This window comes from Myodes glareolus, chromosome 4 (assembly GCF_982192425.1).
Source record: "Myodes glareolus chromosome 4, mMyoGla1.1, whole genome shotgun sequence".
Taxonomy (NCBI): Eukaryota; Metazoa; Chordata; class Mammalia; order Rodentia; family Cricetidae; genus Myodes; species Myodes glareolus.
The window spans coordinates 107,995,695-108,284,052 of record NC_142029.1 but is presented as its reverse complement, the minus strand read 5'-3'; positions in this window follow the sequence as shown (position 1 = coordinate 108,284,052).

Genomic DNA, 288,358 nt, shown 5'->3' with positions numbered 1-288,358 from the left:
ATCATTTTGATAATTATGTCCTCCTGTCTAAAGAAAAACAGAGTCCTGAAGCAAAATAAGTCATACATAAAGAAGCATCTTAAGGGAAGAAAACTGTTCTCTTTACTACCTAATGCTCCATTTACTTGGAAAATGGGGAAGTTTTACACCACTAAGTTCAAAAGGCACTGCCACTACCCTTGAATAGTTTTTGAAGTACTTGTGATGGTCTCTATCAGATTCTTTATTTAGGCTAATATCGATGTGTATAAGAATATGACTTGAGACTGTACTCACAGCACTTCAAAGTATATAACTAATACTGTGCCTTATTCTTTATGCTTTAATGAACTACTCTATTTGTGTTATTATGACTGTAAATTTTCTTTGCCATCTTAAATGGATTTAGAATCTTTTAGAAGAACAGGTATCTATATACTATTTCAGTGTATTTTTATGGAGATTTAACTAATATAGGAGCATCTACCCTAAATGCCTGTGGATAATTTATACTTTGTGCACAACACAGAAGGTCATTTAATAAATCCAACATGCATTGCTTCAAGAAGTGGATTTCTTTTTCATATACAAACAGATATTTCATTTGGCATTTTCATTAAAGGCAAAAAATCAGCCAGATCTCAAGAGAATTTATTAATACACCAAATTTTATGTTTAGTTCACTGTACACCATACGTTACAGAGTACAGGGATATAGAGATAATTAAAACATGTTCTCCAGCCTCAAAAGTTTTATAATATAATGTCAGTCTGTCTTGAACCCTAGAAAGTTAATATATTAAGTAAAATAATAAATAGCAGAAAATATATAACTAACATATAGTAAAAAGGTGTGAAGATGTATAATAACCCATATAGCAGATAGATTGGTGATCTTTTGATGGGGTCCATGTTCTATTTAGCAAAAACATGTAAAATGTTAAAGGGTAAAGAGACTATGGGTGCTTAACTGGAGGATTTTGAATGATGTAGTTTAATGCAGATTCTTCAGGTCAGACAAATGAATCTTGGAAAAGTTCAAATGTAAAACAATAAAGTCAGGTGTGGAAAGAGGAATTCAAAAAGTCTAGTCTACTGGTTGAAATTAGGTTTTGTTTAAATCTCATGGGCTGGGATCTCAGGCTGACAAAAAAAAAATGGATAGAAAGCCAGATAAGAATCCACACATGAGCATCTTTGCCCCAGTTTCTTGACTTTGAATGTAATGCCTTACATCACCAGGGTCATGACTTTCCCACATGACAGACTGTGTCCAGAACATTTCCCCCTTAATTGCTTTTCCAAGTAGGAAGCTATCTTTCTGAATATCTAACAACTCTACTTTTCTAGAAGTCATTTTGTATTGCCCAGGGTCTATGATTTACATTTATTTATGATGACATCTAACGGCATTCTCAGCCTTGCACCAACCTTCAGCAGCCTGCTCACTAGAGCATCCTTGGTGGCCAACAAGTATCACCTGCACTCCAGGCCATGGAGATGCTCAGTGCACAGACCTTCAACAAGAATGGAGTAGAGATCCTCTAAAGTTGGCGTGATGTTTTTTCTCTTGTCCACTATCACCACTAACCTAACACTGTGTTTGTCGTCATGCGAAGCTGTCTCTTGACCCACTGTTAATTCCATTCCACATGGTGTTTGTTACTCTTCTGTTCAACATCATTTATGTTCTGTGTGCTCAGGTGTACCCACAGGTCTTTTCCAGACCCAACTTACACATCTAGGGTCTGAAGATGTCAGAGATCAGAGTGTGAACCTACTAGTAGATTATTTAATTTTTTTGACATTTCTACACCATTCTCCATCATGTTTACTATCTGCCTGAACTTTTCACAGTGTTTTCTCCTTGGAAGCTGTAAACAGGATGCCTGCTATATTAGCTTCCAACTACCACTCTAAGATCTCCTCAGGGGTATAGAGTGATTTAAAGAGCATGAAGGCTTTGCTTTCATTTCCTTTTTTCTGTTTTTGTTAGCTCGTTTGGTTGGTTTAGTATTTCTTTTTTCTTTTTCAGATGACAGAACACAGAAAAGTGTGTTAATGACTCCAAATTCAAGTTGTCAGCAAGACCCTGCTTCACTAGAGATTATGCTAGAACCCATTTCCTTACTCCAGCATATAGAAGTTGCAAAGCATTCCTTACTAATAGAAATCTTTCCAGGAGGTGGACAGACTGCAGCAGTATACATATACAATAGAACTGATGCCTATATGAACTCTGAGGCTGTGACAGCGTGTACAGCGTGTGTGCAGGTTCAAGCAGATGGGATTTCAATACTAAGTGACAGAGATGGAAATGAACCCCCATTCTTAACCAGGAAACTATCTGTAATTGACAACCGCTTGCAAAGGAAAAATGGCTTTAGTTTAATAGACTCTCACTGGGTTTATTAACCACACTTAAGGGTAGGCCTGGTGGCCAACACAAGATCAACTCAATGGAATTTTGCAGACTTCTTGTCTCATATTGATTTGTTTGGGCACTTTCTTGTTTTAATCTTACTGGTTTTTGGTTGTATATGATGGTTTCTGATTTTGTATTTCTATTGTGGTTCTTTGGTGTATGTTTCTTATATTTTATGTATTTTAAAAGAATCCAGATTGTTTTTTCTTGTCTATTTGTTGGTGAGGGGGTTGGGTGGGTCTGAAGGTAGAAAGAATCTGAGAGAAGTTGGGGAAAGAAAAATATAATCAGAATATATTAAAACAAAACCTTCCAATTTCAACCAGCATACTAGACTTTTTGAATCCCTCTTTCTACACCTGACTTTATTGTTTTACATTTGAACTTTTCCATGATTCACTTGTCTGACCTGAACAATCTACATTAAACTACATCATTTAAAATCCTCCAGTTAAGCACCCATAGTCTTTTTACCCTTTAACATTTTGCATGTTTTTGCTAAATAGAACATGGACCCCAAAAAAGAGCACCAGTCTATCTGCCATATGGGTTATTATACATCCTCACACCTTTTTACTATATGTTAGTTATGTATTTTCTACTATTTATTATTTTATTTATTATATTAACTTTCTAGGGTTCAAGACAGATTGACATTATATTATAAAACTTTTGAGGCTGGAGAACATGTTTTAATTATCTCTATATCCCTGTACTCTGTAATGCATGGTGCACAGTAAACTAAACATAAAATTTGTTGTATTAATAAATTCTCTTGAGATTTGGCTGATTTTTGCCTTTAATGAAAATGCCAAATGAAATATCTGTTTGTATATGAAAAAGAAATCCACTTCTTGAAGCAATGCATGTTGGATTTATTAAATGACCTTCTGTGTTGAGTAAGAAGTATAAATTACCCAAAAGATTTAAAAATCTCTTACCATAGAGGGCTAAGAACTTTTTGTACTCTTTGGAACTGATTATGTATTTCTTAACTAGATTCCCTCTTCTGCTGTCCTTGATGTTGATTCCCCTTCATCATTTAGTTTGTTTCTTTGTTGGTTTTTTGGTAACATTGTCCAGCTTGTTCATCACCCATATCTGTTATTTAAATAGATGAAACTGGAAAATGTTATCTCAAATGAGGTAACCCAGATCCTGAAAGACAAATGCCACATGTTCTCTCTCATCTGCAGATCCTAACTTCAAATCTTCTGATAATGGGACAGCTACCACCCATCTTAAAAGGAGATTCTCTTCAGAAAATGGAAACCTTCCCAGAAGAGTGACCTGGACAGAATGAGCTGTGGAGAGTCAGGCTGCAGTAGAAACATCTAAGTCATGACTCTGCCATCAACGACTCAAGAAATGTCTCAAAAGAGAAGGCAGAAAGGATTTCTTTCAAACACATAAAATTAAATATATTTAAAATGACTGTACATCATTCTATACTTATTTTCTACATACATTGTAAAATATTAATAGCTCTAGATTTTAAAAGGTTTTCAAAAATATTATCCGAAATACTATTGGTGTTTTGATTGTTTTCATGTACTGTGATTTGATTTCAGAATTTGAACTTGCATACTGAGAAGGAGATATTTCCTTGTTGTCAGACATAAATTGCTTTTACGGAGTGTTCACTACCAATTCTTATGTCTAACTCAAGACTCCTAAAATGTATTTCCTCTTTTCTCTATCTTTCAGCTTTTGATTATTTTCCCAAAACTGGATTCAGGTCTTGAGTACCACAGAGTCCAATGGTTCTCAAACCTCATAATACTGCAACCCTTAATTCAGGCTCTCATGTTTTGGTGACCACCAGCCATAACTCTCAGACACAACTGAAATATGAAGCAAACACCTCATGACATGGAAAAGGAGATATACAAGGCAAATGCCAAATGAATATATTACAGTGAAATTGTCACGGAAAAGCTCCCAAATCCTGTAATGGTGTTGGTTATCTTGTAACAAGAGACTCTTAGAGCCATAGAGATAAAATCAAAAAACTTTCTCCGTACCATAACACACTAAAAACACTAAATATTAAAAAGAAACAATACAGAAAACTGCAGGAGATAAAAACACAGCTATCATATATCTGAAAGGCAGAAAAGGACTTTGTAGTTTTTAAAAGTATACCGCTAATAAAATTGTGTTGCTTAAACTGAGGGGGCACTAAATATTTTTAAGAAAGAGTTGACTGTACAAAATAAGACACATTATTGGAAATTGCTGTATTAGACATATCATAATTCAAATTCCTAAATTTGTGAGTTCTTAACAAAATCTCCATATCTCCAAATATTGTGTATAAACTACAAGTTCTCATTATTTGCTTAAAATTAAAATATAATAGCTTTTTTTTGACACAGTACTTTTAACTCTCTATCTCCTTCTGATTGTCTGTTGTGGCAAATATCTGAGATAAGTAGCCACATACAATGCAAATAGACTTTTTTATGAGATATATGCTGCAAAGAAGTACAATTTTTTTTGAACTCTTAAGTTTCGCTTATAAGTGTCTTAGTGAGCATATGTGTGTGTGTATAAGTGTGTGGGGTGTAAGTATGTGTTCATACAACATTGCTCATGCTATGTTTTGGAATGTGGAGGACAAAAATTGAAGTCAAATTTCTTTCTCAATTTCTTTTCTTTTTCTTTTTCTTTTTTTGTGTATATCGTTTTTATTTTAGTTTGTTAAAAAAAACAACTATCCTTTTTTATTTTACATACCAATCCCAGTTCCCACTCTCTCCCCCCCATTGCTTCTGCCTTACCCCTCACCCTCCCCCATTCCCCATCCACTCCTCAGAGAGGATAAGGCACATTGCTTTGGGGGTGGTCCAAGATCCTCCCTACTACATCTAGGCTGAGCAAGGTATCCATCCAAAGAGAATGGGTTTTAAAAAGCCAGTACAAGCAGCAGGGCTAAATCCTGGTGCCACTGCAAGTGGTCTCCCTATCTGCCCCAGCCATACAACTGTCTCCCACATTCAGAGGGCCTTGTTTGATCCTCTGCTGGTTCCTTCTCTGTCCTACCAGAGTTGCTTAACTCTCTTTAGCTCAGGAAATCTGTTTCAGTGGGTATCCCCAGCATGGTCTTGATCTCTTTGTTCCTATTCCCAGTCCTCCCACTCTTCAACTGGACTTTAGGTGCTTAGCCCAGTGCTCTGCTGTGGATCTCTACCTCTGCTTCCATCTGTTGCTGGATGAAGGTTCTATAGAGATTCTTAAGATAATCAACAATCTGACTAAAGGGCAAGTCCAATTGTGGGGTAATATTATACATTGTATGGCAGCCAGACTTTCAGGCCAGTTTGCATCTCTCCAATACAGGAGATGGTCACTTGGCTTTCCAGACAGGATGTTGCCATCCTAATCAAAGAATCAGGGTATGTTAATATTGTTCTGGTCCTTCTTTATAATTGTGGAGATCACCTGGGAAGAGATTTTAATCCAGGCTATGTGACAGAGCAGCCATAGTAGCTAATGTGACTTTAGTCCCACTACCATGGAAACAGAATACTAATAAATTTCCCCCTCACTTTATATTTTGGTATAAAAGCTGTTATGATTTTTGCCTACGGGTCCTGAGCAGCGGGTCCCAAGAGCTGTCAGCCCCGGGCAAGGCCCAGCCATGTGGTGGCGGGCTGGTCCTGGAGACAGTGAGTCCCCAGAAAGTGCAAGTTCCCTGCAAAGGTGCAAGTTCCCAGGCGAGCAAGTGGGAGGCACATGAACAGACACATCATACAGAATAGAATTGGATATTTATTAGTTGAGTTATGGAATGGGAAGGAAAAAGAGGAGAAGTGAGGGGAAGAGAAGAGAGAGAGAAAAAAAGGGAAGAGAGAGAAGAGGACAGAGAGAGAGAAAGAAGGGGGAGGGGAAAAGGGAACAGAGAGAGGCAAGATGGCGAGAGGAGGGGAGCGGCTGCAGGGAATGGGCATGGCTTGTCTCTTAAAGTCACAAACAATCATAACATTCCCAGCTCTTTTTTATAATAAAAAGCGGGAGATTAGACACCACAGGTTGATGGAATTGGGGCAGCAGATTCTCAAGACTGCTTCTAGCTTATTTGAGGGCATCATCTTTGGGGGGCGGGGACCTGAGAAGGCTGGATGCTGGCCGCATCCTGGCATAGCTGGTCTCTTGACTCCTGTCTGGTGTTTGAGGCATGAAAATGTCTGGTGTCTCTTATACCTGTTTAAGGTATTGGCAGAACAAAGAACAAAGTTAAATTAAGGGAAAAAAATTTTAGGACCAGGGAATTGAGGGATGTATCTGACCTGTTTAAGGTGGATCTTATAATTCAGCTCCCTGGAACTCACAAGAATTCTTTGGGTTTGTGAAAACAGAAATTTTAGATACATACATTGTATAATGACTGTGACATATTTTTGTACAATGAAAAGTATTTTTAAGACTATGGAAGGCAGCATAAGAAAGAAATTTGATCTGAAATTTGTTTGATGAAGTTTTTTGTTTTTTTTTTTAATCTGGCAAAACCTCTCAGCTATCAGACTGTATCAGAGATCTTTGAGAAGGATAAGATTTTACTTGAGTTACTGATTAAAGAAAATGACAGAGTACTTTCTTGGTTGACACCCAGAGTTACTCTTTTAGGGTTCTCCATTGTCGCTGAAGGTCACATTTGTCTTTTGCTGTTTAGCACAGGGCCTGCTAGGCTCCAGAAGATCCTGTGGGTTAAGAAATCTTTAGGAAGACAGGCCTACCTTGACCCGAGCAGTTAGGCCTGTCCACGTCAGGAGATCTTCAGCTTAGATGAAAGGCAGTGTTGCCCAATGGCCAGCACTTGGCAGTTGAAGAGAACTGCGAATGGATGTTGTTGTGTGCCCATTTGTCTTCTGTCTTCTTTGGAGGAAGTAGAGTGCTGCTGCTAGGAGCCAACCAGTCTCTTTTTGTTATGACAAGTTTTTTTAATAATTAAATATTTGAATATCACATTCCCCAGATCTCTGAGCAGTTGAGGGATGTTTATTAGGCATAACTACAGTATAGAATCTGTCTGGAAGGTTGGGTCTGAGCTTGACTGTACTGGCTCTTAACAGGTAAGATTTACACTTGTAAAAAGACAGAAAGAAGAAACTGTTTGCAATAGAAGGTTAATGGCAGACCTGACAATAGTAGAGAACATCTTAATATATTTTAAATTAGGGTTGGATTAAATATAAGGCATTTTTGTAAGAGACTTAAAAGTACATACCAGTTTAAAACATGAGATGTATTGATTTTGTAGTCTGAAATGAGATGTAATGAACAATTATTACACACAGCATGTCACTGCGCAAAACACATGTATATAACAGAGTCAACAAGAGGAATTTAGTGAAAACCGGGGGATAAGGCAGGGTATACTTCAGTAAAGATGAAAGAACTTGGTCACCTGACTGGCTTTCAGTGAAGATGGCATCCATGTAACAAAGTTAACACTGGGGAACCAGGCAGGTAATACCTCAGTAAAGATGAAAGAACTTGGTCACCTGACCTGGCTCTCAGCCAAGATGGCAACCTATCCAGAAAATTATCCATTTCTTTTACATTTTCCAATTTTGTGGAGTACAGGTTTTTGTAGTATGACTTACTAATTCTCTGACTTTCCTTGGTGTCTGTTGTTATGTCTCCCTTTTCATTTTTGATTTTGTTAATTTGGATGTTCTCTCTCTGCCTTTTGGTTAGTTTAAATAAGGGTTTGTCTATCTTGTTGATTTTCTCAAAGAACCATTTATTTTTCCTTTTTTGTTCGAATTGTTTTTTGTTTTCTTCATTACCATTTTATTGATTTCAACCCTCTATTTGATTATTTCCTGTCTTCTATTCCTCCTGGGTAAGTCTGCTTCTTTTCTTTCTAGAGCTTTCAGGTGTGCTGTTAAGACACTAGTGTGAGCTTTCTCCATTTTTTTTAATGTGAGCAATTAGTGCTATGAACTTTCCTTTTAGCACTGTTTTCATAGTGTCGCATAGGTTTGGATATGTTGTGCTTTTATTTTTGTTGAATTCTAGAAAGTCTTTAATTTCTCCCTTCGTTTCTTCCTTCATCCAGGGATGATTCAATTGAGCACCGTTCGATTTCCATAAAATTGTAAGGTCTGCAAATAGTGTTTTTAAATTCTAACTTTAAAGTATGGTGATCCAATTAGATATGTTTTTTCCTTCATTTTTTTGTATCTGTTCAGTTTTGTTTTGTTCCCTAGTATGTTGTCAGTTTTAGAGAAGGCTTCATAAAGTGCTGAAAAGAAGGTATATTCTTTTATATTTAGGTGGAATGTTCTGTAGATGTCTGTTAAGTCCATTTGAGTCATGACATCTGTTAGCGCTCTTATTTCTTTGTTAAGTTTCTATCTGGTTCACCTGGACATTGTAGTGACTGGGTTGTTAAAGTCTCCTATTATTAGTGTATGCAGTTTGATATATAATTTAAGCTTTAGTAATATTTCTTTTGTATATGTGGGTGCTTTTGTATTTGGGGCATAGATTTCAGAATTGAGACTTCATCTTGATGGATTATTCCTGTGATGAGTATAAAGCATTTTTCTCTATCTCTTCTGACTGATTTTAGTTTGAAGTCTATTTTGTTAGATATTAAGATAGCTACACCTGCTTGTTTCTTTGGTCCATTTGATTGGAAAATCTTTTCCCAACCCTCTACTCTAAGGTAATGTCTGTCTTTGACATATAATTTCTTATATATAGAAAAGATTGCTCTTGCTTTTATATCCATTCTCTTAGGCTGTATCTTTTTACAGGGGAATTAAATCCATTGACAATAAGTGATAATAATGACCAGTGATTGTTAATTCCTACTATTTTTTTGGTGGTAGTGTTGTGTGGTTTGGGGGGTTTACTGGTGGTAGGTTATCTGTTGCCTGTGTTTTTTGTGAGTGTAGTTAGGTTCCTTGAGTTAAAGTTTTCCGACTAGTACTTTCTGTAAGGCTGGATTAATGTATAGATAGGCATTGCTTAAATTTGGCTTTGTCATGAAATACCTTGTTTTCTCCATCGATGGTGATTGAATGCTTTGTTAGTTATTGTACTCTGGGCTTGTATCCATGGTCTCTTAGTGTCTGCAGCACTTATGTCCAGGACCTTCTGGCTTTCAAGGTTTCCATTGAGAAGACAGGTGTAATTCTGACAGGTCTGTCTTTAGTTTTTACTTGACATTTTTTCCTTTGTAGCTCTTAATATTCTTTATTTATTCTGTATGATTTGCATTTTGATTATTATATGGCAAGGTGATTTTTTTTTTGGTCTAGTCTATTTGGTGCTCTGTAAGTGTCTTGTACCTTCATAGGGATATCCTTCTTCAGGTTGAGAAAGTGTTCTTCTATGATTTTGTTGACTGTATTTTCTGTGCCTTTGAGCTGGAGTTTCTCTCCTTCTTATTATTCTTCCTGTTTGGTCTTTTTGTGCTGTCCCAGATTTCCTGGAAGCTTTTTGTTGAGAATTTTTTTGGATTTGCTATTTTCTTTGACCAATGCATCTATTTCCTCTACAGTATCTTCAACACCTGAGATTCTCTCCTCTATCTCTTGTATTCTGTTAGTTATGTTTGCCTCTGTAGTTCCTGCTCATTTACCCAGATTTTCCATTTTCAGAATTCCTTCAGTTTGTGTCTTCTTTATTGCTTCTATTTCAGTTTTCATGTTTTGAACTGCTTAAACTGTTTGCTTCACCTGTTCGTTTGTTTTTTCTTGTTTTTTTTTATGTTTCTTTAAGAGATTTATTCATTTTTTTCCATTTTCTTTAAGGGAATTTTTCATTTCCTCTTTAAAGGTATCCATCATTCTCATAAAGTTATTTTTTAAATCATTTTTTCCTACTTCTTTTCGGTTAGGATGATCACATCTTCCTGGTGTATGACCAATGAGTTCTGGTGTTTCCATATTGCTTTTTAAGATTGAATGAAGTTTTGCATTGGTGCCTACCCTTTTCTTCTTCCAATTGGTGCAGGCAGTGTCTTTACCTCTTGGTCCAATCCTTGCCATGGCTTTCTGTGTCCTTGGGAACTGTTCTTGGTCTGCTCCGCATTGTCACTGTCTGTGTCTCAGGGTGCCACTCTGGGGTCTCTCTTGTCCGGCTTTCTTGTTCCACTCTCTTGGTTTTCTCTCTTGGTCCACTATGTACAGTCACAGTCTGTGCTTCAGAGTTCCTCTGAGGTCATGGGATAGGAGGTTTGGGGGGAGAGTGGGACTTGTAGCTTTCAGGGTATGATTGATGGGGTAGGGGTGTTGAAGCTGTGTACCTCTTGGTCCTCTCTTTGTAATCACAGCCTATTTCTTCAGAGTCCTCTGTGGTTACAGGGGATAGGAGATTTGGGTTACAGAGTGGAACAACTTTTAGCTTACAGGGTGTGATAGATGGGATGGGGGTGTTGGACCAGCCGACCTGCAAGAAGCTTGCCTGCTGACTGACTAGAGAAGCTGAGGCAGGTGGGGCAGAGGATCCCAGGTATTGTTCCTCTCTGTGTAGTTGCAGCCTGTGTTTCAGAATTCCACTGAGGTCACTGAGGGATAGTAGGGTTTGGGGGCAGAGTAGGACTTGTAGATTACAGGGTCTTTTCGAAGAGATGGGGGTGCTAGAGCAACCCACCTGTAGGACGGAAGCTTGCTTGCCTGCTGGCTAGATAAGCTGAACCTTCAAATTTTTTTCTACCATATTTTTTGATACAGGGCTTGTTTCTGAACCCAGTGCTTACTACTTAGGCTGGTTGATCTGTGAGCCCCAGGTATCTGTCCATTTTCACCTGTCCAGCACTGTATTCAGCTTTTCCCGTGGGTGCTGGAGATCAAACTTAAATTTTCACAGTTGCATGGCAGATACTTCACTGACAGAGCCTCTCCTAAACACCTAGACATTATTTTTAATTTTAGTAACACTAAAATATTTTAATTTATTTTATTGCACAGATAGAGCTTTTAAGAATTAAATAGTTCACTTGCATTACATTAGCACCAACACAGAGAGATCTGATCTGTAGTCTGTGATGGTAAAGTCTTTTCCTTGCCATCTCTCTGATGAATTCGAAGTTTCAGTCTTTCTATAGCACAGACTGCAGAATTGCATAATTATATCTGTATTCCTCAAATTCAGTAAGTAATAATTAGATTTAATTTTCTTTGTATTATATGTCTACCAAAATCTGGTTTTCTAATCAATTGCCCAAATAAATTCAAAGTTATAGCTTAAAAACCACATAGATAATTATTATTATTTCAGTATAACTCAAAAAGCAAAAATATATAAATGGAAGTGACTTATGAGTTTAACTACTGTTTCATATCTTTCAAATCCATTGATTAAGTTTTGACCTCAGCTCAATATGTGCTTGTAAACCTCCTGATATTTCAGTAAAATCCATGAAGTGGGGCACTTATCCCAAAGCTTTCTGTAAAAGAACTGAAGTGCATCCAAGGGGAGATAAATACTGTGTTTGAAATTGCCTGGCGAAAGTGAGAAGGAGACATGGAACACCAACAAACCCGCTTAGGATTTTATTAGAGGGGAATGTGCACAGGCCTGAAGATCGAGGTGCAGAGAGAGAGAAAAATGGCGTGTCCATTTTTAAGGCTTTTAAAGGTTGCCTTGCACATGCACACAGGGAGTTGGCGTGACAACGTCACACTGATGACGTAGATGATAGGTGACTCACACATGTGTGCAAGGGTTTAGCTGAGTTATACATGGATGTAACCATGCATATTCGCACGTGGGTCACACAGGGCCTTTTGTGCCCGAGGGCCTGACTGCATGTGCCTGCCTTTAGAACCTGAAAGTGCAGCCTTATCTGTGGCTGAAAAATTACACTCTACCCTTTTGTTTATAATAAAGATTTGGAAGGTTTGGGGGGTCTTAATGGATGGGAGTGGAGTGTCGTAAGGTCTCTGGTGACTGCTTCACGCTGATTTTGTGGGCATTGAGGAGTTTGGATACTTGACCATGTCCTGGGGTGGCTGATTACTGTTGTATTTTTTGGGCTCTGAGGAACTGGCTGGCTGGCAGCTTGGACCTCACAAGATGCTGGAAAGGCAGAAAATTATGCCTGGAAAAAATTTAGATTCCAGTGATTAAGAGAGTCCTACGATGTAAGATAAAGGGGGATTCTTTTTTAGGGAGGGATGGAGGAGGGAATTGCCCAGGGGTTCCCGAGACAAGGAATGATAAGGGAAGAATTAAATGACACTTATTTTGGGTGAGTCTGGTCCATTTAGGTAGGTCCAATTGACTCCCTGGAGCTTATAAAAAATGTTTGAAAAGAAATAAAATTTAGATATATTAAAAGTTTATGATGACAATAGAATGGAAGACTGTGGGAGGGGGGAATAAGGAGGAAATTATTGAAAAGGATAATTATTAGAGCTTTTCATGCTTTACCTGAAGTAGATCCTAAGGGACTTTTTTTTTAAATCATGGTATTACCATAACATCCAGGAAACACTGCTGCAGTCAGTGATAAACCTGTTGTGTTAAAGTCTGTTTTGTGAGGTTTTTTCGAGTTTGGAGCTACAAAATCATTGCTTTTTATCTCCTGGGCTTTTAACAGTACTTGTACCTCCAGCTCTATGTTTAACAGCTGAGTGCTTAACTGGAAATTTAAGCATGACATTGGAGATGTGGAGAAGTTGGAAAAGCAGATAGGAGAAAGAGGGAGAGGGAGAGTATATGGAGTTTGTAACACAGGAGAGTTGAGTAAGGATGAGGCTTTTATTTTTTGGACCTGGAGAGAGAGTGGCTGATCTTGGTGTCCTCTGGAACTTAAGGGAACAGGGCCCTGTTTGAGTTACTGTATATGGGGGAATATCTTGAGCAGGAAGAGTAACAGGTTTAAGATATGACAGGTGAATGCAATGAGGAAGTCCCTCGAGCTTGGCCGCTGTGGGAGTTACAATAATTACTTTAGAGGGGCACAGCCATTTAGGGGAAAGGGGTGAGGGGTGTTGGTCTGGGGAGAGAATAATACCTGATCCTCTATCTTAATCAGTGGTAGGCATGAATTAACACATGGTTGAGGTAATGAGTAATCGGTAAAATCCCATAATAGGGAGCGTAGATGGGATAACAGGGGAGTAAGCAGGTGATCAGGAAGAGAAGATGTTTTAGGTGAGAGGCTGGGGGTTAAAACTGGCCGCCCATACATGAGTTCAAAGGGCGAGATGAAAAGGGGGCTTCTGCCTTGAACTCAATGGCATACATTAAGCTATATAACAAATGATATTATGTACATAAGAATTATGTCTAAACAATTAACTTGGATATTTTATCTTTAAATTAGAATATTCATCATCCTTGTTTTTATTTTCCTCTTCTTTCATTTTCTCTCCCTTCTTTCTCTCTCCATCTCTTCTCTTCAATAATTTCTTCCTTCCTTCTGTCTGCTCTTTCCTCCTTCCTTCCATCCATTTTGCATTCTTGTCTTCTCCCATACCTTCTATTTTTCCTCCTACTACCATCTTTTCTTCAACCTCTTCCTTTTCTACTTCTTCCTTTTTCTCATCTTCCCTACAGTGACAAAACATCTCTAGCATATTGAAAGAACATGCTGGGGTAACCTAACCAGGTACTGGGGAGGCTTTTATTGAAGGACTGTGCTCACGGTGGGAATACAGTGCAGTCTTTGTGAGAATTGTAGAAGTGAGCTTTATAGGGAGTAGGATAAGGGCAACATTGAGGCTATCTATTTACATTCCAGTTGGCTGAAGAGAGATGGTTTCCAAATAAGGGTCAGGAACAGACTAGTGCAAAGTTCTCAATTAGAAAGACAATAGGTTCTATCTTCCAGGGATAGGTGTGTCTTTCAGAAGAATTGAGATTCATCCTGTCTAGTAAACAACTCATGCCTTTACTAGAGGTAAAATGGCACCTCTGATGCTAAATCCTATTAGATATATGCATATAAGTGAAAGATGACATCAGATATAGGATAGAAATCTAATCAATGTTGGAAAGTGTCTTAGTCACTGTTCTAAGGTGGTGAAGACATACCATGACCATGGCAACTTGTATGGGCCTTCCTTACACTACAGTTACAGAGGATTAGTTCATTATCATCATTCTGGGGAGTATGGCAGCAGATAGACAGAGATGGTGTTCGAAAGTAACTGAGAGTTCTACATTTGGTTCTTCAGTCACCAGGACTGAAAAAGACACTGGACTTAGCTTCACCTATTGAAACCTCAAAGTCTACCCCATAGTGATGCACTTCCTCCAACAAGGCCATTCTTCCTAATCCTTTCAAAGAGTGCCACTCCCTGTGACCAAGCACTCAAATCTATGAGCCTCTGGGGGCCACTCTCTTATACCACAGGAAGAATTCAGTCCTTCCCTGGGTTTTCAGATGGGAACAGTATCCTCCAGTACCAAGTAAATCCCAATCATCATTGGCTCCAAATGTCAGTGCAAAGCAAAGATGAGCACTTTGTGTGTGTGGAGAGGGGAGATACCTGAAAAGGAGAGGTGGAGAATTTATGTTAAGGGTGAACTATAAAACTAAAAATCTACTTTGCTGTGGGACAATGGTTTCTACCCTGTCAATTGTATTTTAATAAAATGCTGATTGGTCAGTAGCCAGGCAGGAAGTTGAGGCAGGGTGATAAGAACAAGAAAATTCTGGGAAGAGGAAAGTTCTTTCTGCAGTTGTGATCCTGATGCAGAGGAAGCAAGATGTGACTGCCTCGCCAAAAAAAGGTACCAAGCCACTTGGCTAACTCAGACAAGAATTATGGGCTAATGGAAGTTATAAGAATTAGTAAATAAGAAGCCTGAGTTAATGGATCAATCAGTTTATAACTAATGTAGACCTCTGTGTGATTGTTTCGATTCTGGGTGGCTGGGACAAACAAGCGGTTCATTACAACACTACTTCAACAGGAAAACATTGAGAACAGGTAGTGTGTGGCAGTTACTGAGGAAGTCAAATGTAAGGACCCTGAACAGAGCTTTGGGGCACAGGTCATGATTATGAGACTCCTGTCATTTTTTCCTCTGCATGTTCTGTATTCAGCATCTCTTAGTAAGTGATCAGTTCTACAGATATAAAATCAGGGAAAAGAGAGGTCATGAGGTTTTGCCTTGGGTTCTAGTCACCTGATCATTCTAGTTTCTGTCTTAGTGCTTTGAAGTTATTCTGACAAACATATTATGCACCAAGTATCATAGAAACAGAATAAACTTATGTCTCAAAATCCTTGAGACAGCAATTCCCACATCAAAGGACTTGATAGGCCTGACTCCTGAATCAAGCACCTCTGGCTGTGCTCACTTGGCAGGTTGTTCCATCGGACTTTCCTTTGTCTCCTTCGTATTGTGCCACTGTGCCAGACAGGACACTTCACTCTCAGAACCTAATCACCTTCTCCAAAACTCTAACCTTGTAATTTCATCATCTTGAGATTATAAATCAAAAACAAATTTTGCAGGATACAAATGGTCATAACTTGGCCAATCTTTTAAACACAGCTCAAATGGACCCTTGAGAAGCTTGCAATGCCAACCAGCCTATAGTTTCTAACTGACCAAATCTTTGTTAGCTATCATCTAGAGAACTGTTCATCTTCATGAATTCTATTTGCTTTGAAAATCACTGACAACTCTGTTTGTAAAAGAGCTGCAAATCTGTTTCTCTGGTTTTTTTTGAACTGTGTACTCTTAAATTCTATGGTTATTTAAGGAGGGAAACTATACTCAGGAAATGCTATAATTAATAATTCCTCTAAGAAATTAATGTGGGGACTGGCGAAATGGCTCAGCAGTTAAGATAACATATTACTCTTCCAGTGGACCCAGGTTCAACTCCCAGTTCCCACAGGGCACCTCACTTCTGTCCATAGCTCCAGGTCCAGTTCTACTTTCATAGCATACATGCAGGAAAAACACCAATGCACATAAAATAAACATAACTAAGAAAGTTTAAAGGAAAAGAGAAATTAATGTGGAAATCATAATTCTTGTAATTCTGGTATTGGCAACCCTACCTCATGTACCTGGCACACATCAATTGACTTGTTCTAGAAGCAGCACTGTAGGCTTTGCAATGTTTACCTCATCTCATTCTGTCACTCTTCTTCTCAGTGCTTGAAGTCACTTTATCAACTTCATGTTATTTCCTGGTATTCAGATTACTACTGACTGTATAGGAAAGAGACCCCTGTAACATACATACATAACTCTAAACAGTTACTTAAGATGCAGCAGAAGAGGGAGAATATAGTTAAATGGATGCCTAAAAGCTGCATAAACTAGTGTTTTGTAAACTCTGAGACAAAAAGTTTAAACTTAATTGAGGTTACTGATTAGTTCTGTTAGCTTGTTCTTTAAATTCATGGACCTCAAACTGACTTCAAACTGTAACTGTAACTATTGTGAAACAATGCTAAATTCTAAATGGTAAAATATTAATATTTAGTGCTTGCATCATGTAATCTTGTAAATTAAAATGAGTAGTATTTCCTTGTGGGGCTCATTGTCTAAGAGTGGGAAACAATGGTTAGTGAGAGCTTGACTGTTTCCTCCGAGCACCCCCTGGAAAATCAGAGTTGACATGTGCAGTATGGCTCCCTTTCTATTCCAATATAGAAACCTAGCTCCCCGACATGTCACTCACTGATCTACACTACTTGATCTACAATCGGATTTTAGAGCTCAGAGAGAGACTCCAGGAGCCTCAGGAGCCAGCAGTTGTTGCATTCTTGCATCATCTTGCCATCTACATTGTACCCATAGGAGAAGAGCGAAGTGCATCATGTCTCACTACCAATGCTACCAACCTCCGCAGGAGATTGAAGGACAGTATTGCACAAACCTCATATATGTTTTGTTAATCTTTGCACTGTCCTGTGCAATAAAAAGTACAAGAAACCTGATTTTCATTGACTTCCAGGGGTTCTGTTAGACCTTTTACTAAGGTTCCTGATATGGTTGTCACAGAGCCCTTATCTGCCTACAACATCAGTGAGAATGTCCTCCTTTCCATGTGTCTCACTCTCGAAAATCTCACCCTTTGTGAATTCTGTTCACCTATATGTTCTGTAAGAGCTCCTGGTTTTGAAGAGCCCGTACAATCTGTGTTCTAATTCCCACGCCTATGGTCCCTTAGACAGTGTCCCTAGGTGTTTGTCGTGTTCGTCTGCATCTCCTTGTTTCTATGATTTTACTAATCTGTCTTTTAGCTCAACAGTGCTTTCCTTGCTACCCTTGGATGGGATAAAAGTTAATATATCAGATTTTATCCACTTTTCTTTTTTTTTTTTGTCCAAAGAAGAGGGATGTAGGAGAAAAATCTCAGAATTCTAGTGTAATTGCAGCTGACTTCATCTCATTCGAAACAGATAATAAAGTAATTTCAGGGCCTCTTTTTTATTCTTGTAGTACATCTCATTTACCTGGAGGATGACATACCGTTTATGTAAGGATTGATCACTGATCCACCATATTAGATATCAAATTTCTATGGTTAATTCAGATGACACCAAACACATATCATATTGGATAATACCGAAATATTATCGCATGATAAAAATAAAAAACAATATTTCCATTTATTTTTAACAAATCCACACATTCTCTGAAAGCCAACAAATTTCTAAGCAAAGGGATTAAGTAGAGGTAATTCATTGACCATTAAATCCTAGCCAAAAAAAGAAAAATTAAGTCCTATTTCTAACTTTAATTTAAACCTCAATTTACTCCATAATACTTAGCCCTTTCACTTATTTAAGAATTTAAGAGTTGTAGTTAGCCAGGCAGTGGTGGTCCACACCTTTAATCCCTTTAGTCCCACTTGGGAGACAGAGGCAGGTGGATCTCTGTGAGTTTGAGGCCAGCCTGGACTACAAAGCGAGTTCCAGGACAGTCTCCAAAGCCACAGAGAAACCCTGTCTCCAAATACTATATAACCCCAGGCTTATTCCCAAAGTTATCGACTTTTAAAATTGGAATTTTCAGAATGGAAGTCACCGTTCCGCTCCCTATTTGGTTTACAATCACTTTTAATGTTCTGTTCTGTCAGAGTACTGCTAACTAAAAATATTCCCTCTTCATAACAGGTTGTGATTTGCGATAGATTTTGCATTTCCAAACATATCCCAAGGTAATCACATGCTAAAGAGCGCTGAGAGGTTTTCTGCAGACTTTAGCATGCGTGACACAGTAGGCAATGATGCTAATTCTCCTCGGATCTTTACTAGGAAAATATTAGGAAAAGTATATAGAAAAGTAAGTTCTCAACTCTAACCCCTTCAAGTGTAAATTGTTATGGTTTGGACCAATAAAATAATACAACGTCCAAACTTTTGGAACTCAATTTAAATGTAATGAGTAATATATAATTATTTGCTACTTAGTATGTTGAAATTGATATAAAGCCAGCAGTTATATACTCTTGGGAAAAAATGCTAAATATAATTTCTGTGTTCTGATGGAACATTTGTTCTTGGAACATTAGGTCACAGTATGAATTTCACACAGCTTTTGGCCTATTCTATAGTAACAAGATTTTTTTAAAAAAAAAAAAGTTAAATTAGTTTTCAAATTAAGCATTACAGCTCAGTCAGAGTTCAACAATGGTTATAGTATGAAAAATGATTCTTCTGAAATATGCAGAAAATTGAAGCTAAGTTTGGTGTCTTTTCCATAGTTTGTGATTTCTGTGTCTGTAATTAGCCAATCTGATAAATTTATAGACTATAATTATATTCTTAGAATATTTATTTCATTTATCAGAACAGTCTAGAGTCACAGCCATTTTATATGGTAGAAGAGTGGTGAATGGTTTTCAGAGAACCCTTGCTTGACCCTCAAGAAAATCGCACTTTAGTTATGAGCGTTGTGCTTATGAAAGCTAATTTAATACTGTGTGTTATGAAATCTTTCTCTGCTACACTACTTATAGGAATAAAGTAAATGATTTCTCCACTGTGACCATGAATGTATGAATATGTGTGGACACGATAACCTGTAAGCACACAAAATCAATAGCCTAGAGAATCTAAACAGCATAGGAAGATCGCAGAAACAAAAAACAAGATAAATGCCTGCCTGGGAAGTTACAGGAGACACTAAGGATATCTGCAGAACGTGCCAGAAATACAGACATGATATAAACAACTAATGCCCAGGAAACTGGACTCTGATTTTGTGATGGGCAGTTTCAGAAGTGTAACGGTCAAGTAATATATCACAGTATCTCTATTTATTAGACATAAAAATACATCATCTATCAAAGTAATTAAACAACTTCAAGTCAGATTTATCTACAAACAAGTTGACTATCTGCTGAAAACATCTCTGATTGTTTAAGGAATGTTAACAGAATGTAGATTACACAATATAATATTGTCCAATAAAATGTACACATAAGATAAAAGTGGCTAATTCTCAGTGGATAAATCCTTTAGTAAAAAACCAGATAACGTGGACTGCAGTGGTAAAGTTACCAGTCCAAGAAGAAAAATCACAATTTGAAAGAGTCAAAGATAATGGAAAGGTGGATTAATGCTTAAATGGATTATTGTTTATAAATCCTAGACATTTCCTCAAAACAAACATCCAGCTTAACTTGTAAGAACCTGGTGAATTTCAAGACGATTGCACTGAGCAGAAAAATCTTAACAAAAAGGGCTCCCACACAATTCCCTTTGTAGGAAGTGTTGGACTGACATGCAGCACTGACATTAGGAAACAGGTGTGCTGGGCAGGCTCCACTTAGCATTGTCTACTCTGAGACTCAGAGGTTTTATTGATGGCAAAGGTCATAGAAGAGATCTATTGGTATCTGGTATGAAAATCCTTACATTGTACAGAATAGCCACATATGTAGTGAGCTATGTCAATACTGTCAGAGCTGTGAAGGGAAAATCCCAGCGATTGTATCTTATGTCTATCTGGCAATAAGGGGACTTTTGTGAGAACAACATATTAACATATGATTTTTTTAAGCTGGTGGTTACATGGTCTTTAGATACTTGTTCAAATACAGCTGTGTCCTTACTACAGATACACTTTTGATGGCAAACAGTGAAAAGCACAAGAAGTGTCATTACACTTGTCAATCCCCTTGCTATTTCCTGATTCTTACCTCCTCCTAATCTCCAGACAAGCTCAGAGGAAGCCTCAGTTTCTCACACTGCCCTCCTCTGATATCCTCAGCAAAGTGCATACTTGGTTCCCACAGTTTTAGAACATGGTCTCAGCACTACGTTGGTATAGAACAAAAGCAGGGAGACACGTAGGAAGATGACTTGATAATCTACTAAGACAAATGGAGACAAGGCTTAAAATTAACCCATCTATTCTGATTAACTGCTTCCCTGGCCACACTTTTAATGTCGGAATATTTTCTGCTAGTACTCCATATTGTATGAAAATCTAGTTATATTCAGTAAGTGTCTATTGAGTTTTCACTATATATTCAGAACAGAGAAAACATTATACAACAATACCCTATAATTGTTCCAGCTCCACAACAAACACCCATTCTCTTTGATCAAGATATTGTATTCACCCCACATATGCTGCTGGTTGGTTGCCAATCTCTCAGAATTATTGTTCTTAGGGGAACTTGATATCTCCACAGATTGTGGGAATGTAGCTGTGTATTTAAATGATTTTCACAAATCATAGTATGAAAACTACTACAGCCCAGTACTTTGGATTAAAAGGGTAGGCCTATGTTTAATTTATATATTGCACAATAATATAAACCAACACAGTATAAGTGGTCTAAAAATCTTAGAATATAAATATAATAGAAATAACTTACCAAATAAAACAAGCCACATGTACTGCCTTAAAACAAGTTTCAGTAATGACACATACAACCAAAGTATGTTTCCACATACCATGCAGTCAGAGGGCAAACAGGATCACAATAAATAGTTTTTACATCAATTTGGTTATTTTTATTGACATGTAGTAATATTTACTTGTGTAATAAGCTAAAATGACTCACAAGTGTTAAGCATTTGACTCAAAATCACAGTCTTCAGTATATTTTGACAATATATAACTATCACATAAATGTATATAAAAACATGATAATATTATTTCAAAGCATTAAAGTTCTTCCTCTGACTTGAGTGTTCCCATTGCTCAAAACTCTCCTTCACTCAAAAGTCAACTTCAACCACATTAAAGAGGTCATTTAAAAAAAAAATTTATAAACAACTTAAATGCATTTCCTAAATGAGACTTTAATGTGTTGAGGCCGAATTCATGGCAGAACGCTAAGTTCATGTACTGATTATGTTTTCTATCAATCCAGTTTTTACATAGTTCATAAGCCTTTCTAAATGTCTTTGTGAATCTAACATAAAAGTAGACAAAGAGAGTAATAGAAAAATACTGCACACAGAATGCTTTGGTTAAGATATTCCAGGAGAATGTAATATCAAAACAGCAGCAGCTGAGCACCCAATTAGAAAATAGCTGCTTCGCTGAAAGAAAACAATCAAATAACCATGACACATTCTACAGACAGAAGAATATTGGGTAAAACTGCAGCTATTAGACAGGTCCGTCTTGCTGTGTGTTGCAGCCGTCTGTGCCTACTCTAGTAGCTAAGAACTTGTGGATGTGCTCCTGAGAATTCTGTCTCAAAGGATTTATGTTGGATCTCTTTGCCTCACACACTTCTCAGGGACTCCAGAAGGTACTTGTCAAGAAGCTTTTTATTGATAATGATTATAAGAAAACTAAATAACTAATACACATGTCAAATCCGGTCAGATCACTTTGTTATAAATATATTAACTCATCACATTGTATCACATAAGTATATATGTTGGCGGAGACTGTTTGTTTGTTTCTGGTTGTCCAGGCCAGAAAATAATCACTCAGAAACTATACGATCTACAATACTATTTGGCCAATAGCTTAAGCATATGTCTTGCTCACTCTTAATTATCTTAAATTAATTAATTATTAATTAATTTTTATTAATCTGATATCACCATGTGACTGTGCCTTACAAGCAAGATTCTGGTGCATCTGTCTCCTGTGGGAGCTATGGCCTCTCACTGACTCTGCCTACTCTTTCTCTCTCTCTCTCTCTCTCTCTCTCTCTCTCTCTCTCTCTCTTTCTATATATATATATATATATGTGTGTGTGTGTGTGTGTGTGTGTATGTGTGTGTATATGTAATACATATATATGTATATGTATATATATATATATATATACATTTTCCAGTCTGGCTATATTCTGTTAAGCTATTGGCCAAAAGCAGCTTCTTTATTAACCTATGGTAATAAAACATTCATAGTATACAGAGGGGAACCCCACATCACCTCCCCACTTCTGTCTAAATAAAAATGAAGGTTATAAATTTAACATAGTAAAATTACATATAACAAAACTGGTATCAAGCAAGAATTACAGTTACAACATTTATATCAACCTTATCTGTTATCATAACTAAGGAAAACTATAATTATAATTATTCTCCAACTACATCAAAGACTTCAGAAGGAGATAATATTACCTTAGTAAGCACTAAGTGTGTTGTAAGCAACTTCCAAAGTTCTATAATTGACAGAGACATCTTGCTGCCTGTACAGTCACCAAAAATTCTTCTATAATTTTGCAGGCTCCCATCTTCAGCCTACTGGACCATTGTATCTGGAAGACTTTTCCATGAAGTAGGCAATTTCAAAGACAGCTTTACCTATATTGGTAGTTTGTCAGTAACTTTCTTTCTGTTTTGCAGAATGTCTGGCAGATGTGATCAAAATGGACACTCTAAATGTGGCTGGCAATGAAGGCTGACTGGGAGGCCAAGGACAATGGCACTGGGTTTTTATTCCTCTGCATTGACTGACTTTGTGGGAGCCTGGTTTGTTTGGATGCTCACCTTTATAGACCTGGATGGGGGGGAGGTCCTTGAACTTCCCACTGGGAAGGGAACCCTGACTGCTCTTAAGACTAGAGAGGGATGGGGAGGTGGGGAGGAGGATGGAAAAGGGAGGTGGGGAGGAGGTGGAAATTTTTAAGAAAGAAAGAAAGAAAGGAAGGAAGGAAGGAAGGAAGGAAGGAAGGAAGGAAGGAAGAAAGGAAGGAAGGAAGGAAGAAAGAATGTCTGGCAGACTCATGAAGCAGGAAGCATGAAGGACAGTGTCACCTTTAGGCAAGTTCAGATGTCATCTCTCTATGGGTCCCACATATCCAGCTCACACAGCATAACATCAAGCAGTTCACACAAGAGGAGTCTCTTGCCCAAATGACCAACAAACTCCATAAAGAGCCTCTTCGGTGCCTATCATCCTCTTGAAATAGACTGGTGCTACCAGGAACAGATGTGTCTCACTGTCATAAAAAGTCTTTAGTTTTTAAAACATTTTAAATGCCATATTCTGTAGGTATTTTAAATGTTTGAAGATTATCTATCTAACTAAAATATATCTCCATATATCTAGAAAACCTAACTAACATGACTGCAAGCTTGACTATTATGGATGACTATCTATTGACCTATATTTCTTAATTATGCATTACATTTTTAAAAGAGCGACACAAGCACAATACTTTAATCAAGAGCAGAAATGTACATATAATAAAATTAACCTTAAATTTGTATCAATAGACCAAGATTCATAACAATGCAAATCTCTATAGCAAATCCACCTTTAAACTTAAACAAACATTTATAAACAATATTCGAGAATTTGGGTGTAGTTCTCTCCAAACTACTTCTTATTTTCTGTTGTGCAAAGTAATTTTTTGGCAGTGTTCAAGTAAGAAAGGATTGTTGAGAGAGTAAACTTTGGCTTTTGTTGTAATTACACATTTGCTTATGTGTTTGATGTGATTGCAGCTGCAGAGAGCTTGGTCAGCAACTCTCCTGTTCCTTCAAACACTTGATTCTATCCTACCTTCTTACTTCTTCATCACTGGTCTCTAGTGGTGTGCAGTATCAGCTGATTAGTCATAATAGATGAATTCATTTGAATGATGCCTACATTCTCTCCTTTTTTAAAAGAACTTTATTCTTTATTATCTTTATTTTTTGGACTGTAATATAATCATATTATCTCTTGAATATAAACATAAGAAGTGTATTTCTGCTTCTGAATCAAAGTGGACTTCCAAACCTGTAGCATTTTTAAAGTCAAAGTTTCAATATCTAGTCTGTTTCTTTCTTTTTGAGACTGATGTTCTTTCCACTGTCCTATTTCACATATTTATGGTGTGGGAGAATTGTCTGTATTCTGTCAATCATATTTTAAATAAATGCTGATTGGCCAGGCAGGAAGTATAGGTTGGAAAATCAGCCAGGAAGTAGAGGTGGAGCAAAGAGAACGGGAGTGTTCTGGGAAGCAGGAAGCTCCCTCTGCCATTCCTGCCCAGATCACCGAAGAAGCAACATGTGAGCTGCCCAGCTAGAAAAGGTACTGAGGCATGTGGCTAACATAGATAAGGATAATGGGGTAATATGTGTTATAAGAGCTAATAAGTAGCCAGACCTAATGGGCCAATCAGTTTTATAACCTAATGTAGACTTTGTGTGATTTTCTTTGGGACTTGCTGGTGTGGGGTACTGGGCAGGATAGAAACCCCAACAAGCCGGCCCCTCATGCTACATATGTAAGTGTTTTCCTGAAATTTTATTACTAATACATAAAACAAGACATAAAATTTTATAGTCTATGTTGTTATATAACTACCATCCAGAGCTTTAAAATTTTATAATTATATTATAATCTCAAAAATAAAAAAGAAATGATCAGATTATGAGGTAATTTTAATTTTTGAAAAATTGTAAAACATTTTACATCCCAATCACAGTTTCTCCTCTCACCTCTTCTCCTATCCCCTCCTACCTTTCCCCAGAGCCCCCTATCTACTCCTCAGAAAGGATAAGTACTCCCATGGGGAAGCAACAAAGCCTGGCACATTAAGTTGAGGCAGGATCAAACTCCTCTGTCTGCATCAAGGTTACGCAAGGCATTTCACCATAGGGCATGGGCTCCTAAAAACAACTCATGCACCAGGAATAGATCCTGGTTCCTGCCAGGGGTCCCTTAAATATACCAAGCTACACAACTGTCACCCATATACAGAAGGAGGCATTCCTCTCAATCAAAATAGAATGAAATGATATGATATTTAGTAATTATTATTTTCAAGAAAATAACTTAGGTCATCTCAGCAGCATGTTTAAAGATAAGTTTCCAAGTGTAATGATATAGAGCATGCCTATAATCCTACATAGGAGTTATAGACTGGAGGATGAAGAGTTCATCCATGTCTTCAGGTACATGGTGAATTCAAAGTCAATCTGAAATACAAGAAAAATGGAAGCAAACAAATAACCAGTGAAGAGTGTCTTCTGTGTGAGTTTAGTTAAAGGTTTTGAACTGGGTTTTTGTAGTCCAAGAACAGGGAAACAAATAACAATGTTTATTTAATGATATTCTAGAAAATAAGTAGAAATTAAAAATAAAAGAAAACTTCTCCAAATATAGTTTAGCTTTAGTCACTAAAAACAAGGTACAGCTGTGTGGTGGTGCATTATTCAATCTCAGCACTGAAGAAAAGGCAGGCAGATCTCTGAGTCAAAACCAGTCTGACCTACAGAATGAGTTCAGGAGAGCCAGGACTAAGGAGAGAAACCCTGTCTTGAATAACAAAAATAACAACATCAAAATAAATATGCTAGGATTTTTTAATGTGTTGAAAAGAGAAGATGACAACTTTACTATCTTTAAAAATAAAGAGTGTGTGTGAGAAAAAGCCCATGAGATGCCCCCTCTCTGAAGTGATGATGACCCGAAATATGTAAGTTGTATAAACTTGTTATCGGGAAATGACTTCCTTGAAATACAACTATGCACACTAACAGCAAGATTGAGACCATCTATACTGAGAACATTTCAGCACATTTTCAGTGACCCCTTCATCCACTGAAATGTGCTTATGTCATTTCTATCAGGAACCATATCCTAGGCGCCCCGCTCCTGACTGGTTGTTCTGTGAGGATTAACCGTCATGGCTACTAATTAGAATTATTATGATCTAAAAGACATACATCTGGGTTTATCTTTGAGAGATATTTTTTTCAGGTATAACTGAAAAAGGCTAAGTTCCAGGGATAAATGAAAAGAGCAGAGTGGGAGTCTAGCTGTGCACCAGTGTGTACCTTCTTCAGCTTCCTGAGTGGGGTTCAGCTGCCTCATTCTCCTGAGGACACTATTCCCATGCCAGGATACTCTCTATCCATTCAACTGCAAGCAAACATAAACTTCTCTCCCTTGCTTTTATCAAGTACTTTGGCACAATAATAAGATAAGTAGCTAGTAAGGGTACTTTATATACTATTATATTCAGAGAAAGCTCTTTTATAACTATAGACTCAAGAGACATAACTGTCCCACATGGCATATTAATTCATAGCCTTTGAAACATTTGCATTCAGAAAAAGGAGCTAACCACTTTAACCTAACCACATAATATTTGAGGAGAAAAATACATCAACAATCTAAGATTTTGTATATTTTTTAGGAAAAGAAGTAAACATGGTAAATAAATCATCCATTTTTTGAGAATTTATGGGAGCTTTTGTAATTTTTTACAGAAGATATGTATTGATTCTTCTACAGATAATAAATACCTTAGTATCTTTTAAAAGATACTAAGGGTTTAGCTAGGAAAGGACCAAGACTTACAGAAAGGCTGCCCTAAATTTCTTATCCCAAATGCCCTCCAGTGATTCTTTGTATTAAGCCAGTAGCCACTATGGAAAGCATTTTTATATAATTGCTTAACCTGGTCAGCAGTGAAGTCACTTTTTAAGCCTGACATTTTTTAGAATAGCATTTTCAAAAAAAGAATTCTTTAGCAAAAGATAAGCATTTTCCAGAATAAAAGATTTGCCTTGAAGCCTTACTGTTTAGTGCAAAAAGTCAAAGATAAATCAGATATACCCCCACTGTGGAGGAAGTGGAAGATAGTACTCTATTTTTCTGGGCATAGAAATTGGATTAAATAACCCATACATCTTCTGTCTACGTAGGGAGAAATCCATGGAGTGCGAACACATTTGCTTTCTGGGAGGCTTTAGGTACCAAATTCAATTCAGAGAAGAAAATCTTGTGCACAAAGGAGACTTTAGAGCATAATAATGCACAGAAATGGTAGAATCACATTCTCAACCAAATGAAATGAGTGCCACACTAGAGGGAGTTGAGATAGAAAACGAGAGCTGACAATTTATTCACCAAGGGAGTGAGTAGATAACACAACAATTTATTTCCACCTGTAACTCCCAGAGACTTTTAGACACAATAGGGAGAAAACATTCTCATAATTTTTAAGGTAGCTTCTGGAGAAATAGCATAGGTGTCTGTCATAAATGTCAAGTAGATACATTAAGGGATTATAGGATGCTCAGAAGTCATTACTAGAGCATGAATATTGAATGTCCTTATGAGAATGACTATTTTCTCTCAAAATGTAGGGTTTTCCCTTCTGTTTGAAAGCAAAAGGCATAGAGGGAAGGCATGTCAAGGCACTCATTGCCTATCCTCTCACTAGGGGCCAGTTAGCCTATTAGAGGTTCTCTCATTTTCTTTGTGTTTTCTTGAGTGGAGTCAAGCGGCAGACCATGAACCTCCCGTCTGTAAGTCTTTTGATGCCATGATCTCCTATTTAGTACTACAGATTCCTTATGAGTCTGATCATTCAGCTTCCTCTGTCTGGAGTGTCATTGAGAAAATGTCCAGAGTTCAGTGCAAGGATACAGTAGAATGTACAGAGCTTCCCCATCAAGAGTGCTCACCATTTTCCTTGCCTGAAGTGATCAGATACTACTAGCATGCCTCCTCTGACTCGTTTCTCGTTCTCAACTTTGATGATGGGGGACACAGGCCAACAACTTTTTTTGTGGTGTAAATGTCAAAGGGGAAAGATCTTAACCCATTTTCCCAGGCCTGCTTCTAATTTTCAACTCTTTGGATTTGTCCATTTATGCCTTTATTAACATGTATTCTCATACAGAAAAGATGGAGGATAAATCAAAATTTTTCAGTGTTTCAGAGTGCTGGGACCTTACATGTTTGTCCATATAATACTTATGCAGAACAGATGATGACATTTAGTTCTTTTACTTCCAAATCAGGACTTAAACAAAATACTGGGGAAAAAAGGATGCCCAATAGCTTAGGAACTATACCTTTTCAAGAACATGACTTCTTCTGTTCTTGCTGCCAATGAAGATATTCTTAACATAGTAATGATCATAAGTCAATCAGTTGAGCTTTTATTTAGAAATCAAATAAGTTCCCAAAACTTGACAGAAACAGGAATAAATCACATGTATCCCAGGGGCCAGAGGAAGGGGTCTGAGTCTTAAAGTCTCTGTGAAACTGGTGAGTGATGCAACTTCCTAAGCTGAATACAGAATACATACTTGAATATGTGAGGGTGGATGTGAGAAATTACCTGTAAGTAAAATAATAGAAGACTAAGTCTATGGATATTGCTTCAGAATAGTATTTCTGAACAGCATTCTGTCACCTTCAGAATACTAAACTTCATTCCAAATGTATCCATATCAATTAGAATGATGCATTTATTCTGTAATGACCAAAAGTCCAACATCAGTTGCCATAAGCAACAAAGAATAATGCCACCAAGCTCACTGTGCAAGTGTGTATGACTTGAGGATTCAGGATAAGGCATGCTATTGTAGACTGCCCTGGAAAACAAAATACAGTTACATCAAGATTCAAATGTAAAGAATTGGCTCATAATTAAAGACCTTTTGTAGAGGAGCAGTTACAGGCTATAAACGACTGGGATTTATGTACATAGTTGACATTCCCACATGGACCAGAGGAAGGCTTTGCCAATATCTATGAGTTCAAAGAATTGGTATTGTAAATAATATACATTCGCTCAGGTTGTCATCTTCACTCAGGGTTTTGTTGGATCACCAAAGGGCACCAAAGGCAATCTGATAAGTGGACTGATGCTGAAGACTCATGTCAGTCTGAGGAAGGTACTGGGTGCTATCAAAGATGATCCTGGCATGGGTATGTATCAATCTTGGTGTCCTTTACATAATTTGTTAGGGAGAGAACTCTAACACATTTGTACTGAGAAAGAAGGTTATTATAACAGAGGGAGGTATAGGGTTGGTATTCTACAAGGGATTGGCAAAGTAGCTTCTGAGCATTAAGTCCTTGTTTCCTGTCAAATGAGCACCAAACTCTTTCCCTCTCTAATAATTAAAATGTCTTTTTTCTAAAATATTCTCAGTCTTTTCTCAGATGCCTTGTCTCTTTTGTAATACCAGATCACCAGTTTGTATCTCTCGTTAGATAGACCTCTAAAACTGAGATGGCCATGCCCTACTGTTGACCTACAATGACCAACTGTGATGTTCAACCTTTATTTCTATCTGCTTTATTGCCGCACCTACCCACAGGGTTGCAATTTCATGCTCTTGTGAAGCTGCAGACAGCTTAATAATGTGTTGGCCAATTCAACCAAGCTAAAGCAAAGTGTGTCATGAGAACCAGAGCAGCTCTTGCTGCATCTCCACTCTCCTGGACTTGGTTTCGTAAGTGTTTCCTCCACCAACAGATTGCTGAATAGTATTGAAAGCAGACATCTCCAGCAACCATCCAGGGAACTCTTGATGTTCATGAGAAAGGATGTCTGCTGTCTTGAAGTCTTTAACATTTTCTTTCACTAGTTATAAAATCAACACAGTATGGCCTTGCCTGATGACAAGCAGAGCTCAAAAGAGTTTAAATATAGGATGATCTTTGTTTACTTAAGAGAAAGTAATGTCTTCCTCATGTTCTTTGTTATGAATAGGAATATATGGGTTAGAATAAACATTTAGGTTCGACCGATTTTTTTTTTGTAAACCAGTGACTTCTGAGTTTATTTTTATTGTTGTTATTATTACATAACAGAAACATAAGGACTCTAATAAGACTATTTACTGGAGCATGGATTTGTCAAAGGTAGTGTCATCCCTAGAAGCCTATCTCAGCATGATGACTGATGACCCATGAAAACTGCATCCTTTGAATGCAGAACAAGTCAGTAACTTCATCCATGCACTCGTTACTGCTTACATAATGTTGAGAAGGAGCTTGTGAATCTTACAAATTTCAGGAACCAGAGACTTTTAAGGTTTTTGCTTACGGAATCTTGTCTAGTTCCTTTTTCTTTTTATCTCCCAAGTCTTAAGGAGTTTTGCCTCAGGATATAAATCTACACGGATACTGTTGTATGGCAGGATGTTTGTAATGACAACCCATGTATAACTGATAGAGAAGAGAAAGAAGCAACGAATCGGTAAGTTTCAAGAATGGTTGAGTTCAGTAGCTTCCGTGTTGTGTTGTTGGATCCTGCCAGCTCCTGTTTTAACTGGCCCTTGATTAACTCATCAAAAACTGGAGGTAGGAACTAAATAACTTCCTTATTTCACCACAGGAGATTTGAAAATAATAACTACAATCATAATTATCATTTGAATGTAATTTTCATGACAAAGTATTTATTTGGCAACTAATAGTCTATTGTTGACTCTATCACACACCTTGGTAGCAAAGTACAAAGAAATCAAGCTAGGGCTGTGTTGTCTGAGGTTTCTGTCCTTCCCGGTTCCTGAAGTTGTTAAGTCCCAAAGAAATCACACAGAAGTCTACATTAGTTATAAACTGATGGGCATAGTAGCTCACACTTCTTGTTAACTCTTATAACTTATAATAGCCCATTATTCTTATCTGTGCTAGTCACGTGGCTCTGTACCTTATACAGTGAGGCAGTCACATCTTACTTCTTCTGTGTCTGGGTCACAAAGCAAACTAGGGCTTCCTTCTCCCCAGAATTATTCAGTTCTCATTGACTGGCCTCTACTTTCTGTCTGGTTGTCCTGCCTGCATTTCCTGCCTGCCTACTGGCCAATAAGCATTTTTAATAAAATACAGTTGACAGGGTACAAACCATTGTCCTACAGTACTTCCCCCCTTTAAAAAAACAAAAACTCTAAATCTAATATTCTTTTTTTTAGCTTTTATCCTGACCATTACTTGACCAATCAACAGTTATTCTCAGCACTTGGAAAAGACATGAATTTTTTTCATTCAACATTATTCTTTGCAAAGATACACTTCTAGGATTAAGACTAAAATTAATATTTGTATATGGGTATGCATAAGTATTTAGAAGGCAGCTTGGGACTGTGTCAATTTAGCTAAACAGCACTAAGAAGTCTCATCATTTGGCCTAAGATGTTAGCCATGAGTTGTTTATTTTTTTAAGAGGTTTAGGGTTACAGGTATGACTTCTGTCTCATGGAAAGTACCTCAAAACCAATTTAAAAAACATCTTGTTAATCTACTCTCATAACAGTCATGCCACTATTGCAATAGTGGGCACATCTGACCTGGGTGGTTATATGGTAGTTCATAGAGGTCTCAGCTAGATAATAACATTGATTTCTTTTCTCTCCCAGAAGTCTGCATTGTACCTTTTGGCAAATTGAATGGGAGACCAGAAGGGAAGAAGGTTCAGATCCAACCCTGATGTGGGTGTCCCCTCTGTGTGCTGTGATTATCATTAGCGAATAAAGAAACTACCTTGGCCTATTGATAGGGCAGAACTTAGCTAGGCAGAGAAGACAGAACTGAAGGCTGGAAGAAAGGAGGCAGAGTCAGAGAGACACCTTGGATCCACGGCTGGAGGTAGATGTGCTGGAACTTTGCTGGTAGGCCACAGCCTTACAGTGATATACAGATTAATAGAAATGGGTTAAATTAAGATGTAAGAGTTAGCCAATTAAAAGCTCGAGCTAATGGGCCAAGCAGTGATTTAATTAATACAGTTACTTTGGAGCTAAGCTAGCAGGGTGGCTGGGACAAACAAGCGGGACCTCCTCCTAGATATCCTTTGTTTAGAATGTCGACCGATTTTTTTTACAACCTCTTTTTCTTTTTCAAATTTTCACATGTCTTAAAAAATGCAAGACAAAAAGCTTTCAATGTGGAATTCTGTCTTTAAGGGAGCAAAATTCCTAAGAAAGTAATTTCACACACTTTCAGATAAACATCTTATTTACAATTTTTCTAAGGCATTCTATGCAGGACTTCAGTGCCAGACTTAGGGTATCTCTGAGAAATACTGGCATATAGGACGCTAGCATAAACTTAGCATTGGAATTCTGTTATCATTCTCATTACGTGTGATTGAAGGGTAACACAACAGGGTTTTTGATGATATATAGCAGCATGTTTTCAAAGAAAGAAAGAAAGAGGCTGACAACACGCAACTTTGGTATTTTATATAAAGAATTAAACATTTTTATCCCCAAACCACTAGTTTTTATGTCTTTATTTGATTTTCAAGGAGGGTTTTTTTTATATAGCTTTTGTGAAAATTTTAATGGTACTACTGAGATATAATACCAAGTAAGCAAATGTGCAGACCATAAGGGAGAAGCTTCAGGAAAGAGCTTCTTGTTGCTAAACAAAGGAATGAAAGGTTAAAGGGAAGTGGCTATAATCATAGACTGTAGTTACTGAGGAGTGTGGATTCACTACAGCTCCCCATGACTGATTTTGGCAACTTGGCACAAACCTATACATACTTGGGAAAATTCTCATCTGAGGAACTGTCTTCACAAGATTGCTCTATGAAGATTCCATGAGTCATTTTCTTTACTGATTCTTTATGTGGAAAGATCAGTCCCACTATGAACAGTCCCATCTCTGGGCAGGTGAACCTGGTTGATATGTGAAAGATTCCTGAATATGTCAGAGTGAGAATTTTTAGTGGTTTCTGTCTTTGTGCCTAACTCAGGATGCTTGCTTTTTGTTTTGTTTTGTTTTGTTTTTGAGACAGGGTTTCTCTATAAAATAGCTCTGGCTGTACTGTAACTCTTTCTGTAGGACAGGCTGGCTTCAAACATTCAGATATCAACCTGTGTCTGCCTCCCAAGTGCTGGGATTAAAGGTGTGCGCCACTACTGCAAAGCAGGGATTGAGAGATGACTTAGCCATTAAAGGCTGGGCTCACAACCAAAAATATAAGGATTCTTGCTTTTAACTCCTGCCCTTGCTTCTCTCAGTGATGGACTATCATCTTTAAAATGTAATTAACCCTTTCTTCCTCAAGTTGCTTTTGGTCATGTTTATCATACCAACAATAAACAAACTAGACCCACTCTTCTTTGTCACTTTCACAACATCAACTAAAAGCATCAAAAGATAATGACTTACCTTCAGAACTACTTTACTCAAGTCATGTTTATCAACCATGCCTTTACGGACCAGTGTAGGGTGCACAACTGTCTGTTTTTTCATAAGTACTTGTGAAAACATGGGTAAATATTAAAATTCTTTGGCTACGTTTTTGAAACTTTCTCATTCACTATATCTTTGGGGAACTTCAGAAAATTATTTAATTTTTTTTTCCAATGAATGACTTTTCTAACCTAATTGAGAACAGGAACTGGGATAAGGAAGTGTTTTCCTTTCTTCAGATGTTCTGCTCATATATGTGAAACACATATATATGTTATGTGTTTTTGTCATTTTAGTGCGGTGCTGTTTATGAAAAACTATTTTTAAATGATTCTGTTCATTTAAAAGGACACCTGAAGGAGTACTTACAAATTAATGTAAAAAAATTAATGAAAGTACATGAATATTTTAAGATTTGAGAGCACATTTTTTTAAACTTGTTTTTATCTTGTTCCCTGAAGTTAAAAATGTGGCTTAGCCAAGCATAATACTACATGCCTTTAATTCCAGTCTTTAGGAGGCAGAGGCAGACAGATCTATATAAGTTTAAGAACAAACTGGTCTAGATAGTGAGTTCCGGAACTGCCAAAACTGTACCCTGAGTCTGTCTCCAAAACAAACAAACAAGCAAACACGAGGCCTTTTATAATTTTACCAGAGGCAGGTTTTGTTCCAAGTAAAGTACCGATGCCTTTTTTTAACTTGTGGATTTAAATGTCCTGTGTCCCCAGACAACCTAAGAGCTTCCTCCTGATGATATAACTTTCTTCACAAACTATCAGGACTCTTCTTCTAGTTAATGAGATTCTTTCTCACTTTTTAACTTCAACTATATCTCTCTTCAGCTTAGTCAACAATACTGCAACTGTGTTCTTTGTTTTTTTAAAGATTTATTTATTTATTATGTATACAACATTCTGCTTCCATGTCTGCCCGCATGCCAGAAGAGGGCACTAGATCTCATTATAGATGGTTGTGAGCTACCATATGGTTGCTGGGAATTGAACTCAGGACCTCTGGAAGAGCAGTGAGTGCTCTTAACCTCTGAGCCATCTCTCCAGCCCTGCAACTGTGTTCTTTGGTTAGGGTTCTACTGATGAAATTTGAGGATCACTAGTGGAAGTCCTCAGCATGGGCAGATATAATCTAGTAGTCTTTAATAAATAGGTTATTAAAGTTTCGAACAGCCAAAGTTCTGCAAATAAAACTGTCCCAAGGTCCAAATGAGGAGCAGAAGGAGGAAGAACATGAAAAAGGAAATCAGGACTGCGAGGAATGCTCTCACCCACTGATACAAGGGGACGGATCTAATGAGAGTTTACCAAGGCCAGTTGGACTGCGACTGAACGAGTACGTGATCTAACCAGATTCGCTGAATGTGGCTGGCCCGAAGTCTTTCTGAAAAGCCATTGACTATGACACTGGGACTTGTTTCCTCTGCATATACTGGATTTTGGGGATCCAGTCTGTTTGGATACTCACCTTCCTGGACCTGGAGGGAGGGGGGAGGAACTTGAACTTCCCACAGGGCAGGAAACCCTGACTGCCCTAAGGGACGAAGAGGGAGGAGGAGAGGGAGTGGGGGGAGTGGGAGGGTGTTGGGAAGAGGGGCGGAAATGGAAACTTTTATAATTTAATAAAATTACTTTCAAAAAAAAAGTATCCATATCTAACTAACAGCTGTTGTAGGCACATTAAATCAATACTTTAGGAACATATTATGAATATAGCTAAGTTTACACTTTCTTAAGAAAGTAATGATTAACTTTATTTTAGTAACATTTTATTAATTTTGAGAATGATAATGTTTTTAATTAGTGCAATAGAAATAAAAGTTAAATGTTTAGTCTACTGCTACAAAATGTATAATAAGTTGAATCAGTTAAATCAGCTAAAGTTGTGACTCAAAAAAGTAACATTAAAAGTTGTCTCTGGCCCTTACATAGTCTTGGAACTCTTTTGCTTTTAGTGGGTTTCCTTGTCTATCCTGGATGTGAGAACTTTTGCCTTGTCTTAATGGATCTCATTTTGTCACATTTGGTGGTTGTCTCTTGCTCCCTTCTGAAGGAAAATGTAGGGGGAGTGATTTTGGAAGAGATGGGAGAGGGGCTGTGAGGAGTCACAGGAGGGAAAACTGTGATCAGGTTGTGTTGTATAAGAGGAGAATCCATTTGCAATAAAAAGCAAGTTCATTATCTAAGACCCTGTGTTAAATACAGAGGTCGGAAATGAATGCATTTTGGAAATCATGTAATAACATTAATACCTAACACACATAGCCAGTAACCAGCGAGGGCCAAGAAGTTGTTTAAACGTCTTTGTTATTTGGAGTCTGATATCTGAGAGTGGACTTAAGGAAGAAACTGGAAAAAAAAAAAGAAAGAAAAAAGCTGAGGATGTTGCTCTCCCAGGTGTTCAGAAACAAAAGACTACTTTAGGATAGATGCTGAAGATGAATACAGTAAATTAGAAGTCATGGAGAAAAAGAATGAGAGAAATGAGCCCACAGTCTTTCCGTGTTTTTGAGAGACATTATGTATTATGGAAGGAATCTGGAAAATAAATTGAGAGTTTTTTCAAAACTCAGTTATTCTGTCACTGTGTGCAAGACCAGATGCTCCCAGAAAGATATATGTATTTCCAGAAATGACCAGTGAGCACAGGAACTGGGTGCTTAAATGTGGATACTTCAGATGGAGGTCCTGGCATTAGAAAACAAGTATAAGCATCATGTTCTTACTCCAGAACACAGGAGACACTGAGATCTGAGAATGAAATTAATTATGCACAGGAATGAAGCCAGCACATGCATTGCAAATGTCAGGAATGTTGTGTAACTGGAGCTTAATATTTGGAATAAATCATTAGAAGCCAGCATAAGACACACTCCTCAGAGACATGGTACAATCATTGGCCTAGCTCATAAATTTTAACTCTTCATGGTATGAGCATTTCTGAATCAGGATTCTTTTTAGAGAAATTCCTCAAATAAAGAGATGAACCCTGAAGTACGAAGGGCTGAAAAATGTAGTCCATTAGAGAAGAATAACTGGCTGATGAGCAAACATATGCCAAACATTGACATCCATTGAGGTGGACAAACATTTATGGATTTACTCATTCAATAATTCAACTTTATAAGAGACTAAAATATGGGTTACAATATTAGTTTTAAAATGATGTTAAATACATGATGTTTATGTCCATTTAAGAAAGAAACGCTTCATTCTTAAATGGACACAAACATCTTAAAGCCTCTTTAGTTAAGTTATACCTAGTAGAGTGCATAGGTATCCAATACATAGGAATGTAAATGATAAATTTTTAAGCAAAAGTTAGTAATCCAATTCATTTAATAAGAGCTGAGAAGAGAACAAGAAAAAGGCGATGAAATGGGAACTATTCACACAACTAAAGCAGCTTTGGCTGCAGGCATTAGAGAAAACACTAGGAAAGCATGGCCTCATTAAAATGTTGTATAAGTTGACAACTTTAAACATGATTTGATTATATTTGGAAACTATTAATGCTATCAAAATAGAGACACAGCAAGGATTTGTTTCTCTCAGATGTCGTCCCTGACTGCCATTCAGCATATTCAGGTATCTCCAGCACAACACACATTAACTAGACTGAACTTAGATTGTTGTCCATATAAGTCAATACTGCTTCTACAGGAGGTTGCCGGCATCTCAGATGGCAAGCAGATCATCAGATCTTATTTATAACTTTTAAGTATAGTGTAAAGTAGGTCTTTAAGTGTGGAGTCTTCACTGAGAAAGGACATGGATCTGAATTAGTAGTTCAGAATTAGTATAAATAATAAGAAAGGAATTTATAGTTAAGATATTTAGATTGCCTCATAATAAAATAATCTCTGTTATTCTTTCTATTGAATTGATAGGGGAAATTGTGTTTCTATAATGGAAAATAAAGTTCTGTACTTGGAAAAGTCAGAAATAACCTTCCTTCTAAAATTAATGAAATTATAAATCCAATGTAATGTAGCCAGAGTGATGTGTAAGACTCTCAGAACAGTAATTTACATGGTTAAAACCACTAACAAACAAAAACAAGCTACAAAATGGTTCTGACTGAGCTATGATATCCATTCTTTGTCTCCCAGATGTGAGACATTATCATGAAGGTACAGTTTCTAACCTTGCAGGCTTCATCAGATACAAAAAGTTCAGGAAATATGGCTGAACAAACCACTAGAGCATCAGGTTTTAAATACCATAGTCCTAAAGATATACATTTAAATAACATTATTCAAATTGGACATATTTATGTGTTTAGTAATATGTATGTATATACAAATATGTATATAGCAACAATTTTAAAAGAGATACCGAATTTGAAGAAGGGCAAGAAGAGGAATACTGAAAGGTTTGTAGAGAGTAAAAGAAGTGGGTAATGATGTAATTTTATTATGATTTCAGAAAATAAAAGGCATCATGTTTTTACAACTTCTAAAAGAAAATGGAGGGAAGCCTTTATAGATTCACATCTCTTTTTCATTTGAAAGATATGAATATCTTCATGATAGGCTAACTAAAGCACATGTCTTCACACCATCAAATTAACCAGTAAAAACTATCCTAATTTTTGTTGTATTTTAGCCCAGTAAATATGTTGATAAAAAGAAAATAAGATAAGACGATGGTTTTTATTTTAGTATATTTTATTTTACTATGTTGTGTTGTTGTTATCTCTTAGAAGTCTGCTCTCTTTAAATGAGAAGCAGAAAGGGAGTAGATCTGGATGGGGCACGGAGGAACTGTGAGGAGAGGGAAGGGAAGCTGTATCCAGAATGTATTGTAGGAGAAAAGAATCTATCCTTGATAAAGGGGGGAGAGAAAGAAAAATAACGACAACAAAACAATAAAAAAAAGAAGAAAATGTCTAAGTCCTGCACTTGTCAATTGTAGTACGCTGGTAAGTTCATCCTCCATTGTGAAGACTTGACTTGGTTATTCATCTGTTGTGGTTTTAGTGTGAGGTGGCCCCTACAGACTCATGTGTGTGAACATTGACTCAATTAATGATGTTGCTATTTTTGTGGTTATCAGTCTTTCTCAACCTGTGGATAAATGACCCTTTCATAGGGTTCTCCTAAGACCATCAGGAAACACAAATGTTTGCATTACAATTCATAACAGTAGCAAAATTAAAGTTAGGTAGCATCAATGAAAATAATTTCATGGTTGGGAATCAACACAACACGAGGAACTGTATTAAAGGGTCACAGTACTAGCAAGGTTGAAAAATGGAGTTACACAATCTGTAGGAAATGGAGCCTTGCTGGAGGAAGTATACTGCTGAAGGAAGGATTTGAGATTTTCTAGTCACACTTCCTGTTTTCCCTAAGCTGTCAGTCAGCTGATACAATGTGACAGTCTAGCCTAACACTACTACTACTGTCATGCCTTCCTTGCCAAGACAGACTGTATCCCCTCTGGAACTATAAGCTAAAATGCATCTTCTCTTCATCCTACTTGGCTTTAGCTGCCAAACAGACAACTGAGTAACCAGAGAGGGCAGTCTCATTAGAGAGATTGTTTATATCAGACTGGTTTGTAGTCAAGTCTGTGAAGTATAACTTGATTGTTAATTGATGTAGTAGGGCCCAGCCCACTCCAACTTCCTATCCTTGACAGAGACATAGTCTTGTGTTAAAAGAAAGCTTGCTAAGAGCATCAAGAAGCAGTTTTGCATGGTTTCTGTTTTTGTTCTTGCTTTAGTTTTTACTTTGTTTTTCAGATTCTTCCCCAGTGAGTTTTTTTTTCTTGACTTTCTTAAATAATGGCCTGTGACCTAGAACATGAAATAAATTCATTACTGCCCTCCAAAGTTGCTCAAAGTCCTGGTGTGTGCCACAGCAGGAGAAAAGAAAGCAGAAAGTTCCCATGTCGATGTTTTGCTTGGTGTTTGATCATAGCAACAGAAAGAAGAGGAGAGTTCTCAAGGTGATTTTGTCAGTATTTTATCACAGCATAAGTGAAGCCAAGACATCAACCACTACCACTACTGTGTATTAACTAAGAGACACACCTGGGACAGGTCTATAAAGGTCTTTCCTGGAAGGGTTAATTGAGTTCCAGAAAAACTATTCCCTAGAGGGCGCAGCAGCTAGAGGCAGCCTACATATGGGAAGGTCTGAGGGAAGAGCTGCTGCTTTGCCTGCCTTCCTGCTTGGCCTGCTGCTGCTTGAATGTCCTTGCTGATGACACAGCTGCCACCCTTCTCTGACATCACAACCCATGCTTTAGGCCTTTTACCATGGACTAAAGACCATCATCACTTCAAAAATACTCCCGGCCTTCACCCTCAGTGCCAGAACAGGACCATGGAGACATGCAGGCTTATGGAGTAAACAAATGAAGATTCTCAGCCTCCTGTGGACATATGGCCATTGTTGGACTACTCAACTCATATTTTATAAGACAGTCTAATATATTTTTAGAGTTTTGTGATAGTCCTTTTGCAAAATGTATGAATACTATCATTTCTTCTCTGGATCACCCTGCCTACTCCCAGTGATCCTTTCAAACCCTGACAGTCTCTGCAAGTGTGTACTTTGCCACTTTATTCCCTTTCTCTTTGATGCTGTTTATAGAAAAAGTTAAATCTCCTCATTGCACAAGGTCATTCCAGACAGGCAAGACCTTGAGTTCAGCCCTTCTATGTTGCCGTGAGTCAAGTTCATGGACTGAAAAATATGGGGTGACATTATAGCAAATCTGCATTTTATTTATGCAGCTTAAATTACCGATAATGGCAATGTTCACTTCACAGAGCAGCTCAGTGAAATCAGTGTAATTCATATTAGAAGCCCCAGAATCCTCTAAATAGAATCCTGTACCCTTTGTTATTCCCCAACTACTCGAATATTCTGTCCCTCAGCAATCACTGATACACTTTCTTTCTTCATAAATTTTCGTACTCTTGCTAATATATATGATATATGATATATGGTGTGTCGTGGCTGGCTTTTTCCACTTAGCATTTTTTTTTTAAGATTCACTGTGTTATAACAATAGTTATAGTCCTTAGGTAGGTTGATAGAAACTTAAATTATTTATTTTTATTATAAACAATATTATTTAATATGTATGTGGAACTTTCCCCATAGATTCTTGTTTTCATTTGTCTTAGGTATCTGATTGAATGAACATTAGGATCAAATGTGAATTCTGTGGTTAAATTCTGGAGGAGTTTCCAGACCATTTGGAAGTAGCTGTTCATTTTAAATGATAGGAATGATAGGTCTGAATGTCCATACCATCATCATCATCATTATCGTTTTATCAGTGATGTTTGGTAGAACTTATCTGAGTATTGTGAGGATCAATTTGTACTTCTCTAATGATTAATGCTTTTGCATGCTGACTGACCTGCATTTCTTCTCCAGTCAAGTTTTTGTTGGCTATTTATCTATTATTATTTTAAGAGTTTCTTCTCTTCTAAATATAATCCCTGTATCAGAGATCTCACACTATGGACTTTATTTTTCGACTTCTATGGTGTTTTAGAAGCTTAGAATTTTCAAACTTTTATTAAAGTCTAGTTTTACAATTCTGTTCTGTAGTTTGAACTGTTGGTTCCCCATCTAAGATGTCCTTCTTGAAATCCATGCTCATGAAAACACATCTGTACTTTTTAACCTAGGATGTTTTAACCTTATGGTTGCATTTAAGTCTAATTCACCTTCTTTTGAATATGATATAAGAAAGTTCTACCTTTTGGTTCACAAGGAAAATTATACCCTACCTGTTACATGCTCAGGGTCAGGCCAAGCTTTGGATCCTGCTGTCCAAAGGCATAAATATTAAAAATGAAGTTTCATTTATAATTGTCCTTTGTATTTACTAAAACAGAGTTACTATAGAAAGGAATACATATATAAGAAACTCAAACAATCTGATCTTGAATTATATTTTCCTTTTTAACTTTATGGCTTTTCGACCATTGGGATATTTCTCTCAGCTTACAATAGAAATTACACTGAAAAAAAATACCACTGTACTGTGAGTAGAACAAAATAATCTGCTGATAGTTCATTGAGTTTTTACAAATTACTATAGCAAATCTACATTCTCTAGCCCCTGCTACTGCCAGTCCTCCCCAAATCACGTCTGGGCATGTTTCCTTTGTTCATCCAGCTTCTTTCCAACAGGAATTAACTTTCTTGTTTCCCCATTGCAGTCTCAGTATGTGTAATGTCCTCAGCCTTAATACTGAAGTTATAATTTTTTTAATTAATGGAGAGAATAAAATAATAATAAAGATAATAAAACACCATTTTCTGTAAACAGATTCACCATATGAGAGCAGCTACTGGCATTCGGGGTAGTGAGATCTTCCACACCAGATGTAACCTTATTATATCCTTCTCACTCTAAACCTTATTCAAGTAGCACTAAAAGAAAACCACACTGGAAAGAACCAGAACATCAGACCAGTGCCCCGGCTCTCTGCAGCCTCCCATCCTCAGCCAGTACAGTAGGATCATATAGTTTCTAGTTTTCATCCATCACTCTTCATACTTTCCAGAAAATTAGCCAATTGAGTTAATTATATTCATTTAGTGAAAGCATTGCCACAGAAAATATTAGAGGAAGTCCACAGGGAATGGTAACATTATCTGGTTTCCATAAACATGACTGTGTATTTGAGATACTCATACTTATGCATACATTTATATCCAGATGAGTATATTAAGCTATATAAGTCTTAAAATGCACCTAATACAAATTTGTATTAAATATGTAAATATGCATGCATGCTACATGAGTTTTGGTGTCTGTTTGTTTAACATTGCTGTTTACCTTATTTGGGCATCTGCATGTCTGTATTTGTCATTTATGAACCACACAAGTTTTTCAAAGCTTAAGCAATTGTGGAATCTGAGATGTATGCCTTTCACTCAGAACAACACACTAGTGTTCTTGTCTTGATGGAATCCTCTTAACTCTGAAAAAGCATGTGGTGAAGAGCATAAAATCAATGTTGTCAATTTTTTAAAGCATTCAGAAGTTAAATAATACACATAAGTAAGAGTTTTCAGGGCAGCAATATGCACATTATCTGGAAAAGCCAGAGAAATTGTATGAATCATAAAGCAGCTTTACTAGATATGGATCCAAAAAAGATATCATTTAATTTTGAAGACAGATTTTATGAGGCAATAGAATAGATTATAAAGCACAAATTTAAAATCATTTTTTGAATATCTAACTTTGACATATCCAAAACTCTAACTGTATAAAACTGGCTTTATTTTTGTTTATAGAAACAGAAAAATTAACAAAGAGTAAAAATACACCATGAAATACACACCACCCACAAAATACCAAAAAAGGGGATGTAATTGCTTTATGTCTCTCATACAAAACACACCACAGATGTTTGTCTAAAAACTGTCTATTTTTAAGTTCGACTTTTCTACAAATTAAAGCGTTTTATGTTTTATCCTGAGTCTAACCTGCATTGTGTCAGGATAATCAGCCACCAGCGTCGTTAGTCATTCTTCCCAGCTCACCACTCCGAACTGTCAAGTCACACTGCACAGAGGGGCTGAGGGCCTTGCCCTCCCTTTGGCTTCACTTCACAATCCTCTCCCCCGCCTTTTCTCCTCCTTTCCCCACTCCCACTGAGCCATCAAGAGTCAAAACACTGTGATGTGAGATCATTGTCTCTGTGACTCTAAAACAAGGATGGTTTGCACTACATCACCATCAAAGAGAATCATTCACAAGCTAGGAGCAGCAACCCTCCCACCCCGGGAATGTTATTTTCTCTCTGAAGCATCAGGGTCATGTGAGATGGCAAAGAAACAGTTTCAATCATGTTTTGCTCTTAACTGTAGCATTAGGCTCATATTGTACAATATCTTATTGTTTGTTTTGCTTTGCTTTGCTTTGATATTTAGCACCTTAGAACCTTATCATTATGGATGTATGTGTAACTCTACAAAAATAAATGTAAACATTCAGGAGGTAATCAAACAGATATTACCTCACTAGCAGCAAAGCCCAAGGAATAACAAATAACAATAAATTGTTTTATAGAAGGGGGTTCTAGGGAAGGCCCACAAGGCCGCTATCATCCAGTGATAATGACACTGAGGTCCTCTGCTTGGGCTGTTGATTCCCACTTGACAAGGCAGTCATGTGGGTCACAGCTCCCCAAACTTTGCCTCTACAGTACATCTGCAAAGATGAATATTTAGTTGAGATAAGGTATAGGGTTTGCCTAATCTTTGGGGGAAATTCATTATAAATCCTACCAAGCCCGTTGCTAAGACCACTCAACTGGGAGCTTGCATTCTGAGGTCATAACCTGATATGGGATGTTCTTCTGAATATGTGTTGCTTTTATTGGCTAATGAGTAAAGTTGCTTTGGCTTATGGCATAATAGAGCCAGGCTGGAAGAAATACATATAGAGAGAGTAGGTGAACTCAGAGAGAGGTCATGAAGCTATCAAAGGAGAAGGACACAGAACCTTTCTGGTAAGCCACAGCCTTGTGGCAATACACAGACTAATAGAAATAGATTAATTCAAGATCTAAGAGCTAGCTAGAAATATGCTTAAGCTATTGGCTGAACAGTGTTGTAATTAATATAGTTTCTGTGTGATCATTTGGGTCTGAGTAGTCAGGAAATGAATGATTAGTCTCTGCCTAAAAAATGGCATGTCATGCCTGTAGGCCTCAGACTCTGTGATCTAACCTCAGATGCCTGCAGGCACACATATCCTGAAGAGTCTCAGGTGTGGTAAGATACTGCTGCCTGGAGGTCTGGTCTTCCAACAAGATCCATATCCATGTAGACAGTCTGGTTTTTGAGCCATGGCTAGACAGAGGCTCACTTACTTTTACCATTCATGGAAAAAAAAACAAAACGAACTTTTAGTACCACATGCACCTGGTGTGGGTTAAGAAGAACAGGGCCTGCATATGGGAACCCACAGAGTCACCGTTAGTAAAAGAAGTGTCTCCCAGTGACTCTGTCATATACCAGGTTCAACAGTCCATTTGCTCTACAGCATCTAGCTCAACAGATCCCAGGCCGAGGGGTGGCACTGGCCAGGAGTTTCCTCCTTAGACCTCTGAGTGCAGGATTGGTTGGCTTCACCAGGTCTCCTCCACACTACTTTTGCTGTACTCGCCTCCCTCCAACCTCCCCCCCCTTCCTTCCTTTATTCATCTGTCTTTCAGTCACTCCTCGCTGACGTGTTGGAAATAGCCTTTTCATTTTGCACAGTTCCACATTGGTGGGAGAAATGCAGTGAGAGCCATCTGTAATTCTAAAAGGAAACTTTTCCTCTCGTGCTCACCAGGGAAGCAGCTCTGCTGTAGGTGACTGCATAAGGGGGGGCTCCTCTCTGGAAAGAGCGTGTGGATCCCATTCCCCTGTATACCGTCTTCTTTTAACTGGCGTTAAATATGAGAATCTACATACCTGTTCCAATAACAACAACAAAAAAAATGACGTGCCAACGTGGGTCAACTACATCCACATCAAACTTGAGAGGGCTTGAAAAGTAATTATAGACACAAAAGAGCAGATCTAAGCATGGCTTCTTGGTCGCAACATTTTCTCGGCTGGGTTCTGTTTACTAGAGGCAAGCAGAGGCACAATTCCTTTCAGAAAAGGCTTCCTGACTCAATGGTAGCAGGCAAAACTGTGCGGCTACTTTAAGAATAATTCCTGACTCATGCTAATTGCACAAACTGCTCTGCCTCTTTCAGGAGGTCCTGTGTGCTTAAACGGAGTCTGGGAATGGTGTGTTATAAAATGCTTAATGGCGGCAAAAACCTGCTGTGTCCCTGGAGCTGGAGCTGTGAGCACAGCTTACAGAGCTGGCAGTGAATGGTGAATGTACCTCTGTTGTGTTGGACGGGGCAGGGCCAAAGGTCAAAGCAGCCCTAGTCCAAGTCATGCCTCTTACCATTTAGAAATGGAAAAAGTGCTCCTCGTGAGAAAATAATTACAGATACACAGTAAAGATAGATTCAGATTAGAAAGACCTCTAAATGGGTCACAATGTTGAATAAATGTATGTATGCTTGGGAGAGATAAAAAAAAGTGTAGATAGTTATAAAAGGAAATAAGTTTATAAAATAAAGCAAAGTCTTTAAAGAGACAGTAAAAGTAATATAAAAGAGTACAGACAATCATAGATTAAAGAAATTTTTAAAAAGACACATAAAGATAGAATATACACAGAAAATATGGACTATGTATATTATTGTGTTCTTGTTGAATTTTTGATTGCAGAGAGACAGTTAATTCTGGGATCTGCTGAGTTAAACCACTATAAAGGTATCTTGACTTCAAACTTTGGGTCTAAAGATATGTTGCTTTGGAAAAAAGGTTCTGCTTTTGTTTCCACAGAAGATGAGAACCTGTTGATTTCTTCCAAGCTAATGTGGTTTGATGGAACAAGTTCCTCTGAAAGATCTCCATAAACCCCTAAAATACTTCACCCAACAAACAGCAGGAAGCAGTTTAGATACAACAATGCCCAAATTCCCAAAATGACTGTTTATAAATGCTTATTTTCATTTAAAGGGGGTTGATTATAAGTGATTAATGGTCACAGTCAATTTAAAAAAAATGGGGAATATGATATAGAGAGGGATACTTTATATCACTGTGGACTGTGGTCTATTGGTACAAATTTAAAGTCGATATGCTGCACTGTATATATATGTGTGTGTGTGTGTGTGTGTGTGTGTGTGTGTGTATTTCTGCTGTTGTTTAAGGTATTAATGCTTATACAGCACATTTAAAATGTAATTTATAATTAAAAATTGCATATTAAAAGGAAGTCATTTATAATAGTTAAGTTTGTCGTCATGTTAGTTAGATTTTCTTGATATATAGAGATATATTTCAGATGGATAGGTATTCTCCAAATCTGTCAAAGACCTAAAGAACATGGCATTTAAAAGGTTTTAAGAAACCTTAGACTTTTCTTGATAGTGAGTTATGTCTACTTCTGGTGGCACCAATTACTTCAAGAGGATGATGGGCATTGAAGAGGCTCCTTATAAAGCTTGCTAGTCATTTCGGCAAGAAACTGCTCTTGTCTAGACTGCTTGATAATATGCTGTATAAACTAGACATGCAGGACCAACAGAAAAATGTCTTCTATACTTGGCTGAAGAAGGTGAGACAGTCCTTCAGGGTTTCTGCTTCATGAAAGAGTCTGCCAGAAATTCTGCAGGACACAGAAGAAAGCAACTGATGAACTTTGCCATTACAATACAGAACAGAACTTCAAATTTCCTGATTCATGGGAAAGTCGATGGGCCTGTAGGCTAAAGATGGATGCCCCAATGGTACAGAAGAACTTTGGGTCATCATCCAGGCAGTGAGATGTCTCTGTCAATTATAGATTTTTGGAATCTATTTATAATGTACTTCTTGTTTACTTGGGTAATATTAAATCCTTCTGAGGTGTTTGATGGAGTTGAATGCAAGAGAGGTATAGTTATAGTTTTTCTTAGTTATGATAAAAGATAAGTTAGATATGAAACTTTCCAGATACAAATAAACTAAATATTATAAGTATAATTTTTGTTTGATATCTGTTTTATATTATGTGATTTTACTATGTTAAATTGAAAACCTTCCTTTTTAATTAGACAGGAAAGGCCTGGCTTTACTCTGCTAAGTAACTGGCCCAAACAACCAATAAAAACATCATATATACAGAAGGACATCCACATCAATAACCCAATCTGGATGCTGTTCATATTCCTCTTGATGGGCACTGAGCTTTATAATTCAGACATCTCCTTCTCTTTTCCACAATTATAGCAACCAGAGAAAATAGTCTCAGAAGTGATAATCTTAAGAATAAACACAGAAAACTTGGTTAATTTCAAAGTCTCAGAAGTGATGATCTTAAGAATAAACACAGAAAACTTGGTTAATTTCTGGTTTCTTAGAACATTTTGTCTTCCTTAAATACCGAAAATTACATCCCAGCACTCAGAAAGTTGAGACAGATAGATCTCTTTGTTTACGAAGAGCTTTGTTTACAGAGTGAGTTCCAGGACAGCCAGTGTTACACAGAGAAACTCTGTCTCAAAAACTATAAGAGAAAAACTTACATTTTTTAAGGTAAAATAAAATTTAAGAAAGGTTTTTGACAAATGACACCTAGGTTTCAACTTGCTTATTTATTTATATTCTTGTATGGAAATATGTACAAAAAAAACAATACATTCATTTATAATTTATTTATTTATTTTTTTTAGCTTTAAACAATTGAACCTACAGATATAGTCACTTAATAAATAGAACACATGAAAAACACAGTAGTACAAGGTGTCATGGAGATAGCTGCGCAGGTAAAAGTCTTTACTGTGCAGGTCAGAGGACCTGAGTTCAATCCCTGAACCCACATGAAAACCTGGATGCAGTGGTGGACATCTGTAACCTTAGAGCTTCTATAACTGAGATGCGATGTGAAACCAGGAAAGTTTTGTAGATGCCTGTTGGTCAATTATCCTGGAGTACACAACACAGTGACAGAGTCTGACTCAAAAAAAAATCAAATAGAACTGATTGCCCAATGTACTTTACCCTCCACATGCACATAATGACACTTATAAGTTTGGACTCACAGACAGCACACATGTACACAAATACACACACAAAACATGCACATACACACACACACACACACACACACACACACGCTTCACCTCTTCTCTGCTTCTGTCATCGATAGCAAAAGATAAACAAAAAGATCAAAAGCAGGGCTACTGAGAAGGCTTCTCAGGCAAAAGTAAGTATAATAAAAGCCTATGACATGAGTTAGTGCCTACAACCATGATGAAGGTTGTCTTGCAACCTCCTTATGGCACAAATCCACATTCACATGCTTGTGAACACAAACCACACATATGAAGGAGGAGGGAGAAAAAGAGAGCATAAAATGTATTAAAAAGTCAATGCGAACTAATAAATGCAAGCAGCAGAAATAACATGACCCAAATATAGTGAGGGTCTATTAGCCTAGATGTTTCAGATGATCCCAAAGGCAGCAATATACATTAATATCAGACGTCATCTATTATTTGCATACATTATGTACACATGTCATGCACGTGCAAGAATATGAATACACCTAAGAAAGCATTCATACAATATGAAGGCACCAAAGGATCATGTATTAGCAATTACTCTCATCGCTGTGATAAAATAAATGAGAGAGCCTGAGCTGTTTGCTTATAGTTTGAGGAACACAGTGTTTCATGCACTTGGAAAGACATAACAGACTGACAGACAATGGAGAAGGCACAGATTTGGAAATGGGAACCTGGTTGTTTACAGTGAGGAAACAGTGAACAGGGCATCAAATCTATCACAAGGAAACCACTTCATCCAGGAAAGCTACATTTGCTGAGAGTTTACTACCTTCCAAACTGGTACTATTAGCAGAGGACCAAGTGTTCAAATGCAGGAGCCTCGGGGGAGCATTTCATGTTTAAAAATCAACAGAAATCAAGTAAAAAGGGAAGAATAATGAATAAGATGGGGTGAGAAAGACCAATTGTAATATACATGCTGTTCTGAAAACTATGTAACTTCTAAGTCAGCCCATTGCTTATCTGTGACCAAGTGTGTGTGCTATATATGATAAAGGCAATGTGAGCAGGAGAAGTGGTTCTATATTGAAAAGAATTAAGATTTTTTTAAGTTAAGGGGTTCCACCAAAACAGTGTTCCATACTGGGGAGTTGTGGGGATGGAGCGGTAGATTCTTCAAGGATGGAAAATGCAGTGTTCAGCCAGTGTAAGGCGGAAGTAAAACTGTGAAGTCTGATAAACACACAAAGAAAGACTTCAAGAGCAAAATGTACTACAGCAGGGCACCGTCTGCCTTCGTTCAGGAATTGGCTATTGAAAGAAAATAAATAAACCGGGTTGAGGGTTTTGACTTTTCCAAAAACTTTGAAATATTCTTGGTTTATTAAATGTCCACACAGGGTTAAAATGTCTGAGAAATTTCTCTATGGAAAAAAATGAAAAAGCCCTATCTTTTGTAAAAGATAACCTTGATAAAAATAAATTTGTTATTTTAAGTGTAAGAATGGACTATATCTGGGTATAAATGGAAAGTCTGAGGTACAAAGCAGTAAAAAGAATAAACAGAGGGTATGCTTACAGAAATCTGTGTGAGTCTTAGAGACGGTGCCCTTGGCTCATGACATGTCTAATAGGGCACACCGCTTTCCTTCACACACGGCACTCCTCTCTTTAAACATGAAGTTGGATGGAGCCTGCAGAGCCACTGAGTGATAGACTCAGCTCAGTGGTGATTGTTGTCAGGAGGATAAAGCAGTTTGCCCTGGTAAGAAGACCCTGCTGTAAAAGGAGAATGATAAAGATGCTGTGACAAAGGGCCACAGATGCTGCTGCAATGGACCCTCCCTTCTGCCTGTGTCTGCTTTCAGTGAACCAAACATCTTTCTTCTCATGGTACAGAAAGCAAAATGAAAATATGTGTTAGGAGAAAATGGAAAACAGTCTTAACATAATTTCTTTTTCAGAATATCAGAAGTCATTACAGAGAACTCAATAAGAAGATGCATTCTATTATCTGAAAGGTCAGGCAAGTTCAGTCCAAAAGTGTTGGGCATGGAGATGTCTGCAAGAGAGAATTGTAAATTTCCCAGTCACGGAGATTACTATACATTATGAAGCTTCCTAAAATAAAACAAAACTATCCCACAAAAAAAGCTTTTACAAATCATCAAAACTTGTTTTGTGTACAAGAAACTGTACTTACTGAAATAAACTACCTTTTAAACAAATAAAATTGAATAAACCTTGTTTGTTCTCCATTAAAACTGCGTTGACCAAACACTGAATTTTAATAATAGAATCTAGAAGAAATTTAAGAACATTTTTAAAAAGTTGTCCTACAATCTAATGGGGCTCTGTTCCAACAACTAATATCACTGTTCATCAGTCATTGTCTACTACCCTGAGATTTGTGGGTCTGTGAGTCTTGGCATTGCATTAATATCCTATATGAGTGATAAGGCAGTTGTGTCTGATATGGGCCATATTGCTCCTTGGGCTTCCGAAGTGGGAACTATTCATACTACTGGCAATTTGATAAAGAAAATTAGACAATGATACTACTTTTTCTTTTTTTCTTTCAGTGCAGACCTTTTAAACATGGAATGGGAATCTATGCTATTTAATTTTCCTTTTACTATGAGAATTTTAACCACATACAGCTGTGAGTATGGCTAGAAGAAATCAAAGCATTTCAATGACAAAAAGTAGTGGTATTTTCAACAAAAATGTGCATGAACAATTGGGCATCTTTATGCTATAAATAAATCACGAATTTTGCCTTAGCATTCTTAACTGGAAATGAACTATTGAACTAAATTAAAATAATAGGAGAAAATTTGGGAGATTATTTCTAGTGCTCTGGGTAACATAATAATCTAAATTATAAAATAATCAAATGTTGATGTTTCTAGCCAAGAAACTGCTAACCATTTCAATCGTTTCTCTATGTTCCTTGGTGCCCATTTCTGTCTTCTCCCATGCTTCCACTCAGATCATGTAGCTTTGTTCTACTTCTGTGATCAGTAGGTTATTCTACTCTCCACGGTTTTATAGAAATAGATGTACACAGATGCACTCATGTTTCATCTGGCTTCATTCACTTGTCATCACAAGCTAAGGTCCTCCAAGGCTGTTTTCACCCGCTAGCTGCATCTGTAAAGGGTTACACAACACTTCACTGTAACACATGCTCTCTATAGTGAGTAGGAGCTCATGGCAATAAACCACAGATTTAGTCTCCTCCACTAATGGACATCTGAGCTGTTTTCCATTTTTATATATTACAAACAAAACTTCTATAAGTATTCATGTAGACTATTTCATAAGAATTGTTATGTTTTATTTCTCCATCTCTCTTTTACATAGAAGCAGAAGGACTATTAAGTGCTGTTATGTCCTTTTCTTTAAAATAGCCAAATTACTTTTTTTGAATTAAAAACACCATTTTATATTTCCCAAGAAGTGTGAAATGGCTCCAGTTCTCTCTCCTCAATGCCTACATCTGTGTTATCTTTGCATGTGATTTCAGACACTGTGAAATTGATCACCCGTGACATCTCTGTGTTTGACTAGTTTCCTAATGCCTGTTGTGAATGAGCATGTTGGCAAATGGACATTTGAAATACTTTTATTAATTGCCCAAGAATTTCATACAATAGTTGTTTGATTATATCATTCCCAACTCCTTTACTTAACTCCTTCCAGATCTACCTTACCTCTCTCTTCTTTCCCACTTAATGTCTTTTAAGAACATTAAGTAACTTAATTATAACTTAACAATATATTAATTCTGATTTGTGCTGTTTGTATACTACAAGGCCATCCAATAGTGTGTTCTGACCTCCCAGTAGCCACACTTTTAAAGAAAGCTGACTGTCCCTCACTATGAAACCACCCACTGTTGAGGGTGAGAGGGCCTGTTTTTCGTTCCAGCCACCCAGCTAGCTTACACCCAAAATAATCACACAGAAACTGTATTCATTTAAACACTGCCTGGCCCATTATTTCTAGCCTCTTATTGGCTAACTCTCACATCCTGATTCAACTCATTTCTATAATCTCTGTTTACCATGAGGTCATGGCTTACCGGGAAAGATTTAGCGTGTCTGACCTGGGAGCTCCATGATAGTTCTTCCTCCCTGCTTCTTCCTCCCAGAATTCAGTTCTGTCTTCTCCACCTACCTAAGTTCTGCCTTATCAAAAGGCCCAAAGTAGTTTCTTTATTAACCAATGAACACAACACAAATACAGACGAACCTCCGACACCAGCCCACTGTCCATAGCTCCTCACTTCCAAGTGGGAGCTCATGAAACCTTCATTCTCTGTGTTAGAATGTGTACTATCTTTGTAGTGTACAGGTCTTAGTGCAGGCGGCCAGTCTATGGCTTCCTGAGTGCACTGGTTTTCTGCTATGTCCAGAAGACAGCATTTTGATTTAGTCCGTTCTGACCTCTGACTTGTACAATCTTTACTCTCCTTATACTGAGGTGGTCCCTCATCCTTGAGAAGGGGTATAATACAGAGCCCAATTGTAGCTGAGTATTCCTAATCACTTATTCTCTGCACTCTAACCAGTTTTGAGATTTGGCAATAAAGACCATACCTGCATAGGAAACTTCTCTGATAATATGTGAAAGCCTCATTAATTTAAAGATAGAGAGATATGAATATGGGGAGTGGTGTGTTATACTGGTTGTTTATCAAACTAATTATAATTACTCTTGGGGCCTGTGAGTTCCTCACCCATAGGTTCTTGGCAATAGTTACAGTACCAGATACATGTTTCCTTCTATGAAGCCAGCTTTACATCTGGTAAGAAAGTGATGGGTTACCTCCACTATATTGATGCCACTGTGGCACACTTGTGCATAGCTTACCATGCCAGTACTTATTGAAATTCACAGGGTTCATAACTGGATAAGATTGATGAATAGCTTCTTGAGTCTTGTGAAGCAGAGGTAAAACAGTTGGCAAAAGTACAATCTGGAAAAAGTTCAGCTATCACCATAGGCATCTTCGAGATTTTGTGATGTGGGCTTTGGTCCAAGATATCCCAAATTCTAAACAGTTACGTTAAGGCTTTTAACCAGTAGCCAGGTACCTCACAGTGGTTAAACTGTTGTATTAATCTGTGCAGTAATTCAGTCTTGGGTAAAGAAAGAACAATACTGATTTGGCATAGATTCTATAGATTTTTCCAAGTTTATTGTAATCATGTATCAATATATGTATTGTGGTAAATACATTGTTGCATAAATTAAATCATTACTTTCAGGAGTTAATATTACCTGACTAAAGTAACAAGTCGGGCATAAATAGAGGTTTCCAATTGCATGCTGAACTCCTTTAAAACCAAATGGCATCATTCTTAGAAAGGGATGGAATGTATGGGTCTGAAAGTCAATAATAATCAATCTATATCTCTTTGCTAGTTACTTGTCTGGTTGCTTCCAAAAAACACCAAATGAAAGAAACTTGACGCAGGGAGGATACTTTGGCCTACAATGTGAAGATATATATATATATATATATATATAGTCTGTCATGGAAGGGAAGTCATGGGGGTAAGAATATGAAGAAACAGCTGCTCACAACACATCTGAATTCAGGAACCAGAGGAAAATTAATGCTCATGTTCAGTTTACACTCTCCTCTTAAACCAATCCAGGACCACAGGATGGTGATGCTCATGGTTAAGTTGATTCTTCTCACCTTACTTAACTGAATGGAGACAACCACTCACAAGTGTACCCTGGGCCTAATTTAGTTTAGATAATTTCAACCAGGTATAGCAGATGCTTATCTTCCAGGTGATTGTAGATCCTATCAATTTTCAATAAAATCAGTATTGATCACTACATTCTCTTAGTCTCCTACTTCTACCATCTCTTCATCTTTTTACCCTAAACAATGAGTAAAACCCCCTCACAGTTCACTTGGCCTATTACAGTCATTGTGCAGCAGTTTAGCTGCTGCTTCCTGGCTACTCACAGAACATGACTCCTTCTGTTATCATACAAAACTCCAAATTCCTAGGAGATGAGTGTCTTTATCAGCTATCTATTTTTAGCTAAAGTAGTTGTACTTGAACAAAATACAAATCCAAGAGATGAAAAAAAGAAGGGGGGAGAGGGAGGAGAGAGAGAAAGAAGGAAACAAAGAAAGAGGAAGAAAGGAAGGAAGAAAGACGGAAGGAAAGAAGAAAGGAAGGAAAGGAAGGGAAGAAAGACTCCTTTCCTACTCAGTCCACATCAATTATTTCTAGAAATTTTATAAATGGAGAATCAATATTCATGTTCATGCTTCTATTGAGACTTAGTACTTAGGTGCAATAATAGTGCTAGGTTTCCTCCTCATTTTTCTTATGTTATTTTTAATTCTTTTAAATGAATCATGTGTTGGGCAAAGAAGAGAAGGAAGAACATGTGAATATCTCTTTTCCACACTCAGGATCAACCAGTGCTCTTTGTTTTTGTTTCCTTGTGCTATGCATACACCTGTACCACAGCAAGTCCTGACTTCCAGTTTCAGCTGAATTTAATATGGCTATGAACTCTTCAGAAATAAATAGCAGCGAGGCAGCCATTTCCTTATTAGTAGGTCATGTGAGTTGAACATATGAAATGCCTCTGTAGGCTCATCATTTCAGTGTTTCCTACCTGGTGGCACTGTTGTAGAAACTTTGAGATGTGAGCCTCACTGGAGCAGGGAGATTTCTGGGAATGAGTCAGAGATTTTATTGCCTGTCTCCTGTCTGCCCTTTAGTTTATGGAAATGTGAGTCTCCATATGCCTGCCTCTCTGGGCTTGATCAGTTGTTAATGGAGATAAGTCTCTCCTCTCTTAAGTAGCTTGTTCCAGGCATTGTATCCCATGGTGAGAAAAATAACTACTGCACTAGGGACCAAATGAGCTATCAGGAAATGTATAATATATATGTATAATTTCAAAGTGAAAGATGAGTATTTTCTCATTAGACAATTCTGTCATCTTGCTCTGTGCAGGAGTCTGCCTGTCTGCCTGCCTTCCTTTTTTCCTTTCTTTCTTCCTTTTTTCTTTCTTTTTTTCCTCTCTCTTCCTCCTTCCTTTCCTTCTTTTCAACATTACCCTAATAAGTTTTTCCTATTTCAATTCAGTGTTCTCATTTCCTTTCCCATGCACTATTCACAGATTCTTCTAGATAGCCAAAACACAATCAACCTGAAGTCCAAATGAAATGATTCATTTTGATCTCTCCACTCTGTCTAATTATATTTAGCTGTAGTATATTTCTTACTTTGCTACTTGTAAACTGCCATAGATGATAAAGAAGTAACTGAAAGGCAAGATTCACACATCAGTCTGTTAGGATTTTTTTACATTGGTTTCTTCATGGGCTTATAAAGATGGAGCTTCTAGAGGGTTCAGCTCATCTATCCTCCGCTACAGCTTGTATAATAAATAAGCTGTGGGCGTACAGCCTCAAAATTGTATTTTCTCACAGAGTATATGAGCTGAATGCTTTTCCAAAAACCTCAGATAGTTGATGTGAATATCTAGGAAGGAAATGGAATGAAACCCCTTTGGAAAGAGTAAAGCATTTCTACTATAATTTGGGGAATTGTTAATTATTGATGCTATTAAGCATAATTAGGACCTAAACTTAAATAATTTATCTAATTTTATAGATTGTGTTCCTTGAAATGCTTTATCATTTTCTAAACAGCAAATTTCCTTTGTTTTATAACTGAAACAAGAATGTTTGCCAGGGTATAATTTAAAATTTTTGCTACAGAAAGCATTTTTTTGAATACAAATAAGGTTTTGCATTAAGAATAAACATGAGTCATCACCTCATGGGAGCAGACGTTTTTGAAATATTCTTTTCAAAATAATGCATAACATTGCAAAATTGAAAACATTCAATCTTATACATACTTTATCTATAACATTGTAAACATAAGTTACTTTATGCTGTGCAGTAATGCCTGAACCTGTACTGTTAATTATGTAATTTTCTTATGTATTTTTATCAATATTTAAATTTGGATGAAGTAGATGGCTATTCAAAAACTCTTGACCAATCAAAAATTCAAGAATTAGAAAAATTATTATATATGACAGCAATTTAATCTATGGTTTCCTGGGTCTCATTCCCCATCTGGATATTACACAGTGCCTGGGTGTTCCTCTTGCTCATATTTTACTTATGTATATTTTATGCCAGAAAACTTTCAACAATCACTTCAGCATAGTCATGCAAATTCTCGTGTAATTTTTCAGACATAATTGTTTCCTAGTGTCTATAATATTTTACTTTATTCCTAATATCATGGTGGTATGGGAGAATTGTCTGTATTCTGTCAATCATGTTTTAAATTAAGACTGATTGGCCAGGCAGGAAGTATAGGTGGGAAAACCAGACAGGAAGTGGAAAAGGGACCTTCATGCTACATCATGATCTTTTCTGTTTACTCACATGCATTAGTATTAACTGCTTAAGTGGGTTATAGAGCTCATTAAAATATGCTATATTGCACAAAGCAAATGATTTTTTTTATTTATCAGCACATATTTATTTAAAATATTGTATGTCATAATAGGTCTCATTGTGACCATTGTGGCATTTACATATGTGAATATATTACATAATCATCTATCAAATTATATTAATTAAATTAATTATATAATAATTATAGGCCAGGTGGTGGTACATGCCCTTAATCCCAGCTATTAGGAGGCAAAAGCAGGTAGATCTCTGTGATTTCAAGGCCACCCTGGCCTACAGAACAAGTTCCAGGTCACCAGGATGGTTAGACAAAGAAGCCCGGTCTTGAAAAATATTAAATTAAATTATATTTCATGTAAATAATAACTAAGATTCATTTTCACTCTTCCCATACCCCTTTACTCTCACCCTCTTTGTTCTCTCAACCAATCTCCCTTCTATTAATCTCTTGTATGTGGAAACCAGTGACTTTCATTAGTGTTTACATGTGAGAGGCACGGAGGTCCTGATGCTCACAGATAAGCACTAGGGAACCAGAAATATTAAACGCACAGGGTTGTACCTGTTATCTGCCCAGAAGGCTAGGGGCCCAAGAAGTTAATGGTCTGGTGACCTTTTTGGGTTATCTGTGTGTTTGAGATCACAGGCCATGGTCTGTGAGCTTGTCAGTCTACAGAGCACACATTTATGGAAGGTGTCACACGAAGTCAATCTATAGAATCCATCTTTGTAAAAGATGCCACTTGTACTTTACAAAGAGTTTCAATGTAGTCATGTCGTAAATTTTACTGTGCATATGAGATGTTTACACCCAATTAAACTGTGCTTAAATATATTGAAAATAAACTACTCAGGGTTAAACTCCTGGCAGTTTGAACCACACTGGTTACTTTGTCTTAAAGCAAATGATTTTAAAAAATTAGTATTGCTAAAATAGAATATCCCTTGAATTCTGAAAACTCTAGTTCTTGCATGATCAAATTCTGATATAAGATAATATAAGATCAATGCCAGCTAAATTAATATCATTAAATAAAATAAAAATGAATGCAATTTATTTTGCATAGAATCTTTCAAGTAAGAATAACCTCTATTTTTTGTTTATTCTCTTGATGTTAAAAGGAAACTATGTCAGGTGTTACTGAACATCTGTAAATACTGCTGTACTTAGGAAAATGAAGGTGTAAAATCTGTTGTTCAAAGACAAGTTTAAATACCTAGTGAATTGGAGGCAACCCTGTGCTACCTGAAAACCTATTTTTTTTTTAAAAAAAAAAGCAGAGATTAATTAACTAGTAAATGCACAGGAAATCATATCTCCACACTTCTTTGTGACAAGTATTACATAGATTTTCTGAAAGTAGATATCAGTCTATGTGCATGTTGGGGAGAGGGAGTTGCTGGTTGATTCCTCGCTGCCCAGTTCCAAAATAATCACACAAAAACCATATTAATTAAATCACTGCTTGGCCCATTAGCTCTAGCTTCTGATTGCCTAACTCTTACATTAATTTAACCCATTTCTATTTATCTGTATATCACCACGAGGTCATGGCTTACCAGCAACATTTCAACACATCTATCTCTGGCATCAGATAAATGACGTCCCTCTCTACCCTTCTTTCTCCCAGTATTCAGTCCTGTCCTCCCCACCTACCTAAATTCTGCCCTATCAACAGGCCAAGGCAGTTTCTCTATTCATTAATAGTAATCACAGCACATAGAGGACTCCCACATCATGTGCACAAGAAAGTGTAGTTACCCCATCGGGCTTTCAAGTCCCAAACTACATTGGTAAATAACACACTGTTAAGCAATCACCTGAGAGGTTAGTGCCTACAGACTCTAGAGTTTGAGAAACTTCTGGCCATAAATATAAGTATTTTGAAAATAAGTGATCGGAGGAACATTTCTACAACCATAACTGTAATTTTGGCACTCTCTGCCAAGTAAGTAATCTAGTTGCTGAGTCGACAAGAAATCTCTTTTAGTAAATTATTTGCAGTACCTTAACTCTCACTAAGTCTTTAAAGCTAATTCATATATTTATGAATGCTATGTATGTAATATCCAGCTCCATGTCACTATAAATTTCTATAATGAGGCTTCCTCTCTGAGCATGCTTTGTCCAATCCGTGTAAAATATTCTTTTATATTTTCTCATCACACCTCATTGTGGAGTCTATTGTCCTCAAGAGCTTGCAGGATTTTCCTCTTCCCCAGCCACTGCGTCTTATTCTCTCAATATACACAGAAGGATACCTTTTTATAAGGTGACCCAACCTTCCAGCTGAGTCCCGGAGGTGAGCATGCTTGCCTGTCTATTCTGTGAGGTGGAAAAGAATTGTAGGCAACAAATAGAATAGATCTGATACACAGAAAAATCAACTTTATAAGGATTTGGAGCAAGTACCTCTCTAAGTTACTGGCTTGAAAACTTGACCCCAATGTCAGGGGATTTAAAATCAGGTGTTTTTTCTTGCTTCTCTTGAGAATAATTGGTTTATAATTTATAGTAAAGTGTGTACCACAGAGATTATAAATTAGTGAAAAGGACTTTGGGGACTGAGAATTTCTTTTGCAGGGCTACATTTTAGGGATTGAATGCAGCTGTTAAACTAATTCCAGATCTATATATGGATTTGTATTACCTATGAAAGACAAATCCACAAATTGAAAATCTTAGAAGATGCTTTTTCTCTGCATGCTTCTTATTCACATATCTGTCTGAAAAATGAATGACACTGGGAATATAAAGTATGCTTTTATATTTTTTATTTTTCTTTTTATTTTATATTTCTTTTTTTTTTTTTAATAAAATTTAATTCTTCCATTTCCACCCCCCCTCCCAACACCCTCCCACTCCCCCTACCCCCCTCCTCCTCCCTCTTCGTCCCACAGGGCAGTCAGGGTTTCCTGCCCTGTGGGAAGTTCCAGTTCCTTCCCCCTCCCTCCAGGTCCAGGAAGGTGAGTGTCCAAACAGACTGGATCCCCAAAATCCATTATATGTAGAGGAAACAGGTCCCAGTGTCATAGTCAATGGCTTTTCAGAAAGACTTCGGGTCAGCCACAGTCAGAGAATCCGGCCAAATTCGGAGAGTCTGGTTAGATCACGCCCTCTTTCAGTCCCAGTCCAACTGGCCTTGGTAAACTCTCATCAGATCCGTTCCCTTGTATCAGTGGGTGATAGCATCCCTCGCAGTACTGATTTCGTTTTTCATGTTCTTCCTTCTTCTGCTCCTCATTTGGACCTCGGGGGGCTCAGTCCGGTGCTGCAATATGGGTCACCGACTGTATCGCCGTCCTTCGTCAGATGCAGGATCTATGGTGATAAGCAAAATATACATCAGTATGGACATGGGCCACGGCCGATTCAGGCACCCACTCCTCTGTCCAGAGAGCAATCTGGGGGATCTCTCCTTGGACCTGGGATCCCATATATAATCAAGTCTCCTGTAAACCCTAAAATGGGTCCCTTAGTTGAAATATAATCTTCCCTGATCCCATATTCATCCTTCCTCCCTCCCCCCCCCCCATCCCAGGCCACCAAGCTTTCCCCTTTCTTCCCCTACTCCCTTCTCTCTAACCTTCTCCCCTTCCATCGACCCTCCCTCCCCCCCATGCACCCGAGGTTACCTGGGACTCTTGTCTATTTCCTACCTCCTGGTGGATAGCTAAATAATCTTCATCAGGTTCATCTTCTTATTTAGCTTCTCTAGGATCACGAATAATAGGCTCAAAGACCTTTAATTATGGTTAGAATCCACTTATGAGTGAATACATACCGTGTTCCTCTTTTTGGGTCTGGCTTACCTCACTCAGTAAAGCGTTTTCTATTTCCATCCATTTGCATGCAAAATTCAAGATGTCATTGTTTTTTACCGCTGAGTAAAACTCTAATGTGTATATGTTCCACACCTTTTTTAACCATTCTTCTATTGAGGGGCACCTAGGCTGTTTCCAGGTTCTGGCTATATATTTCTTACAGACAACTAAATTAGAATGAAAGTAAAATGCAGCATTTGAGAAATTTTCCTTTAATCATTTGCATGTTGTTGTCTCATCTTCTCTATCTATCTGATCAATTAAATTTGAACTGTACTCCCAGACCATAACTCCCTTGCCTATTCAATATTTTCCTCAGCACTGATGATGTTTAACAGAGAGTAATAAATTCATATTATTATTATCATCATCATCATCATCATCATCATTATTGTTGCTAGGGGTTTTGAGACAGGGTTTCTCTGTGTTACAGCTCTGAAACAAGATATTATTTTAACATTGCTGTGCATTTTCTGTTCTTTAGATGGTAAACTCTAGAAGGAAGAGATTGTGTCTGTCTGGTTCCTTATTATGGGCCTTTTATGGGGCGGGAGGAGGTAGTTTCTTTGTTTCTTACCGTCAGTGGTTCTACAGTCTTTTATTCTGTGGTTCTTTCAAGGATGTTTGTCCAGCAAATACACTCAATATAAACCACAGACAACAACTTCCTCCAGCGCGGATGATGGGCTTCTAGGATTCCAGGTAAAATATAAATTACTCTCCCAGAGAGAAGCTGGACAGGCAGTAACAACGTGCTAAGAGAGTTGGGGTTTCTTTCAAAAGTTTGGGGTGCCTCGGCAGGGATGTAAACCTACAATGTCACAGGCTTTCCGGTTACTCTTTCTCTGTGTGAAACTGAGGAGGCAAATGAGACACACAGAACAAAGATCACACTGTGTGTTTAGCTGGTGATGATCATTTCACTTGCCCTAACCCAGACTTCTATGTTCTCTATTAGTAGCATGAAATTTTGACCATACAACATGTTAGCTGAAAACAAATGGCAATCTCAGAATCTTGACAGTCGTGAATCCCAAGATAATAAAAATGTTTACTAAAGTGAAGTGTATGTAAAGGAGTTGCAGAATTGGCCAAGTAATAAATATATGAGTGAATGAGTAACAATGGTACCACAACGTCCATTTGGATATATAATAATGTTTATAAACTTGGCAATCAGGATTTATTCAACAAAGACATGACCAAAGTACTGTAGAACTCAATGATCAACAGTTTAGGGTTCATATTAAGCAGCATAAATTGAATTTCATGAACATCTATTTCTCCCTTTATGGATTTAAGCAATATGCTCAAAATCCCGTTTTCTGTTTTGTGAATTAGAAGAAATAATCACCTAGTAACTACATATTTTGGGGTCAGAGGAAATAGTATAGCAAGCATTCTACTAAAGTCTTATTACTTTGCCTTTCTGATTCATGCACATAATCATAGCTTGAATTATAGAGAATGGAACTAATTCACACGGTAAGTTATATGCCCCAGTTTTTACCTTGAGTTACTGAAGTTCTATTGACATACATCAGTGTAAAAGTCATAGATCTCCAAGAATTAATAACAAAATCTTTCATGGTGTAGAAAGGACTCCCAAACCGTTGTCTTTAAAAATATTTTTATCTTATCACACCACTTTCTCACCACCACTGCCCTTTTTTTTTTTTCTTCCTCCCCCTTGCCTTTCCTTTGTGGACTTTCCATTCCTTTTCCATGCTTGGCTGACATTTAAATCTCTTTATCCCACCTGTGCCAAATTTTTTGCTGTTGTTTTGCATACTTTCTTTGTATGCATTTTCTCCGTTGTTTTCACATGACCTTTTAAAAATGTTTGCATGAGTGTTTTGCCTGCATGTATGCATGAGTAACATGTACATGTCTGGCGCCCATGGAGGTCAAAAGAGAATGTCGGATTTCCTGGAACTAGAATTATTGTGGTTCTAAGCTACCACAAGGGTGCTGTAACTGTACCTAGATACTCCTCAAGGAAAAGTGCTCTGAACTGGTGAGTCATCTCCCTGGCCTCTGTGAACCTGCTTGTTTATTTGTTTTCAAGTTTTTTATGATACGTGATAAAAATTAAACCCTTTGAATTGCTATTTTTTTCCGTTCTAGAATTTTTGTATGAGAACTTCACTTTATATACCAAAAATTTTGTCAACATCTTTTATTTCTATTACCATATTTATGCAATTATTTTAAAGTCTTTTTACACTGTGCTTATTTTAAAATTTCTGGTGATTGTGTGTATATATACATACATGCACTTAGACACACACATATTTGTGATACACACACACTTATATTTCACAAATCTTACCATATTACCAACAATTTCTGAGGATTTCTGTTTGAGTGATATGTATTGTATTTTTAAATATATTTATTCATTCTTTAAGAGTTTCATACATATTATCTGTTTTGATCATATACATTCCAACTGCCCCTTTCCAACCCCTTCTGAATCCAGCCCCCACATGTTTCTTTTATCAACTTCATGTATATTATATTTTTAAATACAATATAGAAAAAAGGAAGTAGAGAGTATAATGTTATCTCACTTCAGAGAAAACTCTATTTTCTCTGGAAGATTACTGGAGATAGGAGCCAAGCCATTCGGAACACACAAATTCAATCTTAGGAAATAAGACTGTCTGAAGTTATGCGTAGGCTTTGGGGTAGTTCTATTGAGTACCCATCTGAAGACTCTGCCTATGGCAACTAGGGTTTTTAGGTCACTGTCTCCTTGAATGACTTCTTTGTCTAGTTATACCTATAAGACAGCCTCTGACATTTTCATTTTTCTAGGTGGGCAGAAATTTTCCTATAATGTATAGATTTTAAGAGATAAAGTGTCCCCAGTGATAACCAGTGTTTCTGCTACATTTTCTCTGGTATCTTAGTGCTGTAGATTTTCAATGAGTGGCCAGCTCCAGTACCTCTCTAAATGCATGAGTTTCAATTTCCACTACAACTCACTCACTGACCAGTCCCCTAATGCAGGAGAAATTTCTTTAAAATAAAACTAACTTGAATTCCATTACATAATTCTGAGCAACACACATGTGTAAAGTTGTATTTACCAGCTCACCCATAATCCAATGAGAATAAAAGCAAAAGCAATAGAAACTTTGAACATTTCCTGAAATAATTATAATTTTTTATGATTCTAGTCTACACTTTTAGTAGAAAGAAATTAGCAGAATGCCTTCAGCTGATTGTGATAGCGCATACCTGTAGTCCCATCAACAGTCTGTGCTCCATAGGGGGAATCTCTGCCTCAAAAAACAAATAGTTCAGTTCTTATCAAGTTGTTGTGGAAAAGGTTCTGTGCCATGGGTGTGCATAAATAAAAAAGAAGAAGAAGAAGAAGTGAAAGTTACCCCTAATATTTCAAGTAATCTTGAGTTGCTCGATCATATATTTTCCAGATGAGACAAATATGTGCTATTAAAGCCATTTTTTAATCCCAGAAAACCATAAAGAAAAGATACAGTGAAAGATGAAGACAGAGGACTGATGACTTGGGCAGAGCGTGGGAGAGGCGGGGGAGGGTGGAAGGTCAGGGAAGGAAAGGTGAACTTGAGCTATCCCTCTCCTAGTAGTTTATCATGAGGCAGGAAACAAGGTGGAGAAGAAGACCAAAGCTGGGTTTTTCGTCTGCTCTACCTGGAGCATCCAGCTCTGCTGTTTCATGGAGAACAAGGAACACAATTCTAGCAGCCTACAGCCTCAGCCTGGTGGAGCAGCAGATAAGCATCCCTCTCCTCTAAAGACTATGTGTCTACCCCCAACACACATAAGAGCATGTCCTTCTTCTTCCGGGCCTGTCGGTCCATGTTTTTAACCATTCAAATAGCTTAGCCATTATGTAGATCATTTTTGAGAGATTTTCATGCATTACCTTTTGCCCTTGTCTGAAGAGTCTGCCCGAGGCTAAAAATGAAGAATTTGAGGTTAATTCTGTTGAAAGAGGAAATCTCAAAACAGCCTAGTATAGACTTTATCTTGTGGTTTTTAGTATTAACTTTAAGTAATATTTATAATGAAAAAGGGCAAGCTGACCAGGGTAAACCACAAAATAAAAGTTCTGAGGAGAAAAATAATGCCAGGGGGTAGGATAGAGAAAAATTCTATGTTTAAGGAGATAAACATATTAAAAAATGAAACGAGGGGCTGGAAAGATGGTTCAGTGGTTAAAAACATTGATCTTTCTTCCAGAGGTCCTGAATTCAATTCCCAGCAACCAGAAGGTGACTTACAACCATCCATAATGGTATCTGATCCCCTCTCCTAGCCTGTGGGTGTACATGCAGACAGAACACTATATACATTAAGAGAGAGAGAGAGAGAGAGAGAGAGAGAGAGAGAGAGAGAGAGAGAGGAGAAAGAAGGAATGAGGGAGGAAGAGAGAGGAAGAGAAAGGGAGTGCTGTCCTCACGGCAAGATCTCACTTTGCTAAGTTTCTCACTTTTGAAAAGGAACTAAACAAAATAGATAAGGTGGGGCAAACCTTTAACCCCAGCACTGGAAAGGCAGAGGCCGACAGATCTCTAAGTTTCAGGCCAGACTGGTCTACAGAGCAAGTTTCAGGACACCCCAGCTTAGCCAGTGAAAGATCGAAAGGTAGTGAAAAATAATTGAACAAGGGGCCATGTTCCACTCCCAGCAAGCAGCAGAACATGGCAGCTTCCGCCTTGTGATTCTGGCTTTAGAGTTAGGACAGAGGGAAAGAGTTATGGAATAAAGTCACTGTAGCTGGAGATCTGTCAGGGGTGTCACGGAGTTGAGGCCTAGCAGAGAGGTCTTTTGTTAGAATGGTAATATATGTGTGTATATGTATATGTATGTATACATATACATATACATTTGTATACATATACATATGTGTGCATATATATATATATATCCTGTGCATTATATGTTGAAAGTATGTAATCTGCTTTTCAATTTTGATTTTATAGGGGATTACTGTAGAAAGATTTCATGAATCACAGAAGAGACTTTGAAGTTTGGACTTTTAAACCTTATTGGGATTGTTATAGACTATGAGTACTTTCAAAGTTGAACTGAATACATTTTTGCACTATGATAGTGTTACCTGGAAGGAGTCCATATCTTTTTTTTGTAAAATAAGCAATGAGTTTAGAATTTTGGCATTAGCACTAAAATAAGAACTTCATTATATTATTGTTTTATCACAGTGCCAAGCTATATTTGCATATGTTTTATATTACAACTTGTCAAAAATTTAAAATACATAAAATGTATAAACTTTCACCAAAGTTATTTATCTCAAGAAAATTATTATTAAGGAAAGAAAAACTACAGAGGTTATGGCTGCATAAACTAGAAGGACTGAATTTATGTAAATACAGGTGAGGATATGATGTCATATACAGAGTTACTAGCAGGCAGCTGAGCAAGTGAGATTCTAGAGATTGAACAGTGATCTACAGTACCTGCTTAAGGACTGCAACAATTAAATCCTAGTTTATCAGATAATTGTAGGATTTTATACATGTCAGCAATGAAGAGAGAAAGAGAAAACCAGGTGGAAAAAAGATATAGAGCGTCACTCTCTATATCTTGAAATGTTATTGTCTGTTCATATAAAATAAGGAAAACTCACCAATACCCCTTATATTCCAAATTAGCTAGGAGATATAGCTGGATTTTCTGATCCTTCCCTTTGAAACGTGTGCTTTTATCTCCCTGTGTGCCTCACCCACCCCTGCAGTGATTCTCCCACACATTGAGGGATCAGCTGGAGCAGGAGCTCTCTCTAGACAGTGCAATCAGTGCAGCTGAGCCTGGCACATTCTCTGTGTTCCTTCTTCTTTTGCCCTACCACTTGAATGCCAATTATGGGCAACTTCCCTGATGTGCCTTACATAATAGCTGGGATAAAAGAAAGAAAGCTCTGTTTTTTTCCATCTGCATCTACTGGCAATGTGCAGGACTCCTGGTCCTTCTAATCAGAAGGCTGCTGGGCTGCCATGCAAGGGGAACAAGGAGGTTGGAGAGCTGCAGCTTGCAGTTGCAACTCAGTGTGGCTAAAAGAAAAAATGCTGTGACCTTCAAGATTAAGGCCATGCAGGCAAATGCAATACAAAATGAGTGAATATGCTTGTTTCCATTCATGATAATTGACCAAAGTATAGATTGGGATGTAAATTACCTTCACAATTATACCAATTTTTTGCTATTTTTATTCCAGTTAGATTCTACATCAGCTACTTAATGACAAAATTCCCACTGCGTTCTAGGGACTATAGCTTTGGCAATATGCCTGCCCCAAAAATCACCTCTAGTAGTTCCAAGAGGTCAGTTATTTCTTCTTATAATATATGGCCAGTTATGAGGCTTTCATAACCTCAGCCTTTGGATGATACCAACACAGGATGTGCAAGTGAGCACACACACACACACACACACACACACACACACACACACACACACACACACACGGGGGGGGGAGGGGAAGAGAGAGAAAGAGAAAGAGAGAACTGTTTTAATAACACTCCATAAATTATATCTAGGGATACTGGGAAAACTCAAAGCGTATTTTTTTTCTTTCTGTTCTGTATTAGTCGGGGTTCTCTAGAGTAACAGACTTATAAAATGAGCCTCTCTGTATACATATAAAAGAGATTTATTGGAATTACAGGCTGCAGTCCAGCTATCCCAACAAAGGTTTGCTGTGACTGGAAAATCCAAGAACCCAGTAGTTGCTAAGTCCACAAGACTGGGTGTCTTAACTTGTCTTCACTATATACTGGACTCCCTAAAAAGAAGGCCCCAATGCCGTGTAGGAATGAAGGTACTAGAGAGGCAAGGGCAAGCAGGCAAAGAGCAAAAGTTTTCTACTTCTCTATGTCCATAGAAAGTATGGCCAAGGTTAAAGGCATGTCTTCATGAAAGGTGTGTGTTTCTTCCTCAAGATCAGGATTGATGGTCTGTGTTTTCTTGTCTCAAGGTCTGTATTAAAGGTATTTGTCCTGGCTAGAAGTGGATTTACCCACTTCAAATCAAAAATAAAATCTCACAGGTGTGTTCTCCATTTTCTGAATGTAGTTCGTTCCAGATGTAGTCAAGTTAACAACTAATAATAGCCATTACAAGTTCATATGCTAACCCATAGTCATATGTTCTTGCTATGCCTGCTACTCTTGCCAGCTTACAAATTAGGAAGTGTACTGCCAAAGAAAACTTCTTCCCACCCCTGTGTTTCCTCTAAACACAATTATCATTACAGATTTGAATAAATCAACAAAGACTGGGAACACATAATTAACCTTTGAAAATCAATTCCAAGTAGACAAAGTAGAGCACCTGCTCACTGACTTTGACTTGCTTGACTCCCCTTCTGAATCTTTTCAGTTATTTTGTTCAGCTCAGCATCCAAGAATGTATATGAGTACTTTGCATAAAATTGCACCAGATATTAAAAGTAAAATGATAAAAGATAGATTTGCTTCTCAAAGGGATTCACTCAATAGAAGGTACAGTAACTCAGGACACAATGCCCAATAGTATATGGATCCCTTTCCTCTTCAGTTGATGGAGATAGGATGGCCTTCAAAATGAGGCCTCATCCTCCCATCCTCTTCTTTCCTCCTATCTTCTTCTCACTATAACTTACCACCAGCAAATGATGAAACCTGAGAAGTTCACTCTCCCATATGCTTTCCTTAAATGTCATAAGACCTACACCTTTCAGGTATTAGGGAAAGGAGAAAGTGAGCACACAAGTGACCTGATAGTTTCTTTACAGACAGTCATGTTGTTTCCCTTAATCATGTTTCATTACCACTGTGAATCACTTTCATCAAACTTACAATAGAAATACAGCTAAATCTTTGGATTTTGCCCCAATGTCACCAAAATCTGATTTTAAAAAGTAGCTGTGTTAAATATTTGTTAATCTTTTTTTGTTACAAATCGATCCATCACAAATTTTGTGATAGTTGAGGGGGGATATTATCCTTTGTCACCTGTGTGGAAATGACAGACTACATAATGCAGACTCTTGTGGGAAATTTAGTAATGGAAGTATTGAGTTTAATACATAATTGGAAGATACAACTGGAAAATCCTTTCAGAATCGGTCATATGTGTTAAATATTAACAGTGAAATAGGATAAGCCAGGAAACAAAAATTGTAAAGAAAGGGCATAGAACAGGGCTGCTGAAAATCTCAATAGAAGAAAGAGAACATATGTGTTTTGCAAAGACACATAGGGGTAGGATCACATGGGCATTGCACTAAACTATAGGCATTGGCATTGTATAAAAAAATTCTCTTTTCCTACAGGAACAACAGAAGAATAGATTCCACATTCTCAATGATTGCAATGAAGTAATGCTGGAGAAGGAAGCAGCTTGTTGATTCCTGGCCACCTGGCTAGCTTAGATCTGAAATAATGACACAGAAACTATATTAATTAAAACACTGCTTGGCCCATTATCTCTAGCTTCTTATTGGCTAACTCTTACATATTAATTGAACTCACTTCTATTAATCTGTGTTTCATCATGTGGCAGTGGCTTACTGGGTAATGTTCCCAGCATCTGTCTCAGGCAGAAGGTACATGACTTCTCCCTGACTCTGCCCTCTTTCTCCTAGCATACATCCTAGTTTTTCCCACATAATTCTGTTCTGCCTTTGCAATAGGCTCAAAGCAGATCTTTATTCATTAACCAACAAAAGCAACACACAGACAGAAGGACCTCACACACCATTTCCCCTTTTCTCTTTAAACAAAAAGGAAGGCATTAACATAGCAAAATTACATTACAGTTTCAATATTTATATCTGCTTTATCTTTTATCATAACTAAAGAAAACTATATCTATAAACTCTTCAACTCTATCAAAGACTTCAAAGGGCTAAAATATTACTTAAGTAAACAAGAAGTGCATTACAAACAACTTCCAAAATTCTAGAATTGACAGAGACATCTCACTACCTGGACAGTCACCCAGAGTTCTTCTGTATCATTGGGGCATCCATCTTCAGCCTTCAGACCCATAATATATGGCAGACATTTCTACAAAGCAGGGAATTTGAAAGTTTCACCTATATTGGCAGTTTGTCAGTCCTTTTCTTCTGTGTCCTGCAGAATGTCTGGCAGACCCTTTCATGAAGCAAGAACCCCAAAAGAGGTGTCAGCTCAGCGAGATTCCTGGTCAGCAAGCGGTACTGATCCTCTAGCAGAAGATTCATCAGAGGGCCTGCCTGTGGAAAGTAGACCCTGTGTCAGCTCAGCAAGATTCCTGGCCAGCAAGAGGTACTGATCCTCTAGCAGAAGATTCATCAGAGGGGTTAGTTTTCTCCTGACTCACAGTAGAAGCCCAGCAAGGAGGAGCTCAGACATTCCCCGACCCCCTTGACTCCCTGGTCACTCTGCAGGGGCAAAGCCCTCTCGCCTCCTATCCCATCCCAGCTTTCACCCAGGCACCCCTTCCTTTATTCCTCCCTTCCTCCTTGGGGCCATAAAATCCGCCAGCTCAGCCGGCTTGCATGCTGGGACTGGGCTGTAAGTGCAACCCGGCAGGAGGGAATTCCTGTATTTCAATAGCCTGCCTGCGGAAAGGTAGGCCTTCTGTCAGTGAGGTCCCTGCCCAATAGGGGAACCTGACCCGGTACCAGAAGATCCATTAGAGAACATTTGAAGGAAGAGATGGGCAGCTGCCAAGGCAGGAATTCCTCCAACAGTCTGGAAAACAACATGAAAACATCAGATCCAAGCGACCCTACAACAGAAGGACTTGAACACCCTAATCCAGAAGAAGTGGGAAAATGTGCCATTATGAAAACAATAGAGTCCCTTAAACAGGATATGAATAACTTCCTTAAAGAAATGGATGAGAAGTATAACAAAAAGTTTTCAGAAATGAGTAAAGAAATGGAAGAGAAGTATAACAAAAAGTTTTAAGAAATGAGTAAATCTGTAAATGATACCCTGGAAAAACAAGAAAAAAACAATCAAACAAGAAATGGAAACAGTTCAAAAATTGAAAACTGAAATGGAGGCAATGAAGTAAACACAAACCGAGGGCCGGCTGGATACTGAAAATCTAGGTAAATGAACAGAGACTACAGAATCAAGCATAACCAATAGAATACAAGAGATAGAAGAACAAATCTCAGATTCTGAAGATACCATAGAGAAAATAAACACTCTGATTAAAGAAAACAGCAAATCCAACAAATTCTCTTCACAAAACATTCAAGAAATCTGGGACATAATAAAACGACCAAACCTAAGAATAATAGGAGTAGAAGAAGGAGAAGAATTGCCGCTCAAAGGCACAGAAAATATATTCAACAAAATTATAGAAGAAAACTTTCCCACCCTAAAGAATGATATTACTATGAAGGTTTAAGAAGCATACAAAACGCCAAATAGACTGGATCAAAAAAAAAAATCCCCTCGCCATATAATAATCAAAACACAAAACGTACAGATTAAAAAAAGAATATTAAGAGCTGCAAAGGAAAAAGGTCAAGTAACTTAAAAAGGTAAACCTATCACACATACACTGGACTTCTCTATGGAAACCATGAAAGCCAGAAGGTCCTGAATAGAGGTACTGCAGAAACTAAGAGACCATGGATGCAAGCCCAGACTACTATACCCAGCCAAGCTATCATTCACTATCAATGGAAAAAACAAAATATTCCATGATAGAAACAAATGTAAACAATTCGTAGCCACAAATCCAGCCTTACAGAGTAATAAAAGGAAAATTGCAACCCAAGGAAACTAACATTGTCAACATTGCCACAATAACTCAGACATCTAGCAACCCTTCACAAGCACAACTCAAAGAAAGGAAACACACAAACTCTACTACAAAAACAAAATAAATAAATAAATGAAAATAACTGGAGTCAACAACCACTGGTCATTAATATCACATAATATTAATGGACTCAACTTACCTATAAAAAGGCACAGACTAAGAGATTAGATATGAAAACAGGATCCAACATTCTGCTGTTTACAAGAAACACACCTCAACCACAAAGACAGACATCTATTCAGAGTAAAGGGTTGGGAAAAGGTTTTCCAAGCAAACAGACCTAAGAAACAAGCAGGTGTGGCCATTCTAATTTCCAACAAAATTGACTTCAAACTAAAATCAAGCAGAAGAGATGAAGACAGACATTTTATACTCATAACAGGAACAAGTCATCAGGAGGAAGTCTCAATCCTGAATATCTATGCCCCTAATATAAAAGCACTTACTTATGTAAAAGAAAAACTTCTAGAACTCAAGGCAGTCATCAAACCACACACACTAAGAGTAGGAGACTTCAACACTCCTCTCTCACCAATGGAGAGGTCAATCAGACAGAAACCTAACAGAGAAATAAGAGAATTAATAGAGGTAATGAATCAAATGGACTTAACAGATATCTATAGAACATTCTACCCAAAAAGGAAAGAATATACCTTCTTCTCTGCAGCTCATGGAACCTTCGCGAAAATTGACCACATACTCAGTAACAAAGCAAACTTCCACAGATACATAAAATATTAGTAACCACCTGTGTCTTGTCAGATCACCATGGAATAAAGTTAGAATTCAACAACAATTCTAACCCCAGAAAGCCTACAAACGCATGGAAGCTGAACAGTCAACTACCGAATCACCCCTGGGTCAAGGAAGAAATAAAGAAAGAAATTAAAGTCTTCCTTGAACTTAATGAAAATAAAGACACAACATACTCAAACCTATGGGACACTATGAAAGCAGTGCTAAGAGGAAAGTTCATAGCACTAAGTGCCCAATTAAAGAAAACAGAGAAAGTACACATTGGAGATTTAACAGCACACCTGAAAGCTCTGGAAAAAAATGAAGCAGACTCACCCAGGAGGAGTAGAAGACTGGAAATAATCAAACTGAGGGCTGAAATCAACAAAACAGAAACTCAGAAAACAGTCCAAATAATCAATGAAACAAAAAGCTGGATCTTGGAGAAAATCAACAAGATTGACAAACCCCTACCCAAACTAATAAAATGACAGAGAGAGAACACACAAATTAATAACATCAGAAATGAAAAGGGGACATAACCACAGACACAGAGGAAATTCCGAGAATCATTAGATCTTACTACAAAAGCCTATATGCCACAAAGTTGGAAAATGTACAAGAAATGGACTTGTTTTTAGATAAGTACCATTTACCAAAGTTAAATCAAGACCAGGTGAACAATCTAAATAGACCTGTTAGTAGCGAAGAAATAGAAGCTGTTATCAAAAACCTCCCTACCAAAAAAAGCCCTGACCCAGATGGTTTCAATGCAGAATTCTACCAGAACTTCCAAGAAGAGCTAATACCTATACTCCTTAATGTATTCCACAATATAGAAACAGAAGAATCCTTGCCAAATATTTTTTATGAAGCTACAGTTACCCTGATACCAAAACCACACAAAGACACAACCAAGAAAGAGAATTACAGGCCAATCTCACTCATGAACATCGACACAAAAATTCTCAACAAAATACTGGCAAACTGAATACAAGAACACATTAGAAAAATTATCATTATGATCAAGTAGGCTTCATCCCAGAGATGCAGGGCTGGTTCAACATATGCAAATCTATCAATGTAATCCATTATATAAATAAACTGAAAGAAAAAAACCAGATGATCATTTCATTAGATGCTGAAAAAGCATTTGACAAAATTCAACAACCCTTTATGATAAAGGTATTGGAGAGATTGAGGATACAAGGATCATACCTAAATTTAATAAAAGCTATTTACAGCAAGCCGACAGCTAACATCAAATTGAATGGAAGACAAAATCAAAGCCATTCCACTAAAATCAGCAACATGACAAGGCTGTCTACTCTAACCATACCTCTTCAATATAGTGCTTGAAGTTCTAGCAATAGTAATAAGACAACATAAGGGGATCGAATTGGAAAGCAAGAAATTAAACTCTCGTTATTTCCAGATGATATGATAGTGTACATAAGCGACCACAAAACGTCTACCAAAGAACTCCTACAGCTGATAAACACCTTTAGTAAAGTGGCAGGGTAAAAGATCAACTCCAAAAGATCAGTTGCCCTCCTATACACAAAGGATAAAGAAGCAGGGAGGGAAATCAGAGAAATTTCACCTTTCACAATAGCCACAAATAGCATAAAATATCTTGGGATAACTATAACCAAGGAAGTGAAAGACCTATTTGACAAGAACTTTAAGTCTTTGAAGAAAGAAATTGAGGAGGCTATCAGAAAATGGAAAAACCTCCCTTGCTCTTGGATTGGGACAATCAGAATAGTAAAAATGGCAATTATACCAAAAGCAATCTATAGATTCAATGCAATCCCCATCAAAATCTCTTTTTTTTCAGAATTCAAATATGCTTTTATTTTCTTTTTAAGCATGTATTTAACTTTTTTTTTTGTAATTTTATTAAATTATAAAAAGTTTCCATTTACGCCCCTCCTCCCAACGCCCTCCCACTCCCCCCCTCCCTCTCCTCCTCCCTCTTTGTCCCCTAGGGAAGTCAGGGTCTCCTGCCCTGTGGGAAGTCCAAGTTCCTCCCCCCTCACTCCAGGTCCAGGAAGGTGAGCATCCAAACAGACTGGATCCCAAAAATCCAGTATATGCAGAGGAAACCAGTCCCAGTGTCATTGTCAATGGCTTCTCAGAAAGACTGCAGGCCAGCCACATTCAGAAAATCCGGCCACATTCAGAGAATCTGGTTGGATCACATGCTCGTTCAGTCACGGTCCATCTGGCCTTGGTAAACTCTCATTAGATCCGACCCCTTGTATCAGTGGGTGATAGTATCCCTCGCAGTCCTTCGTCATTTTCTTCCTCGTTTTGCTCCTCGTTTGGATCTTGGGGGGCTCAGTTCGGTGCTCCAACGCGGGCCTCCATCTGTATCGTCATCCAACGCCAGATGAGGGATCTATGGTGATAAGCAAAATATTCATCAGTATGGTCACGGGCCAAGGCCGGTTCAGGCACCCCCTCCTCTGTCCAGAGAACAGTCTGGGGATCTCTCCTTGGACCTGGGATCCCATATATAATCAAGTTTCCTGTAAACTCTAATATGACTCCCTTAGTTGAAATATATTCTTCCCTGATCCCACATTCATCCTTCCTCCCTTCCCCCCATCCCGGTCAACCGAGCTTTCTCCATTCCTCCCCTACTCCCTTCTCTCTAACCCTCTCCCCTTCCATCAACCCTCCCTCCCCCCCCCATGCACCCAAGGTTACCTGGGACTCTTGACTATTTCCTACCTCCTGGCGGATAGGTAAATAATCTTCATCAGGTTCGTCTTCTTATTTAGCTTCTCTAGGATCACGAATAATAGGCTCAAAGACCTCTAATTATGGTTAGAATCCACTTATGAGTGAATACATACCGTGTTCCTCTTTTTGGGTCTGGCTTACCTCACTCAGTAAAGCGTTTTCTATGTCCATCCATTTGCATGCAAAATTCAAGATGTCATTATTTTTTACCGCTGAGTAAAACTCTAATGTGTATATGTTCCACACCTTTTTTAACCATTCTTCTATTGAGGGGCACCTAGGCTGTTTCCAGGTTCTGGCTATTACAAATAGTGCTGCTATGAACATAGTTGAACAAACGCTTTTGTAGTATGTTTGGGCATCTCTAGGGTATATTCCCAAGAGAGGAATTGCTGGGTCCTGAGGGAGGTTGACTCCCAGTTTCCTGAGAAACCTCCACACTGATTTCCAAAGTGGCTGCACAAGTTTGCATTCCCACCAACAATGGATGAGTGTTCCCCTCATTCCACATCCCCTCCAGCATAGGTTATCATTGGTGTTTTTAACTTTAGCTATTCTGACAGGTGTAAGATGGTATCTCAAAGTGGTTTTGATTTGCATTTCCCTGATCGCTAAGGAGGTTGAGCATGACCTTAAGTGTCTTCTGGCCATTCGAAGTTCATCTGTTGTGAATTCTCTGTTCAGATCAGTACCCCATTTTTTAATTGGGTTAATTAGAGTTTTAGTGTTTAGTTTCTTGAGTTCTTTGTATATTCTGGAGATCAGACCTTTGTCTGATGAGGGGTTGGTGAAGATCTTCTCCCAGTCAGAAGGCAGCCTTTTTGTCTTACTGACAGTGTCCTTTGCTTTACAGAAGCTTCTCAGTTTCAGCAGGTCCCATTTATTCATTGTTTCTCTTATTGTCTGTGCTGCTGGGGTCCTACTTAGGAAGTGGCCTCCTGTGCCTATATCTTGTAGACTACTTCCCACTTTCTCTTCTATCAGGTTCAAAGTGGACAGATTGATGTTGATGTCTTTAATCCATTTGGACTTGAGTTTTGTGCATGGTGATAGATATGGATCTATTTTCATTCCTCTACAGGTTGACATCCAGTTATGCCAGCACCATTTGTTAAAGATGCTTTCCTTCTTCCATTGTATACCTTTAGCTCCCTTGTCAAAAATTAGGTGTTCGTAGGTTTGAGGGTTAGTATCTGGGTCTTCTATTCGATTCCATAGGTCGACTTCTCTGTTCTTATGCCAATACCAAGCTGTTTTCAATACTGTAGCTCTGTAATAGAGTTTGAAGTCAGGGATAGTAATGCCTCCAGAAGTTCCTTTATTGTATAAGATTGTTTTGGCTATCCTGGGTTTTTTGTTTTTCCATATAAACTTAATTATTGTTCTCTCAAGGTCTGTGAAGAAGTTTGATGGGATTTTGATGGGGATTGCATTGAATCTGTAGATTGCTTTTGGTAGAATTGCCATTTTTACTATGTTGATTCTCCCAATCCAAGAGCAGGGGAGGTCTTTCCATTTTCTGGTATCCTCCTCAATTTCTCTTTTCAAAGGCTTAAAGTTCTTGTCAAATCGGTCTTTCACATCCTTGGTTAGAGTAACCCCAAGATATTTTATGGTGTTTGTGGCTATCGTGAAAGGTGATGTTTCTCTGATTTCCCTCTCCGTTTCTTTATCCTTTGTGTATAGGAGTGCCACTGATTTTTTGGAGTTGATCTTGTATCCTGCCATGTTACTAAAGGTGTTTATCAGCTGTAGGAGTTCTTTGGTAGAGTTTTTGGGGTCGCTTATGTACACTATCATATCGTCTGCAAATAACGAAAGTTTCACTTCATCCTTTCCAATTCGAATCCCCTTGATCCCCTTATGTTGTCTTATTGCTATTGCTAGAACTTCAAGCACTATATTGAAGAGGTATGGAGAGAGTGGACAGCCTTGTCGTGTTCCTGATTTTAGTGGAAAGGCTTTGAGTTTCTCTCCATTCAATTTGATGTTAGCTGTCGGCTTGCTGTATATTGCTTTTATTATATTTAGGTATGATCCTTGTATCCCCAGTCTCTCCAACACCTTTATCATAAATGGGTGTTGAATTTTGTCAAATGCTTTTTCAGCTTCCAATGAAATGATCATATGGTTTTTTTCTTTCAGTTTATTTATATAATGGATTACATTGATAGATTTGCATATGTTGAACCAGCCCTGCATCTCTGGGATGAAGCCTACTTGATCATAATGGATAATTTTTCTAATGTGTTCTTGGATTCGGTTTGCCAGTATTTTATTGAGAAGTAAGGGGAGATGATTAGAGAGAAGGGAGAAGGGGAGGACTGGGGATAGCTTAGGGGAATTGGATAGGAGGGAGAGAGGAAGGACTGATATGGGAGCAGGGAAATATATATCTCAACTAAGGGAGCCATTATAGGGTTTGCAAGAGGGATTGCATTCTTGATTCTGGAGGGGTTCCCAGGCCCAAGGAGAGGTCCCCAGATTGTGCCCTGGGCAGCAGAGAAGAGGGTGCCTGAACTGGCCTTGGCCCATAACCGTACGGATGAATATTTTGCATATCACCATAGAACCTTCATCTGGTGATTGATGGAGATAGAGACAGAGACCCACATTTGAACACTGGACTTAACTCCCTAAGTCCAAATCAGAAGCAGAAGAAGAGACAATGTGAGCAAGGAAGTCAGGATCAGAGGGAACCTTTTTCCGACGATGGATGGAGATTGAGACAGAGACCCACATTGGAGCACTGAACTGAGCCCCCCAAGGTCCAAATGAGGAGTAGAAAGAGGGAGAGCATGAACAAGAAAGTCAAGACAGCGAGGGGTGCCTTCTCCCACTGATACAAGGGAGAGCTCACCAAGGCCAGCTGGACTGGGACTGAACGAACATGTGATCAAACCGGATTCTCTGAATGTGGCTGACATGGGGGCTGTCTGAGAAGCCATCGATAATGGCACTGGGACTTGTTTAGTCTGCATGTACTGGCTTTTTGGGATCCTAGTCTGTTTGGATGCTCACCTTCCTAGACCTGGAGGGAGGGGGGAGGAACTTGAACTTCCCACAGGGCAGGAAACCCTGACTTCTCTTAGGACTGGAGAGAGAGGAGGAGAGGGAGTGGGGGGAGAGGGGGAGAGGGAGGGTATTGGGAGGAGGGGAGGAAGTGAAAATTTGTATAAATTAATAAAAAAAAAGTACCTCAAAAGATCTTTTCACCTTTAGGCAAGTTCAGCATTCATTTCTCTGTGGGTTCTGCATGTCAAGTTCAGCAGTCCAGGCAGTAGCAGTTTTTTGCCCATGTGACTAGCAAACTCCATAAGGAGATTCTTTGATGCCCATCGTCCTATTGAAGAAATTGGTGCTGCCAGGAGAAGATGTGTCTCGTTGTCATGAAAGGTCCTAATTTATTAAAACATTTTAAATGCCATATTCTGAAGGTCTCTAAAAAATCTGAATAATACCTGTCTAATTGAAATATATCTCTATACATCTAGAAAAATCTAACTAACATACTATAAGCTTGACTATTATAGATGATCATCTATTAACTTATATTTCTTAATTATACATTACTTTTTTAAACAAACTACACAAACACAATACCTTAATAAAGAGCAAAAATATACATATATTAAGATTATCCTTAAATTTGTATCAATAAACCAAGATCTTTACCAATGCAAAACTCTATAGCATATCCCCCTTTAAGTGTAAAAGAACATTTATAAACAATATTTGAGAATATGGGCATAGTTATGTCCAAACTTCTTCCTGCTGTTTATTGGGCAAAGTAATTTTATGAAGGATATTTGGTGACCTTCACGGGGTCTTGTTCCTTCAAACCACATCAGTCTGGAATCAATCCACAGGTCCTCATCCTCTGTAGAAACAAGAGAAGAACTTCTTTTCCAAAGCAGGCCCAAATTTGGAAGTCATGATACCTTTAGAACATATATGCTGGTTTAGCTTAGCAGCCCACATAATGAAATGTCTCTCTGTACTTAGCTCCTTCATAGCCAAAAATTTCAAATTAAACATATTAATATACATAATCCAGACTTTCTGTGTGTATTCTATCTTCACATGGCTTGTTTTTAACCTATTACTTTTTTGTATTTATTTTATCATCTTTACTTCTTTAATCTATGACTGTCTATACTGTGTCTCTTCAAAGATTTTACCATTTTTTAATACCATTTATTTCTTTTCCAACTCTCTAATCTCTTTTTCTTCTCTCTTCCAAGCCTATGTACATTTTCCAACACTGTGAACCATTTAGAGGTCTTTTATGTCTGAATCTGTCCTACTGTGTATCTGTAATTCTTTACTGTCCAGGAGAGCTTCTTAAAATGCTAAGAGCTTCTTAAAAACTTAAGCGGCATCATTACTAGGTCAAATATGGTACTTCCTGCTTGCCCAGCCCAGTTCAGCATGGCAGAGGCACTCACCATCTGAGAGCTGCCATGCACACAGCTCCACTTTCAGGCACACAGCTGGTCCACATTGCCATCAAGCAAGCCACAGCACACTGCTCACAAACCCCATCCAAATGTTCCATCTGCCAAAAGAGTCAGGGTTTGGGCTAGAAGCATGGTCCATGGCCGGAAAGCTGCCATTTTGAAACTGCACAGCTGCTACCAATGAATCAGTAAGACCTCTCTTAAATCTGCTGCAGCATGCTGCCAGCAAACAGAAAGAAGCTGTGATAAAGTCTGTATTTTTGTGTCTAGAATTTCTTTTCAAGCACTCTCAGGTTTTATGTGGATTTAAATAGCCACATTGGAGCCAATTTGTTGGAGAAGGGAGCCGCTTGTTGGTTCCTCACCGCCTGACTAGCTCAGCCCCAAAATAACCACACATAACTGTATTAATTGAAATCACTGTGTGGCCCATTAGCTCTAATTTCTTATTGGCTAACTCTTACATGTTAATTTAACCCATTTCTATTAATCTGTGTATCACCATGTGGCAGTGGCTTGCCAAGTAATGTTCCTAGTGTCCGTCTCAGGGGGAGGATCCATGGCTTCTCCCTGACTCCGCCCTCTTTCTCCCAGCATACAGCCTAGCTTTTCCTGCCTAGTTCTGTTCTGTCCTTGCCATAGGCTCAAAGCAGTTCTTATTCATTAACCAATAAAAGCAACACACAGGCAGAAAGACCTTCCACATCAAAGTAAAAAAAAGATAATCCTCTGTGAGGACCAGTTACTCTGTGATCATGGGAAAATCCTCACAATTTATCTAGTACTTGGTTGTTGCAGGTGTAACTGCTATGGGAAGGAGTAGATGGAAGTTAAGGATAGTAAACAAATATTACAATGAAATACAGAGATAAGACACAGAGAACCCATGCCAAGGGAAGACTTTGGGTGTAACATGAGGGCCTGGCTTGTTGGGGTTTCTGTCCTGCCCGGCACCCCACAACCAGCAAACCCCAAAGAAAATCACACACAAGATTCCATAAGATTATAAACTGATTGACCCATTAGGTTAGGCTTTTTATTAACTGTTATAACTTATGTTACCCCATGGAACTGATGTGTAAGTTTACTGAAGTGTACTTCAATAACCAAGGGCACCAGTGAGAGAAAATTACAGGGACTAGGGATCTTGCTCCAATTATTGTCAAATCCCAGGAGTTTTCAATGTACACAGGAAGTTAAATGGATGTTGTACTAGTTTCTTGTCTTTCTAAGAAGCACTTAAGACTACTAACTTAAAGAAAGACCACACACCCAGGTAACGAAGAGTATGGCTCAGGATCTGACTGCACCATTGTTTTGGAGCCTTCATTGAGCAGGGAAGCACAGAGGAGAGTGTAGCAGAGCAAATCCCCATGACTGGAAAGCAGAAGGAATGAGAGCAGAGTCTGGGCCCACAGACCCTTGCAATGATCTCTTCCAGGGCTCATCCATTTAAGTTTTGCAAGCCCCCAATAGTATATCTCTGGAAATAAGGACATCAAAATATGGGCCTTTAAAGCCATTGAAGCATATAACCACTACAATATGTATCTCAGAAGAAGAGGCTGAATTCATTTAGCAGATAAGCAAGACACCTGCCCTCACTAGGCAAGATGCAAATATTGCAAGATGCAATATGCAAGATGCATATTACTAGGCAAATATGAGAAACTTTGGGTATATGACTGACTGATCAGAGTAAGGTTAATGTAAACACTGAAAAGGTCTCATCCTAGAACTTTTCAATAAAAGTTCTTAAATAGGTAAAAATTCATATCTATACAGATTCCCTGTGCAAAAATCCCCCACAAAGGTATGAGAAACAAACAATGCAGTAAGACTAGTAAACACAAGGAAAGAGATTCCATGAAAAATGAATTATTTCAAATACTTTTAAAGAAAAGAATTCTAATTGTGAAGAGTTAAACAAAATCCTTGTCAGAATCTTGATTTAAAAAAAATGGATTTTATATTATTGACTCCATGGAACAAGGCAAGAACAATGGTTTGGAAATATTTGTGTGGAGAAAGTTGGCTAAAGATGGAAAGCTGACATTTCTATTTGAGGTAGGCGGTTCAGTGATGGGTTGAGATAGAAGCAGAAGTCAGGTGGGGGCAAGAGGTCAGTAGCAGAGCTGCGGCTCAGAGGGAGATGATGGGACACATGTAGGTGGCTAGCAGCCATTTAATCAACTGTCCAGATCTGCTCCAGAATTATTACACAATCTTTCTCTTCTCTAGTGACCTGGTTGCAACTCAAAAGAGTTAAGAATATCTTTCAAATATTCTTTCATAATAAACATCATGAATTTAACTTAGTGTCATTCTATTGGATACCTGAGATAGAATGAATGTGAAGGATGTTTGCTTTTTTCTCTCTCTCTTCTATGAGCTCATGGCAAATCTTACCTTGCTAGTCCCCAAAATTCCATATTACCTAACTTGAAAAACAACTGAATAGCTGTAATTATCAAGCAACTAGGAAATTAAACAACGATCAAAAATGTTATCTAGGATTCCATTTTTAAAAAGCTTAGTTTATTTCATGTGCTTTGTTTTAACTAGTTCCAATACTGCCCAATCATGTCTGAGTATAAGCAAAATTTTAGAGATTAAAAATATATGTATATACCTGAAAATATTAAGTAAATATGCATATGAATTTCTGTAATTAGACAAAAGCTTATAAAAAGAATTCTAATTGTTATCAATATTTTGCAAGGAATCATACATATATTTAAAGGGTACCATATTCCTGCCAAAAGTATAAGCATTCCTTCATCGGAACTTTACTCCTCCAAACTGTGTATTTCACACACAAAACAGGTATTTCTTTTTTAATAAAACCAAATATCCAATATCTATACAGGCATAAAGAGAAATGAGTTCTCTAGAAACGAGTTTCTTTGCTGCATTTTGTTTGTTTTCTATGGGACTCTGATCTATATTTATTTAATGAAAACACAAATAACTTTTTCTGAAAAATCAATATAAACATTCATTTCTTAACCCATGTAAATGTAAAAGATGGTTTTAAGTGTTTATTTTTACTTCTCTTCTAATTTTGCTAGTTAACCACACAGTCTGGTAGATAAAACAGAAAAAGGTTTTGATTTCAGAGTCTCTAGCCTGCATTTACTAATTACATGGCTAAGAATTACAATAAACAAGTATGTAATAATGCAAAAATAGTTTTGAGGTCTTGATAAATTGCCTAGAGAAAATCCATCTTATCTAGTATTAAGGAACCTGGAGAGTTGTGTTAAAAAGAGATTAGGATGGTTGCTCCTGCTCTAGGTAGTCTGCAAAGTCTTATGAACAGACTTGGTATTTCCTAGCAAAAGGACTAAGGTCGGGCAGAAAGACAAAGGAGGGAGCCTTGTTTGTAGGTAAAATACTTCATTCCTGCTTCCAAGTCTTTAGGATCCTGGCAAGTCTCACTGTCTGTAGTTTGTAATTACCTCATCGGCAAAATGTCTGTGTCAGTCTAGATCAACCGTTTTCATAGTCAGGGATCAAGAATGAAACAAAACCAGTAAAACATGGATGTTAAGACATTTGCAGAGGGAGTTTGATTAAATGATCATTTACACTGACTCCGCAAGTCTTAATACTTAGGGCTGGCCATGAAGAAGAAAGGCAGGCTACAGTTGACAGAATGAGCTCACGATGCAGTCACAGGCAAGCGTTCTTCTTCAGGAAAACTTCAAGAATCTTAAGATCTTTCAAACAACTGATTCAGGTACTTTAGTTTACCCAGGCTTCTCTTCTACCTGATGTTAGCTGCTGGCATATTTTAACTAAGTATGCAAAGCACATCCACAGCAATGTCATGCCTACTGTTTACTTAAATAGCTAATAATTACAATTCAAATAACATACATTTACCTTCACAATTACAGCAAAGTTTCTGAGTTTTGTTTTTGTTATCAAAATCAAAATACAAAGAAAAGGAGAGGGGTCTGAAAAATATTTGTTTGTGCTTTGCTTTATAACTCTACCTTTTCTGGTAACACAAAACTACTTATTTATACATTTCTTTGATATATGTGTGTTAAACAATTATAAATGCCAAATAGTTGTTTAAAAATACCTTTCTGGAAATGTTCCAATTATTTTGTGGCCTTTTTGTGAAAGAAGTCTAGTTTGTCAAGTGGAGGATGATGTTGTCAAAATGACGCTACCTCCAGGACCCCCTCCCCCACAAACCTCAACTCTAGGTATAGAACTCAAAAGGATAATAGCTTGCTGAACATAAGACATTTTAGCTGTTAATACTGATCAGTTTTATATGAATGGTCTTGTTTTGATAGTATTGTCCCAGTGTGTTTATTTATTGTTGAGACTTAACAACACAGTGTTCTTAGGCAGTTAGACTCCTTTCTTGACTTTGGGTTTCCTCCAGTCACAGGGAAGTCCCAGAAATTCCTTCTCAAGAATGTCTTGAAGTTAAGTGTGTACAATACCCATGGTTCAGTTTGGGTGCCTCTCACTTAGTTTTAGGGTCTTTCCAGAATTTGTAGCACTCACCACACATCTGAATACAGTCCAGAGAGGCTTTGCATAGGATACTATCTCATGTACAATGGACTTCATGCTGGTTTTATTTTATAAGTATGTCATTCATAATGCTTTCCGAAATATTTATTGTCTGCAGAAACCTAAATTGAACATTTTTTAAAAATTATTTAATATTGCGATGCTGAATAAAATAAGTCATGATTCTAAATATTTGTTGTTTGCCTCTAAATTACTAAATCCAAATAGATTTCTCTGGCTTAACTTTAGCAACCTTTCTTATTCTTTCATCATCTTCCCTGTCTTACATGTATTACAGGGTTTCAAAAATGTGCAGCATTTGTTGAGTGACCACAGCAAGGAAGCTCACTGAAGGTAGAGAAAGAAATTCTTTATATTTTCAGTTTCCCTTCCATAGAAATCCTTATTCTGTGCTCACTGTTCTGTATTTGATTCTCAGCCATTGGAGATCATAATTCCAGTAGTACACAGAAGTGCTGCAGAACTCAGTTACTTCATGTCATAGCATGAAGAAAATCAGATCAATAGAAAATCCTCAGGCTTTGATTCAGTAATATTATTTTTTAAATATAAAAGACCAGCTATTATTCTTGGGTGACTATTACTTCTAATATCATGATGCTGTGTATTGTGAATATGATTAATGGAATCTCAAATTTTTTGAAGTCCATACACTTTTATCAAAGTCACCCCAATTATCTTCTCTGATCCTTTTCTAACTCTCCAAAGTCTCTTGTCTTTCAGAGTCTTCCTCTTACATTTATGCCCTCCCCCCACCACACACTATGTTTTTTTTTTTTTTAGTAAATTTTATTAAATTATAAAAGTTTCCATTTCCACCCCCCCTCCCAACACCCTCCCACTCCCCCTACTCCTCCTCCTCCTCCCTCTTCGTCCCCCAGGGCAGTCAGGGTTTCCTGCCCTGTGGGAAGTTCCAGTTCCTTCCCCCTCCCTCCAGGTCCAGGAAGGTGAGTGTCCAAACAGACTGGATCCCCAAAATCCATTATATGTAGAGGAAACAGGTCCCAGTGTCATAGTCAATGGCTTTTCAGAAAGACTTCGGGTCAGCCACAGTCAGAGAATCCGGCCAAATTCGGAGAGTCTGGTTAGATCACGTCCTCTTTCAGTCCCAGTCCAACTGGCCTTGGTAAACTCTCATCAGATCCGTTCCCTTGTATCAGTGGGTGATAGCATCCCTCGCAGTACTGATTTCGTTTTTCATGTTCTTCCTCCTTCTGCTCCTCATTTGGACCTCGGGGGGCTCAGTCCGGTGCTGCAATATGGGTCACCGACTGTATCACCGTCCTTCGTCAGATGGGAAATATCCTCTTTAAAGGTTCAGGGAACATAATGTAAGAAGAACAAGAAAGAATGTAAGTGCTGGATTATAAGGGATGCTGTAAAATGCTGACATATACATTGCATGGTTGTTTCACCCACTGTTAGAAAAAAAATCTAATACTTCATCTTCAAAAGTGCCTCAACCAGCTTATATATAGTTACACGTGAACAAAAACACTAGAAGCCTGCCAATGCCTGCTAATTTGGCTGTTCCTTGCTGCAACTTGCAATGCTTAGGTGCTCACTGATTATTTAGTGGGAAAATCAGAAACAACAGACACACAGAGAGAAAATCTGCAATCTGGGGTCTGGGTCCTCTGATAGAGATACACCATCAACAACCCAGAAACTTGAAGCATTTATTTTATACATCTGAATAAGGGAGGTATGGTGGCTCGAATGGAAATGGCCCAGATAGGCCTATAGGGAGTGGCACTATTAGGAGGTGTGACCTCTTTAGAAAAGATGTGGCCTTGAATGAAATGTGTGTCACTGAGGGTAGGCTTTAAAGTTCCAGAAGCTCATGTCAGGCTTAGTTCAGTCATTCTTCCTGCTGCCTACAGATCCAGATGTAGAATTCTCAGCTACCTCTTCAGTGTGGTATCTGCCCATATGCTGCTATACTTCCTGCTGTGAAGATAATGGACTAAATCTCTGAACTTAATCCACTCCAATTAGATGTTTTCCTTTATAAGAGTTGCTGTGGCCATGGTGTCTCTTCAAAATAATAAAACACTAAAGCAGGAGGCAAGTTTAATATGTTCGGGGGAACAAAGAGGCAGGTTTAGGTAATCACTATAGGAAGGAATTTTAGGGTGAGAACATCAAGGAGGAGGGCTAACCTCTGCAGGGAGAAGTCTCAGGCTATTATCATCAGGGAGGAGGGCTAACCTCTGTAGGGAGGAGTCTCAGGCTATGATCATTAGGAGGAGGGCTAACCTCTGAAGGGAGGAGTCTCAGGCTATGATCATCAGGGAAAAGGGCTAACCTCTGTAGGGAGGAGTCTCAGGCTATGATCATCAGGAAGGAAGAAGTGGTGGTGGGCATTTTCTGTACACACTGTCAACATTGACACATGACCAGGAGAAAGCTTTGCCAGTCCTGAGGGTCTGAGGTAATGGGGTCCCTGACAGGGCCTGCCCATGTGAACCACACTCATCTACTCAAGACTTCATCTGCTCCTAACATCTTTCTTTTCCTCATCTTAGATGTTTGGTATGAAACTCCACTCTAAGTCTAGAGACAATTTGAAGTGATACTCAACATCAGGCTATAAATATGATAACAAAAAAGAACACGATGTCCCCTCTTTCCAACAAAACCCAACATAAATCTCCTCCCAAATTAACTAAGCCACATGCCCTACTGCACCAAAACTCAAAATTTTAGAGAATAAAGTTACAAACAACTATGTTTGACTATAAATCAACTGTTAGCTAGGTATGTGTCCACATTTAATTTAATTAATTCATTTTTATATGTTTGTCTATGTACCGCATATGTATGTGGTGTCCACAGAGGCAAGAAAAGAGGACTGGATGCTTGGAACTTGGAACTAGAATACACTGTTGTGACCAGCCATGTGGGTGCTAAAATCAAAATGGACTCCTCTGAATGAAGAGCCAGTGCTCTTAACTGCTGAGACATATCTCGAGCCCATGTCTGATAAATTTTAAAATAAACAGGATATTAAGCTTAGAGATAAACACACTTGGTTTTTTTGAGAAAAGGACAAACATTAGTGACTGAGAGCAAGATAAAACCTAGATAGTGGTTGCTCCCAGATCGCTCAATGAGAAGAGGCAAAAGAGCATGAATTCAGGGTTATAAAGACTGTTCTCCATCATTTCAGAATGATGCCGAACTTTGCAAGGCAGTAAAAATAAGCTACTTTGCTTTCACTGCTATGAATCCCAGAACTTTTACTATGAAATAAGGATCATTGACAGTCACACCCATGGAGTCACTGCATCAGTGACTACCTGGCTAAGAGTTCCAGAAGACCAGTCCCATCAACCTTCTCTTACTTTGCGGGGAGTTTCATAAGGTCCCAGCTCTCCATGAGTAGCTACCGACAGTTACAAGTTGCAAGATAGGGAGAATCATATTGCTCAGAGATGTAGTCACTGGTATAGAACTGCATTTAAGTAACTAACCTTCCATTTATAGCCATGCAGGCAAGGATGCTTCTAGTAACATGGTGTTCTTCTGTTTAGGCTCAACATACAGGAAGGAATTATTATCTCTGCAAACTGTTCACCTGGTACCTGATAAATGCTCACCAAGCTCAGTCTTTGGCTCAGCCACAATTATGAATTAATTTCCAATTTTACACTGAATTTGGAGTATGCAAGTAACATATTTGCTTCAAAATTGCTTTTCAATTGGCAAATCATCTCAACAGCTTATGATGAAAAGTTTTAAAATTATTCAAGGATGAAATAGCTCTTGTAATTAGAAATGTCCAAAAGAATAAACAGAGTGATCAATTTACCTGCAGAGATAACTTTTGTTGATATTTTAATTAAAAATATAATGAAATTTTGTCCAAATTGTTTTCCTATTTTACTAAAAAACAATTCAAACATGACACAACAATTTGACTGGATTCCTTTCTGAGTTGGGGTTAAGTATGTGGAGCATCGGAGAACTGGAGAAAGGATGAAACGTGAAGACTCCTCTTGCCCAGGGGTTCCATTGAGCAGTTTACACAGTGGCAACATCCAGTGGGCTGCAATCACCTGAGCATATTCACAATAGATGCCTGCCTCAGAACTTCTCCAGTGAGTCAGACAGTATGCAGATCCTGCTTTGGAATGTATGACTAGAACAGCCCTTTTGGGTCTTTCTTATGTGTGTGGCCAGATTTGGAAATCCTTCCTCAAGCATATTTAGTGCCTGAACACAGAAATAGAGGATTATTTCCCAAAGACGTGATTCTGACTTTCCATATAGCACCCCCTATCTTCCACTAGGCAACCTAACATTCTATAGCTTGTGGATTTGACTAATTTTCATGGGTCCTATCCTAATAATAAATATTTATTACACACAATATATCCTTATGATGAACTCATTATATAAGAGCGAATGAATAAAAGAAGGAGAGGAGAAAGTGACAGTGACAACAAGACACACACACAGAGAGAGAGAGAGAGAGAGAGAGAGAGAGAGAGAGAAAGAGAGAGAGAGAGAGACAAGTCTCAGATGCTTTAACTTGTCACTAAGTAGCTCTTTCCTCAGAACACTTCCATTCTCTCTTCTCCCTCCCTCCGTTCCTTTGTTCCAATGCTTTTTTGACATAACTTTGTATTCAATTTGCCAAACAGTTTTGAAATAATTTTATCCCTTTCTCTTGAGTTGGTCTTTTACCTACTTGTATATTATATATAACATAATAGAAAGGTTTATATCTTCTACTTTATTTATATTTGTTTTTACTTAGTGTTTCTAAAATATGGATGCAATAACTTGCATTGATTAAATTAAGTGTACAATTACACAAATCTTAACAAATTTTGTACCAGATTATTCATTATTTACACGCATAAACAGAACATAGAAACTCTCTGCCTCAGCCAGTGAGACAGCAGGGCCCTGCTAGTGGCAACATCTCTACTCGGAGGCAATGAACTTCCAGCCATCCACCATAGATAGATAGATAGATAGATAGATAGATAGATAGATAGATAGATAGATAGATAGATAGATAGATAGATAAATAAAATTTAAATTTGGGATTTTCTCCCTTTAGTTTGTTTTATCTTTTTGTCTTGACATTTTGATATTTTGTGATTATTAATGAAAGTATTAAAGTGTTTCCTATTCACAAATTAATCCTTATCTGTTGAGCCTATAAATTATAACTTCCTTTGGTGTCATTGACCTGTAGTCCAGTCAATTGATTTCCAATCACAAGTGTCCCTTCCCTCAGTCCATTCCTTTTTCCATTTAATTTTAGTATCTCTTCTTAGTTTCTTAAGCATAGAAAAATTTTAAAACTTTTTCTAAATTTAATTATAGGCAATAAATTCCTAGGCATTTCCCTTTAAACACACCTTTATAACCCTCTTCAAATGTTATGTAGCTTTTTATTATTTAGGAAAAATTAGCTCTCAGTTTTCTGCTAGATCAGTTCTTTAACCCTGCATATTTTTAATGACTGCTTACTTTTCCAAACTTTTTATCATTCTCAAGCTATAGCTTGATATTTCTAATATACATAATATGATCATAGATTTCTTAAGATTTCAGGCCGTAAAAAGAAGTCTTGTTAAATGAGAAAGTGATGTTTGTTTGGAGCACATACCTCATGGTCACTTAAACTGCAAATTCTCAACTTAGCCTATGACTGTTTATTTTCTTTTATCACTTTGTGTATGATAAATGTACAACAAAATCATTGCACACATTGTGTTACTGCAGTAGTGTACTTTATATAAAAAAGCTATATAATTGCTTATTCTTAGTTTAATTAGCAATTTATTTATTAAACAACTAAGACTATGTAGAAATCTGCCAGGTGTATTTATCCATGTAGTTAATGTTTTGAGTGCTATGTTTATTATGTGGAATTTAACTTTTGCATTCTGCTCAGTCTGAAGAGCATTCTTGTCTTTTTCTTTCTTGTGTGATTTTGTTTTGTTTTGTTTGTAGTGTGTCTGTGTATGCATGAGGATGTTTCGCTAGTACAAATCATCTTCTGATGAACTATATTTGGTTTCCCCTCAAATGACCTTACTTTCTTTTTGTTTAAAATGTAGGCTTCACAGTCCATAGAATTCTCTATGTAAGTAATGTATTTAATACTTTTTGTTTTCTGGTTCCCTTTCCTGACAGAAATCCCTCCCTGTTTGCCTACATGGCCTTATATGAAATGTGGCCTTTGTCCCCATTAATTCAGTGTGTTTCTTTTCAACATGGCTGCTATAACATTTCTTGGTACAATGTGCTTTATATTTGGTAGTTTCTAAATGTCTTTTAGATACCTCTCTTCTTTATTATTCCATTTGGAATTCTTTTCCTCAATATTCCTTTCAGTTTTTTAGACTGATCTGATCTTCTGACATTTTAACTCAATCATTTGATAGTGTCCCACCAATCAGTATAACTTTTGGTATTTTGTCCCCTTCTACATTAATGTGATCTGGCTTCAAACACTCTGATGCACACTGATATTTTTCATTTCTAGGTTTCAGCAGAATTCATTCATAGGTTCCAAGTATTTTCTGAAAATCTCATTTCATTTATTCCACTTTGATTTGTAAATGAACTATAATTTTACATGGTTCTTAGCTTAGTTACATGTCAGAAACTTATGTCACAGAATTATAGTAAAAAGAAAAGACGTGTGTTCTTAAACACTTTACAGTTGAATGGTGACCCCAGTCTGATAGCTAACAAGGCTATGAACCAATTAAAGACTTCACATTGTTGAGAGTACATACTAGAGCGAATTAGTGACTTCACATTGCTGAGAGTACATACTAGAGTGAACTGGTGACTTCATATTGTTGAGAGTACATACTAGAGCGAATTAGTGACGTCACATTGTTGAGAGTACATACTAGAGCAAAAGTGAGTGGAAAGGAAGTTCAATAACAGACCGCTTTTATTCCTGCTATGCTCCTCTCTACCGAGTTCTCTTTTTACCTCGCTTTGTAAGTGCTGAAATAAAAATTATGTTAAGTTAGCATTACATTTGAGAAAAATGTCTTTTAGGTTTTCAGTATTTCGCAAGCAAAACAGTCTATCAGGGTGGCAGCTATTTCTTTCTCTGAACTCATTCTGCCAAAACTGACATCCTCTTTGTGGACTTGGAGAAAGAGGTGTTGTTTGATGGATTGGTAGCTACAGAATTTTGAAGGAAGCATCTTGTGGTGAGCAAGGGAATTATACCAGTCAGCCTGGGACGCAAGTCTCATACAGGAATGAATGAATTTATGCCAGAAATCACTAGATGTGCTGGAGAACCAATTAAGCAGAAGATTTCTCAACAACAGTTAAGTGTTTAATGACACATTTTTATTTAATGCCTTCTGCATGTTACAGAACTATATAAGCTCTCCCAGTCGTATTCAGTTGTAAGTAGGGACAAGACTTCAAGAAAAGTGTAAAAGATGCTGCCAAGAAGTTGTCCTGAATTTACTTGTTAAACAACATCATAGGTGACGCTGGCATTTCCTTTTTCAGATACCTTCAGAGGCAGCAGTCCGAATTCAGGATGAGGAACTAATTGGGGGAAAGCACCAATTATGTTTAACCATGGCCTTGGTCGTTGACATCTTGGGAAACAGACTTCAGCCTAGTGCTCCATTCTCTAACGAAATGAAATATTCAAAGATTGCCACTGCTTTTGTGCAGCTTTTATGTTTGTGTTTGATCATCTATACCACACAGTTTAAAATTATTCTGTGATATTGTTTTAAAGAAGTGTAATACCACATCCCGTTAAAGAGTAACATGAAAAGATTAATTACTTCTTGTGAAAAACTATCCGACTTGCCCAGAGAACTACTGCTAGAAATTTACTATGGTTTTCACATACTACTCGTAAATGTTAAATAGATTCTCCAATTTGTTGCTTTGAAACAACCATCAAGTAAGTGGTACTTAAATCATCCAAAGAAGTAAATCATCCTTCTACATACCTGTGTCAGCCTTCCAGTACATGTGGAAGCTGTTAATCTAATGTATTGGTAAAAAAAAAAAAAAATAGGTCAGCAGTACCTGCCAGTGTCTGGAATAAGAGTCTGCTGAGTGGGCATTTGGCACACACAAGACACTTAGGACTTCACCTCCTTCATACTGAAAGGCAGTGTGTGGAGTCTATCTGTCTGTCAAGCATGTGCAGATCCAAGAAGCTGGTATAAAAGAAACCTCAGCGATTACACACCTCTTGTGGAATATTAGTTTAATATGTGTTACAATGTTTACGCTGTGGAATATTTGTTCAAGAATGCAAAGATGTGCTACATTGTTTTATGTTTCAATTGTTTAACTCTGTAATTGTTACCTTTTCTGCCTAAAACATCTGATTGGTCTAATAAAGAGCTGAACAGTCGATAGCTAGGCAGGAGATGGATATGTAGGGCAACTGTCTTTCTTCCTTTATTTTCCCAAACCCATATCTAAGCAAATTACAATTCTAAATTTTAGCATGTCTAATTCACCTTTTAATAACTTAGTAATATAAAACCCCTTTTGGCATCCTCATGAAAACCACAGAAATTTTAAAAACTGATAAAAGCATTTAGAATAAGCATAATATTCTAATACAAAAGAAAATTCTAATAGCTATACACCATAACTATAAAGTATCACTGACAAAATTACAATCATACATAGAACACAAGTTTATGTTGAGACGCCATAATTTTTCTGTTCTGTATGCGGATGTGCTTATGTATATGCATGCTCACTTGTGTGGGGCATTTGTACACATATGGAAACTTGAGGTTCTTCTCAGAAGGCAGCTGATAGTCCCACCTCTGCACACCTCTACCTACCACAAATCTTTAGTATTCATTAATATGAAAATAACTTTTGATTGCAATATTAGAAAATGTAAAGACGGAATCATCAGTTCATTTATATAGCAAAAATAAACAAAAACTCAAAAAATTTAAACCATTCTCTATGTATAACAGTACAACTTATTTATCAAGAATGATATAATAATTTGATATAGTTTTAAACAGAAAAAGGTAAAATTTCAGGTTAAAAATCCTGCCCTCAAAAAATTAATATTCTATATGTTAATTATATTCTGGCATTGATATTAGTTGATCTAGTGTTAACTATTTTAATTATATTTCATCATTCATGATGTGAGTGTGAGTTACTTACATTCCGACTGATGACTAAAATGATGTTTCAAATGTCTCAGTGTTGTTTGCTAATGACTAAAAACTCTCAATTAAATTTCAAAGAAAATATAATATTTCATTTATTTAAATGATCATATATTTTAGATAAAAATTAATAAATATTAAAATCATAAAAAATCTGCTCTAGATCTAAAACTTATTTAAAGATTTGTTTTAAGATTATACTTATATAGAGTTGAATTCTACACTAATAAATTCAAGAAAATATATTTGATAATTCCTTTTAGTGGGAACATCTTATTGGAAATTTTTGCCATGCCAATCTATCAGCCTACTTCTCTTGAAGCAGATGTATGCTCCTCACTGTGATGACAGAATAGTAGGGATCCTCTGTGCTCCTGACAAAATGCCCTGAGAATCATGTGAACCTCTCCTGCCCTGGGAAGTATGTGAGACTTTCCTAGTCCTACCATTCTAGAGTTTGAAGCCCTAACAATAACAAAATACTGTGAAGAAAAAAATTTCTGGGTAAATCCTAGCAATGAACAATTGTTCCTGGTGTAATAACTTATTTCTAAAGCTCACATTTACTTGAGATTAAGGGTAAAGAGAAATGTGGCTAATTCTTATTGGAGAGAACTCCAAAGGTGCGGAAGGACTCCGGACCTGGGTAGTGATCATGGGGTGTGAATACACACACCATTGCCTACATTAAGATTAAGATAATGCTAAGTAAACAGTCCCTGATGATTTGTGTTTTAAAAAAAAAAAGAGCAAAATCAGAAGATAGCCTATGGCAGCTTTGTTCAGCTTTGTGCTGAGAGTTTCTGTCCCTTTTAACCAGGGTGACACTAGATATCCAGGGACAACCTATGCCCAGAATGAAGCAATAGCAAACTACATGTCTTCAGGGTTCACACTAAGAAACAGAAATCTTCAGAGTTCTCAGATCTTATGAACCTTTATTTCAGCATTATATCAGGGTTATTTCTAAAAGACCAATGCCACAAAGGATGGGTTAACAGGTGCCTCTGAAAAGGCGTGTACCCAGGAGTTCCCTCCCACTTCCTATATAGAGACCACAGGGAACTGACTGGGTGGGGGAAGCAAACAGTAGTAAACAAAATAGAAACCAATCCTGAATCATTTGGTCAGACCTGGGGAAAAAAATTCACTTAACACACATCCATTTCCTTGTTTTAAAATGACAAAATGCTTTTGTCCTGCAGAAAGGAAAGTAACTAAAGGTCTTTAAATGAAAGGCTTTGAGTCTTGTTTTATTAGTAAAGTATTATTTTTCTTCCAAGAATAATGGCTGCGAAGCACTTTCTCCTAGGCTGCTATCCATCAGCTGGAGGAGGTCTTCAGAGTAGCTCCCTATATTTCAGCTGATTTATGGTGAATGCTGAAATGTTTCCTAATGACTGTAAGCATGAGCAGCTCTGTAAAACCACAAAGTTTGATATCGGAGATTTATTTTTCTATCCAGATAAAATTTCAAATATGCTACGAGCAATTAAAGTGCATGGAAAGTCTTTGTTTCCACTTAGACCTTTATAAACTTTAAAAATATATCACCGTCTCTCCAGCATGAATGGTCTCCAGCTGGGAAACTATGTCATCGTAAAGCAATAGGACCTGAGTTGAGATAAAAGACTGCCCACAGACATCATTCAGGGGCTTCACCCTCAACTCTGGTTTTTGGTTTGAATCATTGTCACCAAGGAAAAGGACATCAACCTTGAAAATGAGTTGTACAATGACGACAGATCTTGTTAAAATTGTCTGCAGAGGAAAACACTGATAATAAACAGAAAACTAGAACAAAAACAAGACATCGGCATTTGTAGGTTTAAATGGGTGATTTATTGGTCCCTGCTGGGAATTCCCTTCTTACAAAATGTTCAGCTTCTAGACGATGTATCAGGGACAAGTTTCCATTGGCACACCATGAATCACTTCAGCTTTTATTAAGATAGGATTAAATGGAATGGTTTGCATGAAGATTTATCAAGTAGCTGTTGCAGAGATAATTTTTACCTTTCCTGTCCCCATCCATACATACAGACTGCTGTCTACATTTGAACTAACTTTGAAACAATTCTCGTCATGGAGATGTAAGCTGTAGATCTGGAATGATTAACACATAGCACACATTGTGAAGATGCCTAGAGAAAGGCTGTGGTTTAGTCCCTCTGTATGATTTTTCTCACAATAAAAACAAGGACTGTTTTCTTCCTTTAACCCTTTGTCTCTGTGGCTCTCTCCTTCCCTCTCTCAGTCTCTCCACCTGCCTCTTTTTGTCTCTGCGTGTTTTTTCTGTCTCTACAGCCCTCTGTCTACTTCTCTGTGTGTGTGTCTCTCTCTGTCTCTGTCTTCCTCTTTCGCTCTCTCTCATTCTCATTCTTTCTCCCCTTCTCTGGGTGTCTGTTTCTCTATGTTCATTTCTGACTCTGTCCTCTCTCCTTCTCTCCCTTCCCTTCCCCGTCTTTGTGTATCTCCTTACCACAATCCCTCTGTCCTGCTGTCTCTTTTTCTTTCTTTCCTCCCACTTCTACCCTTCCTTACTTTATTCTCCCTTTCGTCCTCTCTTGTGTGTGTGATGGGAAGATGTGAATACAAAGCTTTCAAGTACAGTGTAAGTAATTGGTGACTGATCTATAACCAGAGATTTTTTCCCCTTTAAAAGTGAATTTCTGGGAACATTGGGTATTGAGATTGCTTAACATTGAACTTAAATTGTCCAGTGTTATCACTTTCATGATTGGTGATGCTCTTTCATATTATTTATGTTTTATGTCACCAAGGAGACTTAACTGGAAGCTGAAACAGGTGTTAGTGAATATTAACCTGCATTTTCCTTTCTTATTAAAAACAACAGAAAGAAAAGTTAGTTGAGAACTATGGAGATGAATCCCGAAGTAAACTACTTACAGTGTGAGAAAACAGACCTTGGTTTGCCCCAAGAACCCATGCATAAAACATTGAGCAGCTAATATATGCTTTTAATCTCAGAAGTAAGGAGACCTCTGGGGATTACAGGCTTACCAAACGGGTCTACTTGGCAAGTCCCTGGATAGTAAGAAACCCTGTCGGAGAAAACAAAGAAGACATGTTGCAAGAGAAATAACAACTGAGATGGCCCTGGTTTTTTTTTTACACACACATGCATGTGTTTTCACATAGATATGAAAGTGCCCAGAAGAAATTGAACCAGGAAAATATGTGAACTAGAAGTGTACATTGGTCCTGTCCATCTGTCTGAAGATAGCAAATAAAAGACTCAACTCTTTTTCCTTCATCTCTCTCTTTCTCTCTGTCTCTGATTTTAGGCATAAAGAATGCCTAAAATATTGTTGTATCCTGAGATGATGCAAACAAATACCTGTTTGCCTCAGACAAAACTCCAGTGACATGCCAAGGATATGATTCCCCTCCAAGGTAATTAGGGGAACTGAAGTAGTAACTGGAGTTACTCAAAGGCAACTGTGTCATGAGAAAGCCCATCCTAAGATGAGGAAAACTCATGGATACTGCATCTTTTAAGCTTCTCTTAATTCACACACAGTTGCCTCACCAATTGATATTCTACCTCAATGAGCAACATCAAAGAATCCTGTAACTTTCCAGATCTTCCTGAACCTCATGGATCTCTTTAGCTTCCTTAACTGTATGAGCTTGACTCCAGAAGGTAATAAATTTGGAAGCAATAGCCACTAAACAGAGGAAATATTTCAAAGTAGTTTCAAATTGCAATTTCCTGATTATTATAGTTATCAATTTTTCTGAGAAAGGGTTTCTCTGTAGCTTTGGAGCTGTCCTGGAACTAGCTCTTGTAGACCAGGCTGGCCTCGAACTCACAGAGATCCACCTGACTCTGCCTCCCGAGTACTGGAATTACAGGCGTGTGCCGCCACCATCCAACTGTTATCATTTTTAACACTGATTCACATACATATAATTTTATTGCATAGTTTTGGGGTGTTTGTTTATGGTTTTTGAAACAGGGTCTTGAGCTGTCCCGATTTGATTCAACCTTATTATATAGAAGAGGATGACCTTGAATTTCTGATCATCTTGCCTCCATCTCCCAAAGACTGGCTTTATAGGTTTCACCATTAAATTCTGTTTATGGGGTCGTAGGGGTCAAATCAGGGCTTCATATGTCCTTATATAGTTTGGATATTAAGCTTTTATTGATTATAGAACTGCAAAACTACTTCCAGTCTGTGGGTTGTTCTTTTTTGTTGTTTTTTAGTTGTTTCAATGCTATGCTGAACATTAATTTGCTATAATTCTCTTTTTATTTTTGTTTTAGTTACCTATAATTTTGGTATTAAACTTAAAAATAGTTGTCCAAAACAAAATTAAGAATATTAATCCCTATGTTTTCTCCTAGGGATTCTATTGTATCAGATTTTAGTTTTAGAATTTAATTCATTTTTATGTGTTGTATAAAAAAAAAGGGCTTAATTTCATTTCTTTCAAGAATGTAAGCAATTTTCAGAACACCATTTAATGTAGTCAATTGTTTCCATCTTGGGTATTTTATTACCTTTTAAAAAGTTAGTCAACTTAGGCCTGCAAAAGTGGCTCAGTGGTTATGTGCATAGGTTGTTCTTGCAGTGGACAAAGGTTTGATTTACAGCACCCCATGGTAGCTCACAACCATCAGTAATTAACAATGTCTGTTCTAAGGGATCTTATTCCCTCTTCTGTCAGCCTCTAGTAGTGCACACAGGCAGTGCACATACATATATGCAAGTAAACACTCATGCACATAAAATAAAATAAATAAATCATTAAAGATAAGTTAGTGAACCACATATGTTTGCATGCAATAGTGTGATACCGGGTGAAATTTATATGGTGATAATTTTTCTGGAGTACAACAATAAATAAAATAAACACTTTCTAGAGCCAATAGGAAGTGGTGATGCCATATCAACATCAAAGAGTGACTGAGGTCATGATCAGGTATGCAGTCAATAAACTCATTGCAGAAATAAAATCACTAACCCCCACAGTAAACTTTCATAAAATCTACCTTCAAGATGAAGTAAGTATTCAGTCTTGCCTACAATGTGGTGGGATGGGTCTTCTCTATTTCTCCACATCCTATAATGGGTCACAGCCCTGGTTGAGGTGTATTCCTTGCAAGGTGTATTCCTTGCAATTTGATGTAAGATGGAAAAGAAAGCCTAAAGAATTGAGATTTCTTAAATTATACCTTTAAAACCTCCACTAGAATGTCTAATCCCGTGACTAAATCACATTTCTAAATAAGTCAAGTCAAGGGCCAATGAACACATTTGCCTAGGAAAGCTTATAGTGATAAAATGCAATAGTTTGTCTTTCCACAGAATATCACACCATGCCTGGAATCAGCAGGTAAATAATAAATGTATGTCATATTAAACTTAACGAATGTATTAAGTTTCAGTCTTGTTTTGGACTATTTATAACGATGAAAATCAAACCTACGGCATTTTCATGCTTGACAAATGTACTAGTTGCTTTTATTATTTTTATAACACAATAACTGATCAGGACAACTTAACAAATAAACACTTTGATTTACCATCTGACAGTATTGTCCCTCGAGGTCAGAAAGTATGGCTGACATAGTGAATCTAGCTATGGCAACAGAGAGTCAAATTGTGTAAACAGTCAGAAAACCTGGAGGGTGGCGGGGAGGAGAGATGCTGGTGTTGATTCTAAGTACATTTCCTTCTTTCCAGCTTTTTATTCAATGCAAGACCTCAGGTTAAGAGATATTAATGTACACTTGAGGATCTAACTCAGAGTTAGATCTCTTCATAAGCATTTTCATTAATACATCATACCTGGGTATCCTATATGTTCCTAAATATAATCAAGTGACAACAAAGATTAAGCATCCCAAAGAGCGATCTCCTATGGAGCTGTATCCACAGTTCCTAAATGTCATTTTTAAAATATGAATCTACAAAAAGCGCTATTCACTTCAGTGGACACTGATAATAAATTATTGAAGCAAAGTAGAGAACTCAGGGTTCATCTTAGTAAGAACACAAAATTCATAGGAAATTTAGAGGAAAGATCTAAATAAATACAGGAACTGTGATAACACTGGGCTGTGGAAAGGAGCCTCACCTGGGCGCTGTTGAGACAATGATACAATGAGCTTGGCTATTTTTAAAGAATATGATAAAGTAGGGTGGGATGTTTTTCTGTTTTCTGAATGAACTTTATTCTAAATCAATGTCAACCAGTGTACTACCTTACACTTTAAAAAAAATCTGGATAAAACACCTAGGTGACAATTCATTGCATCTCATGCTTCAGAAGTTGCTGAAGACAGATCCTATACAACCCATGGAACATGGAGAAGTCAAGCTGGTGCCTACATAAACATTCACGCCACTATCTTCTAGCATCTTTGGTACAGGATGATACCAAAGTACTTTGCACTCTGCCTAACAAAGAAACATAAAAAACAGCCACAAACTCTTTGATATCCTTGCTGCCCTGCCTGTAAGATATCCTAGTACAGTGGTGGCATATCTTACTTGGCTTAAGGCCCACTCCATGGAATAAAAACCATGCCCCACACTGCTTGGGTGGTCAAAAACCTGAAATTAGATAGCCCATGAACCTAGTGTAAAACCAAATTCTACAGCTCTAAAACAACAACAAAAGCAATAAAATAACTCATAATGAGTTTATGGCATACTCATAGATCAATGCCTTGCTCAGTGATCATCAGAGTAGCTTCTTCCTGCAGCCATTGGGAAAAAGTATATATAAACCCACAGCCAGATATTATGTAGAGTGTGAGAAAACTTGGAACATTAAGCCTTAAACTTTATGTCTCCATCAAATCCCACCCCTCAGGACTCAGGCAACCTTGTGAAAGAAGAGTGTGATCCAGGGGGCAAGGAGGACACCACAAAACAAGGCTGTATAGACCAACATTGTCAAAGCTAATATGAACTCACAAAGACTGAGGCAGCACGCATAGGGCCTGCATGAGTCTGCACCAGGACTTCCGTCTATATATTATGGTTTTCAGATCAGTGTTTTCATGGGATTCTTGAGTGTATTAACAAGTGGGCCTCTGATTCTTGGTCCATATCTTGGTTATTTTTCTTCTGTTTATTTGTTTTGTTCTATTCAAATGTGTTTTTGTTTTATCATTAAGTATTTTACTCTATTAAAAAAAAGCAAAAGGCAAACATGAAGTTGAAGGTTGGGGTACATGTAGAAAGAATTATGGAAAAGAATGGAAAGATGAACATGATCAAAATACAATGTATACATGCATGAAATGATCAAGTGTTAATAAATAAAATAAAGAATGAAGAAAGGGAGGGAGGAATAATTCAGGTAGCAAGGCATAAGAATCTATAAAGTAGATAAAAATAATTCTCTGGTTCATAGACTTACAGAACTAAATAAAATTTAATATTTGAGCAATACAAGGAGCCAGGGAGGAAGAGAAGACATGCTGAAGACAGGAATTTTCAGTTCAGTGAGAGTTTAAGAATGTCTTAATGGGGACCATTTACATGGGATGATTTTTAACTCCAGAAAGAACAAAGAGAAAACACTTGGATCCCAAGAACATGACAGAGTTCAACAGACAAGCTATAAATAACAATACAGGCATATTTTAAGGAAAGGAATATTTAAAAATTTCAAAGAACTGCTTCTTTTGTATCTTAAAACAAATCAAACCTCAGTGTGGAAATTTCTCAGAAAATTAGGAAACAACCTTCCTCAAGACCCAGTAATGTCAGGCGGTAGTGGCACACACCTTTAATCCTAGCACTTGAAGGCAGAGGCAGGTGGATCTCTGTGAGTTCCAGGCCAAACTGGTTTACAAGAGCTAGTTCCAGGACATGCTCCAGAACTACAGAGAAACCCTGTCTTGAAAAACAAAAAACAAAACAAAAAAAGACGCAGTAATACCACTTTTGGGTATATATCTAAAGGATGCTCAATTGGGCCACAAGAACATGTGCTCAACTATGTTTATAGCAGCTTTGCTTGTCATAGACAGAACCTAGAAACAACCTAAGTGCTCCTTGACTGAAGAATGGATAAGGAAAATGTGGTACATTTACACAATGGAGTATTACACATCAGAAAAAAAAACAATATCTTGAATTTTGCAGGCAAATGGTTTAAACTAGAAAGCATCATTTTGAGTGAGGTAATGCAGACACAGAAAGATGATTATCACATGTACTCACTCATAAGTGGTTTTTAAACATAAAGCAAAAAAAGAAAACAAAAAAAGAAAAAAAACAGCTCACAAATAACAATCCCTGAGAACCTAAACAACAATGAGAAACCTAAGAGAGACATATATATATATAATCTACATGGAAAGTAGAAAAAAACAAGATCTCATAAGTAAATGGGAGCATGGGGACCTTGGGAGAGGGTTGAAGGAGAGGGGAGAGACAGGAAGGGGATCATAGAAAAATGTAGAGCTCAATAAAAATCAATAAAAAAACAACAAAATAAATAAAACCTCTAACACACAACATCTTCACATTGCCTAATGCTATATCTGTCTGACCTTTGCATATATCACTGACTTCTTTACACCTGAATCTAGCTTTCTCATACTTGGCATTTTATCTCGTACTTTTGAAGCATATTGGTTAAAGTGTGGGCTAAATGATTACTAGAGAAGAAGCACAAAGTTAAATAGATTCAATGAGATATAATTTTATTTCTCATGTACCAAAAAAAATCTGTGCAAGCTCCCCAAAATGGACATAGATGAGTCTTGCCTGTTCAGTTGACTTGCTATTCCTAGCCACAGCTCTCATCTTTTTGGGTAAGCCTGACTCACTTGTTTTCATCTTGTCTACATTTCAATAAAGAAAGAAGCAAAAGGAAGAGTCAAATAATAAACATCTTTCTTTTTGATGGATATGGCTGGGAAGATGGAGTTAAGATTTCCTTTCATCACCGAGCATTCTCAGTGTGTCCTTAAGGCTATGGTTACTTATATGAAAATATTATAGCACACTTTCAAAGGAAAATGTCAAAATAGAAGAGAATGAGAATCCACTTCCAAAAGGTGTTTGAATTTGCTGTGATTTCTTAGTACTGTGTGTCCTCATCACCATGTCTAGAGTGGCAGCAAGTACATCCACTCTGAGAACTTTTCTTTCTCCATGGACATTCCAATGCTTCATGTTTAAATTCAAGTCACTCCTCTCTGATACTCTTTGATAGTTGTAGCTCACTCTGCCACCTTCTTAAAAGCTGAGAACATAATTTATGGATACTGTTATTTCCAATTGGTAGGACAGCATATTCTAGTGAAAATTAACTTAAGGATATACATTTCATGCTATTTTGCTATGAGATAGCAAGTATAATAGCAGCATATGAAAATGCTGTTAGAAAAAAAGATGTACAAAAGTTTTGCCTTAGCCTCTTTCATTTAACTAGGTTCCTTAAAAGTTTACACTGAACACCAATATGTACAGGTATCTCTGGAAAGAAATTTTATAACAATTTTATTATGCTTCATTAAAGTATATAGTGTATATTTATATATAAAATATACAGTGCACTTAAATCTTCATTCAGGGACATTCAAATGCAAGTGTATTTTAGTATATTTTTAATTTATGCAAGGATATTTGTGAGACAACTCTGGAGAAAAAGGTATCCTAATTCATCATGAACTTAGGTGATACCTGGTGCTGTGAAGGGACAGCTTATAAAGAAAGGCATCATAACTCTTCAGGAAGTCAGGTACTATCTGAAGCTGAGTGGAATGCGGGATGGTCTCCCTGGAGGATGTAGTGGTTCTGCTCCTCTCTGACAGAAAGTCAGTAGAGCTGATCTTTGCTCTGTTCACCTAAGGAAATATCCTAATGGAGCTCTCAGTTTCTTCTGTTCTGTTGAGCTCTGGCCCAAAATGTTACTTCTGCTTCACTCTGCTAAAGGGGAACCCCAGTAGAATTCAGCAATCTCTTCCAACTCCAGCAAAAAGTTACTTTTTATCCTCCAGTCCTAAGGGAGTTTCCCAGCAGATGTAACTGTTTCTTCTTGTTTTTTTTTTTTATTTTGTTTTGTTTTGTTTAGCCGGCTTGTCTAATCCAGCAAATGGATATTTTGTCAGTGGTCAAGGCATGGGCAGTTCCTTGTCCAAAGGCCAGTTTTGCCAAGAAGAAAACAAGCTCCCAGTGAAGTGTCTTCAATGCTCAACATTCTCTTGGTAATAGATAGGTTCTGCAAGAGCATTCGTGTCTCATGTCAACAGAAGCCTAAGTTATTTAAATGCTATGTTCTACAGTTCTTTGAAGTGTTTGAAGATTACCTATCTATGCAGAATACAATCTAAAGAATTTGATTAGTTTAACCGTATGGCAAACATGAATGACTATTGGCCTAAAATATTTAATACCTGTGTAACTTAAAGACTAAGACTTTATATTAGAATATTAAACAATATTTAAACAACTGTGTAGTAAATGAGGATAATGACCTCAAAATGTAAACAATGTAAGTATCTTGATCAGAGATAGAAATGTATAATGCAATATGATAAATACATCCTAAAATTATATCAATATTCAAATGTCTTAAACAGAGGTAGAAACATGCATGCATACAATCTGACAAAATAGCTTTGCAGAGGTGTACAAATATTATACACAGTAATAGGAACATATTCAATATAACAAATATAATTTAAACTGGTGTTAATATACAAGAATCTATACCTATGCAAATTGTCCATAAATAATAGCTCACAAGTATTCACTCTATTACTCACTATTATTATTAGTGTGAGTAAGCTCACACTAATCTACCTAATATCTCATTCAATTTTCCCGTATGTCTCAGCACCCTTTGACATTAATTGGACTTTGTCAAATTAATGTTATTCCTTTTAATAGTATTCATTTTTAACTACATATTTATTATTAGTCTGTAAAGACTGTATCATTTCTAAAAGTACATCATTCTTGGCTCTGTTATCAAACGATTTTCTTAACAATATAATATAAAAAACAAAACTAACCCCCAAAATCAAATAAATGGATGTATAAGGAAAATAACACAAGACTTGCAGAATTTCACCCATAGAGTAAGCAAAATGGTTATTAATTTTTTTGAATGTTAACATTTTCAGTCATCTTATAACTTTCAAATTTATCAGTTCACTTACCTGCCTTAGGGAATTTCAGTTAATTGGAGTAGGTGTAATAATCTTTATTGGCCAGCAGGTGTCAGGGTTGCGGTCGCTCTCCACAGGTATCTCCGGGACTGTTTGCTCTTGTTTTGTGCACCTTAACCTACTTAGATATTGATAAATATGCTTTGTTTAGCAAATTAAGAGCAGTTATTAAGGACAATAAAAATGATTTCAAGAGTTGGTGGCCAGAATTAGGAGAAAACCCAAAGCTTTCAGTCAGTCGAAAGTCGCCAACTATGCACACAGCACCAGCAGAAGAGTCGCTGCTGGGATTACTGGCTCTCGGAGAGGCAGCGGCATGTGGGTGGCCAGCAGGAACGCACCTGGCTGGCATAAAGGGAGCACCTCCGGGGTGATGGGCGCCCCAATAAGCACGAACTTGGCCCAGCATTGGGCACCACTGATGCAGAATGCATCAAATGGTGGGTACATGAGTCAAATAATCCCAAACTAATTCCAAATAGGATATCCTAAGGTTTTTCTTTATTAAAAGGGAAAACTCATGAACAGAAACAAGGGTCCAACATCAAGGTGTGGAGCACGAGAAGAGAGGGGCAAACGGGCAGGACCGTGGTGTTTTGGTACCCCAAAGTCACGCCTCAATCCATTTTAGCCTCAACGGTCATTGGTTGAAAGAGGTTCCCCATTAGGGGTCAAAGTGTAGTATTTTGGCTCTGGTTTTAACATCACAGTGTGCTTCTTTGGAATAAAGTATTCCACTGACTCTGGTTTCAGAGTCTGGTTGATTTTCTTTGGCTGGTACTTTTTCTCTAGAATACTTAGTCCGATACTGTTAAATCCTACAGACAAATGTACTGTGTCTATGTCTGGCTATATTCTAAAACGGCACTGAAGTCTAGGCCAGAGGAAAACTGTGAAGCTCTTCTGGGGATTCGTGCTTCAGTGTGATAAATGTAATTTTCAGTGAACACATAATTTTCTATTCATAACAAACAACAGTGAGTATCTTTTTAGTCACTACTTGGTGCTGAAAAAGTCTCAGATGCGTTTGTCTAGAGCATTTTATTGATATTGCAGGATGGTTTAATTATTAAAGAAGCTCCATAATGTTGAACAAAACTTGAATTCATAATTAACACGTTAGGCTCAAGTAGACACAAACCACTTCCTCTATTCATCTTATTTAATCATGCCCAATTAAGTAAAAGGCAAAAGTAGCAAACAATTTGTGACAGCTGGCTCCAAAGTTATCTTACTCCTTTTTGTGAGAACTGCAGTCCTCTGAATAAAACCAAATAAACCAGATTTAACTTCCTCATTCTGAAGACGGATTCTGTTGATATTACTTTTTTTTTAAAGTTTTAGTATTGAACCCAGTAAAATTTATATGTGAAGGTTCATTTATCTTTTCCAAGTAAGGGTGTCTTAACCACTCATCTTTGCATGTTTGTGCTCACCAATACATAAAGCACCTAAAATAGGTTAAATTGTTAATGTTTGACCAGGTAATGATGGGTGCATGCCTTTAATCCCAGCACTCCAGAGACAGAAGGAGGCCAATCTCTGTGAGTCCAGGCCAGCTTTGTCTACAAAACAATTTCCAGGACAGACAGAACTGTCAAATAGAGAAACACTGTCTCAAAAAAAGTTAATATTTGAACCCTTAATAGTTTGATAATTATTCTATTATAGGTTAGATTATATATATATGCAACATTATATATTATTATATCATATTTATATTATACTATATTCAGAGAGGTAATGTTCTGTCATTAGACATTCTACTTACCGAGGTCTCCAAGACCTTCTCAGAAAAATAAAATTAAATATAGTACATATACTATATATGCAATAATATATTTTGTTATATATTATTATATATATAGCATATATTTCATTATTTATAATATGCTATATATTAAAACAGAATATAGGATATGTCTTGTTATGTGTAATATATTATAAATTATAATTTTATATTAGTTATAATAATTATACTTTAAATTGTATTATTGTATTTCATTTTTATTAGATTATTGTTAGATATAATTATGCATTAATTATATATTTATAGCATTGAATAACATATAATATACGATATTATAGTTTTGTCTTCTATATATTTATTTTATTATATATAATTTATTTTATTACATATAAGATATATAAAAGATTATATATATAATTTTATTTTTATTTTAAAGTCTTGGAGACCTCAGCAAGTAGACAGTCTAGTGACAGAATGTTGTCTTTCTGAAGCAGTTTGGCAGCTGCAAGCAGTTTTGTGAACCAAGCAGAAAAAAAGAAAGAATGAAAGAAAACAAACAAATAAACAAAAAAACAGTTCAGAAGCCACTGTTCTCTACAACCTGGCTGTTGTAATGTTTTCTATGGTGATGCCTATACTTCTTTGACAGCACATTCAACAAACTAATTTTTCATACTTAAGGAAGTATTTGACAAAAATATTTTAGAAGCATTAATAATGCTAATTACATTTAGTTGTTTTAGAAGATATTGAACTGAGATGTGGTGTGCATGCATTTAATCCCAGCTCTTGGGAGACAGATGTAGGTGGATCTCTGTGAGTTTGAGGCCTGCCTGCTCTGCAGAGCAAGTTCCAATACAACCAGGACCATCATATAGAGAAATCTTATCTCAGAAAACAAAAACAAAAAGAAAACAAAGGATATTGAGCAGAGCTAACATGATGGTGACTGTAAGGGTTTCGAGGACTCCATCTTCTTATTTGTGTGAATTGGAATGAGCACGAGTCTCACCTAAGCCTTTTCAGTCCTCACTCGCCTTACCGTCTCATGCATATTCTGTGAGTCACAGTCTTCTGCATCATTTATCATTCATTGGAGTTTTAATTAAAAACACCTATTTGATTAATTCCATGTGACCTATCACCTTAAGTTTAATATTTTTATTCATTTAGTTTTTCCATATTTTATATTTAAGCATAATTTGCCAAATGATTTATCAATTACAACACAATCCACTGTATTTTGAAAATAAAATAATAAGGAAGTTTTCATAAAAGTAAAAAATTAAATAATCAATAAAAATACTGCCTCTACTTGGTACAAGAGTAATAACATACACACAGGAGAGAATACTTTTATTTGCAAACATTTACAAAATTATTTGGTTGTTCTTGTCATTTTATCAGGCACGAGAGATCTTCCACTGGTTAGAAGCCTTAGAAATGTCAGTACTGTGGAAAAGTCTTTACCACTTCCAGTTTCTGTAACCCTCACACAGAATTTACACTGGAAGGAAGCCCAATTCATGTATGCATTTAAGTATTGTATAAATGGTTTCATCAGCTCCTATTGCCATAATGGTCTCACGAATTCACCTGGAGACAGGACTTACATCTGTAACCATGTGGAAAATTCTTTAGCAGTCATAGATCCTATTATACTCAATTTTTTTTTCACTGGTGAAAGATTTTATGTTTGGAATAAGTATGGGAAAATTAAAAAAAAGAGTAAAATGCAATTTTTTATTATGAACTTTATATTTTTCTGTTTGTCAAGCAAAACATGCATAAGGAGGATAGACATGGATAGGTAAAGTAATGATAAATAGGTAGATGACAAATGTTTGATAGATGATAGATATGTAATTGTAAATTATGATGACTGAGTCAGATAAATGATGATGATAGAAGATAGGTAGGAAGGGAGGGAGGGAGAGAGAGAGAGAGAGAGAGAGAGAGAGAGAGAGAGTCAGCCAAGGGAGTAACTCCAACACAAAATAAAAGTCTTGTTAGTATATTTCTGCTAAATTTAATATTTTTAACAATTCTTCTCCCCACATTTACTTATTTTCTTGGAGAGCTATTTTCAATGAACTAGGAGTATTGGTTATATCTTTATAAGTTCTCCTTTACAATAAATATCTTCATTGAAAGATATTCACCTCTAAAATGAAGCCAATAAGATTACAAAAGCAATGACCATAATATAATTACACTACTCCTTATTAAAATGCTCCTCCATTTGCCACAGATGCACAGTTTGTAGTTATGGAGAGGGATAATGTCTTTAATAATATATTCACCCAGCTACACATAATGTGATTTAATCTGTACATTTTATGTCAGTTCCAAATGTAAGGCATCACAGATGATCAAATCGATTATTAACAGTTTACAGTCACTGAGCAGCTATGGAGGAAGGGGTAAGCTGAAACTAAGAACCCTTATAAATCTCTCTACTCTCAGCTGTGTATAAACACCAATATTTAAAAACAGCCTTTCATATCAAACCACTGAACAGAAACTGTCTTTGTGGTCAACAAAACCACAGCTATTGTCATGATGTAATATTGATAGATTTATGTTATTTCAGAATTAAAAAGTTTTTTCTTTTCCCCTGTCAAACCTCTGTCGTCTATTCAATAATGAGTACATCACATATCTTCCAGTTCTACCTGCTACCTGTAAGACACAATTATAACCTGACCATCTTTCTGTCATTGCTGCCCTGGTACTCTTCAGTACCACTGATTCTGCTTTGCCAGCTATCTTTTCCATTCAGAAGGCAGGACACGGCTTCCAATATGAAAACCTGTTTCTGGCTTTAGTTTGCTGAAAGGTCTCTGCTGATTGCCTCATTCAAGGAATTAAAGGCAAATCTTTAGAATGGCCACATTCTCGAGCATACTAACTATCCTGCTCATATAGTGGGCTCAGCATCAGCCTAACTTCGTTGCCATCACAGTATGTCAGTCACCCTCACAAATGCCCAGACTAAATCATCCTGTTCCTGAGTGAGAATTTATAGAGTCTCGTTGGGAAGCTCCTGTTTGGTTGTTTTTTTCTGTCTTTTGTTTATAACAACCTATAATTCCTTTGTCTTTTCCATTCCTCACCTTGGCATCAGGATCCTCTTTGTCTTCTCTCATTTTCCTTTACTAACTATGACAGAGTGTGGGTTTAAGAAAAAGAGAGATTTCTGCAGACACTTAACACTGTAACCTGTTAAATTCGAAAATATAGGCTGCTACAACACCCACACCCATGGATTGGACCCAATAAGCTACAAGTTTCACTCGCTCCCCGCCCCCCCCCCCCCGACCTCAGAGGAACACTGAAGCACAGGTTGTGACTACACAGAGTGGACCAAGTGGTGAGTGATTACACACCAGCAGGGCATCCAACTCTCTAGGCCCTCTGTAGAGGTCAAAATCTGAAGCCCCTCCCCCACATGCCACAGCTTCCCTCGGTAGCAATCAGACAAGTTTCCAGGAGTTAGATTGCTTCAACACCCCCATACCACTGATCAGACCCTATAAGCTAGAAGTCCCACTCTGCCCTCAAAACCTCTTATCCCCTGAGACCCGAAAGAAAGTCTGAAGCACAGGTTGCAACTGCACCAAGGTGACCAAGAGAACAGACCAAGAGAGTAGGACCTAGAGGGAAGACCAAGAGACACCTCAGCGCATCCCTGAGACGTAGACAGTGACAGTACAGAGCAGACTAAGAGCAGCTCCCAAAGACGCAGACAGTAATTGCAAGTATTGTACCAAAAGGCAAAGACACTTCCAGCACCACTTAGAGGAAGAGGTGTGTAGGCACCAGTGCAAGAATTCATTCAACAACCTAAAAAGAAACATGGAAACACCAGAACCCAGTGGCCATACAACATGGAGACTTTATCATCCTAACTCAGAAGAAGCAGAATAAAATGATTTTAAATGTAACTTTATGAGGATGATGGAGATATTTAAAGAGGAAATGAAAAATTACCTTAAATAAAAGGAGGAAAAAAGCAAACAAAAATTAGAAAAATCAATAATCTCTCAAAGAAACCCAAGAAAAACATATGAAACAGGTGAAGTAAACAGTTAAAACAGTTCAAAACTTGAAAACTAAAATAGAGGCAATAAAGAAAAATAAACCAAGAAAATTCTAGAAATGGAAAATCAGAGTACGTGAATGAGAACTCAGGTGCAAGCATCACCAGTATAATACAGAAGATGGAAGAGAGAATCTCAGGTGTTGAAGACTATAGAGGGAGTTGACTCAGTGGTCAAAGAAAACATTAAATCCAACAAACTCTTACCACAAAACATCTAGGAAATTTGAAACACCATGAAAAGACCAAATGTAAGAATAATAAGGATAGAAGAAGAAGAACTCCAACTCCTAGGCACGTTAAAATGTAAGAAACCTCACACTAGTAACTTAACAGTACAACCAAAAGATCTAGAATTAAAAAAAAAAAAGGCAGACTCACCCAGGAGGAGTAGAAGACAGGAAATAATCAAATTGAGGGCTGATATCAACAAAATAGAAACAAAGAAAACAATACAAAGAATCAGTGAAACAAAGAGCTGGTACTTTGAGAAAATAAAAAAGAGATAAACTCTTATCAATACTAATCAAAAGGCAGAGAGAGAACATCCAATTTAATAAGATCAGAAATGAAAGAGGAACATAACCACAGACACTGAGGAAATCCAGAGAATCATTAAGTCATACTACCAAAATCTGTACTTCCCCAAATTGGAAAATGTAAAAGAAATGAACAATTTTCTGGATAGGTACCACATAACCAAAATTAAATAAGCCAGGTGAACAATTTAAATAGATCTATAACCAGTAACAAATTAGAAGCAATTATCTAAAGCCTCACAATCAAATAAAGTCCAGGGCAGGATTGTTTCAGTACAGAATTCAAGTAGAACTTCAAAGAATAATTAATACCTCAAATAGGTCCACATAATAGAAACAGAAGAAATGTTGTCAAACTTTTTTTTATGAGGCTACAGCTTCCCGGATACTGAATCCACACAAAGATTCAACCAAGAAAGAGAATTACAGACCAATCTACTTCATGAACATAGATGTAAAAATATTCAATAAAATACTGGCAAACAAAATATAAGAACGCATAAAAAATAATCAACCATGATCAAGTCAGCATTATCCCCAAAATGCAAGAATAATTCAACATATAAAAATCTATCAATTTAATCTAACATATAAATAAACTGAAAGAAAATAAACATATGATCATCTCATTAGAAACTGAAAAGCATTCTACAATATGCAACATCTCTTCATGATAAATGTCTTGGAGAGATAAGGGACAAAGGGAAAGTATCTAAACATAATAAAAGCAATACACAGCAAGTTGAGAGGCAACATCAAATTAAATGGAGAGAAATTCAGTGCAATTCTACTAAAATCAGTAACAAGGCAAGGCTGTTCATTCTCTCCATATTTCTTCAACATGGTTCTTGAAGTTCTGTCTAGAACAATAAGACAACAACAACAAAGAGATAAGGGGGATGCAAAATGGAAAGGAAGAAGTAAAACTCTCACTCTTTGCAGATGGTATGACAGTATACGTAAGTGTCCCCAAAAACTCTGCCAAGGAACTCCTACAGTAATAAAAACCTTCAGTAATGTGGCAGGATACAAGATCAACTCAAAAATACATACAAATGATAAAGAAGCTTAGAAAGAAATCAGAAAAATGTCACCTTTTATAATAGCCTCAAATAGTATAAAATACCTTGGGGTAACACTAACCAAAGAAGTAGAAGACCTGTTTGACAAGAATTTTAAGTCTTTGAAGAAAGAAATTGAAGAAGATAACAGAAAATTGAAACATCTCCCATTTTCTTGGATAGGTAAGATCTACATAGTAAAATGGCAATCTTACCAAAAACAATCTATAGATTTAATGCAATCCCCACCAAAATCCCAGCACAATTCTTCACAGACCTTGAAAGAACAATAATCAACTTCATATGGAAAACCAAAAAACCCAGAATAACTAAAACAATCCTGAACAATAAAGAAAATTTTGGAGGCATCACCATAGCTGACATCAAGCTCTATTTCAGAGCTACAGTAACGAAACAACTTAGGATTGGCATAAAAACAGACAGGTTGACCAATGTAATCACATGAAAACCCGGATATTAATCCACACAGCTATGATCACCTGATTTTTGACAAAGTAGCTAAAATTATACAATTGAAACAAGAAAGCATCTTTAACAAATCACCCTCATAACTGAATGCCAACATGTAAAAGAATGAAAATAGATCCATATCTATCCCCATGCACAAAACTCAAGTCCAAATTAACTAAATTCATTAAATATAAATCCAAACACACTGAACCTGATAGAAGAAAAGGTGGGAAGTAGCCTTCAATGCATGGGCACAGGACACCATTTCCTAACTAAGACACCAGTAGCACAGACATCAAGAACAACAATAAATAAATGTGACCTCCTGAAACTGAGAAGCTTCTGTAAAGCAAGGGACACAGTCAATAAGACAAAAAGGCAAACTACTGAATGGGAAAAGATCTTCACCAATCCCACATCAGACAAAGGACTAATTTCCAAAATATATAAAGAACTCAAGAAATTAGACATCAAAATTCCAAATAACCCAATTTTGAAAATGGGGCACAAAACTAAACAGTATTCTTAACAGAATAATCTCAAATGGCTGAAAGACACTTAAGGAAATGTTCGACATCCTTCACCATCAGGGAAATGCAAATCAACACAACTCTGAGATAGCATTTTCCAGCAGTCAAAATGGCTAAGATGAAAAACACCAATGATAGCTTCTGCTGGGGAGGATGTGGAGTAAGAGAAACACTCATCCATTGCTGATGGTAAAGCAAATCTATACAACCACTCCAGAAAACTGAGAATCAACCTACCTCAAGACCCAGGAATACCACTTTTGGGCATATACACAAAGGAATCTTGAGGTAGGAAATCCTTCAGACAGTAACCTTTAAGACACCAGCCACTTGGGTGTGGCCTCTTATACTATAAGTGACTATGTAAAGTGCATGCTTGCTCTCTTCTGGCTTCTAGATTCAGTTCCTGTTCCCCATTTGTGCAGAGGATTGTGATCTGTAAGTCTATCCCTAAATAAGTAACTCTTTATTATACTCAATTCTGAACTACTGTGGAATTATTTTATAACTTCCATCTTCAGATTCTCAATCATGTTATAAGGACATTTATTCAACTATGTTCATAACAGCATTATTTGTAATAGTCAGAACCTGGAAACAACCTAGATGCCCCTCAGCTGAAGAATGGATAAAGAAAATATTGTACCTTTACACAATGGAGTACTACTCAGTGGTAAAAATCAGTGACATCTTGAATTTGCATGCAAATGGATGGAAGTAGGAAAAAAAAAGAAAACACCTAGAGTAAGGTAACCCAGACCGAGAATGATGAGCATGGTACGTACCTGCTCATAAGTGGATATTAGCTGTAAAGCAAAGGAAAATGAGCCTATAGTCCATGACACCAGAAAAGCTAAGTAACAAGAACTTTTTAGAGAAACATATATAGATCCCTCTGGGGAGTATAAATAGACAAGGTCTCCTGAGAAAATTGAGAGGAGGAGGAGGGAAGGTGGAAATAGTGGAGGAGCGGAGAATGGGAGAGGGGAGGAGAATCTGAAGGAAAGGGATGGTCTAGATGGGGTCAGGACAGAGATGGAGAGCCAGGAAAGAGATGTCTTTTTGAGGCAGCCATTATGCAGTTAGCAAGAATCCTGGCACTAGAGAAATTCCCAGGAATCCACAAGCCAAGCATTAGCAAAGTTCAGGAACCCTGCAGAAGAGGGGAAAGGAGTATAGGAGCCAGAGTGGCCAAGATCACCATGGGAAGGCTCCCACAGTCAACTAACCTGGGCTCATAGGAGTCTGCAGAGACTGAACCGACAACCAGGGAGCCAGCCTGAGACTAACCTAGGCAGTGTGCATACATGTTACAGTTGTGCAGCTTGGTCCTCTTATGGGACCCCAAACAGCAGGAACAGGGGCTTTCTCTGACTCTTTTGCTGGCTTCTGGAACCCTAATTCTCATATTGGGTCCCCTTGCCCAGTATTAAAGCAAGAGGAGATGTTTTGTTGTATTGATACTCATAGGAGACCTGCCCTTTCCTGGATGGAGACAGAGGAAGGAATCATAGAGTTGGAGGGGGGAATATAGGAGTGGAGGATGGTGGGGAGAATGGGGGCAGAGGCAGCAGCTGGGATGTAAGATAGATGAAGAATAAAAAAAGGGAAACTTCGAGACCTTCACTGTTGGAATGAAGGACTATCTATCTTCCTGTGATAAAAGAGTTTTGTGATTAGGTTTGTTCTCTCTTTCATTAATGCTGCAGATACATACTGGGGAAAATGGGTTTTGTTATTTGTGTTTGTTTCTGGGTATTTATATTTTTCTATGTATATTCATGCCATCCCTTATTCCTCCTCCATTTCCCACTTTTGTAGGTATTTGCATTAGATGCACAAAACCAACTTTTTTCTTGCTAATATTAATCTTCTTTGTGTATCTTAAAAACTACAGAAGACATGCTCTATCATTTGAAATTTTATGATCATCACCACTGCCTGTGTTCTGGTTGCTGGATAAAGAAATTACTTATGAGTTTGCTGACCAGAAATCCCCCCCCCATAATTCATTTCTTCTCCAACATCCTTTGCTCATGTACTAATTCAAAGGTTTAAATTCAAGAAGGCTTCTATGGGAAGATCTCCAATTTAATTTCAACCTGCTTATGTTAAAATACCAACTCAGACTCTAATGGAAAACTGCAGAATCTATCCACATTTCATTGCTTTGTGTAGAAATAACACAGGATACTCTATATGAGGAGAGACAGTGATTTACATTCTACATATTGCAATGTCAGTGTCTTGGATATCACTGTATGCACTCAAACAGCTAAATTAAAGAAAAAGAATTTTGATAATTGAGTCAAGAAAGCTACACAGAACCCATTTATATACTATTATTAATGATTTCTTTAGTATTCTAAATTTTTCCATACAAATGGCATGAAATCCAACTGCTTGACAGAATCTTCCACAACTTATCAACAGACCATTGTACCTAAAACCGGATTAATGAAAGGAAATCTTGCTCACTTTCAGCCATACTAAAGGTGTAAAGAGCACAAGGAGAACGTAACCAATCTTTTAACAAGTACTGAATCTGTCTCTATACTTAATTTAATCTGGAAATAGTTCATAAACAGAAAATGAACTGATTATTGTTGGAAGACATTCTTTACTTTTTTCTAATATCTCTCTTTTAGTTGTAAAATAAAAATCTGACTTGATCAAGATACCAAAGGATAGTATGGTTCTGCACCTTCTAAACCTCAGCTAACTTAAATCTATCCAGCCCATGTAAGCAGCTGTCTTTCATTTCTTCCTCCTTCTGTTTTCTCCTTCTAATTCCCCATCTCTTCATTCTTTCTTAGTTTCTCTTCCCTCACCACTCCCAGACTGTCTCTTTCTTCCCCTTTCTAAATTTTTCTTCTTTCACGAACTGTCTTCTCAATCTTTTATTTCTCTCTACCTTTTCCTTTCTTCACTTATACTCTAATTTTCCTTCTCTTTTGTCTCTTTTGCTCTCTCCATTTCTTAAAACAAAAAACTTTTTTCCATTTAATCTTCCCAATCTAACATTTTACTCTTGTCCCAAATGGAAGTAATGCATCTGTTTTTCAAAAAAAATAATCAACACAAGTACATAAATCATTTGCCTTCCATGGAGCTTACTCAAGGAACTTTACCTGAATTCAGTGCTAATGATTTGACATTTCAATATGTGCTATAATATGCCTGCATATGAGTAATTATTTAGCATCTGCTACAGATGAAACAACTCTTGAAAATTATGCCAGTTTGATAAAACATCAGAAATGAATAGAAGTTGCACCTTTAGCTGACAAATTTTAGAAGATATGGAATAACTGCAAAACTCATTCTAGATTATTTCTATAAATTTCTACCATTCAGTAGATTTTATTATGCTATAAAGTATATGCAGAGATGAAGCTCTCTCATAAAAAACAATGGTTTTTGATAACTATACATATTTGTAAAATTGTGATAAAATATTTAGATATCATTTTTTACTTATAATTCAATTTAAAGCAATATTTTAGTGAAAAATAGAGATTTTAGATAATACTTAAATTAATATTGAACTTTAAAGAGGTAAAATTTCACTGTAATATCAATGGAATACCTCTTAAGCAAGATCTAGACTTAAAAAATATTTCCACCCAAGTTTTAATTAGGATTTCTTTTGGTTTTGCCGGTTAAGAATATTGGTTATGGTGACTTGCCCATCAATAAAAAGGTTGTTTCAAATTTAAATTAATAGTATAATTTATTTTAATTAATGTTTTGAGTAAAAGTAAAACAAAATTTGTGAGTTCTTAAGTGACTAAAAATTACCACAATTGTAGTGATTCCAAATACTTTACGTAATTATAGATAAATTTACTGAAACATCAATTTTCATATTCTTTTTCTATGATGCTTGTAGCCCTTTTTAGTCCCATTTTCATAAACATGAAATAGAGAAGGAAGAAAGGATGAAGAGGAAGGATTGAAGGCCTTCAGTCAGTTGCCTGACTGCTTTTCTGTCTTTGTCTCACTTCACAAGACTGGGCCATTGCTTGGCATAAATCTCCATGAGTATTAAATTATTGATAAATAGTAAATGTAATCACAGTTTATGCCAAAATAAACTGCTCTTTAATTTTATCTAGTTGGTGAGATGAGTGAAAATTACATATCTTCCAAATGTGAGAGTAGTCATGAATTTCCAGCATAATTTTTTGATGGGAAAGTCGTAAGAGCATAGATCAGGAGAAATGACCTGTGAGCAGGGTCTTTCTGCTCAGGGAGTTTCTTCTAATATAGTATTTCATAACAACAACTCCCTTCCTTTTCTTTAAAACCTTACCTTTGAAGTAAAAAACAGTATACTAACAAAATTGATTAATATTTTACCTTAAAAATCAGGAAACTAAAAATTTATACTTTTTATTATTAATATTTCCATTCCCTTACACATATGAGGAAGTGAGAGTGTAAAGTAGAATCTGACAAATATTTGATACATGTATATGTTCTCTGATTGATCTTTGCAACCCAATATACTCACAATAGATAATAAATTGCTCAGAAATACGCAGAATAAATGTCATTTTCATACAGATTTATAAAGAGTACTTTAGAAGAGCATTTCCTATTACCTCTGAGAATTTAAGACGGCATCTCTGGTGGCTAGGTTTCTGTACCTGAAAACCATTTTGATGCAGCATTATATAAAAGGTTTATCTGATGTACTAATAATGACCATCTTCTGCCTGGTTAGCCATAAAACTACCTTAAAAGAGAATTCACAAAACAGTATCCCCACATGTACAGTTTATCACTCATCAGTAGTAATATCTCAGAACTATATAACCATAAAATAATACCAAAGTCGACATTTAAATTCCAGCTTGCCTGGTATTACTATAAGAAAAGATGCATTGATATTGTCAAAAGTGTTCTCAGAAATATAAACAATAAACTTTTGTATATAATTTCCTTGAGTTTTCATCAATATCAATGACAAACCTAGAGAACAGGATATATCATAATTATTTCAATAGAAACAGATAGGTAACTAAAAATAGGTACTGTAACCAGTTAAACTTGTGTGGTTATAAAAACATAAGGCATAGTGATCATTTTAACTGGTCAGTTTAATCTCAGGGCCTCCATCCCTGAAGAAAATGACTTTTCCCTGTCCTCAGCAACCAAAAACCGCCAGTTACATGTGGAACATAATGAGCTCCACTCTACCATTCTTGTGTTTGGATTGGCTTGATCTTGTACAGGTACCAAGTATGCAGTCACAGCTTCTGTGAGCTGAAATGTGCAACACTTCTGTCACGTGTAGAAAAGACCGCTGTTGTAGACAACCAGCAACGCTGGCTCTAACCCTCCTTTTGCCCCCTTTTGCACTGTAATCTCTGAACATTGGAGGAGGCGTTGTATATAAAACTATAATTTTAAAATTTAGTAAAAATAACTTCTCATTAAACCAACTTATTAACATATCTAAATTTTTCAAATAAATCAATACTTACCTTCAATCTTCAAGGAGATGTATGTTTAAAGCCATACATCTACAACACTTTTAAAAGATTTTACATGATCCCTGTCTGAAAACACACACACACACACACTTTGAGACAGCCATTTAATATAATGCTGTCTCTTCCAACAGTTTTAGAAACTTCTCAATAAATGTCATTATCTCCATAATTCCATATATCACATTTTCCTCATTCTCAAATTTAAGTTTATACTTGAGATACTTAGCAGTTATTTTCTTAATTAAAAGGTCTTGCTGATTAGCTTTGCCAAAGACAGATCTCTCTGATACACACAAAATGCAGGAGTTTTCCCAAACTCTTATAATTAAAACTTATTTTATCAAAAAAAAAAAACCCTGTTATCATTAACAATAGGAGGTTTAGATTTTAATGAGTGGGGCATACATTTTTCAGATTATCTTTGCTCAGGAAAATCACTCAGTTTCTTAGTGTCTTTGTTTTATAATGTCCATACATCAAAACATTTATAACATAGGCTTCTTAGTTTCTGTTATAGAGGAAAAAGTATTTTTTATTATTTTTATTTTTTAATTCTTTTGCTTTTCTTATTTTTGTTGAATTGATGAAAATGTTTTATGATTGGTTTGTGTTTAATTTTTTAAAAATATAATAAAATTTAACAGCAACTAATATTGTTGAAAATTATTTCAACAGCAATAAATAATTAAAATAATGCTTTCTACTTGATAATTAAATTGTAAAATGTCACTCCTAGCTTTTCCTCTTGTCATTAATTACTAAGGCTAGTTAAACAAATGGAGAGATTGTTATAACTAATATGGTATAGGGATGTTGTTATTAATACTGTTGAAGATATTGCTTCATTATTAATCTGTATACACAAAGACATAAATATAAAAACACTTCTTGGTAGAAAAATCATATGATAATACCTAGGCACTGGAACATGAGTTTATTTTGTGAAGATCCAGCCATGGTCTAAATCAAGACTGCCCAATGAATTTTTTATACCAGACATGACATTGTTGAGACTTACTAATACCTATTGTATATAGTATGTCAGTATTATATATAATACATATCATATATTTTATATCACCATATGTTAAAATTATATATGTATTATATATAATATATTAGTATAAATAATATATTAGTATATATAATATATACAACCAAAATTCCATATTGGCATATGTTACAAATTATATATATTTGTTAGTAAACGCTCAAATAATGAATTGTTCCTTAGGGTCTAAAATCTGAACCAAATGGGGGATTTATTGTAACTTCCATTCATAAATTATTAACTTTTGGTCTTTCTCATATGGAATAAAATCATGTAATGATATGGTGAGTTAATTTATGCAGTCAAATGTTTCAGTCTTCCACACATCTCCATAGAACCCTTCCATGAGCCTCAGTATTCCATCTGATAGCTGAAAATTCATTGAAAAAATATATTTTAACAAATGTATCTTCTTGTGGTTTTGAAAATTACACATCTAAAGACAAGATGCGAACTTCAGGGAAGGGGGAAATTTATTTTTCTTTGTTTGTTTGTTTGTTTTTCTTTCTTCAGTATGTGATAGATAACAGCATTATTTTTCTACTACGATGTGGTTGCTTACTGTTCTGTGATGGGTAAAGCTTTATGCCACTTGGCACAAGCTAAAATCATCTGAGAGGAGGATTTCTTAGTTAAGAAAATGCCTCTTTACAATCTGACTGCAAACATTTTTATGGGTGGGAGTGGGCCCAGTCCATTGTGGGTGGTGCCATCCCTGGGTTCTGGGTTCTATAAGAAAGCAAGCCATGCAAGGCATGGGGAATAAGCCAGCACTCCTTCTTGGCCTCTGCATTAACCCTGGCCTCCATGTTTCTGTGTAGTAAAAGGAGCGGTGGGCTAGCTTAACCCCCAAAATAACCACATGGAAATTGTATTCATTTAAACACTGCCTGGCCCATTAGCTCTAGTCTCTTATTGGATAGCTCTCACATATTAGTTTAACCCATCTCCATTAATGTGTACTGCCACTTGACTGTGGCTTACCAGCATGAGTCTAACCAGCGTTCGTCTTGGAGAGGAGAGCCATGGAGTCTGCCACACTGCTTTCTTCCTCCCAGCATCCAGTTCTGTCTTCTCCACCTATCTAAATTCTGCCCTATCAAAAGGCCAAGGCAGTTTCTTTATTTGACCAGTGAAGGCAACACATAGAAAGAAGACCCTGCTACACCATTCCTGACCTGGTTAAGTTCTTGCATTGACTTTCTTTGATGACTGCTATGGGCAAGCATAGGACAAATACACCCTTTTTGTCCAAGCTGCTTTGGTCATGGTGTATTATTGCATCAATAGTAACTATAACTAAGACAACCTCTATCTGTTTATCTTGCATATATATCTTATAATAAAGATTTGTGTATGTTCTTTTAGAATATGCCTGGGCAGCGCAGGTTATCTCTTCCCTTAAGATCCTTAATTCTATTTTATATCATAAAAGATACTGTTTAAAGTTCTAAGACAATCCTGGGAGTTGCTGTAAAATTTGCATTTTGCATTTCCCCTTTTAAGCAAATACACCTAGTCTGTAGAACACAGAGCCCTGTTTACCATGTACCTATTCTTCACTCCTGATATTTTGTCCTGTACTTCACATTAACTAATGTATTCACAAAGTAGCTTTTTGTTTTATATGAAGGTATTTCTCCCATTCTGTGTTACACCCAGAGGTTCATCCAAATTCTACTCTGATTCAGAACCTCTTCATTTTTAGTGGTGAACAGTATTCGATAGCCACAATTCAATCATGAACTTACCATAGAACATTTTGATCATTTCATGCTGGGTTATAATGAAGCTATTATGAGCAATATCTGCACATACTGCTGTGAACATGTACTTTTAACTTAATTCTTAATTTCCTGAGACTGCTCTGAGGAATGTACAGAAGAATAATCACACAATCATACTGTAAGTGTATATTTAACTGGTTTATAAAAACTACTCAACTATTTTGTATAATAACTTCAACCATTTGCATTGTTTCTGACAACTTTTGGCAACATATGGTATTATTTGGTTCTATTTTCACTGTTCTAACAGGTGTATGTGTCATGGCAGCCAATAAAGGTGAAGGCAGCTCATGCAATTATTTCTCCTGACATATTTTCAACAAAATACTTCACCAGTATGATCCTAAAAAAAATTAGAGGTGTTTTTGTTGAATTATGAGAGTTTACTATATGTCACTAGCTGAAACTATTTCAATTTTTCACCTCAGAGTCTCCAGAATACATCTGCACTAACTTACTTCTCTTTTACGGAAAAGCATGTTACATTTGATGTGGTGGCATATCTTATATCTGATGGATAATGTTCTTATTATAATGAAAATAATGCACATTTTATTTGCTATGATAAGGGTGAAGCTGGAGTACATTATACTAAATGAAATGTCTTTTAGAGACAGATAAACATTACACAAACTCACTCATAATATGAAATGCAAAAGTTATTCATTTAAAGAATCAGAACACAGATCTCATTGTTGTTAGAACTTTAGGCAGAGGAGAAGGCATGTTTGGGTCTCACTTCTGTAGGATAAATAAAATCTGGATGCCTCAGTTTGGAAACAACAGTTAGGAATAATGTGTTGTCAATGAACTGTCTACTTGATAGAAAGAATAGATCTTAAATAGCCTCACCATATGATAACAATGTGAGAAAATAGATGTGCTAACTACCTTCATTAAATGATCTCAGAATGTACACAAATATCATAATACATATAAATATGTATATTTTGTTTAGTTATTTATTCTTTACTAAAACTGAAGAAAATAAAACATAAAATATTTTTAAATAAAAAGAAAACAAGGGGACAGGCAGTAAGTGCAAAGGGACGGGAGTCCCTTTGTTCTAATAGCCGGCCTGCAGCAAGCTAAGACTGTAGGCAGGGAGACTTCTGACCAGCTAGGGGCTCTGATCCTGTACCAGAAGATACAATGGAGGGGTGAGTTTTCCTGACCGCCACACAAGTCCGGTTAGGGAACACACAATATTCCCGCCATCCTTATCTCCCTGGCTACTCCAAAGGGGCAGCTTACCCCAGCTAAACCCTCTCCCCTGCTACGCCATCCCAGCTTTCTGCATGGAACCTCTACCCTTCCCCTCTCCCTTTTTCGGGGCTTAAATTCCTCCATCTCAGCCGGGGCGGGCACCGCGGGCCGGGTCAGGCGGTGAGTGGAAAGGAAAGGAAGTCCCTTTGTTCTAATAGCCTGCCTGCAGCAAGCTAAGGCTGCAGGCAAAGTGATTCCTGGATAGCAAGGGGCACTATTACAGTAGAAGAAGACCCAGCGGAGGGAAGAGCCATTGGAGAGCATCTGAAGGAAGAGATGGGCAGGCACCAAGGCAAGAATTCTCCAATAATCTGAAAAACAACATGAAGAAACCAGATCCCAGCGATCTTACGACAGAAGGACTTGAGCACCCTATTCCGGAAGAAGAGGAAAACAGTGTCATTATGAAAGCAATTGAGTCTCTTAAACAGGGTATGAATAACTCACTTAAAGAAATAGAAGACAGATATAACAAAAAGATGGAAAAATGAGTAAAGAAATGGAAGACAAATATAACAAAAAGTTTGAAGAAATGAGTAAATTTGTAAATGATACCCTGGGAAACCAAGAGAAAACAATCAAACAGGTAATGGAATCAGTTCAAGAATTGAAAACTGAAATGGAGGCAGTGAAGAAAACAAAACCGAGGGCCGGCTTGATATGGAAAATCTAGGTAAACAAACAGAGACTTCAGGAACAAGCATAACCAGTAGAATACAAGAGATAGAAGAACGAATCTCAGATTATGAAGACACCATAGAGAAAATAAACGCTCTGACCAAAGAAAACAGCAAAACCAACAAATTCTCATCACAAAACATTCAGGAAATATGGGATATAATCAAAAAACCAAATCTAAGAATAATAGGAGTAGAAGAAGGAGAAAAATTGTAGATCAAAGGTCCAGAAAATATATTCAACAAAATTATAGAAGAAAACTTTCCCATCCTAAAGAGTGATATTCCTATGAAGGTGCAAGAAGCATACAGGACACCAAATAGACTGGATCAGAAAAAAACATCCCCTTGCCATATAATAATCAAAACACAAAGCATTCAGATTAAAGAAAGGATATTAAGAGCTGCAAAGGAAAAAGGTCAAGTAACCTATAAAGGTAAACCTATCAGACTTACACCGGACTTCTCTATGGAAACCATGAAAGCAAGAAGGTCCTGGATAGAGGTACTGCAGAAACTAAGGGACCATGGATGCTAGCCCAGCCTACTATACCCAACCAAGCTTTCATTCACTATCAACGGAGAAAACAAAATATTCCAGGATAAAAACATATTTAAACAATACGTAACTACTAATCCAGCCTTACAGAGAATATTAGAAGGAAAATCACAACCCAAGGAATCCAACATTGCCAACACTGCCTACAATAACTCAGACATCTAGCAACCCTTCACTAGCACAACCCAAAGAAGGAAAACGCATACACTCTACTACCAAAAAAAAAAAATGACCGGAGTCAACAACCACTGGTCATTAATATCTCTTAATATCAATGGACTCAATTCACCTATAAAGAGGCACAGACTTAGAAATTGGATACGAAAACAGGATCCAACATTCTGCTGTTTACAAGAAACACACCTCAACCACAAAGACAGACACCTACTCAGAGTAAAGGGTTGGGAAAAGGTTTTCCAAGCAAATGAACCTAAGAAACAAGCGGGTGTGGCCATTCTAATATCTAACAAAATCGACTTCAAACTAAAATCAATCAGAAGAGATGGAGATGGACATTTCATACTCATAACAGGAACAACTCATCAGGAAGAAGTCTCAATCCTGAATATCTATACCCCTAATATAAAGGCACCCACATATGTAAAAGAAACTCTTCTAGAACTCAAGGCAGTCATCAAACCACACACGCTAATAGTAGGAGACTTCAAAACTCCTCTCTCACCAATGGAAAGGTCAATCAGACAGAAACCAAACAGAGAATTAAGAGATTTATTGGAGGTATTGAATCAAATGGACTTAACAGACATCTATAGAACACTCCACCCAAATAGGAAAGAATATACCTTCTTCTCTGCAGTTCATGGAACCTTCTCGAAGATTGACCACATACTCGGTAACAAAGCAAACTTCCACAGATACAAAAAAATATTAGTTACCACCTGTGTCTTGTCAGATCACCATGGATTAAAATTAGAATTCAACAACAATGCTATCCCCAGGAAGTCAACAAACTCATGGAAGTTGAACAGTCAACTACTAAATCACCCCTGGGTCAAGGAAGAAATTAAGAAAGAAATTAAAGTCTTCCTTGAATTTAATGAAAAAAAAGACACAACATACTCAAACCTATGGGACACTATGAAAGCAGTGCTAAGAGGAAAGTTCATAGCAATAGGTGCCCAAATAAAGAAAACGGAGAAAGCACACATGGGAGACTTAACAGCACACTTGAAAGCTCTAGAAAAAAAAGAAGCTGATTCACCCAGGAGGAGTAGAAGACTGGAAATAATCAAACTGAGGGCTGAAATCAACAAAATAGAAACACAGAAAACAATCCAAAGAATCAATAAATCAAAAAGCTGGTTCTTGGAGAAAATCAACAAGATTGACAAACCCCTATCCAAATTAATCAAACGGCAGAGAGAGAACATGCAAATTAATAAGATCAGAAATGAAAAGGGGGACATAACCACAGACACAGAGGAAATTCAGAGAATCATTAGATCTTACTACGAAAGTTTATATGCCACAAAATTGGAAAATGTAAAAGAAATGGACATTTTTTTAGATAAGTACCATATACCAAAGTTGAACCAAGAACAGGTGAACAATCTAAATAGACCTGTTAGTCGTGAAGAATTAGAAGCTGTTATCAGAAATCTCCCTACCAAAAAAAGTCCAGGACCAGATGGTTTCAATGCAGAATTCTATCAGAACTTCCAGGAAGAGCTAATACCTATACTCCTTAATGTATTCCACAATATAGAAACAGAAGAGTCATTGCGAAACTCCTTTTATGAAGCTACAGTTACCCTAATACCAAAACCACACAAAGACACAACCAAGAAAGAGAATTACAGGCCAATCTCACTCATGAACATCGACGCGAAAATTCTCAATAGAATCCTGGCAAATCGAATCCAGGAACACATTAGAAAAATTATCCATTATGATCAAGTAGGCTTCATCCCAGAGATGCAGGGCTGGTTCAACATATGCAAATCTATCAATGTAATCCATCATATAAATAAACTGAAAGAAAAAAACCATATGATCATCTCACTAGATGCTGAAAAAGCATTTGACAAAATTCAACACCCATTTATGATAAAGGTGTTGGAGAGACTGGGGATACAAGGGTCATACCTAAATATAATAAAAGCAATATACAGCAAGCCGACAGCTAACATCAAATTGAATGGAGAGAAACTCAAAGCCTTTCCACTAAAATCAGGAACACGACAAGGCTGTCCACTCTCTCCAATATAGTGTCCACCTCTTCAATATAGTGCTTGAAGTTCTAGCAATAGCAATAAGACAACATAAGGAGATCAAGGGGATTCGAATTGGAAAGGATGAAGTTAAACTTTCGTTATTTGCTGACGATATGATAGTATACATAAGTGACCCCAAAAACTCTACCAAAGAACTCCTACAGCTGATAAACACCTTTAGTAACGTGGCAGGATACAAGATCAACTCCAAAAAATCAGTGGCCCTCCTATACACAAAGGATAAAGAAGCAGAGAGGGAAATCAGAGAAACATTACCTTTCATGATAGCCACAAATAGCATAAAATATCTTGGGGTTACTCTAACCAAGGAAGTGAAAGACCTATTTGACAAGAACTTTAAGTCTTTGAAGAAAGAAACTGAGGAGGATACCAGAAAATGGGAAGATCTCCCCTGCTCTTGGATTGGGAGAATCAACATAGTTAAAATGGCAATTCTACTAAAAGCAATCTATAGATTCAATGCAATCCCCATCAAAATCCCATCAAACTTCTTCACAGACCTTGAGAGAACAATAATCAAGTTTATATGGCAAAACAAAAAACCCAGGATAGCCAAAACAATCTTATACAATAAAAGAACTTCAGGAGGCATTACCATCCCTGACTTCAAACTCTATTACAGAGCTACAGTTTTGAAAACAGCTTGGTATTGGTATAAGAACAGAGAAATCGACCTTTGGAATCGAATAGAAGACCCGGATATTAACCCACAAACCTATGAGCACCTAATTTTTGACAAGGGAGCTAAAGGTATACAATGGAAGAAGGAAAGCATTTTTAACAAATGGTGCTGGCATAACTGGATGTCAACCTGTAGAAGGATGAAAGTAGATCCATATCTATCACCATGCACAAAACTCAGGTCCAAATGATTAAAGACCTCAACATTAATCCATCCACTTTGAACCTGATAGAAGAGAAAGTGGGAAGTAATCTACAAGATATAGGCACAGGAGGCCTCTTCCTAAGTAGGACCCCAGTAGCACAGACAATAAGAGAAACAATGAATAAATGGGATCTACTGAAACTGAGAAGCTTCTGTAAAGCAAAGGACACTGTCAGTAAGACAAAAAGGCTGCCTTCTGACTGGGAGATCTTCACCAACCCCTCATCAGACAAAGGTCTGATCTCCAAAATATACAAAGAACTCAAGAAACTAAACACTAAAGCTCTAATTAACCCAATTAAATATGGGGTACTGAACTGAAGAGAGAATTCACAACAGATGAACTTCGAATGGCCAGAAGATACTTAAGGTCGTGCTCAACCTCTTTAGCGATCAGGGAAATGCAAATCAAAACCACTTTGGGATATCATCTTTCACCTGTCAGAATAGCTAAAGTCAAAAACACCAATGATAGCCTATATTGGAGAGGATGTGGAGAGAGGGGAACTCTCATCCATTGTTGATGGGAATGCAAACTTGTGCAGCCACTGTGGAAATCAGTATGGCGGTTTCTCAGAAAACTGGGAGTCAACCTCCCTCAGGACCCAGCAATTCCACTCTTGGGAATATACTCTAGAGATTCCCTAACATACTACAAAAGCATTTGTTCAACTATGTTCATAGCAGCACTATTTGTAATAGCCAGAACCTGGAAACAGCCTAGGTGCCCCTCAATAGAAGAATGGTTAAAAAAGGTGTGGAACATATACACATTAGAGTTTTACTCAGCGGTAAAAAACAATGACATCTTGAATTTTGCATGCAAATGGATGGAAATAGAAAACGCTTTACTGAATGAGGTAAGCCAGACCCAAAAAGAGGAACACGGTATGTATTCACTCATAAGTGGATTCTAACCATAATTAAAGGTCTTTGAGCCTATTATTCGTGATCCTAGAGAAGCTAAATAAGAAGATGAACCTGATGAAGATTATTTAGCTATCCGCCAGGAGGCAGGAAATAGTCAAGAGTGCCAGGTAACCTCGGGTGCATGAGGTGGGGAGGGTTGTTGGAAGGGGAGAGGGTTAGAGAGAAGGGAGTAGGGGAGGAATAGGGAAAGCTCGGTTGACCGGGATGGGGGGGATGGAGGAAGGATGAATATGGAATCAGGGAAGAATATATTTCAACTAAGGGAGTCATTTTAGGGTTTACAGGAGACTTGATTATATATGGGATCCCAAGTCCAAGGAGAGATCCCCAGATTGTTCTCTGGACAGAGGAGAGGGTGCCTGAACTGGCCTTGGCCCATAACCATACTGATGAATATTTTGCTTATCACCATAGATCCTTCATCTGGCGTTGGATGGCGGCGATACAGACGGAGACCCACATTGGAGCACCGGACTGAGCCCCCCAAGGTCCAAATGAGGAGCAGAAGGACGAAGAAAATGAAAAAGGAAATAAGGACTGCGAGGGATGCTATCACCCACTGATACAAGGGGACAGTTCTAATGAGAGTTTACCAAGGCCAGTTGGACTGCCACTGAACGAGGAAGTGATCCAACCAGATTCTCTGAATGTGGCCGGATTCTCTGAATGTGGCTGGCATGGAGTCTTTCTGAAAAGACATTGACAATGACAATGGGACTTGTTTCCTCTGCATACACTGGATTTTGGAGATCCAGTCTGTCTGGACACTCATCTTCCTGGACCTGGAGGGAGGGGGGAGGACCTTGAACTTCCCACAGGGCAGGAAACCCTGACTGCCCTTAGGGACGAAGAGGGAGGAGGAGAGGGAGTGGGGGGAGTGGGAGGGTGTTGGGAAGAGGGGCGTAAATGGAAACTTTTATAATTTAATAAAATTACTTTCAAAAAATAAAGAAAGAAAAAGAAAAAGAAAACAAAAATTATTTGCTGAGCCATTTCAACATTAGATAATTTCTGTATCTCTTTCCAAACATTTTGTGGATGTCTCTTACATACAGCTCACATTTGTACTTTTCTGCATAGTATAGAAAGTGTGAAGTTGCAGTCCAGTCTCTTTCCTTTTTCTTTGCCTGTAGTTGGTTAATCATTCCAGCAATAGTTGTTAAAGCTCACTTTATCCCCACTGAATTGTTTCAGTGTGTGGGGGGGGGAAGAATTAGTTAAAATTGATCATTAAATTTTCCAAAACCAAAGATAAAGAAAATATTCCTAAAAACATCCAGAAAGAACTAATATATCACACATAAACCAGAGTGCAAAGATAGATTATCACCACAGAAAATAAGCAGGACCCAAGTACATATAAATTGGAAGAGCTTTGAAAAATATATTCTTTAAAAATAAGAACCATTTGCACATGAAGATTTGTCGGTAACAGTCATAGAATTCCTTTTTCTTCCTATTGTGCTGCTGAGCGTGAAAACCAGAAGGCCTGCCTTGCACACTGGGGAGAACACTTCATTGCTATGCTATATGCCCAGCCATTTTAGGAAGTTATTTATATTTTTGTTCTTTTCCCATTGTAATAATTTAGCTTGTGTGTAGGTTTAGGTGCTGTATGTGGTATATGCATATGTGTGGGGGCACATGGGGAGGCCAGAGCAGGACATCTCATTTCTGCCTCTTTCTTTCTGAAACTGGAAGCCAAGATAGGGTCTCCTGCTGAAACTGGCCAGCAAGCTGCAGCCATCTTCCTGTCTCCACACTCCACATGGTTAGGGTTAGTGGTGTCTTTATGCCACACCTGCCCTTTGATATGGCTGCTGGGGATTTGAACTCAGGTCTTCATACTGGCATAGAAAGCAGTGTTAGCACAGTCACGAGCTGAGATGATGTTGACACTTCATTGTTCCAGATTAACAATGGTGTCCATAGCTGTGTATTTCACATAAAGCCACCCTAGAGAATGGCCAGAAGTTCCATTGCTCTGCCTTATATATTTTGCAAATATATTTTCTCAGGGTTTTTCTGGTAGCAACTCAGAGACCAAAAAAAGGTGAAAAAATATGCCAGAAGACACAGTCATCTCCCTTCTTGTGTTTCTGGCACACCCAGCTCAGATGCTGCACCATTTAAGACCTTATTGTTTGTTAAGTTCAGGTCTTTACACCATATACTGGAGTACATGGGTTTCATCTCTCAGGAGAGTAACAGGAACAATTATTTTTATTTAGAAAACACTATAGTTTAGCAAACATCTAGATGTGGACTAATGTTTTAATTATATGACTACTCTTTTATTTTAAATCAATGAACATGATATTTCTATGAGCAAAATATGCCTATTTTTGCTATGTTGAGACTGATTACTTTTCACAAATATGTTAAAATTTGCTTTCATTTATACATGCAGAAAATAGATCATTTTCCTTCCATAAATTTATATTTTGTGCAGTTTAGAAGGAAACTTCAAATTAGCTGTTGTTTCATAATGATGTATCTAAAGATTTCTTAATAGCCTTTTCTATTTTATTTTTAATTTTTATTGAAAATAAATTTTTAAATACAATATATTCTGATTATAGTTCCCCCACTTCTCACAGTTCCTTGCCATCGTCCCTGTCTTCTAGGTCCACCATGTTTCTGTCTTGTATTAAAAACATGGACATAAAAGAGATAACAATATAATATATTATAATATAATGTTCACTTAAAAGCAAACACAAAAGAATAGGATAAAACAAATGAACAGAAGAAAAAGAGCCCAAGAAAAGGAACATGAAATATATATAGCAGTGACATACTCATTTACACACTCAAGAATCCCATAAAAACAAAAAAGCAGAAATGATAATAAGTAAGCAAAAGAACTATAAGGTAAAAAAAAAACAGGGAGCAAATAATAAATAGATAGAAGATAGATAGATAGACAGATAATAGATAGATAGGTAGATAGATAGATAGATAGATAGATAGATAGATAGATAGATAGATTGATAATAGATAGGTGGATAGATAAGAAAATTATAAAAAGAAAAAAAAAGAGAAAAACCTAACACAATATTCTGAGACAAGATACCCCAAAGCCGCCAATGAGTGTCTTTTCCATATACCATATACTACGGGGCATGCATCCTATCCTTAAGAGAAGTTTGTTTCCCCAGTGAAACTCCTTGGGAGAAAACTTAATTTTTATTTGTAAGTGGTTTATTGATTGGAGATAGATTTAGGTTTGAGGTTAAGGATGAGGGCTTGTGTCCACTTCTCCTTTCAGCTCTAAGACTCCATAAGGTGCAGACTTATGCAAGCCCTACGCATGCTGTTACAGTCTCTGTGACTTCACACGATCTATTCTGTTGTGTTGAGAAAACTTGCTTCCTTAGTGTCCACCATCCCTCCGGCTCTTAAACTTCATAGGGTTTCTAAAAACTGTGTCGTGTATTTCTTGCAGGCTTTTTTAATGAGCAAGTGTTTAGAATGATCAACCATATCGTTTGAGTAGGATCTATTGTGAGCATTAACCGCTACTGATCCACTGAGCTGTTAGTACTATTTGAGATGGTTCCAGATTTTTCTAGTTATTATGAACAATAATGTGATATTCACTGAAGAGAGTCGTAGCTCAGTATGTTGAGTATGTCCTTACGTTTATTAAGCATGGCTAAATTTCTCTGCATTATTTTTACTTCAACACTAGCAATGTGTATGAGACCACAAAAATAAACCTAACACTTACTGTTATAACAGATGCTTTCCTTTCTCGATAGGAATTTCTTTGTAACTGTAATTTCTGACATGGTTAAAGATGTCATTGCTACCTGGGTACTAAGTCTTTTTACTTGCTTGTTTTTAGTAGATAACTCCTTCCCACGGAAGCCACATTAACTTCTTTCTCGAGGGCAGAGCAATAAGATGATTCCAGTCATACTTCTGATGAGCCATGTGTAAGCCAGTTTACTTTACTAGATGTCTCTTCTTAAATTAACATCTTCAAAACATTGATATAAAAATAGAGACATTTCTGTCAAAAACATTAAATTTTTATGATCATTTAGAAGAAGAGTTTTCTACATTTCTGTGGTATCATTGGTGTAATTTGGGGAAAAATAAATGAGAAATTTTGCAGAGGCAGGTTTTGATTCAATGTTATCCTATCATGATGTATTACAGGTGCTGAAACAGACCACCACACACCAGGTGAGCTGAACAAAAGGCAACAACAATAACTTTATGCCCACAGTTTTTAATAAGTCATAGAAGCACATGCAATTCTCCACCCAAATTAGCTTCGGATTTGGGACATTTTTCTCCTGTGTTGATTACACCTTCTTGGTGTATTGCCACATATTGGAGAAAGAGAACAAATCTTACAATCTCTTCCTAGATGGACAATAATGTTTTCCGGATGACCTTAGCCTCAGAGGTTATGTAAAACTTGTAGCCTCTAAAGATCCCACCTTCCAACACTAAAGGAGGGTGAAGCAGGTGGATCTTTGTGAGTTCAAGGCCAGCATGGTCTACAGAGTGAGTACTAGGACAGCCAGAAATACAAAGAGAAAGTCCACTCAAAAAGGCCACATCTCCCGATGTTTTCAGGCTGGAAATAAGGGCCTCAGTATACGCATGCATTTAAAGTGGATTCAGTTCTGCTGTAGAGTAGGATTGAATATGGCCTATTATTTCTCATTGTTGCTATTTTGTATATGTAACAAAGTGGGAGATTTTAGGGAAAGAGTCACTGAAAATGTGGAAAACATAACATGTAGCATTGCCAAGGTAGAGTGGAATCCTGAAATCTGAGTGTGAAGTACAGAGAGTTTTATATGACACAGAGCTTCGCTGTCCTGAACAAACATAAACCTTTCTAGCAAGTATAAGTTAGGACAAGAGTGGGCCAGCCTGACAAGACCAATATTCACGTTGTCATTTCAGGGTCCAAGTGCTGTAGAGGTGCAGGCAACCTCAACCAGATGTGGAGCCTGCTTTCTGCTCTTGCCGACTGCCATCTGGGTTGGTTTAGCTTAGCATGTTCATCTTTATGTTCTTGTAGGACTGTATTCTAAAACTCACTCTTTCGATATTATGAGTTAAACATTTCACAAGAACCAGAATTTTTTTTAACTTTTGCAGCTTTTCATGACATAATAAATTCCTTGACATTGCAGATATTACTTTTCAGACAATAGAACATGGCATGAACATGAGGGGGTAAATTACATTTTTAGCAACAATTCAGTTAAAGAAAATTCAGACTAAATTTGAATGGAAAACATTTAATACAGGCAAATATTAACCTTAACAGTAAGGTCTAACAAAAACTCAGATAAATACCCTACAGTAGAAGGCTGATAGTTAATTTCTTGAGGATTCCTGGAGACCTGCTGGGTTTCAGTCCTCTTTCAGAACTGGGTTTCTAGATCAGTGAGCGAATGCAGCAGGGCCAGCAGCAGCAGGGGCGGTGATAGAAGCAATGGAGTGGATGAACTCACCAGCAGGACATGAAGGTAGTGAAGAAAAATCAAAGCTTTTTCATTTGGCTGTCAAGAGAAGGTGCCACCAATGCTTGGGAAGATTTTTTCCTCTTTCAGGTAACTCAGTCAAGATTATCTCCAAATATGCTTAGTGCTTTATCTCCTAAATGATTCCAGATCTACATGTGCTGATAATCAATATTAACTATTCTAGGGTATAAATAGGAAAATGAAATTATGGATGAGGGGTCCTTGTACAAGACTGTAAGTCTGATGTCCTTGGATGGTTTTGAGTCACAAAATACAGAAGAACTCACCCCAAATCCATGTGACAGAATGGATGTTTTGTCACTAAGAAAGGAAGAAACTCTCTTCCATATCATAGGCAAACCAAGGTTGGCAAGCCATTATGTGGAGGAATTTGACACATTGGTAGTATATGCAGCCATGGTGCTCAGTCTGAAGTGTGCTGTGTGTTTTGAGTTGCCAGGTAACATTTAGGCTTGAGTAGGAAATATTTGAGGAACGAACATAAGAAAGAAATCACTGTGCTAGACTGCTCCTCATTTGAGCATGGCAGTCAACAAGGAGATCAACGCCCACTCTGAGCAGGCTGCAGCCAGGGGGACAGCAGCAGGGGGAGAGAGCACAGGGGGGTGGTAGTGTTTTCTGAGAACACTCCAGACTCACACCATGCTCACTGCAGAGGGAATGTGGCCAAAAGAAGCAACACACTGCCTGGAAAGTAATGGGGAGGTGAATTGGAATTGGCACAGAATAAAATTCAATTTGCTGTTTATTAGATGTGATCCTTTTTGTTCATATGAGAGATGTTGGAAAGGACATGTATATAAATTATCAAGAATGATTCAGATGATGAGGGAATGGTTTTGTTTATGCTTCTTTATTGAAATATCAGGCAGCATTTTCAGCAGTGGTGGAAGTCTAACAGACAACCAGAGAGAGCATTACAACAAAAAAATTACAGATCAATACAACTCATGAAGATGATGGAATATTCTTTTAAAAGGTAGAAAATTAAATTCTCTGATATATAGAAAAGACAATATGTTCTAGTTAAGTCAGATTTACCCTCAACAAAATTGAGTCAACACTATAAACAAAGAATTATTAGAATTCACCATATTACATACTTAAAAAAGAAAATGTATTAACACTAGGATGAAAAAAAATGGTGAACTTCACCATCATTTGATGTGGTGGTACTTGCCTTTAATTCCAAATAGCTATAACTTTGAGGCCAATCTCATCCACATAGGGAGTTCCAGGCCAGCCAGTGCTACATAGTGATGTCATACCTTGGGGAAAGAAATTAATCCCCATTGTCTCCTTATAAAATCTCTCCACAGACAAAAATAGAAGGACATGAAAAGGTAAAGGACATACAAAGCAAAACAAAATAACAAATCTCATGTAGGCTTTCAGGATAACATAACTCTAAGATTGGGACCAAGGAAGCAAGGATCCTGTCCTCAGTACTTAGTATCAATCTATAGTTTGTAACCACTGCAAAGAGATGGAGAAAAAAGGCTGCAAAGTACAAGAAAATAAAACTGTATTTTTCTATAGGAAAATTAGAATCGTCCAAGAGCTATCTGGTAAGATAAAAGAACCACATAAAAATATTAACTGATATTTCTAAGTATGAGAACAGTAAGAATTTACATGTAAAATAATTTAATCTATGAAGAAAGTATGATGTATCTTTATAAATAGTCTTCAAATGCCCAGAAATGGGGCTTTTTATACCAGCAAAATTAGAAACAATCCAGGAATCTCACAAATACTTATTTTCAACTTTCTATAGTAATGATTACAGTTATCTCAAAACAAACACCCTGAGCTTGAAGTCTGATGAAAATATCCACTCTGCTTTTCCCTCCCTTGTCCTGGCATTGACATCATGTGACTTACATTGATTTCCTCCAAGTCAATTTGGAACCTTCTGTTTAACCACACAAGTTATATTCACCTAGATTTGTGACATTATCTTAACCTTTCAAAGAAAAAATAATGGATTTTACTAGTGAATCCCAGAGAGATCTGCCTGCCTTTGTCACCTCTGTGCTGGGACTGCAGGTGCATACCACCACATCTGACACTTTTGACAAGGGTTTGGGTCGTGAAGCTCAGGTCCTCATTCTCAGGTCAGAACTTTAGCTGTCCTCAGAGCCTCTCTTACTCCCCCTACATCACACCTTCTTAGAGCATCCAGAATGATAAGCTTACATCACCCTTGTGCTACATGGCTATCAGTAAAAGAGCAATTCCTTTCGGGCAGTGGTGGCACGTGCTTTTAATCTCAGCACTTGGGAGACAGAGGAAGGGTGATCTATGTGTTCAAGGTCAGCCTGGTATAGAGTGAGAGTTTTAGGATAGCCAGGACTATACAAAGAAATCCTGTCTTGAAAAAACAAAAATCAAAAACAAAAACAAAAAAAACCTTAATAATTCTCTATTTCATGTATCATTCTAAGATAGTATCCTTCATTTCTAGTGTTTATTGGTATGTAAATTGTTTTTGTTTCTTCTTTAAAAATTATATTATTTCAGCAAATAACTCCCAGAGGTATTAGATATGAACAAATTGCATTTTACTAAAACTTTCTACTTTGGGGATAATTATATGCTGGCAGATTTTTAATGACTCAAGATGCTATTTTTTCTTGGTATTTACAATCTTAGCTGTATGACTGCTGAGAATACCACCCACAAATGTGAGAATATATAAGAATACCATCATAAATAAAAAATGTTTCTCCTTTTAAATTCTCAAAAATACTTACCAGCATGATAGAAATCACTTTTTTCCACAATAACACTGGGAGACTCCACACAGAAATCCAAGCTCAACTCCCTTCTCATAAATCATACAATTCTCCACAATGTCCTTAAATTTTCACCTTTCTTAGTGAGAAACTGAGAGTTTTACCATTAAAGTGCTGCTACGGTCCCATCATTATAATTTTATACATCTAATGCTCTTAAAGATGGTTTTAATTGGAATAGCACTAATCACTTTCTAACCTCCTTTCCCTCCCTCCAGCCCCTCCCAGCTGCCCTCCCTCAAGCCACTCCCAAGTACCACCTATCTCAAGTTGCTGGTCTTTTTTTTTTCCAATTATTGTTTTTGCATATGTGTAAGTATGTATAAATATATAAATAAATCAGCTTAGTCAATATTTGTTGCTAAAGTGTGTATGGTGTCAGGGTTTGTATTGGGTCGTTTTGTATTGGAGAAACAAACGATGAAGGGGCTCATCCCTGCGAGAGGCTGATTCTCCCTCCCTCATCAGCTGTTAGTAGCCTGCCTGTAGATCTTTGTCTAAGCGTGGAGCCCATGAGACTTCCCCTCTCGCACTAACATGTTCACTGGCAGTGACATGGCTCTGGTCTTGTTGCACAGCACACTCCCTGACATCCTGACTCTTGCTGGAAAGAGAACTTCCTTGACAAAGGATAGCAACACCTACCCAATTTAAACACTTCTTAGAAACCAGAGGGATTGTAGGGTGCCATATTTTGTCTTTGACAAGATATCCACGAATGAAATAAAAATAAAGCCCCTGCGTTATCGAGATTTTTGAATGAAATGAACTCAGCTCTGTTAAGGTCTTTCTTTAGAACACTTTTCTGAACTTTCTGCTTTGCTAGTCAGTCAGTGGCCTGTGACTCTTCCTGCCATGTTTTATTTGGATTAGGGAGAAATATTTCCCTGCAATATGATATACATAAATTGCCCTTCTAGAAAAGCTGTTATCTTTTCTTTTCCAATATGATTCTTTTATTATCAAAATGCACAGGAGGAGGAGAAGAAAATCTGAGTTTGTGCTAAGTGTGTATTCTACTTTGAGAGCAGATTATTATTTACAACTCTGTCTCAGACCTGGTGAGTCCTGATAACTCTGTGTTCCTTGTGGCTTCCTATGTCTACCCAGCTCGTTGGTCTGTAATTATAACTTTGCAAATGTCTGTCCTCAGAGCTCTTTATCAACGAAAGCTAATATTCACCAGTCAGCGTGGGGTAACGGCTCACAATTACTTCACTTCATGCTATTCTAGAAAACATTGCAGAGACCTCACCATACAGAGTTTTAGAAGAAGTTTAAATGATATAACAATCACTTTGATCTAAAACTTACTGTTAGCTTCCATTTTAGGTCAATTTGTCTGAAAGGTACTAATTAAATTTCACAGATAACAATATATACCTCTAAGTACTTTTATTTCCTTCTAGAATATAAAGAAAATTCAATTTAAAGGTTCCCTTATAAACATAATTTTATTGTAGCTCAAAATAAAGTTAACAATAATTTTTACAATAATTTAATAACAATTCTCTGTACAGATTTTCCAAATTTTCACTGATGTATCGCTTGAAAATTATTTTTTCCTTACATACATGAGACAAATTTTACATGAAACAGACCCATACCTAAATAAGTTAGGCTGTTGAAAATTAGGTCACTTTTTCCAAATGAATATTCCAACTTTTGACTTTTGATGTCTCTTTCCTCAGTATGCCATTCCTTTGCTGGTCTGTCATCTAGATTTTCTGCAGCATATCTGTAACTCATGTAAAACCCTTTTCTCAAAATTACCAACAGACTGTGTTCAGACATTTTTATTTTTCTTTTTCTCATAATATAGATCTTTTTCTCTCTCTCCTTTGATCTTAACCATTTGGAAGTAAACTGAAATATCACATCCTTTTACCCCTAAGTAATGCAAAGATATTCTGAAGTAGTACATATTTAAAATCAGCAAAAGTAATATTAAATCTGTAGCACTAATGTTTAAAAGAACAATAATAAAAACACAAATGTGTATTTTGCTAGAAATGGAGGTTTTAAAAGAAAAACATAGGTTTTATGGTTTTTATATTCACACAAATTGTGTGGGCAATCCCGGACTCTAAGTTATTATACTATCAAACTCACTTTGGGGACTCTAAGGAACTCAACAGGAGTCACAAGCTATCAAACAAGTTTAAATAATGAAAACAGACAGCACAGAGTCTGAGAGATTCATGTTTATCCCGTTCAGTTGACTGGTTATGGCAGTAACTGGAATTTCCCATGTTGAGATTTTTAATCATCAAACATATATAGATCTGTGCAGAACCCAGAACCATCTTTGAGAACCAGGTAAAACAGTGAGAATTTAATGTGAAAGGAAAAAGAAAGAAAAGTTCTTAGCAGATAAAATTTCCATTATAGATTAGTGACTCTAGGAACTGAAGAAAAGGGGAGTTAAAATCAGTAGCTGGGGATAGGTATGTGAGAGCGCCTTATCTAGCGTGTATCAGACCTTGGGCTGAAGCCTTAACATCATCACAAAAAATGAATAAATCAATTAATAAATTAAAAGGCAGGTTTGAGAATTTTAGAAGAGGCAGAGAGCATTCTACAGAAAGGCTACTTTGTGGGAAAAAATACATGGAGGAAGTAAAAATCCTGGGCAAGGGTGCTCCGTCACAGGGGGTTAAGGGAGAACAAGGTGGTTTCGAGGGGAAAGTTCCTACAGTCCTAGCAGTTTAGTAAGCTGTCTGCCCTGCTAGGAACACACAACCTCTAATCATGTTTATAAACTGTCTCTTGTTGTAAAATTGCCTATAGCTCATCAAATTGAGTCTCCATTCCCATATCTAGTAGGAGGATTGTTATTACTTTCTGCTATTCTTTGATAAATTGTACTGTGAAATCCCAAAGTTAATGCCATCTCATGGGAGTACAGTACCAGAGTATATTTTAAGCACAGTTTAATATTTGTATGCTTAACTAGACCTTGGGAGGGGGTTTATTTTATTATAGTAATTTCTCCTTCTTCTCTAAATGTCAGTGCTTAAAAGGGTTGATGAGTTTCGATGGTTACTCTCAGCACACCTCTTCAGCCTTACCCCTTGTGGCACACATTCTGCCTGACTGTTCTGCTTATCAAACATATTCCCCCCTTTCCTGAGTGAGGACAGGTGGACTTGCAGATCTTTCTCCTGGACTAAAGGTTAAGTCTTCCACCATCTCCTTCTGAGAATCCATCTGATGACATCTGATCCAGGAGACCTCCCCTAGTTACACTACCAAAATGGATCTGGTAGAGACCAAGTAGTTGATTCCACCATGGCTTTTTTTAGGGTTGCTCATAGTAAGTAAGCAAAGGTACATAAAATAAAATGTAAAAGCATCTAGGAACAGTTAAATACCTCAATAAATGGCAACATGTATGTGAGCATGTGTGTTTATGTACATATGCACAATAGGTTTTATTATTCTAGTTTTTTAAGTATATCTATTTCATTTGGAAAGAGGCTTATAGACCCTCTTATTTTGTCAATCCATGAAATAACATAAAATAATGTTATTTCATGTGATTGTATGTTTATATGTGTTCATATGAAAGTATACATATATGAATGTGTGTGATGTGAATATAAACACATCAATATATGTATTCTCTCTCTCTCTCTCTCTCTCTCTCTCTCTCTCTCTCTCTCTCTCACACACACACACACACACACACACCCTAACTCTGCACATAACTGGAGACAATTTTCTATGAGTATAGCTTCTCTGTAAGTTTCTATATTTTAATCTCTGCATAAGGCTCATCATAGATAACTCTAATTTCGACTTTGAATGGAAAGAACAGAAAGACTCGCTGACAACTTTCTACTTTGTGATTTTTTTCCTATTTGTCTTTGTTTTGATTGAATTTATAGAAACTGGTTTACAATATTAAATTTGAAAAATAGATTTCTTAGATAATGATGAGTTTAATTAAAACTAAGAAATACTGAACGCAAACACCAAAGTTCCAAGACTGTGACTCCCTCGGATTCTGAGGTGCTTGCATGTAGAATTTGTGCTTCCTGGGCTTGTATGTAGAATTTGTGATGGTTTGGAAAGCCCTCTGTCTTATCTGAGGCTCTGTCTAAAGAACTTGAGAGATATTTGAACTAAAAAAGAATGTGAAAGGAAGATATTTTCCTTCTAAAGGGAAATGTGATTCTTTACTGCTGTGACAGCCTTAGGGCCTCTATATGTTGACTTTTAAATGAAAAAGATGAAACTTAAAAACAAAGATAATAAATCTTATTTCATGTATTTAAAAGTATCATTTAAACTTAATGCAAATATCCCTAAAAAGATACTGAAAATGAAGGAATCTTTATTCAAAAATTCTGTATTATACGTTAAGCTATGGTATCTGAATAAAGACTCTCCACTCCATATCTTAGTTCAGAAACAGAGTGATAAGCCAAAGTCATAGCGGTCATTTATCCAGTTTCTAAAACAACATTACAGATCTTTTTAAATCTTGTTTCTAGCTAAGTAGAGCTAATGCTTAGCTCTGGAAAAGTAAAAGAGAGAGATGTGGATTTATTTTTTTTTTTATTTTGTCCAGCCTCCACTTACTGGACATGGTATTTCTTTTTAGTTCAGTTGTTGTTGAAAATAGGTTCTCTAAATAATAATGGTTCCACTTAAGCTATTTTCAATTAATGATGGGGCAAAAGCAATAATATGTGGTTAGGAGAAAGAGCATTTTGAATTCTGACTTCTCACAGTTAGTGATACATAATCAGTATCTGTGGCCATGCATGGCATAACTGGTAATCAGTCTTACAACCTAGAAATAAAATGATACAACTTTACATGCTCTCAGATGCTGAGCTATTTTGGGGGACGGCCGGGGAGGGGGAGTTCTCTGTGTTTCTCTAGCTATCCTGGAACTCACTTTGTAGATCAGGCTGACCTCAAATTCACAGAGATCTGTCTGCTTCTGCCTTCCTGAGTGCTGAGATTAAAGGTGTATGACACCACCGCCGAGCTACTACGCTATTATTTTTATAATGCTGGGGTCATTAAGCATATTTCAACTTACAATGTTTCAATACAGAGGAGCTTATCAGGAAGAGAACACAGCACTGGTGTGGTGACGGATGTCAGTAACCCTAGCACTCAGGAAATGGAGGCAAGAGGATCCATTGTTAAAAACCATACTCAGTTCTATATTAAAACTTGAGACCAGTCTGAACTATATACAACACAGTGTCAAAAATGTATATATATATAAATTATATATATATATATATATAAATTATTACAAGATCACAACTAATAAAACAATATAGCAGTGGTTCATTGAATGTTAATGGAACTTACGCAAAAAATCCAAGAAAAGTCATTTTATTAGAGTCATTAATTTCTTAGAAGAAATTTAAAATTACCAGTGAGAATGCAGACTACCAGCAAATGTAATTTAAACATGCAGTATACATGCAGTGAAACATTAGGTTGGGGATAATTCTCATAGTTCAACTATTGAAATTTCAGTTACATTTAAAAAATCTATCTGCTGAATAAAAAATATGTAAAAGTACGAGAGACACATTAAAAATTTTTATCATCCTGACACTGTCCCAAATGTAACATATTAATAAATTATTTATGTATTTCTGTTTTAAAAATATTGTTGAATTAAGTTACATAAAATATTGATAAATTAAATTACATAAGTCTGAATTACGCCATGTGTAATAGAGCCCACTGTCAGCAAGGTGTCACAAAACCTGTGGATACATTGGTGATCTACACATATATCTACATACATGCATTGCAATTACATAGCATTATAATAGCTTGGTGATCTACACATTTATCTACATACATTGCAATTACATAGCATTGTAGTACATTGGTGATCTACACATTTATCTACATACACTGCAATTATATAGCACAATCATGCATGGCTAATGCACAGTGATAAGTTATTTAGCTTTAGAGTTCTGAAATTCAGGATAAACTGACAGGCAACAATGAGTAAACACAGATATGATCCGTTACCTCAAAGGTGGGTACTGGAGGCATCTGAAAGGTGGCAAACATCTGATAGATTGCAGAGATGATGATTTGGGCTTAGAGTTTAGCCAACCATAATGTAAGGGAAGAAAAGAAACCAGTATGCCAATTATAATCATGATTATCCTTTTCCAAAAATGTATTCTGTTTCCAAAAAGTAAAATTATTTTACTCTACTTAATTTATAAATAAAAGTAACACACAGCTGGTTAAAAAAACACTCAAATATTTGCTGAGTCCCAAACTCCGTACATGTCAGTAAATTTCTGTACAGTTAACAACAGAGCTTAGGTTGGAGTTAGTTTGTAATCAAACTCCACTTGGCTTCAAATTCACTATCAATTACATTACTTATTTATTTATTATGGTTTTTGCTGCTTCAATACCCTGAAAGTTGAATTTACTCTTCCACCATGAAGAAAGGAAAAACTATGATGGAGTTAAAACTAGAAAATTAACCTTTTAACTGCTTTGTGGCTAATCTGTCTACTTTCCAACATCTTCTTACATATTCTATGTATGTTTTCATTCCATCCATGCTATATGTCCATGAACAGACACACATGACTTGATTTTTAATATTTAATTACTTTATACTAGCATCTTGAGTATGTTTAGTAGCATCTATAAGTTTCTTTTTTTCTAATCACACAGCATAAAAACATCTGCTAAATAAATCATCCAAATTTATGTGGTATGTTTAAGACATTTAGTTTTGGGTGTTATATGTTAGAGCAAAACAGTTAAAAAAGAGAGAAGTGAAGTCAAAAGAAAATAAAAATAAAATATTGCTTATTTTATTTCCAATGATGTCTGGAACATGTGTTTTTATATGTTAGCCATGGCTCCTCAACATACGCATCCATACTTGTAACACAGAGCTAATGTCAGTTGGGACATTAACTGATATTAACTTATATTACTTTTCTGATAGTTTCCAACTCAACACCTACTACATAATCAAGCAGAGTCTGGGTAAATGTTTCTAGAGCTAACAGAAGGAGACAACAGCTCACATTAATGACAGCAACATGATTTGGGTAAATGTACACACCTCACTCCGGGTAACAGAATGTCCTTTGAAGCTAGGTGGACTTTTAGTTCCCTTTCCCTCCTGCTTCCTCATTTCTGAGGGCTGTTGTGGAGGGTGGTCTGTGGGGAGAGGTTCTCTCTGAAGGTCTGTACAGTAGACTGATGAGCTCTAAAACTACTAGCAATCTGATCCTGAGCATTTTATTTAACCTCTCAGTGATTGCATCATTTTCTCAATGGCGATGCAAAATGTTCTTGTGGTGGTAAATTGCACTACAAATGTGAAGTGTCTAAATGAACACCTACATTCAGATTATAGAAAGTTAGTGTAGTTTACATGGGAGAAACAAGGAAACACTAATTACTTTATGTTTGTATGCTGAGTGTATTTAATAGCATCCATAAGTTTCATTTTCTCCAATCACAGAGATTAAAGACCAAGTAAACAGAGACAGATCTAACTGAACAGGAAAGAATCTCCCTTAGCACATTTAAAAGATCAGTTAAGATTAGCAGCTGAATTTGGAGATGGTATAGACTATATAAAGGGGTATGATATTTCAAAGGAGGCTGGACCAATCCCATAGCCTGAGGTTTATCAACTATGTGGCTTTTGGGAAGTGGTTTTTAGTCAGATTATTAAGTACTAAATTACTGGATCATATACTCCTAATATACATATTTTTTAAAGGAAGTGTTTCTATCCAGATTGGACTTCTGTAAGAGATCTATAATCATAATTAATCTTTGACATCCTATTTATAATGTTGGCCTAAAAACCTTGCAAATTTAGAGATCCCTGAATTGCTTTCTTGTCCTTATGAATATGTATAAGCATCTCTTTTCACTATGTAATTCTAGAAGGACCACTTGCCTGTCACAATGAAACGCATGAAAACACATAGGAAGAACCACAGAAGAACCAGATCAATTTAGGACTGAAGGAAAGAACACTTTCCTATAATGACCATGAAGAAAAGAGAGACCTACTCAGACAAATACTTGATTTTAATAATTCATGTGTTCTTGTGATGTAGGAGAGTCTTCTGTATTTCTGTTGCTTTCATTGGTTAATTAATAAAGAAACTGCTTGGCCTGATAGGTCAGAACATAGGTGGGTGGAGTAGACAGAACAGAATGCTGGGAGGAAGAAGACAGTGAGGCAGACGCCATGATCCCCCTTCCTGAGACGGATGCTGGCTAGATTCATACCGGTAAGCCACGACTGTTATTCCTTTGGGTCTGGTCCCTGACCACGCCCACACCCCACCCACTTCTGACCTCCCTCGTCGCCATCTTCCCTTCTCTCTCTTGTTTTTGTCTCTTGGTGTGTGTACATGTGTCTCTGTCTCTCTCTCTCTCTCTATGTCTGTCTCCATGTCTCTCTGTCTCCCTCTTTATAAGTAATAAATGTCTCCCTCTTCTTTAAGTAATAAATGTTTAGCTTTATGTATAGCCTTATGTCCATTTACTCTGCCGTCCACCGCATCCAGCCGCCTGACTCTGCCACCTGCCCAGGGAACCTGCACTGCTCTGGCAGCCTCTGCCTGGCTTGCAGGCCGCTCGGGGCATCCCATCATATCTTTTTAAAGAACAATAACGACCTCATGGTGGTTTACAGATTATTAGATATGGGTTAATCAAGATGTGAGAGTTAGCCAATAAGAGGCTACAGATAATGGGCCAAGCAGTGTTTTAAAAGAATACAGCTTCCGTGTAATTATTTCAGGGGTAAACTAGCCGGGAGCCAGGTGGGAAGGCAGCCCGCCATTCCTTTTTACATTCTTGAAACGTGTTGGGGAACCTAGAACATGGAGAAATGAACAAAGCAGAACACCTTTTTTTTCTGGAAGTCCAAAAGTTAGTCAAGTGTTAAGGGATTGGGTACAGCTTAGTGCAGTCACTCTGGCAGACAGTATGTGAGTACCCAGGGGCAACTTTTCCTTTTAAGAAAGAATAGCGGATAAACATGATTATAAAGTATAGCACAGGAACAAACTGGACATCTAGGGATTTTCACAAAAGATGATCAAAGAGTTGCTCAGGCAGTAATGACACTTCCAAAGCACTGCATGATATGGTTGGTAAACTTCAAACAATAATGAATTTTCCATGCTCCTGCACCCCTACATTTATCAAGAATTTTACCCTAAAATTTTATTAGACTCTCATCAAAGAGAAATTACATGGGTTTGACTGAAGCATGAAAGTGCTAAGTAGAGAATTTATAGCGAATTCTGGAATTTTAAATCAGATCATGATGTGATTGTGATGTTCTTAATAGTATGACTGTCTCACTACAAACAAGGTATCACAGAATGCAGGCTAGCAAAGACACGCTGTCAGAATCCACTCACTTTAAGTGACAGTATAGATAGTGGATTGCCGCTTAGGACTAAAGGATGTGACCCTTCAGATACCTGGCAGTGCCACAAAAGGCAAGCTCTCCTTCAGGCAGCTGGAAAAGCGGGAGTTAGGATAACCCATGCAGAAGAGAGTTAATCCCATCTTACTAATCAAGTTTTCTGTGCTTACAACAACTTCGACTTTTTATCATTCTTCATCACTCTTTCTGTCTAATAACTACACTTCAGTATCTATTCCTGGAACATAGTGAGAAAAGCTGCGTAAATATAGTTATAAATCATAATATTAGCTGTTGTAAAATAATGAATTCCAAAGCCATGTGTTTTCAGTCTATCTGTTATTAAACGTCCACGTGCATTTTCTGTTTCCTGTATCTAAGCAGAGCAAAGTAAACTCATTTAAAGTCCCTATCTAAGAACTAGGGAAGCACTTAACACATGGATGAAGCTCAGTAAGTAGGACTGAATTGATTCAAAGTAATGAGAAAAACTTCAGTTAGGAGGTTGGCTAACTATTGAGACCATTGACCCAGATCAGATATATATACTAAATATTTATATATTCACTGGAAAATAAATAAAATCATACTTCTGTACCTCTCATTTAGATTTCATTTAACAAAAACTAATACAAGGAATGTGTGTAAGTATGAGAAAAAGAGACTGACAACAAACTTAAAGAAACACATTAGTGTTGTTGGCTGGTCATATAGCTCAGTAGCAGAATGCATGAATAATATGTGTAAGATCTTGGGATCATACCCCAGCACACACACACAATGAAGGAAGGAACCCTATTTCAGAAGAGGTATTGATGAAGACACCATCACCAATCTTGTGAAAATCTCTTGCTGTGGTAAAACTTAATGAAGCTGGTGTCTGTCAAAGTGTGTACTGTGAGATTTATCTGGCTGGTGAATCACTCCACGCTTTAGAAGCCACCACATCATAAACAGGCACATTGTAAGGATTTCTTTTCCTATTTCCCAGTAAAACGTCTGACTGAAAAAGGAGTCATTATCTTCTCACTTTAGATAAAAATGGATAAACACATGGTATGAGAGGTCCCCGTGGAACAATAAGAAGTATGATTCAAATATCTAAAACATTATCTTTTAAATTAAACTTAACTCATGATGGACATGGCCTATTTATAGGAAGGATTTTTTTTTTAACAAACGTGATCACTATCACTATATTAGTTTGTACTGGGTTACATTAAGTTGCAAAGAAAAAAAAGAAAAAAGAAAAGAAATAAATTATAAAACTCATGCATTTGAGAGGAAAGTGATTTAAAAATGACAAGGGCCCTGACTTGAACTTATTAGGTGTATACATACATCTGGGTATCTCATCCCTTTGCAAAAATACATATGGTCACAAAGTGTTAAACTGAGAATAATATTCCCTGCCAAGAGCTTTAAACCACTGTTAATTTCCCCCTCCTCAGGCTACGTACAGGTAAGGGTTAAGCCTCACAGCTCCCTTCAGCCTTTAGCCCTAGGACTCCTATTTATTTTAATGGAAATCACTTTTCCAAGGCACCATGCAGAGATTTGAAACACAGGGTGAAAGGTCACCCTGCAACTCTAAGAATAATAAATTTGCAATTTGTACTTTCCTGACCTCCAGAAATATTTTGAGGTGTTTGAGGCCAAAGAAAACAAAGCAGTGCTTTGAAAAGGCTGGGGGAACTATCAATTGATCAATTTAAGAGGGATTATCTGATAATTGGGTAAATACATTGTTATTGATGTGTAGAAAGAGGAAGATGTGCCAAGAAAACACTAATGCCCAGGCTGAGATTTATCTGCTAATCCTTGGAGGAGGCAGTTTACTGAGTACATGAGTAATTGCTCTGCGAACAGATTTATTCTTCTTATAAGCCCATTTGGGGCTTAAGTCCCCCCTTTTCTTTCCAGCAGTAAAAATGCAGTCTGGATCCCTGCTGCCTGCTGTGCTAGACCATGCAACACCTCCTGGGCGCGGCCAGAGGCCAGCATCTGTGATTTAGCATCTACCGCTGTTGCTACAGAAGGTTGCTCTGGCCAGATGTGCTTAGCGTGATCTTTCAGGAATTTTGCATTTGGTTGGGCTACCTGAAGATAATTGTCTCTTTTATGTTACCATAATTTTAACCTGAGTTGTTTTAAAGTAGGATTCTAAGGATACCTGGAAAATCCCTAGACAAGAAAACTAAGGTTCCATCCACTCCTTCCCTAGTTGGCCTGTGACCTTGGTTTAACTCTTTATGTTGTCCTTCTGTTTGGCTTCTAATTTCCCATCTGTGAGCAAAAGGAAATAAAGTTCATATTGTTTGCAGCTTTAGCAATTGGTGAAGGACAAAGTAATTGCTTTTCTACATTGTACATTGAACACGACCTAATTAGCAAGAGTTTTTATGGTTTTTATTTATTTCCTTCTACATGTCGTTACATGCTGTTCAAAATATGAGTTGGTTGGTCTTAGAATTTCTACAGGGGAAATTCAGAGAATAAGATGATTTTTTTTCCTTATTCAAAAATTAAATTAGCTTTTCTGGTAAATATGAAACTATTTCACAATTCCAATATATCTAATCCATTTTTAGAAAAGTTTATATTAGAAACATAATTTTCAAAGCCAAATGTACAAATGTGCATGTATCTACATAGTCATCACCCATAATTGCTCAAAAAACTTACTGTTCAATTATAAAATAGAAGTTTCAACATTATAGCTGACTTATCTAGAATTATCTTGTTAAATCTGGCAATGCTCAATTAAAAATACTAAAAGCTCTCTCAACAGCATAATTATTATCCAATTTTTAGTATTATAGCTAATGTATAGTAGGTGATAATTTGAGAGATAGATGATAGATAATATACAAATGACAGATGCGAGCTATATAAATGATAGACAGATGAGAGCTAGATAGATGATAAATAAATGACAGATGACATTAGATAATAGATAATTTATAGGTAAATAATAGATATGAAGACACACATTAGATATGTAGATGATGAGATGATAGATAGATAGATAGATAGATACATAGATACATAGATAGATACATAGATAGATAGACAGACAGATAGAGATAGATAGATCAGTGCTATTTCTACCATCTACAATTTGGTAAGCCTGAATTCTGAATCCATCTTATTCCGTAGGACTAGTTTAGTAGCATAAAATAGAGAGATATTTCTTATCATATTTCCCATGTGTCAGTAATGATACTAACATGATTCACATTTGCTTTTGGAAAAACAACAAAAAGACATTATGTGAAAGCAAAATAATCATGTAAGGAATCAGTCAGCATATAATCCAGAGAGCACTGCTGGTGATGCAGGCTAGGCTTCCTAAGATATAGTATATAAACAATGGTGTAAGTTGAATAACGTAGATGTTTCTCAAGTGATGAAATTAATAGAATATGTGACAAAAAGAAACATCAAAATTGAATTATGAGGCCAAACTAAAATCTTTATTACATCTACACATCTAAAAGGTCGTGTTCCCTTTGTCTTACTCTGCAATCCATATCCTCTTTTCTGGATGCCCACTGTAGGCTTTCAATCTGGCTTGAATTTTCAAAAGGTAGAAGTTATGAAGTAATCACCTTGGTGATATGAAAGTGACTTGGAACTTCATGCCTCATTTTTGCTTACCCCTTAACAAAAATTAAAGCATGGTCATTTCAACTGTGACATGAAATGGAAAATAATCCCTTTATATCTCTCTCTCTCTCTCTCTCTCTCTCTCTCTCTCTCTCTCTCTCTCTCTCTCTCTCTCTGTGTGTGTGTGTGTGTGTGTGTGTGTTTTAAAATTAGAAAATAACTTAAAAATCAAAAGCAAAAAATAAGTAGAAAACACATATGGAGGCATATAGGGGCACCATGCCATGCCAGGAGCACTCATTTCTAAAAGAGTCTTCAGTTGAAACAAATTGTTTCCTATTGATTTTGTATTATATGTTCAGTCATTTGAAACTTACGATAATGTCAGTTTTTCAAACAGGAGTTATACCTTCAGATAATAAAAGGACTAGCTGATAATGTTCCCCACAAGAATACCATACCCCAGTAACATGTGTTTAAAAAAATCACGTTTAGAGAGGTTAATCAGAGTAGTTCAGCTAATTCTCAGAATAATACAGACTATATTTGCTGCAACTACTTGCCTCTCAGAGGTTAGAAGTTAGCCCCTACTGCTGAAGACACCACATAGGACAGAGGACTTGGGTTACTTAAGCTTATTCTAACCTGAAAACCTCTTTCCTATTATCTAGTCTTCACACCATGCAAGCTGCCATGGAAGGGAATCAATTAATAGTCCAACTCAACTCTGACATTTATGAACCACAGCAATAATCAACATGACATCATATCCATTTCTAAACTTGCTGCATGTTGGTAGAGATCAACAGCTGTCTAATTGAACTTAAGGTCCATTCAATTGGAAAGACACCATGCCTGGTAATAGAAACCTAGCGAACTTCCCAGGGCTAGTTAGGTCATAAATCTTAGGTAAGTGTAAACAAAGACTGTGTGTTCATTTCCTAGACACCCAGATTCAAATAATCACAAACTATATTAATTATAACACTGCTTGTCAGATGAATCAGGCATGTTTCTAGCTAGCTCTTATGGCTTGCATTAACCCATTTCTATTAATCTGTGTTTCACCATGGTTATGATCTACCTGTAAGTTTCCGGCTCTCTATCTTCTTCAGCAGCAACGTGGCGTCTCTTTCACTCAGCCTACTCTCTCTGTTCAGACTTCCCGCCTGGCTTTATTCTGCTAAGCCACTGGCCGAAACAGCTTTATTCATCAACTAATAAAAACAACACACATACAGAAAGACATCCCACATCAGATGAGAATCTACTATTGCCATATTACTTTTCCATATAAAGTTGATTATTGTTCTCTCAAGGTCTGTGAAGAATTTTGATGGGATTTTGATGGAGATTACATTGAATCTATAGATTGCTTTTGGTAGAATTGCCATTTTTACTATGTTGATCCTCCCAATCCACGAGCAAGTGAGATCCTTCCATTTTCTGGTATCCTCTTCAATTTCTTTCTTCAAAGACTTAAAGTTCTTGTCAAACAGATCTTTCACTTCCTTGGTTAGAGTTACCCCAAGGTATTTTATGCTATTTGTGGCTATCGTGAAAGGTGATGCTTCTCTGATTTCCCTCTCTGCTTCTTTATCCTTTGTGTATAGGAGGGCAACCGATTTTTTTGAGTTGATCTTGTATCCTGCCACATTACTAAAGGTATTTATCAGCTGTAGGAGTTCTTTGGTAGAGTTTTTGGGGTCGCTTATGTACACTATCATATCATCTGCAAATAGTGAAAGTTTAATTGCTATATCAGCATAATCTCTAATTGTACTCTAAATCTATGTAGCTAACAGACCTCATCAATGAAGCATCACTTTCCAGAAAATGGATGCCACAAACCACAACTGTACATAATTAAGAGGAAACAGATCATGCATTGTAGATATACCAACACTGATGTATGTATTTACATTACCATTCCTATATCTATGGCTCAAAGAACATTATAGAAGAAGGGTTAGAAGGATTATAAGATCCATAATAGCAGCAAGTCTGCTGTGAAACAGTCTTTCATAGAAGTGGTTGCACAGATGAGATCTGAACAATGGCAGTGTCAACTGACATGCTAACATAGAAGGGGGAAATCTTATTCATGGCCATATATACCTGCACAAGGACCTATAGGCAACCTTTGACTGCTGAGAGAGAAAGAATCAGCTTTTCCCAGGGATGAGCTCAATACAAAGTAAGTGGTTCTTTACCACATATACACAAGCAACAAAAGGGGACTCAGAATGCTATTGGTATATATTTATGCACACATTCTGATCACATACATTCTCTTTGTGTGTGTGTGTGTGTGTGTGTGTGTGTGTGTGTGTGTGTAAAACAATAATAATTGGGAAAGAAAGGTTATCAATTTGAGAGTGAAGTAGGAACGTGAAAAGAGATGGAGAAGGGAATTTAGGAGGAATTGGAGGAAGCAATGGTAAGGAGGAAGTTATAATTAGTTATATTTTAACTGAAAATGCATATAGAAAAATATATTCTCACTATGTGTTTTTCAGTATTGAAAAAAACATAATAACATTAAAAGAAAGAGAGAATCCAGCCAAGAAAAATTAACAAATACTTGGAATTTTCTTACCAACAAACAAACAAACAATTAAAGAAGTTTGCATTTCAGATAATCTCTTACATCTCTGTGTTTTTAACCTTAGAACTTTTCTTGAATGATATATTCAAACTCATACATGCCTCATATTTGTGGATTTAAATTAATATATTACACCCACCATAATTAAACAGATCTCAGACATGCTTTAAAGACAATAGTAGAAATTAACCTTAAAGAGAAAATTACCTAGCATAAGAGGCAAGTTGTTTTAACAGTCTCAAATGCAGATCACTGCATTCTAGTCTGCAGTAGATCCAATGCTCCATGACTTTTTTGCAGAGAGCTGTAATTTTTTTTAACACTTCAAATTCTGAATTGAGTCCATCAAGTTTATATAAATAAGGAAGATTTAATAAAGTTGTTACTTGGAGGTAGCTTGGCAAATTAAGTAGTGTATGGCCCAAAGTCAAGTCAACAGCACAGGTTAATCCAGTGATGAGTCAATCTCTATACCTGAAGAAGTGGCTGTCAGTGTGGCAGTGTCATCATAAGGGGAGATGGCAAGTCATATGCACTGTGACAGAACAGATGTATTTTTTTCTAACCATGACTGAGTTTTAAATTGCATCAGCAGTTTATGTATTACCAAGAAAGAAAACAAATGCTGCATTTGTAAGATACCACTCAATCTGACAGTTCATACAATGAGAGAAAATAGAACAGACTGGTACGTAATTAACAAGTCATGATAATAAAGGTATTGATAACAACAAAGATAGCTTATACCAGTTAAGTGATCATTGAGTGCCACTCTTATAATAAACTCCCTACAACACATAATAATCAAAACACTAAATGTAAAGAACAAAAAAAAGGATTTTAAAAGCTGCAAGGAAAAAACACTGAGTCAGACATAAAATTAGACCCATTATAACACTGAATATTTACTGGATACTCTGAAAACCACAGGACCTCTTTAGATGTTTTACAACTTCTGAAAAAAAACACACATGCCAAACAGAATTCTATGCCTAGCAAATCTATCAATAACAATTGGTAGAGAGAAAAGGTGTCATAATAAGAACAAATTTACAAATCCAACTATTTGGAAAGTGTTAAATGAAAAACTGCAATCTGAAGAGAACACACTACACTCAAGAATACACAATAAATAAGCGCAGAACAGTTCATTAAAGAGTTCATAAAAGAAAAAACACACAACAATAAAATTACAGGTATTTATAAACACTGCTTAATAATATTGGGGGTTTAATGGTCTGAGTTGATAAGGACAACTGACCAGTCTCTTTCTCATTATGTGGTAACCTTTAGCTGACCAGCTGGACATCTTTCCATCCATGTAGTAAATTCCCCTAGGTTTCCAGAGGACCCAACTGGTCATTTCCAGTCTCATCATCAAGGAGGCAGAATCTAGGCATCACACAAAGAAACTGGCTGTGCAATGATGGCATTAAGAAACATCTCCATCTACAGAAAGAAGTAAACTACAGGATATGGCAATGGAACTAGAGTTACTTTGTCCATGTTATGAGAATCAATGACAGTTAATAACTCATGATTTCAGAATATTTGAAAGTTGAAAACTGTTTCATACAGTAGGATGTTAATTTCAAGGGTTCAATTTTGCTCCGTTTATCCAAATAAAGAGATATTCATTCAAAAATTTCTATTGGTCTTACATTATTTCTACTTCTTCCAAGTGAAACATCTTGAGTTATAAGGAACATGAGCTTCATGCCACTCTCCCACCCTCCTTGTGAAGTCTTCCTTGGAATTCACAACTGGGTTTCAAATTACATGAGGGCCAGATATCTTTCTCCCTCCCTTTGGCATTCTAATAAAGAAATCTAAGATTAGGAGACTCAGTAGATATTTTTCTCTTTTCTCATTTTATCTTGCAGGACCTACATATATATTATGGTTTCCAGTTTATTGTTTTTATGAAATTCCCAAGTGTAGGAATGAGAAGATCTCTGTTTCTTGTGCCTTCTTTTGGGTTCTTTTTCTTCTGTTTGTTTTGTCTGATTTTTATGTTAGGTTTTGTTTTACCTTATTATATTTTATTTTATTGTATCATTATCCCAAAGAAGTCTCATGAAAGTGGAGGTGAGAAGAAGAGGAAGAAGAACCCTAAACAGGATACATTATGTGAGAAAAAATTCTATTTTCAATACAAAAAAGGAAATAATCAGTAGAAAGTTGACTAGCTAAGTGTATTCTCACCTCAGAGATGTGTCCACAGCCCACTGCTTAATCACATGCCAGAAGGACACATAACCATATTCTTGAGAGGGGGAATTAACCTCTCAGCACTATAGCTGATTGAGTTAAGGGGCTACAATAATATTTAAATCAAGTACCTTCATAGATTTCTTACCTATATTAAGCAGTTAAACATGGATGGTGACAATTATCTCATGAAGTTCAGGGGTTTGAAGTTCAGGGGTTTGCAGTTAAGCACACACCAAAACATTCTACAAAGGGATTTTTAAGATAAGGAATGACTAATATAACTTTTGAATTGATCATAGCAACTTTAAATATGCATTTCTAAATATATCTTCAGGCTTTGAAACACGTTCCTTTAACTATTCTTACCTAAAGTCCTAATGGTTAATTTGAAAATAATTTACATCGGCTACAAAGGCCATCTGACAGTGGGAAAATAAAAAGATCAAGAATTAGAAGCTATGTACTCATTTCTCCTCTTAAAAGTCGTTTAAATCCTTTTTTTCAGTCTCAACTTCATTTACACTCAATAAAATAGTCTGCTCTGGGCCTCAGAATCCCATGACTGCTGAATGAGAGACCTGTTAAGCTTTTACCATTTTGTGGCATGGTACTAACCTAGGCTTCCTGGGAAACTGGCCAGTGATCACCAGAATCAGCAACAACTGCTCAGCCATTTGTTTTATTATTTTCTTATTAATCCGAGTACCAAAAGACAGGGGCATATAAATATATTTCTAGTTCAAACATGACATTAGAATGTACAACTTGCAGTATTAGAATGCTAACTTAACTTTAAAGGTATCACATTGATTATTTGGGGTCATTAGATGTGTAGAAGCACAGGGAAATGCAAATCTCTACATTCTAAAACAGAAGAAAATTAGGTACTACTTTGGTTATGAGAAAATTAAGGGAAGATTATTTTCATGGAAACTGAAACTCATCCAAATGATAATATCTGAAAATGGTTACATTGTTCTGTGCTTTAATTATTCTATGGTATTCGGGATTTAAGAAAGAATTAAAATGCTCAGGTATGCCATGAATTTGTGAGCTCTAAACAGAGTCTCTTTCAAGCATAGTAATTATTAAGCTTAACAATCTCAGGATTCTGGTTACTAAATGGTAACACAAAAGCATTTTCAATTTGAATTAGCATGTACTAATTGTCCAAAACATTGCGGATCACTACTGCACTTTAATACATGTTCATCACCTACTCTTATCTACTTCCTATTACTCTTTTTGCACCACCTTTCTCCTGCTTGAGGATTCCCTTCATCCTTTAGTTTAATTATTTTTTGCTGATTAATAACACTTCATTGTATTATGTTCTGCATTTTCTTCATCTTCTCATTCTGATTCCTTGTCTTGACTATTGGGTAGGTAGTGATTAGTACAGCACTAAAGATACACAGTTCTATCCATGGCAAACTGATTCAGAATCCTCCAAGTATATATGTAGGACAGGTATTGTTGGATTATATCATAGTTCTGTGTTTAATTTATTGGGAACCTACACAGTGATTTTTGTTGAGGCTACATTTGTATGTACATTCTCACCAGCATTTGTTGTCTGTTTTCTGGATTATAGCTATTCACACTAGGGTGGGAGCATTGTATTCACCATTAGGCTAAGGAAACTAAACACTGTTTCCTGTTGTCGGCTATTTGCATTCTTCCTTTTGAGAACTGTCCATTTCAATCCATTTTCCCATTTATCATTTGGATTATGTGAGGGAGGAGTGTTAAATTTTATTTATCACTATTATTTAATTATAATAAATAATATTATTAACATTATTTATTACTATTTATATTGGAAATAATAATCTCCAAAAATTGGACTCTCATGGTTTTGTATACAGAATTAGGGGCATCACAGTTTACTTCTCAAAAAAAGAAAGTAAGCCCCTGATAATTTACTTTATGACTATCAAGATTGCTCCATGGGTAAAGGTGCTTGTTGCCATCATAAGTTTCATTCATAAGCTCTACTTGTTAGAGAACGCACTCTCACAGGTTGTTCAACAACCCCACATTACTTGCATACTGTAGGACATTCACATGCATGCATACTTCTGTAAGCAAAATAACTAAAGTGAATATGTTTTCTACTTTGGTCACAAGAGATTTCTATTTATGGAGCTCATTCATTTTTTGTTGTCATGCATCAGAAAAGGAGCAAGTATTTCCTTGAGTACTGCCAGATATAAAGCTCTTATCTATGACACAGGCTTAGCTTTTGCACTGCTATAGTAGCCTAAAGAATGATGTTTACCACTGTGATACCCCTCTAATACAAACACGATGAAGCTCTTGTTTACTCCTGACTCTCAAGGAAGGTAACTGGATGCCACTGAATGTTATCATTTCACAAACAGTGCTGAATATTCACCGTGCTCTATTTTATGCAACGTGAATGTTCTCTTAAAATTTTATTAGTAGTAAACTACTTGCAACAAAACAAGACTTGCTGATGTATCAAAACATTCATTCAAGACAGGTGAGAAGGCTCAGTGGTTCCATTCATGCAGGGCAGGTGAGAAGGCGTAGGGGTTCCATTCATGCAGGGCAGGTAGGAAGGCTGAGTGGTTAAGTACTTGCTCTTTCCCCAGAGAAGCTGGGTTCAATTTTTAGAATGATCATGGTAGCTCACAACCACCCATTACTCCAGTTCCAGGGAATCTGACATTGTCTTCTGGCAGATGAAACAGTCAGACATAAAAAACAATAATAAATTTTTCATGCTTAGGAAAAGGTCGTATGAAGACTTGTCAGTTGGATAGCACTCCCCTTTGTCTATCTCATATACTGTCTCACCTCCCTGTGTGTTCTGATTACTTTCCCAACCTGGAGCTTCTTTGTACATTGTACCCAGAATCTAATGCCTATCAATCCTTCAAACTTCCACAATTCATATTCCTTAATGCTAATAATTTTTGCAATACCATGTTAAATATATATATATCATGCACAGACTTCCTACTGGCTCATGTTTTAATTATAACAGTAAAGGCACACACAGTCCAGTACTCAGAAGAATACATCCTGAAGTGGATATTGACAGACTGATTTCTTATGCTGCTGCTGTTCTCTGTAAACCCATGTTGATATGATGAAAATGTGAATTAAAAGTAGGGAGCTTTGCATCATTTGGGAGCTGATAAGAAATGTAGAATTTTGGAAAGCATCCCTGATGCATACAATCTTTTATTATTATTTCTGGAAGACCCCCTGGTTATTCTCATGCATATTAAATTTCTAAAAAGCTGATAAAACTAAAGCATAAAACTTTCCAATTTTACAATATCCGATTTATGTAAATTTGGTAATGCTTTTATTCAACGTTTTGCCAGAAGACTAAAATCAAAATGAGAAAAGATTCTTTCCTGCTCTGAATGACTTATTCTTTATTATACTAGGCTACATAAGGCCATTTTAATATAGGTATATAATGTATCTTGAGCACATTTCTACCTATACCTCAAAACCCTCTGCTTCCTTCCACCATTCCTCTCCTGCTAGCATTAGACAGTGTTACTTCTACTCTCATAAGTGCATACATGTTTATATGTGTCAGTATAAAATCTAGGACACATAAGTGAGGGAAATATATGATATTTGTCTTTCTGATATTTATTTAATCTACTTAATAGGATTATCTCCAGTTATATCCACTTTCAGACAAACAATGCTGTTTGTTTCTTTTTATGACTGCCAAAAGCCTTCTGTGAATATAAACTGCATTTTCTTTATTCATGCTTTTGCTGACATTCTTCAAGGCTGGTTCCATAACTAATTCATTGTGACTTATTTCCACAACAAAGATGGTGTATAAGCAGCACTCTGGTACATTCACTTGTGGTCTTTTATACAAACCTGCAGTAGTGGTTTATAGTAATTATGTTTTTAGCTTTTTGAAAACTTTTGTACTAAGTTCCATAATGGCTGGACAAGTTTAACTCCCCACCCCCAAAGTATAGAAGGGTTCACTTTTGTCCACATCAGTGTCTGTGTTTGTTGTTTTCTTAACCACTACCACTGCAACTGAGTTAAGATGCTCAAGGTGGCTTTTACTGTCTGCGGTCTTCCATGTGTCTCTATGAAGCTTACAACTGTTATCATTTCAGTGTCTGTAAACAATGACATTTGAATCTTCTCTCTCTCTCTCTCTCTCTCTCTCTCTCTCTCTCTCTTTCTCTCTCTCTCCCTCTTCCTGTCTCCTTCTCTCTCTCTCCCTCTTTCTCCCTCCCTCTCTCTCTTTCACCACTCTTGTCCCCAGGGATTGGTCTCTGCCCACCTTCCTGCCCACACTGCTCCTCTCTGCCTCCCCTTTGTTCTCCCTTCTCTGTCCCATTTTCTGCCCCACTCTCTCCTCATGCAATAAACTTCCCATGTGAGTCTTGTTCTATGGTGTGACTCTTTTTCAGCCATTTTAAAAATATAACAGATATATCTGTTACTAATTTTTTTCTCCCTTCTTCTGTAGAGATTTCACAGTTCAATAAATTGTGTTACAGCTATTATTCCTTGCAGTCATAGAGATTCTGGAGTAATATTCCCCCTCTTTGCTTTTACTAGATCACAACATGAGATCTTCATTAAATCTTCTACCTGAAAAGTTGACATTCTTAATTTTTAACAATGGTGAGCAGTTCATATTTCATTTCAACATCTGCTATAAAAATATGTGCAGTATATTATCTTACCAAAATAAATTATTTTTATTTGATGGTAAATTACTTAAAAAGCAAAAATTAGTGACTAACATGCTGAGTTATTATGCTATATATTTATTTAATTACTTACTTACTTATTATCTACTGGGCTTTATGTTTATACTATCTGATGAGCCCTTAAAGCCTATATGGACTTAGGTCTGGTGGTTCACACTTGCAACTGCAGCAATTGGAAATATGAGGAAAGAGAATAATGAGCTTAAGACTAACCTATGATGCATAAAAGTTCAAGATCAGCCTGAGTTACATAGTGGGACCCTGATGACGGAAGTTACAAAATAATTCCACACTCATTCAGAATTACATATAATAAAGGGTTATTTATTTAGGGGAGACTCATAGTTCACTGTCCTATAACACAGTCCTCTGAACAAACAGCCTAGCAGCCAGAAGCAAGGGCTGGAAGCAAGAGAGCAAGTTTATGGTTGACAGCTGCATTTATAGTATAAGAGACCAAGTACAAGTGAGCTAGTATCTTAAAGGCTATTGGCTGAAGGAGTTGAAGGTGATCCTACAGCATCTCCCCATTTTGCTTAAATAAGAGGGCTCCAAACCCAATATAAAACCATATTCACTAGGAACAGATATCAAGTATAACATTAGAATTACAACCAACATAAACAATATTAACCAAGGAACATTTTGTTTTAATGAATGTTTTAATAAACATTGTATCTTGTGTCTTAAGGAATCTAAATCTTGTATTAGAAATGGCTAGGTCATCAGAGGACAGTAACTATAATTATCTGATCTTCAACCCCAACGAAGGCCTGAAAAGGGAGATAATATTATTGAGTAGATAGGAAGTGAAATCAAGCACCTTACAAAAAATGTGCAGTAGTTGACAGAGACAACTGGCTACCTGAACAATCACCCAAAGTCTCATTTGCAATGTTGAAGCAACCAACTTTGGCTAAGGCCTAGGGTAGCTGACAGACCATTTTCAGAGGCAGGGATGCTTTCAGAACAGTCTTACCCTGTCTCGGCAAGGTTTAGCAGGCATTTTTTCTTGTATCCTCTTTGTCCAGTCCAAACATCGTGTATTTTGTTAGTATTCAATGCATGGGTAGTTCCTTGCCCAAAGGCCAATTTTAACAAGAAGAAAACAAACTCCAAATGGAGTGTCTTTGGTGCTCAACACTCTGTTGAGAATAGGTCAGGATTATTGCTAGGAGCAATCATGTCTCACATCAACAGAATCCTAAATTCTTTAAATGCCATGTTCTACAGATCTTTGAAGTGGCTGAAGATTGCTTATCTATGCAGATTATAATCTCTATGTGTCTAAAGAACCTAATTAGTCTGACTAAAAGTATGATAAACATGAATTACTATTGATTGACCTATAATACTTAGTACCTATATAACTTAAAGATTAAGACTTCATCACAGAATATTAAACAATCTTTAAAAAACTGTGCAGTAAAGGAAGACAATGTTCTCAAAAATGTAAACAATGTATAAATGTCTAGATCAGAGGTAGAAATACATAATGCTATATGATAAATATATCCTAAAATTGCATCAATATGCAAAATGTCTTAAGCAGAGACAGAAACATGCATGCATACAACCTGATAAAATAACTTTGCATCAGTGTACAAATATTGTAAACAGAAATAGGTGCATAATCAATATAACAAATATAATTTGAACTTGTATCAATATACAAAAATTTATACCAATGTAAATTGTCCATAAATAATAGCTCACAAGTATTCAATCTATTACTCACTATTATTATTATTAGTGTGAGTAAGTTCACACTAATCTACCTATTATCCCATTTAGTTTTCCCTATTTTTTGATACCTCTGGGTCTACATAATTTCCACTCTAACCCCCAACCATATATGAGTAATAATTATCCCCTAAATAGTGTCCCTAACCATGAGGACAAACTTTGTTGGCAGATAGGACACCATCTTCTAGAATTGCTTTCTGCTGCATGGTGGCAATATTATTTCTATGGGATGCTGTAAAAGTAAAATGATGGTTAAGTTTCAATATTACTGTTTTGTATAATTGCAAATGGTCTCTGAGTAGTCAACAGGATTTTTTTAAGTTCTTATTTGGAGTCTTGACGAGAATATTGTAAGAAGGTACACATTTCTGTAGCTGGTACCCAAAAACCAATGTCAAAGTAGCACTACCAGCATCATGACATCATATCAACCTGGTGAAGTTATTGTTGTGAGGCCCCATCTACTTCCTGGAAGATTTAAAAATTACTTCAGAAAAATCTACTGTTCATTGTTGAAAACTTAAACATCATTTATATAGACATATATTGATGGAGGAGGGTTATCTGTCTATTGTGTTATTTTCATTGGTCAATAAAGAGACTGCCTTGGCCCTTTGATAGGACAGAAAATTAGGTAGGCGGAGTAAACAGAATAGAATGCTGGGAAGAGGGCAATGAGCCAGAAGCCATGGAGCCAGCCACCAGGTCAGACATGCTGAATCTTTTCCGGTAAGCCACCACCTCGTGGTGCTACAAGATTATTAGAAATGGGTTAATAATTAAGATATGAGAGTTAGTCAGTAACTAACTCTCTAGAGATAATGGGCCAGACAGTGCTTAAATGAATACAATTTGTGTGTTGTTATTTCTGGGACTAAGCTAGCCGTGCGGGAGCCGGGCAGGATGAAAAGCAGGCCTGCCCGCAGCCCCTCACTACAATATATTCAACAAAAGATGCAATATAGACAAAATGGGCATGGAGGAAAGTAAAATATTTCCTTAAAATCTGTCTTCTTTCTGTCCCATACCAGATGGCTCCTGACATGAGAAAGAGATTCTGAATTTTTCTTTTAACAACACACTTCAATTTAGAGAAAGAGCCATCATCCAACTCCAAAGCCAGCTCTGATTTTTAATTAAAGATGCGTATATATATATATATATATATGCAGATAATCAAATTTTGCCATGCAGATAATACAGAATCATAAGTCAGTTTTCTCTTTGCTTGTTAATACTTTCTGGATAGCTATGTTTTCATCCTTAGGCATCTAGATGCCCAAGGTCTCTAGACTCTTTAAAGATGAGTATTTTCCTGCAAAAACAAAAACAGAACCCTACCCCAACCCTTATGAGGTTTTCTTACCACCTGTATGATTGGCACCTCTGTAGATGAGTCATCATTTCTCTTTCTCAAGAGGTTTCTCTTTTTCAACTAAAATCTTTATTAATTTTGATAATATCCACAGTTTTTCTCCCCTGTGGGAGCAAGAGTAAAAAAAACCCCTTCCCCATCACATCTCCTGGTTTCCATTGTGAGGTCAGCACATCCTTGGAATACACCGGCAGATTTAATTCAAAAGTTTTTTTCTATTATCCAATGTCTCTCTGCTGCTGTGGTTCTTTTCTCATTAGCAGTAAAAAATTCACAATTAATAAAGCATTATGCAATCTATTTCTGGGCATGTTTTTCATCTCTTTCTAATTTTAAGCATATCCTTTATAGATCAATTTGTTCTTTCTATAACTGATCTGTAGGATTGTTTGTTATACCTGTAATATGCTTTATATTATATGCTGAGAGAAAGGAGACAGAGTAAAGGAGAAGCCATGGAGCTGCCACCAGAGACAGACATGCCAAATCTTTGCCAGTAGGCTACAGCCACATGGTGATACACAGAATAATGGAGATGGGTTAGTTTAGGATGTAAGAGTTATCCAGAAATATACTTAAGCTATTGGCCAAACAATGTTGCAAATAATTTGGTTTCTGAGTGATTATTTCAGGGCTAAATAGCTGGGAACAAATAAGCAGCCTCCATCAATAGGACCCTGTCTTAAAAACCTACTCACAACCCACACACACAGAGACACATACAAAAGAAATTAGAAGAATCTTATTAATACTAACTCAGTTTGAAAGATAAGGAAAGAAAAGCATTAAAAGGTGATAAATCTCTTAAATACTCAAGCAAATATCTTGTCTCTGTTCTGCACCATCATAATTATGCCATTCAGTGATCACAATCACTTGTTGTTTTTCCTCCAGTGCAGCAGCTGCACCTGAATCTACTGATGTTTCAGCAAATAAGTGTGGCTCCAGAATTACTGGCCCATTTCTCAGGCAGTGGACTGATGAGACTTATTTATATCTCACCAGAACTGTTTCCTGCTACTGCTATCAAATATAGTTTTAAACTAAATCTCTATCACTTTATTTATCAATAAAACTTGGGAGTCAGAGTGTGGTGTGAAAACCTGCTATCTCAGAAATGTTGAGGAGCAACTAACTGACCTTCCCTCTTTACCAGCACCTCAGAGAGAGAGAGTTTCCTTCTGTTCTGACAATCCAAAATTGACTCTCACACTCAAATTCCCCACCTACTATTCTATGTGTGTCTCTCTATCCATTTTCCAGGCTCCCTGATTTCCTATGATTACTTTTTGTCAACTAGTTGCTGACTCTGCCTCCTGACCCACAGTTGATTTTATTTAATCAATGCAAACACAAATTTTGGATTCACAGTGTGATCAAATACCCTGAAACAACCACCCACTTCATAGACTTCCAGAAACAGAAAGGAAACATGGCAGATGGGAAGAAAATCAGAAAGGGCTAATGTAGAAAAGAAAGTGAGATGAATTATAACAAATGTTCTTGCTGAGAGAAACCATCTTCATCTTATGGACCAAATTGCTTATGTAAATTTATCTCAAAATAGCAGTGAACATTTTAAGCTAGAATGTGATATAAGTAGTTTTGTGTTTTGGACAGCCTTCTCTGACAAAGTTATGGAAAATATACTGGAAAAGAGAACAGAATTTGTGCAGAAAAACTAGACATATTTTATTGCCAAACTCTAGGCAAGTTTTGGCATCTTAGGCTCAGGATGTGTCTGTGACAACATGGAGAAATCACTGAACTTTAAGACAGTTTAGAAATGAGAAACAGGAAATGGAGATAGACTTCAATTACTGAATAAAGAAAAAAATAGTCTCAAGAAACAGTTTTAGGACTGGTTTGTTATCTTAATGAAACGAGTGTTTCTTATCCAGACAGAAATAGAAATCCTGGGAGAATAACAGGAGTAAGCTTCTGTATTGTGCATATGGAATTGAGAACTAAAAAAGCCATTATACCTAGGACATACTTAAAAGTATAAGTCAGAGATTCAGAAGGGACTTTGTGCAAATAATATTATGTTGCAACTAATTTTGGTATACAAAAAACACCATGGGTGTGACAGTGCTTTAGGGAAAGATAAGTTAGTACATCGTTTTTTAGAATTTATGCCTATCGAATAGTGAGCAAGAAGATTGATGACAGAGATGTTCTCTTTACTGTCTTCAAGAACATTAGTTCAGAATGCCCCTCTGGCAACGCTGATGCTGTTCTGTTAAGGGGGAAAGAGAGTGCCTTGGTCAGTGTTCTGTTGCTATGAAGTGATACCATGACCATGAAAACTCATAAAAAAGAAATATTTCATTGGGAATTGCCTAAAATTTTAGAAGTTTAGTCCATTATCATTTTTGCAGGGAATATGACAGCACCAAAGCAGATACAGTGCTGGAGAGTGACCTGGAGGTTGACATTCATATCTGCATACAACAGGAAGAGAGATAGAGCCATTGGGCCTGGCTCCTGCTTCCAAAACACCAAAGCCAACCACCAGTGATGTACTTCCTCCAATAAGTCCCCACCTACTCCAAAAAGGCTGTTTCTCCTAATTTCTCTCCAGTAGTGCCACTTTCTGATGCCCAAGCATTTAAATATAAGCTGACGGGAGGCACTCATGTTCTCAAACCATTACAGAGAAGGTAGGAATGCTGGTCTGTTACAGATGGTGTCATGTGCTTTAAAGCCCTCAAACAGAATTCAACCTCAGGTAAGTGAAAGACTTTTGAGTTTGAAAAGGAAGAAGTGGTTTCCAACAGCAGCTTCTACACTGCAAATTCATTAACTAATGAGTGTTTTGTTAAACCTTGTGAGTTGAAAGATCTCACACCAGACACTTGCTAACTTAATAGCAATGAGTATATGTCTATAAACACCTCACAAAGAAACATTGGTATGTGAGAATTGTCTGTATTCTGTCAATCATATTTTAAATAAATGCTGATTGGCCAGGCAGGAAGTATAGGCGGGAAAACCAGACAGGAAGAAGAGGTGGAGCAAAGAGAATGGGAGTATTCTGGGAAGCAGGAAGTTCCCTCTGCAGTTCTGCCCAGACCACTGGAGAGGCAAGAAGTAAGCTGCCCAGCTGAGAAAGGTATTGAGCTGGTGGCTAACATAGATAAAAATAATGGGCTAACATAAGTTATAAGAGCTAATAAGTAGCCTGAACTAATGGGCCAATCAGTTTATAATCTTATGGAGTCTTCTATGTGATTTTCTTAGGGGCTTGCCAGCTGTGGGGTACCAGGCAGGACAGATACCCCAGCAAGCAGGCCCTTTCATGTTACAAGACATTCTTCACATCTAATCAAAAGCAGTCTTGTTTTCTTATGTCTGAAATGTTGCCAATAGTCTGTAGACATGGTGATTTAGTTCTGAATGGGAAGCTTGCTATGCAATCTATTCTAAGGTCTTAAAACGCTGCATTATCATCTTTTTGTCTTTTTGTATGTTTGTGATTATTTATATGTATATGCAACCTTATACAGCATGCTTTAATCTTACTTAAAAATTTCCTGTAATTGATGATTCCCAGGTGAGCTGTATGTGACCAAAGGACTCTATGATTCCAATTATCCCTTTCTTACTTTAGTTAGTGTGTACACCCTGATAATCCATCACCATGGAGATAACCACATAATACAGAGTGGAAAGTGCCCTCTTCTGACCTCCTCTCGCACCCAAACAAAAGTGGCATACACACATACATACACTCACACGTATGCATGCACAAATAAAATGTTTAAAATCTCTTTCCTTGTACTTGCCCAAATTTATAAATAAATAATGCTTTTGCTGTTATTTTTGTCATTTAAAGAGTCCAAACTCTAAAGCCTTTAAGCACAAGTCAAGAGATCAGGATGCAATACTACCTTTCAGCACAGATAAACTTGAAAAGGAACTGTCCTTTTGAAAAACATGTTTGCACTAATAACAGGGTTTTTTACTTATTGAGAACCTTAGAAAATCCAATTTTGGATTTCCATGAAGAAAATACCTCATGGTCACTCTTAAAGAACAATTCACAAATTTTGACTAGTCTTTGCACAAGGACAATATAATTAATATTTTCATTTATTTATTTTTCTTTATCCCTTTTTACTGATAGTAGATTATTTTCTCATTCAATATATCCTGATTATAGTTTTCCAACCTTCTACTCTTTCAAGTTCCTTTCAACTTCCCCTCCCCTCCAGATCCACTCTTTCTGTCTCTAATTAGAAAAGTAGAGGCTTCTAATAAATCATAATAAAACACAACAAAATCAAATAGAATAAGATAAAACAAAACCTATCACAGAGAAGATGGGCAAGGCAAACCAACAAAATGAAAAGCCCTCCAAGAGAAGGCACAAGAATCAAGGACCCACTTACTCACGCATTCAGGATTCCCATAAAAACATTAAACTTTAGGCCTTAATACATGTGCAAAGAATCCAGTGCCAACGTGTGTGAGCCCTGTGTTTGCAGTCTCGGTGTCTGTGAGCTCATAGGAGCTTTGCTCAATTGATTTAGAGGGCATTGTTCTCTAGGTATCCTCTCTCTTTTGATTCTTCTCTTTCTGTCTCCCCTTTCACAGGTTTCTCTGAGCTCTGAGATACATTGTCTATCCCTTTCCCACTTCATTTGCTCTTTAATTAAAAATTATTCTGGAAGCTATCACAAGGGTCTTGATTGCAGAAACCTTAATATAAAGACATTGTCCTTGAGAAAAAAATGCTTTGTGCTTCAGACCACAAGAACATGAGTAGGTAATTCCTATTACAAAGGAAGCTATCTATGTATAATGACTCTCATAATGTCTCGTTACATACCATTTGAAACAGATTCTTTAAAAACAATACTACTGAATATATACATATATATGGAGAGAGGGATGGGTTGAAAGAAAATGGTCTCTCAAGGGAGTAGCATTTCTATGAGGTGTGGTCTTGTTGGAATAGATGTGGTCTTGTTGGATGAAGTGCGTCACTGTGGAGGTGGATTTTGAGGTCTCATATATGCTTTAGCCATATCCAGTGTCTCAGACCATTTCCTGTTGCCTGTGAGTCAAGATGTAAGAACTCTCAGCTCCTTCCCTAGCACCACGTGTCTTCCTGCATGCTGCCTTGATTTGTTACATTATAATAATGACTAAATCACCAAACTGTAAGTGAGCAACCAAACTAAATGTTTTTTCTTTATGAGAGTTTCCTTGGTCATAGTGTCTCTTCACAGCACTAGAAACCCTAAGACACACACACACACACACACACACACACACACACACACACACATTATTTCCACAAGCATTTTGGTACATCTCTAGTGTGCATTTCCAATTTATTTCATGATATTTTATAGTACTTCATGAAGCACACGTTCGCCATGGTTAAATGTGAAAGATAGTGGCATTACATTTGTGTTTCCAAGAGTGTTTTGAAACCTCAAGTTAATAAATGCTGATTCAAGAGCAGTATACATGGGTATTTCTTGATAAAACTGTGTCATTTGGAGACTGTAGTAGAAAAATCAGACTCTTTTCCACCTCAGATGATATAGAGAGAATGATCTCCTATTTTTCGGCCAGTTTTTCTTCAGAGAAGACTTAACTGCAATTTTAAGGAATTCTTCAAGTAAGCGGTAAGAATTTGGATAGCAGTAATCAAGATCAGACCTGGGAAATTATTCAGCAAGTATATGCAATATTTTTAGGAAATGGAAGTTATACAGTATTTAAATGGGTTCATAATAGCATTCTTGCCCCAACGATGGGTCAATTTTTGTAAGGTGGCTTCCTATCTAAATATATCTTAGTTTTTATGTTAGATTAGGTCTTTTTCTATGAAAATTCTCAATACTTATTTAAGAAAAAATAATACTGAATTTCCATTTTAAGTAAGTTGTTATTGCATTTTGCTCCCATAAAATATTCTTTAAAATTTTCTACGCTAGAGGAATCTCTTCATTTGAATAAGATGGCCATACTTATAGAATAATTTCTCTTATTTAAGTTCCAAGACTTGTGCATACACTAACATGTCATAACAATGAGTTATTCATTAGTTTCAGTAACAGAGCTTTCCAAAATTTACATGGTGACAATTTTTGCAATTTCCATTAAGTTTCAAATAGGAAAAGTTATTTATAATCAAATCACATATTTTGAACTTTCTGAACGCTTGTCTAAGGTGAAACAATCAGTAGACTTTTACTGTCAATTTAGTTAAAAGGTTAATACTGCAAATAAAATTGTGAATTACAACTTGGAATAGATATAACTAATTTTCTGAATATATAAATCTTGATGTGACACAATACCATGATAAAATAATACTCTTATCAAATTAAGAAACTAGTGAATTACAAATAAGAAAAATCTTTTAATTGTCATAGATTTCAAGACTCTAGAAATTGTAGATATTCCAGGTGCTGAAATAGACACAGTCAATGTTGTGTATGGTTAATGAAAGGAAAATAATGTTTTGCTGTTGAACTATGAAAACATATTTCAATGTACCTCTGATTGCCTTCTTTTTGCCACCAATAAATTACAATTTATAAATACTCAAAACTTTGAAAACTTAAATTAAAATTTCAGTATCTACCTTTAGGCTATCTCCCTTTCCTCTCCCCATACTATTCCCTCATTCCTACCCACATCTGCCCCAAGTATGCTTATAAAATTTATTTTATTTCCCCTACCATGTAAATCCATGTGTCCCCCTCTGTAAACCCTTTCTCTATACCTAAACACTCTGGTCTATGGATAATAGCTTGTTTGTCATTTACTTAATGACTAATATCCACTTATAAGCAAATGCAAATATATTTATCCTTCTGGTTCTGGCTTATCTCACTCAGTATGAGTTCTAATTGCATCTATTTGTCTGTAAATTCCATCATATCATTTTTTACAGCTGAGTAATACTTCATTGTTTAAATGTACCACATTTCCTTTGTCCTTTCTTTTATTAAATGGCATCTAGGTTGTTTACAATTTTTGATATTATGAATAATGCAGCAACAAACATGTTTGAGCAAGTATCCTTGGGGGAAGATAGAAAATTCTTTGTGTATATAACCAACAATGATATAGTTGAATCTTGAAGTAGCGTGAGTCCCAAATTTCTCATAAAGCATCATATTGATTTCCATAGTGAGTATACTAATTTTCATGTCAATGAGGAATGAAGGAGTATTCTCCTTGCTCCACATTCCTGGTAGTATGAACTGTCACTTGTGGTTTTTATCTTAGCAATTCTGACAGGTGAAAGATGGAATTTCATAGTAGATTTGATGTACATTCTTATGATTGCTAAGAATATGAGCATTTCCTCAAGTGTTTCTCAATCATTTAATTTATCTCTATTGAGAATTATCTGTTTATATCTATACACAATTTTCAAATTGGATTATTACATTTTTATACCTAGTTTCTTGAGTTCTTAACATATTTTGAGTATTAGTCTTCTCTCAGATGTGGAGTTAATAAAATCTTCTCTAATTCTGTAGGCTTCCATTTGTTCAAATGAGAGTGTCCTTTTTCTTGCAGAAGCTTTTAACGTGGTACTATTTATGAATTGTTGATATTGGTGCCTGTGCTATCAGTGTTTGTTCAGATAATTCTCCTATGCCAACGCACTCAAAGCTGTTCCCCACATTTTCTTCTATCAGTTTAACCATATCTGGTTTTACATTGAGGTCCTTGATCTACCTGGATTTGAGTTTTGTGTAGGATATTAAGTATGGATCTATTCTCATTCTTCTATATTCAGGTATTCAATTTGATCATTATTTGCTAAATATACTGTCTTTTTCCCATTGTGTATTTCTGGCATCTTTAACAACAGTGCATTTATGTGGAGTTATGTCTGTGTATTCAATTACATTTCATTGATCCATGTATCTATTTTTTGCCAATACTAAGAAGATTTTATTACTTTATTACTTTAGCTTTTTTATTACTTTATTACTTTAGCTTCATAAGACAACTTTAAATTAGAAATGGTGAAGTCATCAGCAGTTCTTTTATTGTTTGGGATTGTTTTACATGCCCTTATTTTTTGCTTATTTGTTTCTTCATTTCTTCTTTTCTTTTTCTTGTTTGTTGCTATTTGTTTGTTTGTTGAGACAGGGTTTCTCTGTGTAACAGCCATGTTTGTCCTGGAACTCTCTTTGTAGACAAGGCTAAGCTCAAAGCCACAAAGTTCTGTCTGCCTCAGCCTCCTGAGTCTAGGGATTAAAGCCACCACACCTGGCTATCCTGAAGTTTTTGGTCTTTTTCTCATAAAGTTGAAGATTGTCATTTTAAGGTTTGTAAATAACTGTTTTGAAATTTTTATGGGTATTGCATTGGGTCTGTAGATGGCTTTTGGTAGGAGGCCATTTTTGCCATATTAATCCTGCCATTCAATGAGCATAGGAGAGCATTCCATCTTCTACTATCTTCACATCTTTGAGGAAAGAAATGGAAGAAGATAATAAGTCTTTCACTTGCTAGATTTGAGTTATCCCAAGATATTTTATATTGTTTGATGCTACTGTCTAGGGCGTTGTTTTTCTCATTTCATTTTAGTTCATTTTTTATTTATATATCAGAGGGCTACTTATTTCGTGAGTTAGTTTAGTATGCAGCTCCTTTGGTGAATGTGGTTTTAAGCTGTAGAAGTTTTCTCATGTAATTTTAAGGGTTCTGTACGTATACTCTCTATTATCATATACGAATAAGGATATTTTGATTTCTTCATTTCTAATTTGTATCTCCTTTATCTCTTTTAGTTGTGTTATTTCTCTAGCTAAAATTTCAAGTGCTATGTTGAACACATATGGAGTGTGGACAACATTGTCTTTTTACTGATTTTAGTGGAATTGCTTTGACTTTCTCTTCATTTAATGTGATGTTGGCTATAGACTCACTGTAAAATTCTTGTATTATATTTAGGTATACCCTTTGTATCCCTAATCTCTCCAGGATTTTTACAATGAAGGGACATTGGATTTTTTCAAAGGCAAAGCCTATATCAATATTTTCTACATCAAGACATCTGGAATTTAGGGTCATTCAAGGGATTATGTGGAAACCTAGAGCAGTGGAAACTTTCTAAAATATAAGAAGGTAATCCTAATGAATTCCCCTAATAATGAGGGATATGAATTCTCAACTGGCCATCGCATTACCAAACAAGACTTTCAGTAGCAAAACTGAACAGTATTCAATATAGTTTCTGGCCAAGGTGGTCCCATGGAAATCCCCAAACATGCTAAGCCAAAGGATGTTCTCCGCAAACTGACAGCAGGGCATCATCGCCAAGGACAATACTCACACAACTCATTGAACATGAAGAAGTCGAACTGATGCCTACATGGAGTCTTCTCTCCTGTGTCTTTGGCGCAGGAAGGTACTCTGTGGAGTACCAAAAGAGAAACATAAACACTGATTCAAACACAGAATCTTTGGCCTACAATCTGTCCTGCCTGCAATATATGATAGAGCAACGGTTGTACAGACTTTTGAGAGTAGACAACCAATGTCTGATTTGTCTTAAGGCCCATTCCATGAGAAGAAACCCATACCTGATACTGCTTGGGTAAACAAGAACCAGGGACTAGATAACACAGAGAAATAAGGCAAAATCAAACACTATTGATACAGAAAATCTATAAAATGACCTCTTTATTATATTCTGTTGTACACAGATATTAGTGTCTTATTCAGTTTTCATCAAATAATCTTCCTCTGGCAGCAAGTGGGAACAGATGCAGAGATCCACAGCCAGACATTTCATGCAGAATGAGTCTAACTGAGAGGTCTCCAACAAATTTCTCTCCTCCTATCTCAGGGAACTCCACAGAAGAAGATACAAAAAGATGGAAGAGCCAGAAGGGATAGAGGACACCAGGAGGACAAGGTCCTCTGAATCAAGTAGGCAAGCCACATATGAAGTCACTGAAACAGAACCAGCAATCTCAGGGTTTACACGGATCTGCACCATGTCTTTCTGCATATACATTATAGTTGTTAATTTTGCAATTTTATGGTTCTCCTGGGTGTGAAAATGAGTGAGTCTGTGATTATTATACCTGTTCTTAGGACTCTTTTCTCCTGTTGGTGTACTGTGTCCAACTTTGATATTATAGTGTTTACTTCATCTTACTGTATTTTATTTTGTCATGTTTAGTTGTTATCTCTTAGAGGCATGTTCTTTACTAATGAGGGAGAGAAAGGGAGTGGATCCGGAAGGGAGAGTCTGTAGGGTAAACTGGAAGGAGTAAAGGAAGGAGAAATTATAATCAGAGAAGAAAGGAATCTATTTTTCAGCCAAAGGACAAAATAAAAAAACCCACAAACTAAAAAAAAAAAAGAAAGATTATAGTATTTTAAAATCACATTTTCATAAACTGAATTTGCTTTTGGGGGTTATTTTTCTTATTTTATTTATAATATGTTATTAACATATATTCATTACATATATATTAAAAGCAACTGATGCAAATAATGTGTTTTGCAAATAATGAAAATAAAGTGATTTGATCATGCTCATCCCATTATCTACTTTCCTTTCTCCTTCCCATTCCTGATGACTCCCTTCCTCTGCATAGCTAGTCCCCCTTCTACTTTACATATGTGTGTGAACCAGTGAGTTTTATTAGGGCTGATGTTGAAGAATGATTAAGGGATTCTTTATAAAAGCATGGGAAACTTACAATGGCTACCTCACTTCAGAAAGTATCTCTGCTTCATTCATCATTAACTATAAATACTCAACATGCAGTGTGGCTTTCTTAATACTGCCCCATGACAGAATATTTATGGGCGCAGTTTTATGCAGGTCTTAGAGACAGAGTTATTGCACTAATGATTTAATTTTATATTTTAAGATTATTATAAGGTTCAAGGCAGGAACCATCCTTTGCCACACATGAATAAATTCAATATGGACATTCATAGCTTATTAGTGTACATGTTAATTTTGGGGAACATTTATTTTCACATGTTGTAGGGAGAACAGGTCCTTTGTTTGTCCTGGCTGCCGGGCTAGTTTATACCTGAAAAAAAATCACACAGAAATTGAATTAATTAAACACTGCTTGGCCTATTAGTTCTAGCCTCTTATTTGCTAACTCTCACATCTTGACTCAATCCATTTCTAATAATCTGTATGTCACCACGAGGTCGTGGCTTACTAGGAGAGATCCAGCATGTCTGACCTGGCAGCTCCATGGCGGCTCTCTCTCTGCTGTTCTTCCCAGCATTCAGTTCTGTCTACTCCACCTACCTAAGTGCTGCCCTATCAAAAGGCCAAGGCAGTTTCTTTATTAAACCAATGAAAGCAACACATAAATAAAAGAACCTTCTATACCATTCACATATTATTTTTATACAAATTTGCTGGAATGTGTTCTTAGTGTTGTGGATGTTATGGTTTTAACAAATATTTATTGACAAGTATTCATTATCATGTTGTTATATAAAACAGTTTCTCTTCCTTAAAATCATCTGTGTTCTGCCTTTTCTTTCATCTCTCCCTGTTAAACTCCAAAATCCAACAACCATTTTTTGTATATTTTCATCTTGTATAGAATGTTTTAGTTGGATCCATAATAGGTAGTACTTTAAAGCACACTTCCTTTCCAAAATATAACACACATATGTTTCTTTCTTGTTTTGCTTTTTCTTAGTTAGAGTTTCTATTGCTGTGAGAGAACACCATGATAAAAAAAAAAGGTGTAGAGAAAGGGGTTTATTTGGTTTACATTTGAACAGCACTGTTCATTGTTGAAAGAAGTCAGGACAGGAATTCAAACAGTTCTGGAACTTGGAGGCAGGAACTGACACAGACACCATGGAAGAGAGTTGCTTGCTGACTTTCTACACCTGTTTTATTCAGCCTGCTTGCTTATAGAACCCAGGACTACTAACCAAAAAATCAGTCACACACAGTAGCCTGGGCCCTCTGTCCTCAATAACTAATTAAGAAAATGCTTTACCACCTGATCTTTTTTTTTTTTTGAGATGGTTCCTCAGTTGAGGTTCTCTCCATTCAGATAACTCTAGTTTGTATATTAAGTTTACATAAGACTAACCAGCACACTTTTGTATCTCACTTATTTTTATTGATGAGTTATAGTCTATTGTTTGTATATATTACAATTTATTTATTCATTTACCTACTAATAACATTTTGATCAATTCAACATTTTTGTAATTATTAATGAAAATATTTTACTAATTATATCTAGGATTTGGATGAAAAGTCAAATTTTGTAGAAAAATAATGGTGGGTATTATGTTAATAGGACATATAGTATTCTAAGCATATGTTAAACTATCTTTGGAAGTGAATCTACAACTTTGTGTGTTTCAAACAGCAATTATAAATTCAATCAGGGTTGTAAACTTGCCTAGATTGAGCAGTTCTACAGAGAATTTCCTTGACAGAATTATCTGAAGTGAAAACATCTACTGTAAATATGGTTCCACCTCTTAATGGCATCCCAGGTAAAGGATATGAAAGAGGAACGTTTTTGTGTACTTTAACTTGTAACATATGAGTTAGTACAATGTTTTTTAAGTATGGAGTTTGTCATAACATAATGTTGACATTATCTTTTCAAAAGAACCGAAGGCTTAATCTTCAAGATTTTCAAATTTATTCTTCCATGGGCCATGTCTTTGGTGTTGCATCTAAAAATGTTAAGCCAAACAATGATGCCAGGTATGGATTTTTGTGTTGTGTAATGGGTCATAATTCTTATCAGAAAGTGTTTGGTTTCTCCAGTGGAATTCCTGCCAGTACTGTACCATTTTGCATATCTTGCTAGGCTCATTGACATTGTACCTCACAGCTGGGAAAGATTGCTGACTACTTTTTTCCTTGGTACCAGGCATACCACCTTCTAGCACTATGAAATCTAACTACTAGGGATGAAGCTTCCAGGTGAATACTTGCTTGCTTTTCCCATGTTCTATTTTAAATATGTGGTATCTTCATCAACAGGGTCTCATTTATTTGTGAATTTCATAATTTTGCATTTCTTAACAGACAAATGATATCTCATTGTATAAGTGTACCCCCTCTTATTATCTGGTCCTGAACTGATGGGTACCTATACTGCTTCCATCCCTGAACTATTTTAAATGAAATATGGTTTACATGTATGAGTAAGTATTTCTGTGGTAAGATAAAAAGTCCTTTGGGTACATACATGACCAAGACTGATACCGTGGGCTCATTTGTTAGATGAACTTCTAGAATTTTGAGGAGCCTCCACCCTGATTTCCATAGTGATGACATTAGTATTCATTCCCACTAACAGTAATTGTTTGTTCTCCCTTTTCTACATCCATACCAGCATTTGTTGTCCAAAAACATGTGGCTACATGGGTACTATGCCACAGGAAGTAACCTAATCCTGTGATTATAAAGGATTATAGTATGAAACTGACTCACAACTGATCATCATACTGTAGATTAGTGCATTATTCAACCCTCAATAAGAACAAAACTTTTTTTTTCAGTAGATGTCAATGCACAAAGAGACCCACACCTCATCAAGTTGCAGATAATCAGACACTGTGGACTGCTGCGCTCCAAATGGAACATCTATATCACACCCATGCTTCCCACGATTTAGAGATCATTGTGAAAGATGAGACAGAAAGATTCGGATAAGTACAAAGAATCAGGGTTTTCTAAATGCAGCAGATTCATGGCCTATATAAAACCACAACTGCTGTGACCTGTACAAGATAAAGTAAAAGAAAATCCCAGCATGGAAAGGGCCCCAAAGCCCCACTCTCAACATAGAAGATAAGACAGCTGATACTGCAAGGAGAGGCAGAGCCTGTTTTCGTCAAGGTGTTGCCCTTATTAGATTAGCCACTGTCTCGTGGGTACCCACAAGCACACAAATATATTTTGGACACAATGGGTCTTGTGGTTTGAAAGAAAGTGGGCACCACAGAAAGTGGCACGATTAGGAGGTGTGGCCTTGTTAGAGGAAGTGTTTCACTCTGGGGGCAGTGTCACATACTTTTCCCTGCTGCCTACAGATCAAAATGTAGCACTCTCAGCTCCTTCTCCAGTATCAGGTCTGTCTGCAAACTATCGTGTCCTACTCTGATTATAAAGGACTAAACCTCTGAACCTACAAATAAGCCACCCCAATCAAATGTTTTCCTTTATGAGAGTTATGAGGTTATGGTGTCTACTCACAGCAATAGAAACATTCACTAAGATAAAAGTTGGTCCTGGAAGTGGGGTATTATTATGATAGGCCTGACCATACTTTTTATGAGGAGTTTGCACTTTGGGAGTATGGGTTAGGACAGCCGTAAAATGCATTAAGCACTGCTCAGTGAGCCATACTAGAAGGTGAATGGGAGCTACTGGTGCTAATGGTGATTGGAAGTGTGGGAGCATGGCTCAGGAGGTTTCATAGAAAAGACTGTTAGTATGTAGCCTGGAGACAAGGCTTGTGATATTTTGGTGAATAATGTGACTGCTTTTTGCCTTTGTCAAAAATTTTTGCCTGAGGCTAAATAGTTTTGATTAATTCTGCTGGCACAGGGAATCTCAAACAGTGCAGTATTAACTCTGTTGTGTGGTTATTAGTGTTAGCACTAATGAATATTTACAGTGAAAAGGAGCAAATTGAGCAAGAAAAAAATACAATGCATTTTGAAGAGAAAAAGTGGACCAGGGAATAGAATGGAGCTAAATCCAGTGTTCTAGGAGATAAACAGATTAAGGAATGTGATAAATGGAGTAGTGACTTCAGCACAAGGCTCCACCCAGCTAAGTTTCTGACTCATTAAAAGGGATTAAATATTAAATAAAATCTCAGAGTTGGATGTAATTGTATATGCCTTTATTCCCAGCTCTTCAGAGACAGAGGCCAGCAGATCTCTGAGTTGGAGGCCTGCAGAATCTATAGATCGATTGTCTAAGCCAAGCTTAGACAGTAAACTAAATCATCAATAACAGACATTAGTGGAGATGTAATTGAATGAGGGAGGACATATTCTAACCCCAGCAAATAGCCGAACTTAGCAACTATAGCCACGTGGCTCTCCCTTTAGAGTCAATAATAGAATAAAGGGGTGTGGAACATTCCTCTGCTACTAAGAAATGTTTAGTCCAGGTATGTGTCAGGGGTGTCCATGAATGGAGACTTAGAGAGGCCATTGTGAGAATCTGTGAAGGTTCTGCCTGGATTGTCTTGCAGACCCTAAAATGTTGAAGATAACAGGTTTATGGAATACTTGCTTAGTTGAGTTGCTAATAGGAAGTGGGACCAGTCCAAGAGAAAGAAGTATGTTTATAAACAGAAATTTCTCATTCATTTCCCAGAGGCCCAGACCCAAATAATCACACAGAAAACTATATTAATTTCAACAGTGTTTGGCCTACTAGCTCAGGTTTCTTATTGGCTAGCTCTTACATCTTCAATTAACCCATGCCTATTAATCTGTGTATTGCCATGAGGCTGTGGCTTAGTGAGTAAGGTTCTAGCATCTGTGTCCTTTGGCAGCTACATGGCATCCCTCTTACTCTGACTACTCTCTCTATATATATGTGTGTTCGGATTCTCCGCCTTGCTATGTTCTGTCCTGCCATAGGTCAAAGCACCTTATTTATTAACAAATGGTAATGAAACATACTCAAAGCATACAGAGTGTAACCCTACATCATGTGTTGTGGTTAACAAAGATAAAAGGAGTTGGAGATCTAAAGAACATTTTGACATCAGACATGGAGCTATAGAGTTTGGAGTTTGTCCAACTGGTTTTAAGTTTTGTTTTGGTACAGTGTTTCCTCACTATTCTCCCTTTTCTATGTTTTGGAATAGAAATGTATATCCTGTGTGTTGGAAGTATGTGATTTGTTTATTTTGATTGTACAGGGGATTACACTTAAGAGATTAAATACATATCAAAAGAGACCTTTAACTTCAGACTTTTAAATAAGTTTGAGACTTTCATAGACTATGAGGACTTTTGAAGTTGGGCTAAAAATATTTTTGCATTATGATATGACCACTAGCTGAATAGTACCAGAGTTTAGTATGAAGTGTTTTGAAGGAAAATGGCCCCCATAAATGGTGGCATTATTAGGAGACATGACTTGTTGACGTAGCTGTGGTCTTGTTGGAAAAAGTATGTCACTATCAGGGTGATCATTGAGGCCTCCTATATTCAAACTATGCTCAGTCTCACGTAATCCTTTCCAATGCCTGTAGAACTCTCAGCTCTTCCTCCAGCACCATGTCTGCTTGCATGCCAGAATGTCCTCCCATGTTAATAATGGACTGAAGCACTGAACTGTAAGCCACTCAATTAAATGTTTTCTATTATAGAAGTTGCCATGGTCATGGTGTCTCTTCACAGCAAAACAAACCCTAATTAAGACAATGGGTTTTAAAAGAAATTGGTACATAAAGTAGATAAGTAGAAATGTACCAGGGAGAAGTTGGGAGCAGATCGTGAATATAATATAAAAATGCATTGTATGAAAATATTGAATAATTAAAATAAATAAATAGACTGTCAAACTTATATTCTATGCCTTTTAACTCTTTTTAATATCATCATCTAGGATTTTTATACTTTTGGTTTTTGTTTATGTCCTATCTTGAGTTATACACATTTTTTGTTAAGGGTTTAATTAAGGTCTGTGTTCATCTAAATTTTGATTTTCTAATGTGAATATCTACCAGTCTGAGCATCATATGCAGAAAAGGCCATCCACATCTTCTCCAATGCATTACTCTTGTCCCTTTAGTAAATATCAGTTAGTATATACATGTGAATTTATTTCTGGGATCTAGGCACCGTTTCATTCACCTATATGCTTGTTTTAGCATCAATACTACAATCTCTCAGTTGCTTTGTCTTTATCTTTGAGATATTAATCTGTTCACCAAATTTCTTTTTCTCCTTAAACAATGAGTTGATTATTCTACATCTAGCTGGAGTCACTTTTCAAAGACATTTTTGATTCAATATGACTAACATTATACAAACTGATGTACATGAACATTACACACATGTGTATGCCACAGCACTTGATTAAAAAAAAATGAGGCCAAGAACTTGAAAATGAATGAGGAGCAGTATATGAGAGGATTGGAAGTGGGAGGGAGAAATGATGAATTATGTTATAATGTCAAAAATAAAAGAAAAATCGGGTAAAAATGTTAAACTATCTAATCAACCGATAGGCAAAATTAACCATGGCCTTGAAATAGAATCATTGAACTACGAGTACTCAAATCACATAAAAGATTTACTTTTGAATTTCATAATTTTAGTCTATATTAAACTTGTAAAAAGAAATTTGGCAAATCTCTTAATATTTTTATGTGTAAATCTGTATTCTATAGCGTAATGTAATAGAAAAGACATAAATCTAAACAGCATGTTGCAGCTATAATTATAATGCAGAAAAGAATCATTCTGGTGGGGTAAAATGTAGAAATTATGAAAATACTTGAACTAATACAACAACATCAATATAAACAAATAAGTATTAAAATATATCAGATGGAACTTCTGTCAGTGCAGGTCAAAGGCAGCAACCTCCACAAGAGCAAATTCAAGGGAGAGACTTCCAAAGGAACAGGATCAAGTCATAGACCTCTGCAGGAACAAGTGCAAGTCAGGGACCTCTGAAGGAGCAGGCCCAAGTCAGGGATATCTGGTGGGAAAGGCCTAAACCAGCAAACTCTGCTGGAGCAGGTCCAAGGCAGTGACCTCCACAGGAGCAAGTACAAGGGAATGACCATTGAGGGAATAGGCCTGAGCCAGAGAACACTCTGGAACTGAACCCAAGCGAGGGATCTACTTGGGAGCCAGCACAAGCCAGGGATATCTGTGGGACCATGCCTGAACCAGTAACCTCCACCAGAGAAGACCCTAGGCAGTGACCTCCACAGGGAGTTGGCTTGAGCCAGTGACCTCTGCTCCTAGAGCAGTCCCCATGACAATGACCTCCACAGGAGCAGGAACAAGGGAGCCACAACTGAGGGAGCATGCCTTAGTCCATGACCTTCATCAGTGAAGGCCTGAGCCAGCAACCTAAACAAGGGCAGGCCCAAGGCAATGACCTCAGTGCAAACAATCCCAAGCAAGTAACCTACATTAGAGCAGGCCTGAATGACCCCAAGAATAGCAGAGTGACCTCTGGAAGCACTGAGTGACCTCTAGGAACACCAAATGACCTCCAGGGTGACTGGAACCATGACACTGACTGCACCACAAAGAATAACCATCTGAGCCTTGGAGACAGTGGCACCTGGAATATTAATCACCGGAGACACAGCTCCAACTATACCAATCAGAGTAAAAGATGGGTAGACAAGGTAGAACACAATCAACACCATGAAGAACAACACGATACCAACAAAAATTAGTGGCCCTACAACAGCAAGACTTGAACACCTAAACATAGAAGTAGCAGAAGAAAAATTACCTAAAAAACAACTATAGGAGAATGTTTGAGGCCCTTAAAGAGGAAATGAAAAATTCCCTCAAAGAAATGAAGGAAAATACAAACAAAAAATGGAAGAAATCAATAAATCCCTTAAAGAAAACCTAGAAAAAGCAATCAAACGGATGAAGAAATGAATCAAGACTTTAAAAATGAAATAGAGACAATAAAGAAATCACAAACTTAGGGAATTATAGAAATGGAAATTATGGGGAAATAATCAGGAACAACAAATGCAAGCATAAATAGCAAAATACAAGAAATGGAAGAAGGAATCTCAAGCACTGAAAACACAATAGGGGAAATAGACTCATCAGTCAAAGAAAACATCAAATGTGACAAAAGATTAACACAAAATATCCAGGAAATATGGAACACCATGAAAAGACCAAACCAAAGAATAATAGGGATAGAAGAAGGAGAAGTCCAATTAAAAAGCACAGAACCTATATTCAAAAAAATCATAGAAGAAAATTTTCTAACCTCAAGAAAGATATACATATGAAGATACAAGAAGCTTACAGAAAATCTAATAGGCTGGACCAAAGATAAAATGTCCCCTTGCAACATAAACATACAGAATAAAGAAAGAATATTAAGAGCAGTAAAAGAAAAAGGCCAAGTAACACATAAAGACAAACCTATCAGAATTACACGTGACATCTCAATGGAAACAGTAAAAGCCAGAAGGTCCTGGTCAAGTGTTATGCAGACATTAAGAGACTATGGATGCCAGCCCAGACTACTCTATTCAGCAAAACTTTCAATCAAAATAGGTAGACAAAACAAAATATTCCATTACAGAACCACACTTAACAAATATCTCACTACAAATCCACTCTACTCAAAGTACTAGAAGGAAAACTTCAACCAAGGAAGTTAGCTACATCCACAAAATCACAAGCAATAGATGATCTCACAGCAGCAAATACCAGGAAGGTAAAAACACATACAAAGACATTACCAACAATGAAAACAAAAATAACAGGAGAAAGTAATCACTGGTCATTAATTTCACATAATATAAATGGACACAACTCACCTTAAAAAGACACAGGTTAACAGATTGGATACAAAAACAGAATCCATCCTTCTCCTGTATACATGAAACACACCTCAACCTCAACAACAGACATTGCCTCAGAGTAAAAGACTGGGAAAAATTTTTCAATCAAATGAACCTAAGAAACAAGCTAGTGAACTCATCCTAATATCTAATAAAATAGTCTTCAAACTAAAATCAATCAAAAAAGACAAAGATTACATATTAGTCACAGAAAAAAAATCTACCAAGAAAAAAAATCTCAATACTGAACATCTATACCCCAAATACAAGGGTACTCTCATATGCAAAAGAAACATTACTAAAGCTTAAATCATGCATTAAACCCCAAACACTAATAGTGGGAGATGTCAACACCCCACTCTCACCATTGTACAGGTCAGTCAAACAGAAATCAACGGAGAAATAAGGGAACTAACAGATGTTATGACTCAAACAGACTTAACAAACATCTATAGAGTATTCTATCCAAACATAAAAGAATATGCCTTCTTCTCAGCACATCATAGAACCTTCTAAAAACTTGACCACATACTAGGGAACAGAGCAAACCTCCATAGATAAAAAAAATTGGGATAGCTCCACGTATCTTATCAGAACACCATGATTTAAAATCAGAATTCAATGGCAACACTATTTCCAGAAAGTCCACAAACACATGGAAATTGAACCATGCTCATCTAGATCATCAATGAGTCAAAGAAGAAAGTATAGATTTCATAACATTTAATGAAAAGACCACATAATATACCCAAATTTATGGGACACAATGAAATCAGTGTTAATAGGGAAGTTCTTAGCACTAAATGCCTACATAAAGACACTGGAAAAATCCCAAACTAGGGAGTTAACAGAAAACATGGAAAATTATAGAATAAAAAGAAGCAAACTCAGGAGGACTAGAAGGGAGGAAATTATCAAACTGGGAGCTCAAATCAACAAAATAGAATCAAAGAAAAGAATACAAAGAACCAATGAGACAAAGAGTTGGTTCTTTATCCAAACTAACTATAAAACAGAGATAGAATATCCAAATTAACAAATTCAGAAATGAAAAAGGGGATAAAACAACAGACATAAAGGAAATCCTCAAGATAATTACATTGTATTGTGAAAACCTGTACTCCAAAAAATTTGAAAACTTAAAGGGTACGGACAATTTTCTCGATAAATATCACTTACCAAAATTAAATCAAGATCAGATAAGCAAAATAAATACACCTATAACTGCTAAAGAAATAGAACAGTCATCAAAAGTCTCTCAGCCAAAAAAAAAGCTAGGGCCAGATGGTTTCTATGCAGAATGCTACAAGATTTTCAGAGAAGAATACCAATATTCCTCAAATTGTTCCACACAATACAAACAGAAGGAACATTGCCAAGCTCTTTTTTACAAGGCTACAATTACCCTGATACCCAATTCACAGAAAGAGATTACTAAGAAAGAGAATTACAGACCAATCTCACTCACGAACATCGATGGAAAAATACTCAATAAAATGCTGGAAAACTAAATCCAAGAACACATCAGAAAAATCATCCACCATGATCATGACAGCTTCATCTCAGGGATGCAGGGATGGTTCAATGTATAAAAATCTGTCAATGTAATACACCATATAAATAAATAAGGAAAAATCCACATAGTCAAATCATTAGATGCTGAGAAAGCCTTTGCCAAAATACAATATCCCTTCATGATAAAGATCTTGGAGAGAGCAGAGATAAAAGGAACCTATCTATACAAAATAAGGGCAATATACAGCAAGCCAACAGCCAACATCAAACTAAATCGAGAGAAACTCAAAGCGATCCCACCAATATCAGGAACAAAACAAGGTTGGCCATTCTCCCCATACCTATTCCATATAGTAGTTGAGATCCTAGCTAGAGTAATAAGAAAACAAAAGGAAATCAAGAGTATACAAATCAGAAAAGAAGAAGTTAAACTCTAAGTATTTGCTGATGATATGATAGTTTATATAAGCGACCCCCAAAATTCTACCAAGGAACTTCTACACCTCATAAGCACCATCAGTAATGTAGCAGGATACAAAATTAACTCAAAAAAATCAATAGTCCTCCTTTATACAGATGATAAATGGGTTGAGAAAGAAATTGGAGAAACCTCACTTCACAATAGCCACAAATAACATAAAATATCTTGGAGTAACTCCAACCAAACAAGTGGAAGATCCATATGACAGGAACTTTAAATTGTTGAAGAAAGAAATTGAAGAAAACACCAGAAAATGGAAAAATCTACCATGGTCTTGGGTAGGTAGAATAAACATAATAGAAATGGCAATCTTACCAAAAGCAATCTACAGATTCAATGCAAGAAACTTCTGGAGGCATCACAGTACCACACTTCACACTCTACTACAGAGCTATACTACTGAAAACAGCCCAGTGTTGGCATAAAAACAGACTGGACATCCAGTGGAATCAAATCAAAGGCCCAGATATCAATTCAGACACCTACAAACATCTGATTTTTGACAAAGAAGCAAGACATATAAAATGGGGATAAAAAGCATGTTCAACAAATGGTGCTGCCATAACTGGATATCAACTTGCAGAAGAAGGAAAATAGATCCCTATCTATCATCATGCACAAAACTCAAGTCCAGATCGATCAAAGACCTCAAAAAAAAGATAACCACATTTGTTGTTGGGGTTTCTGGCCTGCCCAGTTCCCACAATCATTAAGTCCAAAAGAAATCACACAGAGGTCTACATTAGTTATAAACTGATTGGCCCATTAGCTCAGGCTTCTTATTAACTCTTATAACTTATATTAGCCCATTTCTTGCCTATGTTAGCCATGTGACTCGGTACCTTATTTGATGAGGCAGTTACATCTTGCTTCTTCTGTGGCTGGGTCAGGACTGCAGAAAGGGCTTTCCTCTTCCCAGAATTCTCTTCTCACTGCCCTGCCTATACATCCTGCCTGGCTAATAGCCAATCAGTGCTTTTTTAAAATATCATTGACAGGATACAGTCCTTTGTTCCATAGCACTCCCCCCCCTTAAAAAAAACAACAAGAACTCTGAATCTAGTATTCTTTGTATAGCTTTTCTCCTGATCATTAGCCATAACAACTTGTAACTAACATTCTAAACAAAGTAAAATATCTGTAGTCTATTTTTGGGGAATGTGGGCATAGTTTTCCAGGCTACTTCCAGCTGGTTGGGGGTGCTGATAATCTTATGGGGACCTAAAGAAAATTTAGAATTATGATCAAGTCCTGACTGGAATATGATCAAGTTCTGATTGGAGTATCCTGTGAGGCTTGATCATCTCAGGCGGAAGTTTTGAATATGTTCTGGATGTAGAACTCAGATATCTGGGCCATTTGTTCCTACTGGAGATTTCTCAGGTGGTGTTCTTCAATCAAACCTGATTTCTCTTAACTCAGAATAGATCCATAGCCACTCATTTTCTGTGGAAACAAAAGCAAAATCTCTTCTCCAAAGTAACATTCCTTTTGACTTTAATTTTGAAGCCATGGTATTTTCAAAATACCTATCTTGGATTAATTCAGCAACATTTATAACAAAATATCTTTTAGCAGTTGTTGCTCCTTCCTCAGCATTCAAACAACTCAAAGAGAACATAATAACATGCAGTATCCAGACTTTCTATGTATTTTTCATCTTTACATGGCATTATTTTAACCACTATTTTTTTATTTTTACTTTGTAATTTTTGCTTTTTGAGACAGGGTTTTTCTGTGTATCTTTGTCATAGAACTCATTCTATAGACCAGGCTGTCCTTTAACTCAGAGATCTACCTGCCTCTGCCTCCCAAGTGCTGGGATTAAAGGTATGTGCCACCACACCAATTACTCTCTTTCTTGTTTATTTCATGGACTTCAAACATTTTCATTTCTCTCCCATGCCTGAATATATTTTTACCACACTGTAAACCATTTAGAGGTATTTTTCATCTTTGAATCTATCTTTACTATATATCTTTCTCTTTTTCTGACCACATGAGTCTATAATTTGCTAAGCCATATGGGTAGGTTTAAAGCTGTGGATTTGACTTCTGGATTCAACCCATTCTTTGGCTTTCTGAGATTCCAGCCTCATGGTGGAGGTACTGGCTGTAGCCATGTTTATTTCCACAGCTCTATGGTATTTCAATGTCCCTGTGACTACCAGAAAGCATGTGGTCAGCTTTCCATTAACACCATTTAAGTGTTTCGTAGAAGGACCTCTTAAAAGAGCTGCAAGGTTTTGCAGCTAAAGCTGAGTCAGGAAGCCTCTTTTAAATGAGAGTGTGTGTCTCTAGTAACCAGAGCCCACCTGAGAAAATGCTGCTATCAATAAGCTGTGCTTAATTCTATTCTTTCATCTAGAATTACTTCCCAAGCTCTCTCAGGCTTTATGTGGATGCAGTTGTCCACACACTGGGCACCATTTGTTGTCGGAGTTTCTGTTCTGCCCAGTTCCTGCAATCATTAAGTCCAAAAGAAATCACACAGAAGTCATTACATTAGCTAGAAATTGATTGGCCTATTAGCTCAGGCTTCTTATTAAGACTTCCAACTTATATTAGCCCATTATTCTTGCCTATGTTAACCACGTGACTTGGTACCTTATTTGATGAGGCAGTCACATCTTGCTGCTTCTGTGGCTGGGTCAGGACTGCAGAAGGAGCTTTCCTCTTCCCAGAATTCTTCTCTTCTCATTGCCCTGCCTCTACTTCCTGCCTGGCTACTGGCCAATCAGCATTTATTTAAAATATAACTGACAGGATGCAGACCTTTGTTCCACAGCACATATTGAACCTCATAGAAGAGAAAGTGGGAAGTACACTTGAATGCATTGGCACAGGAGATTACTTCCTAAATATAACCCCAGTAACACAGACACTGAGAGAAACAATTAATAAATGGGACCTCCTGAAGCTGAAAAACTTCTGTAAAGCAAAGGACACGGTCAACAAAATAAAACAACAGCCTACAGTATGGGAAAAGATCTTCACCAACCCCATATTGAAAAGAGAGCTGAGGAGGGAGGTGGGAGGAGGGAAGGAGGTGGAAATTTTCAACTAAAAATAAATTGATTACAAAAAAGAAAAGAGGGCTGATCTTCAAAATATACAAATAACTCAAGAAATTGGTCATCAAATGAACAAACAATCCAATAATAAAAATGGGGGTACTGACCTAAATAGAGAACTCTCAACAGAGGACTCTCAAATGGCTGAAAGACATTAAGGAAATGTCCAACACCCTTAACCATCAGAGAAAAGCAAATTAAAACAAATCTGAGATTCCATCTTATACCTCTAAGAATGGCCAAGATTAAAAACACTGATGACAACTTATGCTGGAGAGGTTGTGGGGTAAAGGGAACACTCCTGCATTGCTGGTAGGAGTGCAAACTGGTACAGCCACTAAAGATTTCAATATGGAAATTTCTAAGAAATTAGGAAACAACCTTCCTCAAGAGCCAGCAATACCACTATTGGGCATATACCCAAAGGATGCTCAACCATACCACAATGATATGTGCTCAACTATGTTCATAGCAGCATTGTTTGTCATAGTCAGAAACTGTAAACAACCTAAATTTTTCTGGACCAAAGAATGGATAAGGAAAATGTGGTACATTTGTAAAATGGAAAAATTATACAGAAAATAATAATAATAATAACAACAACATCAACAACAACAATTTTCAGGTAAATGGATGAATCCAGAAAGCATTATGTTGAGTGAGTTAACCCAGACCCAGAGAGACAAATATCACATGTTCTCACACATAAGTAACTTTTAGACATAAAAACAACAGCCTACAATTCATAATCCCATAGCACTGAGATAACAAAGAGGACCCTAAAAGAGACATACATGGATCTAATGTACATGGGAAGTAGAAAAAGACAATATCTCCTGAGTAAATTGGGATCATGGGCGTCACAAGAGAAAGTAGAAGTGGTGGGAGAGGAAGGAAGTAGAATGGAGAAAAATATCTAGCTCAATAAAAAATAATAAAAAAGTTAAAAATACAAATACAAATCAAAAAGTAAAAAAGATAAAAGAGAAGAGACAAAAATATCAGATGTATTTAACTTCAATTTGCTTTATCAAACTCCTCAATGTGTGAAACGGTATTATTTCATCAGCTGAAAACTTCATGAGCTCCATTGCAAAGGAATGCTAAAACAGTAATTGCATGCAATTGGATAAAATTATAACTTAAATTTTCTAAATGCAATATACTGACTTTACAGATAAGTATGTGTATATGTATTTAGGACCCTACTTCTATATATGAATTGATGAACAAATACTTGATAAAACTTATGTTACAACCAAGATTATTCCATCTCAGATGTTGGGATTAACTTGTACTATCTTTTAAAACAATTTTACTTCTACATACAAGACCCAAAAGTGAAATGTAAATTAATGAACAGAAAATAGATTTAGCGTGTCAACAACCAAGCAGACTATGCATCTGGTACAATGAACAGAACCACTGTTCTGAATTGCTTTATAGTGTGGATGTCTGAAATAGATGGAGCAGATCTAATATAGTTTGAAAAACAGGTGCTGCACAAACAAACTTTGATCCAGAGAACAAGGCAGCAGAATTGCAAGATTATATCACTAGGTCCAGAATCACAGTTATTCATAGGGACAGCTGTGAAGTGGTATAAAAGACAGGAAAGTTGCGGGGTCATGAAATCTGAGTTTGGTCATGTAATTAACAGAGTAGAGTCAGGAATTTCATCACAATCAATACTTTCTATGACAATCATTTTATACAGATAATTCAAATAAGATTATTAATATAGCAATGAATCATGTTTATATTCTAAACATGTCAAATAGGGTCGTTTTCCTGTCCCAGCTGTAAAATTTTCCTAGAATTTCAAAGAAAATCCACTTACAATGAAGGACATGAATTAATCACATTGTCCAAACCTCGAGACCAAAGGTTTTATCATATCAGATTCTAATCCCTCTCCAAGATATCTCAAGAGCTACCCTATAATATCATTTTCTAAAAGTAGAATAAGAGGAAAAGGCTGTTAGAGATTGTTAACATGATGAACATAATGCTGTGATATATCCTGAGAGGCAGCAAAAATATTTATGCAGCCATTGCTAAGACACGTCAGCACTGTTCTCTTAAGATTCCCCCTTATTATCTCACTTTTCTGTTAACCCCAGTGCTCGAGTCCACATCAGTTTCACTTGCTGTTAATTCTAGTGCTTACATCTAAATCAAATCTGTTTCTAAGAAACTCTACTGGCTCCTACAGAATTTTTTTCTCTTGAAAAACAGTTTCATAGAATATATTCTAAACTTCTGCTGATGGGGGCACAGGTGAGCTGGCCCCAAGAAAAAGAGTGTAGGAGACCTGACCCCACTCCTCATCTGCCAAATGGATAGCATGGACAGGGCAGAGATCCCTTCCCTTCCCCCACCTCCACGGTTCCTTAATGGCTGAGGCAGGTGGGAGAGCCGGCCCTGGGGTTATAAGAGCAGAAAGTGAGAGCTATCCCTACTCTCCACCAGCTGCAGTACTTGGCAGAGCAGGCCCTTCTCCTCAGCAGGGCAGCACAGCAGAGCTGCCCCTGTTGGTAGAGAGGTGCACACAATCTGGCCCTGAGAGTATGGAAGTGGTATAGATGACCACACACCCCTCACCTCTTCCCCACTTGCCTCTCCCACCTGTGGTAGGTGAGGAGGCTGACTATCCCCCTTCCCAGCTGCAACCTCACCTGGACAGCATAGTAGAGCTGTCCTAATTGACAGGGGTGCTGGTGGTGTGGTGTCATGTTCCCACACTGACAATGGGAACATGTGAGATATGACCCTGCCCCTCATCTGCCATATGTTGGTATGCGTAGGGGAGAATTGACCTCTTCTTCTACTGCCCCTTGCTACCTGTGGCATGTGGGGGTGCTGGCCCTGAGGTCATAAGACTGGGAAAGTTGTCCCTGCTTCTCACCAGCTACAGAACTCTGACGAGTGGCCCCTACACCTCACCTGGGCTACACAGTAGAGCTGGCCCTGAAGGTGTAGGTGTGGATAAGTCAACACTGAGGTTGTGAAAGTAGGAGAACTGGCCCCATCCCATGCTCATCACTGAAAGTGATGAAATAGCAAGGGAAATGATGGAAATAGAACCCTAGTGCTGAAGACAGTGGAGAGCTGGTGAGCTGACCAACCCTGAAAACATCCAGACCCGGGTTATGTGTTGGCCCATCCCAACATCCACCCCATCAATGATTTGCTAGAACATGTGAAGGGGCTGATCCTGCAGACCCAAAGCTGCAGGATCTCTACAACACAGGGCAACAATAAGGATATCCAAGAAGAGTCCCAGTGAGAACCTAACATTAACTAAGCCACACTAAGTATCAAGGAAGAGATAATATTCTTTCTTTCTTTTTCTTTTCTCTTAAATTTTACTTCATTTTATTTTATTTGGGGAAGGGTTGCAAGGGCAGATAGTGGACATGAAGGGAAAGAAAATGAATGGGCTGAAGATACATGATGTGAATGACACAATAATTTTTTAAGAAGTTTACAAAAGATTTCAAATGCTGATTATAAAGGTATTGAGCTTTTGACCTTTTGTATCAGTAGATATTAAGGAGAAAGATTAAAGGACAGTGATGTCCTTTATAACTACATAGTTCATTTGCTAGATTTTAAGTAAAAAAAAATATAAAAGAATATGTTCTAACTATAAATTCTCCTTACCCAACTACTCCTAGATCCTCCCCACCTTCTCACCCTCCCAACTTCACACTATTTCTCCTCCCTTCCTTTAGAAATCAAACAAGTGAGAGGTAAGTATCTAAGTCCTGACTGGAGGGCCCTATTCTCTAGGCCCTAGACCCCAGAGGCACATCTCATGCACCCATGCACTGCAACCTAAGCCCCAGAGACCTGGGAGCAGCCTACCCAAACCCTTATTCATCCCCCAAGGCATCGGTGACTACCAGAGCCTTGACCCCTCCTACACCTGGTGAGTGATGGTGAGTGTCTAGATCCTGGCTGAAAGACCCTACTATTTAGGTATAGCTCTGAAGGCACATCCTAGAGCACACACCCACCCACTAAAGCCCCAAAGTCCTCAGAGAAGCCTCCCCACACATCCAACCATCTCCCATGGCATCTTCAATCATCAGAGCCTTATTACTACAATACCTGGAGAGGTGAGTGACTGGGTCCCTGCTGGAGAGCCCTATCATCTAGACCCTAGCCCCTGGAGGCCCATCCACATTCACTAATGCCTCAGAGGCCTGGGAGCATCCTCCCCACATACCAAACCATCCCCCACTGCACCTGTGATGATCAGAACTTTGGTCCTGCCTACATCTGGAGAAGCCCCAGAGCCTAATCAATGACCACCAGAGGCACAGATCCACCTGTACCTGAAGGAAGAGTAGTAGGGCCCCCTGTTTGTTCCTGTGTCGTGTCCCCAACCCCCCCCCCCCCCGTGGTTAGCTATACGGCCATTGTTTACTCTATTTTGTGCTTGGTAATTTCCCACCTGCCTGGGGGAAATTCCATTGAGCAGCAGTTAGGTATACAAGGGATTTCCTAAGCTTCAATAAATGGCGTACAGCATAATCTCTTCAAGAATGACCCATCTCTTGTGTGTTCCTTTAATCTCCAGACCCTTGCCCCACTTGCGAATAGTACAGTGGCATGAACTGTATCATAGAGAGTAACACAGGCTTTACAAAGAGTGACTGCTATGCCCAAATCCGCGAAGTTCATGCAAAAGCCAACAAGGACACCAAGAGTCCCTAATGTAAAATCAAGGAGCCTTTATTTAAATCAGGTTTGCAAACTCCACCTTTCCGCATGTCCAACGTATTGGAATAACCAGAGAGCCATGAGCTCAATAGAATTGGGTTTTTATAGCAGTAAAGGTGAGGTTGAGGGGTTTCTGAGGTTTAGAATTCCTGATTGGCTGACATTTGTCTAGGGGTGTCCTGGTGACTGTGTTGGTCGGTGTGCCTATTTATAGCAATTGGACTGCTAGGTATTTTCTTTGAATGGTCTGTTCTTGAATAGTGGTCAGGTAATCTGTTTGTGGTTCTTCCTGCTACCAGGTTTGCTTCATGGTAAACTACTGAGACTCAGGTCTCTTATTAAATTTATTGATTGCTGAGTTCTACCCTGGCAGGTGATAATGGTTGGAAGTAAAGAACTTCCTTTGGGTGACCTGCCCATACTTAGCTTATCATGGCTGGCTCCCACATGCCCACCTAAACCACAGGCCCCATGTGCACACATTGGAAGAAGAGATAACCCTGAAGCACAGGTTTCATCTGCACCCACTAGAGGAAAAGATGGGTGGACAATAGCATAAAAATAAATTCAACAACATAAAAATAAATATGCCACCACCAGAAACTAGTGGTTCTACCTCAGTTAGACCTGAACATCCTAACATAGATGAAGCAGAAGAATACAACCTTAAAAATAACTTTATCCTTCTGACCAGCAAGGGGCTCTGATCCTGTGGAGGGGTAAGTGTGTTGACCGCCATACAAGTCCGGTTAGGTACACACAATATTCCCGCCATCCTTATCTCCCTGGCTACTCCAAAGGGGCAGCTTCCCCCAGCTAATCCCTCTCTCCTGCTACGCCATCCCAGCTTTCGGCCTCGAACCCCTCCCCTCCTCTCTCCCTTTTTCGGGGCTTAAATTCCTCCATCTCAGCCAGGGTGGGCACCGCGGGCCAGAGCAGGCGGTGAGTGCAAAGGGACGGGAGTCCCTTTGTTCTGATAGCCGGAGTGCAGCAAGCTAAGACCGCAGGCAGGGAGTCTTCTGACCAGCGAGGGGCTCTGATCCTGTGGAGGGGTAAGTGTGTTGACCGCCATACAAGTCTGGTTAGGGAACACACAATATTACTGCCATCCTTATCTCCCTGGCTACTCCAAAGGGGCAGCTTCCCCCAGCTAATCCCTCTCTCCTGCTACGCCATCCCAGCTTTCGGCCTCGAACCCCTCCCCTCCTCTCTCCCTTTTTCGGGGCTTAAATTCCTCCATCTCAGCCAGGGTGGGCACCGTGGGTCGGGACAGGTGGTGAGTGCAAAGGGAAGGAAGTCCCTTTGTTCTAAGAGCCTGCCTGCAGTGAGCTAAGGCTGCAGGCAAAGTGATTCCTGGATAGCAAGGGGCACTAATCCAGTAGAAGAAGACCCAGCGGAGGGAAGAGCCATTGGAGAGTGTCTGAAGGAAGAGATGGGCAGGTGCCAAGGCAAGAATCCCTCCAACAATCTGAAAAACAACATGAAAACACCAGATCCCAGCGCTCTTACGACAGAAGGACTTGAACGCCCTAGTCCGGAAGAAATGGAAAACAGTGTCATTATGAAAGCAATAGAGTCTCTTAAACAGGGTATGAATAACTCACTTAAAGAAATAGAAGAGAAATATAACAAAAAGATGGAAGAAATGAGTAAAGAAATGGAAGACAAATATAACAAAAAGTTTGAAGAAATGAGTAAATTCGTAAATGATACCCTGGGAAACCAAGAAAAAGCAATCAAACAGGTAATGGAATCAGTTCAAGAATTGAAAACTGAAATGGAAGCAGTGAGGAAAACACAAACCGAGGGCCGGCTGGATATGGAAAATCTAGGTAAACGAACGGAGACTACAGAATCAAGCTTAACCAAGCTTAAGAAGAACGAATCTCAGACTATGAAGACACCATAGAGAAAATAAACACTCTGACCAAAGAAAACAGCAACTCCAACAAATTCTCATCACAAAACATTCAGGAAATATGGGACATAATAAAAAAACAAAATCTAAGAATAATAGGAGTAGAAGAAGGAGAAGAATTGCAGATCAAAGGTCCAGAAGATATATTCAACAAAATTATAGAAGAAAACTTTCCCATCCTAAAGAGGGATATTCCTAGGAAGGTGCAAGAAGCATACAGAACACCGAATAGACTGGATCAGAAAAAAACATCCCCTCGCCATATAATAGTCAAAACACAAAGCAGTCAGATTAAAGAAAGGATATTAAGAGCTGCAAAGGAAAAAGGGCAAGTAACCTATAAAGGTAAACCTATCAGACTTACACCAGACTTCTCTATAGAAACCATGAAAGCCAGAAGGTCCTGGATAGAGGTTCTGCAGAAATTAAGGGACCATGGATGCAAGCCCAGACTATTTTACCCAGCCAAGCTTTCGTTCACTATCAACGGAGAAAACAAAATATTCCAGGATAAAAACAAATTTAAACAATACGTAACTACTAATCCAGCCTTACAGAGAATACTAGAAGGAAAATTACATCCCAAGGAATCCAACATTGCCAACACTGACTACAATAATTCAGACATCTAGCGACCCTTCACTAGCACAATTCAAAGAAGGAAAACACATACACTCTATTACCCCCCAAAAAAATGACTGGAGTCAACAACCAATGGTCATTAATATCTCTTAATATCAATGGACTCAATTCACCTATAAAGAGGCACAGACTTAGAGATTGGATACGAAAACAGGATCCAACATTCTGCTGTTTACAAGAAACACACCTCAACCACAAACACAGACACCTACTCAGAGTAAAGGGTTGGGAAAAGGTTGTCCAAGCAAATGGACCTAAGAAACAAGCAGGTGTGGCCATTCTAATATCTAACAAAATCGACTTCAAACTAAAATCAATCAGAAGAGATGGAGATGGACATTTCATACTCATAACAGGAACAACTCATCAGGAAGAAGTCTCAATCCTGAATATCTATGCCCCTAATGTAAAGGCACCCACATATGTAAAAGAAACTCTTCTAGAACTCAAGGCAGTCATCAAACCACACACACTAATAGTAGGAGACTTCAACACTCCTCTCTCACCAATGGACAGGTCAATCAGACAGAAACCAAACAGAGAATTAAGAGATTTATTGGAGGTATTGAATCAAATGGACTTAGCAGACATCTATAGAACACTCCACCCAAATAGGAAAGAATATACCTTCTTCTCTGCAGTGCATGGAACCTTCTCGAAGATTAACCACATACTCGGTAACAAAGCAAACTCCCACAGATACAAAAAAATATTAGTAACCACCTGTGTCTTGTCAGATCACCATGGATTAAAATTAGAATTCAACAACAATGCTACCCCCAGGAAGTCAACAAACTCATGGAAGTTGAACAGTCAACTACTAAATCACCCCTGGGTCAAGGACGAAATTAGGAAAGAAATTAAAGTCTTCCTTGAATTTAATGAAAACAAAGACACAACATACTCAAACCTATGGGACACTATGAAAGCAGTGCTAAGAGGAAAGTTCATAGCAATAGGTGCCCAACTAAAGAAAACGGAGAAAGCACACATTGGAGACTTAACAGCACACTTGAAAGCTCTCGAAAAAAAAGAAGCTGATTCACCCCGGAGGTCTAGAAGACTGGAAATAATCAAACTGAGGGCTGAAATCAACAAAATAGAAACAGAGAAAACAATCCAAAGAATCAATGAATCAAAAAGCTGGTTCTTGGAGAAAATTAACAAGATTGACAAACCCCTATCCAAACTAATCAAACGGCAGAGAGAGCACATGCAAATTAATAGGATCAGAAATGAAAAGGGGGATATAACCACAGACACAGAGGAAATTCAGAGAATCATTAGATCTTACTACGAAAGTTTATATGCCACAAAATTGGAAAATGTAAAAGAAATGGACATTTTTTTAGATAAGTACCATATACCAAAGTTGAACCAAGAACAGGTGAACAATCTAAATAGACCTGTTAGTCGTGAAGAATTAGAAGCTGTTATCAGAAATCTCCCAGCCAAAAAAAGCCCAGGACCAGATGGTTTCAATACAGAATTCTACCAGAACTTCCAGGAAGAGCTAATTCCTATACTCCTTAATGTATTCCATAATATAGAAACAGAAGAGTCATTGCCAAACTCCTTTTATGAAGCTACAGTTACCTTAATACCAAAACCACATAAAGACACAACCAAGAAAGAGAATTACAGGCCAATCTCACTCATGAACATCGGCGCAAAAATTCTCAATAAAATCCTGGCAAACCGAATCCAGGAACACATTAGAAAAATTATCCATTATGATCAAGTAGGCTTCATCCCAGAGATGCAGGGCTGGTTCAACATACGCAAATCTATCAATGTAATCCATCATATAAATAAACTGAAAGAAAAAAACCATATGATCATCTCACTAGATGCTGAAAAAGCATTTGACAAAATTCAACACCCATTTATGATAAAGGTGTTGGAGAGACTGGGGATAAAAGGATCATACCTAAATATAATAAAAGCAATATACAGCAAGCCGACAGCTAACATCAAACTGAATGGAGAGAAACTCAAAGCCTTTCCACTAAAATCAGGAACGCGACAAGGCTGTCCACTCTCTCCATACCTCTTCAATATAGTGCTTGAAGTTCTAGCAATAGCAATAAGACAACATAAGGAGATCAAGGGGATTCGTATTGGAAAGGATGAAGTTAAACTTTCGTTATTTGCTGACAATATGATAGTTTACGTAAGTGACCCCAAAAACTCTACCAAAGAACTCCTACAGCTGATAAACACCTTTAGTAACGTGGCAGGATACAAGATCAACTCCAAAAAATCAGTGGCCCTCCTATACACAAAGGATAAAGAAGCTGAGAGGGAAATCAGAGAAACATCACCTTTCACGATAGCCACAAATAGCATAAAATATCTTGGGGTTACTCTAACCAAGGAAGTGAAAGACCTATTTGACAAGAACTTTAAGTCTTTGAAGAAAGAAATTGAGGAGGATACCAGAAAATGGAAAAATCTCCCTTGTTCTTGGATTGGGAGAATCAGAATAGTAAAAATGGCAATTCTACCAAAAGCAATCTATAGATTCAATGCAATCCCCATCAAAATCCCATCAAACTTCTTCACAGACCTTGAGAGAACAATAATCAAGTTTATATGGCAAAACAAAAAACCCAGGATAGCCAAAACAATCTTATACAATAACGGAACGTCAGGAGGCATTACCATCCCTGACTTCAAACTCTATTACAGAGCTACAGTATTGAAAACAGCTTGGTATTGGCATAAGAACAGAGAAATCGACCTTTGGAATCGAATAGAAGACCCGGATATTAACCCACAAACCTATGAGCACCTAATTTTTGACAAGGGAGCTAAAGGTATACAATGGAAGAAGGAAAGCATCTTTAACAAATGGTGCTGGCCTAACTGGATGTCAACCTGTAGAAGAATGAAAGTAGATCCATACCTATCACCATGCACAAAACTCAGGTCCAAATGGATTAAAGACATCAACATTAATCCGTCCACTTTGAACCTGATAGAAGAGAAAGTGGGAAGTAGTCTACAAGATATAGGCACAGGAGGCCTCTTCCTAAGCAGGACCCCAGCAGCACAGACATTAAGAGAAACAATGAATAAATGGGATCTACTGAAACTGAGGAGCTTCTGTAAAGAAAGGGACACTGTCAGTAAGACAAAAAGGCTGCCTTCTGACTGGGAGAAGATCTTCACCAACCCCTCATCAGACAAAGGTTTGATCTCCAAAATATACAAAGAACTCATGAAACTAGGCACTAAAACTCTAATTAACCCAATTAAAAAATGTGGGTACTGAACTGAACAGAGAATTGACAACAGATGAACTTCGAATGGCCAGAAGGCACTTAAGGTCATGCTCAACCTCCTTAGCGATCAGGGAAATGCAAATCAAAACCACTGTGAGATACCATCTTACTCCTGTCAGAATAGCTAAAGTCAAAAACACCAATGATAGCCTATGCTGGAGAGGATGTGGGGTGAGGGGAACACTCATCCATTGTTGGTGGGAATGCAAACTTGTGCAGCCACTGTGGAAATCAGTGTGGCGGTTTCTCAGGAAACTGGGAGTCAACCTCCCTCAGGACCCAGCAATTCCACTCTTGGGAATATACCCTAGAGATTCCCTAGCATACTACCATAGCATTTGTTCAACTATGTTCATAGCAGCACTATTTGTAATAGCCAGAACCTGGAAACAGCCTAGGTGCCCCTCAATAGAAGAATGGTTAAAAAAGGTGTGGAACATATACACATTAGAGTTTTACTCAGCGGTAAAAAATAATGACATCTTGAATTTTGCATGCAAATGGATGGACATAGAAAACGCTTTACTGAGTGAGGTAAGCCAGACCCAAAAAGAGGAGCACGGTATGTATTCACTCATAAGTGGATTCTAACCATAATTTAAAGGTCTTTGAGCCCATTATTCGTGATCCTAGAGAAGCTAAATAAGAAGACGAACCTGATGAAGATTATTTAGCTATCCTCCAGGAGTTAGGAAATAGACAAGAGTCCCAGGTAACCTTGGGTGCATGGTGGGGGGGTGGGAGGGTTGTTGGAAGGGGAGAGGGTTAGAGAGAATGGAGTAGGGGAGGAATGGAGAAAGCTTGGTTGACCGGGATGGGGGGGAAGGGAGGAAGGATGAATATGGGATCAGGGAAGAATATATTTCAACTAAGGGAGTCATTTTAGGGTTTATAGGAAACTTGATTATATATGGGATCCCAGGTCCAAGGAGAGATCCCCAGATTGTTCTCTGGACAGAGGAGAGGGTGCCTGAACCGGCCTTGGCCCATAACCATACTGATGAATATTTTGCTTATCACCATAGATCCTTCATCTGGCGATGGATGGCGATACAGACGGAGACCCACATTGGAGCACCGGACTGAGCCCCCCAAGGTCCAAATGAGGAGGAGAAGGATGAAGAAAATGACGAAGGACTGCGAGGGATGCTATCACCCACTGATACAAGGGGTCGGATCTAATGAGAGTTTACCAAGGCCAGTTGGACTGCCACTGAACGAGGAAGTGATCCAACCAGATTCTCTGAATGTGGCTGGCCCGGAGTCTTTCTGAGAAGCCATTGACAATGACACTGGGACTAGTTTCCTCTGCATATACTGGATTTTTGGGATCCAGTCTGTTTGGATACTCACCTTCCTGGACCTGGAGGGAGGGGGGACGAACTTGAACTTCCCACAGGGCTGGAAACCCTGACTGCCCTTAGGGACAAAGAGGGAGGAGGAGAGGGAGGTGGGGGAGTGGGAGGGTGTTGGGAAGAGGGGCGTAAATGGAAACTTTTATAATTTAATTAAATTCCTTTAAAAAAATAACTTTATGAAGATAATAGAGGCCCTTAAAGAGGAAATGAAAATTTGCTGAAATAAGTAGATGATAAGACAAACAAAAAAATTGAAGAAATAAACAAATCCTTTAAATCAAAGAAAGCCAAAAAATAAAAAAAAAACAATCATACAGGTGAAGGAAACAGTTCAAAACTTGAAAACAGGAATAAAGGCAAAAAAGAAAACAAAAACTGAGGGAATTATGAAAATTGAAAAACTGGGAAAATGATCAGGAAGTACAGATGCTACCATAATGAACAGAATACAAGAGATGGAAAAGAGACTCTCAGATGTTGAAGATACAATAGAAGAAATAGATTCATTGGTCAAAGAAAATGTTAAATCCAATAAATTCCTAACATAAATATCCAGTAATACTGAGACATATTGAAAAGACCAAGCCTAAGAATAACAGAAATAAAACAAAGAGAAGCAATTGAGCTCAAAGGCACATAAAATATACTCAACAAAATCATAGTATAAAACTTTCCCAACCTAGAGAAGGACAAGACTGTGAAAGTACAGATAGGTTACAGAACCCAAAATAAACTGATGAAGAAAAACTTTCCTCACCACACCACATACTCAAAACACTAATCATGCAGAATAAAGAAAGACTATTTAGAGCCCCCTTGTGATCATCACTGGTATTTTTGGAATTTTCTGTGACACCCTCCCTACCCCTTTCGGATTACTGGGCTGTGGTTTCTTCCTATAAAAACCCCTTCTCCCGGTCACTCGGGGTGGAACTCCTCCCCTGCATGGGTTATGAGTCTCGGCTCCAGTGCACTGGTTCTCATCTTGTCGAATAAACCTCGACAAGATTGCAACAAGGATGGTCTAGAGTCTGTCTCATTATTTCTTTGTATACTTTTCTTTGTTCCCATTTTATTGATTTTAGACCTCAATTTGATTATTTCCTGGCATCTCCTCATCCTTGATGAGTTTCCTTCTTTTTGTTCTAGAGGTTTCAATTGTGCTAGTAAGTTGGTAATGTGAGATTTCTCCACATTCTTCATGTAGGCACTTAGTGCTATGAACTTTCTTCTTAGAATTGCTTTCAGAATGTCCCATAAGTTTGGATATTCATTTTCATTGAATTCTAGGAAGTCTTTAATTTCTTTCTTTATCTCTTCCTTGATTCAGTGGTGATTCAGATGAGCACTGTTCAGTTTTCATGAGTTTGTGAGTATTTTGAAATTAATGTTTTTGTTGAATTCTTACTTAACCCATGGTGATCCAATAAGTTACAAGGGTTATTCCAATGTTTTTTGTATCTGTTGAGGTTTACTTTGTTACTGAATATGTGATTAAACTTTAGAGAAGTGTCCATGAGGCACTGAGAAGAAGGATTTTTTGGAGCAAGGATGGTCTCTCGTGAGTTACTGGAGGGGTGGATCATGTCATTCCAAGACTTAAGTGAGTCTTAAGTGAGACTTAAGTGAGTATATATGTTCCACTATATACACTAGAGTTTTACTCAGCGGTAAAAAAACAATGACATTTTGAATTTTGCATGCAAATGGATGGACATAGAAAACGCTTTACTGAGTGAGGTAAGCCAGACCCAAAAAGAGGAATATGGTATGTATTCACTCATAAGTGGATTCTAGCCATAATTAAAGGTCTTTGAGCCTATTATTCGAGATCCTAGAGAAGCTAAATAAGAAGGTGAACCTGAAGAAAATCATGTACTTATCCTCCTGGAGATTGGAAATAGACAAGAGTCCCAGGTAACCTCGGGTGCATGGGGGGGTGGGTGGGAGGGTTGTTGGAAGGGGAGAGGGTTAGAGAGAAGGGAGTAGGGGAGGAATGGGGAAAACTCGGGGGACTGAGATGGGGGGAGGGAGGAAGGATGGATATGGGATCAGGAAAGAATATATCTCAACTAAGGGAGTCATTTTAGGGTTTACAAGAGACTTGATTATAAATGGGATCCCAGGTCCAAGGAGCGATCCCCAGATTGTTCTCTGGACAGAGGAGAGGGTGCCTGAACCGGCCTTGGCCTATAACCATACTGTTGAAAATTTTGCTTATCACCATAGATCCTTCATCCGACGATGGATGGCGATACAGATGGAGACCCACATTGGAGCACCGACTGAGCCCCGCATGGTCCAAATGAGGAGCAGAAGGAGGAAGAACATGAAAAAAAAAAAAACTCAGGACCGCGAGGGGTGCGATCACCCACTGATACAAGGGGATTGATCTAATGAGAGTTCACCAAGGCCAGTTGGACTGGGAATGAACGAGCATGTGATCCAACCAGATTTTCTGAATGTGGCCGGATTCTCTGAATGTGGCTGGCCCGGAGCCTTTCTGAAAAGCCATTGACAATGACACTGGGACTTGTTTCCTCTGCATATACTGGATTTTTGGGATCTAGTCTGTTTGGATACTCACCTTCCAGGACCTGGAGGGAGGGAGGAGGAACTTGAACTTCCCACAGGGCTGGAAGCCCTGACTGCTCTTAGGGATGGAGAGGGAGGAGGGGGGGGGGTAGTGGGAGGGTGTTGGAAGGAGGGGTGGAAATGGAAACTTTCATAATTTAATAAATTTTGAAAAAAAAAAGAAATATAGTAAAGAATATGAAGATGCAAATGAAAATAATAAAATGGAAAAACATATAGAATAGTATCAGGAAGGAATTCCAGTGAGTACTGAAAATTCACCAGCATTTAATTTCCAACTGCTTAAAATACCCCTAATCCCAAAAGGTAGTAGTAAGACAAAAGACTGCATTAAGATGGTACAAGGAAATTACAGACCAATTGAAGGTGGCAGGTCATATTTATAGTTGCTACAAGGCTACATTCTGTTGCTAGACCAAAACAAGTCACACACACCCGAGACCAAAACATTCTGTAGGCAAATCACTCCCTGGGTGGAATCCCAAGTTATCTCCCTAAGAAGAACTGGAACTTGGTTGGATCCTTAGATTCTTGTTTGAGGTAGAAGCAATCTATTTCTCTATTCCTGGAGAACAAGATCTGTCTCTTAGCCACACCTGTAAACAATAACCTAAAGAGAGCAGAACTCTCTTAGCTACGCTTAGATGGGACCTTTGAGGTAGAAGCACAATAATCTGGAAAAAACTAAAGGTAAATTCCAACTCTCTGACCTTTGGTCAATGTGGAAATAGGCTCACATTTTCAGGCCTCCAAAATACCCAAACCATACAAAGACACACAACAACAATTAAGAAAGAGTGTTGCAGACCAATCTGTCTCATGAACTTTGATGCAAAAATATTCAGTAAAATACTGGCAAATTCAATCCAAAAACACATTAGAAGAATCGTCCACCGTGATCAAGTAGGCTTCATCCCAGAGATGCAGGGATGGTACAACATAAAAAAATCTGTCAATGTAATCTACCATATAAACAAACTAAAATGAAAAGAAAAACCCACATGATCATCTCATTCAATGCAGAGAAAGCCTTTGACAAAATCAAACACCCCTTGGAGAGATCATGGATACCAGAAACATACCTAAACATAATAGAGACAATGTACAGCCTACCAATATCAAACCAAGTGGAGAGTAACTCAAAGCAATTCCACTAACATCAGGAACAAGACAAGGCTGTCCACTCTCTCCATATCTATTAAATAAAGTACTCAAAATTCTATCTAGAGCAATAAGACAACAAAAGAATATCAAGGGGATATAGATTGGAAAGAAAGAAGTCAAACTTCATTAGTTGCTGATGATATGATAGTATACATAAGGGACCCAAAAAGTTCCACCAGGTGATAGTTCTACAGTTCTACAGTTCTACAGCTGATAAACACTTTCAGTAATGTGGTAGAATACAAGATCAGCTCAAATCAGTAACCCTCCAATATAAAGATGATAAACAGACTGAGAAAAAAATCAGAGACACATCACCCTTCACAATACCCACAAACAAAATAAAATATCTTTGCGTAACTATCACCAAACAAGTGAAACACCTGTATGATATGGGCTTTAAGTCTTTGAAGAAAGAAATTAAAGAAGATATCTGAAAATGCTCTTGGATAGGTCGGATCAACATAGTAAAAATAACAGTGTTATAAAAGCAATCTACAGATTCAGTGCAATCCCCATCAAAATCCCAGCACAATTCTTCACAGGCTTTGAAAGAAAAATACTAAGTTTCATATAGAAAAAAAGAAAAACCCAGGGTACTCAAAACAATTCTGTAAAATAAAGGAACTTCTGGAGGGATCAACATCCCTCACTTTAAGCTCTACTATAGAGCTATAGCAATGAAACCAGCTTGGTATTGACACAAAAGCAGACAGGTGTACTGATGGAATCAAATCTAAGACCCTGATATTAACTCATACATCTATCAACACCTGATATTTGACAAAAAAGTAAAATCATACAATGGAAAAAAAAAGCATCTTCTACCTATGGTGTAGAAGATGCATGTAGAAGAATGCAAATAGATCCATGTCTATCCCCATGCACAAAACTCAAGTACAAATGGATCAAAGATCTCAACATAAATCTAACCTCCCTGAACCACATAGAAGAACATGTGGGAGGTAGCCTTGAACACATTGACACAGGAGGTCACTTCCTAATTATACCACCAGTAGCATAGACACTGAGATTGACAATTAATAAAAAGGACCTCCTGAAACTGAGAAATTTCTGTAAGGCAAAGGACACAGTCAACAAGACAAAGCAACAGTTTACAGAATGAGAAAACTATCTTCACCAAACCTATATCAAACAGAGAGCTAATCTCCAAAATATACAAAAATCTCAAGAACCTAGACATCAAAATACCAAGTAATCCAGTTAAAAATGGGGTACAGTTCTAAACAAAGAAATTCTCAACAGAGGAATCTCAAATGGCCAAAAGGCAGTTGAGGAATTGCTCAACATCCTTAGCCATCAGGGAAATGAAAATCAAAACAGTTCTGAGACACCATCTTACACCTGTCAGAATGGCTAAGAACAAAAACACTTATGAAAGCTTGTGCTGGAAAGGATATGGAGTCAGGGGAACATTCCTCCATTGCTGGTGGGAATGAAAACTTGTACAGTCACTTTGGAAATCAGTATGGTGGTTTCTCAGAAAACTGGGAATCAATCGACCTCGAGACACAACAATACCACTCTTAGGCATATTCTCAAAGGATACTCAATCATACAACAAAGACATTTGTTCAACAATCTTCATAACAGCATTATTTGTAATAGCCAGAATCTGGAAACAACCTAGATGCCTCTCAACCAAATAATGGATTAAAAAAAAATTTGGTACATTTACACAATGAAATACTACTCAGCAGTAAAAATCAATGAAATTTGCAGGCAAATGGATGAAACTAGAACAAAAACAACAACAACAAAAAAAACATCCTGAGTGAGGTAACCCAGACACAGAAAGATAAACACAGTATGTATTCACTCATAAGTAGATATTAAACATAAAGCAAAGGATAACCATTCTGTAGTCCACAGCACCAGAGAACCTGGGAAACAAGGAAGACCCTAAGAGAGATGTATATGAATCCCCCTGAGAAAGGAAAATAGACAAGTTCTCTTGAGTAAATTTCAAGCATGTATGAAGGAGTATGGGGAAGTGAAATGGGGAGGAAAGAAGGGGAGAAGGAGGAAAACATGAAGGATTGGGAAGGTCGAGTTGGGAGAAGGACCGAGAAGGATAGCAAGGAAAGAGATACCTTGATAGAGGGAGCCTTTATGGGTTTAGGAAATGACCCTGAATTAGGGAAATTTCCAGAAACCCCAAAGGATGACTCCAGCTAAGAATCTAAGCAATAGTGGAAAAGGTGCCCTAACTGCCCTTCCCCTGCAATCAGATTGATGACTACCTTAATTGTCAGCATAGAACCTACATTCAGTAACTAATGGAAGCAGATGCAGAGATTCACAGCTAAGCACCGGGCCAAGCTCCTGGAGTCTAGTCAAAGAACGGAAGGAGCCATAATATGAGCAAAGAGGTCAAGATCTTGATGGGAAAACCTACAGAAATAGCTGATCCAAGAAAGTGAAAGCTCACTGACTGCCAACTGACAGCTAGGAATATGACTGAACTCTACATTCATTCCCTCTGAATGTAGGTGACAGTTATACGGCTTGAGCAGTCTGTGGGCCACTGGTAATGTGATCAGTATTTATCACTAGTGCATGGACTAATTTTTTGGAACCCATTCCTTATAAAGAGAAATCTTGTTCTGCATAGGTATTGCAGGGAGAGCCTTGGTCCTGCCTCAAGTGATGTTACAAACTTTGCATACTCTCCATGGAAGGCCTCACCTTCTTTAAGGTGTATATAGAAGGTTGGGTAAGAAGAGTGGAAGGAAGGGAGGGTAGGGAGCTGTAACATGATGGGGCCAGGCCTGCTGGTTTGTGTTTTTGTTCTGCCCGGGCCCCCAGCTGTTTAGTCCCAGAGAAAAATCACACACAGATCTCTGTAAGTTATAATGATGATTGGCCCATTAGGTCAGGCTACTTATTAGCTAACTCTCACATCTTGATTAACCCATTTTTCTGATCTATGTTAGCCATGTGGCTCAGTACCTTTTTCAGTGGGGCAGCTTACATCCTGCTGCTTCGGTGATCTGGGCAGGAGAGGGGGAATCAGCTTCCTTCTCCCTAGAATTCCTCCTGCTCTCCTTGCATCATTTCCACTTCCGGTCTGGTTTTCCCACCTACACCTCCTGCCTGGCCAATCAGCATTTATTTAAAACATGATTGACAGAATACAGACAATTCTCCCACACCACTTCCCCATCTTTTTCCTTTTTTAACAAAGGAAAATATCCATAGTCCATTTTTTGGGAATGTGGGCGTAGTATTCCAGGCTACTTCCAGCTGGTTGGGGGCGCTGATAATCTTATGGGGACCTAAAGGAAATTTAGAGTTATGATCAAGTCCTGACTGAAGTATCCTGTGAGTCTTGATCATCTCAGGCAGCAGTCTTGAATCTGTTCTGGATGAAGAACTCTGTCATCTGGGCCATCTGTTGCTATCGGAGATTTCTCAGGTGGCCTTCCTTTATCAAACCTGATTTTTCTTAACTCAGAATGAATCCACAGCCTCTCATTTTCTGTGGAAACAAAAGCAAAATCTCTTCTCCAAAGTAACATACCTTTTGACTTCAATTTTGAAGCTATGGTATTTTCAAAATACCTATCTTGGATTAATTCTGCAGCATTTATAAGCAAATATCTTTTAGCAGCTGTTGCTCCTTCCTCAGCATTCAAACGATTTAAAGAGAACATAATAGCATACAGTATCGAGATTCTCTGTATATTTTCCATCTTTATGCAGCTTTATTTTAACCTCTATTTCTTTTATTTTTACTTTTAACTTTTGGCTTTTTGAGACAGGTTCTTTGCATATGTTTGTCCTGGAATAACTCTGTAGACCAGGCTATCTTTGAACTCCCAGAGATCCATCTGTCTCTGCCTCCCAGGCTACTCATTCTTTCTCTTTTTTATTCTGAGAACTTTAACCTTTCACCTGTATATATTTTTAACACAATGTAAACCATTTAGAGGTTTTCTTACTCTTTGAATCTCTCTTTACTGTATATCTCTCTTTTTCTGACCACATGGGTCTTTAATTTGCTAAGGAATATGAAGAAAACAACACCCAAAAGCTCCTATGGCGTTTCAAGGCCCTTGCCAGGAAGCAAGCTGCAACAATGTTTCCATAGTCAGGACTGCCTGCTTGAAAGAGTCAGAGATTTCCCTGGCCGGACGGCCCAGAAAGCAGGCATTTTAAAACAGCGCAGCTTTTTTCCTGCTACGGATGAAAACCAAAATGCTTTACTCTAGTCTTCCCCAAGCTTTCTCAGGCTTTCTGTGGATTCAGTTATCCACGATGGGCGCCATTCTGTAACATGAAGGAGGGCTGGCTTGTTCGTATTTCTGTCCTGCCAGCCCCCCCCCCCAGCTGTTTAGTGAGGGGAGCATGCTTGTTTGGGGGGTTCTTTCCTGCCCTGCCCCCAGCTGTTGTGATCTGGGCAGGAGTGGGAGGCTTTGACTTTCTCCTTTCCTAGTATTCCTCCTGCTCTCCTTGCATCAGGGAACCAGAATTGGTATGTAAAATCAGATTATTTTAAAAATAAAAAAAAAATCAAACAGGTAAACAAATAAATACAACAACCAAATCAAAATAAATAAAGACTCAAATGAAAATCCACAAGAACACATGCATATCCTGGACTCCTGGTGGGATTAATTCAAGGATCCTGCTTCACCTGAGTACAGGTCCTTGAAAGGAACTCTCAAGTAGCTATAGATGGCGAGAGCTCTGTCATCAGGTCCTAAACCCACTGCAGCTATCAAATGTCTTCAGCTAAGTAAATTGGTACAAAACCGAGTACTTCTGTGAAAAATAAATAAGTAGTAATAATTCTTATGAGATAAGGTAAGTTAGAGGAGAAGTCAGTTCCTCCAAGGAAGACTGGATTATGGACTCAAAAGTCTCCTTTCACTCACCTTTATGAGAATAATGAATGGGATCTTAGAAATATTTGAAAAGGAGTCATGGGGATTCCTGTGATTAATTAAATAAATATAGAGAACTCACCAGGGCCTATGCCTGTTGTTTGCTTGCTGATATCTTTCAATACTTTGCCTTCTTGCTAATTGTCCTGTCTTCTGTTTAGAGTACTATAAGTCTCAAGAGTTTTGCTGATGCATACATGAAAAGAAATTTTGGTTTATTTTCACGTAAATAGTTTCTAAAATTTGTATCTGGATAAAGGCATGCATCAAACTTATTTATCTAGACTGGCCAGGGAATACATGTTCTGACTGAGTTAATGTTCAGGTTAGTGGATCATTATAACATATATGCATCATAATTATAGATTATCAAAATATGATATTAAAGCAAAAGATAAAAAGCAGCCACTTTTTCAAAGTTTATGCATCATTTAAATATTTACTATATCTTTTATTTTTTCACTTAAATGTCATTCTCTTCTTAAGTTAATTAATCCTTCTCCACACTGAGCCAACACCGAGTTGAGTAAATTCTTCCCTGCAGCTTCCATCCTTGGAGTAATCAGAAAATCTCTGGATCTAGATTAAAATGCCAAGGCATATCTTCTCTTCTGTATCAAGCTTGCTCATTGGTTCTGCAGAAATAACTGTCTTGAGTAGCTTTATGCTTCTAGAATCCATCTGGATAATGCTGTGTGTTATGGTTGATCTGAGCCTGAGTTATGATAATCATCATTTTATAGGGGGTAAAAACTTTTTATATTCATCTAAAAATTATTCCAATGCCCTCCATTTCCCTCAGGGTCTCTCTAACTTCCTCTCATTTCTCTCAAGGACCTCAGTGTTATGAGGAAGGCAGAGGTTTTGTAATGTATACACATAACACCTCATAGGTCCATCTGCACGGTGACCTGAGTCTCTCAGGCTGACTGGGGGCGACTACTAAGCACTCTGGTGTTTACTCACATAAATCATTTTCAGAGAGCTTAATTCTGTGTGCTCGAGGGCAGTCTTGAACAGGCCAATCATCACCTTAAAAATTCAGAACCAAAATACCTCAGGCAGTGTTTAAAATGTTTGACTTTGTTTAGCAGTCTGGGGTGAGAGGCTGGGTCACTGCAGAAGCTGAGGAAGTGGTCTTCTCGGGAACCACCAATGCAGTCTTAAAGACAGAGAAGAACGGGAATGGCATGGAAAGAACCCAGGTTTCATGGCTTAACCAAGTAGGACAATAATTTTTACAATGGGCTAAATTATTGTACTTACATTGATAAATTAATAAAAACCTTTGGAGTTACTGGCAATTGTGTTCAAATGCTCATATATTGATCTATAAAAAGAGATAATCTCTGTGCCTGAAAGAGTATTGCACATGTAAAAGTTGTATTATACAGAATGGGGGCAGGGACCCTTAACAAGTGTCATATCAAACAGCAGTAAATGATCTTATTTTTGAAAAGCACCCATTAAAACTTAATGTAAGTAAATGACAATTGAAGTTATCGCTGAATTGAGAAATCCTTAGAATTTACAAAACACTCTACAACAGAGTAATGTTAGCAGATTAGTTTTGTTATATGAAGGAGCCAAAGCTCTGACAGCCTTCCTTTTCATAGAAAAGATGTTTGACTTGTGAAAGAAATGAATTACAACAAAAACTGCTGTTACACAAATACATAACCAGTAAATTATAGTAGAATATTAATTATGCTAACACTATTAAAATTTATTCATAATTCTCATTTCCCAAGCCAACCTGACCCATTTACATTAGAGAAATATGGGGGCTATTATGAGCTAAGATTCTATTTCCCTTATCATTAATATATACCAAATGCTTTATTCTAAATTATGAGGCTGTATTTGAATTTCTGTAGAGCTGCTTCTGGCTTTTTCCATTTTATTCTAGAGATCAGACATGCTGTAAGATCTCTATTACCTACACCCTGGGGTACCTTCAAGAAAGACTGATTTTTATGACCTCAATTTTCTCTATATTTTCAAAACAAGATCTTCTAAGTTCTTAAAGGGAAATGTTTTTTTTTAAAGCCTCTTGAGTTTAAATTCCCATGCTCTTTTTACAAATAAATATGAGGGATATAATTTCATGAAATCTGATTCTTCACCTGTCATTTTAATAATTCTTTTCATAGGAAATGTTAAGGAGTTGTCTAAAGCATACCTACACACTAAAGGACTGTCTTTTGCAGCTCACTTGCTGCCAGTGCGTAGTTATAAATCCTTTGGTAGAAAAATAATTCCTTCTCAGCAATGATTCTTCACATAGCACAAAGAAGGTTCAGATTTTTGTCTTGAGGAGAACCAGTTGAATAAGAATCCTTCCTCTTACGAGGTACCCCACAGAGTAGATGGAGATCTCTTACATAAATTTATGGTGGTTCAATATTTCCCTCATTCCAGTTCTGTTTTTCTCGTTACTTCCCAAGGCTCTTCCTGAATCTCCAATAACTCAGCTGCAATCCTAATATATCCAGAAAGAACTATTTCTTGAAAGGCCAACTCATGATATTGAGTTTCAAAGTGGGCATAGGAAACAGAAAGTAAAGTTGTATGTGGAAGCAGGATGTAAATTAGGGGAAAATAAAGTATAAAACCTTTCAAGGATAGAAGTGGGTAGGACAAACATCTAACAAAATGGAAAAGATGGTGTATTATGTTGGTCTACCAATTATCATGCAATTATGAGTCTTATCCAATCATACAGCTCTTTCTCTGGATCAATCAGTACGTTAGAAAACATCAGTAAAATGATGACAGTGACTAGACAGAAAGCTTAAACTTTTGCTCTTCTGTGGCAACACTAAAGACCTCTTCAGCTCCTTTAAGCCTAAGGACTAAATAAAAAGGCTAACCTTCCAATGCTGCCAGTTTACAGCTGGAAATGAGCACCTGATTCAAAGGAGGGGTCAAGACCCTGATGGGGAAAGGCAGAGACCATTGATCCAAGCTGGTGGGAGTTCGGACTCTAGGCTGACACCTGGGGAGCCTGCATTGAACTGACCTAGGCTCCCAGTGTGTGGGTGAAAGTTATGTAGCTTGGTCCCTTTGGGCCCATCCCCACCCCATCAGTGGAACTAAGATCTGTCCCTAGTGGTTGAACTGGCATTTTGGAACCTATTTCCTATAGTGGGATGCCTTGCTCAGATCACACTGCTTAAAAACAATGCTTATAGTCTACCAAGGTTCTAGAAGACTCTTTAGTGCCCACAGTGGCAGACACTAAGGGAAATCCTGTGAAAATATCTAGAGAACTGATCCTTGGAGGCCAGACCCAAAGCTACAAAGTGCTTCTTTAAAATGCGACTCCCTAAAGGCAATGAGCTCAGAAGTCCAAAGTAACACAAGCCAACTGGTGACACTTAACAGACATAAACATGATTAGCAATTGTCAAAATGACACCAAGGAGTAAGCAGACCCTGCTTTTTTCTTTTCCAGACACACAGACCTGAATAATTACACAAAAACTATATTAATTACAACACTGCTTAGAAGATGGCTCAGGCCTATTACTGGGTAACGCTTACATCTTAAATTGACCAATTTCTGTTAATCCTTGTATCACCATGAGGCTGGGGCTTACCAGTATGGTTCTGGAGTCTTTCTCTTTTGGCAGCTACATGGAATCTGCTTGACTCTGTCTTCTTTCTCCCTGCATTCAGTTTAGTTTTTCTACCTACCTATATTCTGTCCTGCCATAGGCCAAAGCAGTTTCTTTATTAACAAATGATAATAAAACATATTCAGAGCATACAGAGGGGAATCCAACATCAACCACTTTTCTGTCTAAATAAAAAGAAAAGTTTTAACTTTAACATAGAAAAATTACATATAACAAAATAGGTATCAAGTAAGAAATACAGTTATAATATTTATTTATAAATATTTATATAATATAATATTTCTTTCTGAGTCTAAAATTTTATGTCTAATTTATCTTTTATCATAACTAAGGAAGCTATCACTGTAACTATCTATCTTCAACTCCATCAATAACCACAGAAGGATATAATATTACCTCAGAAAACAGGAAATACATTGTAAGAACATTTCAAAACCCTAGAATTAGGGGCATCCATCTTCAGCCTACACATTCATAGTATCTGGCAGACTTGTCCATAATGCAAGAAATTTGAAAGACTGTTTCACCTATATTTGCAGCTTATCAGTCACTTTCTTCTATGTCAGGCAGAATGTCTGGCAGGCTCTTCCATGAAATAGGAATGATGAAGAACTGTCTCAGCTTCTTTAAGCAAGTTCAACCACCATTTTTTCTGTGGGTCCCACATGTCCAGTTTATACAACATACCATCGAGTCTAGGCAAGAGCAGTTTCTTGACCAAGTGGCTAGCCTTGTCACATTGAAGGCAAATTCTATAATAAGTTTTTTAATGCCCATCATCCTGTTAAAATAATTAGTGCTGCCAAAAGCAGACAAGTCTGACGGTCAAGCAAAGTCTAAGTTCTTAAAGCCTTTTAAATGCCATATTCTGTGGTGGCATTTCAATTCTCTTTCAATAAATAAAAACTCCCTGAAGATCTAAGAGTAAAACAGCCCAACTGGTAAGCCTTACAGACCAGGTTATGGTAGCACACACCTTTAATCCCATTAGCCACAAAGACATGCACCTGTAATCCTAGTAGTCATACTAGTTGCCATAGAAACCGGGTAGTGCATGCCTTTAATCACGATGGTGCACACGTTTAATCCTAGCCCTAGAGAGGATTATAAAACAGGAGAAAACAGCTTTCAACACACAGTCTCCTTCTGAAGTTCCTGGAGGCAGGGTCGCCATTTTGGACTAAGGTCAAAGTAAGAGCCAGTGACTATCTGTTTTGCTTTTTGGATCTACAGGTTGAACCCCAATTTCTCATCCTGAGCTTTTCATTAATCATACTTCAATATTCTAGAGGTCTTTTAAGTATTGAAGATTACCTATCTAACTGAAATACATCTCTGCATATATAGAAAACTTGACTAACAAGACTATAAGTATGACTATTATAAATGACTATTATTTGCATTTTTTAATTATGCATTACATTTTTAAATGGACTATATAAAAATATCTTAAACAAGAGTAGAAATAAACATATAAAAAATTGACCTCAATTTTGTATCAATAAACCAAAGTCTAGACCAATATAAAGTATTCATTTCTACATATGAAAACAAACATTTATAAACAATATTTTGAGTGTAGTTCTCTAGACTAAGTCCTGTTCATTTGGGATGCTGTTAATCGGGTCTTTCATGGGGTATCCTATGTGGTTGGGACATCTCAGCCAGCAGTTCTGAAGTTGTCATGACTGTTGGACCACCTGGGCCACCACTTCAAGTGGTATTGTTTGATCAAACCATATTAGCTTGTAAGGAATCCATAGCTTTCTCTCCTCTGTAGAAACCAAAGTAACATGCCCCAGACTCAAATTTTAAAGTCAAAATGCCTTTAAAATATATGTGTTTGTTTAGATGAACAGTCACCAGAATCAAATATCTCTCTACAGTCAAAAAATTCAAAGAAAAGACAATGATATGCATAATTCAGACTCTCTGTGTATTTCCCATATTTACTTAGTTTATTTGTTTTATATTTTTTACTGTCTCTTTTAAAGACTTCGTTTTATTTTTTTAAACTATTTCTTTTTATAACTGTCTATATTTTTTCCTTTCTCTTCCAAGTCTACATACATTTTTTTAAACAAACTAAGGTGCATTCAGAGGTTTATTTCTGTCTGTATCTGTCTTTATTGCATATTCATAATCCCATTTTGATCTCGGCTTTAAACTGTTAAGCAGGCATGGCTAGGGCCAAAGCAGCTGCTTTAGCTGTGAGTTCCACCCTCCTAGGCTTTCCAACATGGCAGAAGTCCATTCACTGCCTGCTCTAGGAGCCATGTTTACCAGCCCAACTCTGCGAAGCAGTTGGCCCTTGCCGCCACCAAGTAACTGTCACAAACCCCATTCATGTGCTCTGTAACAGGACCTCCCAAAAGATCCAGAGCCAACAGTGCCACCAACATGAACCAGGAAGCTGTCTCTTAAAGGAGCCAGCCATACAGTTTCCGCTGCTAATGCAGAGTAGTCAGAAAGCCTTCTCTTAAAGGAGCCGTGCCTCAGATCACTGCCAGCAAACAGAACCTATCTAAAAATATGAAACTCCAATTGACTTCTGTTTTTGTGGGTCTATAAGCCCTTTTTGAAATTTTTCTTAGGCTTTATGTGGATATTCTTGTCCCACGTTTGGTGTCATTTGTAAGCAGAGACTGCAGTTTTGTTTCCCAGCCACCCAGACCCGAATAATCACACAAATTATATTAATTACAACACTTTTGGCAAATGGCTCAGGCCTATTTCTATCTAGCTCTGAAATCTTAAATTAACCCATTTCTATTAATCTGTGTATCACCATGAGGCTTTGGCTTACCAGTAAGTTTCTGGGGTCTTTCTCTTTTGGCAGCCTCATGGCATCTGCCTGACTCTGCTTTCTTTCTCCCTAAATTCAGTTTAGTTTTCCTGTTTACCTATATTCTACCCTGCCATAGGCCAAAGCAGCTTCTTTATTAACTAATGGTAATAAAATATATTTACAGCATACGGAGTGGAATCCAACATCATCCAAGGCAGAGCAGTAGCAAGACTGATAGAAGCAGAGAGCCTATGGAGCTGATTTACAGAAAGTAGGGCAAGCATGGTGGAGGTCAGGACATGTTAAATATCACAGTTGTAGCTAGCAAGATCGGGAGGTCTCTAATCCAAGTTAATATGTTAGGAATTCAATTGATGGGCACACTGAAAATATTCTATTAAAAATGAGCTACAATGTCATATGGGCATCTTAGTGTTTTTGTTTTTGTTTTGATGTAACTATGTTCTTCTCTCTGGAGACTTGTCTGGTCCTAGTTACTGATAAGTTAAAGAACTTCCTGGCTTGAGTTTGTTGAAGTACAGAATAGGGCTTTAAATCACATCTACAAATATGAGGCCACATGGGCTGTATAGCTTAGTCCTGCTTCAAAAGAAAAATCTAAATGCAATGTTTAAGCTCTGGAGGAAGATGATAATAGTCTTCGACAGATAATTCAACATCATTAGCAAAATAACTTGTAGCAATGCCTACACAACTAACAGAGAAGAATACCAGGCCATTGGCAGTCATGAGATCACATAGCCAGAATGTCCATCATTGCACTGTGACAAGGATTTAGACAGATATTGTAGCAAGCTTAGCAGCATTTATCATCAAATGGAAGTGCTTATCTGCGACCAAGATTCAGCATGGAAAGAGAACACAAGAAAGTTCCATAATTGGGCGCACGAAACTCCAGTCATGCATCACTCTCCAGTTCACTGGAGGGCAGTCCTTCTATGAGAAATTGAAAAAAAAACAAAAAAAAAAACAAGAAATTAAATGCAGACTACACCAGGTCATCTAACTCTGTGAAATCAGAAAGATCATGTGATCTTTCTAACTGTGCTTCAGCAAGCTTAGGCATGCATGTGAAAGTCAGCTTAGCTTCCCTTTTGACTAGTGAACATGGCAAATGTCTGTATTCTGAAGTACTTGGAGGTGCAAATATTCACAGACTTGGAGGTAGTATTCAGGGACTTATCCAGTAATTCACAGGCTTGGGAAAAATGGCAATACTGATCCTTGACACAAAGTTACATGTAGGAAGCATCTGGATAGGCACATGGGCACAAAATATGAGAGACTTTCTTATGGAAAGTGTGTTTTACATCCTTCTCAAGCAAGTGGCTTAGCCTCTGGTACCTGTGTTCCACTGACAGCTCTGGGCAGCAGTCATGGACAAGGGCATTAATGGAGGCTATGCAAAGAGCTGGCTCAACTTTGGTTCACCATGGTGACACCAGTTTTCCTGCTACCGAACATACAAATTTCCACCAAAACACGCTCAATGTTGATCCGGTGAAAAGCCACTATTCCTTAAGAATTTCTAGCTACATGGTGGTGAGTTAATTTTGTGAAACACATTAACCCTTCAGTGTTGACAATTTTTCTTGACTTTATTTGGCCAAACCAAAGAGGTCAGCCTTTCCTTCTTATGCCACCTCAGTTATCATCAGACATAGCTTAGTTAAAAGTTCATGGTAATATATAACCTCAGATCATGTCAGGATCTGTGTCACACTGTGAATGACCGGGTCTTACATTACAACTCAGGCTGACATAGCACTCACAATATGCTCTCGGCGTCTCACATTTCCGCTAAGACTGACAGAGAACTTACAGCATGCTCTCAGCTAGCTCCTCCTGCCTCACCAGCCCAAGAGCTGCAGTTATAGGCCTCCATCACCTTGCCCAGTATGCTATGCTTTTAAAGCCCCTTCCTTAGGGTGACCCAGTTATTAAATACAATTTTCAACTGTTCACATGTAAAAATTGACTTTCTAGTAACAACTGCAGTCACTTGTAAATGAGTGTCTGAGGGTTGCAGACTACCAAGCTGTTTTTGGTTTTTTTTTTTTTTAACTCTTCTTACCCTACTCAGGACTGGGAGGAGTTAAAAGTTGAATGCCGCTAATTCTATCAGTTAAAAGAAACTGCTTAGGGTAGGATTGTATCTCTCATGCAAGGACTGGTTCTCATGGGACGGTGTGTGTTGAGAGGAACCCCTGAGGAACAGCATCACTGTGAGACAGACGAAACTGATGAAGAAGCAGGGCCTTGACCAGCCTGTGGGATCAGCCAGGGCCTTAAACGTCCACCAGAGATAGCCTGTTTCTTAAGCCTTTGATCTACAGCTTGTGTTCCTATTTCCCACCTTAAGTTACTGAAGAATTTCGGGGCAAAGGAACAGACAGTTTCAATGTAATTCGAAGCAAATTCCAGAGAAAATAAGAATTCTAAAGAGTCCTTACTCCTAACCTGTTTACTTGTAAGAACTGAGATTTCTCACTGCTCAGTTTTGTTCCCTGTGCGAGTGAGCTGTGCCTCGGGGTCACCATCCCTGAAAACTCTTGTCTTAGTTTTCTACTCTCTCTCAGTGTAGTCACTGTCTGACTTGTGTGCTGTGTTTTATATTGTTTATTCTGTATTTAAAATCATATCTTATTTGCCATGAGCACATGGTTCTTTTGCTGCTGTTATGATGTTTGTCTCAGAATAGTTTTTGCTACAGGAAAAGCTCCTTCCCAGTCTGACGCACACATTGCTGTCTAAAGAAGAATTTACAATCCTCACTTCTGGGCATGACATCATCAACTTGGGGGCATGACATCACCAACTCAGGGACATGAGGTCATCAACTATGAATGAGCTTTCTGCCTCCACTCTTCTTCTACAGATAGCAGGTGACAATTGTTGTTGTTGTTGTTGTTTTATATTTATTACATATACAATATTCTGTCTGTGTGTATGTCTGCAGGCCAGAAGAGGACACCAGACCCCATTACAGATGGTTGTGAGCCACCATGTGGTTGCTGGGAATTGAACTCAGGACCTTTGGAAGAGCAGGCAATACTCTTAACCGCTGAGTCATCTCTCCAGCCCCCAGCAGGTGATAATTGTCAGAAGTGAGGATGGCATATTTTCAAAGACCATTTTCTGTCCTTCACTAAGAGATAAGGTGAGAAATCTCTTGTCTACAACAACCTGGCAGAAATTGACTCCCAGGGAATCTTTCCTTCCACTCATGTGGGAACAAAAATCCAGTGATTACCAGAACCTACCTATTCACTGGATCATGTTTAGAAGGTACAAAGTAATGTCCACAGCTGGGCCTTTCTGGTTCAGTTCTCTGCTGCAGTCATATGTCTCAAGTCACGTAAACATAAAACTAAAGTGTTTCATCGGAGGATAGAAACATTGAAATATTTTTTGTTGTTTTCGTTTTTTACATTTCACTGTATGGACATGAAAATTTTAGAACTCAGTCCTGCCCATGTTACTTAACAGCTCTCCAATCTGAATGGAGATGATGTGTTCAGTCTCTATCTCTGAGATGATACTAATTTTGTGGCTTTCCCATTAGGGCATTCGTGTGGTAATGTGTGAAATCATGCATATTGTTTGACTGTCACTGCCATATTTACTGGGCGGCAATTAGTTGTGGTGTACAATTTTCTAAAGTGCTAGATCAAACACAGACTTTTGACTATCAAGCATATGGAAAAGTGCTGGCTGCAGAAGTCTACTGAAAATAACCAAATAAATGAACAGATTATTCTCTGAGTGACGTTCTGAGTCTTAGATTAACAAGCCTGTTCAAGAAGAAAGCCTTGCATGTTTCTAAGCTTGCTCGTTTCCCTTAGAGTTGAGCTCGTAGATACTTATAAGTAAATGTCTGGCTCAATGTTAGACAAAAAAATGTAGGGTTTGCTTATTTGTTTGTCTGGAAATGTTTTTTCTTTTATTTTAGTTGCTTGTTTTATTTTCATTTATTTTTTTTGTAAGGAGGTGGAGAGGATCTTGGAGGAGATGAGAGGGGAAAAATATAATGTAAAAGTTTAAAAAAAAACTAGAAAAAAAAACTAGGGTTTCTCTGTATAGACCAGGCTGACCTTGAACTTAGAGATCCACTTGCCTCTACCTTCTGAGTGCTAGGATGAAAGACACGTCACCATTGCCTGGCTTTGAAAATATTTTTAATGAAATTATATAATGTTCCCTTTCTGTACCACATTTAAAACCTTTATAATAATCTCATATTTTAACCTGAGAGCAAGCCATAGGATGAACATGTGTGGAAAATGCAAAGTACTGTAGGCAGAACATAAAAAAAGATATTAGTTTCCTTAGTAACAAACTATGAAAGTGATTTTCCCTCTTTACCTTTCTCTTAAAAATGTAATGTACCTCAACAGTAAACTTTAATATTTATATTTAGAAGTTACAGAGTGTAATCTGAACATGACTCAGTATGACAGACTGTGGGTGGTATAAGCATCTGTAAAAATGTTAAATCCATCCAGCCTTGCTTGAAAATTCAGATATCTCTCAGGGGGCTGGCACATCACTGCTTTGGAGTCTGAGACCAGAAATCCATAAAGACAGTACAGGAGGAAATCATCCTACCACTGTTTAACAGTTAATTCTTTACCTGAGTGGAGTTTACTAGTCTATCCAACAGAGTGGCCAGTGACAATTCTCATAAAACAATATTCAACCATGACTTATGTTCATTTTCCTGCATGTATACATGTTCTAGTTTCTCATTATGCAAAGTCACATGAACTAAGTCAAATCAAAAGCATCAAAGTAATCATTCAACACATCTAAATGCTTTATGTGTGACAGGATTGTTCTGTCCTGATGAGTTGAAAGACCCCCGAGGGATGTCTTCCTTTCGGGAGAGACCCCGTGCCCCACGGACCAGTCAAAACCACTCTTACGGATGTAAACAGCAAGAGGTTTATTCGGATACACAGGTACCTGGGGCGACAAAGTCGGAAGACTCGCACGCTGCCAGGCTGGGGCGAGGGGTTTTTATAGGGGAGCAAAAGCGCGTGTACAGAAGCGAAAAGCGTGGTTACGGGGATTCATTCCATTGGTCAATTCAAATAAGGCTAAGAGCGCGCGCTGAGTGGCAAATTCTTGACCTTTCACCTAAATACCAAGGAGGGGGTTGTCTGGGGGCTTTCTGTTTTTCTTATCTCTTCCTCCTTCCCTAGCTGGAGACCCGATGGCCGGCTGTAAATACCCTGACTCATATCCTGTCACAGGACAAAAGTCCCCCTCTTCCCCCTTATCTCTTCCTCTCCCCTAGCTGGGGCCTGACTTGTTTGTCCCTAAGGACCTACATTCCAGCACCACGGTTGGTATTCCTTTTTCTTTTTCCTTTTCAAGTTCTGTCTTATATATCTTCAAAGGAGCCAATACTTTCTGACCACTTTTGTAATATTTTGAGCTTGCCATCTTCTACTACTGCTGCTAGGTCACATAAGTAGTGTTTATTCTGCAGTAAGCATGAAGAAGGAATTTACTGCTATTAATAGCTGGAGAGTATCATGAGAAGTGGTACTTTGCGTATTTTTAAATGTAGTTCAGATAGTACTGAAGAACCATTGTTAGCTTATGTAAAATACACTACAGACCATGTCCAAGCTACTACCCACGGGCCTCATGCAGTTATGGAAAGCAGTGAATGTGACCCCAAACAAAATATGTATCTTCAACTATAAGATTCATTTCATGACTCTTTACTGATTTTGTAGTCCTCGGGTATGAACTTTGTAGAACACAATGTCACATTTCAAGTCTAAAGATTGGACATGCCTGTCACTTTTCAGAGAAAAGCAAGTGCTAAGTTTGTAACTGCTGAGGAGGCTTCTTATTGAGCCTCCATCTCTCTGTAGCCAAATCCCAAAGATTTAAACTTAATCATGAACAACACTTTTCCCTCACTGCCTTCCTCATTTGTCTTGAAGCTATACACAGTATCTTAGAATTGCTTCCCTGAAATCAAGTATTGCAGTATTCTCAGCAGAATAACAGGTACTCCTTCTGATACGGGTTGTATTGTCCATTTGCTTCTGTGCATGTCCGTGTTGTGTCTCTGGTTCTAGAAACAGGATATAATAGTGGTATAAGCATCTGTAAAAGTGGTGCACCCATGGAGACTAGAAAACTCCTCAGCTTTGCTTCAGATTCTCCACTCATTCAGCTGGCTGGCTTATCTCTGCTTCAGAGTTTGGGTCCTACAAGTCCCTACAGAGAGCACAGGAGGAAGCCACCCTATCATTCACAAGCATAGACAATTCTTTCCTTGAAAAACACTCGCCAGACTAGGCTACAAAGTAGTCAGTGCAGTGCTCTTAAAATACTATTCAACCATGAATTATAAATGCATTGGCAGTGTTATTAATTTCTCAGAATGCAAAGCACAGTAAACTAAGTCAAATCAAGATAAGGAATGGAATCTAAAGTTTTGTTTCTCTCTATAGAGACGTCCTAAGCAGCATGTGGGAGAGAATTAATCATGGTCACCAGTACCCACCTGGCTTCTACACTGGACCTTAAATATTACTTGCCACTATGTTTGAACCTGTTGTCTTTGACCATTATTTGGGCAATGTTCTTTACACTATTTGTTTTGACTGACATTTTTCCAATACTATTGGAAATGTAATTGCACTGCTCTGGCTTTATTCCATAAGGTTGTGAAGTTCACATTTAGTGTGCACTTCTTCTCTGATCCTCATTGTGAAGAGTGATCACTACAGTGGACATGCTGGGCTATAGGGTGATCATTACAGTGAGCACACTGGGCAATAGAGGAATCACTACAGTGAACATGCTAGGCAATAGAGGAATCACTACAGTGGACACGCTGAGCAATAGAGGGACCAGTACAGTGGACATGGTGGGCAATAGAGGACATGCTGGGAAATGCACCTAAAGGACCTGGTCCAAGCTTTCTGTGAACATTAAAATGTGCTTATAAACAATTTGATAGCTTCAGCAGTGTGATATGTTATAGTCTTAACGATATGTTCCAGTCTTAATTCAAGATTTACCACTTTCATTCTGTAACAACCATAATCTAGCCAGACTGATCATAGAGGAAATGAATCAATAAAAAAAATAAGTGTATGATGCCTAAAAATATTAAGACTACTCTTAGTCAGAGAGAAATACTGGTGAATCCCCTGAGTGTTAATTACAGAGAAATTCTGATGAATCCCCACAGTGTTTGAACAAACAGATGTTTCTCTGAATGAATTCAGGTATGAAATGCAAATCAATATATTATCAACTCAGATTATGGGATGACACTATTCATTTATAAAATGCAGAGCAATAGTCCAAAGAGCCTTGCAGTAATAGCTCAATTGTTCCACAATTCTCAGATAGGATTTAGCCATCTCCATTAACACTGGACAGGAGTCCAGTAAATGATGTAATGAAATTATAATTTTATAAACTGAAATATATTATGACATATGTATGTGGCAATTCATGAAAACACTTTAATGCTGATATTTAAAGCTATAGAAATATAGATTGGAATTATTTTTCGTGATCATAATTAATCATTAATACCATGACTGAAGTGTAAAAGAAGTTCAATTAGTTGAATACAAATCTTCTGGAATGTTCAGCTTAATCAAAGTATGAAACATGACTTACTTAATTGACAAGCTAACATCCATATTTGAAATGACTTACTTAATGGGTTGTTTTTTTTTCATTGAAATATATTGGTTTAAAAACTTCTAAATAAGTTTAGACGGAAAAACAAACTTTTGAAAGGCTTTAGTTCTTTGGCAAAAGAAATAACTGTGTCTAACAAAAATATAGAGGGGGTAAGCAGGAAACAAAATGCTTTATATGTGCAGTGAAGATTTCATTATACATGTATCCATCATGTATATATAGCCAGCTGCAAGCAGAGATGGCATGAATTTGAGGGCAGCAAAAAATCAACAAGAGGCATAGGAGAAATAAGATATAATGATGGGGGTTGAATATGAGCAAAACACAGTTACATTTATAGAGATTATACTAAATTTTATTATATTGTATTAACTTAAATTTAATATTTGTATAAAGATAAAAAGAACAATATATAAATCATAAGGACATTAATAATTAAAAAGCAGTGGTGAGATGTCACAGATGGTATAAACATTTGCCTTATAAACGTACAGACCTGAGTTTGAAATTCCCAGAACTCATGATTAGAAGGAAAGAACTGACTTCAAAAACCCATCCTCTGCGCTCCATAGACCTGCTGTGGCCTATATACACCCACTCTGACACATGTCACACACACACATACTTAATAATAACAATTATAATAATAATAAATATAGTTTGAATTCAAGGCAAGCCTGTATTACAAATCAAGTTCAAAGCCAGAGAGGGCTATCTCAATAAAACACAGATAGGTAGATAGATAGATAGATAGATAGATAGATAGATAGATAGATAGATAGATGGATAGATAGATAGGCCTCAAATGGTTGTCCTGGATTTCTGTGTTAACCGAGTTGATTCATTGCTTGTCCTTCTATAGTCATACTTGGTAGAAACATAATGCATGTGAACACAGAGAGGAAGATCTTTGTTCCACAGGAGAGTAAAAGCAGGGAGTACTTGCATTAGGTTACAGAAAATGAGTACAAGTTCCAGTTTGCAAAGACCTTTCCCCTCTTTTAACCTCACTATAGCTGTCCAAGGTGGTCAACATTTCTGAGACCTCTCAGCACATACATGAGGGAGAGGGTTTGCTTAGACCTCTCAATTCCAATTTAGGAAAAGTCAATTCATCATGTCTATTGTGTCATATATATAAGAGACTGACATTTTGACATCAACCTAAACTTTGTTGTTTTCTTTCTGGGCTCTCATTTATTTTCTCATTTATGAAATGTAGGGTACTGTTTCTTTTTGTAAAAGCTATGTGAATACAGAATATACCCAAGAACATCCAAATGTTATGGTTAGTCAAAAATATTCTTGTAGTGGTGCTAATTGTTTCTTTTACCATATTGAAATATCTTCTGATAATTCAAAAGCCACAGTGAGACATCTGTTGGTTTTAAAACAATTGAGATGGTATCTCAAACCATGCAAAGAATTAGTTTCTTCATCACTAGCTTTCAAGGAAGAAACACATTCCATCAAGTTTTAAATTTCTTTTCCTAAGGACATTGTGTTTTAAATATTCTATATGGTAAAATAGTAAGCAGAAATATTTTTTTCTATACCAAAGACTGAGATTGTCCTTGAGAAAAACCAACTTAGTGCTATATGTTATATCCTATTTTTTTTAAATTCCAGAACAACATTTTTCCTTAAAATAACAACCACTTTACAAATTTTAATTATCCAAGTTAGCCTTTGGACAAACACTATTTTACAAATGGACAAAATGAAACAGAATTCAAGAAAATTTATGGGCTGTGCTCGCTGCCAGTGGTAAGGTTCAAAGTTCAAGCACAAATTAGGGTAGAGAAACTATCTTTACTGAAAGTTTCTCACATTCTCATGACTTAATGACTTTCCTGGTGTGATAAATGATAATAGCAGTTTTTTCTGTAAGAGAAAATTTGTCATAGTCATAAACTTGATATCACTGCATCAAACAATATGTTCTGAGTAAGTAATGATATTACAAAATTAATCATCAAGCCAGAAAAACAAACAATATAAATAAAGTGAGATGTGTGTGGCCACTCACTTGCATTCCAGAGAGCTATTCTTTAAAATCAGTCCTCAGCTGAGTTTAGCAAACTATTAAGGAAGATCTGGATATAGAAAGACTGAGCCATGTACCCTAAGTGAACAAAACATACCATATCCTTATTTATGATAGGATTCAGTAGATATCAGATTCTTTTCTCAAACTATTCAGAAGTCCTCAGACTGACCACTCCCTAACAGCAAGTCACCATTCCTCACTAGATGGCCCAACACAACCCTCTTCAGACATATGGGCACCCTTTTCTCTTGAAGCCCTCTGAAGATTAGTGCTCTGACCCCTCTGGTCTGTGTTTTGTTCACACTTTCTTCATATCCCATAGTAGTCCTGTGAACTGAATGCACACATGCATAGTAAAGTCTTTGATAAAATCATCTTCAAGTACCTTGACCTCAGTGCCCTTTTATTTCCTTAGAATTTACACACACACACACACACACACACACACACACACACACTTATAATGTGTACAAATGTATACTATATCTGTATATTTTAAAACATACAATTTGTAAATCTTTAGTATATCTCTACATATATGCACACAAAGTTCTATGTGTTTTACACATTTGTGTTATATATAAAGTGATGTTTGTATAGAGTTGTGGCACACCCAACTTTCAATTCTCTCTTGATAAAACACAAAAGTGAAATTACAAGGTTCAACACTTCCCAAGCACTGAATTAATATACATAACTATGAATGTTGCAGATATCATCACAGGCACTCACCTAGAGCAAAGGCATCTTGCTTGTAAATTTGTCACCTTAAACCAAAATCTTATGATACAAGAAACAAACACTACTTTAACAAATAAGCAACTGGATGTTTGTAGTGTCTGTTGATTAGGTTTTGTCAATTTGATGCAAATTAGAGTCATTCATTTGAGAAGAGGGACTGTCAATTGTGGAATTGCCTCCTTGAGATGGGTCTCTGGTTTTGTTTTTGAGGTATTTTTCATTTTTTGATTAATGATCTGTGTGGGAGGGCCTTTCCCCCTGTGAGCTGTACCATACCTCAGCAGGTGGCCATCAGCTGTATAAAACAGCAAACTGAGCAAACTTTGAGCATCGAGGCAGTAAGCGGCATTCCTACATGGCTTCTGCTTCAGTTTTTGCCTCAAGGTTCCTACCTGAGTTCCTGCCTTGACTTTAATAAGGGATTATGTCCTGTAAGTCAAAGAAGCCCTTTCTACTCCAAGTTGGTTTTGATTAGTGTTTTATCCCAGCAGTAGAAACCCAAACTAAGTCAGGGTCTATATCAGCATCAGTGCCATATATTGGTACATGACTGCATTTTGGATACTGTTTGTTTGGTAGTTTTTAATTTCCTATGTGTCATTCACCCACACAATACCATATCAAGATAAAAAAAAGCCACTCCTACATGAATGATGATCATACTTAACATAGCAAAATGTCTCTCCATGCACTCTCTTCTTTTGCATCAAATAGACATCCAGCCTACATGTAAACTTCCTTCCATGTGTTTTATCAGTTTACATCTGTATCAGGACATCCTTAACCCAACCAGTGCTCCTTTTTCATAAATACCTAGCATAGCAATAAGGGTTCAGAAACTAACTTGCTGATTACCACCAGAATGTGTTACACAGTGTCTCACACCACAACTACATGTGCAAAGAGAACTCTCAAGCTGATTAAGTGTGTCACTGTAAATCAAATGTGTCATTTATCATTCCAACCGGCAAACTTCATTCTATTCCGGGAATGCATGTGTTCTGACACCCGCCATGTGAGCCAGGCATTTGGGAAGCATCTCTGTGCACATTGACTTCCCTTTCCTCTTTTTCTAAATCACATGTTTAATTCCATGTGAACATCTGACACCTATCCAAATATTCATGCAATAATCATCACATCCTCATTTTCGTCAGAACAATTTTAAACTCAGAGTCTGAGAATCGTCATTCCTCTCTCATGGTTTCAAGGGTCCCCAAATCATCCTTTTCTCATTCCTCCTACCCTTCTCACTTTCCAGTTTGCTGAACATTTTATTTTCTAACCAGAAGGCAGTGCCTTTCCTCCCACATCCTGAACTAAATAAAGCTGAAAATACAAAGTCTTTAGGAAACAATTTAGTTCAACTCAGGTGTCAATGACGGATATAAAGTATTTTCCAGAAAATATGTTTTGGCACAAGATAAGCAATCCAAAGAAATACCCCAGACTTTATGGAAAATAGGAGACAAACTGAAAAATATAAACTAAAATGTTTTACAGAAGGATGTCATGTCTGAGGAGGGCTCTTCATCACAACACGACATATTTGTGAAACCTACCTAGTGATTAAAGACCATAATTTGTTTCATTTAACTACCACATTATTAGACTTGTCCTACAAATACTGACTCAGACTTTTTAATGGAAAGGCCTGGGGACTTGAATTGCACCCAGCTGTGTATACTCAAGGAGCATTTGCACAATGGAGGAGGAATTTCGCCCCAGAAACCCTGAATATTGTGATCCCGAGTGTTGTATAACTGATTTGCTGTGATTTTGTTATTATTAATATAGCGATAGTAATATTTTATTTGTATAATTGTTGTTGGGCTTAACTATTTTGCATCAGATGGTTAGTGGTGTTATTTATTTGTGAGTTGAACCTAGAGCCTAACATAAGTTTTACACGTTATCACTGAACTATAGACCCAGACTCAAACTTTTAAGAGGTTTCTTTGGGGGCCATATTGTGAGCATTAGGGGACAGACAAAATATAAGAGACTAGAGATTGGTTAGCACTAGTAACTACCCCTTCTCTTTGCACTGTCATAATTTTGCCTATACTATTACACATTTACTAAGGTTGGGCTCATTCTTCACATTTTGTAGACATTTGGATACCCACAAGAGGCTCTATCAATTTTAATACCAAAATTTTTCACTCTTGACTTCCTCTCTGAGGTGAGTGAGGAGTCTGAGAGCCTCATAAGAGAAAATTCTGGAAAAGGTTTTAAAAAGAATGTCCCACCTCTTGCAACTTGACGAAAATCAAAGTCTAGGCTGAGAATCAGCGTGGTCCTAGCTCTTGTCTGCCTCTTATAGTAAGCACAGGAAACATTACTAAATAGTCACCAATAATAATCAGACTGTCACCATGATACATTTTCCTCAACGACACAAAAGAACACCCTTAGGACATATATCCCAGTTGATCATGTGACATATTTGCTTGAAAGTAAAACTCTTGGATTCTTTGTGTTGTTTTACACAACCCCACTCATACTGAATGTTCCGTGTCTTAGATGTTTGTTAAAATGACAGTTATTCAGTGTTTTCCTTACTATTTTTTATCAGTTGCTCACATTCATTTTCTGTAACAAATCCTATTGAATTCAACACATACTATCTTGATACTATTACTATTTTTGATTCTTAACTATACACAGAAACTGCATTATCTTGATAATACAGAACTACAAACAAAAGGGGCATCAAGGACCCCATTCTTGGTTTCTGATGAAGCTGATATGAGATGCCCATTCTGATATTTATTCCAGTGTGACGTTTATTTATGATGATGTGAGTCACTGAGGTATAAAATATTTGAACAGATGCTTTTTTTATATCCTCTCAGAAAATAGGAATATGTATTCACTACACTACAAACTCCATAAGTAATATCAGTATTCTTATTTTTAGATCTTCACTTTAATACTATGAATTAAGAATTATTATCCTTACTATGAATGACAAACATTAAAGTAAGGGAAGAGGCTTTGATCAGCTTGCTGAACAAGGAATATTTCAGTTGAGATTTGAAAGTAGATTCGCCATGTTCCAAAAGAAAATGTATGGTTGTTGTGGGAGCTCAATCTGTTTAGTCAATGACTTTTGGAATGAGTTTCCATGTGTGTGGTTTGAGTCTCTCCTCTACACAGACTTTCACCAGAGATTGGAAGCTGGATATCAGAAAAATAAACATGGGGTTTGTAGCTCCCTACATGGCTTGTTTTGACATTTCCCTGACCTTCTCAAACTATTTCTTCTGTCTTACAAAACACATGGCCAAGCCTTAAAATGGACGCCTTTCTTTTTAGTCTTTATTTCTTTACCCTTTTGATACCAAGTTAGAATATTGCCATGTCAATGTTACATATTTGGAAATATTTTAAATCCCATGTGTTAAATTTCTTACAAGCGATACAGTGTTGTTTCAAAGCATTTCCATATCAGTTTCAAGCAAAAGGGTATTACATGAAGTGCTTATGGTTCACTTTGTTATCTTGGAGTACAGCATTTCTGCTTGTGATATCATCTTCGAAATTGATTCTATTTGATCCAGTTGTGAATTGCTTGACTTGTAGCCCATTTGTCCAATGCTATAGTCACTTTCAACTTTGAAATTTATTTCAAATATCAAAAATACATATTTCTACTGTTTGAGGCATAGGTAATATTGCATACTTTCCTGAAAGGAAAATAATTCAATCTAGTACACTTCAACCTAAAATAAGGAGGGGAACTTAGACATAATGAAACAAATTAGAAGTATTTTTACGTAAAATGGCTCAATGTAAGACACAATCAGATAGAACACTATCAGCCATGGCTGTATGAGGATAGGTGGGGTGACACACAAAGGAGATTGGTCACTTTCCAGATGTTATTACTCTGAAGAGATGTGGGATCCTGGTAAGAGGATACATTTTGCTATATTCAGATGTTTTATATATGATAGAGAGATAGAATTTTATAATGGGGTTTATAAAAATAAAAAGACAAGTGGAGAAGAAAGGAAAAGATATAACACACCCTTTACCATGGTCACTGTCTCTCATCAACCAAGTATATCCACTCACCTCCATTTCTAGTTCTTTCTTAATGACAATGTCTGAGGAAACACCATTTGGAAGTAGTGGGAAGGCTAAAGATGCTTCTTTTTGAGGTAACAGCTTTCTGTTATCTCTTGCCATGTTTCCTACTTTTAACTTACTAAAATGCTATGATTTTTTGTCTCTCTTTATGAGCTACTTTATGCCTTGTTAATCACAGACACATGTTCACTAATCAGCTTGATTTTCTTTGGGAAACATTTGTTTTAATGAGCTCAATAGTGTTTACACTAAACTTCTTTGTTCAACTCTTCAATTTTACAGAGATGAAATGATTTTTGAATTTTTTTAGAGGATGGTAATAAACTACTCTTTACTTTCAATTTCTAAATTTTGTTTATTTGCTAATTTATTTTTATATGGAAATACTCCTTGTTTGAAACACATTTTTCATACAATATTATCTGATTGCAATTTCCCCTTCCCCAACTCCTCCCAGATATTTCTGCCCTACAACCCATTCAAATCCATATGCTTTCTCATTCTCTCTCATTAGAAAAAAAGAAGCATCTAAATGATGATTATGATAAATATAAGAGAAAATAAACAAACCAGAATAAGACAAAACAAGTAAACAGAAGAAAAACTGCCAAATAAAAAACAACACAATGAACACATATAGACACAGATACACATGCTTCCATCCAGAAATTTCATTAAAAACAGAAAAGAAAATATAAAAAGGACCAACAAGGTATAATGATAATAAGAATAATAGCCTTGACAGCTCTGTGTGATAAAGAACCTCCAAAAATACTATTGAGCTCCTCTTGTGTTGGCCATCTGTTGCTGGCCATGGGTCCTAGCCTTAAAAATGGTTTGTGTACCCCACTGCCGCTACACTCTTGTCTCCTGGGCCCTGGGAAGACCAGCTACCCCTGTAGCAGTGCCAAGGAGATCTACCCGGAGAGGTGAGTGGGTGCTAGCCTGGGCGGTCAGCTAGGGAAGAGAGCACAGCCCCTCCCCCCTCAGCTTCTGCGGCAGGGTATTCCTTGTTTCACCGGACCCCTCCCTGCCCCCACTGCCGCTGCACTCGGTCTCCTGGGCCCTGGGAAGGCCAGCTATCCCAGCTGCAGTGCTGAGGAGCTCTATCCAGAGAGTGCTGAGGAGTTCTATCCAGAGAGGTGGAGATGGGCAGGCGCCAATGCAAGAATTCCTCCAACAACCTGAAAGGCAACATGACATCTCCAGAATCCAGGGAGCTCGAAACTAGAAGAATTGAACACCCTACTCCAGAAGAAATAGAAGAAATTGACTCTAAGCGGATCTATACGAAAATAATAGAGGAACTTAAACAGGAGGTGAAAACCTGCCGTAAAGAAATGGAAGATAAGTATAACAAAAAGATTGAGGAAATGAGTAAAGAAATGGAAGAGAAATATATCAAAAAGTTTGAAGAAATGAGTAAATCCGTAAATGAAATTCTGGGAAACCAAGAAAAAACAATCAAACAGGTAATGGAAACAGTTCAAGATTTGAAAACTGAAATGGAGTCAATGAAGAAATCACAAACCGAGGGCCGGCTGGCTATGGAAAATGTAGGTAAACGAACAGAGACTTCAGAAACAAGCATAACCAACAGAATACAAGAGATAGAAGAAAGAATCTCAGACTCTGAGGATACCATAGAGAAATTAAACGCTCTGACCAAAGAAAACAGCAAATCCAACAAATTCTCATCACAAAACATTCATGAATTGTGGGACACAATAAAAAAAACAAATCTAAGAATAATAGGGATTGAAGAAGGAGAAGAATGGCAGATCAAAGGCCCAGAAAATATATTCAACAAAATTATAGAAGAAAACTTTCCCAATCTAAAGAACGATATTCCTATGAAGGTGCAAGAAGCATACAGAACACCGAATAGACTGGATAGGAAAAAAACATCACCTCGCCACACAATAATCAAAACACAAAACATACAGATTAAAGAAAGAATATTAAGAGCTGAGGAAAAAGGTCAAGTAACTTATAAAGGTAAACCTATCAGGCTTACACCGAACTTCTCTATGGAAACCATGAAAGCCAGAAGATCCTGGATAGAGGTACTGCAGAAACTAAGAGACCATGGATGCAAGCCCAGACTACTATACCCAGCCAAGCTATTGTTCACTATCAACAGAGAAAACAAAATATTCCAGGATAAAAATAAATTTAAACAATTAGTAGCCACAAATCCAGCCTTACAGAAAGTAATAGAAGGAAAATCGCAACCCAAGGAATCCAACATTGCCATGACTACCTACAATAACCTAGACATCTAGCGACCCTTCACAACCACAACTCAAAGAAGAGAAACACACAAACTCTATACACACACACACACAAAAAAAGTAATAACCGAAATCAACAACCACAGGTCATTAATACCACTTAATATTAATGGACTCAACGCACCTATAAAAAGGCACAGACTAAGAGATTGGATATGAAAACAGGATCCAACATTCTGCTGTTTACAAGAAACACACCTCAAACACAAAGATAGACATCTATTCAGAGTAAAGGGTTGGGAAAAGGTTTTCCAAGCAAACGGACCTAAGAAACAAGCTGGTGTGGCCATTCTAATATCTAACAAAATTGACTTCAAACTAAAATCAATCAGAAGAGATGGAGATGGACATTTCATACTCATAACAGGAACAATTCATCAGGAGGAAGTCTCAATCCTGAATATCTATGCCCCTAATATAAAAGCACCCACTTATGTAAAAGAAAAACTTTTAGAACTCAAGGCAGTCATCAAACCACACACACTATTAGTGGGAGACTTCAACACACCTCTCTCACCAAAGGACAGGTCAATCAAACAGAAACTCAACAGAGAAATAAGAGAATTACTAGAGGTAATGAATCAAATGGACTTAACAGATATCTATAGAACATTCCACCCAAATAGGAAAGAATATACCTTCTTCTCTGCAGCTCATGGAACCTTCTCAAAAATTTACCACATACTTGGTAACAAAGCAAACTTCCACAGATACAAAAAAATTTTAGTAACCACCTGTGTCTTGTCGGATCACCACGGTATAAAGTTAGAATTCAATAACAATTCGAACACCAGAAAGCCTACAAACGCGTGGAAGTTGAACAGTCAACTACTGAATCATCCCTGGGTCAAGGAAGAAATAAAGAAAGAAATTAAAGTCTTCCTTGAATTTAATGAAAATAAAGACACAACATACTCAAACCTATGGGGCACAATGAAAGCAGTGCTAAGAGGAAAGTTCATAGCACTAAGTGCCCATTTAAAGAAAACGGAGAAAGCACATATTGGAGTCTTAACAGTACACCTGAAAACTCTAGAAAAAAAAGAAGCTGATTCACCCAGGAGGAGTAAAAGACTGGAAATAATCAAACTGAGGGCTGAAATCAACAAAATAGAAACACAGAAAACAATCCAAAAAATCAACGAAACAAAAAGTTGGTTCTTGGAGAAAATCAACAAGATTGACAAACCCCTAGCCAAACTAATCAAAAGGCAGAAAGAGAACACTCAAATTAATAAGATCAGAAATGAAAAGGGGGACATAACAACAGACACAGAGGAAATTCAGAGAATCATTAGATCTTACTACGAAAGTTTATATGCCACAAAGTTGGAAAATGTACAAGAAATGGATTGGTTTTTAGATAAATACCATTTACGAAAGTTAAATCAAGACCAGGTGAACAATCTAAATAGACCTGTTAGTCGCGAAGAATTAGAAGCTGTTATCAAAAACCTCTCAACCAAAAAAAGCCCAGGGCCAGATGGTTTAATGCAGAATTCTACCAGAACTTCCAAGAAGAGCTGATACCTATACTCCTTAAGGTATTTCACAGTATAGAAACAGAAGAATCATTGCCAAACTCTTTTTATGAAGCTACAGTTACCCTGATACCAAAACCACATAAAGACACTACCAAGAAAGAGAATTAGAGGCCAGTCTCACTCATGAACATTGACGCAAAAATTCTCAACAAAATCCTGGCAAACCGATTCCAAGAACACATTAGAAAAATTATCCATTATGATCAAGTAGGCTACATTCCAGAGATCCAGGGCTGGTTCAACATACACAAATCTATCAATGTTATCCATTATATAAATAAACTGAAAGAAAAAACCATATGATCATTTCATTAGATGCTGAAAAAGCATTTGACAAAATTTAACACCCCTTTATGATAAAGGTGTTGAAGAGATTGGGGATACAAGGATCATACCTAAATATAATAAAAGCTATTTACAGCAAGCCAACAGCTAACATCAAACTGAACGGAGATAAACTCAAAGCCATTCCATTGAAATCAGGGACAAGACAAGGCTGTCCACTCTCCCCATATCTCTTCAATATAGTGCTAGAAGTCTAGCAATAGCAATACGACAACATAAGGGGATCAAGGGGATTCAAATTGGAAAAGAAGAAGTTAAACTCTCGTTATTTGCAGACGATATGATAGTATACATGAGCGAGCCCAAAAACTCTACCAAAGAACTCCTAGAGCTGATAAACACCTTTAGTAATGTGGCAGCATACAAGATCAACTCCAAAAAATCAGTTGCCCTCCTATACACAAAGTATAAAGAAGCAGGGAGGGAAATCAGAGAAACTTCACCTTTCACGATAGCCACAAATAGCATAAGATATCTTGGGACAACTCTGACCATGGAAGTGAAATACCTATTTGACAAGAACTTTAAGTCTTTGAAGAAAGAAATAGAGGAGGATACCAGAAAATGGAAAGATCTCCCTTGCTCTTGGATTGGGAGGATCAACATAGTAAAAATGGCAATTCTACCAAAAGCAATCTATAGATTCAATGCAATCCCCATCAAAATCCCATCAAACTTCTTCACAGACCTTGATAGAACAATAATCAAGTTTATATGGAAAAACAAAAAACCCAGGGTAGCCAAAACAATCTTATATAATAAAGGAACTTCTGGAGGTATAACCATTCCTGACTTCAAACTCTATTACACAGCTACAGTATTGAAAACAGCTTGGTACTGGCATAAGAACAGAGAAGTTGACCTATGGAATCGAATAGAAGACCCAGATATTAAGCCACAAACCTATGAACACTTGATTTTCGACAAGGGGGCTAAAGGTATGCAATGGAAGAAGGAAAGCATCTTTAACAAATGGTGCTGGCATAACTGGATGTCAACCTGTAGAACAATGAAAGTAGATCCATGTATATCACCATGCACAAAAATCAAGTCCAAATGGGTTAAAGACCTCAACATTAATTGGACCACTTTGAACCAGATAGAAGAGAAAGTGGGAAATAGTCTACAAGATATAGGCACAGGAGGCCACTTCCTAAGTAGAACCCCAGTAGCACAGACAATAAGAGAATCAATGAATAAATGGGACCTCCTGAAACTGAGAAGCTTCTGTGAAGCAAAGGACACCGTCAGTAAGACAAAAAGGCTACCTTCTGACTGGGAGAAGATCTTCATCAACCCCTCATCAGATAAAGGCCTGATCTCCAAAATATACAAAGAACTCAAGAAACTAGACGACAAAACTCTAATTAACCCAATTAAAAAATGGGGTGCTCATCCGAACAGAGAATTCTCAACAGAAGAACTCCGAATGGCCAAAAGACACTTAAGGTCATGCTCAACATTCTTAGCGATCAGGGAAATGCAAATCAAAACAAATATGAGATACCATTTTACACCGGTCAGATTAGCTAAAGTCAAAAACACCAATGATAGCCTATGCTGGAGAGGATGTGGAGAGAGGGGAACTCTCATCCATTGTTGGTGGGAATGCAAACTTGTGCAGCCACTGTGGAAATCAGTGTGGCGGTTTCTCAGGAAACTGGGAGTCAATCTCCCTCAAGACCCAGCAATTCCACTCTTGGGAATATACCCAAGAGATACCCTATCATACCATAAAAGCATTTGTTCAACTATGTTCATAGCAGCACTCTTTGTAATAGCCAGAACCTGGAAACAGCCTAGGTGCCCCTCAATAGAAGAATGGCTAAAGAAGGTGTGGAACATATATACACTAGAGTTTTACTCAGCAGTAAAAAACAATGACATCTTGAATTTTGTATGCAAATGGATGGACATAGAAAACGCTTTACTGAGTGAGGTAAGCCAGACCCAAAAAGAGGAATATGGTATGTATTCACTCATAAGTGGATTCTAGCCATAATTAAAGGTCTTTGAGCCTATTATTCGAGATCCTAGAGAAGCTAAATAAGAAGGTGAACCTGAAGAAAATCATGTACTTATCCTCCTGGAGATTGGAAATAGACAAGAGTCCCAGGTAACCTCGGGTGCATGGGGGGGTGGGTGGGAGAGTTCTTGGAAGGGGAGAGGGTTAGAGAGAAGGGAGTAGGGGAGGAATGGGGAAAAGTCAGGGGACTGAGATGGGGGGAGGGTAGAAGGATGGATATGGGATCAGGGAAGAATATATCTCAACTTAGGGAGTCATTTTAGGGTTTACAAGAGACTTGATTATAAATGGGATCCCAGGTCCAAGGAGAGATCCCCAGATTGTTCTCTTACCTGATCCGGCCTTGGCCTATAACCATACTGATGAAGATTTTGCTTATCACCATAGATCCTTCAGCCGACGTTGGATGGCGATACAGACGGAAACCCACATTGGAGCACCGGACTGAGCCCCCCATGGTCCAAATGAGGAGCAGAAGGAGGAAGAAATGAAAAAAAAAACTCAGGACTGCGAGGGGTGCGATCACCCACTGATACAAGGGGACTGATCTAATGAGAGCTCACTAAGGCCAGTTGGACTGGGACTGAACGAGCATGTGATCCAACCAGATTTTCTGAATGTGGCCGGATTCTCTGAATGTGGCTGACCTGGAGCCTTTCTGAAAAGCCATTGACAATGACACTGGGACTTGTTTCCTCTGCATATACTGGATTTTTGGGATCCAGTCTGTTTGGATACTCACCTTCCTGGACCTGGAGGGAGGGGGGAGGAACTTGAACTTCCCACAGGGCTGGAAGCCCTGACTGCTCTTAGGGATGGAGAGGGAGGAAGAGGGGGAGGGGGGAGTGGGAGGGTGTTGGGAGGAGGGGTGGAAATGGAAACTTTCATAATTTAATAAACTTTGAAAAAAATGGTTTGTGTACACAAAGAGATGCCATTGGAGAAAACTATTTTTTTCCTTTAATTGGAAACAGTCTTTTCTTTTATAAAATATATCCCTATTATGATTTTCTTTCCTCTTAATCCTCCAAGTTCCTCCCCACCTATGTATCCATCAGGATCAAACCTCTTCTGATCTTCTGAGAACACAAACAGGCTTCTAGGGTATAAGTAAAAATGAAATATAATGGGATAAAACAAGAAAATAATATATCATAATAAAAAGTATAAATAGAGAAGAGCTTAGGAAAAGGCACAAGAAACAGATACAGACCTAGAGACCCAATCACACACTCAGGTATCCCATAAAAAAATGATTAACTGGAAGCCTAATAAATGTACAAAAGACCTGTAAGGTAAAAAAAAGATGTATGTACATATATGCAATAAAATAAAATAAATAAGATAACTTTGTAAAATCTTGACACTACATTTTGAGACAAGGAACCTCCACAGAGAAAGCTGCTGTGTTTTCTGTTGGCCATCTACTGCTGGCATGCAGCCTAAGCTTCGGAGTAATTTTTTTCTCACTAAGAATCCCTTGGAGAAAACTAAACTATCATTTGCAAGTGGTTATCAATTGGAGAAAACTTCTGGGTGAGGGATGGGGACATGTATCAACTTCTTTCAGTTTTCTCACCCCTTCTCATGAAGACTTGTGCAGGCTCTGTGCATGCTGCCTCGGTCTATATAAGTCCATATCTGTGTCAATCCTGTTGATTTACAGGCTCTTGTTTCTTTGGTGTGCTGCAGCCCCTCCGGCTCTTGCACTCTTTCCACCTTCTGTTCTTCAGGTGTCCACGAGCCCTGAGGGGTAGGATTTGATGGAGAAATCCATTTTCAGGATAGTGTTCTTTGTCCCTCCTTTTCTGCTTAGTGCCCAGCTATGAGTCAGTATTTGTTCCCATCTGCTGCAGATGGAGGTCTCTCTGATGATGGCTGAGCAAGGCACTGATCTATAAGTATAGCTGAATATTATTAGGAGTCATTTTATTAATTTTGGTTTTTTTTGTTTTAAATTTTTGCTTTTTAAACAGTAGTATTTGGTTTTGCCCTGGGTCACTGAGATATCTAGTCTCAAATTCTTACTCAATCAAGCAGTACTGGGTATGGGTTCCATCTCATGGAGTGTTCCTTAAGTCAAATCAGATAATGGTTGGTTATTCTCACAAGATTTATTCCACTAGTGTATCCTACAGGCTGAATGTCACTGCAGATCAAAACATTTGCAGTTCTTTTGGTACCATGCAAGTATCTTCCAGTTTCATAAACACTCACCAATAGGGTGATGGTTCTAGGTAAGAACCTGATTGACATCCCTGTGTTCAATGAATTGTGTAAGTATTGTCTTCAACAATAGGGCCTTCCTTACTACCTGTTTGTGGAGAGCAACCAATAGCCTTAGTAATAGCCTGGGCTGTTTGGGTACTAGCATGTGGTCCACTTGGCCAAATATTCAATTAGAGGCAACCCAGTTCCAAAACAAAGCTTCACTTGGCAACAAGAGATGTCCAGCTGGGGCTCCACTAGCTGATTATTCTATTTACACAACTTTTAGATATGTATATATTTCAGGAAGTTTCTACTATTTTAGGTTTCCTTACAACCCCTCAAGTGACCCTTAGTTTTAGCTACCCCTCCCCATATTCCCTCTACTCTCTTTAATGGATCATCTCATGCCCATTGCCATTCCTGACACCATCCACCCATAACTATCTTATACAATTTCCTTGGTAAGTCCAATCTCCCCACACCCCAGTCCCATAGTACATACCTAGCCTCTGTCATCACACACGTTGTAGCTGATTTATCAATAATTTAAAAACTATAAGGCAATACTTGCCATATTTATCTTTCTGAGACTGGCCTACTTCACTCAAGGTAATTTGTTCTAGTTCCATCCAGTTACCCTTAAATTTCATTTTTTAATGCCTGAGTAACAAATATTCTATTGTGTAAATGTATCACATTTTCTCTTCATTCTTCTTTTGAAGGATATCTAGGTTATTTCCCATTTGTTTCTATTATAAGCACAACAGCAATAAACATGACTGTAGAAGTATCTCTGTGGTAGAATAGTGTCCTTTGGGCATAAGCCCAAAAGTGGCATAACTGGATCTTAAGATAGATTGATTCCCATATTTCTCAGGAACTGCCACACTGATTTCCATAGTGGCTGTATAAGTCTGCACTTCCACCAGCAATGAATAAGTGTTCCCAATATTCCACATCCTTGCTAGAGGAGCTACCATTTGTTCATTTGATCTTAACCATTCTGACTGTTATAAAATGAAATCTCAAAATAGTTTTAATTTGCATTTCCCTTATGAATAAGGATTTTGAACATTTCTTTAATTTTTCTCAGCCATTAGACTTACCGCCTCTGAGAATTACCTGTATAGATATACACTCCATTTTTTAATTGGGTTATTTTTGTACTTGATATCTAGCTTTTTAAAAATTTTTATATATTTTGGATATTAGCCCTCTATTGAATGTGTAATTAGTAAATTTCTTCCCTGTTCAGTAGGCTGTCACTTTGTTCAAATGATGGTGTCCTTTGCCATGCAGAAGCTTTCAGTTACATGAGGTAAGAACTAATGGATGTTTATGTCAATAAAGCCTAGAAGAGATGGTGACAGGCAGAAACTCATCACTTGAAAACTAAGCAGGTTATTTGCTCCTTTTTTATTGATTTTTATTGAGATCTACATTTTTCTCTGCTCTGCTCCCTGTCTCTCCTTTCCCCTTCATCCCTCTTTCAAGGTCCCCATGCTCCCAATTTATTTAGGAGATCTTGTCTTTTTCTACTTCCCATGTAGGTTAGATCTATGCATGTCTCTCTTAGGGTCCTCATTGTTGTTTAAGTTCTCTGGGATTGTGATTTGTGAGATGATTTTCTTTGCTTTATGTTTAAAAACCACTTATGAAGTATGACAAGAACTTTAAATCTTTGAAGAAAGAAATTAAAGAAGACGTTAGAAAGTGAAAAGATCTCCCATGTTCTTGGGTAGGAAGAATTAACAGTAAAAATGGCAATCTTACCAAAAGCAGTCTACAGATTCAATGCAATGAGCAGCAAAATTCTAATATGTTGATACTAATATCTAAATCAAGGTGTACCCTTTCATTAAGTATTTCACTCATCTGCAATTTCTCCCAGTCATGTCTTCAACTTAAAAATGATACATAAATATCATTGTGTTGGTACTCTGTGTGTGCATGTGTGTAATGAAGAGAGACAGACACTTTAATATCAATAGAAAATCTTTGGAGCTTTGGGGGAAATCATTCAGAGACTTGGCAGCAGGCTAATGCTGAGGGGAATGGATGGCACAGACTATCTAAGTCTATTGTGGAAATTCAGGAAGACTAGAATACGCCGAGATGTTTGCAACGAAATCTACTTTCTGCTTTCCTTCCCAGCCTGATATCATAGGCATGAGTTAAGAGGGGCCTCCCCATCCTTTCCATGACTTACTTTTGTTATTATTGGAACTTGGTGAACTCTGCTCACTGACCCCTAAGGAATACAAAAGCTATTTGAAAAACCACTTTTACTTGTCTTATAAATAATTTGGTATTATTTGTTTCTTACAAACTGAGAGACCATGTATGTTCAAGTTGATGTGTTATTGTAGATTCTGTCTCTTTCTAAAAAAAAAGCAAAACAAACAAACAAACAAAACCCCAAAGGCAATAACAACCCCAGGGAAAGCAAAGATGTTCTTCATTTTACACTTTCTCAGTTTTCCTCCATCAATGTTCATGACCCTAAAGCAGTAACTCTAGGAATGATGAAAACCATTGTTTCTTTCTCCTAACTTCCAGCTTTCCATTCTTCATCTGGGTTAATAATTTAAAATGTCCCTGTATGATCACTGTGTTATGAAGGGCACATTAAGACAGAAAATATGAAAAACATAACAAGAACTTGGGCCACTAGGTTTAGTTAAGCATTGTCAAGTCTGAGTCTCAGTACTGTAACCATCAGGCCTGAGATTCAGAATAGTGATTCCAACTGCTTTTCATGGCCTGTTTCCCTTATATACTACAATACCAGACATGATTCTAAGACCTAATTTCAATATTTTAATTTTATGTGATAGTGTTTTATTTCCAGTTTTAAATATTTCATCCCAGCTAATGTGTTCAAATCACTATATTTTAGCATTTAACGTCTAGGAACTAGATACTTAGTACTAAATAACAAAACAAGTGTTATATTTAATGTTCATTGATCATTAGAGACAAAGCTTTCTTGGATTTCTAATGGACAAACACATCACAATGCAGTATATGATATATTTTATGTGACTGTTTTGACTATTGTTTGATAATTAGCTCACTGAAAAAACAAATACATTTGACTTGTCTATGATTCTCCCCAGGGAAAGAAAAATGCTGAAAATATAAGAAAATAACCCTTCAATCTGCATGCCAATTATAAAAGAATTGATAACACTTACTGAGATTCAATATATTCCATTAATTAACTTGACATATGAAATGCAGCATATAATTTATATTCATGCTTAGAAGTCCTATAAATTTATAAAAATGATTACTTGCTGCAGTCAACATCAATTTAACTCCTTAGCACCATTTTTGTATTTGACGAATAGAAAATTAATTATAATAATAATAGCTTTATTTAATAATGCCAAACAGCCCTTCACTGGCAAATTAGTTAAATCATCATCCTCAGTATTACTGAAGCTGGAGTCCTGACTATATGATCATTCATATATTAGAGAAATTAGGGAATGAAATTCATTTCCATCACTGTGGTAGAAATTAAGTTGCTCACTTCCTTCCCTCAGCATGAAATGCTGTTTCTAAGGGAGAATGGGAGCCATGATGTCTATGCTCTGCCTCCTTCAGATGTATCCTATCAATATCCTCCTGCCATACCTTGGCATTGACCTTGGTTCAGTGTGGATCATGCATATTGCTTTCTAACAAACTCCTGTCTAAAGTTTCCTGTGACACTCTGGGTAATTTTTAACCCACCCATTCCAGATGGATTTTCACATACCCAGGTGGATCTCCACGGCCCCATTCCAGGTGAATCTTTGCTCTTTAAAACTTTCTGGAAATATACTTGTAGATACACTCTGTTTCCATGGAGATTCCAAATATAGTCCAGTTGGCAACAAAGACTAACTATTACATACTCCCATGCAGGCAGAAACTCATTTCTCCACAGGATGCAGAGATACAGATCATGGCCTTTAATGCTTTCCCGCTTCCAAATCCTGATGATAAAACTAAAAAGCTATAAAGCCACAGACACTGACTGAGGTACTAAACACTTAACCTAGAGGAGAGTGCTTTGTGAAGCTTGCTCTTACCTCTGCGATATAGGCATATTTCAGTAAGAAAGTAAAGACAGTCCAGGAGAACTCATTAGCGAATCTGAGACTACCTGGAAGAAGAAATGCCGGGAAAACTACCACACCCTACCAATCTGCGTGTTCCTCTGAACCTTATGTTTCCAAAGCCAATTTTGATAATTTCTTCAGTGAGTTAGAGTTTCACTGACGAACATGAGCAAATAAGGTGTGAACATCTTCTTTTAGAGAGAATTTAGGGAATAGACAGTTGTTAACAAATGTAGAATTTATGCGCGAAGAGGGGAGAGACCCCTGAGTCCTGAGTAGGAAAAGGAAGGTAATGAGAGTGGTTGGTTAAGCTTACAACATAGTGATACCACCTGTCCACGGTAGCAGCTTATTGGAAAAAGAGTATTAAAGCATTTTGTAGTAGGTGACAAGGACAGGTGGTCAGAAAATGTGTACCACTGTTGCAGAACCCGGGCTATTAAGGCTGCAGGCCACCATGTCCAAATAGCTCTCCGAACTTGGTGCAAACTGAAGGAGCTCAGTGGGGTTTCCTCTTCTCCACTAAGCTTATTTGGAGAGTGTCTCTAAGCTCAGATGCCTGACCTTAGGTGGAGGATGACCCTGCACACAGAGCTTGCCACAAATGTTGTATGACACAGCACCTAAGCCCCTCTTTCTTCCCACCTGTATAATAGTTAGGTGCTGTGTCATGACCCTTACCGTCAGATTGTATCCCTAAGAACCCTCATATACCTTAGCCCTGGAACAATAAAATGATTTGTCTCTTCAAAGCTGAAACCAGCGAGTACTTTCCGTCATACTCACAGCTATTGGAACCCAGCTCGCAGCTTCTGTTTTCTTCTCCCACAGGGGCCAGTGACCAACAAGCCCTGAGGAAAATGGAGACCCACATATCATATGTGCAAAATTAATGGCAGTTTTTAGAAGTTCATATGGTGCCTCCAAGAAAACCATGAATGCATCTAAGTGAAACTCTAACCTTTTTCTCTGGCCGGTTGGTACAAGCTAAGAAAGAACATGGATTCCAGAGTCTGCTAAGATTTCTTATTTCTCTTTATTCCCCAGAGGGTAACCGTAAGCCGTTTGAAAGTTAATAGTGTTAAATGCAGAAATAAAAGACAAAAAAAACTGAACAAATAAATAAATACTTCTATTTAAATTTCCTCAGTGCAATTTGTGAATATTCAGTCAGCTCTATGCTCCACTGAGTGGACAGACATCAGCTTCATATTTGTAGGAGCCAGCCATGATAAGCTAAATAGAAACAGACCACCCAAAGGAATTTTTTTTACTTCCAACTGTTATCACCTGCCAGAGTAGGACTCAGCAATCGATAAGTTTAATGGAGACCTGAGTCTCAGTAGTTTACCCTGAAGCAATACCTGGTAGCAGGAAGAACCACAAACTGAAGTTACCTGAGCACCACCAACAGACCATCCAAAGGAAATGCCTAAAGTTTCAAACACTCTAAATAGCATCACCTGCCAGCACACTCACCAGGACACTCCTAGACAAATGTCAGCTAATCCGGGGTCTTGAACCTCATAAACCCCTCACTCCACTCCCACCTTTACTACTAGGAAAACCCAACTCTAACTGAGCTCGGGGCTCTCTCTGTTTATTACAATACGGTGGACACACGGAGAGACCGCGTTTGCAAACTTGCACAAAATAAAGGTTCTTTGCTCTTACATACGGAACTCTGTTTCCTTGTTGGTTTGGCGGGGGGAACTTCGTGGATCTGTGCATAACACACATAATAGGGAACTGTTAGTTGGAGATGAAACATCTTTTAAAACATATATTGATAAAGAAAGTCAAGACAATTGTTATCACTGAAAACAGGCATAAAATAGTGGCTCTTTCCTGAGATGTGGTCAGCAGTTGTACAACTTAAATGTGCTATTTATTGCTTCAGAGACCCCCAAATATTTTGATGCCACAGTAAGGAAAAGACACCAGAGCACGCCTCCTTAGAGTGCCTTTACCGAGAGTGAGCCCAGGTTTAAATTCTCTCTCTTCCGGTACTTTGGGTCATCTCTTCTTTCTGCAGTGTGCCTGTTTTATGAGTCTGCATCTGTGTCTGCTTGGTATCTGTTTTCTCTCTTTGTGTCTGTGTACCTAAAGAAGGACTTTTGTTCTGTCTTTACTGAGCAGCACAGAAAGTACCACCTAGGGAAGAATGACAGAGACCTTAGCAGAGTTTTACAAGGAATGAAACTTTAATGACTTCAACTGATGCTGATTAAAAAAATACTTCAAGCATGACTGAAGACAGACTTCTTAAACTATATTCATATTTTTTCCAATGTTTATGATAGATACTTGTTTCATGAGGTTGTCTTTAACTTATTTCTTATTTTTACTATTTATTACCTCATTATTCAAGTAATAATGAGGTAATTACCTCATTATTTAGATGAACAGAACAGATGAAATTATATATACATATATGTGTTATATATACATATATGTTAAAAGAAGATTCATGAGAGTGACTTGTAGTTTGTGATCCAGCCAGTCTGACAATGTCTGCCTCCTGATGGAAAGGACAAGAATGCTATAGATGACTCAGGTGGACATCCAAAGAATCTTGAGACATAGGTTCTAGTATCAGCAAAGGAATATATCTGCTACAGGATAGATAAGTTTCAGGTGAGAGTAAGGGCAAGCAGACAATAAAAGAAAAGACTGTCTGCTGGGTATAGTGTTGCACGCCTTTTATCCCTTGGGAGGCATATGGAGGCAGATCTCACCTGGTCTATAAAGTGAGTTCCAGCATAGCCAGGACTCTGTAGAAACCCTGTCTCAAAAAGCAAAACAAAACAAAACAAAAACAGCAAAGAAAGGAAGGAAGGAAGGAAAGGAGCAAAGAAGAGAGGAAGGTAGGAAGGAAGGAAAAAAGGAAGGAAGGAAGGAAGGAAGGAAGGAAGGAGGGAGGGAGGGAGGGAGGGAAGGAAGGAAGAAAGGAAAGAAAGAAAGGAAGGAAGGAAGGAAGGAAGGAAGGAAGGAAGGAAGGAAGGAAGGAAGAAAGAAAGGAAAAAAGGGGGAAAAGAATGAAAGGAGAAAAGAGAAAAAAGATTTTCGTCTTCCATGTCCTTTCATGTAGGCTCCCACCAGAAAGTGTGGTCCAGATACAGGGTCAATCTTCCCAACTCCAACGAGCCAATCAAGAAAATATCCTACAGTTATGACCCAGCTACTTAGGTTTTAGTTGGTTCAATATGTAGTCAATTTGACAGCCGTTGTTCTTTGGTTAAGGAGCACGAAAGAATACACAGTCTAGTCTCTGTAACTATGAACCCCTATGAACTCTGATGAAGACTGTTGATTCTGTGGGTTTTCTTGTAGTGTTCCTGGCCCCTCTTGCTCCCATAATCCTTCGTTCCCTTCTTCCATGGGATTCTCCAAAGTTCACCTACTGTTTAGCTGTGGGTCTCTACATCTATTCCCACTAGTGGCTAGGTGAAGCATTTCTGTTCATAATAACGGCTAGGCACCAGTCTGTGAGTATAGCAGAACATCATTAGGAATTGTTTCACTGACATTTTGTTTTGTTGTTGTTGTCAGTCATGTTTATCTTAGGTCTCTGTGGCTAGGTTGGGGTCCCAGATGCTCCATTGGAAGTTTTTCCTGAATACATGAGATGGCCAGTTCAGGTTCCATATCTCCATTACAAAATATCTCTTAGCTAGTCTCACCCTCGTAGATTCCTGGGGATTTCCATTGCAATGGGTTTCTAGATCACCCCAGGGATAACCCTGTTTACAGTTAAAATGAAGAAAAAAAAAAACCAGTAGCAAGATCCAGATAATTTAATTACTGGTAACAATGTTATAAAAATGTTAAAATGTTATAAACTTAACATGTGTTTGTTTTAAATGCTGATTGTAATACTTTAAATAAACTCATCTTTAATATTCATTTTTACTTACATTTTATTTCAAGGTTTTACCTCAGCTAATAGTAAGATAGGAAGCTGTAGTCTGATAAACTATATATTGAAGGAGTATCTAAAGAGATTTCCATTTTCCCGTACCACTTGTTGGTAAAAAGTCAAGCCCTTCAGTTTATCCTTAGCATATGGATGAATGCATCAAGAGTCTACACCTTCCTGGAACTTTCTTTCAGGTCCCACCACATGAAGCTCAGCCCCAAAATGTTGATCAGGTTTATGCACAGTGCAGGGCTCCAGTCCCATTTTGTCTGGGAATTGTAGGGAGGGAAAACAGCATAGTACCAGCCAGCCAAAGACAGATCCTGAGCAGTAAATACAATGGAAAGGACCTTCTGGGAGTCAGCTTCAGTGAACCAGTTAAATTTATTAAAGCCTCAAGGCCAATTTATATGTCCCAGGTCATTGCAGAAGGGAGGATAGACTGAACAACAGAGGAAGCACCTAATATACATCTATGGACCTGACTGAGGACAATGTTAATGACACATCCGTTCCAAGCCAGAGCATGGGGAAAAGGAGGCTGGGCTTGTGTGCTGAGTCCTACAGTGTTTGAAGGGAGCTTTTGTGCAAGGTCATCCTCCAAATAAGGTTAAGCATCTGACCAAACAAGGTGGAGAGGGAGTCCATATTATGAAAAGCTCCAGATATGGTGAATGGCAGTCTTAAGTGCAGGGTTCTCCAACACAAATGGGGGATACAGCGCGAGATAACTGCCCCAGTTGTGTCAATATTCAGAGGTACTGAGAAGAGAAGGAGCACTGGGAACCCCATGGTGTCTCCTAAGGGAATACAATAATACACTGCTTCTGCTCCCGCCCTTGGAATAGCATCATTTTTCCACACTAAGGGAAGTTATTTTCAAATAGGGGCCTAACTAGGTGACTTTAAAGTCCCATTACAGCTTTTAATAAACCTCAAAATCTTGGTTATTGTTTTTCAAATACAAAGTTTAGAAGGCCCCAAAGGCTGTTTTCAGAAAATATCTCAAGAGGATACTTTCTTTCTCAAAGACTGTACACTAGTCAAAGATAAATAACCTTTTCTTTCCTTGGTCTTTTCATAATGTTGAATCTCTTTATGTAAATTCTTGACTTTATAGCTACTATATTGACCCAAAAGTTCTGCTTATAAGTCAAACCACAAAGATTATTCAAGGACCTATATTTTCTAAAATTCCCTGATAAATTCATGTATGTTTCTAACTTGACTAACAAACTTCAACGTCATGTACCAAAGTAAGCTAACCATGATAAAAATAACTATTAATTTAAGAAGTCACAATCCTAGTAAAAGGAAAATGGCCCCAGGGGCATACGAAAGAGTCAGAGACACCCCCATCACCACTGTTAGGAGTTCCACAAAAGCGCCAAACTAACAACAATATATTTGCAGAGTATCTCGCACAGATCCATGCAGATCCATGATTGCCTCTTCAGTCTCTTCAGGGAGGCCTGCTGTCTTATTCTTTTATTTCATTTTTGTGGAAGGGAAATAGAGGAAGAAAGGATCTTGAGGAGAGGAAGGTGGGGAAAGGAGAAAGGGGAAACTCTGATGGGGGTTGGAGATGTATTTATTGAGAGAATAATAAAAAAGAAAAAGTCACAATCTTTTCATAATGATTTTAACTGTATAACTGAAAAAAATGCTTATTTTTAGTTTGTTTTGCAATTTTGTAAAATGTAGTTTTGAAATTGTAATTATTTTAAACCTACTAAGATGTCCAAACACATAATGGCACAAAGAGCCAAAAAATGATGAACATGAGTTATTAATATATTGTTATGCTTTGAAATCTTCCAAACTCCTTTTCGTCTTAAATTTTAATTGTTTCTTTCATGTTTTGATAATTTTTTGGAAAAGAATTATTCCTTATGCAAGTCAATAAGCTCAGGTTAAAGTTTCTCATAGGTAAAATAAGATGGTAAATGACCCATGGGAGCTTGTTTAATAATGACATGTTAAATTATTAATAAAGTCAATTGCTAGTTTCTTTCTAATTATGAAATATTTTAGAACTGCAATAATTACTACTCTATTTGCTTGTTTTTGTTTGTTTGTTTTTGTACCTATTTCTAAAATAGTTAATCTTCATTTTCAATTTGATGTGATTTGAAATCACCAGAAAAATACGTCAGGGTTTTCACATGTGTTGCTATCAAGGTTAACCATGAAGGCTTACTGTGAATGTTATGGCATTATCACATGGAGTCGGGTACTGTACTGGGTTCAGTTTAAAACTGAAGAAAGTGCCCTGAGCACCAAAGCCTATCCTCTCTCTGCTTCTTGACTGTGAATGCATGTAAACAGCTACCTAATTTCTACTGCTCTGACTTCACCATGATTTACTACAACCTTTAACTGTGAAATAAAACAAACTCTTCTTTATTTCACTTATATTTTCCCTTGTGTTTTGTCACAACAATAAGCAAATTATTAGTTCAATGTTCACATATCTTTTTTAACTATATTTTCAAAATCAACAAATAAGTAAAACAGTGTCATAACTCCATAACTCTTATGTATCGGGAGCTTTTCCTATAGAAGGGAATCCATGTTTGTATTGTAAACTTGTTCAAAACATCCATGTTCAAATCATTATTACTAAGAAGTAACAGCCTTAAAGAGAACCAGCTATTCATATTGCAGTCAGCTTAAACTGTGAACTCGACATGACCAAGAGTGACGTACAAAAAGAGAAGCACAGTTTAGAAATTGCCTAGATCATATTGGTCTATGATCATGTATTTGAGCAATCTGTTAATTGTTAATAATTATAGGAGATCCTAGATCACTGAGGGCAATGTAGGTAAGATAATTGAGAAAGTTGGAAGAGGTAAACCAGTAAACAGCAATCCTTTATGAACTCTGCTTCAGTTTCTGCCTTTACATTCCTACTTTTAGTTTCTTACCTGACTTCCCTTCATTACGGATTATGACCTGGAAGAAACAAATCCTTTCTTCCTTAAATTGGCTTTAGTTATGGTGTTTATTACACCAATAGACACTAAATTAGGACAGAGACTCCAGCCACTCTTATAGTAAGAGGATGCCAACCCTTTCTGGTAATTTCTACTTAATATAGAATGCTTTTTACAGACCCAACTTTCGTTTGCTATGCATCACATATTACAGAATACAGGGACATCCTAATCAACTCCCTGTCAAAGATCAGTGAACATTGTGGGAGAGGAAGACATAGGATCCACAGACTGGGGAAGAGTGCTGTGAAATGCTGTCTTCTGGACATATGCCACGGCTGCTGCATCCATGAACTCCCAGTGGTCTATGTAAGATCTGCACAATATCAAGCCAGTCAAAGTCCAGAGTGGAGGACAGAGAAGCTCATAGAAGCTCCACTCCTGACTCTGGAGCCATTTGTTGTTGATGGAGGCTGTAACTGATAATGAAGATGTTAACCCACTAGAGAAAGTGTTCCCTAATGGGGTACTCCATCATCAAGGCTTGCAGATCACTGACTCTAAAACCTGATGATTTCACTTGTGCCATAATAGCTATGATATCTCCTCATTACCATGCATTTTCATGTAATGTATATACACACAATATTATGATTGCATCTCAGTCTTAGGGACACATATATCTGTGAATGGTCAGGAAGATGACTTCTCATTTATCTGTATAGTTTTGATTTATAGATTATATACTGGGACATGTTTCATAACTGGATCTAGTTGTCCCATAAGGATTGTGGACACTTTAAAGTCTGCCTTGTTCTTTTGCTCAGACTACCTTCACACAATTAACTCACTTGCACTTCAAAAAAAGTTCAAACCAGACTAAAGGCTTTTTATAAATAGATCATGAGTTTGGAATTTTGCAGCTATGCACAGGGTCAGAGTCACAGATGTTCAACCAAGGTTACTATACAAAACGCCCTATTAAAAGCTTGCCAATTCTTTGCTTGCCAGTCTACTAATAAAAGACCTCTGTCTCAAAGCTCACTGAGCACTGTACCCTTTAGTCACAGTCTTACTCCTACAACCTTGTACCCTTGTGTTGCCATTGCAATGACTCAACTCCTGTCACTTACCCTAGGAATATGCTTTTGACTAATGAGAAGTAGGTCTTGTAATTTCTTTATCACTTCAAGGCTCCCAGTAGAAAAGGGTTTTTTTGGTGGGGTGCACTAGAGAGAAGAAACTATAAGAAGAAGTTAGAAGGAATTAGACATAGGAGAGGAGAATTAGAGTAGAAGCAGAACAATAAAAAAAAACTGAATCTGAAAATCACAGAGTGAGAAAGTCATTCGCACTCAGATCTTTGCTGGCTGTTGCTTCCTCTCTGAACCTTGAGAGAGCATTGGGGCTAGCCCCTGAAAGCTCTCAAGAAATTCTCAAGAAATAATTTTTTAAAAATAATAAATGGGAAAAACATAAATGCTTTAATTTCTTTCAATTTCTTACTGCAGTATAAGGCAAATTTTAAAATCTGTTGTTTAATTGATAAACACTAAAATATTCTAATGTTTAGATAAATTAGGAAAGCAATTATTTGAAATAGAAAATACACTTAGCTCTTTGTGGAAGTCATAAAATTTCTTTTAGCTCATCACAGATAAAACAGATAAAAATATGTATTTTTATCAAATAGGTGATACTGGAGGATGTATGAGGAAATTCCCTTTGCTGCATAACTTTAAAACAAAAGAAAATCAGTCTTATTTCCTATATCAAATAGGCCAGCAGTTCTAATTATCATAATTTAATTATGTTTGCTGAATTACAACTGTACTGGAAATATTATTTTTTTCTGGTTGTTGGTATGCTATTTGCTCTCTAAGATTATTACATAATTTCAGACTATTTGCCTGATGCATTGTTAGTGAACTACTATCAGGCATATGACAGGAATCCGAGGTCAAATAATCCTAAAGAAAAGGCTGTGGTTCCACACTAGAAGACTTGTCACAGTCTGATGTGAAGGCAAAATGAGCTATAGGAATATCAGATTGGAGACAGACACTACTAGCTTGTCATCTCTCCTTGCACACTGAAACCCACTGACCTGCAACAAACACCAATATCTATCTAAAATTATTACATCAGATTTTAAAATTAAAACAAACTTTTCTGACAGAAATTATCACTGAACCAAGTAAATTAATAAAATTTTCTATAAGTTATTCTATGGGGGAACTATAAGACATTCTAGGGACTGTAACTGAAGAGAAAATTATAATACTGCATTGGAAATAAGCACTCATGGTAACACTCAACTTGAAAGAAAGTAGCAGCCCCTGTTACCCAGGTTTTCAGATTGAATGCCAAAGCACAGAACACCAAGGAAAAGAAAATATGCTGGAAGTTACTGGAGTCTCCCTCATAGAGCTATAAAAGGTTCCCACAAGACGACCTTCAGCCTAAGAGCTGGTCATCACAGGAAAAAGTATGTTCTCAAATTTGTCCTATTTGAGTGTCTACTTGAAATGTAGTGGCAGGCATACCTCAATTATTTAAAAATGACTATCCCAGAAGCCCAGCAAAATCAAGCAAAAATAAGCATAAAAGCCAAGTGCTCTAAAAATGATATATTTATATCAAAGCGTGAAGTCTCACTCAACAAAGAAGATATGATTGTAAATGACAAAAGCAGCAGACCCCGGCTATGACCTGAGGTTGTGTCTATTTGAGGAAAAGTGGGCAAGCTCAGAATATCTAGATAAATGCAGAGGAGCTGAAATGTGAATATGATAAAGGGATTGTTAGAATGGCTGAATAGATTTGAAATGAATTTCCATGGAAACATATGGAAGTGACAAGTAGACAGAAATCAAAATTTAAAATAGAATAAAAGTTGAAAAATATATTGGATTTCACTGAGGAATAAAAGATCTATCCAGAAGGTATATTTTAATAAATTACACAGAAAACATCATAGAGAGATGAAATAATTTTAAAAACTCTTTCAAAGATGTAGAGTGTAGAATGGCGCCTCATGTATTAAGAGGACAACATGAAAAATAAAAACAATTGCAAAGACAAAAACTGAAAAGATGAAGATAATAATTTGTTAAAAATCCCTAAGTGAAATCTATGAAAAGAAAGAAAAAATATCAGCATACAATTTGTAACTGTTATATAAACCTACATTACTCTAACTACAGGATAACAAGATAATAGTAGTAATCTAAAATTACTAAGTCAAAATAAATGAATGGTTAAATAAATAAACAGGATAGCTTCCCAAAGAACAATACATATGAAAAGAAGGGAAGCAATGTCATCGTGGTGTCAAGTTGTACAATGAAAACTAGCTCACCATCAGAATGGTGAATAATTATATCTTAATAGCAGCACAACTGAGAGTTTATAATCATTCAGTATTATCTAAGGGAATATCTACCAGGTGCTTCCAGCCACAGGGACAGCATCAAAGATGGAGATTCTCAGAAGCCTGAAAAGTGTGAACCACAAAAATAGACAAAAAGAAAAGCATGAACACCAATGTAAGCAAATGCTGCCTGTTTAGAAATGGGATTACTTCTCAGAGTTACATTAAAGAAAAGCTACACCTGGGCCATGTGTATTACTATGAAAGTTGATAAAATTGTTCTTTTAATATTTAAAAATTTAATACTACTGTTACTATTATTGATGGTTTAGTATATAAAATGCAAACTCAATGGTAATGTCCTGTTTAGTTTTTGTCCAGTTCCTCACAAACTAGAATCATCTAAGAAGAGGGCAACTTGGTTGAGGGTTTACCTTGATCAGATTGGTTTGTGGGCATGTCTGGGATTTACCTCATTGTTAACCAGTGTGGACAGTTGATTCCACTATGGGGCATACATCTCTAGGCAGGTGAATTTGGTATATATAAAAAGAAGGCTGAGCAGGAGCCAGAGAAAAGGCAAGCCAGGAAGGCACCCTCCTCTGCCTCAGCTCCAGTCTGAGTTGAATCACTGTAACATGGAAGTTAAAGCCAAAATAATTTTTTCTGTAAATTTATTTTTGTTAATGTCTTATTATAAAAACAGGGAGGAATTATATATAGCTAACAAATAAATAGAAAAAATAATGTGAACATCAGACTAGCTCCAAAGGGGAAAGGAGGTAAGACTGACTGCCTTTGTCCCAAACAAAATGATGAAGAGTTGAGATAGAGAAGTCATCACCCCTGAAGAAGTGAAATAAGATAAAATAAACTAAGACCGCATTCAGAGTCTAAGGTAGCACAATAAAATGCATCATAGCATATTGGTATCTTTAAAATGAAATTAGGCTGAAAATGGTGGAACATACCTATAATCCCAGCACTTAGGAGGCAGAGACAGGCAAATTTCTGTGAATCTGAGGCAAGACTGGTCTACAAAGCAAGTTACAGGACAGCCAGGGCTACACAAAGAAACCGTGTATCAAAAAAATAAAACAACAACAAAAAGAAGAAGAAGAAGAAGAAGAAGAAGAAGAAGAAGAAGAAGAAGAAGAGGAGGAGGAGGAGGAGGAGGAGGAGGAGGAGGAGGAGGAGGAGGAGGAGGAGGAGGAGGAGGAGGAAAGAAAGAAAGGAAGGAAAGAAGGAAGGAAGGAAGGAAGGAAGGAAGGAAGGAAGGAAGGAAGGAAGGAAGAAACTGGACTACTTAGGATAAAAGAAACTCAGACTTTGATGAGTGTATTAACTAAGAAGAAGTTGTTTGAGGTTGTTTGTTATAGGGCATTTATTAGCATCTAGATTTTGGTGACAGAGTCGAAAAGGACCATGAAGTAGCAAGATGAGACATCAGAACAGTCAACTTTTGTGTTGGTCTGTAAGCCTTACTAAACTCATAGGTAATTCAGAGCTCAAAAAACCTTTTTAGCAGTCTTAAGCTTAAGACAATGTCTGCTCTGTATCATTAATCACTGAATAATAGTTACCACCAGAAAACTGTGTGAAATTAATGTTTAGTCAATTTAAGCAAGCTGATAAAATAAACATTTAATTTAAAAATAATATTCATCATCAAATAATAATGTTTATGTAGAATCTATATAAAAGGAGAAACAAGATTCAAGGAGAAGAAAGACAGAATAGAGTTAGAGACAAAATGAAAATAGACCATTTAAGAACATGCTTCCAGATAAATAAAGGAGACTGGAGGTAGTGGTACATGGATGTGAAGGTGGAATACTGACCTTTTTATGCTGGACCCCACCAATAGTACACTCCCGTCTTCTGGAACTCTATATACACTATATTGCTTACTAAAGGCTATTAAAGCTTCAGGTAACATGAATATTTCTCATGAGACAATTATAAGAAATCATCTGATAGTATTTGTGTGGATCTGATGCAATCACAAGAGTCCTTTTAGATATTTATTCATTTACAGTTTTTTTTTAGGTTAGCATACAAAGTAATGCATGTTGTGTGGAATTTTCAGACACACATGCTTTACTATTCTTATTCTCATCCCTCCCCACTACCCTACCTACTCATTTCTTTCTCTTTTGCTGATTCTCTTCTGTTGTAGGAGGCTGCTTGGCCACTTGTTCATTTCCTGGCCACCCAGACTCCCGATATAACCACATGGAAACTGTATTAATCAAATCACTGCTTCATCCCTCAGCTCTAGTTTCTTATTGACTAATGCTTACATCTTAATTTAATCCTTCTCTATTAATCTATGTATCTCCACGTGGCTGTGGTTTACTGGGTAAAGTTCCAGTGGGACTACATGGCTTCTCTCTGACTCTAACTTCCTTCTTAAAGCATTCAGTTTAGTTTTCTCCACCTAACTTTGTTCTGCCCTGCTCTGCTGTAGGCTCAAAGCAGTTTCTTTATCGACCAGTTGAATTCACAGCATACAATGGGGAATCCCACATCATCCTTCCTCCTCCCAAATAGTCCCAACTTCTGCTTTCACATGACATATATTCCATGATAAGAGTCTTTAGAATGTGGAAGAGACATGCAGAACAATTAGAATCATGCTGATAGAGTTCTAGAAATACTTTAGGCTTTGAGGAACAATGGCTCAATGTAACATGAGGGCTGGCTTGTAGGGGTTGCTGTCCCACCTGGTACCCCACAATCAGAAAGTCCCAAAGAAAATTACACAGAGATCTCTGTAAGTTATAAAACTGATTGGCCCATTAGCTCGGGCTACTTATTAGCTCTTGTTGCTTACATTAACCCATTGTTCTTATCGATGCCAGCCACACAGCTTGGTACCTTTCACAGCAAGGCAGGTCACATGTTTCTTCTTCTTTGGTGGTCTGGGCTGGACTGTGGAGGGAGCTTCCTGCTTTCCAGAATACTCTTGTTCTCATTGCCCTACCTCTACTTCCTGTCTGGTTGACCCACCTATATTTCATGCCTGAACAATTAGCATTTATTTAAAACATGATTCATAGAATACAAAAAATTCTCCCACACTACTTCCCCCTTTTTTTTTAAACAAAGGAAAATACCCATAGTCCATTTGTTGGGAATGTGGGCATAGTATTCCAGGCTACTTCCTGCTGTTTGGGGGCACTGATAATCTTATGGGGACCTAAAGAAAATTTAGAGTTATAATAAAATCCTGACTTGAGTATCCTGTGAGTCTTGATCATCTCAGGCAGCAGTTTTGAATCTGTTCTGGATGTAGAGCTCAGACATCTGGACCATCTGTTCCTACCGAAGATTTCTCAGGTGGTCTTCCTTGATCAAACCGGATTTTTTTTTTTTATCTCAGAATGAATCCACAGTCTCTCATTTTCTGTGGAAACAAAAGCAAATTATCTTCTCCAAAGTAACATACCTTTTGACTTTAATTGTAAAGTCAAGGTATTTTCAAAATACCTATCTTGGATTAACTCAACAGCATTTATAAGCAAATATCTTTTAGCAGCTGTTGTTCCTTCCTCAGCATTCAAACAATTCAAAGAGAGCATAATAGCATATTAAGATTCTCTGTGTATTTTTCATCTTTATATGGTTTTACTTTAATCTGTATTTCTTTTATTTTTACTTTTAACTTTTGGCTTTTTGAGACAGGCTCGCTGTGTATCTTTGTCCTGGAACTCTGTAAACCAGGCTATCCTTGAATTCACAGAGATCCTTCTGTCTCTGCTTCCCCAGTGCTGGGATTAAAGGTGTCTGCCACCACACCTTGAATATACAGAGGTCTGTCTGCCTCTGCCTCCAAAACTTTGGGATTAAAGGCATGTGTTACCATACCTTGAGACCCACCTACATCAGCTCAAGCAATGAGCAGTAGACATCTTCGGAGCTAGAAAAAACAATTGTTCCCTGTGTGTTCAAGAAAAAAGATACAATCCTGAGGACTCATTTGCCAATCAGACTTGTATCAGACATTGAAGGACTAGGAAGAATAGAGTCAAAAATCTCTAGCAGGAAGACTAGAGCCAATAATCAAGATTAGCTGGTTCAGTAACTCTGTTCCAGGAACTAGCTAACCAAAAAGTTAGATTATAATCTTGAGAATAATCATGAGAAACAGGGAGCTACCCCCTTGTGATTATCACTGATATTTTCAGAATTTTCCAATGATGCCCTCCATACCCCCTTTGGGTTGTGGTTTCTTCTCCTAAATACCCCATCTCCCAGCTACTCAGGGTCAAACTCCTCTACCCCTGCATGGGAAATGAGTCTTGCTCCCAACTCGCTGGTGCCTGTCAACAAATCTTTCATGATTGCAGCAAGGATGGTCTCTTGGGTGTTCCTGGGGGGTTGTGTTGAACTTGAGTGAGAGTATCCCCACTCTGGGGAGGGTCTATCATTTGGGAACTTGTCTGGGATTAGCAACCACCCTCATTTCCAAAGGCCCACTTGGAGGTGAGACATTATCTGTGTATTCATGTTTCTGTGCTGGTTGAATTCAGGTTCTGTACTTTCTGTTTTTGCAGTCACTTGCCTCTCAGGAGGAGATGGAGGGAGTGATTAGCAGATGTGCTAGGAGTTCACTGACTACCACCTTGGAAGACATCCCCGGAGGTGAGGAGGGACCTTAGGGACACCTGGGAGATTCCAGTCTTGGTGCTGGTTAGGATATGGAAGTTCTCCTGGATTGGAGAAACTATTTGCCCTCTCGGCCATCTGTATTTCTGGAGTAGTTTTGTCTGTCCAGGTGGAGACGGATATTGTTAGCCTTTATTTGTGTGTCCTCGGTCTTTGTTTTGTCTTACTTATGACTTTGACGATGGAACAGACTATGATGTTGACTCTGAATCATTGGACTGAGTTAGGGCTAGAGCATACAACTTGTCAGTTGAGATTAAGAGACAGCCATGAAAGACTTTTTGTTCCTTGGAGTGACTGGTTCTTGATGTTGGCTGGCATTCAGAGGGCACCTTTGATTTAATCATTATTTCTAAAATTAAAGCTATTATTTTTCAGGAACAACTGGGATCCCATCCTGATCAACAACTATACATTACTGTACTGCAAGATTTGGTCCAGGATCCCCCACCTTGGGTTAGCAGGTGGAAGTCAGGCTCCTAAGCGCTAGCTCTCACAGAGTCAGAGCACAAACTGAAACCTGTTGCTCCAAGGTCTGAGAATTTGCCCAAGAACCAACCTTTGGCTCCTCCTAAAATCTATCCTGAGATTGAGGAGCCACCTGAATGGTCAAGCCTTCCACCACCCCCTTACCTGCTGTCCCAGATGCCTGATCCTGATGCTAGCGGCAGTGCCTGGGTGGGGAAACTGTGATCAGATTCAACAGTGGTGTTGCCACTGAGTATCTATGGGCCTCCAGTGGACCCACCCCATCTCCAACCCCTCCAGTATTGGCTATTTTCTTCTGCTGATCCTTATAATTGGAAAACTAATCACCCTTCCTTTTCAGAGAATCCCACCAGCCTGACAGGACTGGTGGTGTCTTTGATGTTTATCCACCAAGCCACCTGGGATGACTGTCAGTAGCTTTTACAGGTCCTCTTCACTACTGAAGAGAAAGAGAGGATCCTGCTGGAGGCCTGGAAAAATATCCCCAGAGCAAATGGGGTACCAACCAATCTTCCAAATGAAATAGATGCCGGGTTTCCCCTTACACAACCTGATTGGGACTTCAATACAGCAGCAGGTAGGGAGCAACTGATGGTCTATTGCCAAGCTCTCATGGCAGGTCTCAGAGGAACTGCAAGATGCCCCACTAATTTGATCAAGGTAAGAGAGGCTCTTCAGGGGCCCGTTGAACCGCCATCTGTGTTTCTTGAATGTTTAATGGAGGCTTACAGGCATTATACTCCCTTTGACCCAACCTCTGAGGGTCAGCAAGTAGCAGTAGCTATGGCCTTCATAGGACAGTCAGCATCAGATATTAAGAAAAAGTTACATCGATTAGAAGGGTTGCAGGATTATACCTTCCAGGAGTTCATTAAGGAAGCAGAGAAAGTAATTCATAAGCAAGAGATTGAGGAAGAGTAGTGCGTGCGAGAGAGAGGTGGGAGGCAGAAGGAAGAGAGGACCGGAGGGATCATAGACAAGAGAGAAATTTGATAGAATTTTGACTGCAGTGGTAGGAGAGAAAGGAAATACAGGACCTAGAAAGATAGGGAACCTGGGCAACAGAAGACCAAAGATGAATAAAGATGGACAGAGGCACCCCTTGGACATAGACCAATGTGCTTATTGCAAAAAAAGGGACATTAGGCAAGAGAATGCCCAATAAGAAAGGAAGGGCCTCTAAGGTATTGGCTCTAGAAGAAGATAATTAGAAGGGACGGGGCTCAAACTCCCTTGCCAAGCCTAGGGTAACCCTGACTGTGGAGGGGACTGTAGGTACACAGGTCTTTCCCCCTTTTGCTCGAGGCACTATGCAGGGTCATTCTTCCTCTGCTTCCTGGTTTCTCTGCTCTGCTGCACCAGCCTGAGGGTGTAGCTTAGAGAGAACTCGCCCTCTCCTGTTATAATAATTTCACCTACAGCCCAAGGGTGTAGCTTAGAGAGAACTCTCCCTCTTCTGTTACAGTAATTCCACCTGTAAGCAAGGTTCTCACCACAAGCTAGGTTCCTGCCCGCAGCTGCTCTCCGACCCTGGGCACGGTCACCTGACTTCCTCTTTCCCTGATCAGCTGCTCTCTGACCTTGGGCGCGGCCGCCTGATTTTTTCCTTTGCCTGTTCCTGATGGGGGGCTGGTGTCCTTCTGCCCCACAGTATATATACCCGACTTAGGCTTAATAAAATTGCCATTTGCCATTTGCTCTTTTGGTGAATGAGCCAGTTTCCTGTGTCTGTGTGTTTCAACCCTTAGGATATTAATTCATTCTCGTGGGCTCGGTTCGGGAAAGCGTGCGCCTGTTTCCAGATCCGGGTGTTCACAGAAAAGTGCAGGCAACAGGGGACCCCTATGGATTTTCTAGTGGACATGGGTGCTGAGGACTCTGTGCTGAAACAACCATTGAAGAAGCTAAAGAATACAAAGACTATAGTAATTGGAGCAACTAGACAGAAACAATATCCATGGACTACCTTACAAACTGTAGATTTGGGGAGAGGACAAGTGACTCATGCCTTCCTCTTTATCCCTGAGTGTCCCATGCCTTTTTAAGGAAGAGACTTCTTAACAAAGTTGAAGTCCCAGATCAGGTTTACTTGAACCAGGCTGGAGGTGATCAAAGCCTTTTGTTGACTGAACCAGTGACCTTCACTCTCCCTGCTTCTCAATCCCACTATCCTACTGTCAGAGACTGATGACACCTCACCTATACATCACTGTACTGACATTCTGACAGAAGAAGCTGGTACCGAAATTATCTGAAGGATCAGCCTTGGTCTGGGAGTCTGAGTTGGTATACAGATGGCAGAAGTTTCATGGTTGAAGGTAAGCGGAAGTCAGGGGCAGCTGTGGTGGACAGGAAGCAAATAATCTGGGCCAGTAGCCTCCCTGAAGGATGTCAGCCCAGAAAGCCAAACTTGTGGCTTTCATACAAGTTCTATGGATGGCAGAGGGGAAGTCTATCAACATCTACACTGACAGAAGGTATGCTTTTGCCATTGCCAATATACATGGAGCAATATACAGACAAAGAGGACTGTTGACATCTGCAGGAAAAGACATAAAAATAAAGAAGAAAATTTGAGCCTCCTTGAGGTCAAACATTTACCAAGGAAGGTAGCCATCATACATTGTCCAGGACACCAAAAAGCTCGAGATGCTGTGGCTAAAGAAAATCAGATTGCAGACCTAACTGCTAAACAAGCAGCCCAAGGAACAATGATCATGGCAGTCAAAGAGCCTAGATTATTATGATATCAGTGAAACCAACTTTAGATACAGCCCCGTGGCCTATCAAGTTATAGGCAAATTAGGACTGGTAAAGAAAACCCCATATGGGGCAGTGGATACAGAAGGAGGAAAACTAGTCCTCCCACACAAAGAAGGGCACAAGTATGTTACCAACTTATATTACCTGACCCACTTGGGGGCCAAGAAACTAAAAGATGTGGTTAGGTCCTCTGACTTATGTTATAGGACTCTCTGACTTGGCAGAAGAAATAGTCAAAAACTGCAAGGCCTGTGCTATGACTAATGCAGAACACTCCATATATGCTCCTGGAAAGAGGCTCAGGGGAGACCAGCCTGGGGCCTACAAGGATGCAGAATTTACAGAAATTAAGCCAGCCAGATATGGTAACAAGTACTTATTAGTTTTTATACATATTTTTTCAGACTTGGTAGAAGCTTTTCGTACCAGGACTGAGACGGCCAATGTGGTGGTTAAGATCATAAAAGAAATCTTCTCAAGGTTTGGGATACCCAAGGTAATCGGGTCTGATAATAGACCTGCCTTTGTTGCCCAGGTGTGTCAGGGACTGGCCACCCAACTGGGAATCAATTGGAAATTACATTGTGCTTACCGACCCCAGAGCTCAGATCAAGTAGAAAGAATGAATAGAACCCTAAAAGAGACCCTGACAAAATTGGCCCTAGATATTGGCGGGAATGACTGGACAGCTCTCCTCCCCTTTGCCCTGTTCTGGGTTGGGAACACCCCAGGGAGATTTAAACTCACCCCTATGAGATACTATGTGGGGGACTGGTGTGGGAGAATTGTCTGTATTCTGTCAATCATGTATTTTAATAAAATACTGATTGGCCAGGCAGGAAGAATAGGCAGGTCAACCAGACAGGAAGTAGAGGTAGGGCAATGAAAATAGGAGAAGGCTAGGGAGGAGGAAGCTCCCTCCACCATTCCTGCAGAGATCGCTGAAGAAGCAACATGTGAGCTGACAGCTGAAAAAGGTACTGAGCCACATGGCTAACACAGACAAGAATTATGGGTTACTGTAAGATGTAAGGATTAGTTAATAAGAAGACTGAGCTAATGGGTCAATCAGTTTATAACCTAATGTAGACTCTGTGATTTTCTTTGGGACTTGTCAGCTGTGGGGTACTGGGCAGGACAGAAACCCCAACAATCCAGCCGTCATATTACAGATGGCACCCAATGTGGATAACTGCATCCACAGAAAGCCTGAGAAAGCTTTGGAAAGAATTGAGTAAAGCATGTTTTCTTGGTAGCAGCAATTTCTCGGGTCTGCTCTGCTTGCTAGAGGTAAGCAAGCACTCTCATTTAAGAGAGGCTTCCTGACTCAGCTTTAGCTGCAAAACCCTGCAGCTCTTTTAAGATGTCATTGCCACAAAACACTTAAACAGTGTTGATGAAAAGCTGAATGCATGCTTTTCGGTTTTCAGCCATAGCAGGAAAAAAGTTGCACTGTTTTAAAATGCCAGCTTTCTGGGTTATCCTGCCAGTGCAAACTCTGACTCTTTCAGGCAGGCAGTCCAACTGAGTGTGGTCTGTGAGCAGAATGCTGCAGCTTGCTTGCTGGCAGGGACCTTGAAATGCCATAGAGTTGTGGCAATAAAAATGGCTACAGCCAGTACCTCCACCATGAGGCTGGAAAGCTAAGGAATGGACTGGATCCAGCCATCAAAGCCATGGCTTTAATCCTCTCCATAAAGATTCATGTGGTCAGAAAAAGAGAGATACATAATAAAGAGAGATTCAAAGATGTAGAAACCCTCTAAATGGTTTATAGTGTGTTAAAAATATATGCAGGATAGAAGTTAAAGTTTTAAATCAAAAAGAAAGAAAGAGAGTGGTTGGGTGTGGTGGTACACAGCTTTAATCCCAATGACTGGGAAGCAGAGGTAGATTGACCTCTGTGACTTCAAGAGTCAGAGGTAGGTTGACCTCTGTGACTTCAAGGTGTGGTAGTACACCCCTTTAATCCCAATGCCTGGGGGGCAGAGATAGTCAGATCTCTGTGAGTTCAAGGACAGCCTGGTCTACAGAGTTATTCCAGGACAAAGATATACAGAGAATCTGTCTCAAAAAGTAAAAGTAAAAATAAAAGAAACAGATGTTAAAATAAAGCCTCATAAAGATGGAAAATACACAGAGAATCTTGATACTGTATACTATTATGCTCTCTTTGAACTGTTTGAATGCTGATGAAGGAGCAGCAACTGCTAAAAGACTTTTGTTTATAAATGCTGCTGAACTAACCCAAGATAGGTATTTTGAAAATACCTTGGCTTCAAAACTTAAGTCAAAAGGTATGTTACTTTGGAGAAGAGATTTTGCTTTTGTTTCCACAAGAAATGAGAAGCTGTGGATTCATTCTGAATTAAGAAAAATCCAGTTTGATCAAGGAAGACCAGACCACCTGAGAAATATCCAGTAAGAACAGATGGCCCAGATGTCTGAGTTCTACATCCAGAACGGATTCAAGATGCTGCCTGAGATGATCAGGTCTCACAGGATACTCCAGTCAGGACTTGATTATAACTCTAAATTTTCTTTAGGTCCCCATAAGATTATCAGTGCCCCCAACCAGCCGGAAGTAGCCTGAAATACTATGCCCACATTCCCAACAAATGGACTATGGGTATTTTCCTTTGTTTAAAAAAAGAGGGAAATGATACTAGAGAATTGTCTGTATTCTGTCAATCATGTATTTTAATAAAATGCTGATTGGCCATGCAGGAAGTATAGGCGGGTCAACCAGACAGGAAATAGAGGTGAGGCAATGAAAATAGGAGAAGGCTAGGGAGGAGGAAGATCCCTCCACCATTCCTGCCCAGACCACTGAAGGAGCAACATGTGAGCTGACAGCTGAAAAAGGTACTGAGCCACACGGCTAACACAGACAAGAATTATGGATTACTGCAAAATGTAAGAATTAGTTAATAAGAAGACTGAGCTAATGGGCCAATCAGTTTATAACCTAATGTAGACTCTATGATTTTCTTTGGGACTTGCCGGCTGTTGGGTACTGGGGAGGACAGAAACCCCAACAAGCTGGCCCTCATGTTACAGGGGACTGCCACTGCTCATTGAGTTGGGTGAAATGAATAATCCTGATGCTATTCTTGTCTAGACCTTTATTTGCCCACCTAAAGGCCATTGAAGTGGTGAGACACCAGATCTGGGAATAACTGAAAGAAGTATATAAGGTTGAAGGCTCACACAAGCCACATCAGTTACAAGTAGGGGACACCATTTTTGTCCAGCAGCATCGAGTTGGAAATCTTGAGCCTTGTTGGAAAGGGCCATACTTGGTACTTTTGATGAATTGCAGTATTCGGAGCTTTTAACAATACCAGTCAGGAGGCTTATGTTTGGGAGACTAATCATAGGCTGATTCTTACTGAGGTTACAGGTATAGGGACATGCCTGGGAAATCTTCCAGCTGCCTACAAACATTTATGTAATAAAACTCTTAAGAGCCCTAACACTCCTGATACCAGGTACTTTGTTCTCGGTTTAGATAAATGGTGGGCTTGTAGTACAGGCCCAACACCTTGTGTGTCAACATCGGTTTTTAATGACAACAAAGATTATTGTGTGCTTGTCCAACCGGTACCTAGGATCTTGTATCATCCAGCTAACATGCTTGAAGATGAGTTTGACAAGCACCCAACTCACTTTCAACAAGAACCTATTTCTCTAACACTAGCAGTAATCCTGGGCCTCGGGGTAGCTGCTGGTGTTGGGACAAGTACTGTTGCCCTCATACAGGCCCCTCAGTACTTTAATGAATAAAGAATAGCCATGGATAAAGATTTGAGGGCTCTAGAAAAATCTATTTCCAAACTCGAAGAGTCATTGTCTTCCCTCTCAGAAGTGGTCTTACAAAATAGAAGGGGATTAGATTTGTTATTCATAAAAGACAGAGGATTATGTGCTGCTCTCAGAGAAGAATGTTGTTTCTATGTGGACCATTCAAGAGTAATTAAGGACTCCATGAGTAAACTTAGAGAAAGATTAGACAAAAGACAAAGAGACAGAGAAGTGCATCAGGGATGATTTGAGAGCTGGTTTAGTAGATCTCCTTGGATGATTACTCCAATATCATCCTTTATGGGACCATTCCTAATTTTACTTCTGCTACTGATTATAGGTTCATGTATATTAAATAAACTAATTACCTTCATTAGAGAAAGAATATGTGCTGTTCAGATTTTGATGTTACTCCACCAATATATCACTTTACAAGGGCAAGAAGATACTGAAATCTAGTTCTATGATTAGAGCTAGGTACTAGAAGAAGTGGGGAGATGAAGGATGAGGAAGAGTAGAGCCAAAAATCTAGCAGGAAGAGTAGAGTCAAAAATCTAGGTTAGCTGCTTCAGTGACTCTGTTCCAGGAACTAGCTGACCATAAAGTTAGATTATAATCTTGAGAACAATCTTGAGAAGCAGGGAGCTACCCCCTTGTGATTATCACTGGTATTTTTAGAATTTTCCAATAACACCCTCCCTACCTGCTTTGGGCTGTGGTTTCTTCCCCTAAATACCCCTTCTCCCAGCTACGCGGGGTCGAACTTCTCTACCCCTGCATAGGAAATAGGTCTCAGTCCCAGTGTGCTGGTTCCTGTCAATAAACCTCGTGTGATTGAAGCAAGGACGGTCTCTAGGATGTTCCTGGGGGGGTCATGTTATCCCAAGACTTGAGTGAAAATGTCCCCACTCTGGGGGTCTTCCAACATCATACTTCTTGAACATAAAGAGAGGCTCTGCATAAATTTAGCCTGAAACTTGTAGAAATTTTAACAGCATGATGGATAAAGTACACTGTGATACTGTGTAGTAGAATATGGCACATTTTGGCTGTTTAAGATTCTGAAGAATCTACTGTTCTAATGGAAAAATAAGAAAAAGGTGCATAAAATTTTTATTTTATAGCTATATGAGAATCTACAATCAATTCAAAATAAGTTTATGTATGCTTGTATATATAAATATGTATGCACATATATCCTTTAATAAATTGGAATAAACATAACTTTGTAGTGTCATTAATATTCTATGGGTTTAAATGCTTATTTTTCATTTAAAATAATCTTTTGGAAGACCATTTAAATACAAACCAGAAAACGCTGATATAGTATTAAACTTGATTAAATATTTTCCAGTAGTTCTAATTCCAGTTTTGTGATGAGATTATGCCTTGCTTACTAGAGAAAAGTAAATACTACTTATATTATAGAAATGTGCTGTAATTCAATGTGTGTCCTTTATTGGAAGCACATGGTCCATAGTCAAAGACAGTTTTAACCCTTATTAGCTGTGTAGCATAATCATATACAAATTATTTTAGCCTTATATTTCACAGCACCCTTCTCTTCGAAATCAAGCTAATACAGTGCTGTGATTTGAACACTGATCGTGCCCAAAGCTGATGAACTAGAGGCGTGCCTTCTAACTGAGAGGCTTCTGAGAAGAGTTCCTCACAATAATCTACTTCATCAGTAGATTAGCCCACTGATGTGCTCTGAGTTTGATTATTGGGATTATTGGGAGGAGTGAGAAGGCTACAAGGCAGAACCTAGTTGACCAGGTCTTGAAGAAAATCTCTTGTTTTTCACCTTCTTTGCTAACTCTGCTTTCCACCGTGATCTTTAACCACATGTTCTCAAAACTGTGATGTTCTGTCTGGCCTCAGGCCCCAAACAGTGGAGTCAGCTAACCAGGAAATGACGCATATGCTAGCCCTAGGTCTTGATAAAACAACTCTGGGGTCGTATTTCAAATGTAAACAGAGTATAATGAAAATCCCCATGTACCATCCCATGCTTTATCGGTCACAAGCTCACTCAGGTTCAGGTGGTTTTCTTCAGAAAGTCTTTTGAAGTAGTCTCACAAGATCTTTTTCATAGTTCTCTTTTTTTCTACTACTTAAGATGGTCAGGAGATTTAGAGCATTTTAACTGACTTCTAACTTAATGACAAGTGATTGGGTAGAAACGTGCAAGTACTAAGAAGATAATAGGATTATCTATGTTTATTTTTCTGATACTTTTGAGAGTATCTGATTAAATTATAAGTCTTTTCTTCAAGGGGTACAAGGCTTCTTTAGAGATCAAGTAAAATTGATCTATTTCTTGTGAAAAGAGGAAAATTGCAGTTTGTCTTCAGAGAGAGTAAGGGCACCCAAGACACTCAACTTTCCTGATTCAATATCATTTGGGGGAATAAAAGATATCCACATAACTTTAATTCTAACTGACATGGCAATAAATTAGGTTTTAAGCCTTTTAAAAGATGTAAGTTAAAATTACTCAGGTTGCCCCTGAGAAAGAAGAAACACAATGAACAGTAATTTGATTTCTAACTTCTCTTAATTATTTCATTGTATCACCAATACTATTTCATTTCCAGGGTGATATTGTTCTGTAGAGCTTCATTGCTGTGTGCTCAAAAAACTCCATCTAAAAATCAATTCCTCATATTCTGATATAAAGGTACCAGAGGATCCAGGAGAAAAATTTCTGACTACAGTGCAGTCCCTTCACTCACTGATTCTGCTGAAAGAAAATAAAATTCAACGAGGTGAAGCCAAAATAAGCAACAAAGTGGAATTGACAATTCTACTCTGTGACATTATCAGATGCCTCATTATGAGTAACTTTGTTTCCTGGGCCAACTCACACATTTAAGTATGGAATGTGTCCCATGACAACAGTTGTAAATAATCATAACAAAACAATAATAGTTACCATATAACTCTCTATGGTAGACATGCCCTTTTAAAATATTATTTATGGGGCTGAGAGACGGCTTTGCAGATGAGAGGACTTGTTGCTCTTGCAGAGGTCCTAGCTTTGGTTTCCAGAACCAACATGGCAGCTCACACCTGTCTGCTATTACAGTCCAGAGAATACAGCACCCTCTTCTGGTATCCTTTCACACAAGGAACAAATAAAACATATACACACATGTAGGTGAACACATACACATGGAATAAAAAGCAAATAAATAATATATATATTGCTTAATCTGTCTCTAAGAAAAGTATCATAAGTACATTTATTTTGAAGTTGGGGGAGAGAGGAGAGACACAGAATGATTAAGTAAATGGCAGTTCTACAAATCCAAGATAGACATGGCTCCATATTTTGTGGTAGGCAAGGTAAGTAACAAGAATTAATAAAAATAAAATGTGTCCTATTTTACATGCCATGGTCCTGGAAGAAGTGTCCCCTAGTGAGAAGTATTGAATCACAAATGTGAAAAGACTGCAGAAGCAGCTGAAACAGAAGTAGCCTCCTCACTGACCGGATCAAGAAAGCACAAGCAGGATTGAAGTCCATCTGGTAGAAGGTAAACATTGCAAAAGTCAGAGTATGTGGATGGTAAGAGTATCTGGAATGACAGGGTATGTCAATCAAGCTTTGAGGATACCTAGTAGCTGACTAAGGCTTTAATAAAGCTGTCTTGACTAATGATGTAGACAGAAAAAAAATAGAGAGAGGATTAGGCATATACCCTCATACCAATGCTGAATGAGACAACCCAGAAGAAGGAAAGGACAAGAGCAGGCAAAGGAGTCAAAGATAAACCACACTACCACTACTAGAAGTCTCACAAGGACACCAAACTACACAACCATAACATACATGTAGAGGACATAGCTTAGACCCATACAGGATCCCTGATTATCTCTTCAGGCGCTGTGAGCCCCTATGAGCCCTTGTGTTCTCTCGGGCACCTACAACCCTCCTGCCTGACTCCTGTGGAGTTACCTGACCTCTTCCTAATGTTTGGTGGTGGATTTCTGCATCTGCTCCCTCTGTCTCTGGATAACGCCTCTGTAATGATGATTATGCTAGACTCTGGTCTACAAGTATAGCAGAGTATCTTAGGAATCATTTCATTTGCATGTTTATTTTTATTTTTATTTGTTTGCTTGTTTGTTTTTAGCCAACAATGTTTCTATCCTTGGTCTCTGAGCTATCTAGACTCTGGTCCTGGCTATCCAGTCAGGTGAGAACTCTTTCTTGTTGTGTGAACCTCAAGTTGGCCACTTCCATAATCTCTATGCCACCATTACCGCAAGACGTCTCTCAGACAGGAAAAAATGTAGGTTGAAGGTTTTGTGGCTGTGTTGATGCCCTAGTCCCACCACTGGAAACCTTGCCTGATTACAGAAGATGGTCAGTTAAGCCTCCATACCACCCTCCATCATTACTAGGAATCTTGTTCTCTAAGGTCACCCTCTTAGAATCCAGGAAGTTTTTATTACAATGGGTTTCACATTACCCCTCCAAATGCCTGCCAATTCCAGTCATCTTTCCAGTACTCTCTCCTTCCAAGCCCCAACATTATCTCTCCTGTTTCTATCCCCACCCACCCCTATTCATTTGCAAAATCTATTCTATTTCCTCTTCCCAGGGAGAGTCATGTTTCCTGCGTTGAGCCCTCCTTGTTACTTAGCCTCTCTGGGTCTGTGGATTACAGCCTGGTTGTCCTTTACTTACTAGTTAATACTCACTTATAAATGAGTACATAACATGTTTGTTTTTCTGGGTTTGGGTTACCTCACTCAGGAGGGTTTTTTTGTTAGTTCCATAAATTTGTCTCCAAATTTCATTGTATCATTTTTAACAGCTGAGTGATACTCCATTGTGTGCACAGAGAGACCAGACTGAAAGAGATTTTTAGTACAAGTGGATGTGCCATTGCTATAATGCTGAATAATCAGGAGGGAAGCAAGCTTAGACCACTGTCTCAGAAACACTCAGAAAAATGGAAACACAAGTAAAAACATTAAACATGAGGCAGAATGGGTCTGTGTTGCACATTAGGAAACTGTGAGCATACAGATGCTATATAACTATACTATGAAATAATATAACCTAGGAAATTAATAATGATAATAACATAATAAATTGTGTTATTGTTGATCTTGTGTTTAAATACAATGAATTGTAGAAGATCATGACTTTAAGAATTTAGGATTCAGACATTCTGGCAGAAGGGTGCCTAATTGGTACATTAAAAGGAGGCTAAAAAGAACTTCCTCACATTTTAAAAAGAATGGCTGAGGCTTCACTATATCTTAAATGACGAGAGTAATGGTAGCGTTGTCACAAGGATGAACTTCCTCGTCACTGAAGGAAAGAATTGTGAAAAATACCACATACTAGATCTCTGTGGGAGAGTGGGACCTTAATGGGCAGGCTTGTTTCTGTTCAATTAGAATAATAATGATTCAAAGATACAGGTGAGAAAATCTCTTGTTCGCAAGATACACACGGTGCTAAATTCTAGAAAAAGACATATACATGAATTCTAGAAAAAGACTGAACTAAGCAATGCATGTCTGAAGCCATCTTAATTTAGAATATAGTATTTCAATAAATTCAATTGTAATAAAAACATGTTACAAAACTTACATCAGTATTTTCAGCAACCTGAGAAGAACTTTGATTTCTACCTTTCAGAGATTTTATGTATACTGATTCTCATTTGTCAGTGAACTGGATGTGGTTTATACTCTGAGGACTCATGTTTGACAAGTTGGTCTTCAAACCTGATAAAAAGAGGGTTGAGACGTCCTGAGGTGAACCATAGTGAGCTGTCCTTCAGTCATGAAGAACATCATCACTGGAAGCAGTTAAGGCTGCTCTTGGGTCCCTGAGTTCTTCTCTCTACATTTTTAGTGTAAGAGAGAGCCTTGCTCCTCTCTTGCCCTGGCTCACAGTTATGGTATGTGACCCTTTCCTCTTGTTCTGGATCTTACCTGGGTGTTATTACCATGCTGTTACAAAGCCCAGTCCTTCACCAGAACTTGAGCAATGTTCATCCAGAAATATAAACTAAATAAACACATTTTATTATAAATTATCCAACCTCATGGAACTAGAAAAGCTTATCCTGAGTGAGGTGACCCAGATCCCAAAAGACAAACATGCTATACATTTGTTTATATATGGATATTAGTTGTTAAGACAGTGAATGATAACAAACCTACAAATTTATAGAATCACAGGAGTTGGATATGGATTAAGGGATTAGGTGGGAATAAATATATCTCTGTAAGAAATAGAAACCGATGAGGGGAATATTAGAATGGACTAACTCATAGTCCTAGTTCTGGACCTGGGTGGTAGCTGGGTTGGTCAGCCTGGGGAATCTTCCATCATTATCACCTCTAAGGTAAACTCTGCAACATGGTCTTGGCTAACTCACCCAATGCAGCCTGCATCAAGAAGAGGTGGCAGTTTTCCTGCTCTCAGGTCCTCAGATCCGACTCACCCATACTCACACCAGCATAGCCAGTTCTACTATTTGTTCAGGCAAGGTGTAAGGTCCTCTCTCTTGATTGATATACGGTCATAGGAGGGGAGTTAGAGGGCAGGCAGGGTGTAAGCTCTCCTGCTCTTGTGCCCTTGTCCAATTGCACTCCTGACAACAGGGTCAGCTCTAGTGTGCTTCCCTGGTGGGATGCAGCTGATGATCTTCTGTGTGCTGATGAGGGGCAGGGCTAGTTCTCTCTGTTGACCCCAGGGTCAGCTGTCTTGCCTGCTGCAGATAACAAGAGGTGAATGAGGGTTGGCATCTTTTCTTCACCCCTGCCACCACATGGCATATGAGGCTGGTGGGTTCAGGTCTGCTGCTCCCAGTTCCTCAGAGTCAGCTTCTCTGCATCCCCAATAACAGGTAAGTTCTAGTGTGCTGCCCAGGTGGGATGCAAAGTCAACTATCTTGTGTGCTGTAGCCAGTGATGGTCAGGGCTAGATGTCTCACTATCTCCCGCTCATGGAGCATATGAAGCGGACAAAGCTACAAAGCAGCAGGATCTCCAGGACACAGCACAATAAGATATCCAAGAGAATCCACTGAGAGCCTATTATAATTAGTGTAGCAGATGGCAGATGCCTTGAGCCAGATAAACGACCAATGACTCAAGGCAACGAACACTTCAGTAAAGATGAATGGACTAAAGGGAGGACTGTGTGCTCAGCGGGCTGTACTACAGCTTTCAGCATGAGATTCTTCTCTTTGTTTGTTGTTTGGTTTTGGGGTTATCTTTTAAATTTTGTACAGTTACTCTTTCTCCCTTCCCCCTGGGGCCACAAGATCCCCCCAGAGCTGCTCCCTTGCACGCTGAGCCTGGGCTGTGGGCTCAGCCAGGCAGGGGCAGTTCCTGTGCTTTGAGAGCCTGCCTGAGGACAGGCAGGTCCTGAATCAGCTCAGCCACATTTCTGGCCAGCAAGAGACAGTGAACTTCTAGAAGACATCCATTGGAGGAGGAGTGAGTTTGCTCCTGGCCCGAGGACTTCGGCTAGGAAGAATTCAGACTTTCCCCGCCCCCTTCGACTTTCTGGTCGCACTGCAGTGGTGGCTCCACCCTGCAGAACTCTCCCGAATTCCATCCCAGCCTTCATCCAGGTACACCTTCCCCTCTTTCCCTCTTCCCCCTGGGGCCACAAGATCTCCCCAGAACAGCTCCCTTGCGCACTGGGCCGGGGCTGTGAGTGCAACCCGGCAGGAGGGAGTGCCTGTGTTTCAATAGACTACCTGCCGAAAGGTAGACCTTCTGTCAGTGAAGTCCCTGCCCAACAAGGGAACCTGACCTGGTACCAGAAGATCCAATATAGAGCAGTTGAAGGAAGAGATGGGCAGACACCAAGGCAAGAACTCCTCCAACAATCTAAAAAACAACATGAAATCACCAGATCCCAACGACCCTACAATAAAAGAACTTGAACCTCTTAATTCAGAAGAAGTGGAAAAAAGTGCCATTATGAAAGCAATAGAGTCCCTTAAACAGGATATGAATAATTCCCTTAAAGAACTGGATGAGAAGTACAACAAAAAGATTGAAGAAATGAGTAAAGAAATGGATGAGAAATATAACAAAAAGTTTGAAGAAATAAGTAAATCCGTGAATGATACACTGGGAAACCAAGAAAAAACAATCAAACAGGTAATGGAAACAGTTCAAGAATTGAAAACTGAAATGGAGGCAATGAAGAAAACACAAAATGAGGGCCGGCTGGATATGGAAAATCTAGGTAAACGAACAGAGACTACAGAATCAAGCATAACCAATAGGGTACAAGAGATGGAAGAACGAATCTCAGAGTCTGAAGACACCATAGAGAAAATAAATGCTCAGATCAAAGAAAACAGCAAATCCAACAAATTCTCATCACAAAACATTCAAGAAATCTGGGACACAATAAAAAAACCAAATCTAAGAGTAATAGGGACTGAAGAAGGAGAAGAACTGCAGATCAAAGGCCCAGAAAATATATTCAACAAAATTATAGAAGAAAACTTTCCCAACCTAAAGAATGATATTCCTATGAAGGTTCAAGAAGCATACAGAACACCGAATAGACTTGATCAAAAAAAAAAATCCCCTCGCCATATAATAATCAAAACACAAAACATACAGATTAAAGAAAGAATATTAAGAGCTGCAAAGGAAAAAGGTCAAGTAACTTATAAAGGTAAACCTATCAGACTTACACCGGACTTCTCTATGGAAACAATGAAAGCCAGAAGGTCCTAGATAGAGGTACTGCAGAAACTAAGAGACTATGGATGCAAACCCAGACTACTATACCCAGCCAAGCTATCATTAACTATCAATGGAGAAAACAAAATATTCCAGGATAAGAACAAACTTAAACAATTCATACCCACAAACCCAGCCTTACAGAAAGTAATAGAAGGAAAATCGCAACCCAAGGAATCCAACATTGCCAACACTGCCTACAATAACTCAGACATCTAGCGACCCTTCACGAGCTTAACTCAAAGAAGGGACACATACAAACTCTATTAAATAAACAAACAAAAAATAATAATAACCGGAGTCAACAACCACTGATCATTAATATCACTTAATATTAATGGACTCAATTCACCTATAAAAAGTCACAGACTAAGAGATTGGATACGAAAATGGATCCAACATTCTGCTGTTTACAAGAAACACACCTCAACCACAAAGACAGACATCTACTCAGAGTAAAGGGTTTGGAAAAGGTTTTTCAAGCAAATGGACCTAAGAAACAAGCAGGTGTGGCCATTCTAATTTCCAACAAAATTGACTTCAAACTAAAATCAATCAGAAGAGGTGGAGACGGACATTTTATACTCATAACAGGAACAATTCATCAGCCAAACTCAAAAACACCAATGATAGCCTATGCTGGAGAGGATGTGGAGAGAGGGGAACTCTCATCCATTGTTGGTGGGAATGCAAACTTGTGCAGCCACTGTGGAAATCAGTGTGGCGGTTTCTCTGGAAACTGGGAGTCAACCTCCCTCAGGACCCACCAGTTCCACTCTTGGGAATATACCCAAGAGATGCCCTATCATACTACAAAAGCATTTGTTCAACTATGTTCATAGCAGCACTATTTGTAATAGCCAGAACCTGGAAACAACCTAGGTGCCCCTCAATAGAAGAATAGTTAAAAAAGGTGTGGAACATATACACATTAGAGTTTTACTCAGTGGTAAAAAACAATGACATCTTGAATTTTGCATGCAAATGGATAGAAATAGAAAACGCTTTACTGAGTGAGGTAAGCCAGACCCAAAAAGAGGAACATGATATGTATTCACTCATATGTGGATTCTAACCATAATTAAAGGTCTTTGAGCCTATTATTCGTGATCCTAGAGAAGTTAAATAAGAAGGTGAACCTGATGAAGATTATTTAGCTATCCGCCAGGAGATAGGAAATACACAAGAGTCCCAGGTAACCTCGGGTGCATGGGGGGGTGGGGTGGGGAGGAGGGTTGTTGGAAGGGGAGACGGTTAGAGAGAAGGGAGTAGGGGAGGAATGGGGAAAGCTCGGTGGACTGGGATGGGGGGGAGGGACGAAGGATGAATATGGGATCAGGGAAGAATATATTCCAACTAAGAAAGTCATTTTAGGGTTTACAGGAGACTTGATTATATATGGGATCCCAGGTCCAAGGAGAGATCCCTAGATTTTTCTCTGGACAGAGGAGAGGGTGCCTGAACCGGCCTTAGCCCATAACCATACTGATGAATATTTTGCTTATCACCATAGATCCTTCATCTGGCGATGGATGGAGATAGAGACAGAGACCCACATTGGAACACTGGACTTAACTTCCTAGGTCCAAACGAGAAGCAGAAGGAAAGAGAACGTGAGCAAAGAAGGCAAGACCAGAGGGAATCTTCATCCGATGATGGATGGCGATACAGATGGAGACCCACATTGGAGCACCGGACTGAGCCCCCCCAAGGTCCAAATGAGGAGCAGAAGGACGAAGAAAATGAAAAAGGAAATAAGGACTGCGAGGGATGCGATCACCCACTGATACAAGGGGACTGATCTAATGAGAGTTCACCAAGGTCAGTTGGACTAGGACTGAACGAGCACGTGATCCAACCAGATTCTCTGAATGTGGCCGGATTCTCTGAATGTGGCTGGCCCGGAGTTTTTCTGAAAAGCCATTGACAATGACACTGGGACTTGTTTCCTCTGCCTATACTGGATTTTTGGGATCCAGTCTGTTTGGATACTCACCTTCCTGGACCTGGAGGGAGGGGGAAGGAACTTGAACTACCCACAGGGCAGGAAACCCTGACTGCTCTTAAGGAAGGAGAGGGAGGAGGAGAGGGAGTGGGGGGAGTGGGAGGGTGTTGGGAGGAGGGGCGGAAATGGAAACTTTTATAATTTAATAAAATTACTTTCTCATAAAAAAATTGTACAGTTTGCGGGGGCTGGAGTTGCAGAGACAGAGGGTGGATACAAGTGGACAAGGAGGTAAGATCACAAAGAATCAATAAAAGGTAAAAAAAAAATCTTTTAGATAAGAGAAATAGAATTAATACATATGGATTGGGGCACTGGACCGAAGGATCAAGTAGGAAGGGAGAAGAAAGAGAGGGATAAAGGAAGGAATACAGTGAGAGACATAAAATTAAGGACCATTAAGGGGCCATATGCAAAACTAATACAGTAGAAGTTTTCTAAAATAAATGTATGTATGTAGACAATGTAAATAAAACCAAATAATGAGAGAGACAGTGCCCAAATTGCCCATCTTTTGTCACTAAATGTAGCTCCCAGTACCAGGATTGGGTTACATCTAATTGAATTGTTGGTCAAAGAAGTCCCATGTGAATGAACCCCCAAATAACCCAGGTCATTGCCAAATGTATATGTTGCTATCCACAACTATTGTCCTAGGTCCTATTGCTGAGGACAAAACACCTAAACAACTCATTAAACATGGAGATGTCAAGCTTGTACCTACATAGTACCTTCACTCTTATGTGCTAGCATCATTGGTACAAATCAATACTTTGTTTGCTACCAGAGGAGAAATATAAGCATCAACCCAGATGCATATCTTTTGATCTATAAAGATATCTTGACAGTCAGACCTTGGTGCAATGGTGCCACAAGGGTTGTGGGAGTAAGAAACCAACGTCTGACTTCACCAAAAGCCCATTCCATGAGGTGGAACCCATAACCAGCATGACTTGGGTGATCAAGAAACTGAGAGTAGATAGCCTGATCCCACTTATTTCCTCATCCCCCTCACATCTACCCTTTAACCTTATAATATCCCCTCCACTCAAAAAAATTTACAAAAAAACAAAGACCAAGGCTAACAAACAAACAGAACAAAACAAACAAGGAAACATGAAAGAAAGAGAAGAACTGCATCATGGAAGCTGTAGTGAGATCCATTGAACACAATTTCTACCCTTTGGTTCATTCATCTTTACTGGCAAGTGTTTGTTGGAGACATTAGTCTGGTTCAAGGCCTCTGGCTTCTGCTACAACACTATACAGGGTAAAACTAAATACTGCTGTTCTAAAAAACAAACAACAACAACAATCTGCAATAATGTTTCTTTCAATGACACTCTGCTATACCCATAGACCAATACTTTGCACAGCCATCATCAAAGCAGGAGGTGGCTGTGCTATTCAAAGAAAAATTTCCAAGCACAGATATTTACAGTAGAAGTAGAAAGCCAATAGGTGGTTTTTTCTTTAATATCTTTTGTGTGTTCCATTATCACTATAGATAAACTATACTGAAGGGATGAAGACAACGTCTGGTGAAGGTGGTATGTGTAGCGAATTGATAGCATGTCATTCCTTGAGAGTTGTTTCTGACAGTCATTGTTCAAATAAAATGGAGACCCGGTCAATTACTTTATGTTTTCGACATCCTTACTCTTCACGGCGCAGCTTGGGGAAAGGCCTGTTACTGGCAGTAACTGGCTCAACAGATCAAGGAAGAGGTGCAGTTTCCTTTCCCTTGATCCGCATTATTTCAATTGGAAGTTCTATTTTTCCTCCTTCTTCCTCTCGTCCTTTTTAAAAAGTTCGCCTCCCCTTCTGGTCGTTCCACAGTTTATTTTGGTCATATTTTCTCCTCCTGGATCCTTTTCCTCCCTACCAATGCACCTTAATGTTCTACTTCTCTTCTTTTTCTCTGTCTTTTGAAAGAAAAACAAAAACCAAAACAAACAAATGAAAATAATTAACAGAGAGACCCACAACTGGAGAATGTTCAGCGAGTGAATGACTTTGGGAGCACTCCTTGTAACGGGATGTCTTCATCAAACACCTCCCTTCAAGACTCAGATATCTATGCCGAAGAGAACAAAGAAAGGTTGTGAGAGCCAGAGGGAGTAGATAATACCAAGGAAACAGTGTCATCCAGACACAATAGGACTGGCCCACACGTGAAGTTATGGAGACTGTGGCAGTTTATGTAGGACCTTCACAAGTTCAAGGTTTATAAAGTCTTGGAACTGATAGGAAAAAATTCAGACATGGTTCTTTCTTCCCTTCCCCAAGAAACTATTTGCGATTGATACATGGAGGCAAAGGGAAAATTAATTTGCTCCAAAGGAGTGTCAGTGGGTATATAAACCACACCTCACCTTTACTTTTAAAATTTGCACAGAAAGAAGACTTCAAGCCCCTGGACATGCCTGGATAAATGTGATGGCTCTATCAAATCACTCCTTTGCTTAATGACAAAACTTGCCACATAAAATCTGCAAAACCTTTGGTTATCGAGCACATTTATATCATTCTCTTCATTAGGGGAATGTCAGCTGTAGAAGGTATACATTGTAACAAAGCAGGATGGTTGAGAAAGGAGAATTCAAGGAGAGGAAGATTTCATAAACAAAGGAAGAAAACATAACAGCATCGAAGAACAATGATTTCTTGTTTTCTGTACTACCAATTGCTTGACCACGAAGTCGGGAAAACTTAATAATTTAGTGTGATGTTGTGCATAATGATATATTCTGAGAAAATAAATAAAATTTAAGCATATTATAAGAATGCTGATTTAGTTTTCTCAGAAAAACACCAGGTAAATTACCTTCCCAATCACAAGTTAGGAATTTCTGACTCGTAAATATTAACTCCTTTTATAGTAGCCAAAATTTTGAATAATAAGATACAGCCTTACTCACTTACTTGTTACCTAACCAATTACTTAATAAAACCCATTTCCTTCTTAATGTAATGTATGTTAACTTACATCTTGTGAGTCAAGAATTTGCACATCATTATTGACAACTTTCTCAGACATCTTAGATGCACAGCTATATGAGATGTTACTAGTAGGATATCACTCCCTCTGTAGTGATCAACTGGGATTTCACTCATCAAATCCTCAAGAACATATAAGACTCTAACTACAGAAGTTATCTTGATATCCTAAACGCATCACAGGCTGCTCCCCAGTATTCGAAACCACTAATTTGACTTTGTGATTTTTTTCTATAAGTTGTGTCTTTTAAATGGCTGAAGCAGCTCATCAGAAGCAAAAGAACAGTGATAAGCAGTAAGAAACATTGTTGCCAAAATTACAACATACCATAATGAAACAAAGAAAATATAATTTTTTAAAAGAAAATTACAAATTCATCTTCAGGGAGCTGTATATTTACTTAAGTCTATAATTTTCATGCTGTTGCATATATTAAAGCACCTAAAGAGAATTAAAGGTTTACGATTCATTTAGAAAATGCACTCGATTTTATAATGCAATTTTAAATGATTTCAGGCCATTTGGGGTTCAAGGTAAGCCTAAGAAAACTGACCATGAGAAAGAAAAAAAAAGATAGAGTTGCGGCTAAGGTGGAAGGATGGCTCAGTGGCTAAAAGTACTGTCATCTGACATTGCACATGACTCATGGTCAGCATCCAGAGCCCACATGATAACCTGCAAATCTAGTCCAGAAGATCTGAGACTCTTGTGGTCTCTGCTGGGTCCTGTATGCACATGGTACACAAACACATATACAGGCTCACAGTTGAATACATAAAATAAATAAATTAATAAAATCTTAAAAAGTGAGAAAGAATGGAAATACAGACAAAAGAAGCAAACAAAACAGTAACGAAAGGACTAGAGAGCGGGAAAAATGCAGGAAGGGGACAGGGATAGAAAAAGAGAGGAATAAAGTGAAATAGGAGGTAAAAAGGGAAAACGAAGAGGCCAGTGAGAAGGCTTAGTGAGTAAAAGTATTTGTTGCCTAATGATGCAAACCATTTGATAAACTGAATTTGATCCCCAGAAATCACATAAAGGTAGAAGAAAAGTATATATATATATATATATATATATATATATATATATATATATATATATATATATATATACATACACCTCAGGGAATACCTCAGTGGTTAAGCACTGATTCTCAAGTATGAAGACATAAGATTCATTCCTATGAATAAAAAGAAAGCCAAGTGCTGTGATACATTCTTCTAACACTAGCACTGGGGGAACTGGAGATCCCTGGCCAGCCAGGCCAGACTGCATGGTGCGACCCAAACTAATGAGAGGCTATGTTTCAAAAACAATGTGCACTGTCCACAAATAACAATTCTCAAGCTAGTCTTCTAATCCCCAAATGTGTTAGTAGATACAAGCATGTGCAGGGGCACACACTGTAACCTACTCAAATACACACAGAAACATGGACGTACACAAAGATCGGTAGATGGGGGATAGATAATATGTAGATAGATGATTTACACATAGATAGATAGATAGATAGATAGATAGATAGATAGATAGATAGATAGATAGACAGATAGATGATAGATAGATGAGATAGATAGAGATATATGTTTATTTAATTTTCAAAACACTAACTACTTTGTCAGATTGAGTAACTGGGTTCAAATATCAAAGATGATAAAAGACAAGCACACACACACACACAGAGAGAGAGAGAGAGAGAGAGAGAGAGAGAGAGAGAGAACATCAGGAGTGAAAAAAATGTAGAAAAGAAATTAAAGAACATTTCCAAATCCTGGGGAATCTGAGTATGGTGTTACATGTGTTGAAATTATGCTGGATTTGAGAAGCCCAAGGAAAAGGTAAGACACAGGGAAACACATTCACTAGTGAGATTTCCTGCAGTGATATCTTGGCTATTTTGCATCTATTTTGACTGTGAAGAACAGCATCATAAGAAAAGGAAGGCTGGCATTAAATAAGAATATATTCCCTCTGATTCTACTCAGCCAAACCAAAGTGTTTTCTGCACTGAGTTACCTCTTATATTCTAACACTAAATATTCTGAAACTAATCCCATTTCTCTCAAATGTCTCAAATCTCATTTCTTTGTGTAGTTTGGGATCACCAAAGTGCTGAACACAAGTTTAAAAATGAAACTGAAAATTATTTTTCAGCATTTGCTTTTTATTCTTTGTTCAAGATAGTGAATTTGGGGATACTATCAGAGCAGTTGAATTCTACTAGACAATATAGTAGTTTCTCAGTGAAGGAATGTTCGGGTTTCATTGTTTTCATCATTTTAAACTGGCTGCACCAGTCACTATGAAAGGAGCTGAAAAGTTATATCCTAAAGTGAATACTGAAATGCAACTACATCTGGGGCAGGTTCTGTATAATTTGGTTAGAAGTAACAACTGTGTCCAGAGTACAAAACTAAGAATGGAAAACCACACACAAAGATCTTCCCAAATGACCCAACCAAGATTTTAATCTAGAAAACATTGTATATTTTAAAATCGTACTTTTAAATAACTAGTGGGGCCATTATATTTTGACACATGGCACCTGGAGAAAGAGAATGTACCCCCAGATGACAGCACATTGTAGGGAATGCCTCTTTGGGAGTGTCCTCTGGCATGGCCTGTCCTATCAAATCTTATAACTTCTCAACTCAGGTGGCTAAAGAAAAGTACTTCAGAGTCTGTGCTTAAGAGTCTGTGCTTTATGTGGTACAGGAAGGCTTCTGCCTTCTTTGCTGGGCTCTGGGCCACTGTGTGTGTGTGTGGTGTGTGTGTGTAGCTGGGAACACTATGCCTTCTTCTGTTGTAGATTACACGGATGCCAGTCAGGACAGATCATGGACATTTTTCACTGAATGTCTTTGTTTCCAGTTCTTCCATTGACTCAATAAGATGTTGTTTCCATCAACAACTGTTGTCCATCAGTTGTTTCTGATGGACATAATGATTAGGAAGAGAAGCAGAGCTGCACTAACTGGAGTTAAGCTTGTAGACATACAATTCCTAATGTGAACATAGTAGATCATCTCTATGCAATTTACAAATCAGTGAGTCAAGAGACAACTTTTCCACACATTTTCTGAACAAATTGAGTAGCTAATACAAACAGTGAATAAAAAACTTCATTTACAGCTTTTGTAGGTCAAATCCAATCTTGTCTTCCTTTGGTGGGAAGGAAGCCCATGCTATGTAAGCCCATAGTCAAAAACCTCTTTAAGAGCTGATAACATAAGACAAACTGACTCTTCCACTATGTCTTCTTAAGGTGAAGTTTGCATTATGTTCTTGAATCCCACTGCACAGGTACATACACAATTTCTTTCTTATTCCAGCTGTTTTAAGTTAGTTTCAATCTATCACACTAAGGTAGCAGAAGACACATAGTTTTTATAAAATTCATAGGTACTTGTTTTACTAGTCATGAAAAGCTGTCATAATGATATGTGACAGATACTTAGGCTGGACAAGTTAGACCATATCTGAAACATGTGCTTGGATAAGTTCCAGTTATGAAAAAAAAGTGCCAACTTAACTCAACAACACTCTTCAGTAATGTGAAAAATTATGGTGTCTTCAGTTTAATTATTTTAAGAAAGTGATCAACATAATCAACAGCAGAACCTTGGTTGGGGCATCTACTGGATCCTAAAAGACAGGCAGCATTGGGGGAGGGTGAGTTTATGTTTGTGACAAAGTCACCATTAATGGAATAATTGGATGATATTCTTGCTGAAAAATCATATTTTGGTGTATACAGGTAACACTACTTTGACCAGATACCTAAATAATAGAGTGCTATTTGACTTCTGTGTTTCAAAAGTACTCTAAGAGTTAAAAGAAAATCAAAAATTTCAATAGGTTAGAACAACTTTAATTTGCCTTTCAAAAGAGATAAAAAATGATTATCCATATTAGTAATAATATACTAGAAGCAAGCAGTGTTACTAAAGAGACATGGAAAATAGCATCACTCAAGGTGTAAAAACTGAAAATATATGTAGTCCATTAATCTTCTCTCTAGAAAAAAATTAACATTTATTATGTGTTTAAATACATCAAATTACAGTAATTAAAAAGACAACTTCATTCCATAAAAAGGCTCTCTTACAATTAAGAAAATAATGCATGTTTAGTGTACAAATTTTAGAAAACAGGAAAACATGCAATGGCAGGATCATACATCAAGTTGTTAATTTGTGCTTGTTCTTAAAATACTTTCCAATCTGAACTTCAAGGGAGCAGTCAGAACTCTGCTCTTCCATGCTTAGCATGCTTAGGAAAGATGATTTTACCAAGCTGTAAGTAAAAGCTGTTATGGACAATTTCATTTCCTGGATTTCTCTATAGATAAGTTTGAGCTCCTGAGGCAAAAAGGTACTCTTGAAAAATAAAGTGGATGAGTGTTGTTGTTGTTGTTTTTTTTTTTTAAGAAGAAAGGAATGGCTGCCATTGGCCTCTAAGATTGCGAAAGATAATCAATGAAGAAAAAGTTCTGGGTCAGAGGGGTCATGGCACATAGCTCAAATATTTGCAGTGTCATACTAAGAGGTCATGGTTCAGGGATGGAAGGCTGTAAGTGGGAAACATTGTGGGCAAAAGATATTGGGAAGCCGGGGCTGTGGAAGTTGCTTAAGCAGTAAAGGGCTTTACTACCCACAGATGAGGACCAGAGTTTAATCCACAGAGTTATGTAAAACGCTGAGTGTCCTGCTAGGAAAAATGAGCCCATTGGTTCAATAGTGACAGATACATCATGGGAGTAATCAATTGCTTTCTGTTGATATTTGGTGATCCTTCAACAGCCAAGGGACTCACATCTGGTACACTGAACCTGTTCAAAATGCTGTGACTCGAGAGGCCATTGACTCTACTAGGGAAGCTATCACTGTTGTTCTGATAAATGGAAATGATGTAGCTATCAAGTTAGCTTCTAAACAATGTGTTTATACTTCTCGAATAGTTCTGCTGTCATCTTTGGTCAGACTCAGTTTCTGCAGTGGTTACTGCAGAGATTCATAACTAGGAAAATTATGGAAAATAGTGATTTTTGGATTCCCAGCATAAATGAGATGTCTACATTTCCATCTTACAGATTCAGGGACTACTGAAGGAGAAGAACAAATGTACAAGACATAGAAAGGTGCAGAGGAAATATGGAATGCTGACTTCATGGGCATAGCATAACTGTTCCAGTCTTGAATTCATGACAGCTGCAATTACTTGTACTAGACCCCCACAAAATTGAACCAGACCACATCCTGTTATGGAAAAGACTGAGTGTCATGAAGCACCGCCCTTCTGAAAATTCATATGCAATTAATGAGTAATAAGAAAGGGAAAGACATGTTTTTATCAGTGGTGTAGTGACTGGTAAAATACCTATGCCCCTGCAAACAAGCCTTCAACACATGCTCCTGTAAATAGTCCCATGGAAACTCACTGAGTTACACACACAGAAATAAGCCATGAAAATAGAAGGGATTTAGTTGGGAAGAGGAAAGGGATTAATTGTAGTAGGTGGGAACATGAGCGGACAGTGGAATAAATACAGCATGTACATTATGAAAATGTGATATTGAGAAACACTATTGTAATTAACGTACTAATATATTTAAAAATAAAAACAGGCATGGTGTGTGTGTTTGTAATTCCATCACTGGGAAGGCAAAGACAGGAGCATCTCCAGAGCCGACTAGCTAACCATTGGAGGGAAACTGGTGTGTGCCAAGTTCAGAGAGCCCATCTCCACAATAAGGTGGGAAGTAATGGACGAAGACAGCTAACATTGACCTCAGCCCTCTGCCCACATGTAGATGTGTGTGCACTCATGAGGATGCACATATACCCTGATGCCAGCCTCTGTCCTCCACATAAACACAGGCTTATTCTTTAGGACCTCCAACCAGTTCCCAGATCATGACACAGAGGAACATATTATTAGTTATGAATGTTTGGCCTTATCTTAGTCTCATTTCTTGCTAATTCTTACAACTTAACCTGTTTCTCATCCTCTATGTTTTGCTTCCAGGCTTTTAACTTTTCTCCCTTTTGTATATCTTATTTTCACTGCTTCTTGTGTCTGACTGGTGTCCCTACATCTATCCCTCTTTTTCTTCCTCCTTATCTTCATTCCTCTCTTCTTTTCATGCCTAGATTTCTCTTCTGTCTTATTCTCATGACCACCAGCCCTGCCTGTCCCTTTCCTGCCAAGTTCTTGACCATCCAGCTTTTTATTAGACGAATCGGTATATTAGACAGGCAAAGTTTATATCATTAAACAAATACAGCATAAACAAATACAACACAGTTATATTACACAGTTAAAGCAATATCCCACAGCATAAAAAAGTGTAATAATCTTTATATTATTAATTTCCAAACCACACACACAGATAATTATATTCCTAATAACACACACACACACACACACACACACACACACACACACACACATATATATATGAAAAAGTCTTTAGAAATATTGTGAAAGCCCTGGTAGGACTCAACAGACTATGGAGAAATATGCAGTGAGCTTATTTAAATCCCTTATTCCTATATTTATATGCCAGATTCCTCAAAAGTTTTCACACTATTTTGGTCCTTCAGCCAATAGTCTTTAATATAACAGCCCACTTGGGCATGGTCTCTTCTACTATGATTGTAGACATAATCTCTCTCTCTCTCTCTCTCTCTCTCTCTCTCTCTCTCTCTCTCTCTCTCTCTTTCTGTATTTGGTTCCTGTTCCCCACTTGTGCAAAGGACTGTGATCTGTGAGTCTACCCCTAAATAAAAAACCCTTTATTATACTCAACTCTGAGCTAGTGTGGGATGACTGTTATGGATTTGCTGCGGGTCCCCAGCAGCTTGCTGCAGGGTTGAGACCAGTGGCAGGTCCACAAACCAAGGTGACTGATCCCCTGGGTATCCCCAGCAGCTAGCCATGTGGGCAGTAGGTAGGCAAGGGGCAGACAGATAGGCACACCATGTAAAGTAAAGTTAGATATTTATTAGATGAGTTATGGATGGGAAGGAAAAAGGGGAGAAGGGGGGGTAGGAGAGAGAGCTAGAGAGGGAGGAGAGAAAAGGGGGACCAAGAGAGAGCCAAGATGGCAAGGGAGGGAGAGAAGCTGCAGAGAGTGGGAGTGGCTTGTCTCGTAAGGAGACATCATTATATTTCCACCTCTTTTTTATAATAAAAAGTGGGAGATTAGACACCACAGGTGGAAGGTATTGGGACAGCAGATTCTTAAGACTTCTTTCTGCTTATTTGTGGGTGTTGTCTTTGTGGGGGGAACCTGAGAAGGCTGGGTGCTGGTCACATCCTGGCACAGTTGGTCTCTTTGCTCCTGTCCTGTGATTGTGGCATGGAAATGTCTGGTGTCTCTTACACCTGGTTAAGGTATTGGCAGAACAGAGAACAAAGTTAAATCAATAAAAAAAAAAAACTTAGGACCAGATAATTGAGGGGAATGTGTCAGACCTGTTTAAGATGGATCCTTTAATTCGGCTCCCTGGAACTCACAAGAATTCTTTGGGTTTGTGAAAACAGAAGTTTTAGATATATACATTGTATAATGACTGTGATATATTTTTGTACAATGAAAAGTATTTTTAAGATTATGAAAAGCATCATGAGAGAGAAATTTGATCTGAAATTTGTTTGGTGAGGTTGTTTTTTTAAACTGACAAAACCTCTCAGCTATCAAACTATATTAGAGATCTTTGAGAAGGATAAAATTTTACTTAAATTACTGATTAAAAAATGACAGGGAATTTACTTGGTTAGCACCCAGAGCTACTCTTTAGGGTCCTCCATGGTCGCTGAAGTTTGCATTTGCCTTTTGCTGTTTAGCACAGGGCCTGCCAGGCTCCAGAAAATCCTGTGGGCTGAGAAATCTGTAGGAAGACAGGCCTACCTTGACGTGAAAAACTAGGCTGTTGACTCCAGCGATTCTGTCCACGTCTGGAGGTCTTTAGTGTAGATGAAAGGCAGTTTTGTCCAGTGCAGATGGACATTGTTGTGTGTCCATTTGTCTTCTGTCTTTTTTGGAGGAAGTAGAGTGTTGCTAGGAGCCAACCTGTCTTTTTTTGTTATGACAAGTTTTTTAATAATCAAATATTTAAATATCACATTCCCCAGATCTCTGAGCAGTTGAAGGCTGATTATTAGGTATAACTACAATATAGAATCTGCCTGGAGAGCTAGGTCTAAGCTTGACGGCATTGACTCTTAATAGGTAAGATTTACACTCGTAAAAAGGCAGAAAGAAGAAAAAACTGCTTGCAATATAAGGTTAATGGCAGAACTGACAATAGTAGAGAGCAGCTTAATATATTTTAAGTGAGGGTTGGATTAAATATAAAGTCTTTTTGTAAGAGACTTAAAAGTACACACCAGTTTAAAACATGAGACTTATTGTTTTTGTAGCCTAAATGAGATGTAATGAACAATTATAACATTAAGCAAAGGTGTTTTTAAGTTATATGGATGATTACACAGAGAGAGAGAGAGGACAGGAATTGGGCAAAGTGAATGCTCTTGGTGGGCCCTACCAAAGGCATGCCACTGCGCAGAACACATGTAACAGAGTCAACAAAAGGAATTTCGTGAAAAAAACATAAGTAAATCAGGAGACAAGACAGGGCATGCTTTAGTAAAGATGGAAGAACTTGGTCACCTGACCTGGCTCTAATCCAAGGTGGTGGCAAAGTCACCTGACCCCAGTCAAAGTTGCAGCAGCCATATGTTGCATGGAAAAGTCATAATTTTTGAGCTACAGGGATTTTAAGCTTAATAAGGGAGACCTAGAAGTGTGATCCACCCTGTGGCTAAGCAGCCATGCCACAAGCCGCAGAGGGGAGCAAAAGGCTGAAACCAAAAAAAAAAAAAAAAAAACTGTACCATGCCATGGCAGGAACTGAAAAAAAAAACCCGCAGGAATTTAAAAAACCAGGGGACTGACATGGATAGCTCACTACCAACAGCTAAAATTGTGAAAACTCGTGAAACAGCAATACCACAAAGTCTATAACGGGGACATCTCCCCCCATAGGCAGGGTGCAAATCGTGCAAACACCGCAGGACCCATGATCTGGACATCCCTGATCCCAGGTGGGGTGCTATAGCCTGGTTTGATCTGGTTGGGGTGACTCAGAAGCCAGAGGGGTCAAAGGCCCCTAGCAGCCTTTACAGAGAGAGGGGGAAAAAAGAAAAGAGAAGAAATGGAAAAAAGAGGAAGCATCTGAGGGACCTTGGGTCCCCAGTTGAATGTACCGCACAGAGTTTGCAGTGCTAGACCGGGTTGACTGACCCTGAGTCAGTCCAAACACAATTTTAGTTAAAGGAAGCAACAATAGCAGAACAGGAGAGACTCAACGATGGAAGCCTGGAAGCCGGTGGTGGGGGTAGGAAAAAAGCCCTGGTTCAGGATCCCAATCTCTGGAAAGGAACTGGAGTGGGAGGGCCTATCTTAGTCACAGCACCAAATGTTATGGATTTTCTGTGGGTCCCTGGCAGCTTGCTGTGGGGTTGAGACCAGTGGCAGGTCCACAAACCAAGGTGTCTGGTTCGCTGGGAGTCCCTGGTGGCTAGCCATGTGGGTGGTGGGTTGGCAAAGGGTAGACAGAAAGGCATACCATGTAAAGTTAGATGTTTATTAGGTAGGTTATGGAGAGGAAGGAAAAGGGGGAGAAGGGAGAGAGAGAGAGAGAGAGAGAGAGAGAGAGAGAGAGAGAGAGAGAGAGAGAGAGAGAAGGGGGACTGAGAGCGCCAAGATGGCAAGGGAGGGAGAAAGGGTGCAGGGAATGGGCATGGCTTGTCTCTTAAAGAGACAGCATTATATTGACTTTATAGTGTCCATCGACATTTGGTGCCAATATGGGTCAAATTCATCCACATAAAGTCTGAGAGAGCATGGAAAGGAATTCTAGACACAAAAGTACAGATTTTAACACAACTTCTTGGTAGTAGCATTTTTTTGATGGACTCTCTTTGTTGGCAGCTCCTTTAAGAGAGGTTTTCCTGACTCAGCACTGGCAGTGAAAGCTGCTTGGCTTCTTTAGGGGAGAGCTTTCTGGTTCATGCTCTTTCAGGAGGCCAAGCACTTAAACGGGGTCTGTGAGCAGCATGTTACAAATTGCCTAATGATGATGTAGACCTGCTGCAACCCTGAGGCTGGGACAATGCACATGGCTCTCAGAGGCTGAATAGATCTCCACCAAGTTAGAGTGGGTGGAGCCAAAAGACAAGGAAGTGCTGGATTCTAGAGTCCAATTACCAAGGAGGAGTCATCTCAAGAAAACATTCTCACACCACAATTTATGTAAAAGCATGAGGATTTTAATTCTGTCATGACAGGGTCACTCAGTATTCAAGCCAAGGACCCCGAATAGCTGGTACAGGCTACTTTTAAAGCTAAAAGCCATATAAACAAGGGGGGAAACTCGGGGGTTGTTTTCCAACTACTGGGATTGGCTTATTCAAAAGGCTATTAACAATAATTGGTCTGAACCAGGGCTGGAGGGCGGTTGCCAGATCAGGTCAGGTAAGAGGAAACATTCCCCTTTCTAGGAACTCAGTCAAAACATCAGGATCTACATCAACATCTAATGGTTATCTTGCCCCAATTTTAATAACTGAGTTCTATCTGGAGAACATTCATAAAGACTCAAGGAGATAAAAATTTCCCAACATTTCAGTGCATGCATGTATAGTTTTAGGTCCTTGGTTCCCAGGGGAGGGGGGAGCACTAATGCTGAGAGGCTTCAGAAATGACCTCAGAGTTGTCTTAAAGTTTTACAGCAGCCTTAATCCTAGCCATACCATTTAGCATTTTAAGAAGTGGTCCTGGATAGAAAAGAATTACAGATATGCGATAAAGACAAATTCAGATAAAGAGACCTCTAAATATGTCACAGTGTTGAATAAATGTATTTAGGCTTTGGAGAGAAACAAAAAAAATATGGACAGTTATTTAAAAAGTAAATGGTTTTAAAAATAAAACAAAGTCTTTAAAGAGACAGAGTACAGACAGCCATAAATTAAAGGAGTAAATAAAAACAAGCCATCTAAAGATGGAGAATACGCAGAGAGTCTTGATTATGCATATTATTGTGTTTTGTTTGGTTTTTTTTGACTGTGAAGAAGCTAGGTACAAAGAGAAAATTCATTGTATGGACTGCTAATCTAAAACAACATATATATTTTAAAGGTATCTTGACTTCAAAATATGGGTCTAAGTTTATGTTGCTCTGAAAAAGAGATTCATCTTTTGTTTCCACAGAAGATGAGAACCTGCAGATTCCTTCCAGACAGATGTGGTTTAATCATCCAAGACCAACTGAAAGGTCTCTGTGAACCCCCAAATACTTTGCCGAACAAAAAGCACAAAGCAGTTTGGAGAAAACTATGCCCAAATTCTCAAATGTTGTTTATAAATGTTTGTTTACATTTAAAGGAGGATATGCTATAGAGATTTGCATTGGTATGGATCTTGCATTATTGATACAAATTTAAGATCAGTTTATATATATATATATATATATATATATATATATATATATATATATGCTCGTGATTAAGGTATTATGTTTGTGCAACTCATTTAAAAATGTAATGTATAGTTAAGAAATGCAGATTAATAGATAGTCATCTGTAATAGCTAAACTTATAGTCATGTTAGTTAGGTTTTCTAGATGTACAGAGATATATTACAGATGGATAGGTATTCTTCAAATCTTTCAAAGAGTAGCAGGATATGGCATTTAAAATGTTTTAAGAACGTAGGACTTTTCATGACAATGAGACACAGCTGCTCCTGGCAACACCAAACTACCTCAAGAAGATAATGGGCATCAAAGGGGCTCATTATGGAGTGAAACTGTTCTTTTTTTTGTTTGTTTGTTTTTTGGTTTTTGGTTTTTTTTTGGGTTTTTTTTGTTTTTTGTTTTTTGTTTTCCCCAAAGTTTATTAAAATACAAAAGTCTCCATTTCCGCCCCTCCTCCCAACCCCCTCCCACTCCCCCCACTCCCTCCCCTCCTCCCTCTCCATCCCCAAGAGCAGTCAGGGTCTCCCACCCTGTGGGTAGTTCAAGCTCCTCCCCCCTCCCTCCAGGTCCAGGAAGGTAAGCATTCAAACAGACTGGATCCCAGAAATCCAGTATATG